A 231,869-nucleotide genomic window follows, 5' to 3' on the forward strand; every position below is an offset into this window, starting at 1 on the left:
AACAATTTAGGGATTACATTCCTAACCTCTCTAAAAACTAGGTGCTGCTATATGACTAAATTCTGGCTAGAGGATCTGTCCATTGATGTAAGTGGGGTGTTAAAGTCTGCTACTATTATTGTATTCCCATCAATTTCTTCTTTTATGTCTCTTAGCATTTGTTGTATATATTTCTAAATTCTTACATTGGGAATGTGAGTCTCTAGTCTGGACATCCATCTCCAGACAGACTCTTATATAAAAAGAAAAATCAACTTCTTTCTTATTTAAGCCACTATGTTTGAATTTGCTTTTAGCAGCCTAAGTCTTCCCTTAACTGATTCATGGAGTATATCCAATTATTTCTTATGCCCAACTAAATGAATCTCTGCCACCACTTATTTTATTCATTTTTATTTGTTTTATCACAATTTCATGTGTTTCTTAGCATTCTTTATTTGGGTTAAGTTTTCAAAAAGTATTAGGTTACTAGTATTTCTAAATTGTTCCAAGAAATAAAGAAATGATGCTATTTTGCAGAATAGTAATGAATATTTTCTTCATATACTTGCAATTGTTCCCAGTCATTGCCTCAATTAATTCTTGATGCTAAAGTTAAAAAAAAGTGCTTGTCTTCATTTCACTGAAGATGAACTGAAGTAGAGATATTAAATTATTTGCCTATAAGAGAAAACCAAATTAATGGAAAATGTGGAAGTAAAATGCAATTATCTCACTTCTGTTTTTATTGAACTATTGGATTACAAGTCACCACCAATTAAAACCATGATATAAGAGCTAAGCTAAGCCCTTATAACCTTTTAATCATGTATATGTATATGAAAATATTCATTACTATTCTGCAAAATAGTATCCTTTCTTTATTTCTTGGGCCTTGAAACACTGGCTGTTAGAACTTTGTAAAGTTTTCTTTCACGTTTTTAACATTTTTCACTATTAAGTTTACATATAGATGCAGAGATATAGACAGCTATGTGAAAATGTAGAAAAGATTTTTAGAATAGAAAATATCTTAAAGCTGTTTATGTCTGGATATATTTTCTTCCAGCCCTTTCTCTATTCATATCATTAATCATTTAATTTTCACATCATTGTGATCAAATATTTGGGATCAAATATAAATATAAATTCAGATGACATCTAATATACATAGTGTTTCTCAGCAGAAATGAAATTCAACAGAAATCCATTGGGTGGAGTTGTACTATAACTTAACATTTTGAAGCATTTCTCAACTTTGTCTTCTTAACTTTTTCTCTAGTCTTTATATAGCTATGACTAAGCAATATTTGCTATTTGAAGACTTAAAAATATTTTATTACCACTGGAAATTAGAGACTACTGCTTTAGACATTATTCTCTTTTCTGATTGTATCAAATACAGGTCACATGAAATTTAAAATGTAATAAGCTGTCAAAAAGATAATTGCTTATTTTGCAAAATTACATGCAGATTAACTAGATTAAATAGAAACTAATTTGATTGGCCTGGTTAAAGAAACAATGCTGCTCTATATCTTTACCCTTAAATCTCATGTTTTTCTGCCGTCAAAAAAGAAAGGGAGTTACTTGTGGCATGGAAGGCTAAATGTTTGGCGTTGTTACTGCAGCAGCCCAGGACCACTGACCTGGGTTCAATCCCTGGCCCAGGTTTTCCCATGCCACAGAAGTGGCCAAAAAAAAAAAAAAAAGACAAGTAAACATCTGACAGTCCAACTCCCTGAGACAAAATGCTACATGCACCAAGTAAGCAAGTCTTCACTAATGACCATACATTCTAATAGGTGCTACAGGAAGTTGCCAAAAGTTTGACATATTCTTGGAGAACTAGCTCCTCAATAAAGGTTTGTACTTGTATGTGCGATCAAGTTAATAACTTTCTGGCAGAATTTCTGACCTAAGTGTGCATAAACATCAAGAACCCAATCCTAGAAATTTTGATTTAGTCGATATGGGACATTAGGAATTTTACAAGCAACTGTAATAGTCCAAGAATCATATGTGAAAGTACCACCTTCAAAGAAGGGCAAAAAGCCTTTGTCCTAACTGATGGAGACCTTGTCATCAGCTAATTATACGTCTTGAGCCATCAAGGAAATAGAGACATATTAAAACTAGCCTCTGCCTCAATTATCCCTCTATTTCCAATTCATTCATCTTCTGAAGACCTAGAATTTTCTTACTTACGCCTCTTGGTTCATTCCCCAACCCTCTCAATAATGCACCAGCTACTTATGCCATTTAGAAGAAGGAAGGCCAAGACTGTGGTGGGAAAATTATGAGATCTAGAGATTTATAGATTGGACTAGATGGATATTTTCTTTGGCTCCTTAGGAATAACTAAACTTTTTTTCTTAAGAAAAGATAAAGTTGTCGAATATTTTGCTTTTAGTCTCACATTTTGTTTCAATAGCTATCAATTTTGGTCCTAGCTGGTTTCTCCTATAATACTGGTCTTTTTGTATAAAAATAAGGTGATGAGTTTTCTTTTGCTGGGTGTTCAGTACTTACAGGATTGCCAGTATTAGAGAAGCAGCCTGGCCCTATGGAAAGATCATGGAATAAAGACTCCTGAAATTTGAAGTGAACTTTAATTTCACACTTAGTAGCTGACTAAAAAAGCTACATCCATCAGTTTCACATTTGTAAATTACCAAAAATAATGCTTTAACAACTTTATCAGGTTGTGATAAAGTTCTCAAAAGAGCAAATCATAGTGATAACTTTGAAAACCATGAAATGTTTTGAAAATCACAATAACCTTATTTCTAATGATACATTTCCATTTCCAAGTCACTATCCACAAGACCTCTAGCTCTAAGCTGTGCCTATGAATTGAAGGCTGGGAATCTGTCAAAATGCTCACCAATGATCAATTAAATCAACACTGAACATTCTTTCTGTTCTCAGTGCAATGTTAACTCTGATCTAGCCATTAAAGGTATGTTCCTTGTGGAAATAAAAGCAAAAATAAATAAATAGGACCTAATTAAACTTAAAAGCTTTTGCACCACAAAGGAAACCATTGACAAAATGAAAAAAAAAAAAAAAAAAAAAAAACTACCGAGGAGCAGAAAGTATTTGCAAATCATATAATCAATAAGGGATTCATATCTAACATATATAAACAGCTCATACAACACACCATCAAGATAAAAACAACTCAATTAAAACATGGGCAGAAGAATTGAAGAGACATTTTTCTGAAGATGAAATGCAGATGGCCAACAGGCACATGAAAAGATGCTCAACATTCCTAATCATCAGGGAAATACAAATCAAAACTACAATGAGATATCACCTCACACTTGTCAGAATTGCTATCATCAAAAAGAACACAAATAAGAAATGATGGAGAGGACTTGGAGAAAAGGGAACCCTGGTACACAGGTGGTAGGAATATAAACTGGTGCAGCCACTGTGGAAAACAGTATTGAGCTTTCTCAAAAAGCTAAAAATAAAACTATGATATGAGCTTAAATACAAAAATAAACCCCAAAACACTAACCTGAAAAGATACATACACCTTAGTGTTCACAATAGCATTATTTACAATTGCCAAGATATGGAACTGATCTAAGAGTCCATCAACAGGTGAATTTTTGAAGAAGATATGGTACATATATGCACAATGGAATACTACTCAGCCATAAAAAGAACTAAGTTTTACCATTTACAGCAACAGGGGTGGGCTTGAAGATCATTATGCTAGACAGACATATCACTTATATGAGGAATCTAAAAAACACAACAAACTAGTCAATACAACAAAGAAGTAGACTCACAGTTATAGAGAACAAATTCTTTAGTAGTTACCAGTGGGAAAAGGAGGGGAGGGGTAATATAATAGTGAGGGAGTGAGAAGTACAAATTCTTGGGTGTAAGATAGCTCAAGGATGGGAGTTCCTGTCGTGGTGCAGCGGAAACGAATCCGACTAGGAACCAGGAGGTTGTGGGTTCAATCCCTGGCCTCGCTCAGTGGGTTAAAGATCCGGCATTGCTGTGAGCTGTGGTGTAGGTCACAGACGAGGCTCAGATCTGGCATTGCTGTGGCTCTGGCATAGGCCAGCAGCAGTTCGGATTAGACCCTAGCCTGGGAACCTCCATATACCATGGGTGCGGCTCTAAAAAAAGACAGAAAAAAAAAAAAAAAGATAGGCTCAGGGATATATTGTACAACACAGGGGATGTAGCCAATATTTTTAAATAACTGTAAATGGAGTTTAACCTTTACATTTTTATTTATTCTCCTTTTTTTTAAGTTTTATTGAAGTATAGTTAATATATAAGTTTTTGACAATTTCTCTTGTACAACAAAGTGACCCAGTCATACATATACACATATCCATTCTCTCTTCAGATTCATTTTCAGGGACATAAAATGGTCCCTTGTAGTCCAGGTAATTACAACAGAACTATAGACTATTGAAGTGAGAGATACTTTATAAGTATGTTTATTCATCATTAGACTCACTTGGGGTACATGTTTAAGACTCTAATTTCCTGGCCACATGTCAGAATCTACTGAATCAGAGTCTTTAAGAGGACCAAGCACCTGTATTCTATTAAAAAAAAAAAAAAAAAGTAAGGATATTGTTATGATCAGAAAAAAAAAAAAAAAAAAAAAAAAAAAAACCTGGGAAACTGTTTCTTAGCTACTCCTTTCCAGACTCCTATACAATGTTACGTAGTACTGAGACAATGTCCTTTAATACTTCAAAGGGTAATACATTCCATTATTGGTATTTCGGTCAATAAAGTGTTGGGAAGACAAGATGGCATTCATGGAACAGCAGCAGGCACTATAATTGGTGAGTTTTGTAGTGATACACATTGATGCTACATGCTGGACACATTTGTCTAAAGTAATACCTACCAAATAAAGAGATCTAATTCCAGATTAATATTTGGTCTGGAGAACATGACAGATATGCTTTCACAGTAATAAATACTGAAAAGTGGTAAGGTTTTTACTTACTTTTTTTATGACATCGATTAACCTATGTGGCATTTTTAAAGCACATACCACGCCCATGCCAGACAGCATAGAAAGGAACAGGAAAATTATGTGGCAGTCCCCTCCATTCATGTGTGTCCTTGAGCTTCCTCAGAGCAGCCATGGTGCCTCATTTTTCTCTGGGCCCCCTATGCTCTGGGTCAGAAAAAGAGCTCCATCTCCTTTCCCAACTCCAGAGTATAGAAGAGAGAATTGGGGCATATATTAAGAGGTTTTTTTTGTTTGTTTGTTTGTTTTTTTGTCTTTTTGCCATTTTTCTTGGGCCGCTCTCGTGGCATACGTAAGTTCCCAGGCTAGGGGTCAAATTGGAGCTGTAGCCACCGGCCTACGCCACAGCCACAGCAATGCGGGATCCGAGCCGCAGCTGCAACCTACACCACAGCTCACGGCAACACCGGATCCTTAACCCACTGAGCAAGGCCAGGGATCAAACCCGCAACCTCATGGTTCCTAGTCGGATTTGTTAATCACTGAGCCACGCCGGGAACTCCTATTAAGAGGTTTTGAAATGGCTAGAAGGTCAACACCTTGCTTTATGTGGTCCCACCTTCTTCTCCTCCACTCAATACAGGCCTGACTAGGAAAGTGCCAGGATGTGCTTCCTTACCATGGCCCTGCCATCCTCCTCATCTAGCCTTCCCCACAGAATTGTTAAGTCTAGGTATACTAGCCTGGCCTGAAACTCCCCAGCTTTATCATAATAGGCCACACACTTTGTTTACTTTTTTAAAAAGTATAATTGATTTACCAAGTTGTGTCAATTTCTACTGTACAGCAAAGTGAACCAGTTATATATATATATATATATTATATATATATACATAATTTTTCTCATATTATCTTCCATCATGTTCTATCCCAAGAGACTGAATATAATTCCCATGCTATACAGAAGGACCTCATTGTTTATCCATTCTAAATGTAATGGTTTGCACCTACTTTTCTTTATAGCTGTCTCTCTTTGGTTCTGGCCTGCTTTGCCTTTCTACCCACACATTTCACAAGGTACCAATTTGGAGGAGCTAAGGCAAAACTACGGAATGAAGAGAAAAAGCCACGTGGGAGTTCCCAGTTGTGGCTCAGCAGAAACAAATCTGACTAGTAACCATGAGGTCGCTGGTTCAGTCCCTGGCCTTGCTCAGTGGGTTATGGATCTGTCGCTGTGAGATGTGGTGTAGCTTGAAGACACAGCTCAGATGTAGTGTTGCTGTGGCTGTGCCCTAGGCCAGTGGCTATAGCTCCGATATGACCCCTAGCCTGGGAACCTCCATATGCCACTGGTGCAGCCCTAAAAAGACAAAAGAAAAAAAGAAAGAAAAAGAAAAAGCCCTGTGCCCTGCTTTGGTTTGAGGGTAAGGCTTACTTGGTATACAAGGAAACTGCTTGGTTCATCCACCCTCACTGAAGTTCTACTTCAAGGCCTGAGTCCAAACCTCAATTTACATGAGGTGTTCTTTTGTTTTGCTTTGTCTTCTTCATATCTCACTCAGGGATCACTTGAGAAGGAAAATAGTTTGCCATGGCATGATTTCAAATTCTTGTTCTGCAGGCAAAATTTCTCCTTAAGGGAGCCCAATGTAATCTTCACAAAAATAGACTTCCTGAATATATCCAAGCCAATCCTGAGCCTGCCTACCCTTGGGTCCATCTTTGCTTTCTACTCTACACTGTCTTGAGAGAACTGTCTGCTGCAAATGCATTTCCCTGAGGTATGTCAGCTGCTCCCAACTGGGTTCTGTTGAATGAATGAACAAATGAATGAATGAATGAATGACAGTGGAAAAAAGTCTGCCTGGGTGATTGTAAGCCTGGTGACTGTAAGAACCAGGACTACTGTGGAGCACAAATCCAGGCAACAGCATTCACTCTAAGTGTACCTGAATGATGTGTAAGGGGGCCGTAAAGAATGTAGCTTGTATGGCTGTTTTCAGGGCAGAAGGCTGCTAACATTGGCAGAGATAGAAATGAGAAGAAAGGAGTCTTAAGGGTGATAGTCTCATAGGTAGAGTGGATTAGTAGAAAGAGCCCTAGATGAAAGTTGGAGAAACTGGGATTGTTAATATAAAGGGGACAGAAGGAAGTCACCTCAATGGATAAAATCACTGAGGGAGAAAGAATGTACCAAAATATACAACAGTGATAAAGGCTGAACTTAGAGCAAGGCTAATGTCCAGAATTAGCAGCGAAAAATAAGCAAAAGAAATGTAGAAGCAAAAGAGATGAATCATCTGATTCAGTGCTTTGAAAGCTAAGGAAGAGAAAAAAGACTGGACATGTGTGTCTAATGCACAGAGAGATTAGGGGTCTTCAGATGATAAAAGAAAACATGCAGCGCCTGGACAGTGATATTAGAGAGTTAAAGTGACTGTGGCAGAGAGACCACATGCTTGGCTGTGGAGCAAATTTCCTGTTACAAATCAATCCTTTTGCTCTATAAAGTATTATAATTGCTATCATGTTCCATGGATTTGTGAGTAAGAGCAATGACCATATTAAGATTGATCTGAAGGCAACAGTTCTTAAACTTTAGACTGCGTTAGTATCACCTGGGGACTTGTTAAAAATTACCAATCCCTAAGACCCATGTCAGGAGGTTCTGATGAGTTAGGACTTTCGCAAGCCTTAATTCAGTGTGACTCAAAAGACCCGTGTGACTTTGCAAACTGTTTTGTTACCAGTCCTGGGAGAAAGAAGCAAAGATAATGAGAGGAAGGGACTGGAAACTTTCTGAATCATCTGATACTACAGCAACACCCAAGGCCCACAATTAGTGAACTTGTTTCATCATGCAGAACATAGTACAAAAATGTCAGTACTGCATAAAGAAAAAAAGGAGTTTCATCACATACAGTTTATGAAGCGTTGATCAAGATAATTCTTTTTTTTTTTTTTGTCTTTTTTTTGTCTTTTGTTGTTGCTATTTCTTGGGCCACTCCCACGGCATATGGAGGTTCCCAGGCTAGGGGTCTAATTGAAGCTGTAGCCACCGGCCTACGCCAGAGCCACAGCAACGCGGGATCCCAGCCGTGTCTGCAACCTACACCACAGCTCACGGCAACGTCGGATCGTTAACCCACTGAGCAAGGGCAGGGACCGAACCCGCAACCTCATGGTTCCTAGTCGGATTCGTTAACCACTGCGCCACGACGGGAACTCCCGATCGAGATAATTCTGATGCAGATAGTCCATGAACCAAAATTTGAAGAAATGTAACATTAGGAAGTTCCAAGAAAATCTTAATTTGGTCATGTTTGAAATGTATTTTATTTGTATAGCAAAAAAATTATATATATACATATATATATATATATATATATATGTATATATGTATACATCAAACTGGTATCCAAATGGACTCATACACAATTTTGAATAAGTACATAAAACTGAGATTCACAAACATAGAGATTTTCACTTATTTTTAGACCCAGATTTGACCTTTTAAGAAGTAGCAGCTCATTTTGTCTTGCTTTTTGTTGAAACTAGTCGTGAATGCCTGGGCATGTTATAAATATTTATGATTTATGACCGAGGGTGTGCAAATGTCAAAGTCCTTTCAAAATAAACACAATGATAATGATACACTAAAGTCTCTAAGGTGTTGTTAATGAACACTTAAATTGGAAGAAGTTACATTAGCAATTATTTTTGCCCTTTTCTTTCTAAGAGCAAAGGGTGAGGACGACTAAGATATAGCAAAATGACCTCAGGGAACTTAAACTATCATCATTTGTCTCTACTTTTTGCCAGACTTAAATAAAATATCACCACAATGTCAGATCTAGTTGTTGTTACTGGAGAGGAAAGACCAGGGAGAAAGGCGAGGTGCCCTAGTATGACACTGAGTACCTTTATTTTTCTCTTTCCTAATCATTAAATCCTTGTGTATCTCATTTATAAACATGAAGAATCAGCTACTTGCCTGAAGAATTGATGAGATATCAGTTGAGCACAGGAATTCTTGGTGGTAGAAAGTTGGCTCCTTTCCACCAATGCCTTCTCCTACATCTCACTTGTCTTCCCTCATTCCAATTTCTTTGCATTTTTCAGGTTTTTTTCCTCAGCCACCAATTGAAATGCTAAGTTTCATTTGACTGAGAAGAGCACTGCCCTAGGTTTGCAAAGATACACAAGTTACCTCATATATACTGTATGGATGACTCACGAAAATAAATAAATTACTCCTTGTCCCATTCCAACATCTGCGCGCGCGCGCGCACACACACACACACACACACACACACATATTTTTCCTTTTCCATGTTATAAGAAAAGTATCAGATACATGTTATCTCCTTACTTTATCTCCCTTGAAACACTGCCTAGTCTCATATATTAATATTTCATTCACAAATGCAACATGTCAAAGTGGAGAGCTGTGTTGACCAGCAAGAAGTCAGAAGGTAAGAAATTTCCCTGCTTCCCAAAAAACTACTGTTAGTACAGCAAACAATAAATAAAAGGGAATGGCAGGAGGGAGCCTTTTATGCTCAGAGAAATGCAGAGGATGACAAAACTTATAAGGCTAAGAAAAAACAAATCATCTTTAGGAGAAGTTTCACTCAGAATGGCTTTGCCTTTCAAAAGGAAAAATGCCCTGCTGAATCAGCAGCCTTTGGGAGGGAAAAATCTTATTGAGTTTTCCAAATACTAAACTCAAACTCATTGGCAAAAAAGAAAAGGTCGTGTTTGCAATATAATGAGAATGAGTTTAAGCTCAGCAAATTGCAAATTGCAGACAGGGACAATCAAGCTGAAGGGCTGGGGAGGAAAGAAACAAAGCACATTTGGACTGGTGGTATCCTGATGAACAAGAGAAAAATCCACATAGTTAGTGGGGCCATTTCACCCTGGCACTCTGTTTCCTGGATGTGCTACTAGAAGGGAAAAAAAAAAAAGAATGAGCTCTAATTCTTGCTCAGTCAAAGAGCTGTTCAGTCAAGCAAGATAACAGATAATGAATCTCTGCAATGGAAAATTGATTTGTGAGTTCTCAAATTCTTCATTTTGTTTATGTTTCAGAAATCTGTATATGTGTCAGGATGTCTTACTAGTTTTTGTTTTTTTCTTCCTTTACAATATTTTTTCACAGCAAAAAAGGATAACTTGACTATAACTGTGAAATGCAAATTTATTTTATCTTGAAATGTCAGATATACCATTGTCAGTCTACGACAAACATAAAAAGGAATGAGAGACTCTGAAGGACTAGATAACATAGTCAATGAATATGCTTTTACTATGAAAAATAAAGATCTCTAGTCCTTCAGAAAAATATTGTTTTGATTTTTATGAACTTTAAAATTACAGGCCGTAAATTGTGACATATATATTATATTAGCTAAGAAATATTTTCTATATCTAGTGAATTCATTATGTAATATGTATAAATCAATTACATAAAAATTTAAGGAGTGTTAATAATCACTATCTGTTTGTATTTACTGTAAATCTCTTTTTTGTCTCAAGAATTATAATAACACATGAAAGTTTAGTTTTATGTATCTGATATTTGCAACCTTTTAGCAAAATTTGATGACATGAGAGACACCAGAAACAAATTGTTCTTAAATAGGCAGGGTGTTGTCATAGACCAGTGTGGCTTCAATCAAAACCTTGTACAGGAGCAGAGAGTTAAGAGCCATTGTTAAACTGATGAGAATGAGCAAATCTCACATATAAGCAAAGGTAATTTACAGAGAGAATCCAAGTAAAAGCTAAAGCTGCTGAAAGTTTAATTGAACCACTGTTGTTCACTCACTCACTCATGCTCATTCATTCAGTCACTCATTCAATAAGTATTTTGTGAATATTTAGCAACAACAAGTATTTTGCCTATACTACACAGAGGTACTAAGTGCCATTTATAAAGTGCCAGTTACGTGTCTGGAGAACAAGAAACAGGTCAGGTTAGAGAGAATCTCAGGGAGTGAAGTCTTTGGAATTGTTGAAATAACCCCATGAGAAAAGGTAGAGGATACAGAACCCTTGAACTCTGCCGTAGAACAGGCAGATAGAGGATGAGGGCCCTGAGATGGAGACTAAGAAGGAAAGAATGACGTGATGACAGAAAAAGTAAGTCACAAAAAAACAAGGAGAAAGATGGATTCAAGATGAGAATAGTGTCCAAGGGAGCTAAATGCTTCAAGAGAACATTCATTTCATTTGGGGAACATGAGGTGACTGGCTCCCAACACCAATCCTTCCACGAAGAGATAAGATGAAAACCTCATTGCCTTGAATGAGAGATGAAGGTGAAAAAAAAAAAATTTGTATAGGTTTTTCTTTCAGGGAGCTTGACTTTGAAACTGAATTGGACCTCCTGACCTAACATTAGTGATTAAATAAGGCATTCTGGTGAGCTGTCACCAATAATGAAAAAGACTTCCAACTTAAGCAACCAATAAACTCTTCCCAGTTGGAGAGATTATCATAGCCCCCTTTTTGTTATGTTGATTTTCAACCTAAGTGACATCTTCAGAGATATTTAGCCTTTAATGACATGCTTCTATGAGCAGCACTTCTGTGTGAAGCGTATAGAAAAGGCATACATTTACAAAGATTAATGCAATACACACTTAAAGGCAACACATTTCCCAACAAATGGTGGAAAAGTTTAACACATTCTTCTTAGTAATTTATACAGTGGAGAAACTTTCCAGGGAGCTTATTAGATTGAAAGGGTTGTAGGAAAGATAGTCAGTGTTAGGGAAATCTAAATTACAGCCCCATTAATAAGATGTTTTGCTTTAGGATAACCCTCTCTGTGAGAACCACGGATACATCTAGGAAAATGTCTTACATTTCAGATTTCACTGCAAAGGTGAGCTCTCTCAGCTTTTTTTTTTAATAATGATTTTTATTTTTTTCCATTATAGCTGGTTTACAGTGTTCTGTCAATTTTCTACTATACAGCAAGGTGACCCAATTACACATGCATGTATACATTCTTTTTTCTCACATTATTATGCTCCATCATAAGTGACTAGTTATAGTTGCAGCACTTTTCTCTCAGTTTTTCTACTATGATCTCTCAGAATGAAAAAGAAAGGAGTGGAAAGGACACTGAGAAACGGCAAGCAAGATCCAAACCCTAATTGTATTCCTGAAAAGAAGGCAAGGTAAAAAAATTTAAATTTTGTATGTAGGACTTAGCATTTGAAAAATAATAATTTAACTCAAGAGAGCAGTTTTCTCCTTAGTTGTTCCTATCTGCTTGCTGACACAAGAACAGGGAAAACAGGCTACAGCTGGCAAAGCTCCAAGCTCTATCTCTCAGTCCACCACTAGGCTCACCTCCTGCCGACTTGCTCCACTCTCAGGCCTGTGTTTCACAAGTGGCCACTAAGTCAGTGTTCACTCGGTCTGCTGGGGGGCGCCAGATCATCACATAACTAACTACAGAATCCAGCATCAAGCAGCATCAAGCATTTCAAAAACTTCCAATGAATAAGTATAAATATACAACTCACTATATATTTTAAATTTCTCTAAAAAAATCTGAAGGATGGAGTTCCCGTCGTGACGCAGTGGTTAACGAATCCGACTGGGAACCATGAGGTTGCGGGTTCGGTCCCTGCCCTTGCTCAGTGGGTTAACGATCCGGCGTTGCCATGAGCTGTGGTGTAGGTTGCAGACATGGCTGGGATCCCGCATTGCTGTGGCTCTGGCGTAGGCCGGTGGCTACAGCTTCAATTAGACCCCTAGCCTGGGAACCTCCATATGCCGTGGGAGCGGCCCAAGAAATGGCAAAAAGACAAAAAAATTTTAAAAATAAAATAAAATAAAATAAAATCTGAAGGATGATGCCAGAAAGAAAGAGTATGAAATCTTTAAAGTGTAATACATTAATTTTAAGTGATTTGTTCTAATATTAATACTCAAATATTTTTATAGAGAGAAATGCTCGAAGGTAATATCCCTACCCATATGACTTTTTCAATTAGAGAGGCAAATATGCATGCAATATGGTTTGCAAAAACTGAACATATGATTTTTATAACTGTTGATATGCTCGTAGACAGCTCTGGAAAGATCTTGACCTGGTCCCACCATCAGCTCAGTGTCACATCTCCACTGTGCCCCAAGGTGATCCTTCTTAATGCCTTCAACTTTATCTTTGGCCTCATAGTCTCCAAGCTTATTTTAGGAAACTCTAATCTCATCTCCATGTTAACTCACAATAAGGCCAAATAGCCTGCAGAGGGCTTATTCACTCTCTCCCCATTAAAAATTTTCCTGTTCCATGTCCCATACCTTCAAGATTTTTTTTTTTTTTTTTTTTTTTTTTTGGGTCTTTCTACCTTTTCTACGGCCGCTCCCATGGCATATGGAGTTTCCAGGCTAGGGGTCTAATCGGAGCTGTAGCCAGCGGTCTACACCAGAGCCACAGCAACATGGGATCTGAGCCACATCTGCAACCTACACCACAGCTCACAGCAAAGCCGGATCCTCAACCCACCAAGCAAGGCCAGGGACCGAACCCGAAACCTCAGGGTTCCTAGTCACATTCATTAACCACTGAGCCACAATGGGAACTCCTACCTTCAAGATTTTTACTAAGGCAAGCTATTTACTGAATGGACTACACTGAAAATGTTCATGTTCCATATGATTCTGTGATGGATACTGCCACTGGTTTACCAAAATCCATACTCCTTTTCTTCCATAGCGATAGGGTCCAAACTGGGTATGTTGCTATCTGTGTAGAGACTATGTGTTTTCCAGACTCCTTTTCCGCTGTCCCTGGGATGTGACTTAGTTATCATCAAGGGAGTATTAATGGAAGTATTAAGTGCAATTTCTACCTCATTAGTTTAAAAGAAAATTGCCAGACCAAGACATCTTCTCTTTCCCCTTGCCTTTAGCTAGAATTTAGACTTGTCTGCAATTCAGCTTTTATTGTGGAGATGAAGACATCGCCTAGGAACTGACAGATCTCTTAAAATCATTGCATTTGGGACCTACTTTTTTAAAATAGCAGGTAAGCCTTTACCTAATACAGATGTTAAGAGACCAGTGAGTTTCATCTCCCATGTTTGCATTTTTCACACAGGCAGAACAGAGACCTAGTTACTTAATGACAAGGATCACCTCTACAAGTATTCTTCATGCCCTAGCAAGTCAAACATCTCTACTGTTCTCACAGCACTAATGATTGGAAGGAAAGGGCTATATCTTTCTAGCTCTAGCGTTTAGTATAGGTTTTAGTACAATGGTAAGTCCGGAGTAGATGTTTTAGAATATTTGGAATAGTAAGGGCTTACAGCCTCTAAAATCTTCCCGTATTGGCAGCCACCTAATCTACTTACACACAGGGTGAGCCTTGCAAAGGTTAGATTTTATGAGCACTAATATTGCTGTATTGCCAAATATAGTATCAAGCTGGAAAACAGACCACATGGCTAATGCATCCATATTTTGACCTGCCAGGAAATGTAGCAGTTCATCAGAAGATCAGCAGTGCAGTTGTATTGACATTGCTAAATTTATTGAACTCTGAACTGTGCTTTAATATTAGGTCTCATAAAATTACATGAATGATGAGATAGCTATAGGGTTAATTTAAAAATACGGTGGTATTAATTTACCAGATGAAAGATAATAAGAAACCTGAGCCTTTAGCATTCATGTTGTTATTTGGATGCTGTATTAAAGCAATCTTGGGTCTCCCTGGTGCCACATCAAAGGCTGTGTTTGTGTACGTTAAGGCACACCTGGGCAGACACTCATCTCCTTTAAGCATTTTTCTCTAAAGGACACTGCTTGAGAGCATTTCTTAGTCTGCTCTGCACACAGTAATCTTCAGTTGTATATTTGGTTTGCCAAATTTAGGTATGCTTCTATACCACTCCTTGAAAATTATTTTTTTTCTGGACTTGATTATGACAGCAAAATCAATCATGGAAGAATGTACTCAACCTATATATAAGAAATACAAATAATACCTTGATGATAAATTTTGAATACCTCTTCACTATGAAATTAGAGCCAAGTATAGATAGAGAAAATGTCTATCAGGACCCAGAATGCATCCACATTTTAACCCGCCAGGAAATGTGGCAGTTCATCAGAACATCAGCAGTGCAATAATATTGTCACTGCTAACTTTATTGACCTCTGAACTGTGCTGTTCTCTGAGTGTTCCCTTTCTCCTTTACTCTTCTTTGTCAGGCATTTTTTTAGATTCACCCTCTCTTGCATTGGAAGATTGAATGTAAAGGGATGATACGTAGCTCTGGGCCTGGGAGAGATGTAAACCAGCTGCTCTACCTGATCTGACTCCAGTTTAAGCTGTCCCATCATAAACCAGAAGATTTTGTTTTTGTCGCTTCCCTTCCAGCTCAGCCTATGAGAAAAATACTTTAGCATGAGGGTATAAAGTCATATGTTAATAAAGCATTTGCATTTTCCTGGCCTGGAAACTCCTAAGAATCTGGACATACTGACTACTAACCTTTGCAGGTCCTTGGGAAAAGTCAAATGGAAACCCACACACCATATGTCTAAATATTTAAAAGTTATAAATTAAAACAGAAATTTAAAGGAAATATGTCTATTCCCTTACTGCAATAAATAAACCTTCATAATAACTTCAAAGGCCAGATTTGAATTTAGAATCACTGAATTAATTGGGTTCCTGTAACAAAATATGGCAACATAAGGAGAGCCGGCCCCTCATCAACAGAAGGAAGTAATCCACTCTTTTCCAGTCAGTCTCTATCTCATCTGGCAGGAGCCTAGACACATGCCCATCTCAACCTGTAAATTCAGGTTCCAGCTACCACCCTGTAAAGACCAGACCTTTGGCCCTTTCTTGTGTTTCAGATGGTCCCTTCAGCTAAGCAACTATTCCTAGAGAGAACAGACTCTTGGAAGTACCCTACACTAACCTTGGAAGAAGCCTTGGGACTGCCTGAGAAGTGAATTCTAGGATTTCAGGTACCCAGAGCATGGTCTAGAAGATCCAGAAGAGAGAGTTCCAAGTTCTGGATGGACTATTTCTTTCGGTTTTGCACTTTCAGCTCCTTGGTCAGAAGAGGTTTATAACATGGGACCTAAACTCTCTTGCCTGGGTCTAAGTGTGATACTGAACCTAGGGCAGCAATAGGCAGCCAAGAGATGATTTGGAAGTTGGGTTCTGGTCTTGTTTCCTGATATAGCCACCTGATTTCAACATTTGGGAAAATGTCATTTTTGAGTATATCAGTTGTGAGCTTTGTTATACAATGGCATGGAGATCGATCACATCAAACCAAGTCTCTAAAGTCAGTGAAAGACTGGGAAGAAATAATTTCAGGAGGAGCTATGATAAGCATTGGAAATGAGAATTTTAAAAGAATTGTTTATAAAAAGAACTTTCGCTGCAGCATATGTCATATTGCCCTAGTTACTAAATTAATCTAATTAAGATCTGACTTTCTAGTCCCAAGTGTAGAGCTATAGAAGTGATTTTTTCCCCTTTAATTAAGTGTGTACTTACATAAAGACAACTGTAAGACAATACTGATAAGACACAGGCAAACTTGACTATCACTTCCAACTAATTGGATTAACTCTCAGTTGCCCTTCCAATGGCTGTATTCTGCTCTGTAGTCATGCTCTGCAGTCCATTTGACCTGTGGTCATGTAAAGGATTTTATAGATATTCTGTTTCCTTTTCTGGTATAAGAAAAAATGGGGGAATGGGTCACTGTGTCCCTTGAAATAGTTATCCACATTATGCAGACGTCTCAGCAACGTGCCTCGTACACTCCTGACTTCCCAGATTCATGCTGTCACTTCTTCCCCCAATCTGTCAAATAATTTGTTTGTCTTTTTAATCTTTTACCATCTCATGTCAGTGTGGCCTATGGGTATATACACTAGAGGTTTGCAAACATTTGTCTCCATGTATCTTTCCACACTTAAAAATCATTGAGCATACCCAGGAGCTATACATTTTTCATACCAGAGACTAAAACTGAGCAATTTTTAAAATATTTATATAAATTCATTTTAAAATGGCAATAATAAACCTATGACATGTTAATATAAACAGTGCATTCTTATTTTAAAAATGATATGTCTCTAATTTTAAAGCAATCACAGGGAAGAGCAGCAGATCTTTATATATTTCATATCCCTTTTATATCTTAATAAAAGGCAGGTATAGTTTTGTACCTCTCTGAATTCAATCTGCTGCAATTTCATATATTTTGTATGTAGCCTATTATTTTGTATGTAGCCTATGGAAACCCCACTGTACACTCATAAGAGACTGAAGGTGAAATGGGCAAATAACGTCATAATATTATGAAAATAGTTTGAACTCATAGTCTCAGGTACTTTCAAAGTTTCCTATACCATATTTTGAAAAGTACTGCCATACTCTATAAAATCATAATATTAACTAACACTCAAAAATAAAATATTAAAATTTTTAAAAAAATAAATCTTTTTTTGTTGCGGCTTTTAACTATTCTAAAAATTCACATATTGGTGGCATCTTATATCACTGACTTCTGAAGGGGAAATTAGATTCTCATTGTAAATTTGCTAATGCATAAAATACTTTGGAGAAATATAAATTGAACCTTAAAAAGCATATATAATCTATTCAGATAGTGGACTGCTTTGTTAACTTTTCATTATCAGGTAGAAAGAATGAATAAATTAGTTCCTTGCTTTATTAAGTGTCTTAGAAGACTAACACTACTTTTTCCGCCAAACACTCACATGGAATTGGACTATTCTAGCACTTTTCAGTTTGATATTTTTTTTATCCATACTTACTGGTACAGTGAGTATATAAATAAATATACTAGTCAAAATTAAATTGCAGAATTCTACAAGTCTCTCCAAGTCTCTAAAAAACAATATATTCTGTGATTTGGTATATTTGAGAAAGCTCAAACACCCCAACTTCCAAATTATCTTTCTTCAGTTATCTCTAGATAATTTGATCAAATACAATTTCCTCTTTTAACCATCTTTTGAAAATGAACCAGAGTAGAACTTGCTTAATACATATTCTATCTGTTCTTAGATGATTAGTTCCATGACAAATTCAATATTTACAAAGATATCTAAAGTTACCTTCTTGTTCTTTTCTCTCTCTGAGCATGTACAACCCTTCAAGGTGATGTTAAGGGTAAGGAAATTAACTTAAGAAGCAGCCTGCATGGACTGCAGTGAAATATTGCACCAGACATGAAGGAAAAATATATATCCACTGTTTCCCTGTTGAATTCTAGATTTTTTCCAAGATAGAGACAAGATGAGAAAATGTGGATATAAAACTAAATAAGTAACTATTTATGTTGACTTTCACAATCAGCAGGGAAAATGATCAGCAGTTTCTAGTTCTTTTAAGACTTAACCCTTGCATGAGCAAATCATGTTCTTCCTTTTCATGATAGCACTTTTTGTATATAGCTGAATATTCTGTCTTTGGCCTTGAAAACATTAAGCTGATCTGCAAGTAATTTTATGGCTGCTGAAATAAAACTCAACTCTCTTTAAAGGCAGGCAACAAACTCCAGACCACAGCAACATAGTAACAATGCCCAGCATCTTCTCAAAATCACCAAGTATGCAAAGAAGTAGAAAATGTGATCCATCAATTAAAAAAAAATCAACCAGTGGAAAAACAGACCCCAAAATAACAGTGATAATGGACTTAGTTGACAAGGACTTCCAGTGGTAATGGATTTAGCTGACAAGGACTTAAAATAGCTACTATAAATATATTTAAGGATTTAAAGGAAAATCTAAATAAAATTTGGAGGAAAACAGAAGACATTTTAAAAAATAAAACTTCTAAAGCTACAAAATATAATATCTAAAACAAAACTTTTACTAGATGGAATTCAGTGAAGACTAGACCCTATAGAAGAAAAGATTAGTGAACTTAAAGACCTTAAAATGGAATCTATGCAAGCCAATTTATAAAGAAAAACATAATCAAAGCTATAGAGTCCTGTGGTATGAGGTAATACATACATGCAGTTGAAGTCCAGAACAGGTGAGATAGAGAGGGGAAAAAAATACTTGGAAAATTAAAGGCCAAAAATTTCCAAGTCTGATGTTAACTATTAATCCATGCATCCAGTAAGGACAACAATCCCAAGCAGAATAAACATAATGAAGATAACATCACAATACATTGCAATTAAATTACTGAAAAGCAGTTAGAGAACCAGGGCCACATAACCTAAAGGGAACACCTTAATTGTGGATTTCTCAGGGTCAAGAACTATAGAAATTAAATGTCTGTGTTTAACTCACCCAGCTATGGCATTTTGTTGTAGCAACCTGAACTAAGATACCACATCAAAGGGAGAGAGTTACTGAAGGAGATGGAGTCTCTTAAAGCTCTTATAGCTATAAGTCTTATACCAGCCATGGATCTACAACCTCTAGTCTGCTTTTACCTGACAGAAATAAACTTCATAATTTTAAGTCACTCTTTTTTTCAGTTACTGTTATTCACAGTCAAAACAAATTCTACTTTATACAATGATACTTAGATTTGGGGCCCTCTCATGGACTGATGAGACAAACATGTACCTGAATTGGTGACTCCTACAAAGTTTTTTATTTTCTTCAATTCCATAACCCCTCATTGAGCAACTGTCAAACTGCAGCAGAGTCCTAAGTCCTATGGGGAACAAAGATGAATAGTACATCTTTGTTTAGTACAATTAAAAAAACACAACTTCATTATGGTACAATTAAAAAAACACAACTCTTTCTGGGCACCTTGTTATGTGAACAACTCAAAGAACTATTACGAAATGGGGTGGGGGGGAGTGTTGGTAGGAAGAAGTTGAAGTTGAGAGAGGCTAGGATGGCTTTTTTTGGAAAGGAAATATTTGGAGTAAGTCTTAAAGCAAATTGAGATCTTTGACAGATTTTGCAGGAGAGAAAAGCATTTCCAGGCAGTGGAAGTAGCTTTAATAGACACTACCCCAGGTGAGAGATTGGAGAGGTGCTGGATAACCAAGCATAGATGAGTAAAGATTAGTCTAGAAGTCTGGGATCGCATTATAAAGGGCTTTGACTATTGGCTGCAGTCTTGCTTTTATTCTTCATGCAATGAGGAGTCATGGTCTTTGTAATTTATTTACCTTCTTTCATTTGGATTTTAGTGTAATCTTTTCTCATTGGTTTCTTTCTTCATTGAATCTTGTGCTCTTGGTGGCTTCTGTCTAATCTTACTGATTATCCAATCATTTGGAATATAGCAAAAAAAAAAAAAAATCAGACAAGATAAGCAGTGTACCTTATTTCAATGGTTCTCAAAGTATGGCTTCCAGACCAGCAGCATCAGCATCATCTGTCTGGAAACTTGATAGAAATCTAAATACTTGGGATCCAATCCAGACCTATCAGAAATTCTAGAGGCAGGAACCAACAATCTCTGTTTTTTAACAAGCCCTTCAGGTGATTCTGATAAACATCGAAGTGTGAGAACTACTGGTATATTGACTAAGTGACATCTGGAGTCAGAGGTCAAATACCAATTCCACTGCCTATACTCCATGTGTGCCCTTGAGCAAAGTTCCTTAATATTTTGGTTTTGATTTTATCATTTTACAAAGGGTATGACAGAAATGTGAGGATTATATAAGATATTGTATGTACACTGCTAGTGATAGTAAGATCTCTATAAATATAAGCAATTGTTAATTACAAAATAGCAACATAATTGACAGTTTTTCTCCATGTATTTTCATGAATACAAAGAATATGAATAATGTGATATGAACTATAACACACCAGAGAATTAAAATCTAATATGTATATAGAATCCAAAATAGCATCTGTTTTGGCCTCCACAAATGTCTGTTAAGCTCTTCTAAGACCAGATTTTTTTTTCTATTTTCCGTCATTTTCTGTGAAGCACTGAACACATGCTTTTAAATATCATTAGGAAGCCCACATCTTCATCTCATGCAAGTAGGCATAATTTTTATATTAATCAAAAATCTTTTCAGCATTAATCTTTAAAAATATCCTCAACCCCTATCTCCTACCTCCACCACATACACACACACACAAACACACACACACACACGTAGGAGATAAAACTCTGCCTTTTTTAAAAATTATTATTGTGGAAAGAGTCTCAATAAGAGAGCTGTGTGGCAGCCAGAAAAGTACTCCATTAGTGAGCTTTCTGCATTTTACATCCTTTCCTCTCTTTGAGTGAAGATACATTTTTACCACAGAGCTGAGCAATTTCTACGGGAAAATGCACTGAATCATTCCTGAATTTCTTTCACAGAATAAGGCAAATTGAAATAGCACTCCAGAATTTTGTCTTACAAGGTGTTAAGCACCAGGATAAGAAAACATACACTATAAGCTAATACATTGAAAATATATATTAAAAACATAATTGTATTATGTTGGTGAGTACTAGCTACCTAGTTCCTATAGTTTATTTCTTGCTTCTAGTAGAGTCCAGTGTAGGAATCCCTGCTCAAGTGGAGTGGAGTGGAGACTAGAATGATTGTGAGACATGCAATCATTCGGGGACCCAGGCTAATCTTCAAAATGCCATCTGCCAGATGCCTTATAACGCTTCCATTGTCACATTTTTTTCTTTTTCAGTCACACCCATGGCAAATGGAAGTTATCAGGCCTGGGATAAAATCCAGGGCAATGCCGGATCCTTAACCTACTGTGCCAGGCTGGGGATCAAACCTACACTTCTGCAGCAACCTGAGTCACTACAGTTGGATCCTGAGCCACAGTGGAAACTCCTCTTGTCACTCAATGTTGATATACAGCCAACAGAGTGGATAAAAGAAAAAGAAAGGTAAGCCAACTTGCTTCCTAAACACTGTGGCCAGAAGTAATACATAATGTTTCTGATATTCTACCTGGTGAGAACAGGTCAAGCAGTCTACCATGCCTAAGGTCAAGAGAAATGCGAAATGTGGTCCCTTTCTGAATACTCGGTCTGTACGCACACAGTCTCGTTTCCGGGTCATCACTGGCTACAGTTTAACAGATAGTTCCACAGCTTGACAAACTCCCCTGCCTTCAGGCTGCTATGTCTGTGTTTTTCTTGTTGTTGCTGCTGTCAAACTTCAAATTACACCACATATTTTCTATACTTTATAGACACATCCCATTAAAAGTACCAGATTAACACTCATTATTGTTCCTAACAACCTCTTTAATCCCAACGAAAATGTAGCTCTTGCTTACATCAGTCCCATGCCAGTAGGTATCCTGGTTGGCTTTGGCCCAGACAGCAGAGAAGATCTTTGTCACACAGTGACAGGGGAACCCAGGCTCACAGAGGCTCTGTTATCTCCATAGAGCTTCCAGGGTAGCTTTGAGGATTGACATCTAGTTGGTACAGGAGGAGAGAGCTGCTAGAGAGGGACACTTGTTTCTTAAACATTTGGGCTCACAAGTGATACACTCATCTCCACTCAAATTCTAATAATGAGACAAATTACAAGGCTCTGTTTAGACAAATGCAATGATAGGGGAAATTAAGTCTTCAGCTAGACCGCTGCTGACCAGCAACAGCTCTGCACCTCAAACCATTCTCACATGCTCAAAAGTCCTCACTAGGTTGGTTTACAACAGCAAAATAGTTTTATATGTATTCTGTTTTTAAAAATTAAATCTCGAGTTTATGAATAAACAACCGTAAATAAAGATAATGTCATGGACCAAAAACCTAGTGATAGGTGCATCCTGGAATTTTGTTTTGTTCTGTTTAATGGAAAAAAATGCTCCTTACAAAAATGACTCAGAAGACATTGTTCAAATGTGTCTTTGTTGAGAACTCCAAGATTTACAAATATAGGACTTTAAATAGCATTTATCTATCTTTTCACTATACAGGTAAGGATATTGGAGTCCCAGAGAATTGATGTGACAAGCCCAAAGTATTACATTAGACAGTGAATTATGTCTCATCTTTCATTTCTTTTATATTACAACATCGACATGATCACTTGAGGCATCAGAAAGAGAAAAGAACTAGATTTTTGACTTGAATCTCAGGCTTCAAATTTAGAGATAGCACACAGGAGCCAGAAAAAAAAAAAAAAAAAAAAAAAGCAATGTTAGGGTGTGAAAAGTGCTCTTACAAGCAAACATTACAGTAGGCTCACTCTTCCACCCTAGTCATGGAGAGTGAGTCTTGGGATCCACAGCTCAGCCCTCTCGCTCGCCTCCCCAGGGTGTGTCTGAGGCTGTCCTGTGGGAAAGTATCTTATTTCCAGAGGTTCAAAGCACTGGTTTCTAATGAAATATGCCAGAACTCCCATTGTGGCTCAGTGGTAAGGAGCCCAACTAGTATCCATGAGGATGTGGGTTCGATCCCTGACCTTGATCAGTGGGTTAAAGGATCCAGCGTTGCTGTGGCTGTGGTGCAGGCTGGCAGCTACAGCTCCAATTCAACCCCTAGCCTGAGAAATTCCATATGCTGTGGGAGTGGCCCTAAAAAGACCAAAAAAAAAAAAAAAATGTAACAAATAAAAGAAATTGCCAAAAAAAGTTTCTCTGTATCTTTCTAGGTTTCCAGGTCTTTATTAACCAATTTAAGAGAAACCTATAGCCCCCATCCAAAAAAAAAAAAAAGAAAGAAATTGTTTACAGTCTCATACCTTTGACATCCTAGGTCCCACAGCCTAATGTAGCAGATTCATTCCCTCTAAAATGTGCCATGAATTATAACTATATAAAGTCAATAAAACCCAATTTCAAGTCTCCAAAACATATTATTACTACTTTAATAGCCATTTTGCCTCAAGGAGGGGAAAAAATTACATATATATATACATATATAATTAAAATTTTATGAAGGCTATTAATTTGATAATATTTTAATCCCACATAGATTATACACTGTTGTGAATCTTAAAGATTTCATATAGCTTGGCAGAGAAAATTATTTCATACTTATTTTATTTCATAAATAAATATACACATATATATAAATATATTCCAGACACTTCTAACCTTTGTGATATAGAACTACAATAACCACTGAGTTAATTGCAGTGAAGGTGAAGATTAGGTTTTTAACCTTGGAAGTGCTCTGACAACTATGTTTCTAGGATGGGGGAAGGAAAGATTTTCAGCTTGAATCCGCACCAGAAGGCTACTCTCTTGTCTATGAAGAGCTGAAAAATCTCTCCTTTTGTAAGGCAAATAACACTTACCATATGTACAGCATGATATCGATAAGAAAACAGCAGCAATGCAAAATCAGGCTTCATGGTAGGGAAACCAAGTCAGACATTTCGCAGATCTTGTTGAAGAAAAGCAAATAGATTATGAAAACATATACTTAAAGTGTAACCTGGGAGTTCCCGTCGTGGCTCAGTGGTTAACGAATCTGACTAGAACCATGAGGTTGTGGGTTCGATCCCTGGCCTTGCTCAGTGGGTTAAGGATCTGGCGTTGCCGTGAGCTGTGGTGTAGGTCCCAGACGCGGCTCTGATCTCGAGTGGCTGTGGCTGTGGCATAGGCTGGAGGCTACAGCTCCGATTAGACCCCTAGCCTGGGAATCTCCATGTGCTGCAGGAGCGGCCCTAAAAGAGGCAAAGGGACAAAAAAAAAAAAAAGTGAAACCTGGGCAGTCACCTTATTACATTATTCCATTTTATAAAGCCCTTCTTCCTTTCTTATCCTGTTTTATGTGTGCACTGGTTTACTGCTTTTCTGCCACCAGTAAATTGTTAGCTTGGGGAGGGCAGAGACCTTGTGAGTTCTGCTCACTAGTCGATTCTGTGCTCAGAACAGTGTCTGGAACACAGTGGAAGCTCAATAACTATTTGTGGGTAAAAAATGAATGAGTCTCCAAAGCAGATTCACATGAAACACATGGCAGAGGACTATAAGAACTCACAGAATCCAAGGAAGATAGGAACTGAGACAAACCTGAATAAAACTACTGTCATCTCAGCAGTTTATTATGCTCTTCTTCCTAAGTCAAGAAAGCATATTTTTAAACCAGTTCCATGGTGAGGAACAAAATTGTGATAGATCATCAACATATATATTAGCATTTACTGTGTTTTATCTAAGTAAGCTTGAGTTGACAGTGTAGGGAAACTAACATTGATTTCAATTATGCTATGGTTTTAAGGAATCCCATTTAGTTCTAAATTTGTCTTCCTAGTGTATTGAGTATTGCTCTAGGTTTTGCCATAGATGGACACCTAGATTTTGGAGAGAAAACTACTTTAAAGGATTATAGGAAGTTCCCATTGTGGCTTACTATGTTAAGAACCTGACATAGTGTCCATGAGGATGCAGGCTCCATCTCTGGTCTCCTTCAGTGGGTTAAGGATCTGGCGTTGCTGCAAGCTGAGGTGTAGGTCGCAGATGTGGCTTGGATCCAAGGTTGCTATGGCTGTGGTGTAAGCTTGCAGCTGCAGCTCAGATTTGACCCCTAGCCTGGGAACGTTAAAAAAAAAAAAAAAAGAAGAAGAAGAAGAAGAAATGAAAGGCCCTTTTTTTTTTTCAGTAAGAAGGATTATAACAGTGATTATGTTCACAGTTTCCTAGTTCAGTTAATACCAAGTTCAAATTTTGAAATACAAAAGGCCCCTGTATTTTTTGCTGTATGTCCTTGACTAACTTATATAATGTCTTGGAGCTTCAATTTCCTCATCAGGAAGATGAATAATAGTGTCTCATAAGATCTTTAGTGCATTTAACATAATGTCCAAAAAAGTGCTTATTTCAGTGCCTGACACATAATTAGGGCTCAGCAATGGGTAGCCATAATCATTAAACTCTCTGCTGAGAATTACCAAGACAAACAAATGGACACTTTATATCACTAACATGAAGATGGAAAAAGTGTGAAACATGTTTCATCAAGGTATTGGAATGTAGTATTATTTGAGATATTTCAGTCTGATATTCAGAGGCAGGGTTCTGCATTTAATCATTATAGATTACAATCTTGGCTGTAACACTTCCCTTAGCTCAGTGTTATAACATTATGGAGGGTCAACCTCCTGAATCATCATAATTTAGCTTCCACTTTCATGTATAGAAAAGCTTTTAAGAGTTCTCACCATTTCTACTTTATTTTACATGTTTAAAGCATAAATCAAAGGAAAACATATGATAGGTCCCCAAAGGTATTGAAACAAGGCAAACATTAAACATAACACATGGAGCACCCAGTTAAGATTAGCTAAATACTCAAAGATCATCTACTATCAAAGATACTGGATCTCTGCATCTCAAGTATCCAGAGAGGCACACAGCACCCAACTTTCTTCCAATCTTACTTCCCCATGGTCTGGATAATGCTGCTATGCCTGCAAGTCAGACAGTCCAGTCTCTTAGTCACAGAGACTCTGATATCTAAGATAGGAATTTAATATCTAAGATATCTTAGGTGCATTGTTCTACATATTAACAATAATATTTTATGTAAGTACACTGCTTGTGATTCATAGAGACTTTATAAAAATACAGAAAAAACATTGAATGCATAATCTCTTTATTAATAATTTCATTTACTCATTAACACAGATTTAATACAGGCACAATTTAAAACAGAAAAGGATATATAGAAGACATGTGGTGATATTTTGCCCATCAGCTATTTTCTAGGAATCACCTTGTGTTTCAAGGCTGTGCTTTTCATTCACAATGAATCTAGATCTCTTCCCTTCATCTTTTGGGTGTCAGGATTTGTCACCCTTCCCATAAACAGTATTGATTCTAGGAAAAGAAAAAAAAAACTTTAGGAATTTCTGGAGGAAAAAAATGACAATAATTAATTTTTTAAATATTTTAATGAATAATTTACTCTTTTTTCTCTATAAGGTAAATGGGCAATGTCTTAGAGAAAAGCCCACTCCTTTGTCTAAAATACATAATTATATCATTATTAATTGTTTTATTATAATTTATGAAGTATGTTAACATCCACAACAGCTTGTCATAGAAAATGCATTAATCCTGTTTTTCATACAGGAAAGCAAAAATAAAAATGACAGAGAGGTGTTCTAAATATAGAGACTCAGTCAGGCAAACATAGAACAATAAAATGGTGATGAGCGTGGGAGAGTTAAATTTAAGGCATTAGCAGTCATCTCTTTATGCATGTAACATAAGCTCTTAGGGTTAAAAGTGCAGCTTCTCAGATCTCCTCCTTCATTTCTAGATCAAAGCTTACCACTAAAGACAATGTTTTCATATCGCTAGTGCTTTCAAATCCTCACCGAGGAGATATGGTATACAGCATAAATGTAAACACCTGTTTCCAGCCATTCTGTGTTTGCAGGCAAAAAGGAGCTAACAACTAGAGGACAAAACAAATAAATGATGTGTCAAAATCCATTCACCTTTCTTTTCAACTAGGGTAAGTGAAGTCGCTTGAATGGATCAATGTCAAGCATTTCCTTGAGTTACACATCCCTTATAGTCATATATGATAAAGGTTCATTTCAAAAGCGAAAAAATAAAGTTTTACATAATTTTAAAGGTCATGAAAACTATACCTACATATATTTGAAATAACAATGTTACTGTTATTAAGAAATGAAATAAAAAGGGAGAGCCCCTTTTCATTAACTCTTTACTGCTCAGTCCAAAGACAGACATGGTCTTAAGAGAATCAATAATGTGGAAATATACATAATCGCTAGCAGATTTTTTTCTACTTTTATGATTGTAATTAATAACACTTTGCCTCAAGAATCTCAAAATGCTTCCATAAACATAAGAAAACAAATATTCCTACTTTTCAGATAGATAGGGATGCATAACTAACTTCCACAAAGTGTATATTACTCTTAGTCACAATAGGCATCAACAGCAACTCTTGTATCTTGATAATTCTGTGTCATTAAAACACTTCTGGAATTCTAGTCGTGGCTCAGTGGTTAACGAATCCAATTAGGAACCATGAGGTTGCGGGTTCGGTCCCTGGCCTTGCTCGCTGGGATCTGGCATTGCCATAAGCTGTGGTGGAGGTTGCAGACGCTGCTCGGATCCCGCGTTGCTGTGGCTCTGGCGTAGTAGGCTGGTGGCTATGGCTCCAGTTCAGCCCCTAGCCTGGAAACCTCCATATGCTGCGGGAGCAGCCCAAGAAATGGCAAAAAGACCAAAAAAAACAAACAAACAAACAAAAAAAAAACACTTCTAAGAATTGTTTGCATATGGTATTTGTCTTTGTCTTTCTGGCTCATTTCACTCAGTATGAGATTCTCTAGTTCCTTTCTGGCTCATTTCACTCAGTATGAGATTCTCTAGTTCCATCCATGTTGCTGCAAATGGCATTATGCCATTCTTTTTTATGGCTGAGTAGTATTCCATTGTGTATATATACCACATCTTCCGAATCCAATCATCTATCGATGGACACTTGGGTTGTTTCCATGTCCTGGTTATTGATATCCAGCACAAATGAACATCTCCTCAGAAAAGAAAATCATGGACTTGGAGAAGAGACTTGTGGTTGCCTGATGGGAGGGGGAGGGAGTGGGAGGGATCGGGAGCTTGGGCTTATCAGACACAACTTAGAATAGATTTACAAGGAGATCCTGCTGAATAGCATTGAGAACTATGTCTAGATACTCATGTTGCAACAGAAGAAAGGGTGGGGGAAAAACTGTAATTGCAATGTATACATGTAAGGATAACCTGACCCCCTTGCTGTACAGTGGGAAAATAAAAAAATAAAAATAAAAATAAAAATAAATTTTTAAAAAAGACAAAAAGATAAAATAAAAAGTAAAGAAAGAAAAAAAAAAAAGAATTGTTTGCGGAGGTTTTAAAATAACTTTCCTAGAAACTAAACTCATAAATTGAAAACAAATTTAAATTTTCAAACACTTTGGGGAACTTCCCATTGTGGTGCAGCAGAAACGAATCTGACTAGGAACAATGAGGTTGCAGGTTCGATCCCTGGCCTCGCTCAGTGGGTTAAGGATCAGGCGTTGCTGTGGCTGTGGCTGTGGCGTAGGCTGGCAACTGTAACTCCGATTAGACCCCTATCCTGGGAACCCCCATATGCTGTAGGTGTGGCCCTAAAAAGCAAAAAAATAAAAAAGATTTTCAAACACTTTGAAGTACAGAACATTACATACGTACAACCATTTGTCCCAGTCTTTTAGATCTTTTTTTTTTTTTTTTTTTTTTTGGACCGAGGAGAGCCACATTTTGAATTGAGTCTTCATGCAGTTAATAATCTAACCATTACCAAACTCAACAGATTAGGAAAATCTTTCCTGACGTAATAGCAATGGATTTAAAGGCAGGCTGAAGCAAAAATCATTATTGTTTCCACTTTTCTTTTCATGCCTATTTAAAGAGGTATAGGTATTCCTCATATTTAATCAATGTTGTTATAAAACATCTCCATCAGATGGAAGCAGCTTTTACTTTATAATGTGAAAACGCAATAGCATAACCAAAGCTAATGACCTAGAAAAAAATATTTCTTAATGAATACCCTGTGCTCTGCTTTTCCTTCAACCCAAGACCTGAAAGAGTTCTAAACACAGTATTTCTTTATTATGTATGGAGTACTGTCAGTTTCAGAATCATGATTCACTACTTTTTGAGAAATAGCACATTTCATGTAGCACCTTTTTTTCTTCTGAAAGTCTTTAACACTGGCCTATCGCCTCAGCCTGAAAGAAGAAAGAATATTCTTCATTTCTCTGGCAGTTTCGCTTAGTAAGACGTTTGGATGAGTATACTAAAATATATATGACAGGAAGTCAAATACTGATGGGAAAATACAAATAATCCATGGATTTTGCATAAGAGGATTGTTTGATCAAAACAAAATTTTAAATCTAGGTAAAAACTGGTTGTACTAAATCTAAAATCATTCATCCTCATACTTCAGAAATTATCAAATGAATATATTTTATGTTAATCATTATGCCATTTAGTAGTGCACTATGATATGCCAAGTCACCATCTTCCTTAACGACTTCTTCAGTTTATTTGTAAGTGAAAATACATCACTGAATGTGTATTGTCTCAATAGGCCATTCTACATTTTATATGGCAACAATTTACAGTGTGCAATAAATGACTGGCCATTCATTTTAAACAATACTCTAAGGGAGTAGCGCTAGTTTAGAAAGTCTCATTACAACAAAGATCATGAAACAGTAGAAATGGTCATCAAGGGCCTGACAGTTAAGCATTATCACAAATAAATAAATAAATAAACTATTCTTGGTTTGGAAATTTCACTGCCACTTAATTGATAGCTATTACATAGCCTCAGTCCTCAACTTGGAAACTAGAGTCAAACATCACTATTCTAAATGCTATTATTTCCTAGGGCATATATGCCCAGTGCAGCTTCATTTCTCTTTTCCATATTCAATAATAACATACTAACTTCAAGAAATTAGAGTTCGCCAAAGGTTAAAGATGTATAGATCAAATGACATACTCAGAATATTTTTTAACACTGACACTATTGGAACTGAAGTTGTGTTAATACAATCTCAGCAAATCTGAAACTGTCCCATTGTTTCTAAGATATAATTTTCAGAGGGGTCATTCAGCATTAGTTTTATGGAATCTAAAAAAAGGACTGATAGATCCCTCAGAGAGACAATAATTTCAGAATTGCTAGTTAATCTAACAGCTTCAGACTCTGAAATTAACTATGTCTCTTCTCCATGGAAAATAATTTATAGAGAGAAACTTCCATTTTTCTTTCTTCCTTCATGTATTCAGTCTTTCACTCATTTATGTTTATTGATGTATTCATAATAAACACTATGTGCCAGGCACAGTGTCACAGGCTTCATATATTATTTTACTTAATCTATGAGATAAGTATTAATGTTATGTTCAGATAGGAGGTAGGAAAAATATGGTTTAGAAAGAGTAAGTGACTTGCCTTACAACTATTAGTTTGTTGAGCTGGAACTTGAACCCAAATCCAAACCTTTAATCTCTAGGGACACTGACATTTTATGCAAAGCACTTTGCCAATACTGGGCTGGATATGGAAATTAGTGCGATATTATCTCTCCCCCTTACATGGGGTTATGACTCCTGAGGAGTCCTAAATATACACTTAAAGAAAGTTTCCTCATTGCGTCCACATTTCTGGCCGCTTTTTCATAAAAGAAAGAACAAAAACATCTGCCCAGACTGTCTAATGCCAGTCCAACTGACTTACTATCCCTACTTTCTGCACCTAACTGTATTATTTTCATAGTTGTCCAAACTGGATTTGGAATAATGTTTGACCCCTCCCTCCCAGTAAGATCCTATAGATAGTCACTTATTCTTTTGGAATCTATCTATCAAAACTTTCACAATTCTGCAACTTCTAATTTCCACTCCCATTGTGGCATCCTTAAAAGAAAGTGGATTTCTGAGGAAAAAAGGTCTTATTCTCCCTCTGCCACTTTCAGTTATATGACCTTCGACAAACTACAGAACCTTCGTTGGTCAAATATCTAATTTATTGGAATGGTGTTAGATGTAGAGATAGGTATTTAAAATTGCCGGCATATATAATCATCATCTTGGCAGCTATTACTACTGCTACTGTTTAAATTATTGTCATCTCATAAGACACAGTGTCTGGTGCAAAATAAGCACTCAACAAACAGACACTAAAAAATCTGAAAAAATTCAAATAGATTCAATAAATTGAAAGAAAAAATGATTTCAGATATACAGACTGAAATTAGTTGCTAAAACTAGGGCGACTGTTCAGCCTAAGCAGTTCCCCCAGGGAATTCTCAAAAAGGTACCTGTTGGGTTATTCTTCATAATAAACAGGAACGGATGGTTTGCTATAAATTGGTTTTGAGACAGACTCATGATCACAGGGGTATGTATGCCTATGAAACAGAGACAACAGTTATTGAGATGTTCACATTAAAATATCAGTAAATAAAATATATCCATAATATCCATAATATGTTTTGTAGACAGGAAAGATCTTTTCGTCTGGGGAGTTAACATGTAGAAAAATAACCTCCTTCTAAATACAGAGAAATTTGGAATAAATTTGAAAATCAAAAAGCAGAATAAATATTGGATTACTCATGCAATAATTCTAACTTCATAATTATGCTCAATGAAGAAGAAAGTCTGATACTAGATTCAATTTAGTGAAGGCAATGGAAAATTTTATCTTTTAAAAAGTAACTTTCTGTTCACTTTTTATTTACATTATATGATTTATTTTATAATGTTTCAACTCCTAATTCCTACCCACGTATTTTTTTTTTTTTTACCTCATTTCTATCCTTCGGGCTTGTAGTAATCACATCTGAGTTCAAATTTTTTTTTTACTTTTCCAAAATTATTCTGTGAGCTCAGAGCTTTTAGGATGTGTTCTGTGAATGTACATGGGATTTTCATTCTGATATTAGGAGAGATTTGCTGCCTTAACAAATGATTTATTATAATAATTTGTTATCACGCTGCTCCATTGTGGTGTTTGTCAGCATTTCAGAGTGGATACATTTAAATGGCTGGATTTTTTTCTTTCTAGATTAAATATTTCTACACTCAATTCAGATGTTACGCTTAGCAACAATATAATAATTCTGAATAATTTTTCAGACCCATGAAAATACTTTTTAAAATACAACTTGTGATGAGAATTGAAAAACAACTATAGAAAAGGAAAAGACCATTCCTCAGTCACAAAAAACTATTTTGTTTGTGATCAGGGTGTGCAAATCATACTGACGAAAAACACATTAACAGAGGAAATGGTTTTACTTTGTACCCACACAGGAGCTTCACAGAAATGAGGTGAATACCCAGAGTGGTTAGGTTTGAAAATGTATATACTATTTTAACAAAAAGTCATAAATTGTGGAGATGTGACTAGACAAAGAAAAAGGGTTCTAGGGGTGGTAAATTGTGGGAAAGTAAATATATGGGAAAATAATAGTAGTTAAGGATTATTTAGTAAGGTTTGATATGCACACTCATTTCAGTGCCATCTTTCATCTCCTATAATAAAGCTTCCTTCTCTTGGTGTTTCCCAATTGTTCTTAATGATTATTACATCCCCTTAGAGAATTCTACACTTAAAACAAGGGGGAGCAGAGGAGTTCCCTGGTGGTGTAGCAGTCAAGGACTTGGCATTGTCACTGCTGTAGCTCAGGTTTGATCCCCTATACAAGGAACTTCTGTATACTGTGGGTGCAGCGAAAAAAGAGAGAAGCAGAAAGAGAAAGAGAGTGAGCGAGAGAAAGGCAGTGAGCTTTAGCAGAAAGAGCTCTGAACTTAAAGTCCGGAGACCTGATTTCAGTCCAAACTCTTCTGTTTATTAATAGCATGACCTTAGGCAAACCATTTCATACAGGTGGGCCTGTTTCTTCACCAACATAATGAGAGGATCAGACAATGATATATCAGGACTCTTCTAATTTATGTAAAAGCAACTGGGAACATTTGTTTATGTGAACTAGCCACCTCAGTACAATCAATGCAATCTTTGATTTCTCCAAGGCTTGAAATAGCCTATCCCTTCTAATCTAATTTCCTTGAGTAACAGGACAGTATTCCTCAGGGGAAAACAAAATGGTAGTGGGAGTCCAGGGTGTCCTACCAGATGTCAAAAATCCATTGGCATTATATAACATTATAAATTAATCAAAGATAATAATGTGGGTATAAGTTTATGGAAGTTTATCAATATGACTATTTAAAAAAATGCACATCTTTTACTTACTGGTTAAAATCCAAACAGTCTCAAGAATTAAAATAGACTTATGAGGAAGTCATTAAAGTTGCTTTTCCATTTCTAATTGATTATAAGACTTTTCTCTAATCATTTTTTGAGTATTACTTTTATGCAGCCATTTATGCTATTCAAAATGCCATTTGTTCAAGGAAATATGTCATATGAGAGCGGTTTTTAAGCTGTAATGTGCACATGGGTCATGGGGAGACCTTGGAAAATGCAGATGCTGAATTAGTAGGTCCGGCTTTGGGCCTGAGGTTCTGCATTTCTAACAAGTTCCGATGTGTTGATGTTGCTGGTCCGTGCATTACAATTGCAGTAGCAAGGACAGGCTGCAAGTCACTGGAGAGCCCTAGTTTTCAACCTTAGACAGACATTGCAATCACCTAGGGAAATGTAAGAAAATAGCAAAGGTTGGATTTCATCTCCCGAGATGCTGATTTAATTATTTGGGGGTGTGGACTGGGCATAGAGTTTTTAAAAGCTTTCCAGCTTATTCAAATTTATAGCTATAAATTAGAGGGCCACTGTCATAGAGATAATGACAAAAATAAAATTAGAAAATTAGAGACTAACAGTGTAAAGAAAGAGTGAAATTAATATGATTACCTAAGAGTGAGCATTCCTGAGCAATAATGATTTCAGGTTTGAGCCTAAAGTTTCTCATTGGTCCTATCTGCTAATGGCAGGTAGTAAAATTTACAAATAGATAAGTATCAGTAGCTGGAACTCAATTCCTAATCAAATCCCTTCCCTTTCCTTTTGCATTAAACTTTGGCTGCAGAGATGCATAAACAGCTTATATAGTCAACTTTTCTTCCTACAGGGTACTGGACAGTAGGAGGGGAAAGGGGTGACCAGAGGACCGCAAAGCGCAAGCACCCTCATGCTTATTTCCCCCAACCCTTCCTCCTGACTTGCTCTGATATCATTTCTCCTACCAGTTGATGATGCAGCTTCACTGCCATCTTCATTTATCTCAAAGAAAACTTTTTGCATAACTTGGGAAACATATACTTCAGATGAATCTGTTAGAAAATATGAAAGTGTATTTAAGGGTTAAAATTCAGAGCCACTACGTATTGGATTCCAAGTTAATTACATTTTCAAATGAACAAAGAAAAGGAAAAAAAAAAAAACCGAAAACCTTTTCAAGGTAGTTAATTTGCTAGAGAGAAAGGTGGTTTAGGGTTAGCTCTTGCAGAGATGATACAGAGACCCAAGTTTAGGTCAGATATAAAAGGTAAAGGTAGAAGGGGATAAGCCTCAAATCAGGCAGCCCACTTAGTGAAATATTTGAATGGTTAGTGGGTTTTGCCCCCCTTCATCATGGTCCACAGACAAGATTTAAAAAGGCTTTACAGATTTGAATTAATCTCACCCTATGAATTCAACCTCAGAGCCAACTCACCTTTTAAATTCTGTATTGGGTTTTGATCTGAGCTGAGAACAAAATTTACTTTCCTTCAAGACTGGTGAGGCGAGGAAAGTCTAAAGAGCTAAAGAGCTTTTGTGTCATCTGTTACAAAATCACTTCAGAGCAATGCTTTAAAACCTGCCAAATTTCTCAGTGTAAGATAGTGTCTTAACAACGTTTTGTTCAGCTGTGGAGACAAGCTGAGAGAGAAGGCCCCTCTTCTCCCTTCAGTGGATCTGAGGTATGTGTGAAGCATTTCTGATACAGTGACCTGTGGAGAGTCTCTTCCAGAAGTGAAAGTGAAATCATGATTTCAGAAACCGTCTGCCACCTGAGCTCTGTCAAGACCAGATGATCCAACAATGTTCCTCAGAGATTCAAGGAAACATGGTCGTAAGTTCAGTGATGACAAGAGGGTGGAGGAGAGGAAGATGGGCCCTGAAACTTGCAGAGAAAGAAAAGAGGAAGGAGCTTTGTCTCTCTTGAGCGAGAAAGCAGAAGTGACATGGATGGACTCCACCAAAAAGGAAAAAATAAAGGTTTAGAAGGATTCATGACAAAATAATGTAGTCAAGGAGAACCAGCTCTGATCACTTACAGAAAAGTAAATCCCCTCAGGCAGGGGAGAGAGAAGTCATCAAAGTGTTATTTGCATAAAAAATGGCTTCCTAAAAATAAAGTTCAAATTGCTTGTGATGACTCCATCTGGGCCCCTGATTATCTCTCATCCTCATCTCTCACCCTCCTCTCCTCATCCAGTGGCTTCAGCTATAAAGTCAAGCAGTCAAAGCTTTAGCCCCACCTCACCTTCTGCTTAACATTCCTTTTCTCAGAGTTTGCTCTGGTTGGCTCCCTTGTTACTTAGGTCCCAGCAAAAATGACACTCCCCAGTCTTCTGTTCCCACCCTCATCCTGCTCTTAGTGACCTAATCTGTTTATCCCATGACTCTATTTTAGTTAACTCATACATCTATTACCTCACCATTTAGTTAACTAATTATCTGCTGATTGTCCATCTGCCCCAACAGATGTAACCTTCACTTGAACAGGGACTTCCCTGATTTTATTCAACACTAGAAAACAGCCTGGCACAGAGTTGGCTTACAATAAACCCCAGCCAAATAAATAAATCAATGGATATGAATCTAGTGATAGAAACAGGAAAGATGAAGAGAAGGGACATCCACATCATTTATATGGATTAACTAAAATGCAGGAGTGTGATCTTTTAAGGTCAGGCAAATAAGCATGTTCTTCTCCCACAACTCCCTGGAATAAGAGGATTCAGACATAAAGCACCCTTTGCATGAGGGGTCCATACAAAGAATAAAAACCAAAAGTAGGTTGCGGTGGAGAACTTCACACAGTTTAATACTCGCCCCAGACCAAATGACTCCTTGGCTCTTAGACCAAGCAACTTGGTCTCCTGTGTCCCCTCTTAAACAGAGGGGACTTAGTCTTGAGCAAAGAACAGGACCTGGGAGATGATAGAGTAGAACAAGAAATCTGGATTCCACAAACTCACTGGTTTTTATATCTTTGTAATAATTCTTTCCCTTATTTTTCCATGAAAATTCCAAGTGAGTCTTTGTCAAGTTAAGAGGACAGGAAACCTTCAATAGCTTTACTAGAAGACATGCAAATAAATACCAATGTGCCATTTGCCCACTTACTTTTTTTGTATTTAACATTTACTGAGTTATCTGCTCTATGACAGGTGTTGAAAGAAGTGACTTAACGTACATTCTTTTATTTGTCTCTGTCACTAGGATATATTATCTCATTTAATAGATTAGATAAGCGAGGTTCAGAAAGGTTAAATATTTTACTAAAGGTGACACAAGAAGTACTGACAGAAGTCAAATATTCATCTCAAAATCTCCAAAATAGTAACAAGGACCTACTGTATAGCACAGGGTAACCAACTTGATACTGTGTAATGGCCTATATGGGAAAAGACTCTGAAAAGGAATGGATATATGTATATATATAACTGATTGGCTTTGCTGTACACCTGAAACGAACACAACTTTCTAAGTCAGCTATACTCCAATAAAATTTATTTTTAAAAAAAAATTTCCAAAGTAACTCTTTGAAACCATTTCATTCAAAATTTGTGAACATGAGTAAAAGTAGCATCTCTTTTGTGTAAATACCCCCCTAGCACCAGCATTGTACTGGTTCACTGTACCCTTTAGTGAATGTTTATTGTACAAATGGGAAGTAGGGGTAGCAGGTAATTAATTCACTGTCCTCCTGAAGACTAGAAATAGTGCCAGCATTGGCTGTGGCTGTTCTATTTCAGGCAATAAGACAGAACCAATGTAGTCAAAACAGCTCAAATAGGTAACTCAGGAGAGAAACAGGTAACTCAAAGCAAAAATGGTGGACATATTCTTTTCCATTCAGGGTTATTCTCCTGCACAAACTCTTTCATAAAGCATTTTGGAAATATTTCCTTGAGAAATCTGCTTGTAAAAGGAGGTTTTATAGAAGTCACAAATTGCTGCAAATTTGCAGAGCGAGTGGCTGTTTGAAATGTCTGAGATATAGCAAGTGAGCTTCCGAAGGCCAGAAAGAAATTTAAGAGGAAGAGGTGTTTAAAAAATGGTTTGGTTTATTTCAAGTTGGTGAGGTGGCTGTGTTCCAAGGCAGACTTAGATAGCATCCTATTGCAGTATCTAATTTTGACTGTCTCCTTCCTGATGCTGATGAAATTGTCAAAGAAGTCAGATCTCTCTATCCGTGTGAGAACAAGAAGGTAAATCACGTGTGAAGGTGATAATGAACATCTATGTCACCTGTGGACCCCACCCACCTCCTCCACCAGGAAAGCTCATTCATTCTATTCATTTACCCACATAATTGATAAGTGCATAAATTTACCCACACAATTGATAAGTGAATAAATTAATGAATACTTCTCCTAAGCTCCGATATCCATGTAGGAACATACAATAATTGAGTTATGATATCAATCCCCATCATATAGACAAGTATGTATCATTAGGACTTTTTAAAAATAAAACAGAAGACTGAATTTAAAAGAGTATAAGTAACTTGGGACACACTGGTCCTCTTCAATAATTTTTTCTTAGTTATTTTTGTACTAGTGGGGACTGCCAGGATGAAAAAAACTAAAACAATCTTGGGCTTTGTTGTGTAAGCATCAGAATCAGGCACAATTTCCCAGGTGCCAGAGCATAAAAGCGCCATCTCCTCAGATCTGTTGTCAGTCTCCAGCTAAATATAGAAGCTGCGACATTACAATTTCTAGATTGTGTTCATCATCCAGCATCTTGTGGATGCCTATTTCACAGGCTCTAATATTATCAAATTAACATTTGCAAATTGGTTCATAAGAGTTTTTTTAGCTCTGCTTGGACAAAAGGCTCAAAGTCATACTTCCCATTAATCAGATCAGGAAATCCAAACAGGACTGGAATCAAAGCCCATATAACACTTTACCCACATAGTTTCATTTTTAGCGTGTTTAGAAGGCTTATCTAACCTCTAAAATACTGTCCGATTATCATTAAAGAAAACTACTTGAATGCAAAATAGACGTGCTTGTTTACAGACAGCCTGACGTGATTACGACATTTATTCCCCATGTACGTAGTTTTGGGAGCCAAACACTCTTTCAGTTTTAAGATCAGTCAGTTAACATAGTCACTAAGAAAACATATTAACATGATAATACAAGAACTATTTGTCATATTACCTGTTATTCCAGAAAGGTCACAGCCACCACTAAATATCTCAGTTATATTCAAAGAATATAAAGCTTGTTTGAAGTCTAATTTTTGTTCTACTTTAAATCTGAAAAAGAATGAAGAGGAAAATTCTTGTAACACTGTACACATTTGCTACCAAAATGCTTTCTATAAACAGATGACTTAGAGGGGATTATATCGCGAAATCCTTTGTTTTCATTATTCCAATTACATATCCTCATATTTCACGCCATTTTCCCTCAGCTCCACTGAGCAGTTCTGGGTTGCTAAAAACTTGCTTCTGCAGATAAATGGTTGGAGGGAAGGGGGAAGAAAATATTCTGGTTTATTTATTTATTTATTTGAAGTAAGTAACCCAACAAAACAGGGTGAGAGTTCTAAGTTTTTGATTTTTTGGCTTCTCCCTAGTCTTCTAGGCTTCCTTCCAGCAACAGTATAGACTCAATTTTTTCACCTCATCAAAGATGGTTCCTGGCAGGCATCCAAGATGCTATGAGCAGGAAAGAGAAGCCAATGGTCCTTAAAGAAGCCTGTTGGCCACTAAGGTACAGAGAGGCAGCATTAGTAACCTATCATCCTTCCCATCCATTGTCACAGTTGATGTGACCTCCTTCAGTTTATGGACACACCTAACATCTCCCCAACAGGCCCTGTAAAAGAAGTAGATGATTGAAAAGGAACTAAATTTTTTCAAATCCACTAAAGATAAAATTTTAAGAGGGGGAAAAAAAAAAAAGAAGCTGGCTAAAACTTCTCATGGCCCTAAGTTAGGACCCTAGATTCTATGCAGGTCTCCAAGCCTCAGCTTGCCTGAAGTGGGGACTTAACCACAGATTCAAAAAGGTTCTCTAAGGCACTCATCTGTGATTCCAAGTCCACAGCAATCACCGACCTTTGCTTTTCCATTAAAATAAAATAAAAAAATAAAATAAAATAAAATAAAATAAAATAAAATAGAAGTTGGTACTTATTGACTTTATGGATGCCAAAAGCATCCACTTACATTTTACAACCAGGTTAGAGACTTTGTTTATGAAAGAAGAAAAGAGTGTAAGTCCTTCTACAAGGAGTGCTATTGAGCTGTTGCGCTTCTTCCTCAGAGAAATCCCAGGACGGCTCCAGCCCAAAGAGCTCTATCCATGCCCAGGTGGGCCTTTGCCCTGTGCTCTCTGGTTTGCATGCAGACCTGATTGCTCAAGCATGAGAGCCTTGCTTAGCTAACAGGTAGGCCCACATCTGGGGCTAGAAATTAGTGTGGACAATCAGTCTGATTAGATCATTGTTATAATTGCCAAATACTGAACAAGCTTTTTAATTACAATTCTCCAAAACAATGAACATATTGTGGAAAAAATTTACTGGGCCTAAATTATTTCTTGGTAAAATATTGTGCACTTTTGGAAAATGTTAATTTATTCTGAAGCCTAGCTAACTGGAAACAGGCAGAAATCACAACAGGCGCATTAAAACTTACTGATAATGAAAATAACTTGTTTTATGCCAATCGTTTTCTTCATTTTAACTTCCTGCTAAGAAAGATAATATGCAGCACGGTTATGTTAAGGTTTTTGGGTTCTTTTTTTTTCCTGTTTTCATTACCACACTTGTTTTTTTGTACTGAATGGAGTATGGGCTTCTAAAAGGTGGAGAACAAAAGTTCTAGTTCGCCTATAATTTGGCTATTTTTAGGATAATAGTCCAGTGATTTGAGGATAATGAAAAGAGTACTGAAAGACTTATTACAACCTTTAATAAGGCCTAATTATCACCAGAGAGTCATTTAAGTAACAGTCTTGCTCATAATATAGCCCAATGAAACCTACAGCGATAGAAACCCATTCAACCATTTAGTAAAAGTATAATCTACAGCCAATTTCTAATTAGCCATAATTATTGGAGCCATGAATAGTCAGGTGCAAAGTAGAACATCCATGTCTTGGGCATTTAATAGAGATTACAGTTTTTAATCTTCACAAAAACCCTAGGAAGTTAGCATTCTTATTCCCATTATCATGTAAGAAAGTGAAGGCTTTGAAGAGGTTGATTTCCAGGCTCAAGGACAAGATAGGAGACAGTTAACAGTGCTAGGATTAAATTCGATCCATTTCAAGTCAAAGCTAATGTGTTAACTTCTACCTCCTTTAATCAAAATATAATTTGGAGTTCCCTGATGGCCCAGGAGGGTATGGATCTAGCGTTGTCACCACTGTGGCTTGGGTCACTGCTGTGGCACAGGTTTGATCCCTGGCCTGGGACACAGCCAAAAAAATAAGAAAAAAAATTTAAAAAATAAAAAATGTATATAATTCTAAATCATAATCTTTTTTTTTCTTTTTATGGTGGCACTTGTGGCATTTGAACCCCCAGGCTGGGAGTCAAATTAGAGCTGCAGCTGCCAGCCTACACCACAGCCAAGGCAACACTGGATCCAAGCCACATCAGTGACCTAAGCCCTAGCTTATGGCAATGCTGGATCCTTAACCTGCTGAGCGAGGACAGGGATCAAACCTGACTCTCACAGACACTTTGGTGGGATCTTAACCCGCTAAGCCACAACAGGAATGCCCCAAATTGTAATCTTGATCAATACATATATGCAGAGTGTTAATTGTGTACTTCTTCTCAGTTTTATATATCTTAATATTTGTTCTAGATGTGGTTCCTTTCCCTTTTCCTTGACCCTCTAAAATTGCCAAAAGAATACAGCTAAAAGTAAAAGAATGAGCAGCAAAAAGACTGGATAGGCAATTAACAACTAAATAATCATGAAATGAATGTTCTAGGCTATGTAAATATTAAACCATCTCCTTAAAAGGCAGCAATTTACTGCCATCTGCAACCATTGTGCTTAAAATGACCTCACACAAGTTAAACCTGCAGAAAAAGAAAGAACTTAGAATTTCTCTTTGAAGCTGAATCCCACTCCTGGTCTTCAGGCCTTACTGTGGATTGATTGGTGTGGTCCCTTTCTTTCCTTTATACCCAGGACTCTTGTTTAATAACAAAATGTCTTGGATGGGTCTCCAGTGAGGTCTCTATCCTTATTATGCAGACTCCCAGTTTTGATAACAGTGGGCTTGAGTCATCTTAGGAAGGTTCAGGTTTAGAAACAACCAAACCAAGTCTCAGGGCTGCCCACAGGAATAAAAATACAACATAATCTTTGACGTTGGTGGACTCAGACTACTGCATGAGTATATAGTAACATTCTGGTCACTTTTGTTGGTGCACGTGTGTGCACATGTGTGCGTGCGTGTGCACATATGGGCCTGTGTTTGTGATATTCTATTGGCCTCAAGGGCTGAATTTAAAATGCTTTATGTCACACAGGAAATGTATCTGGACAATGTTTAATGTAAACTTGGATACCATCTTATATCAGTGTTCAAGAGGTTAAAGTAAATGAACACTTGTAATCACTAACTACTATAGCTGGTCATGACTAATCTATTCTCACACCCAGCCTCATTTTCCCTGAGTCACTTCCCCTCATCCTATACAGTTCACTTTCACCCACTTAGAGATCCAAAGCTGGCCAAGGCTGGAATGGATTTCTAGTCCAGCAAAAATATGGCATCTCACGTCCTATAGAAGGTGTTATCTCTTTCGGAATGTCTCCTTGGCACTGCTGCTTCATGCCTCTTACCTCGCTGCTCAGCTGATCACTGACATTTGCTCTGTGATTACTCCATGTTACACAATAGTTTTCTGACTCCTGCAGTTTTGACTCTGTCATTTGCTAGTCTGTATGACCACAGACAAGGTATTTACCTGTCAGCACCTCAACTGTAACCTGAGTGTAAAAATAGATCTCTATCAAATTTATGAGGGGGATTCAATGAGATATGGCACAGAGAGGAAGCCTCCAGGATGGTGTTGGCACTGTAATGGATTCTCAAGAAATTTTAAAGTTGAATGAGAATAATAATAAAAATAATAATGAGATAATACTGAGTACTAAAAATGTAACAAATGCTTCTCACAATACTCCTCAGAACAACCGTAAGAGCTATGTGTTATCATTATCCCATTTAACAATTTAAGGAAAAAAATCTTAGGCAAGGTAATCAAAGTTATAGAGTAAAAAAGGGGCAAAGCTCCTGCTTTTCAATATCATGTTCTATTTTCATAATCTGGTTTGAACAACTGATAAAAGATGCTGTGAGAGGTCACATCAGTTGATATTTTAAAGGATGATACCTCTTAGAAGGATTATGACTCTTGCATAGTTATTAGTGTACTTACTATTTTTTAAAAAAGTATATTATTTAACAAGCTCAGACACCCACACTGCCAAAACTTTGATGACAACAACAAAGCTCCTCCCAAGGAAAATACCTATGACTGTACACTCATAAACTTGCTAATAATTTCAAGGGTTTCAAGGACTTTGAAGTCTAGCCTGGACCTCTCCAGAAGTTCACAGTGCTCAGTTAAGGAATGCTACAAGAGAAGAAAAAATCAAAGTGTTCTCATTTTTCTAGAAAGTCAGACTTAGAGCCTCAGAACAATCTATTCCTTCTTAACCCATATCTAATTAGTCATGTTCTCCAGTTAATGTCTTTCTACTTCACCTGCTACTTACTATTCCTAGTGAAGCTGCTCCTTTCAGCACTCATTACTTAGGACTCAGATTGTTGCAGTGTTTCTTATGTTTTCAGTCTTTACCTCTTTAACACATCCTAAACATCACTACTATTCAGATTTAAGCAACAAACATTCACTGAGTGGCTACTATTTTTTAGATACACATATTGGGATGGGGTCATAGAAAGGAAATATGTGTAGCTCCTGACCTCAAGAAGTTTACAGTCCCATAGGGAAGACAAACAAATAGTTTTAATATAACTTCCATACAGAAGTAAACAAAAAATACTAGGAGAACTTTTCCTAGCAGAGAGAAAAGAAGATGCTGTGGGATCTTGCAGAGGGGGGTCAGAAAAGCTTTCTAAAACCCAAACTTAGTTTTAAGGACCAATAGAAGTTATCCAAAAAAAAGGAAGTTGAGGGAGAATGGAGAGAAAGTTCAGACAAGTTACCCATTGCGAACAGAGGCACTGTGCTATCAAACATATCTCCTTAAAACACTCCCTTTATCATTCCACCACCACACTTGGAAATTTACAATAAATCCCCACTGCGTATGGGACACTTCCCCCTTGATTCCTTTAAAGCCTAGTTTGAATCCTTCCTCTTCTATGAAGCCTTTGTTTATAATTCCAGTCTCTGGTGCTCTCTCTCCATTTTCTCTCCTCTTTTTTCATAAACCTCCCAGTGCTTAGTTGTTGCAACTCTTTCAGTATTTACTGTATCTTGTTAGTAAACTTCCTGTAGAAATCTTGCACCACTCCAACTAAGTGGTAACCATCTTATCAATAGGAATCCTGCCTATCACTGCATCTGGCCCAGTCCCCTGTCTGGAGTGGGGTCTCAAAAAGTCTCTGCTTTTGCACAAGAAATACATTTTCTAATAAGTAGTAGACTAATAAGATCATAAAGTTGTGAGCCAATGGAAATGAGAACTAATCCTTTCTCCAACACTTAATTGAATGTCAGTAAATTTACTTTTTGAACGACACAGTTTGAATGCATCTGTGGAATGCAAGATATAACCAAATCAGACTATAGAACTACAACATTTAGTATTAGAATGTAAATATTAGATGTTTTACAAAGTTATAGTATTATATAGATGAAATTTTTGTCTATTTTATTTACATGTATCAAATGCTCAATTTTGCCCATGCACATAATCGTAAAAATGCAATCTCAAACCATTTCTTATATAGAAAAGAATTTGATACATAGTAAGGATGTGTTAGACTCATAAGTCTGAGGATACCTGACACTAAGATGTTTTTAGGATTCCATACTAAATTTAGAGAAAGTAACATGATTATTTTAGCTGTTATTCAACTGCAGAATAATGTCCAAAATTAGGTATCTAATATGCTACAGATAGTAAATACTAGAAAGCACCCTAATAGTCTTAGACTATATCTTTTTCTCCCTCTCTTTTTTTTTTGACTATATCTTATTGGCCTTGATTCTAAAACAGCCATGCATCAAAGAGGGGAGGGAGAAGCATTTCTAAATTGTTTATAACAGTAAATATAATCTGGTCACTCATACAGTCTTTCCTACTATTGCTTATATACAAGGATTTTATGATTAATTTTTCTTTTCTTGGCATTACTGAATTTTGCTACCAAAGAGGCTTTTATTTATTATATTTACAATGACAAAATTTTATAGTTGGTATTATGAGTTGAACTGTGTCCCTCCCCCCACAATTTAAATGTCAAAACCCTAACACCCCAGCAGTTTATAATGTGACCTTATTTGGAAATGGGATCACTGCAGATGTAATTAATTAGGTTGAGTGTATAAAGAATTTAATAAACAAAAATCTCAATTAGATAGAGTTGGGAGACCAGAAAGGGGAGCTTACATGCTCTGCGAGGACAATAACAGAGCCCAACAGGAACAAGAAAAACTCCTCTTCCTTCCTGGCAAGGAATCAGCCAATGAAAAGCCATGGACTCTGTTTACTATAGCTCTCCCAACTTCCTATTCCCCTCTAAAAAAGCATTCTCTTTACTTTGCCATTGGAGGCTTGCATGTGGCTTACCATGGTTACAAACCCTAAGTTGCAATTCTCTTTTGAACCCAAATAAACCCATCTTTGCTAGAGAAACATCTAATAGTCTATTTGATTCAGATCAACAAGGTCATCCTAGAGTACAGCCAGCCCTTAATCCAGTATAACTGATGTCCTTGTAAGAAAAGAGGATGCCAGGTGAAGAGAGGTGGCCATGTGAGTCAAAGTTCAGAGACATAGATCCACAAACAGGGGGATGCCAAGGATTATGAACCACCATCTGAAGCAAGGCAGAGGCAAGAAAAGATTCTACACAGAGTCTCAGAGAAAGCATATTTCTGCTGATACTTCTAGCACACAGAACTGTGAAAGAATGAATTTCTGTTTTTTTTTAAGCCATGTAGTTTGTAGCAATTTGTTAAAATAGCTCTGGGAAACTAATATAGGTGATTAAAACAGTTCCAGTTTTACAAAATTCTTTAGTTATCAGTTTGAAACCATAATTCATTCATTCAGATATAAGAACCACAGCATGAATATAAAATTGTCAATTCACCCAAAAATATTTATTGAACCTGTACAACTTTCCCTCTTCTGTACTGAACACAGATTTTAAATAGGTATTTTTTAGTTGTATGGAAGTTGTTTATTTTGGGGGAAATATATTTCAGAACTTTCAATCCATGTCCTGAGTGCTCAGGAAACTTAATTCAATAAATATGTCCTGATGGTCTAAAATTATTCATGAATTTAACACATAAGCAAATTATTCCTTTAAGAAATCAGAAGACTCATCCTTTTAGTGAAAACTGAATACATTTTAAATGTAATGTTGTATTAATGTGATTCAATAATTGATGACAAAATTTTCAGTCCTGTGAATTTTAAAAATCTCATTTTTATTTCTTGGGAGAGAAGTTTCCAAGAAAATGACTGATGTCCTGTCTTTCACTATGCTGCCTGTGTGGGAGGGAGAGGTGGCTTTATCAGGATCCTCACAGGGAATGAATTCAAGAGTGACTAGAAAATTGAATCCCAGTGTTTGAGATGCTTAAAATCAGATAAAGGAAAATAATATAGAATCTCTTTCTTTGAACATTTTCATGTAATTAAACTCACCAATATTTATTTTGAATATACTATGTACCATGGAATGTGCTAGGGTCTAGGAAATAAATGGGTTATAAGCCCCTTTTCTAATAGGATAGACAAGAATGTGAATAAGAAATGAAAATACAGTATAATAAGTGCTATAATGCAAATCTGCATAAGGTGTTCTAGAAATAAAGATAAGGAATGGTTGATTCTAGGAGAGCATGTTGGGGAAATCTACATCTAAGAGCTCATTTTAAGGAGACCTTGAAGGATGAATGAGAAGGTACTGGTTGGATACCATGGACAAGGACCTGACTGAGGGGATAAGAGGGAGGGAAGTTGAGAAGTCTTTCCAGTTTGGTACTGGCTGAGCAGTGATCTTCCTAACAAAACAACAACAACAACAACATTTATTTAGCATCTTCTACTTTGTACTATGACTAGAAGTGTGTAATGAGGTACTATAGTTGAAGTTATTACCAAATTAAAAAAAAAAAAACTTTGGTGGCTGCAATTTGTTTGGAAAAGGGGGATACAACTGCCACTTAATGTTTCAGTTTCCACATAACTGAAGGTTCCGATTCACCTTTTAAGGCAAATGTTTCGTTTGTTTGCAAAATGCAACACAGTAAGCTGATTTTTAATGCCAGTAGAATCCATAGGATGGAGATGGAGAAGTCTGAAATGATGTGGGTATAATCTTTTCTACCTGAAACAAAAATGTTGTTTTTACTGAGAGTTGAAATCTCCTGCTATAGAGTCTTATCGTGACTAGGAATGGCCTCAGAGGGGATGGGAGAAAATCTGGGTTACCTTCTTTTTATGCTGGGAAAAGCTGGAGGACTCTGGATGCTGGGTAAGATGGAGATGAGAAAGACCCCCTTGTGCACACAGGCACCATGATAATGGCAGGCTAAGGATAGGAATGGACAGAAGACTCCCTGATACGTGCAGTGGCCTCCACTCCAGGAATACTCACCCCTGCAACCTGGTTTTAAATTACTATGTACCTTGAAAGCCCTTTTTATTATAAGATTTCAGTAAAGTTTGGTTAAACACTGAAATTGTTCTTACTTGTGTTAGTTTGCCAGGGGCTACCTTGACAAATTACTACAAACTTTGCAGCTTAAGTAACAGAAACCTTATCATCTCACAGTTCTGGAGTTAGAAGTCCAAAGCCAAGGTGCCTGCAGGATTGATTCTTTTGGAGAACCACAAGGGGGCGATCTCTTCCAGGTCTCTCTCCTTGGCTTGTAGGTGGTAGTCTTCTCCCTATGTCTCTTCACATCACCTTCCTTCTCTGTGTATCTTTGAATCCAGATTTCTCCTTTTCATAAAGACTCCGGCCACAGTGGATCAGGGCCTATCCTAATAATTTCACATTAACTGACTACCTCTATAAAGACTCTATCTCCTCATTAGGTCCTATTCTGAGGTAGAAGGAGTTAGCATTTCAACATATGAACTTAGGGAGCACAAAATCCAACCCATAACAGTTGTTCTTGAAGGAATGAAAAGAGAAATCTGTGTCCACACTAGGTGGAAAGTTATTTGAGAAGTCTGGCTACAGTCTGAAGAGGCTGATAACAAGGCCAAGCCATTTGGAAAAGCTGCCCAGACTGCAGTAGTCTAGACGGATTTGTGGACTGTGAAACATTCCTATGGGAATTCCTAAACTGTTGGAGAAGAGAATTCTGGCAAAAACCTGTATTTTCTGTGGTCAACTGAGTTTGAGAATTATGCATTATTATCTAGGCATTTGTTACCTAGGCTGAGGAAACCGGAGCCACCTTGGTTACAGGTATAATTATCCCCTTTTTATACTAAGAAAACCATGACTGAGGACACCAAGTGACTCTCCTAAGATCCTACTGTTAGTACATAGAACAGACAGTTCTCAAACTCAGGTTTCTGGTGTGTGTGTGAGACCTTAAGCACTAATTTTTGCAAAGGGAAAAGAAAGAAAGATGGAAAGTAAATTTGAAAATAAATAATTCCAGAAATTATTATTTCTACTATTAATAGGTAAACTATCTGTCATGGACATGATTATATCCCCAGTGGTTAGTTGGAATACTCTTTAAAAGTCTGAATAATACCCAGGTAGAGATATACAGACAGTAGAGAATTGGAAGAGAGTTTGGAGGGAAATAGTCAGGTATTTGAGACATGAATAATAAGGAAGAAATAAAAGAGAGTAAGAAGAGGAAACTTCTGAAAATGAAATTCTGGTAAACATTATTTGAGGACAGAAAGAAAAAAAACAGGGAGCAGGAAAATTTCACAGAGAGAAAAATAAATGAAAGTAATGCCATAGGGAGTTCCCGTCATGGTGCAGTGGTTAACGAATCTGACTAGGAACTATGAGGTTGCGGGTTCAATCCCTGGCCTGCTCAGTGGGTTAAGGATCCAGCGTTGTCGTGAGCTGTGGTGTGGGTTGCAGACGCAGCTCAGATCCCACGTCGCTGTGGCTCTGGCATAGGCGGGCGGCTACACCTCCGATTAAATTCCTAGCCTGGGAACCTCCATATGCCACAGGAGCAGCTCAAGAAAAGGCAAAAAGACAAAAAAAAAAAAAAAAAAAAAAAAAGTAATGCCATAGGAGTTAAAGAAAGATTTTCAAGGAGTTCCCACTGTGGCTCAGAGGGTTAAGAACTTGCAGGTTCAATTCCTGGCCTTGTTCAGTGGGTTAAGAGTCTGGTGTTGTCGCAAGCTGCAGTGTAGGTCACAGATGTGGCTTGGATCCAGCAGCTCCCATTTGACTCCTAGCCCAGAAACTTCCACATGTCACAGGTGTGGCTATAAAAAGAAAAAGAAAGGGGGGATGGTTTAGAATATTTAGATCAAGAACCCAGAGTTTGGATGAGAAAAGCATAGGATACCTCTTCCTCCAAGAAAAAAAGGTAGAGGAAGAAAAATTTAGCAAAGATGTTTATGATTTTTGAGGTGAATGGTAGAGGGGTGAGTCTGCATGATAATATATATATATTTTTAAGGAACAGGGTATGGAGACATAGGCTGAGAGTAAGAGAAGTCAATAGGAGGCAGTGCACAGAGAGCAGAGGTGAAGTTTAGTGTGGTGTTAGAAAAGAAACTTCTCTGCAGATAAGCAAGGAGTGCTAGGCTCCAGGCCCTGGGAGTCCACAGTGACTGCTTTGAGGGCGTTTACTTAACAAAATCAGTAGCTGGGAGCAGGTATACTCAGGACAGAGTATACTCAGGACTGAGGAGAGTTGGGGAGAAAACTATAGAGGGACAAAGACAAGGTGCCACAAATATCTAAAATGTTTGGTGAGAGTACGACTGAAATAACTGACAGATCCCCACCAAGAGGGGGAAAAAAGGGAAAAGCCAAGAGGTTTAAGAGACCAAGGGCCAGGAAGAGAGGTGTACAGACCATGCAGGCCTTAATGAATCTAAAGAAAAATTTACAAATGAAGGAACAGAAAATAATTTATTAGATATATGTCTCTCTTTAAAAGTTTAGGTAGAATGCGAATTATCTGGGCATCTCTTACTCTCTGAAGTTTCTCTTGTGTCCCAGAAGAATGATATCAAGAAATTAGTGTTTATAATCATAGCTTCCTAAGATATTCCTTTGTGATTTCCATTTTGTATTCACTCTCTAAAATGATCTCAATATTTTATAACGACTATAAATAGAAGCTAGCCTTGAAAAGTTGTATAAAATTCTTAAAAACATACATACATATATATATGTACTCCAATAATAAAAAATGACCTTAGGATTCCATTTTTAATTTAAAGATGGCTAGAGCACCATCTGTCAAAGATGATTTAACATATATTTTAATTGGATAGTTTTGCAAGTGCTTCAAGGGTTTTATTTTCCTTGAACATAGTAGAAAATAAGTATTTTAAATTCCAATCAGGAGAGAAAATCTGGAGAAAGATAAGTTTGTTTAATAAAAAGAATAACAATTCCTTTAATCCCAGCATTCTATCTTGAAGACTTATATTTCTTCATCTCCTTCAGAGAATATTGAGTATTTAAATTCCATCCTCCTCACGGCAAAGCAATGCAGGCTTTGCCTGCCTTTGTATTCATAAAGCAGAGGGGAGTTCCCCTCATGGCACAGTGGAAACAAATCCGACTAAGAACCATGAGGTTTTGGGTTCGATCCCTAACCTCTCTCAGTTGGTTAAGGATCAGGCATTGCCTTGAGCTGTGGTGTAGGTCCCAGATGCAGCTCGGATCTGGTGTGGCTATGGCTGTGGCTGTGGCTGTGGCCGGCAACAGTAGCTTCGATTAGACCCCTGTCCTTGGAACCTCCACATGCCATGGGTGTGACCCTAAAAAGCAAAGAAAAAAAAAAAAGGCATAAAGTAGAAGAACACCTACAAATGTGGTGGGGTTTTGTTGTTGTTGTTGTTGTTGTCAATAGACTTTTCAGTATTTGTTATCTCTCAGCCAGCTATTCAAATCCCTCCATAAGTGAAAACATATGAACCAGAATGATAAAATAGACACTACCAACCTAGGAAGGCTTATTTTCACTTCCTCTTCTTGCATCTCAGAGAACCACTGCAGAATTTGATGAGCAGTAATTAGCTTTTCCATTTCTTCTATGTTCACATCTTCTGCGGGAAGTATGATAATTAAACTAAACTCATCATCTTTATAAGGTAATTCCAAAACCTGGCAGTTCATGGAAGATTCAGAAAAATAACCTGGGACAGAGAAAATAAAATATTAATATAACTGACAATTTCCAAAGCCATGATTTAGAGTGTCATTTTTTGACACTCTAATATTATCATGTTAGATTACCACATTGATTACAGTAATATTACCATGTCAAAATATTACCATATTTTGTTCTCAGAAGAGCCTTCATCATTGGGACTTTAACTGCCACACCATCCTTCTGAGTGAAATTCATCAGCTGTGTGTCCTCTTTTCTGAATCTCTGTTTCCAATCCCCCTTGAAATAAATAGCGTTCACCAGGACAAGCCGAGTCAGAGGACCAAATTCCTCCCCTGAAAACATGTCCTTAATTTTTCCTGTGAAGGGGATGGAGGAAGAGGCAGGAAGAAACATGCAACAGTGGTTCAAAGGAACTGCTTTAAATAGAATTAAAACAAAAATTTTATTTTGCTGATCAAGTAAAAACAGGGTGCTTTATCATCTAAACTTGACAGTTTTGAGAGTAAAGGGAATCTCTATTAAATATTTCACTTAGGAACAGGTACAAACAGGATTCCACTAGGAACCAGAATGTAAAGGGTTATCTTAGACAAATTTGGACAGACTTAGTAATGGCCTCTCTTTAGTAAGAATATCTGTGCAAATTTTTTTCAGACAGAAAAAAACAAAAACTGAATATATTTTCTTGCATATTCGTCAGCATTTTTCAAACTTTATTTCAAAGTTCTTCAGCAAGACCATCAAAATTAATAAGTTAACGGTACCCTCAAAATCTCTATTCTTGCAACTGCAGCCACGGACCACTGGGAAAGGACAAGAAGGAAGTTACTAGTAAGGCTTTCCTTTTCTAAACACCTAGCCTCTTCTTTCTACATCCAGTGAGGATTTGAAAGCTATGAGACAATAGCATGATCAGATGTCATGGAGCTGTCTAAGGATGTTCTCATTGCATATCTCACTAATAGGACTTTCCTGTGAACACTGGAGACAACATCCATCTCACATTTTCAACTTATGCTCCCACACTGGAGACTTCCCATGAAGAATACAGTCACATCTTACACATCACAGTTTTTTTTGTAGCAGAATGAATGAACAGAGGAACCAACTACTGCTCATTGAGAACCTGATATATGCTTGCCACTTCATATACCTTATTTTTAACCTACCAATAATCCTGAAAGGTTTTTATAGTATCCTCATTTTGAATGGAGCATAGTTTGTATCTTGTCAGGATTTGAACTCAGATCTGTATGAGTCTAAACTTATGTTCTGTTAACTATGTTACTGCACAGCCCCTTTGGAATTTTTGCTCCCTTTTATTTAAAGTTTAGATTACCAGTTTATGATAGGACTATCAGTATTTATTACTAAACATGAACACTTCCAACTAAGAGGTGTTAATTATTTACAGCATATGTAGGAAAGAAACCGTCTGAGATTGACAGATCTAAGTTTTACCTGGCCAAAGATGTTATTCCTGCTGCCACACTCAAAGGCCCTATGCTTGAACAAAAATTATTAAAATTTTTTTATTAAGAATTCCACAAAGCGGTGTTTATCTCTCTCAAAAAATTAAAAAAAAAAGAATCTGTTTACTTTTCAAAGAAGCTCACAATTTCTTTCAGTTTTACAATTTAGTATAAATTTGAATAACAGAGAAGCAAAATAAGAGATTTGATCCCTGTGAGCCATAATTTAATAGTAAAATATTCAACCATGCTTTACTTTAGGATATTAAAAACCATGAATACAATGGCAAATAATGACTTTATGAAAATGGAAAACTTTACCATCTGTTTTGCTTTCTACCCAGGTACTTATTGTCTCTGCACAAGCCTTTGCGTTCTGAAAATCCACCAGTTTTATGGCACTCTGAAAAAATTCCTTGTTGCCATGGAGATACTGTTCTTTCACAGTGAATCCTTCTTGAAGGTAGAGGGCATTGGCAAGACTGAATGTAAATTCTTGTTTTTTCTCTGAGATGGCAGAGAAAAATGACTTCAGCACAGAAAATTCTTCTCCTAAAAAATAATTATAATGTATACTGACATATTGAACAACATAAAAACAACAGCTTCTCAGCTTTGCTTCTAAGCGCTCCGATTCATATCACCAGTTTTTTGCTCCCTTAGGTATAACTAATAATCCTTTCTAAGTTAGTATAAATATTTTAAGCATTTATCTCCTGTGGAATATACATTTTGTAATGAAATCAGCTTTCGTACAGGAAAAAAAAAGCCCACGTAAATTCTTGTCAAAACCGAGAATATGCATTTAAACAGGCTGAAGAAACTCCCTCTTTATAGTCAAATTTAGCTCATTCTTAGTTATTGGAAATTATCTTTAGAATCCCATTCTTTGCATAACATGCAATATTTATGAAAGAAGAATACTAATGAATGCTGATGGGGGCTAAGACACTGATGAGCAATCTTTTTCAACACTGCTTTCATTTTAGCTTAAGAAAGAATTGCTCTCTTATGAGCAACTGTGCCTGTCCGAGTTTTGAAATTTATGAGGTAACCCCTATAATCATCTCTAGAGATGCGTAAGAATCAGAATTGCCTATTTCTTCAGGTTCATGAATCTATATACTTTGGCTGTCTACGTGAACAATAAAAATCTTGAACCACCCCAGCTATAACCACTAGCCAAATGAGTCTGTCAGAGTCAGCTGAGAATCACTGCTGGCCTATTACTTACCGTTGGGTCATTCTGACCACAGAGTTTTTAGGAAGGTGTATATGCTGTGAGAGAAGTCAGCTCTAATTGTACACAGTAGCTTCCTATTAATTACCTATATTTTCACTCCCTTCTGGCTTAATTCTGAAACTCAATTATTAACTCTGGAAACTGTATTTTAAATCTAAGGGGTTTTTTGTTGTTGTTGTTGTTGTTTTGTGTTATTTTTTTTCCCCAGAGCCTTTGTTTTATTTTGAGTTGAAAACTGAAAATACCACTTTCAAAACTTAAAAGTTGATTACTACATATAGTTAATCTCTCTTAAAGAAAACATAAATGGTTCATCATTAGGAGATATCCTTTGAATTAAAAAAAAAGACTGAGAGGAACTTGCTATGAGGTGTCTATTGGAAGTAAGGTGTGAATGTCTGTGTGTATAAACATTTTATCAGAGAGCTAGCAGCCCATAGGGCATCTTTGTTCAAATATGAACTCATGCCTTCACCAGCAGGGCAGGGAAATGCAGCCCCATTGCCTCATAACTTGTCCAACTCATAACTTCGGTCCCTGCTTGCTTCCTTGTCCTGGTGTTCTTATGCAAGTACCTACACAACCATAGAGGAGGCCCAGAAGGTATACTGCATTGTACCTCAAGCTCTGTGATTCCCCATTCATGGGGATATAGACTCAGACATAATTTTAGATACAGAAACATCCTTTCATATGATTGGATGTGAAGAATATTAGTAATTCTTTACAGTAATTCTTCACCCGGAATAACATTAATCTATTTTATTTGTTTATAGAAAGATTTTAGATGCAATCATTTCTTCTTTTTTTTTCTTTTTCGCTTCTTAGGGTGATGTCCATGGGATATGGAGATTCCCAGGCTAGGGGTCTAATCGGAGCTACAGCTGCCAGCCTACACCACAGCCACAGCAACACAGGATCCGAGCCATGTCTGCGACCTACACCACAGCTCAAGGCAATGCCATATCCTTAACCCACTGAGCAAGGCCAAGGATCGAACCTCAAGATTCCTAATCTGATTCATTTCTGCTGCACCACGACGGGAAATCCAAGGGAGGATTTTTGAAGGAAGGCATGAGAGCATCTTCAAAAGAATTAGCTAAAAGTCAGAAATAAAGTAGCAGGACTTTAAACCAATTTTCAAGAGTTTGTAATTTATGAACATCTTTAAAGGAATGGGAGAAGAAAGAGAGAGGGAGAAAAAATTCTGACTCATTTATCAGAGCAAATATATGTCATGTACTTAAGGTCTAAGACTGTGTGACAAACAGTCAGCTGCCCTTTGATAAATCAATGGACTCAGAAGTCAATGAAAAAAGTTGTCACCAATAGCACAAGTTTGGAGAATATAAAGTTCTCTGCCTTATAATTTTGATTTAATTTCTAGATTAATAACTTCTTTTAGCACAGATCAAAAAGAACACATATCCATGGAGTTCTTCTGTGGTGCAGCAGGTTAAGGATCCAGTGTTGACACTACACTGCCATGGCGCAGGTTTGATCCCTGGCCCGGGAACTTCTATATGCTACAGGTGGAGCCAAAAAAAAACTGAATAAAAAACAAAAAAGAGTATGTATCCATGGCTCCTAAAAAGCAATGAGAATAAGTTTATTTCATCTTCTAAAACAGAGCCATGGTAAACCTACAGGTCATGAAGTGAATGTGATTTTTGGTTTGATTATACCAGACCTCCAGAAAATGTTCTAAAATTCAGTACATGTTTACTTTTCCTGCTATTACAAGCCCAAAAGCCAATTGTGTGTACAACGTGAAAGATCCAAAGATGAAAACAAAGGCAGTCATAACATTATACATTATTTTAGCCAAAAGGTCCATAGAAATCATCTAACCCAAATTCTTCTTTTCATAGTGAGGAATCTAAAATCCACAGAGACAAGACAACTTGCAAGGTGCCCAATCACAAGGTCATTTGGATGCAGAACTGAGACAAGAGTTCATGCCTAGTTCTCCTTCCATAACCCTCTTGGAATAAAGAAGCAGTTTTAAGGTAGTCTTTGATTAATAAGCAGCATTACTAGAGGCAAAGCAAAATGAAGTATTAGTATTATCAGATGCTCAGTAAATAGAGAAGGTACAGTCTGAGCAGATGTTTCAGCAATGGGCAAAGAAGGATATCCAGGAGCACTGAGAGACTCAGGGGAGGTAGGATTCCAGGAACTCGATGCCCATCTGTAGAATAATCAGCTTTAATGTGAAACAGGTTGGTAGCAGGAAAAGTAAAATATAGCCTGACTCAACAGATGGCACCTTTTGACAATCAGAGGGAACTGAAGGCAGGGCCAGGACCAAAATGAGTTGAAGAAACAGTCATTTTGGCATAAAAATCTATGGAAATGCCAACAAATTCAGTAATCAAGATATATATATATATATATATATATATATATATATATATATATATATCTTCTTAGGGCTGCACCTGAGGCATATGGAAGTTCCCAGGCTGGGGTCAAATCGGAGCTGCAGCTGCTGACCTATGGCCCAGCCACAGCAATGCCAGATCTGAGCTCACAGCAAGGCTGGATCCTTAACCCACTGAGCAAGGCCAGGGATTGAACCCGCAACCTCATGGACACTATGTCAGGTTCTTAACCCAGTAAGATAGAACAGGAACTCCTTGCAAGATGCATTTTAAATCAGTACTAACACAAAGAAATTCATGATGAATAAAATATAAAAATTTTAAAAGGCAGGATCATCAATAGTGACTTTTTTTTCCCTTGGGTTCCAATATGGCTCTGCCAGGCACTGCCTTCTGACCAGTCTCACCCTTTTTCCTATCCTTTAACACCATTTTTCTTTCTTCCTTTTCATCTTTTTCGTCTTGTTCACTGTTCCCTTTCTTAATAATGTGTTTCCTTTTTCTTTATTCCTTAATTTCTCCTTTAATTTTCTTTTCATTTTCCAGAGTTTAGTTTTTATATTTTCTCCCCTTTTTTGGCTGGCCTTTCTTTTCTTTTTGCTTTTATTCTCTATCTGTGTCCTCTTCTCTCTCCTTTAACAAAGCATAATAGATAAAGCAAGCTTGGTAGATTTTGTTACATGCGTTAAAATGTTAATGTTTAATTGTCCATAGATATTCTTCCAAAGAAAATATAAAAATGTTCATTATTGCTTTTATGAGCTATAACCCTCAGTGAATCATGTTTGGAATTAGTTCCGGGAAAGTTATTTAACCTTTCATTGTCTCAGTATCCTTATCTGTATAGCAGGGTTATGTCTGCCTCACAGAGTAATTGTGAAGATTAAATAAGACAAAGTATACCAAGCACATAAAACAGTGACTGGTACACTATATATATGTTTGATAGTGCCATCATTATTACTATAATCATTATTTGTTCATAATCCAGAGTTGTTAAGGCCCCTGTGTTTCTCTGTAAGATGGATTCATTTAAAGTAATTTAAATTTTGGAGGCTCTAGCTTTGCTAGCTTATCATGGAATCAACTTTACATATCTTCGTAAATGTTCTAGTATTTTTTCAAAGCAGTATCATGTGATATAAATGTTTCTGGGACCATGGAGTGGGACTTGCTGAAATTAATACAGACAATCAAGACTAGATCTGGGAGTTTCCCTGGTGGCAGAGTGGAAATGAATCCAACTAGTATCCATAAGAATGCGGTTTCAATCCCTGGCCTCATTCAGTGGTTGGGGATCCAGCATTGCCATGAGCTGTGGTGTAGATCACAGACATGGCTCAGATCCTGATTTGCTGTGGCTGTGGTGTAGGCTGGCAGCTGTAGCTCTGACAGCCCCTAGCCTGGGAACTTCCATATGCTGCTGATGTGGCCTTAGGGAGAAAAAAAGAAAAGACTAGATCTAGAACCAGTGACTTCCTTTTACATAATTCACAAAGGAAAATTCTTGCAATTAGCTTCACTATCACCAACTTCTTTTCTACATAAATTGCCTGTATTTAAAATGAAACAAATAAAACTTGTCAATAGTTTATTCAGAAAAAAAATTTCCTATATATAACTACACTGAAATTAGTTATAGTGACTAAATGCCCAAATCAAAAATCTGGATGTCACCTCTGAGGTTTAAGACATGGTATCTGACTGATGTAAAAGCTTAAAATTCAAATCATAGGACAGCCAGTGAGATGGACAACTATCCCTTCAAATGGGTTACCAGCATTAAAGCATCTACACAGTATCTCAGGCCTTTGGGAGACTAGAAAAAAACCACCCACACACAAAAGGACCTCTGATGGGTTATGTAAATGCTTCTTCTTTTTTTCAAATTGTCCTTAAAAACTATTAATCAAATCAGCTTTTAAAATGATTGAATGAATTCTTTCTCTTGGTCTCATTTAAGTGAAAAAACTAAATTTTCAACAGAAAATTTTTAAAAGCTTACAAAATAATGAGAGATGCACACAAAGATTTCTGGGAGAATGTACTCACTGAAGCACTTTTATAAGAGAAGTATTGGAAACTACTTAATGGAAGAAGGGGTAAGAAAGTACATAATAGTATTCCCATCAGAGGCAATCAGATGCAGCAATTTAAAAATACATCCTAAAGTAGTTTCATGATATGAAAAAATGATCAGGACATAGTAAGTGCTAGTGGGAGAATATGTGTATACATATATATGGGTGTATATCTATGTATGCACACACACGTGTATACACAACATAATCTCAACTATGTGTATAGAATTAATTTCTTAATAAATTATTTTGATAAATATTTTCATTAAGAAGTAACTGTTTACATTGACAATTATTTGCATTTACAATTATGATAACTTTATACAATATTTAAAATTTATTAAAGTTTTATGACCCTGAGCTTCTCTAACAGACTAAAAATAAATTTGGTGATATTTTATCCAGTATAAATAATCATATGTAAGAATCTCACCAGTTGCGGTTTCCTGAAATTTTAAAGTTTGTCTTATCTGCTGTTGTGTTTTTCCTTTTGCTCCCAGATGTATCATTCCAAGGGCCAAAGTTGTTCCAAGAGGAGAAATTATGATGTTGTTCTTATGAGATAAACAAGTAGCTTGATAAAGATCCATTGCAAATTCAGTATTTCTTTGAGCCCAGGGTCTTGAGGCTTGACTTCCAGAAAAAGTCAGTAGTAGAGTCCACAACACGATCCTATCCATTTTGAGCTCTGTGCATTGTTGAATTCAAAATTTATTAGTTTTCAAAATAATTAGAGCTTACCATAGTAAGCTCAACAGAAAGATTTCTACCTATTAGAACTTTCTGTCTTGTTAGAACAAACTACCACAAGAAGATCTGAATGTCTGTTTTCAGACAGAGCACCATCTATTAGGAGAAACGGGGCATATGCTGATGGTATTTTTCATATTCATTCAGGAAACAGTATAGCATATATTGCAGTTTTTTTAATTAAAAGAGAAATTATAATTCTGGGACATTACCAATAGCAATACTCTCTCTCTGAATACTTTTTAAGATACTTTTTCCTATCTTTTCCCATGGTTTTAAATGGGATGCTTGTAACTCTGATATCAAGGGAAACTTATGTCCAGACAACTCTAACACAGGTTTAAGAACAAAAGGAATAAAAAAATTAACACACTCCAGCGTGTTTGGGGACCTATAATTAGGAAGTTAAAGCATTCTAATCAATGGAGTAATCTGGCTAACTTCTTCCAGCAAAGAGTCTCACACTTCATGGAATCCCACTTCTATAAGGTGAAATAACCCCAAACCCACCTTGTATCTTCTAAAGGGAGGGAAACAAACTCCGAAAAAAAACTATAAAGAAACAAAATTATAATCAAATATAAACAGTACAATAACAACAAAAGAAGAAAGCAATTTTTTTTTTTTTGTCTTTTGTCTTTTCAGGGCCACATCCGTGGCATATGGAGGTTCCCAGGCTAGGGGTCTAATGGGAGCTGTAGCTGCCGGCCTACGCCACAGCCACAGCAACGCAGGATCCTTAACCCACTGAGTGATGCCAGGGATCGAACCTGCGTCCTCATGGTTGCTAGCCCGGTTCGTTAACCACTGAGCCACAACGGGAACTCCAGAAAGCATTAAAAAAAAAAAAAAAAAAGAATACTTCAACAAACTAACAAACATAAGAAAGCTGAAATTGAAAAGTGTAACCAATTCACAGCTCTAATACACCCTATTAAAATGTTCTCCGATAAAACTGCAGGAAATTTAACCATCTCATTATATCTGGAGCAAAATGAGTTTTGCAATATTACTGCTGACTTGGTATAATACTGACCTTGAAGTATTTTATTTTATTTTATTTTATTTTATTTTGTCTCACCCAAAGTAGGTGGAAGTTCCCAGACAAAGGACTGAAACTGTGCCACAGCAATGACTTGAGCCACAGCAGTGACAATGCCAGATCCTCAACCTGCTTAGCCATCAGGGAACTCTGAAGAGGTATTTTAAATTTTAAGTATTTTAAATGAATAAATGTAAGTGAATTTTAAAAGTATTTGAAACGTTAGTTACATTAATTTTTATTTCGCAAATAATACATTTAATCACTTTCAATAACTCCTGGTTTAACAGGTTACTAGGAAGTAAGTGTCTATTGGAAGTAAAAATGAAAACCTCTGGAATAATGCTTTGCTAGGCTTAAAGAAATTATGATCTATGTTTCTAGTGAGTTTTGTAGAAGGTTTCCATGATCCTTTAAGTGGTTAAGAACTACTGAGAATTACTAATATACACAAAGATTACTAATAGTCAATTTTTTCCAAAACTAAGCTATAGAGTCATTATCTATATATTTCCAGTTCTTTCCTAATATGTGTAGTTAAATTCTATGTGTTTAGATATACAATTTATAAAGGGAAAACCCCCTCAAAATGCAATCCAGAGCAATTCGTATAAAATAATGGTTGGTAAAACGAAAATATAAATATATGCTATCAAGCAAAGGTTATATTGAGGATTAAATTAGTACATAAGGTTGTGAGTGGTAGGGCAACAATAGTAAAAGCCAGAGGGTAAGAGATTTTTAAGATGCAAAGTAAATGTCTGTGTATCATTTTCTAATACATTCAATATCTCAGAAGACTTCTGACCAAAATATCAATCTGTAGATATGTAAGTAGCCAAAATGTTATTAGTCCTTTCAAGCCATCAAGCTAAATTCGTTAGCCACATTTTTATGTACTTGGTTTATACTACAATAATAAACAGTATTATGAAGGAAGTAATTTTTCCCCTGCAGAAGCATCTGGAAGTTGCCCCGTTGTTATTATTAACAAGCTTAATAATTAAAATGTTTATTATTCCTTGAGCACCCATTTCTACCAGAAAAATTTTAGGCACTTAATGAGCTACAATACCATGAAAAAAAAATCATTTTAAAAATTCACTTACCTCATTGGGTTTTGGACTGTGTCTCATCAGGAAGCACAAAGTGCTGGTGAACTAAGCAACCTGATGAATAGATCTATAAGAATTTGACCTTCAAATTCAGTTATGTCTTTTAAGGAAAATAAAAGTAATTTGTTAATTTGATACATTTAAATAATACCTGCACTAAAGTGAATTGAAATGCCATTTCTCTACTCTATTAAATACTCATGGTCAATGTTATTGCATATATACTTCAATCAAAAGGTATTTACTTTTAAGGTACTTACCCAAAATTGGCTTCGGGTTATTCACTGTAATGTTACAACTAAAATACACCTGCTGAGAAACCCTAGTACATGGAACACGTGATCTGTCAAGGCCAACTCTCTTTATCTTGAATATTGCTCGATTAATTCCTCTAAAACCAAAGCAGGTGTTCACGACATTTGTATAAAAGGGCTAACATAACCAGGTTAATGATCAATTATGAAATATGGAGGAACTGAGGGAGAAAACCACACAATTTTTAAAAAATCATGAAGTTCATATTTTTATTTCATCCATTATTTCATTTCTTTTATAATAAGCAGAAACAGAATGTGGAAGAATGTTCCAGTCCCTGTGAATTTGCCAGTAATTAGGTTTTTTTTGTTTGTTTGTTTTTTACAGGACTCTCATGTCAGACTACCAGTGTATTCCATCATAAATAATTCAGAATGCCTATAAGAAAAAGAATAAAGCTAAATCAAGTCCAAAATGCAGAGACAAATTACTGCTGCATCTACGGAGTTCTCAACAATTCATCAAATTACACCATAATCAGAGGAGTTTCCTGTGAATTCAAGGCCCATTGGAATCCTTAGGAAAAAGAGTGACTATTGAAGAAAAATATTCTTTATGTTGAGCAAAAAAAGCAGATTAAGATAACTGATTTACCAAATTATCAAGATAATACTATTAAACAAATAATTTGATAACAAACACTGGTGTTACTTATATATGCTCTTAAAATTCTGTATGATTTTTTTCTATGGACAGGTAATTAATTAAAACTGGCAGCATAATTGAATGGGTTTTGATCTCATTTTTTCTAGTCCAAATCAAGCACCTCATGACAATCAGATATCAAAAGTATTATGTTATTCGTCAGAGGCTTCTGAGAAGAGAAGTGTAAAATTTGGTACAGTTTTAATTAAATATTCACTATTGATCACTAAATGTAAATTATTCTGATATATTTATAATACAATTAACATAGATACCTTTAAAAGGAATTAATTTTTAAAAAAGCTTTTTCAAGGACCTTGTTATAACAGAACTATAGTTCAGGCCTGAGAAACCTGATCGCAATTATAAACCATGATCTCTTAATTTACTAAAATGCCTAATTTCCCATTTGGGCATCTCTAAAAGTTTTCTAAATCTTGGGTTCTATTCTAATATTATTTACTCTAACATAAACAAATGCTATTCCAGATTCAACTTAACACTGTTGGAGATAGTGGACTCTCCAGACACAGTTACGCAACATGAGAACATTATCATTCTTCTAGTTCTACTCTGCAATTCATAAATAAGTCTGAATGTCAAAGACTATCATTCAATCAATGCTTTTCTACCCATGCAGTGACACCAGCAAATATCCATCACAAGTACCCTTGGCTACCAAATTACTATGTCTGTACATTACTCAGATCATAATGTGATTTACTCAGGAATAGGCCATTACTTTTCCTTCCAGTGACAGAGACAGACACTCTGTCTTAGTAAGATCACTTAATGAAGTTGTTCGGTAACAACTTTATGGTAGAGCAGTTCAAGCAGAATGTATATTTTCCTGTTTCTTGAGGAGTAAGAAGCACAATGGCCATGAATTTCCCCCCTGGTTTAAGCTCTTTTAATAGACAATAAAGCTACCATAATTGTCCCTAAAATATTGCTGCAAACCTTTTAAGTATTTTCACAAATCTGTTTTTTTCCATAATTCCATTTGCCCTTAAAGCATCAGGGGAAAATTTTTATTAATGAGATCCAGAGCATCTTGCTATAAATTTGATCACCATCACTACCCCCACTGTAAAAAGTAAACACGACTATGTATAAAAATAATAGCAAGGGGTTACAGGCTCAATCGCATTATCTTTCTTTGTATTTTATAGTTTTTTTAAATAAAAATGTATTTAAGGCCAAACTAAAAACATACAAGCAAATGACCTTATTAGTAGAGGATGTGTAAGTTAATTTTTCCATTTGAGCATGGCTTAATTTCAGGCATTCTTCCTTCTGTCAGTTTGCTCTACATATTTTGAGTGATAAAAGGAAAATATTCTATCAAAAGAACAGACTAAATTATATTTAATGTAAATCTACATAGTACAAACAAAGCATCCTATCGAAAATTATGACACACCCTATTTTAATGTGACCAGTTCTTTTCACTGCAGAAAAAAAAAAAGGAACTTAAATAACTGAACCTAAGTGTTAATTTCAGGAACACCTTACAAAGTCTTTGGTTCTATTAACATTTGATAGGTGAGACCCTGCTAACTGCCCAGCACAATTAGATGCTGTAAGATATAAAAGAGTAAGATATAATAACTAAACGCCTTTTTATTTTTTCCTTTTGTGAGTGTTTTTGTTCCCAACTATAAGAAACAGTCACATAAAAGAAGCTTTTGTACCTTTAAAAGCTCTATTCTCATTAAATACACTTGTAAGACAGCTCCTCTTAATTCCTTTCACAAAAGAGACCCTGAAGTTAATTAAGGATGGAGTTAGGGTCACACACAACACAGTGGCTCACATATATAGTAGGCTATAGAGAGAATTTCTGTCTGTATGAACCAGACTATTTCAGTACAATCACTTCAAACAAAGTTGTCTCCAGGGTTAAAAATAGTAAAATAAGTATAGTAAAAGAATTTCCAAATTATAACAGCAAAACAAGAGGGCTTATTCAATATTTGCTTTAAACACAATTGCATTTTATGTGCCTTCACGCCAAAAAGCTGATGGCAGGAGAAGTATATTCTATTTGTATGTGTATACCTGGGTCTGAAATTAGTCCTTTGCATATGCCCTCAATAATTGGATGGATGGGGAAAGGGGCTTCACAAAGTATTTGGTATCCGTAGTACATCTCTTTAACATCTTAATATGCCTTTAAATTTCTGAAAACATGGCTCAAATTTCACTCCACTGTACTGTCACCAATCTATGATTCATAGATCATATTCTCTAAGCTTGAAATGATGGATTGTCCAATCAAACCTTCCAACCAGTGCAAAAATTCTCTGCAATATCCCAGTGAGAATCACTCAGCCTCTGCTTTAATAGCTCAAGGAACCCTTTGTACCGAGGCAAACTTTTTCATTTTTTAAAAATAATTTACTTTGAAAAACTTTAAATCTACAAGAGTTGCTTGTATAATACAATATGCTACCATCTTCCTCTCTCCTTCTCTCTGTTACTGTAATTATTAACATTTCATCACATATGTATGCTCTATCTATATATCTAATCTCTCTCTCTCTTTCTCCTTTTACATATATATGAAATGTGTGTAGATAAATATATGTGGTGTGTTTGGAGTGTATATAAACATTACAATTAGTACTTTTGAATCATTTCTGAGAAATATGCAAACACAATTCAGTCACTCCTAATCATTTCATTCTATTATCTATCTAAAATCATGATTTCACACTGACAGCTGTAATAACAATCCAAAATCTAAGTTCTTTCTAGTTTTACCCTTTTCAAATTTTATAAATACCTTCAACAACAGTAAGACACTTAGCTCTCATTAACCTCAATATATTTATTAATTTACTCAATATCTATTTGCTCAATATAACCTATCTCCCAACCCTGAAGGACAACTCCTTGGCTCAGCCCTCTGCCTTTCCACCCACTGATTCCTTCTCCCACTAACCCCTCCCATACTTTTGGGTCCAGTAAGCTTATCTTTGCTAGGTCTTCTCTCAGCCCCTTCTATTTCCTTTCCTAATCATGCAGTGGGCTGGCTGCCAGCAATTCAGCACAAAGATGAGAAGTGAAGATAGGAAGGAAAAGGAAAATAAGAAACCTTTTCCATTTTAACAGGGATTAGGAAGAAATTCCAGAATCTGCTTTCTTACAACTTTTCCCATCAGTTCTAATTCTACTCTTTCCTGCAGTTTTGAAATATTTGAGAATAGTTTGTATCTCTCATGAATTCTCTTTCTTAAGCTAGACCTCTCCATTATCTTTATCTGTTCCTCTTAAACATGGTCTGCAGGGAGTTTACTGCTCTGAAAATATTCTCCAAAATTTGTTGAGATTGATTCTTTCAAATATTTTCCTCTTGTTATATGTAACTGTCATTCAATGAGAAGGAAAAGCAATATTCATAGAAGTCACAATATCTGGCCCAGGATTCACTTAAATGGAGACAGAATAGCAACTGGCTTTGGAAAGCCTCTCCTCTGCCTCCCTCTCCACTAAACTAAGACACTTGTTTCACCAGTGCTGACAATTCTGTTAGAGTTCATTCAATTGATTTATACTAATAAGAAATGAATGAACAGAATAGTGAAGGGTGAAAACTATAGTCTTTGGAGTAAAAAAGATCTAGGCTCCATTCCCAACTCTTCCATCAGTAATTGGGCACATTCCTCTTGTACCCAAATCTCAGATTTTAACCTTAAAATTGATATACCTTATACAGTCATTGTGAGGTTTAAAAAACTTTTGCAGTTACTGAACAGAGTAAGGCTCTATATACTGTTAATTATTTCCTTATGTGTGTAACTGCAAAATTCTTAAAATACAAGTATTTTTAAAGGAGTCTTTAAAAATAAAAAATGTACAGTTAAAAAACTAAAGTTGGAGTTCCCGTCGTGACGCAGTGGTTAACGAATCCGACTGGGAACCATGAGGTTGCGGGTTCGGTCCCTGCCCTTGCTCAGTGGGTTAAAGATCCGGCGTTGCCGTGAGCTGTGGTGTAGGTTGCAGACGCGGCTCGGATCCCGCGTTGCTGTGGCTCTGGCGTAGGCTGGTGGCTACAGCTCCGATTCAACCCCTAGCCTGGGAACCTCCATATGCCGCGGGAGCGGCCCAAGAAATAGCAACAACAACAACAAAAAGACAAAAAGACAAAAAAAAAAAAAAAAAAAACTAAAGTTATGTGGACAAATTGATTAAATGATTAAATTATTCCTACAAGACAGATTAAATAAAGTATCATAAGAGTATATAGGTTGCCCGATAGATTATGATATTTATAAAGAAAAATAGATTTAAAAAGTGACATGTTATGTTTCAGAACCAAATATTCCCTACTTGATCTTACATATGAATTGAGCCTTTTATACAGTCCTAACCTCCTTTTTTCCCTGGGGCTATTCCCTCTTTGGTTGTGCTTGGTCACTCAATTTTAGTGTATAGTATAACAAAGTACAGAAGCAGAACATATGCAGTAATTTCTCAATAAGTACATAGCAGGCTGACTGTAAGTCATTAAAAATTCATAGCAATAGCTGCTATCAACAAGGTTAAATTGCACTGGCAGAATCATTTTTTGAAAACTTAGAAAGGGTATGAATAAGTGGGAATGCTTTTCTAAGTCAGGTGTATAGACGTTCACTATGTTAGTACTGATTTAATGTCAATGTAAATTGATTTTACAATGAATATTGACCAAAAACATTTGTGTATAGGAGCAACAAGAAGTGTGACTTGTTAGAATATTTTGTCCTGGAATCATACATTTTTTATATAAAAACACTTGAGAATAGATAATACCAATTGCTATTGCCCCCTCTTTAGTCACATTTTTCTATTATTAAGAACACAGAGAAAGTGAAAACTGATGGATAAAAGCAGCACTAAAACATTATTTCAGAATGAAACTTCCTCAAGTTCCAATACAAAGTAAAAGAAAGGAGCAAAATTCTCGATTCCTTTTTTTTTTCTTTTTATGTAATACTTGATGTGACTGTGAAATATTTATTTTTCTTTCAATTGTAATGGCCTCTTATTTCTTTTTATCTTCACTTCACTACTTGTTTCTTGACATAATTGCTTGACTCTTCTTTCACGATCCAGAATTTCTTTGGGGAACAGGTTTTTCTCACCAAATCCTGCTTTCAACGCTACAAAATGATGAAGAATATGACATATAAATTATACTTAGTAAAAGGTCCAATTAAATGAAATAGTGGGGAGAAAAATTCCAGTTTTACTTCTTATCAAAATGTGAATGTTTCTAAAGCCAAGAGTGTTCTGGAATCATTAAGTTTCTGCTATTCCTTGCAGTTCAATTTAAATTTAAAAGTTAAATTTTAACAGAGTTTGTTCTATTAATCATTTATATCATGATAGAGATCTACCATTTAACAGTAGAAAACTAAAGATGCTTGTGTTTTCCATTTTTGTTTTTCAATCTACTTACCAGCTATCAAGGACTCATAAAAAGCCAAGAACAAATTATTCTGTATTGAAATAAGACAATTAAAATCATCAAAACACAGTTTGAGTGTCTGCATGACTAACAAGTGCATCTGCAATCACATCCTTATAAGATACTTTGATCTGCAGGGATCTATGGCTTCAGAAGAAAAAGAGCCAAATTATCCCCAGGAATGGTTATATTGTGCATCAGTGAGAAGCAGGAGGAAATGTGCCAAGCTTTCAAAAAAATAATTTTGGCCTTTTGCTAAATTTTGTCATTTCGACAAATGTTTATTGAATATATATTATGCACAACGTTCTGTGCTCAAGTGTAAATGGGACATAAATATGACTAAGTCACAGGCTTCCTTCCAACTGGTAGAAAGTGGAAGCAGTGGCCAAATAACCAAAATATCATATAAAATAGGATACTGTTCTAAGAGACTATGAGCAATGCAAATTGTGGTTAAACATATAAAGAGATGATAACAATATGCAGAGCTCAGAGGAAATGCTTTAAGAATTGGATTCTATTTGAGATAGATCTTGAAGCCCAGAGAGTATTTTCATTGATAATGAGGACCATGGAGATGAGAAAGGGTTTGCAAGGGGAAAAGGAAATGTCAACTAGAAGGAACAAAGTGCAATAAAAGTGTGGAGAAACAAGAGCTATTCTTCAGATAACTCTGAATTATTCAATACCATTTAACAGAAGTGTAAAAGATACAAAGGAGAGGAAAGTGAAATGAGATTGGAGCTGGATTAGGAGCACTTTAAATGCTAAACCAAGAGATATGAAATAAAGAAACCACATATAAACATTGAATAACCTCACAGTATAGAGGCATCTTTATACATTTAGATTTAAAAAAATCAAAAGCAAACCCTCCACTCTCTGTACAAACATGACTATGAAAGTCAGTATCTTGCCCCCTTTGCTCATGGATGTTACACAAGAACAACTAGGAAAATGAGGGGGAAATAACTGCAAACAAATTCCACATTCAGTAAAACCCAAAAGCAGACATAAGCTGCTGCCTACAAAACATGAAGAAGGGCAGCTAAACAGATGAGTTGGGTAGAAACCGCATGAGATAAATAGATAAGAGTGGAGAGTGTAAGAAGGCCAGCAGCCAGCGGCATTTCAGAAAGTGCTAGCCAAGACGTGCTCACTGAAGATGAGGGGCTAAACCTGTGGTCCACATGACTTAGCTTTCATTTATATCTATGGATCCTACACAGAGATGAACAAGGCTGGAAGCAAAAGCTCTCCCCAACTTCATCTGATTCAGAGAAACAGATGAGGCAGGGCTATATAAAGAATTACACACAAGAGACATTTTCTGCTAAAAGCTGTCTGCCTCTGTAGGTTGTAAAACTTAAAGACCACATCCCAAGCTCTTGCCCAGGGACCTACTACATATTTTAAGTCTGAGAAAACCAGACTTGTTATGTAATTAATCAAAAGAGTGAATTTTTAAAAACTGGTATAGCGTAGACACAAAATTTTATAAGCAAAATTAAAACCAAAACCAAACAAAATTTTAAAAGAGAAATACAAACCAAAATCACAATGAAATATCACCTCACACCAGTCAGAATGGCCATCCTTAAAAAGTCTGCAAATAATAAATTCTGGAGAGAGTGTGGAGAAAAAGGAAACTCCTATACTATTGGTGGGAGTATAAATCGGTACGGTTGCTGTGGAGAACAGCATGGAGGTTTCTTAAAAAACTAAAATTATACAACTCAATGGCAAAAAAGCCAATCTTCCAATGGAAAAATGGGCAAAAGACCTGAATAGACTGTTCTCCAAGGAAGATATACAGATGGCCAGCAAACACATGAGAAAACGCTCAACATCACTGATTACAAGAGAAATGCAAATCAAAACTACCACGAGATACCACCTCACACCAGTCAGAATGGCCATCATTAAGAAGTCCACAAATAACAAGTGCTGAGGGAGTTGTGGAGAAAAGGGAACCCTCCTACACTGTTGGTGGGAATGTAAACTGGTACAGCCACTATGGAGAACAGTTTGGAGATACCTTAGAAACCTATACATAGAACTTCCATATGACCCCTCAATCCCACTCTTGGGCATCTATCTGGACAAAACTCTACTCAAAAGAGACACATGCACCCGCATGTTCATTGCAGCACTATTCACAATAGCCAGGACATGGAAACAACCCAAATGTCCATCAACAGATGATTGGATTATGAAGAAGTGGTATATATACACAATGGAATACTACTCAGCCATAAAAAAAGAATGACATAATGCCATTTGCAGCAACATGGATGGAACTAGAGAATCTCATCCTGAGTGAAATGAGTCAGAAAGACAAAGACAAATACCATATGATATCACTTATAACTGGAATCTAATATCTAGCACAAATGAACATCTCCTCAGAAAAGAAAATCATGGACTTGGAGAATAGACTTGTGGCTGCCCGATGGGAGAGGGAGGGAGTGGGAGGGATCAGGAGCTAGGGGTAATCAGACACAACTTAGAATATATTTACAAGGAGATCCTGCTGAGTAGCATTGAGAACTATGTCTAGATACTCATATTGCAACAGAACAAAGGGTGGGGAAAAAAATGTATGCATGTAAGGACAACTTAATCCCCTTGCTGTATAGTGGGAAAAAAAAAAAAAAAAAAAGAAAGAAAACTAAAACTAGAGTTACCATATAATCCAGCAACACCATTCCTGGGCACAGATCTGGAGAAATTCTAATTTGAAGATACATGTATCCCATTGTTCATAGCAACACTCTTACAATAGCCAAGACATGGAAGCAACCTTAATGTCCATTGACAGATGAATGGATAAAGAAAATAAAATAATGCCATTTGCAGCAACATAGATCGACATAGAGATTATCATATCAAGTGAAATAAGTCAGACAAAGACAAATATGGTGTCACTTATATGTGAAATCTAAAAATGATACAAATGAACTTATTTACAAAACAGAACTAAGACTCTCAGACATAGAAAACAAACTTATGGTTAGCAAAGGGGATGGTGTGGGGAAAATAAATTAGGAATTTAGGATTGACATATATACATTACTATATGTAAAAAAGTTAAACAACAATGACACTGCATAGACAGGGCACTATACTCAGTAACTTGTAATAACCTATAATGGAAAACAATTTGAAAAAGTGTGTGTGTGTGTGTGTGTGTAACACTTTAGCTGCCCTTCTTGTTTTGTAGGCAACAGCTTACTTCTGTTTGGGGGCTTTACTGAACGTTGAATTTGTTTGCAGAGTTATTTCCCCTCATTTTCCTGTTTGTTCTTGTATAACATTCATGACCAAAGGGGCAAAAAGTATAGATAGATAGATAGATAGGTAGATAGATAGACAGACAGATATGTATATATGTATGATTCATTTGCTGTATACCTGAAACTAACACAACATTGTTAATTAACTATACGTCAATAATTTTTTTAAAAAGAGCAGCAAAACTAATCAATATGTGGATCACCACCAGAAAAATGCTGCCATTGGACATATAAATATTGTTGCCAAGTATTTTGTTGCAAATCAAATTTTAAAACTTGAAAAACCCCCTGTCTCTCTGAAGGAAGATAACATAGCAAAAGTTAAAGGACTCAGGGAAGAAACGAAGACACAAGAGGAAGTGATGAAACGTCAGCTGGGGAAAATCATCACACAGGAGAAAAGAGTGCAGGGTAACACATTGGGAAACAGCGTACATGAGTGAGAAAAACAAAGTAAAAGTTAAAAAGAACAAATGGGTGACAAATTAGAAGGCAAATGCCACACAGCTGACAATGTAGAAATGATATAATTAGCAAAAATTGGGAGAGTAACAAAGAAGTTTCATTCATGTTAAATCACTAACAGCCGAGAGACGAAAGTTTTAAACCAGTTAAGTCAAGTGATAGCAGTACAAGCAAATTTAACAAAAGCACAAAGAAAAATGCTATTGAATAAAATTATGTAGTGGAAGAGGGGGAGGGGAATGAAGAAAAATTCTCATCATCAGTTAGCATGGATCGAGCCACTGCTGTCCTAGAAAAACAAAGGGCTAGAAGAATTACATGAACTTGTAAGTGTAAAGTTACCACCAGAAAAAAACATATAATCTCCCTTGCTCAAATAAAAACAAAGAAAAAGATTATAGGTCCAGTGAAAACTTTGAAAATATATATAAAAAATAAATACCATAACAGAGTATGAGGACTACAAAACCCAAACACCTAATTTTAAGTGTGCTCAATTTCATAATTTTAAAAAAATAACCTTTCAGTTCGATTAAAAGCAAAAACCTGACACACATCTACAAGAAAATGATTCCAAAAATTTGAAATAAAAGGATTAGAAGAGTATACCAGGCAAATCAAAATCAAAAGGAAGCAAGGATCTAAATAAAAGTATAAATGCATGTAGAAACTCTCAAAGGATTCACAGAAACCTATAGGGTTGTTGCCAGAAATGGGAGATAATGGGAACAGATTAGCATCAAGAAAGAAAGGGAGACTTCTCACTGACTAGTTTTTTAATATATTCTAATATTTGACCAGTGTTAATATATGCCTTTTGTCATATAAGAATATATTTTGGAGACTTCCCTGGTGGCCCAGTGGTTAGGATTTGGCTCTATGATCACTGTGGCCAGAGTTCAATTCCTGGTCTGGGAACTGAGTTCCTATAACAACAACAACAACAACAAAACGAAAGAAAAAAAGAATATATTTTGCTGTTTTTATTAATTAATTAATTAATTAATTAATTTGTCTTTTGTCTTTTTTAGGGCTACACTCGTGGCATATGGAGGTTTCCAGGCTAGGGGTTGAATGGGAGCTGTAGCCTCCGGCTTATGCCACAGCCAGAGCAACACGGGATCCAAACCACGTCTTCGACCTAAACCACAGCTCACAGCAATGCTGGATCCTTAACCCACTGATCAAGGCCAGGGATCAAACCTGAGTCCTCATGGGTGCTAATTGAGTTCATTAACCACTGAGCCATGATGGGAACTCTCAATGTATTTTGTTTTCTAGTGAGACAAAAATGAAACCTGGGCTTACCTCATAAGGAAAGCTTCAAATGAAAACACTTGCTTTGACCAAAAGCAGAGAATTACTTCTACAATGTATTTGATTGGCATGCTTGAGGCAGATAATTTATTAATATCTAAGTGTTTATGCCTAAATGGCATAAATGGCATAAACATTTTCTAGATTTATGTTTTTCAATTTAAAAAGAGAATACAGTGTGATTTCATATTTAATCAAAATAATCTTAATTGAAAAGAAATTATAAGGTATACCACAAATTCATATCTCCAAAATATGTCCCCCAAAGCAATGAGATATTCTCTAAACAAATGCAGTGTCTACGAAGGTTTAGGAGGGAATTTAGGGAAGAAAGATATATAAAGAGTATACTGTCCTTGTCTTCTCATCACTACCAGTTGAAGAGGTAGAAAATACCACAAAACACAAAATACTCAAACACTGGTATCTGAAAGGACTTCCTCAAAATCTTATGTAAAATATTTAAAATATATTTGGAGTTTCTGGAGTGTCACAACAGGATTGGTGGCATATCAGCTGCATCTCTGCAGTGCCAGGATGCTGGTTTGATCCAGGCCCGGTACAGTGGGTTAAAGGATCTGGAGTAGCTGCAGTTGCAGTATAGGTTGTAACTGTGGATCAGAGATCTGATTCCTGGCTTGGGAACTACATATGCCGCAGGGCAGCCAAAAAAAGAAAAGTTTAAAAATCTAAAAACTAAAATATATAAATTTTAATTTTAAAAAAAGGAAAGAAAATGCTTTCCACTGGCCTGACATCATCAGTACCAGACAGTATGGATTTCCACAGTTAGTGGTTGATCCTGTCCTCTTTGACTACAGATAAGCAACTCAGAATCACAAGACATTCAAGGTTTCCTGAGGTCTACTGTGAAAGCCAAAATGTTACCTGAAATAAATTCTAGCTGTTTTCCTGAGATTTGTCTCTCAACTAGATAAGGAATTTTCATAATTGACTGGGTTTCAGTATAAATAAACCAATAACTAATCAACAGGCCTTTGTAAGTTCTTGAAAGTGGTGAACCACCTAGAATAATTTTTTTTTTTTTTTGGCTACATCCACAGCATATGGAAGTTTCCAGGCCAGGGAACAAAGTCACACCACAGCAGTGACGTGAGCCACAGTAATGACAACACTGGATCCTTAACCCACTGAGCCACCAGGGAATTCTGTGGCTTTTTTATCTTTAAGTAAAAAACAAATTATTGAAATTCTATGCAAGGGTGGATACCTGTTTCCTGGAACTCAGGCTTATAATTTTTGGAGATTTCTTTAAGAAAGTGAATATAAAATTACAAATATAAAATTTTTCATAAAAGTGGCTATGTAGAATGAAAAAAGTAAATCTCAACAAATTACTGGAGCTTTGTAAAGCTGAGTCCTTTTCTTCTCAGATCTCTTTTAAAAAATTATTCTTGTTCACAACCTGGCTTCCTCTCTTCACCTAGAACACCAACACCCAGTGTCTCCTAATACTCACAAGGGTCTTTGTAGATAAAGCTTATAAACCTGACCTATACCAGCTTCGTTGGCAGTCTCCTTTATGGGGCGAACGTGATGCCATTAACCTAACACCTAAATTAACAATAGTGATCAATTCCTTTCACTTTTCAGAGTAACAACATCTGCTGGATTAATGCATAATGTTTTCATTTGCTGATATGAGTGAGTTTACTTTGAATTTTGATACATGTAAAAAATCATTAACCATTTACTTAACCTGTGTAAGATGATAAAGGAATGTCTTTAACTCTGCCATGATGACTTGTTTTCTTGATGTAGTAACTTGGAAAGGCTCTTTAAAGCTACCCCAGTTATTCAATCAAACATTAATCTAGGTGTTGCATTGAAAAAATTTTACAGATGTAATTAAATCCCCTAATCAATGGATTTTAAGTAAGGGAGATAATCCTGGATAATTTGGGTGAGCCAGACTTCATCAGTTGGAAGACGTTAAAAGCAGGACTGAGGCTTTCCTAAGAGAGAAGAGAAATTCCAACACTGGACAGAGGCTTCTGCCTGTGCCCTGGAGTCCCACCCTCTTCCTTTCCTTACTGCATGTGGACAAAGCAGCTATAGTCTGTGCCCAGTCTTCCACTGATCATTTTTTTCTAACTCAGCCCTATTCATTTCAGACTTGCTCAGCCAGCCCTCACAGTCCCACAAGGCAATTCCTTGTCATCAATATCAATGTATGGTCCTGCTGGCTCTGCTTCCCTGAACCCTGACTGGTACACTTGCCATCAAGTGCACTGTTTAACATAGAACAATGTGAAGGGTGAAGTGCTCTTATGGAGACAAATAGACTGGTTTGTCAAGGTTCCTGTGGTTTGTGACTGAAGTCTGTGGGATACTCCTTGTAAAGAAAATTTATGCTTATTCAAATATACAGTTAATCTTAAATTAGCACCTTGAAGTCCCACATAAGTGTTAGGTAGGACCTCAAGTCTCAAACTTCTTGCTTACGGGTCCAACAACTTACTTAGAATCTTAGTAAGTAGTTCACCCAGAAGGGTTAGTAACAGTCAATGTATATGGATTTATTGTTCACATCCCTTCTTTAAACCTTCTAAAGGCTGCCTTCACACTTAAAATAAACCTGTATTTCTTGCCCAGGCTACATGGGCCCTTATGACCTCATCCCTAACTCCCTCCAAGCTCTCCCCTGCCCTTCTCACTCTACTCCAGTGACAATGAATTACTTTTTGTCTCTGAAATGTGCCAACCTTATTCCCACCTCAGAAGCTTTACACTTCTGTTCCCTGTCCTTGGAATCTTCTGCCCTCAAGGTGTTTGTGGAACTGCTTCCTCTTATCTTTTGGGATTTAGCTCAACAACGAGACCTTCACCGATGCTCCTTCTAGTCATTCCCATGACATTATTCTGCTTTATTTTCTTCATACCTTTTATCAATAGCACTATCCAAACTTCTCTTCCTATATTTTGTCATGAATTGTCTCATACCCATAGGTGATAAATCCGATGAGAGCAAAGGTCTTGTCTGCCTTTTTATCCCATATACTCTTAGCACCCAGTATTGTATCTGGTATATAGAAGATGCTCAAAAAATGTATTCACTGAATAAATGAACAAATGAATGAAGATATCTCCAGGCTGGTAAAGGGGCAGGCTCACTCCTCACAGTTTGGATTTACTGCATTCCAGAGACTTGAGGGGCTCTATTCTGGTAATAGAAGGGTGGTTCTCCATGTCATTTATCTCTATAGCCATCCACTTACCACAATGACTATGCTTGAAAATTAACACCAGGTGTTACAGGTTACTATTTACATTCTCTATTTCCTACTTCGGGAAATATGACATTATATATTCATCACTTTATTTTATAGTAGGCTGCCCAACAAGGTTTGTCATAATGATAAACAAAAGGTGTTTAAAAGCAATGAAAATGAAAGATGGAATGTCATGAAGCTATTCAAACATTTACACTAAAATGAAGTGATTCAGTGATTTTAATAAAGCAAAGTTAATCTTTTGTCATTTGATCCCTCCCTTGCTCCTGATTGGCAACTAGATATACATCAGATGAACAAAAGCAGCAAATCTCACGAAGTCACCTTGGTTGCTTCCAAGTTTTGGTGATTATGGATAAGGCTGCTATGAATATCTGTGTGCAGCCCCCCCCCCTTTTTTTTTTTTTTTTGCTTTTTAGGGCTGCACCTGGGACATATGGAAGTTTCCAGGCTAGGTGGGAATCAGAGCTATAGCTGCGGGCCTATGCCATAGCCACAGCGACAGCAACAGCAATTCAGGATCCAAGTCATGTCTGTGACCTATACCACAGCTCATGGCAATGCTGGATCCCCAACCCACCAGGCAAGGCTAGGGATTAAACTTGCATCCTCATGGGTACTAGGTCAGATTCATTTCCGCTGAGCCACAATGGGAACTATGTGCAGTCTTTTGTATGGAAATAAGTTTTCAACTCCTTTGGGCAAATGCCAAGGGGCATGATCACTGGATTGTATTGTAAGAATATGTTTAGGTTTGTAAGAAACTGACAAACTGTTTTCCAAAGTGGCTGTACAATTTTTCATTCTACCAGCAATGAATGAAAGTTCCTGTTGCTCCACATCCTCATCAGCATTTGATATTGTCAGTGTTCTGAATTTTGACCATTCTTTTTTTTTTTTTTTTTTTTGTCTTTTTGCCATTTCTTGGGCTGCTCCCGTGGCATATGGGAGGTTCCCAGGCTAGGGGTCTAATCCGAGCTGTAGCTGCCAGCCTATGCCAGAACCACAGCAATGCGGGATCCGAGCCGCGTCTGCGACCTACACCACAGCTCACGGCAACACCAGATCGGATCGTTAACCCACTCAGCAAGGCCAGGGATCGAACCTGCCACCTCATGGTTCCTAGTCAGATTCGTTAACCACTGCGCCACGACAGGAACTCCCAGAATTTTGGCCATTCTAATGGGTGGGTAGTGATATCTCATTTTTCTTTTATTTTGCATTTCCCTGATGATACATGGTATGTAACATATGTTGAACCTTTTAAAGAATATTAATGACATGTTAATGACTTCTGTTTTATAGGACTCAAATTTGGTGGGCATGGGTGTGACTTTCAAAATGATATGGTGCTATTACATAAACAACGATATAAAATAATAGGAAGGATTTTTACTTCCAATATGTTTCGGAGTTTTGTGCTCGATCTGGATCTTTACCTATCAAAAATTTCCTAGAATGAATCATGTGTAGAAATTTCTCTTTTCTTACTTAAAATGAATATATCTATAAATGTGTTCTTCTTGTATTAAATGATTTGTTCAAGTAAGAAGATTCCATACTACCCAATTCATTTTCTTTACTGGTACTAAATTTAAGATTATATTTTAAAGCAAAGATATATCAAGATATATCAGGTAGGTGTTGTAAAATCCTGTGTGTATACTTCTTAGCTATAGCTTAAGAACTATATAAAGTAAGTTTGTATATCAGTGAAGAACCAGCACTGTCTCTAGCACATCCTTCTGGCCGATCTCACCATTTTTAAACTATTTTGCCCTCTTTGTAAATTGCAGGTCTTTAGAGATAATGAAAGCTCTTTCTCATCTGGCAGAGTTTTAACTGACATCCTCCCCTTCTTTGGAAATACCAGTTTCGGTACCTACCCCAAAGTAGATTAGGGACTGTTACTTTGCACAAATTGTCAACTCTTACCAAACTTCCAGTTCTTCCAATTTTCTTCAATATCTGACTACAATCCACCCAACCAACTTTTTTCAGTTCTTCTCACACCTATCTAAAACTAAAAACTAAAACCAGACAGCCCAAATCTTTATCCAGACTCTATGGTGTCTTGCAACTGTTTGTTGCTCTCCAGACCTCTAGGACTCCAACACAACTGACCTTTGCCACCCCCTCCAAACATCTGGCTCACCTGGTTTTGCAGGAGCAAGGCCAACAAGAATCCCTGAGACACTTCTTAGAAAGTGTTTCATCCCACCCAGGACATTTATGATCACCTATGGGTTGTTCAGCAATGAACAGTATTCATTCATCTTGAACAAAGGTGAAGGGGCTGACAATGTTGACCCTCACCTGAACCCTGTACTCCTAGAACACAGAGACAGTTAAGAAATGCCCCCACCCTCTTGTGTTCCAGAAGCAGATAAGAGCAAAGGACCACACTGCTCTCATTCTGAGATAAGTACCTCTCCACCTACCGCACAAATCTAGAAAAACTGGCGGATTCATTAACCTACCTCTAAAACAGATCAAGCCCCCTTTCCTTTTTATTCGATGTTCCTCTTTAGTGAATATTCTCCCTGTTGCAATATCTTGAATAAAACCATCTCTTTCATTGTCCTATGCATTTTGTCTTTGACAGAACAATAACAACAACAACAAAACAATTCACCTGAGGTATCACTAATACAGCATTTTCACTACACTGGAAGTTTTAAAGATTTTATAGATATAATTTGAATGACTTCTGGGGAATTTATTGGCAAAACCTGACCCAGAGCCATTTCTAAGTAGTTTCCAATTTTTTAATAAAGCATATCAGAAAGAGGTTTTGAGCTGTTTGAGAACCTACAGGGAACAACTTGGAAGCTAAAGAGAGAGTGCGAAAGATGTTTCAACTTGAAAGGGAAAGAAAGAAAATACAAAAGGACATTAAAAACCCAGTAGGTAAGACTCAAAAGTCACCTGGGGGTTATGAAGTATTTGAAAACTCTCCTGAGTTCCAAAGAGATAGTTTAGAACGATGAAATTTAAGTCTGGCAAAATGCCTCTCATCATGCAGTTGCCAAATAACCTTCTGTGCACCCTGTAATTATGGAGATCGCAGGAATGTGTGGAAAATGCAGTGCAAAGACTGAAGGTATACTTTGTAATAATAGTGTGGAGGGGGAAATATATTGGTAATTGAGATTTTTTAAGTGCTCATCTATAATAACAAATTTTAAATTCTGTAGCCTCCTAGAAAAAGGAGATGAACAATTTTAAATAAAAGTGATAAAAATAAGTAATATTATAGTGAAATAGCTGGTTTTAGAAATCAGCATAAGAATAGGTTGCTTAGGGAATATGATTTCAACACCATTTGAACAAGGGAGGCTGCATCTAAAAATATTAACACAGATATTTCTCATCTATCATCCACCTTTTACTAGTGGTGAGAGACTAGACAAGTTATTTAAACTATTTTTCTAGGCCACAGAGTCTATGCCAGAGACTCTTTATATGGAAAATAGTGGCAATAATAATTCCTATATCATAGAGCTATTTAGTGGAATAATAATAAAAATATCATTAATAAAAAAATCTATGAAACTCTTATTAGGTGACAAACTCTGTACTAAGGACTTCACATGGGTTATTGCACTTAATGATCACAACATGATGAGGATGTAACTAATATGATGTCCATTTTTAGTTGAAGAAACTAAGGCACAGAAGTTGCCATTGTGGCTCAGCAGGTTAGGATCCCCAGTAGGATCCTTGAGGATAGAGGTTCAATCCCTGGCCTCACTTGGCGGGTTGAGGATCCAGCGTTACCACAAACTGTGGTGTAGGTCGTAGATGCAGCTCAGATCTGGCATCACTATGGCTGTGGGGTAGGCTGGCAGCTGCAGCTCTGATTCAGCTCCTAGCCTGGGAACTTCTATATGCCACGGGTGTGGCCCTAAAAAGACAATAAAAATAAAAGAAAAAAAGAAACTAAGGCATATGCTCAAGGTCATATAAGTAGCAAGTGGTAGGGTCTTGACTTGAAGCCAGGCTTATGCTTGAAATCTTGCCCTTACTATACCTTTATTGCTTTGAGTCTTCCAAGTTTCATTCCTTCTAAAAATAGAAGTTCTCCAAAAGACAACCATAACCAATAACACCTTAAAACTTAGTAGGAATAATGACTGTGATTTCAAAGTTTACAAAATAATAGAAGGGACCAGGAGTGGGAAAAAAGCCTGAATAGCTAGGGAAGATGGTCCTGTGCCAATGATCAATGTATTGCCCCTCAGCTCCAAATCCACTCTTCACTGCTTGCTGCCTGACAATGGATTGGAGCCTTGTAAATAGTTCTCCTTTGTCTGCAGGTATGATGTTGAGCTCTGTCGCTAGAGGGCACTAGAGGGACACAGGAGGAGAAATGGATTTCTCTTACGAGTAGATTCTTTCAAGCCAGGCTCCTGTGGGGCAGTTCCTTCAGCACTAGACACCTACAGCAATACTTCACTGGAAGCAAGCTCCTCCAGTGCCTTCTCCGGCTCCAGACTCCTGTGACGCAAGTATGGCTTCTCCAGAGCCAGCAGCTTCCCTTGTCACTCTCTCAGGTGGCTTTGCAGCAGCAGAGTACCTCCTGTCTGGCACCATCCAGTGACTGACTTTCTGTAACACTTACCCCCACCCGCAGGCAGGCAGAGAGCCACCAGTGGGATGCCTCCCTGTGAACAGCGTCCCCTGTACTCCCCTGATGGCTTTGCAGTGAGTTCTGAGATTCCCACCTCCCTGTGGATGGCTTCACCAGCACCCCTTGAAAGCAGATTTCTGCAAGTTCCACCTGCAACTCTGCCACATGAATAAGCCCCCTCCCACAAAGTCTGGGCCTCAACCCTGGTGTGGGCGGACATCCTTCCTGTTCTCTCAGGTCTAGGAGTAGCGGCTGCTCTTTAGATCTGCTACTCCTGTGTTCTTTCAAATTCTCCTAACTTCTTACCAGCCCCTGTTCTATAATGTGCATATATTATATCTAAAACCAGAAAAAAAATAAACCTAAGAATAAAATTAATTCTAAACACACCCTGACTGCAGGTGTAGGTGACTGGAGTTGTTCTTGACTAGTACTGACTAGTACTGTTCTTTGTGTTTCCTCCCTTCTATATATAGTCAGTTTCTTGGAAAAGCACTAGCTTTTCTTGGTAGACGTCCCACAGTTACCTCCATCTCAACATATTCTAAAACTAAGTCTAAATCATCTTTTCTTTGTATATTTCCTTTCTCAGTAATCGCCTTTTTTGACATAGTTACCTAGGCTAGAAACCCGATGGTCATACATGTCTCAACATTTCAACAGGACACACAATCTTTTCAATTCTATCTTCGTAACACTTCTCAAATTAGTTACTTCCTTTCTCAGGTTTCCTCATCTTAAAAATAATAATAGTTACCATTTATGAATGCTTATTATGTGCTAGTCTTTGTGCTAAAATGAACCCACAACTCTAAGAAGTAGGTATCATCAGTCCCATTTTACAGACAAGAAACCTGAGACTTTGTAGTTTATATAACTTATTCAGATATAAATAACTAGTAAAAGGCAAAGTAATAATTCAAAATCATGTAACTGATGGCATACAACAGCTTCCCACTACTATAACACATACACTGCTTTCAGTCTAGCCCCATTATAATGCATCCACTACACAGTTTCCACAAAACCTTCTAAAAGGCAAATCTGGTCATGTTACTTTCAAACACTTCAACAGGAATTTTGCTGCTGGATATTTAATAAATAGTGACAGGTCATCCTTCTTTCACCAGATAGAAAAAAAAAAAGGTAAAATTACAGAAATAACATTCTTAAAGCCATCAAAGGGCTGTGGAAACAAAGATTATCAAATTAAAATTCATGAGATAGTAGAACCCTTCTTAGATGATCTGAGATTGCCAAATCTTTCTTCCCTTTGGGGATTAATCATGTCTAGGCATTGCTAAGAAACTGTCTTGCCATACACAGAATTTTTTGAGGAAAAGGACAATCAGAAGAACCTTTGATGACTATGTGGGTTTGTGTGATGTATTGGAATCTAGAGAAATTGTATAACTATGGCCAGTACTCCCCAGAGGACATACTCTGTGTGGTGCAGGAGGCTGTGGTTTGGACTGGAGAGGCAGATTCAGGTTTCCTGTGGTCCTGCAGTACTTAGGAGACAATATCCTACTAAGAGGAGAGGGCTAAAACAAGCATTTGAAATTAAAAATAAACAAAGTCTTACTAAAGCTGTAAACTAGTACTGATTAAGCTCAATTCCTAATTGGATTAACATGATCCACCCTTCATGCTCTCTGTCCAACTAAGGAAAGGGTGCATTATCTCTGGGAGAAAATAACAGTAACTTCATTATCTACAGATCTTTTATCATAACTTCTGTAGAAATTATAGGGTTTGCAAGGAAAACAGAAAATATGACCAATAATAGAGAGGAAAAGATAGACGTTAGAAGCAGATCCAAGGATCATCCAGATATTAATGTCAGCAGGCTAGGACTTTAAAATTATTATTATAAATATGTTAAAGAAAACAGAAATTTTGGACAAAATGGATGAAAACATAAGGAATTTCAACTGACAATTAGAATATATACATAAATGAAATTCAAATGCCATTTTAGAAATGAAAACAATATACACATATGAAATCTGAAGAAGGGAACTGACTACATGGGTTTGAAAGAGACTGGCAAAAGACAGGATTAGTGAATACAAGGCAAGTCAACATACAGTATCCAAAATGAACCCAGAGAGGAAAATAAAATGGAAAGATGATGAAGAACATAGGAAACGCTGTGATATAATGAAAGTCTAACATACAGGTAATCGCAGTCCCAGAAGGATTGGAGAGTGTTAACTGGAAAGAAACAATGCTTATAAAGATAAAAGCTGAGAATTATCCAAAATTGAAGAAAGAGGCATCCAGGAGTTCCTATCAACCTCAAACAAGATAAATACAGAGAAAAGTGTACTTATATCCATCATGATAAAATGGCTAAAAACCAAAGATAAAGAGGAAAACCTTTAAAGAACCCAGAAAAAAAAAAAAAAGATATTGCATTCAGAGAAACAGCAATAATATTAAGAGCGGAATTTTAAACAGGAACTATGGGAGCAAGGAAGCAATGGGATGTTATCTTTAAAGAGGGGAAAAAAAAAAAAAAAAAAAAAAAACTTGCCACCTGGAGTTGTAAAGCCAGTAAAAATGTCCTTCTGATGTCAAAATGAAATAAATTGCATTTTCCAGATACATAAAAGCTGAGAAAATTACTCACCAGCAAACCAATATTATAAAAAATAGTGCAAGAACTTCGGGATGAAGGAAAATAATTTCAGATGGAAGCCTCGTACCCCCAAGAAGAAATAAAGAACACAGGAGAGAATATTGTAACCTCTGGAGTATCTCTCAAAGGATAACACAAACAGCTATAAGAACAGAAGAATTTAATAGAAGAGATAAAATGGGATAATTCAGAATACTTGACTAGAACATTCCAATGGCTCCTCATTTATGGTAAAAATAAATACCACAGTCCTTAGAGCTGTATGCCAGGAACTCCATGATCTGGCCCCATTTATCTCTCTAGCCTTAATCCTCAACATATCCATTCTAGAACCCAGCCATTTAGACCTACAGGTGGCTCCCTTTGCACACCATCAAACTTATTCACACCATCTTCCACTTGCATATGCTGCTCCTCTACCAGAAATATCATTCCCCTTTTTTCTTATTTGACTAATATCAATTGAACTTTTAATATGTAGCCCAGGCATCATCTGGTTTCTTTGAAAGGTCATCTATGAATCTTCATGTGGTCCCACAGTATCCAAGGCTTATCTCTATTAGAGATCTGATTGTAAAACATCATTATTTGTTTCCTTATCTATTTCCCCAACTAGTCTCCAAGAACTTTGAAGGCTGTCCCTCTACCTGTCAGCTCTATGCCCCTGGCATCCAGCACAAGGGCTAGCACAGAGAAGGCACTCAATATTTACCAGGAAGGCTAAATACATACACGAGCAAACACAATTTCAGTATCAGCTAGTTGAAGACTCTGTTATTATGCAGAACATGTTACAATCCTCTCCCATCCTCCAGACCTTTGTTTCTCAATAGCACACCAGTACCTCAAGCTCAACCCATTCCAAGCTCTCATTGCAGCCGACTTGGAATCTTTTGGACCTCTGCCCCACTTAGTCCCCATATGTATTTCCCTACATTTCCTTGATCTTGACTTCCCTTTTCTCCTCCCTCACCCTTTGAACTCCTATGCATTCCAAGTCCCAGCTCAGATGTGGCTTCTGTTCTGAACTCCTTCTAATGACCCGGTGTGAGAGTTAATCTGCCTTCTTCCCCAGGATTCATCTTCAATGTCATGTGTTCTGTTGTCTTCAGACTTTACATCTGCCTCTTGCTCAAGCTGGTGAAACTTGTTTAAAAAAAGGAAATATTTTCACTTGCAGAGAAGGCAGGTGAGTGGAAATATTTAAAAGGGAGCAAAGGAAGAAAAGCAGAAGGAGAAAATAAAAAAGCAAAAGAGAGAAAACATCTTTTTAAAATGGTGTGGAGGAGTTCCCGTCATGGCTCAGTGGTTAATGAATCCATCTAGGAACCATGAGGTTGCGGGTTCCATGCCGGACCTTGCTCAGTGGGTTAAGGATCCGGCTTTGCCGTGAGTTGTGGCATAGGTTGCAGACCTGGCTCGGACCCCACATTGCTGTGGCTGTGGTGTAGGCCGGCAGCTGTAGCTCCGATTAGACCCCTAGCCTGGGAACCTTCATATGCCGCCGGTGTGGCCCCAGAAAAGACAAAAAAAAAAAAAATGGTGTGGAAATTACAGGAAAATCTTATATTAAGAGAAAAAAATGTTCTCTTTGAAAATGTATTAGAAGTTGTTCTGTTTTTTTGTTTGTTTGTTTTTTGTTTGTTTGTTTTTTTGGTATTTCCGGTGAGTCATTCACCTCCATCTTTCCCCACACACATCCTCCCTGCCCCTGGGGAGAATTTAGCGGCAAATGGAGAACTCTCCTGCTTCTGAATGTGCAAGGCCCCTCACAAAAGCAAGAGCTCCAAGGGATGAGAAGAGGTGTTGACTGCCCTCTCCACTTGCCTTCTCTCTAGCTTCTGTGTTCTCTCTCTTGCCTATTTCTCCTGCGTCAATTCTGAGTCTGACTCTGTTCCATCTTGGTTTTCTCCTGATGGCATGTTCTGTGCCTGGGCCGTCTTTACACTTTGTTCTGGCTCCCTGGATCTCTGCTTATGGTCTGTTCCCCAGATTCTCCTCTGTCTGTGACTCAGCAGGACAAGATAAGTTCTCCCCACATTTATTCTTGAAGATGAATCATCCGGGGGACAAAGCAATAGCCTGAAAGCCCTGTAGGATGCACTACAGGTTATTTAGAGCCTTAACGCTTATGGATTCATGTTTTTAAAAGACACTAGCAGAAACCTCAGATGAACCTCCTGAGGGCAAATAAATGATTATAGATTTAGAAAAGAAAAATTGAGAAAAAGCAAAGGAAGCTGATAATTAGACTGGAAATATGGCAGTGAAAGAATGACAGCTGTACCTTGCTTACCAGTGGAATATAAAAAGAAAGAAAAAAAGGTTGATCAGCTGTCATCCCTTACTATAGGAAAACAAGCAGAAACAAGAGGCTGAAACTTCCTCAAGTGTAGACGTAAAGAAACGCCTCCCCCATCCAAGGACTATTATTTCTCAGGGATGATGCTGAACTCCCATCTCAGAGGATTTGGAAAGTTTAGAAATCACAGATTTCATATGGCTGGAGTGCAGTTCTGATCTTTTGACCATTATAAGTTGAAAACTTCTCTTTTCATTAATTATTTTAAATGAGTTCCCTGCAGTGTCCAGATGCTTTCTGAGTGCCTCGCTGAGCAGCAGGTTGTGCTATTTGCAAACCCCATCAGGCCTCTCTTTGAGGGTAGGATTTTTGTACTGAAATTTCAAATTCTTGGAAACTCGGAAGCCTATACCAGCCCAGAAAACATAGCATTCTTTTGCACATGTTGTTTCTGAAACTTCATAGATCACTCGTTGCTATTTCCTAAGTTAAGCTTTCTTGTCCTCTCATCATATTAGCCTAGCATTGCAGCTGGAAGTCTCTAAGACAATAGACTTTAAGTAGCTGCTATTTAGAGTATTTCCCATGAAAAGAACAAAACTAGATTGTCAGAGACTCTGTTCTGAAACAGCCTTAGGATGTCCCTTTCTCCGGTACCAGATTTGAAAATTAAGATTATTGAGAGGATTTATAGATGTATGACTGGGTCACTTTGCTGTACAGCAGAAATTGGCACAACACTGTAAGTCAACTATACTTTTAAAAAAATGATTATTGAGAGGAAGAGGTTCTCATTCGTAGCAGACACATACTATATATCCATAGCACTCTGAATTCAGAAAAGTGACAAAATAAAAATGTTCCATTTATGTATTTCCGCCTGTTGGCTCTCCTTTCTGAGAGCACAGATCAACAGCTGAGCTATAAATCTTAACACTCAAACCACACTTCATTTCACTGCAACCTACAAGGCGAACACGTGTTACTTTCATGCTTTTCTACATCATTTTTTTTTAATCGGTTGAGTTTCACATGGAGAAAGGAGAGAAGTGGTATATCATGGATGAGGACTTACTTTCAGAAAGTGGTGGAAGCTCTGGAATTTGGGGACATTCCTCCTCCAGGTCTTCCCTGAAGTATTTCTCAGGGTCTAGAAGAAAAGCTGGTTTATTCACTTCAGGCAACTCTTTCAAGGTTCCAATGTTTAATGACCGAAAAGCATCTTCAGGTCAGCAGGTTTTAGGGAAGGATGGGAAAAAAGTACAATATCATTAATTCTTCAGAAGGAGCTAGTGCATTTCTAAGTTAACTTTTTTAAAAATATAACCTTCCTGTTACTCAGCTGGTACAGCTGCAGTGATCAGCAAACCCTATAAACACAGCTGTTCAAGATAAATCCATGTTCCTTTTATTCAAAGGGACCAAAAGAAATTCAAGGCTCCCCATTCATTTATTTTTCATTTTGTATTCTTTTGCTATTTTCTCTTGAAAATGAATATTCTGCAGTTTGGGAAAAACTCCAGCTTCTCTTTTATCTGCAAGAAAACTGAATGCTTTGTGAGATGGAATATATTTCCTAGCATTTAATTTAACAACATACCTAATATTTTGAATTCACAGGTACATTTTCATTTTGCTAAAATGTAAACCAGAGCTGTATTATTATATCTATGATGCACACAATGAGATGATGGGAAGGGAAACTCTTTTTAATTATGCCTGTACAAGCAAAGTCTTGGACAGAGTGAAAAGTTTTCTTTTTGCTTCATGGGATAGATGGATTATGGAATAAAAGTTTATAGAAACACAATACAAGATGTGATTTTATGTTTGATTGTTAGCTCTGCAAAGGCAAAAACTGCTTTTGTCATCACAGTGGCTCAGAATCTAGAAAAAGTAAACCTTGTTATGTTATCAGTACCTGCTTAAAGACAAGTTGGGTGCTATGCCCATGGTTCTCCAACTGTACCAGGCATCAGAATCACCTGCAGCACTTGTTAAAGCATAACCACTTGAACTACCCCCATTTCTGATTTAGATTTAGATGGTTGGGGGTGGGACCCCAGAATTTACCTAAACTTCTGGTGATGCTGATGCTAGTAGGATGGGAAACATACTTTGAGAACCAGTGTGTTGTGTCAAACCAAAGGAGACACCTTCACCACCTGTGAAGTATCCTGATGCCCTTCAAAGAGATGAGGGTTGAGGATCCAAATGCTTTAGGAACTTGCCTGAATTTACATAACTGGTAAATGGCAGACTTGGATATCAACTCAAGTATATTTCACTTTAAAAGTTGTGCTCTGGAGTTCCTGTCATGGAGCAGCAGAAACAAATCTGACCAGGAACCATGGGGTTGCAGGTTTGATCCCTGGCCTCCCTCAGTGGGTTAAGGATCAGGCATTGCCGTGAGCTGTGCTGTAGGTGGCAAACATGGCTCAGATCCAGCATTGCTGTGGCTGTGGTGTAGGCCGGCAGCTGTAGCTCCAATTCGGCCCCTAGCCGGGGAACCTCCATATGCTTTGAGTGCCACCCTAAAAAAGAAAAAAAAAAAAACAGTTGTGTTCCAAGTTATAATAATAACAATGTTAATAGCAATAACATTACTAATAAAATTGTAATGAGTTTCTATAACATGCCAGGCACTAAGGGCTTCACATAAATTATCTCAAGTAATCCTGGCAAAATCCCTGTAAAGTAGATTAGTTTATAAATGTACACTGAATATTAACAAATAATAATGTACCTTTTGACAGCAAATGTCAACAGAAATGAGCATATCTGCATTATGAAAGTCCAGCTGCCCCTTGGAGCCAAGTTCAAAAAAGATTTGTAGTGCGTGAAATATTCTCATTATGTGATAGGGCTTCAAGGGTGATTCTCACTACTCCTCAAAATAATACACTTCAATATGATAACGACTCTTTTGTTTCAATTACGTCTTTTGTAATTCTGTTTCTGGTCAGCCAAAACTAAACATATATGTTGTTCTGTGTGGCTTTGGGAGTTCTGAGAATAAAAATAGTTTTAATTTTATTTTTATCTTTTAAACACTTATGGGAGAGAATTAACATTCTGTGTCAACTGTTTGGGGAACAGTAGTGGGAACTTGCCACATAGTTCTGGCTTAGACCTTATACTTCTGCCTCTTCTGTACTGTGAAGCCTTGGACAAGTCACTTAATATTTCTGAGTCTCACTTTCTTCCTCTGTTAAGTGGAGATCACAAGACCTTACTTTCAGGCTTATTAAGGAATACCAACATTCCTGGCACATACAGTAGCTATTTGCTGTATTCATATCAATCTATAAACTACAAACATGATAATAATATGTCAACAGTGCTTACTTACTGAGTGATTTTTGTATAGCTTCACTATTGTAAAGGTGGTGCATTTTTTTCCTATAAACATTCCTTTCCTTGTATTTCATACCTAAGTTTATGACCTCTGATGGTCTGACACTGAAAAAAAATAATTTATGGTGAAACAAAATATCAACCACAAAGGATGAACAGACATTTTCTGACTATAAATACATACCTTACTTTAACAGAGAACATCTGTATCCTGTGGACCTAAGTAGTGACATTTGTTTACATTGATCAAGTTATATCTTTGAATAAAATGCCTACTAGTCAGGTGATGGTATAAAAGGTTAAGAGCCAGAGAGGGGGGAGAAGCTAGTTAAGCAAAGGTCTTGTCCCCATAACAACTGGCAGGTCAGAGAAAAAAACTACATAGAATAAAAAGTCAAAGAAACATACCCTCTCCTTGCCCTGTGTGTATGTAAATTATATGGGCCAGTCAGCTCATTTATCAAAATGTTCAAAAGTTCATTTATCCAGTGTTATGCCTAGATCTTCACTTATGTTACCCCAATGTTAAAAAAAAGTTCAGAGTATTTGAGCCTTGTCATACGAACTTATAAAAACACTTCAGGGAGTTCCTGTCATGGCTCATAGGAAATGAATCTGCCTAGGATCCATGAGGACGCAGGTTCCATCCCTGGCCTCGCTCAGTGGGTTAAGGATCTGGCATTGCCGTGAACTGTAGTGTAGGTCGCAGATGTGGCTTGGATCTGATATTGCTGTGTCTGGCACCTGTAGCTCTGATTTGACCCCTAGCCTGGAAACCTCTATATGCCATGGGTGCAGCCCTAAAAAGACAAGAAAAGAAAAGAAAACATTAGTTTAACTTGAATCCACAAAAACAGTTTTTATCAATAAAACCCAGGAAGCGAAACTATTACATAGCTGTATAGAATTCCAGAGAAAACAGGAAATGGTCTCAAATATATTTAACATTCACTGTCATAGATGTCAACCTTAACAGCTACAAGTCATGTTGCCAAAAATTATTATTCTCTTGGAAGTATCAGACCGGAAAACATGCCTATTTTTCACTAAAGCACTGAGAGCCATGGGGCCTGATCTTTCCCTTCTGTTTCCCTTCTTTTAACTTTTTGTGGTTATATTTTTTTGTGGGTATACACTCCCACCCTTTAACTTTTATTCACAATTTTGCTACATATTGAGTAGTTATAAAACCTTGAGATGTTTCCTATATTCTCAGCCTCAATTTCCAGCTATATATAAGATTCTTACCATGGGTTTAAAGGAGATAGGATGGATGAACATTCAGTGAAGCAGCTAGTAAATAACAGTATTCAATAAAGGTTAACTTCCCTCCATGTTTTTCTTCTGCCCTAGTTGACTATCTTCCAAACTCAAATGAGTTTAAAGTAGAATTTTCATTTTAGCGTAGTTTCAGTTTTACAGAAAAGTTGCAAAGATAGTACAGATTTCTCATTTACCCCCAGCCCAATTTTCCCTGTTTTAACATCTTATATTATCACTGGTCAAAATTATAAAATCTATCATTATTAACTCAATATTATACATTATTATTAACTCAATATTCTATTAAGATTTTCTTAATGTCCTTTTTCTAACCAAGGATACATTACATTTAGTTTTATGGCTCCTTAATTTCCTCTGGTCTATGAAAAGTTTTCAGACTTTTCTTGTTTTTGATGACCTTGACAGTTTTAAGGAATACCAGTTAGATTTTTTTTGTAGAATATCTCTCAATTTGGGTTTGTCCAATGTTTTTCTTGTAGTTGGATGGTTTTATGTGCTGTTTGGAGGAAAACAACAGATATGAAGTGCTGGTCTCATGGCATCTTATTGAGGGCCCATGCTATCAAACTGACTTACCACTGTTGATGTTAAATTTATCACATGGCAAAGGTTATGTTTGCCAAGTTTTTGCACTGTAAAGCTAGTTTTCCCTTTCCTTTCCTTTATTTATTTATTTATTTATTTTTAATTGTTATTTCTCCAATACAATTTTTTTGCTACTGTACAGCATGGTGGCTCAGTTACACATACATGTACACATTCTATTTTTTCACATTACCATGCTCCATCACAAGTGAGTATACATAGTTCCCAGTGCAACACAGCAGGATCCCTTTCCTTTCTATATGCTACTCTCTGGAAGCAAGTTTTCCAAGCACAGCCTATACTTAAGGAAGGTGAAGAGAGTTAAGCTCTACCTCTTTGACTTAGCAGAGGTGTGGGGGGGTTATCGACACAAATTATTTGGAATTACAGATTTTTAAAGGAAGTCTTTGTCATTCAAAAGACTGCAGGTAGAGGGCAGTTTTCCCCAAAATCACACTGGAATGACCTCCTTCATAATATACTGTCTTATGAATAAGACATTATTTAGCCACTGCCTAGGCGTTGAAGACAAGAATGATGGTATCTTTAGAGAGTCATTTTAAGATAGTAAGAGAATATGTAACAATAAGTAGTTGGTGGAGGATTCAGGAAAGGTAGGCCTTAAAAAGGATTCAAAGCAATGGAAATATATTCCACACTCCTGGATTAGAATAATTAATATTGTTAAAATAGCCACAATACCCACAACAATCTACAGATTTAATGCAATTCCTGTCAAATTACCCATGACATTTTTCACAGAGCTAAAACAAACAATCCAAAAGTTTATATGGAACCATAAAGGCCTAGAACTGCCAAAGCAATCCTGAGGAAAAAAAAAAACAAAAAAATTCAGATAATATCACAAAGCTACATAATCAAGACATTGTGGTACTGGTACAAAAACAGACATGCACACCAATGGAACAAAATAGAGAACCCAGAAATAAACCCAGATACCTATGGTCAATTAATATTAGACAAAGGAGGCAAGAATATAAAACGTGGGAAAGCCAGTCTATTCAGCAAGTGGTGCTGGGAAAACTAGACAACTGCATGTAAATCAATGAAACTAGAACACACCCTCACACCATGCAGAAAGATAAAATCAAAATGGCTTAAAGACTTAAATATATGACAAAACACCATGAAACTCCTGGAAGAGAACATAGGCAAAACATTCTCTGACATCGACCGTACAAATCTTTTCTTCTGTCAGTCTCCCAAGGCAATAGAAATAAAGACAAACAAAAAACAAAAAACAAACAAAAAAAACCAGTGGCACCTAATGAAGCTTACAAGCTTTTGCACAGCAAATGAAACCATTATTTAAAAAAAAAAAAAAAGACAATCTACAGAATGGGAAAATAGTAGTTGCAAACAGTGCAACTGACAAAGGGATAATCTCTAAAATATATAAAAAATTCATACAACTCAACAGCAAAAAACAAACAACCCAATTGAAAAATGGGCAGAAGACTTGAATAAACATTTCTCCAAAGATGACATACAGATGACCAATAGGCGCATGAAATAATGCTCAACATCACTAATTACTAGAGAAATGCAAATCAAAACTACTATGACGTACCACCTCACACCAGTCAGAATGGCTATCATTAATAAGTCTACAAATAACAGATGCAGGAGAGGGCATGGAGAAAAGGGAACCCTCCTACACTGTGGGTGGGAATGTTAATTGGTAAAACCACTATGGAAAACAGTACGGAGGTACCTCAGAAAACTAAATATAGAGCTACCATATGATCCAACAGTCCCACTGTTGGGCATATATCTGGACAAAACTCTTATTAAAAAGGATACATTCACCACAATGTTCATTGCAGCAATATTCTCAACAGCCAAGAATTGAAAACAACCTAAATGTCCATTGACAGATGAACAGATTAAGAAGATGTGATGTATATACACAATGAAATACTACTGAGCCATAAAAAAGAACAAAATAATTCCATTTGCAGCAACATGGATAGAACTAGAAACTCTCATACTAAGTGAAGTCAGAAAGAGAAAGAAAAAAACCATATGATATCACTTATATCTGGACTCTAATATATGGCACAAATGAACCTATCTACAGAAAAGAAACAAACTCATGGACATGGAGAACAGACTTGTGGTTGCCAAGGGGGAGTCAGAGGGAGTGGGATGGACTGGGAGTTTGGAGTTAGTAGATGCAAACTATTGCATTTGGAGTGGATAAGCAATGAGATCCTGCTGTATAGCACAGGGAACTATATCCAATTACTCGTGATGGAACATGATAGAGGATAATATGAGAAAAAGAATATATGTATATATTTCTGGATTGCTTTGCTGTACAGCAGAAATTGACAGAACATTGTAAATCAACTATAATAAAAAAATTAAAAAAACAAAGAGTTTAATCCATAGAGGGAAAGAGGAAGGCAGAGAATAGGTAAGAAATCTCCTGGAGAAACACACAAATTGCCCTAATTAGATGACTGCCTGTGAAACAGAGCTAGATTGATAAAACTCTAAAAAAAGGGCAGTTCCACAAAAAAAACAGAATATAGAAGCAACTTCATATTCAAAGGCTAACCTAATGATTCTTTTCCATAGACATTTGATTTTGGTGGGAGTGGTTACAAGGAAAATATGCGGGGAACTGGAGAGATGTGAATATTCCTAAGATTCCAATATTTTCGATAAATATAAAGAAGCTAAAGAATGTACTAAACAGCTTAGATCGAGTTTAAAACTTTTTGCAAAAATGTATTACAAGGTGTTGCAAGAAGGGGGCATACTATGCACTCTAGCAGGCTTGCCATCAATTCTATGAGGAGGAAAGACTAAATCTCCAACCTCTCGGTTCTGTTCTGGATGTAGAAGGGAGGAATGATGTGGGACAAGTTCTCAAGTGCCCTATTAGGCACTAAAGGAAAGTGAAAGTGCCTTGAGTAGTGGCTTACGCATAGCAGGTACTTGACAAAATCTCTCATCATTTGACAAGGAAACCAACAACTTTTCACTACTGTCACGTGTTGCTTGTTGGACAGGCAGAACAGAGCAGCCGAAAAGTGTGCTGATTCAGGAGCTAGAAAGTCTGCTTTGGGTCCCCGGCTCATCTCTTGTTAGTTGCATAAATCGCTTAACTTTTTTCTGTCCTGTTTTCCAAGTCATGAAACAGAGATTATAATTGTAGGAATTGCCAAGGATTATATAGTTACAACTAAACGAGTTAAACACATAAAAACCTTAGAACAGTGCTTGGAATACAGAAAGAGCTCAATAAGTGTTGGCTACTAATGCTTTAAAAAAGAATAACACAATATTTTCCAGTCAGGTCAGGGAATTCCACCTCTCCCTATAGCCAGTTCTAATATTCCTATTTTATTTTATATTTATATTATTTATATTTATAAAACTCCTAATTTATTTTCCATATAAGAACCTCTAGAAGAATAATTAGCTAATCAAAAGCATATAAATGATATTAAATATCAGTTCCCTTTTAATCATAACATGGAATTAGAACATCATAATTATTTCATAATCTAAAAAACATTAATTTTAAGTGTGCATTCTGCCTTATATAAACTTATAGAGAAATTAAAAGAAATTTATATTTCAATTCCCATCTTATTATTTTATCCTGGTTTCTAATAATTAATCATTTCTCCATAAATATTTTTAATCATAGCCAAAGAAAAATATGTCAGAAGATAGAACAGACTTGCTATTTGTTGCCCTAGAATAAGAATGAAGGTGGATGAGAGAGAGTTCTACTAACAGATAGATCTGACTTTACCATGAGCACCATTCTGTAATAAAGAGTGTTTCCGTAGCAGAGAGGACTATCTGTATGGTGGTGGGTGCAGCCCATAGCATTTATTCAAGAGGCTGGGATGTGCTTCTCTTAAGGCTTCAATAGGAATCAGTCTAGTGGAGTTCCCATCGTGGCTCAGTGGTTAATGAATCTCTGTAGGAACCATGAGGTTGCAGGTTCGATCCCTGACCTCGCTCAGTGGGTTAAGGATCCAGCGTTGCTGTGAGCTGTGGTATAGGTCGAAGAAACGGCTCTGATCCCATGCTGCCATGGCTCTGGTACAGCCTGGCGGCTACAGCTCTGATTCAACCCCTAGCCTGGGAACCTCCATATGCCGCAGGTGTGGCCCTAAAAAGCAAAAATAAAAAAAAAGGAATCAGTCTAGCAGACATCAGATGCCTCTTTCAAGTTCATTACTGAGTTATTAAAGATTAATAAACATGTGAAGAAACATTCACTCCCACAGATAATCAAAAACCCAACTTAAAGCAATGAAGATCTATCAAGAACAGCGTTTGAAGACGATACCATTCAGCGGTGGTTCAGAGACAACCATTTCCATCTAATGCTGATGGTGGAGCCCACACATCACTGGGACAGCAATTTAGCAAGACTCAGAGGCCTTTAAAACTTTGACTCCCCTGTGCATGAAGGTCTTTAAAAACATATTTTTCCAGTTAAACTTTGTAAACAGTTTAAATATTTAAAAAGAAGAGAGTGGAGTTTCCATTGTGGTTCAGCACTAATGAACCTGGCTAGCATCCATGAGGACGCAGGTTTAATCCCTGACCTCTATCAGATGGTTAAGGAACTGGCGTGGCCATGAGCTGTGGTGTAGGTTGCAAATGTGGCTCGGATCCCACATTGCTGTGGCTGTGGTGTGGTCCAGCAGCTGCAGTTCCAGTTTGACCCCTAGCCTAGGAACTTCCATATGCCAAGGTGCAGCCCTAAAGAGACAAAAAAATAAATAAATAAAATAAATAAAAAGAAGAGAATAATTAAAAACCTTTGGGATAAATTGCTAGGGGTCATTAAGGATGTTGATGTCTATGGACACTCATATTAATTAACATGGAAGTATAATGGCTGTATAATTTTAAGTGGTAAACAGATTATAAACTATATACACTATGTCCTTGCTTTCATAAAATGTATATTTTTTTATTTGCATAAGATGCTCAGAATAAGGCCTGAAGAGTGAAATGCCTAAGTGTTAATGGTGGTTTTGCTACTAATGATTTCATGTCATCATTTTCTTCTTGTTTATTTGTACTTCCAATTTCTCTTCTAATCAACATGTATTATTTTAACAAAACAGGAATATTCTAAGGTTATATTTTCTAAATGATTCCTTTCATTTATAACTTTTCTAGATTAGAATAATTTTGTGAGTCCAGATACCAAATATTGCCATAGATAAAGAAAAATGTATGTCCACTGTGGTTTTTGTTCCCCCATTTTATCTTTTCGTTTTTTTCTCTTTTATTTTTCATTTTCTAATGGTAGAACAATTTTTGAAGAATCTGCAGAAGAATAAAATCTATTTCTCTGTGTCTACTGTTAACTTAGTATTAGGACTTCCTATTTTCTCTTAAATTCTACATTCATCTTCGTCTCCCCAGGACTTAAATTGAAGATGGCATTTTACCACCTACCTACCACTTACACACAATATTATAAAATACTTTAAGCATTATGGAAACCTGGTATTTATATAAGACAAAAGATAATAAATGTCAAGTTTTTTTAATCCTGGAAAGAGAATCTTAAGAGTTAAGATGAGAACGTGGCTTTAAATAATGTATTTTTCCCCTTCATTTTTCCTGCTTTTTCCATTTTATTTTGGCCCCCCCCTTTTTTTTTTTTTTTTGCATCTCCATCTTTCTTACTGTTTCTACTTCTAAACATCCCCTCACCTGCACACACACACCAAATGTGCTTCTCCCCTTTTAGTTTCTCTAAATTCTTTTACATATTTACTCTTTTCATATTTTTGCATAGGAACGAGAACTGGCATAATTTTCTCCTGGGATTTACTAATCTGACTGGGAATAGGGCACATTTTTCAGAATATTTTTTAGGGAGAAAATGATCTGTAATATCTTCAGTATTGTATGGAGGCCAAGAAGGACATCTTCCATTGGGTAACTGCACTGTATGTGTCCACAGGATTCCTGGACATGTTCCTGGAAGAGGTGAAGATGTACCTTCCAAGTCAATTCTGAGGATATGTTTTCAACAGTTTTCTTTCAATTAGTTCAATAATTCCAAAATGACATTATTCTGTACTATCTTATTCCTACCAAATCTTAAAATTATTTCAATCTGGCCATTTGAATCGCTAAAGGCAGAAATTCTAAGATCACAGGTATTTTGGATGTGTCATCACCAGAAAAGATGTGGTAAACAGAGATAAGTTTACTTTTTACTGCCAGAAATATCTCCCAAGGCCTACAGAAATGTATAACAAATATGGAACGATCACTCTGCTATATTCTTACTTAATCTGGCAGAATGCAAAGGGCTCTACTCCTAAGAGAAATCTGTGGATTTAAGAATCTATACATTAGCACTAATTTTCAGAATACAAGTGTCATGGAACAAGAGGAAATGAAATGTGAAGTCAGGAAAGAAGTAAACAATTCAAGTCGAATTTTTAAAAAGAATAACAGAGATTGTCATGAAGAATGGGAAATTTATATACTGGCTGAAATACTCAAAGAAGTATCTGTGACGTCTGCCTTCTCCTAGGAGTGTGACAGGAAGAGAAGGAATGATGAATCTTGTTACCCTGATGTTATTTTATTTCCTTATCTGTAAAGTTGAGTTGGGTGGCTGGGTGGATGCATTTTATTGTACATACAGTCTTTCCATTCTCTGCATTCTATTCTTGTACAGGATCGGTCATGCTATCTTTCTAAACTGAAAGATTCTTCTGCCTGAAAGTAAAATGCCACTTGACATTTCGGCAAGCCATAATTCAAGGAAATGGAAGGACAAATACCGAAGGGTAATTTAGTGTAACAGGATGTTTAAAGGGGAAACTTTTTTCTCCTATTTCCTTGTCCAAAAAGTATGAAAGCAAAATAATTAATTAATTAATTAAGAGGTAAAATGTATTCCTATATTTCAAAGTGAGATGCTAGATAGATTCCTTGTGCAGGCCCACTTTGCCAAGGAGGGAGCTCCAAACCTGATCTTGGAACTCAGGTCAATCACCACCTTAGGATAAGAACAGACTAAGGATGTAGAAATTCTAAGAGAAGATTACACTGCAGTCTTAGGTGTACAGTGAGTACCACCCCCATGGGAAAGGAGGGGGACGCTTCCCCCTCAGGTAGTTCTAGCTTCTGTTCACATAAACAAGGCAAAGAGCTTAACACACGTGCCCTCGGTAATCATTAGATGGACAGAGTGAGCCAGTGACTCATAAATATCTGGAAAAAGTCTAAAGGCAAAAAGCTGTGGCTGAAACTACTCAAGTGAACAGGGGAAGAAGGGATAACTGTGGAACATTTGGTGTGGCAAAGATGTGTGAGCTCCCTATTGGCCAAGCAGAAGTTAACCCAGGAGGAGTTGTGCAAGAGGCAAGGACCACCAGAGTGAGGGGACTGGAATAGTAAAACCTCAGCTGGCGGGGTCGAGCCCCAAGACTTTAGCCAAAGAGTATATTAATTTCCAAAGCTGCAATTCAGAGATCTCTGGGTGCAGTCATCAGCAAACCCTCAACTGTACCCCCTTAATGTAAATTATGGACTTTGGTTAATAAGAAAGTATCAATATTTGTACATCAATTATAACAAATGCCCACACTCTGTTGGGTTGAGGGTGGGGTATATAGAAACTCTCTGTAACTTTCTATGCAATTTTTCTGTAGACCTGAAAAAATGTAATATATGTACATGGTAATAAAAATGTCAATTGTATCAAAGAAAATACAATGAATAAAATTGTTTTCTCAGAAAGTTGTTTAATATGAAAGGTGACATTATGAGAGCATGAGTTAACAAAAGTATAGGAAACAAGAGAAAAAATTAAAATTGCCTGGCATTAGAGAGGAAGAGGAATGTAAGAATGGGATCTATCAGAGTGATGTGAAGAGAAGAAATAGCTGAACAACACAAAGGAAAGGTTAGAAGTCATAAATGATGGTGATGTCTAAAATTCAGTTAAGCTCTTTTTGAACTTCTGTTACATAAACCTCTGTGCACCTTACCCAAACCAGGAGTAAAATCTGACATACATTCTAAGATAGGTATGTGCAGCATACATACACACATATACTGCTTTTGAAAAAGGGGTTAATTTCCAAAATTAGGTTGATGATGGATTAGACACAAAAGACTAGAAGACAAAGAATAGAAATCAAGCATTTAGCAGATGCAGGAAGTAAGAATCGGATCTCATTCTAAGATCTTAAGTTTTCCCCTTGCCACGCACACCTCTACAATGATCAAAATTATTAGAGAAATCTTGAGATAGTCATTGGACATTCCACCAAGCACAGAAGGAAGTTTAGGCCAATTTTATCTTACCCTTTACAGGTAAGATATACCCACCTATCTGCTGAATATTTGTTTTTCTTATCAAGTAGAGAAGGTTTTGTTGGGTCCAAGCATGATTCCTCCTTGGAAAGTAAAGGAATTTCCTTTGCGCTTTCCTCTTGAATCTTATTTTCCATTAAATTATTGTCTCTTTTAGGAAGGGAAAAACAGTTCTCAAGTTGCCAATGCTTTACCTGAAAAAAACAGAGAGATTTACTTTTAGAAAATGTAATTTTCTTGAACATGTGTGTCTACCATGTGCTAGATTATCAAATGAAACCCTAGGGACACCAAAAAGTGAATCAGACATGGTTTCTGTCCTGAAGGAGCTTAACAGTCTTATAAGGGAGATGGAACATACACGTATAACTTTAATAAGGTTAGAAAGTGATGTGTCATAAGAAACAAACAGGAATTTTCTGAAGAGACAATAATGAACTGCAAAAAAACTGGTACTTCCACTTTAAAATCCTCAATAGCAAAATGTGTATTTACTAAAAAGAAAAACAAAACTTTTGTTGAAGAATTGTCAGGGGAGATCCCATTGTGGCTCAGCGGTAATGAACCCCACTCAGATCCATGAGGACTCAGGTTCAACCCCTGGCCTCCCTCAGTGTGTTAAGGATCCAGTATTGCCACAAGCTGTGGTGTAGGTCACAGGTGCAGCTTGGACCTGGTGTTACTGTGGCTGTTCTGCAGACCAGCAGCTACAGCTCCAATTCAACCTGTAGCCTGGGAACTTCCATATGCTGTGGGTGCGGCTATAAATAGACACAGACATGCGCACACACACACACAGAATTTTCAGAATTTTTCATATAACTATTTTCTTTGCCCCTTCCCCTCCCCCTCAAATCTCAAAAGCCAGTCCGATTATTGAGTACTTTTTCCCAGAAAACATATGTCTTAGATGATAGTCTTCACAGATCTTGGCTACAATTCCTAATATGTCTCCATCTAGCAAGAGCTCCCCACTGACAATCTACCCTATGTGTTTTAAACACAGAAGCAATTCCCTTGTCTTGTGGTTCACACTGCATCCATAGGGACGCACCAGGGCACACGGCCAGCATGATGTGAGGGAATATTAGGAATCCCCAGTACATCTGACTGGCCTACAAACTGACCAACTTTTATCAGAAGGGTTTGCAAAGTAAAATGCCCAGAGGGGTCAGGAAGCTAGTGTCAATGAATGAATCAAATTTCAGATAAGATGATAAATAGCAAACGAGCTTCACCCTTGGTATGCACATGCAAAAGAGAAAGAAATATGGGACTGCACTGAATTAGCGAGAACCCACTTTCCACGAAGGGGCCCGAGCTACTCTCAGGGAATGACATATGTTCTTTCCCAAGAGAAGCTAGAAATCTGGATTACATGGAACCATTAAGATGTTTAAACATGGGCGACCAAGTCAAATTTTAAACTCTGGGTAAAAATGCTCCATCAGCATCACTGGCCATCAGAGCAATCAGCTGTGGAGGGGCCCAAACACAAATTCTGCCCACCGCAGCCGTGGTGAGTGCTGAGATGAGCACTGAAGAAGCACCCACATCATCTAATTTCTTTTTATACCGCAATCATTTGACGGTTTCCCGGGATAAAAGTATCTCCACAGACAAACCATCCCCACCCCATCTCTCCAACTCTAGAAATAGACACACCATACCACTTACTTTTAAAAATCTAACTTGAAAACCAACCTCAGATCAATAACTATGTTATAAAAGTGGTACACTGTTTTTTTAAAAAAGACTTCTTTTATGAAATATATTGAATAACACTGCACTACATTTTGAATACTTTAATCAGACCGAGTATGATTGGAAAATGAAGGCTTAATACAGGAAATTAAAATACATTATCACTTGTCCTTTTGTTTTTATAATTGCTGGAATGGAATTTATTCAACAAAAGGACAATTGCAACATTCCAATGTAGGTCAAAAGTCACTATGCTGTACAAATAAAGTTGGTTCGGGAAAAATTCTTCTAATCTTAGTTATATTTATTAATTGAGTCTCTTGCTATCTAAGTATTTCTATCTGCCTCCCATATCTTTCTGTTTTTTGGTTTTTGTGAAAGGATGTCTCTTCTTACACTATGAGAAGGACATTCTCTGTTGCTATTTTCTAGTATCTGCTAATTTTTTCTTTTCCTCCTTCTTTTCCCTTCACCTCCTCCCCTCCCTCTCCCTCCTGCACCCCTTGGGACTAGCAGCACCCATATCCAAGACAGCTTGATAAAAGTGAGTTATTTTTTTTTTAAATGTAAAGCTCAGGCAGAAGGGACTAGAAAACCCAGCTGTCCCCACTTTGCCAGCCTTTACTTTCTAAAACTACCCAGCTCTGGTGGCTCTTTTCCTGTCTTGAACAGAAGGGAAAAAAACAAACTATTTTCATGCAGACTTTTTGAGGGTGAAGTCCTTCAAAATACAAAGAACTTTACAAAGCAACGAAGGAAAACTCTCAAAGGTATAAAAATGAACAGTTTTACTAGCACATATTTCTTCACGAAAATAAAATTTAGGGAAAGATTGTGTTTGGTGCACCCAATATATAAGTCGCCCATACCTGGAACAGTCCTATTTCTTGCTTCAGCACCATCTAAGGAACTTAGCTTCTGACACCACCAGCTTGATGACACTTGTGTCTTTGCCTGGCCAGTAACTTGCCCCTCATCCCATCAGAGCCTATATGGCACGGGCGTATAGCAAGGTCAGCATTGCATTGACTTTTCCAACAGCCAGAAGCAGCTTTTCAACTCCTTTCATGTTCATGATGCCAGCTGTGCCCCACACTATCTATCTCACCACACCTGCCCACATGCCCGTTTGAGTTCCCACTCAGACACTCTTTTTCCTGACTGAGAAAAGTCTAGCACTTGCTCTATTTACAGAGTGGAAGCAATTGTACAGCTCTCCAGAGTGTCACATGGAGACGCCCACATTTCTTGGTCAAACACAGGTCCGCCTACCCAGATTATTTTCTGATTTACCATCATCCTTCATGTCCTATAGGGGTGTAAAGAATTCTTTAAGTGCAGGTTGACATCCTCAAGCTGACCTCACAAAGGAAGCAACAACAGACTTTGTCTTCCCAACAAAGAAAATCAGCATGAAAGCAGCACCAGAGGCTACTGGAACCAGATGGAAACTGGGGTTCTGGGCTAGTCACACCACCATGTTTGAACAGTACTGACTGAAACAGATCAAACTGATATTTTGTTCCCCAAAGCCCAAAGGGGACAGGAGCTGAGTTCCCAGGAAAACAAATGAAAAAAAGAAATGTGAGACAATGAATATGTTCTTCTTTTTCCATGCCCCTCTACTTCCATTTTTTTTTTTTAATAGGCAGATATAAATCAGAGATTGGTTCCCTGGGAGGAAGGGGTTAAAAGCATGAACTGGAAATGAGCCAGCTTGAGTTAAACAACAAATTCTACCACTTCTTAGGTTCTGTGAGCTCTGGCAATTTAATCAAACTCTCTGTGCCTCTGTTTCCTCTTCTGCAAAATGGGAATAATAAGCTTTCCTCCCTCGTGGGATGGGCAATTCTGAAGATTACATGAAATAATTCACGTAGAGACCTCAGAACAGGGCCACAGGCATACAAGAAAAACTCAGCAAACACTAACGATTGCTACTTTGGCAGGAGTAAACTAGACAATGAACAGCAAAGTTCATTTTTTTCTAAAATTGTTTGTATTTAGTTATTATCTTGTTTTACTTGACTGTCAGAGTCTATCTGCTTAATGATAACACGTTAATTTTATCCACATTGTATTTCTACTAAATTTAGCCATTGAAAGGATTCACTTATTTTAGAGGAAAAATTTTTCTCAGAAATCCTGGTACATTTTGAGCTGCCTGGAGCTCCTCATCTTTTCACGTCTCCAGTGTCCTCCAGTGGATGGAACTGCCATGGTTAATAAGGGAGGCCTGGAGCTACGGTTCCAGAAATGGAAATCAGTTCTTTCATGACTAATGAACTTTAATAGCCGATGAGATTCAAAGGGAAATCAGGCCAAGTTCATCTTAAATGTCAAGTAAATATTAGAATAATAAAGAAGCAATCTTTCTACCTGACCAAAGATCCGGACAGAAGCACTGCAGACATCAGTCACACAGATGCTGCAATCTGCAGAGGCGGAGAGAACCAGGGAGCGGCTGCCAGGCTCACACATCGCTAAGGAACTTATCCAGTCTTCATGAGGTCTGAATGATCTTATCAAAGTTGGGGCCTGTGTGAGTTTGTTTTCATTGGAATTAAGACAGTACTCCTGAATGAAAAGAAATGCCAAAATTCACAAATATCCAAATATTAAATGTGATATAACACATTTTTTTAAGTCTGATACTGAAATTGAAACAGGTACATTTCGGAACAGCAATCTGTGATACAAATGCAAAAGAATAGCTCATGATTACAGAGGTGAGAAGAACGATTTCCTGAAAACTTTCAGGAAAAGGTTTCTCACTGATTTGACTACCTTGAGAAATAGGAAAAAGGAAGGAGGAGGAGTGGGAAGATGGAAAGAAAAAAATCAACAGTAAAGTCAGCTATTTAATAAAGTTGATGAACTTTATCATGTATAGGTAGTCACATATTATCCAACTTTATAGTATTATTAGAAAATTGAGGGAGTTCCCATTGTGGCTCAGCGGGTTATGAACCCAACTAGTATCCATGAGGTTGCAGGTTTGATCCCTGGCCTTGCTCAGTGGGTTAAGGATCCAGTACTGCCATGAACACTGGTGTAGATCACAGACGTGGCTGGGATCCTATGTCGCTGTGGCTGTTGTGAAGGCCCACAGCTGTAGCTCCTATTCAACCTGTAGCCTGGGAACTTCCATATGCCTCAGGTGTCACCCCTCCTCCCCACCCCCACCCCCCAAAAAAAAGAAAAGAAAAAAGAAAAGAAAACTGAGCAGGTAATAAGTGACACACACATACCTGTAAAATCTCAGAATTACTTAGGATGACAATAATGTTAGATGAAGACCAAGTATTCTATTTAAATTATGTTTACAGTCTCATTTCAAATAAGGCATATCTTAATTATTTATTCTCAAAAAATGCTGCAAGACCGTACTCACAATATTGCATTCCTAATTTGGGTGACTGACTTGACTACACAGTAACAGAAGATTTTTCAATATTGAGAAAATCTTTTTTTCCCTATGAATTATTTAAAAGAAGTCTCTGATCAATACATGTTTTCTTTAAAATACTCGGACTGATCATTTCTTCCTTTATCTAGAAAACAGACAAAACCTGATGCACAGTTATCTGCAACAAAAGGCAATCAGAAATAATTAATGTGAGACTTTTTCCATGTACCTCTATATTCCAGATTTTCAACCACCCCTCAAGATCTCCTGTGGCGAGGTATCGATTTGATTTGCCAGTAGACATGATAATGGAACCAACTCCTCTGTGAGCCAAAAATTCAGCCAGAAGTTGTTTCTTAAATGTATCCCAGAATCTGACATACCCAGATCCTCCACATGACACCAGGTTGGCTCCCCCTAATATGTGAGAGAACAGCTCATTAGGAAAACTATGGTAATGAACACCAGAAACTTCTTCATCAGTTTGCCCTGTGGAAATCATGGATGTTGGAGAGATGTGTAGCCCTGAGATCAATTCCCAGCACTTTGATCTTCTCAGATATAAAATGGAGATAACCCTATGCTACCTTCACTGGTTTGTGTTGAGTATTAAAAGAGATAGGATGTGTAAGATGTTCCATAAAATCTAGTTACCTTTCCTTCATTCATTATTTTAATATGATTTGGGGTTTTTAATTTTGATAGAATTAGTTTGTTAAATAAACTTATAAAATACTCATTTCAACATTATGATAATGTTCTAATTACATAAAACCCATCTTTCTTAATTACCCATTGGGCACACAGACCAAAGAAGTCAAATTCCTCATGCACAGAGCTGGATGCCTATAAGTAGTTAGAGCAGCATAGCTGTTGATTTCTCTATGTAGTTGCATGCTTTGAATTCTATTTATGAGCTTGTTTTTTAATCTTTGATCAAGAATTGGTTGTAAGCCCTTATGGAACAATTTTTTTGGTTCATGGGTCTAGAAATAACCTTTTCATTTTCCATTTGTATATGCTTTGTAAAAGCACTTTACCTAAATTATTCTTCTGTGGCAAAGTTCCTATTATTTGATAAATCTGTAGATGACTTCCAATTTGCTTCACAAATGTGCTGCCTATTAACAATCATATCTGTTTAAGGTAGAAATAATGGTATGTAGCCGCTTCAGTGGAAACAATTTGGGAATACTGATAACATAAAGAGGAATTAGTGTTGAGGAAATGAGAGCAGTTGCATGATAATTGTTCATTTTGTGAGTATAAGTGTGTTCAGAAAATAGGAAGTTTCAGAATCTAACCATTTCAGGGTCTATTCTAAATATGCCATAATGATTTCAAAACTCTAATAAGGGTATATCTTTATTGATTTTTAATGTTGAAAACAATTTTATGAAAATCATGCAGATTTTCCATCTGCAAATTGAATATGAGAAAGTGAATATGGAAAACATAATTCAGATATATTTACTTGTTTCTAATAATGACTAGATTCCTAATGTTAAGAAAAAAAACTTCTAAAACTAAAAAAAAATGTATTTTTAGATAAATATTTAAAAATCATGCATTGTTTTCAGAATCAGGGTTTTATTTTATTTTATTTTTAGGGCCGCACCCACAGCATATGGAAGTTCCCAGACTATGGTTGAATTGGAACTACAGGTGCCAGCCTACGCCATAGCAACACTGCATCCAAGCCACATCTGCCACCTACACCACAGCTCATGGCAACACCAGATCCCCGACCCACTGCGCGAGGCCAGAGATCAAACCCACATCCTCATGGATACTAGTCGGATTCATTTCTGCTGTGCCACAACGAGAACTCCAGAAGCAGATTTTTAATTTGGGGAAAATGCAGGCTGCGAATGCAGCCATTGAAGCCAAAGGGGAAATTAAGCAAATAGTTATTTCATATATGATAACATCAAATAACTATGGTACATCATATGGTGGCACCAGTATCAGCATAATCCTAGCAGAAGCTCTAACCAGAACTCTGACTTACTCTGGAAAGGATACACAGCTGATAAAGACCCCCTTAGCATTATCCACAGCCCCTCCACAAAAAAAAAAAAAAAAAAAAAAAAAAAAAAGATAAAGAGCAGACAGCTCTCTTGATCTGGGATCAGCATTTAGCAGCAGCTATTTCAAATTTCCCTATTGTCCCCAATCTCAGTTTCTCACTATTTTCTCCTAGCCCAATTTTTTTGGATGCACATACAGAAGTTCATGGGCCAGGGATTGACCCGCACCACAGCGGTAATCAGATCCACAGCATGACAGCACCAGATCCTTAACCCACTGAGCCACCAGGGAACTCCTCTCCTAGCCCATTTTGATAACAGATGCCAGTGTAGTCGTCTCAAACTCAACTCTTCCATGCCATTGTAGACCTAGACTTTGGCTCATATATTGGGCGTATTTCTTGCTATTCCCCCATCCTACCAAACCTCTATGCCATGGCTAGAACACCAGTTCTGATTGTTGCCCAGAGTTGTTCTCTTTCTGATCCTGACATACACAGCACTGTGTAAACTGCTTGTGGGGTCTAATCTAGCCCTGCTCCTGGACCCATCCTCCTTAACCCCAACCTTGTTTGCCATAGCCTGTGGCCACCCACCACCCATACTGACTCTTTGCTAGACACAAACTCTACCAGACCCAGATCAGATTAGATTGAACTTTCTTTATTGTTCCCTGCTCCCACATTTTACAAGATACCAAAGAAGTCTATATATTTCACCTGTTGCTGCGGTGTTTTTTCTTGCTTCAAGGAAGCAAAGCCTCATAACAGCATTATTGCGCTCTGTGTCCGTCTCTAAGGAACAGGCTCCCAGGGTAGCCTGGTCTGCTGTGGGGTGAGTGGAGCATCTCTTCCCAGCACTGAGAAACTTCTGAGACTCTGTATCTAAGATGGAGACAAGCCAGGTGTCTTAATGAACAGAAACATCTGCTTTTCAAACACGTGCAAAAAACCATAAGCCTACCTCCATCACAGGTCTCCCATGATTCCAGCAAGTCTCACAATAAGAGTCCAGTCAATATCTACAGGGCCTTCTGCTACTCACATCCTCAACCCCAACTTCAAGGATTATTTGATTCCATTTTTGTTTCTCATACTCCATACCCACTTACAGTGTTTTCCCCTAATATGAATTAATAGATACTTCATTTTGCAGTCACTGCTAATGTCTTAGAGATCCTGATACATTCCAGACAAATGCGATTCTAATATCATGGCATTTTCAATTTACTAATGATTAATATTAAGCTTGCAAATAATTTAATGAACATGAATATAATGACTAATATAATTAAAGAATCGTTTTTCAGCAATATATGTTAGTGAGTTACCTTGGGAAGGATATTCCTAAAAAAAAAAAAAAAAAAAAAAAGGATATTCCTAATGGTACTTCAATTATCTAATGATATCATCTCCAGGCCACACTAATAAAAATGGAAGATTCATCTCAGGATCTATAAATAGTCTTACATGGTTATGAAAAATCTATACAGAGGTATCTTCAAAATTTCAATGCAGGAAATCTATAGCAACGCCTCTTGTGTCTTTTGTAAATTTGATGTTATCTGCTTTTCTTTCCTGTCTAGCTCTCTGTGTTTTTAATCACAGCCACAATTCAATTTGCTAGAAGAGCAAGACAGTGCTCTCCTGAGGGCCAAGGCAGAGAAAGAGGCAGAATTCTACCCCTTTCATGGAGGCTTCAGATGAACCCTAATGATTAGCTCTTTATACATAAAGCAGGTCAGAGTTTTGTACCGGCAGCCAAGTAAACTCTAAATCTCTTAAGTTAGTTTTCTCCCTTCTAACAAATTACTCCCTTAGCTCTTCACACACACAAACCAAAGGGCTCTATCTGATGACCGGTCCTTTGTGAAAATCTAATTTCGCCTCTGTGAGTTTATCCAGTTGAGACAACAGGACCTCACTGGGCCATGAAAAATGACATATTCATTACCCAAATAAATTAGTCTAAGGAAAAACCTTTAGTATCTAAGGAAACTAAAATAAAAAGTGAAAGGCAATTGTTAAGACATTTTGCCTAAGTATAAAATATTCATCTGCTCTGCTAAACTCCCATAAAATACAATATATTCCCATCTAATGCTCCTCACAGGTTTCTAAAGCAAGAAATAATTTAAGATTTCCAGGTGGCATAATATTTAATACAAGCTCTCAATTGAGCCTGAGCAGCCTATCAAGCGGACACGCGTTCCCATTTTCCTACCAAGGAGCACCCAAGGTTCACTCAAAGGCAATTTGGCCATGTTTATTGGCAAAAACTAAAGTAGATAAAAATAAGAGGCCCGCTCCCTGCTGTCAGTAATTCAGAAACGCTGATGTAGCATAAAGAAAAGGAATGGCAAGCCATGGAGAATTTGCTAAGCCAAGTAAATCTCAAGGTTCTTTTTAGTCACTTTGACAAGAGAATGATATCACTAATCCCTTGCGCTTATAGCCAATCATCTATAATTTAGGAGCAAGCTGGACCAGGTATGTGCACAAACAACCAGGCCTACTGTGGTTTGACTCAGCCACACTATTTCAATTTCAGGCTTGCACTCACCCGATTTTGTTTTTAGCAGCCGCTGGTAATCAGGATGAAGGACGTGATGAGCATTTTCTGTGCTATTGTTCCATAGAACAATTTCTCCATCATAACTCCCTAAATGAGCCAGGACAGAGAACACAAATTGCCGGAAAGTTAGACAGAAAATATGAGCAACAGCAATTAGAAGAAATCATCGGCATAGTTATTTACATGGAATCTAGCACTTGGTAAGTTCCCTCTCGATATGTGGAGACATGAATGAACAGTAATTCCTAGTGCTTTTGTTAAACTTAAGAACTTAGAATCTTCACAAAATACCTGTTTGGTAAGTGTGACAGAACTTATTGTTATACCTTTTTTATTTTATAGTAATAAAGCATTCAGAATACGGGCTTTGTAAGTAAATAGCTTGAGTTTGAATCTTCATTCTACCACCTACCAGCTGTGTAACCGTGGGCAAGTTAGTTAACTCAACTTGAGGCCCCAAATCCCTCACCTACAAAACTGGGTTAATAATTTTCTCTCATAGTGCAGTTATGAAGGATGCAAAGCCTTAGAATAGTGCCTCGTCTATTACAAATACTTTACAAGTGTTAATAATAATCATCATCATATTGTTTATTATTGAGTGAGGGCAAGTGAATCAAGTCCTAGGTTTCCATTCTCCCCATCTATTCTCCTGTGGTGTGTATACCTTCTTTTTATCCCTTCTTTTTTTTTTTTTTTTTTTTTTTTTTTTTTGGTCTTTCCAGGCTTTCACCCACGGCATATGGAGGTTCCCAGGCTAGGGGTTGAATGGGAGCTACAGCGGCCGGCCTACACCACAGCCACAGCAACATGGGATCCTTAACCCACTGAGCGAGGCCAGGGATCAAACCCACGTCCTCATGGATACTAATCGGGTTCATTAACCACTGAGCCACGATGGGAACTCCTTATTCCTTCTCTTTAATGTCCTTTATTCAATGTGGCTTTCTCCAATCCTAACACTTTTCCTACACAGAGTCCTTTCCTACTGCTCATCATAGAAGCATAGAAAAGCCCAAATAGTGAGGTTGAGTCTGACCAAGCTTGTCATGGGGAGGAAACATGCATACCCAGAATGCTGCTCTCGGCAGCCCAGGGAGGACAGCTCTGCTGAGCAGAGCGCCAACATCAAGTGGGGTGCAGAAGACAAAAGCAGACTGGTACTTATGAATGGTGTCTTTCTTGGGATTTGGAGAGAGAAGAGCGTAATACACACTGAACTCTGTGTTGTCTTGGAGAAAGCACCTGTGTAACTCATAGACTGGCCAAGGATGATGGGTTTCCATAGATCAGCTGTCCCTGAGAGTATCCACCTTCCTCTATCATTTTATTTTTATTTTTATTTTCTTTTTAGGGCTATACCTGCAGTCTAGGGAAGTTCCTGGACTAGAGGTTCGATCCAAGCTACAGCTGCCAGCCTACGCCACAGCCACAGCAATGTAGCTGGTTCGATCCCTGGCCTTTCTCAGTGGGTTAAGGATCGCCATTGCTGTGAGCTGTGGTGTAGGTCACAGACACAGCTTGGACTTAGTGTTCCTGTGGCTGTGATGTAGGCTGGCAGCTACATCTCTGATTAGACCCATAGCCTAGGAACTTCCATATGCCTCGGGTGCGGCCCTAAAAAAGACAAAAATAAATAAAATTAAATTAAAAATGAGAAAATTACTTCACTTGCAAAGTTCTTGACCAAAAATTTTCACATGTGACTGATGGGATGAGAACGAATGAAGAAAGATTATTTGTTCCCCAGTTGCAATGGTATTTTATGACAATTTTACATAACAACTACACAGCATTACTTGTCTCCATCACATTTCAGTATGTGATACTGCAGGGGTAGACTCCCAACAGCTATAAAGCAAATTCAACTGCAGAGTTGGCCCTACTGGTAAGTAATCAGGCAAGTTCTGAAAATAGTGAAACTTGACATGTAAATAGAGCAGTAAACCTCATATTATAACACTTCATGGATATCCTAGCTCTTTCCCTGTAATTCTTTTCTTTTTTTGCTTTTTGGGTTTTTTTTTTGGGGGGGGGCAGGGAGGTTGTTTGTTTTTAGGGCAGCAATCTTGGCACATAGAAGTTCCCAGGCTAGGGGTTGAATTGGAGCTGTGGCTGCCAGCCTACACCACAGCTACAGCAACATGGGATCCTTAGCCCACTGAGAGAGGCCAGGAATCAAACCCATGTCCTCATGGATCCTAATCGGGTTCATTACTGTTGAGCCATGACGGGAACTCCTATAAATTGTTTTCTTTGGCTGGAAATGGTAACAATAATTTCTGATCCCCTTTAATACATCACATCAAAGTATATTTGCGGATCTTTTCAAGAGCTTGGATTTGTAGACAGTTTGTGAGATAAGTCTTTAATCAAAGACTTTAAATTGTGCCAAAGGGTTAATGTGTTCCTATTACGAAACATCTGAGTGCCATGGAAGTGTGATTTGTACCCAATAACCACAGCTCCTCAAAAAAGGATGATGATGATGAAAGCTAATATTTGCTGACCAGCTTACTGTGAGCACTGAGTTAAACCCCTACCCTGATTACCTTATGCAATCAATCTTCACTATAAACCAAGATTCTGATATATCATTATTAGCCAGAGAAAAATCATAATTTAGAATTCAAACAACTTGTTCATCATGATGTATTGGCAAGTGGTGAAGCCAGAATCTGAGGCCAGGTAGCCAGACTCAGGAGCTGATGGTCATTACCACTATCATATGGCCCTAGAAATAAGGACCAAGAGTAGCTTTAAGTGTAGGGACTGCTTCTTTAAGAAATCTATTCATTCTACAGTTGAGAAAAAGCTTTTTCAAAGTGAATGAGGCAAAAAATAACAACAATGTTCATCACCGATTGTCAAGTGATGGGTTCAAGTAACCTGTAACAAGAGTTTGTGGAGGTAAAAATGCAGCACATAAGATATCGTCACGGTGCTGTACTCCTCCCTTCCATTCTTCAGGGTGGATGAAAAATTGATTGAAGTTCTGAGGTCGGAACACAGTAATAGCCCTAGTAAAAAGGGATAGAGCATTTAGCTGTGGATCTAAAAGCAATATAGATATTGAGTAACCATTGTGCATTGTAATTTGAGAAGTCTAAAAGACTAAAAGACAAAGCTGCCTACAATTTCATTCCCACTTGTCATCCATATGGCTGAATCCCCACACTGAACTTCCTTTTGGATTTTCTCTTGAATTTTCTGGTAAATTATGAATACTTACTATAAGATGGTTAATCTTCCTTTCACAATCTTTAACACCAAATACATATGCATTTATAAGATGAATTATCCATCACTAAGACCTGAAAGCAAAATTTCTCCATATGGGTAACATGGAACCCATGTTTTGTGACAGTAATAAGAGAAAAGGGAAGAGTCTGTGAACAAATAATATCTGATAGTTTAAACAAAATAATTTAAGGTTTTTTTTTTTAATCAGAGCATCTAAGACATTTAAGATGTTCACATCCCCTATGGCATTTCCCAGACTTCTTTGCCCAGAGTCCTTTCTCATGCAGCATCTTAAAGAACTACTAGTTGTGGAATACATTTGGAAAATGCCACTTCAAAGGAATGGGACATAGGACAGGTATGCTTTGAACAGAAATAGTAGTTTTTAAAAAGTCAGTATCCTGGGGCACTGCTAGTAAATTTGAGGACAGACCAGGAAGAATAGAAAATGAAATGTCTGCTGCCTGGTGGGGAAGGGAGGAGCCTAAAAATTAAATTATGGGGTATTACTTTGTGGGGGCTTCCCATTTCCCCTTGATTTCAACTCTGGCTTCCAGCCTCTGGTAAGCTTCTGCCTCCTTCTGGAGCCACCTGCATTTCAAAGGAGTGTCTGTAAGCCCAGGCTTGGTGTCTTCACCCACATCCTCTCTTCACTTTTCCAAAGCCTTGCTTCTATTCTGCCCACTCGAAAAGTCTCCCAGTTGCCCTGCAGTGTAACACCTCATCCTCTGATGGAGGTCTCCCAATGCACCTTGCTTCTCTTCTCAGCTCTCTGACCTTCCATTCCTCCTGCTCGACTTTCCCTCCCTTCTTTCTCTTACTCCCTTTAAAATGGACATTACTTACTGTCATTCCTCCACTTCCTTCTCACGGAAGGGCTTGTTCAGGGATTTTGGAGACCACCATACTTCCCCATCTCACTTCTATACAAATGGCTCTTCAATCTATTTTCATTCATAACTTTTTCCAGCATTGAGTAGTTCCCACTAGACAGCTGACCATTCCATTATGGATCTCATCAGCAACATATCAAAAATCCAAATTTTCTGTCTTCCCTCCACAGCAGAACCCCCCAAATTCCTGACTTTGGTTAAGAGACCAGAAAGCCAGCCCACTGCATATCTTTCTCTTCCCCAGTCAAATAAAATACTCAGATTCTGGAGTTCGCATCATGGCTCAGTGGTTAAGGAATCCGACAAGGTTTCGGGTTTGATCCCTGGCCTCACTCAGTGGGTTAAGGATCAGGCATTGCCATGAGCTGTGGTGTAAGTCGCAGATGCAGCTCAGATCCCGCGTTGCTATGGCTGTGGCTGTGGCCGGCAGCTACAGCTCTGATTAGACCCCTAGCCTGGGAACCTCCATATGCTGCAGGTGCAGCCCTAGAAAAGACAAAAAGACAGAAGAAAAAAAAAAAAAAACCTCAAATTCTGCCTCCCTGACATATTACCTATTCATTCCTTCATTTTTATTTTAAATAACCAATAGCAGCTTCCCAGCTCAGCTCAGTACTTCCTACCTCATGGCTGTACCAGCCTCTTAACCAATTTCACTGTCTATATGCTAACCCATCTCTGGCACATTCTTCATCCCACTACTAGATTAATCATTCTATTTGGGAGCACTTAATAAGTATTCATTCTACAAACATTTCCTGTTTTCTCCATGGAAATCCCCATTCATGCTGATGCAGGGGTCAGAGCCATGAGCATAACATGACTAAAATGCAAAGTGAAACGTGCTAAGTGCCAAGAAAGTACTGATCAATGGCCATGGAGGTCCAGGGTAGAATCACAGAAGGCTGAGTGGAGGGGTCATATGTGAGCTGCACCACAAGTGAGGGGCAAGATTTGGAAGAGGAAGTCACTCTAGGTGGAGTGGGGAAACATCATGATCAAAGTTAAGTCTCATACCCTGTTAAAAAAAAATTCTTATTTTTTTCTATCTCCTACATGACAAAATTCAAATGTGTAGGCCTGTTACTGAAGACCCAGTAATATTTGGGTCCTATCAACTTTTTTTAGAATTTTCCCCTGTATTCTTCTTTCCTTACTTTTCAAAGCAAAAAGCTCCTGCTCTTTGGAGCTGTTAGTGGGATTCAGGGGCTGTTTCTGAAGCGCATGTCCAAGGTCAAGCCCAGCAGTCCTCTAACTGTTCTCCACGCAGTCTTCGCACTTCCAGCTGCTTTGCTGTTGTGCGTGATGAGCTCTTCCATCTCCCCATGGATTTCCTTTCACACACAGACCCACATCTACCATTCCGAACACCCATTCACTAAGGTCTGCCTTGTTCTGTAAGCTTCTTAATAACTAGAGTTGAAAGAAATACTTCTTTCTTCTGACCTCTTACACCGTTTACTTTTACTTACAACATACAAATAATATTATAGAGTCACTGCTCCTCTGCTGGATTGTAAGCTCTCAGAAACCAGGAGTCTTGTCTTTTTCTATAACCCTACAAAGCAAGCATAGTGACCTACACATAGTGAGTATTCAATACATATTAATGATTGAAAAATTAATATGACTGAAAAATTAATGACTGAAAAATTCTCTGCTCAAATGTTACCTCCTAGAGTAAGCCTTTCCTGACCACCCAGGTAAACACTCTCCCTTGAGTCTTTCATCTCTCACCTACATCATTTTTCTTTATTACATTACCATTATGTGATATCATTGTCTATATTTGTCTCTTTCTTTTCTCCCTCTCCTACCATAAATAAGCTTTAGGAGAGCAAAGATTTGTTTTTTCCCCAAACAAATATTGTTGAGTCAAGGTGTGAATTATTCTATTTTTAATCAATAACAATGTTATTTTCATAATATTAATATAAGGCTTAGCAAAGTGAGTAAGGTAATCTGAAGTTCTGAAACTGCAGTTAATCTCATAATATCTTTATATGTAAACATTTTAAATTTTATCTTTACCTATTGGTAAGTTTAGTGGAAGATACTACCTTTTGGGAATGGAGAGCGTGAGGGTAGGAGTGAGAGGGAAGAGGTCAATCCATACCTCTTCTATTATCGTTCAGCCAAAATTCAATGTCACATGTCTTCTTTGCCAAGATACTCATACTAGCTAGATATATTTAGGAAGTACCACCCAAAGGCACAAAATGCTTTTCAGAAGATGTTGTAAAAAGTAGCCCTTCTGATATTTGACCCTGTGTGTCAAAATGGTGAGAAACTAATTAGCTGCCACCTTTCCCTTAAAACCTAACCTGAAACTTTCATTTGAAATGACAGTTATCCTTAAAATAACTTCAGAAGCCACACTGTATTTCTTACTTTGTACATTTCCAAGATAACTTTTTTTTAAGTTTGTACTTTTGCCAAGAGTAAAATTGAAGTGCAGAATGAGCCAATTTTTAGGCCATTTTAGGAGTCACAGATTTGTTCTTTCTGACATTGAAGGAGTTTACCCTTTCCATTCCACACCTCACATTTGAAAACCAATGAGAACTGCTACCAAGTCACTCTGTCATCTTGTGATTATGTCCTATCTCTAATTCAGAATTTAGAGATGATGACTAATTCTGTGAAAACAAAATTAGTTCACCTGTCAAGTGTAAAACAGAAAAATTTTAATGTTTTTAAAAACCTCTTTTAGGATGAATGAGCCGGGAAAATAACTTTTACCGAAATTTATCACATAAAAATTGTCATGGGAGAACAAAAGAACACAGTCAACCATTTGTTCCCTCAGAGGTTAACTGTTCATGTGTTGCTAGTCCAATTATCATAAGAACCTATCTATGTTCGATCCACTGTTTTTTCAGCTTAAAGGGAGTATCTCAAAGGTAGAGAATGAGTTCAGTATAAATCAGTTCATTTTTATGCTTTTTCCTAAAATCTGTAGAGTCCAATTTTGGACACTGAAAACATCACAAAATTAGTTTTGAGGGTTATTTGTGAATTTCAGACATACTCGCCCCCTCCTAGCCTCCAAGATTATTCAGAGTAAGTCACAGCTTTGGAAATGTTCATTCTGATTTTTATCCTAATAATAGAAATTGCTTGAGTCATGTGTAAGATTATATGTAGGTTCCTTAGTGAGGCAATTATTAAGAATTTAGTATCTTGTGATAGATAAGTTTTATTGTTAAAGAGCTTCAAATCTCTAATCTCATTTCCCTTAAAAATACTTTTAGAAATAAAATTATATCAACAGCTATTTATTGAGTGTCTACTTTTTAAATAGCTCTGTGAAGAGTGCTACTGTTAATCACATTTTCAGAATTATTTGAAATTATATGAAAGATTCTCTTTTTCGTATTTGGGCAAGTCTAGATATTTTACAGAGATAAAATCTTCATAAACAGAGGCTTCTCCTTTAACCAAACAAACTAAAAAAAAATGGGGAAAATGAAGAACTTGAGTTTATAGGGAGCTATAAATATAGAATCATAGAATTTTGGGGCATAAGATTAAGATAAAATCTTATACTATTATGATTATTTATTTGCTTTTACCAGAACTATACATAGTACATGACTACTTTAAATTCAAGTATAATTGATCCTCTATTCATTTAGTTTTACCAACATAAATATGACCATGTATTTAACAAGATTTTTTAATCATTTTTATTAGAGTATGATATGGTTTGATTGGGAACATTCTGACAGCAAGTTGTTATTTGAGTTTAGAACGTACATAAGAATGGGTTAGTATGAAACTAAGACTTGGTCCAGGCCAGAGGGAGCTTCAGGTTTTTTTTTGGTAGACACTTCAAAAGGCATTAAACAAGGAAGTGACATAGATAGACTGCATTGTAGAAAGAAATGTGGAAATCATTGAAATGAACAAAATCTCTTCAAGAGGTAAAAGGGAGGTATTACTAGAGGACAGAACAAATAAGAAGGCTGTGACATTCATGTATGCAGAAATGATCTGAATTACACAGCTGAATAGTAAAGGGACTATATTCGAAAAAAACATTTAGAATATAAAATAGATAAGACTTAGTGACTCCTTGGTTGTGAAGTTGAGTGAGAAGGGAACAGCATGGTGGATGACCAGAATGCCTGGCTGTTAACTAAAGCTCTGAATCTAAGAATAAGCATGTTTAGGGAAAGGGAGTGAATAATACATTCAGTTTAAAATATGTTGAATTTGGGATTGCAGTCAGACAAATCCATCAAGTAAATGGATAAGTGAGTTTAGAGAGATAAGAGCTGAAGATAGGGATTTGATATATCTATAAAATGTTGCCTACCTTCCAAGATGAAGTTAAGGACTAAATTGAATAATGTATGTAAAATGTGTAATGCTACAAAGTACTATAAATAAAGTAAATCGGATGGCATATTTAGGTACCTAACTCAATACCTGTAGTTTCTATTCTATCTTGGACAGAATTATCAAAATAATTTCTTTATTTAAATAGAATCTAAATGTAAAGTTAGGATGTAATGGCAGGCCCTAGTGGCCTAAGTAAAATAAAATAAAATAAAATAAACTTACAGTATAACTTAACAGCCTCCTCTGGGTTTGAAAGAAAGCTTAATAAGCTGACTGTCAGTCTTACAATTATTTCTTCTCAAATCACTAAACTATTAAGGAATTGGCTTAATGGACCATCCTTCCTAAGTTATAACCAAAAAAAAAAAGATCTGTTCTTCTGCCTCTTTAGTTAAAAGAATTAAAAAAACGACCCTGCAAAGATCCTACAAAATCTATCCTAACATAAGACCTCCTACTTAGAAAACATGATTTTAAATTCATCAATATGAAAGTAAAACAATATAATTGGGAATGTATTGATTCAACTTTCTTTTTTTTTTTTTATTGTCTTTTTTCTTTTTAGGTCCGCACCTAAGGCATATGGCGGTTCCCAGGCTAAGGGGTCCAATTGGAGCTGTAGCCTCTGGCCTACACCACAGCCACAGCAACTCGGGATCCAAGCCTCGTCTGCAACCTACATCACAGTTCACTCGCAAGGGTGGATACCCAACCCACTGAGGAAGGCCAAGGATGGAACCCACGTTCTCATGGATGCTATTCGGGTTTGTTAACTGCTGAGCCACGACAGGAACTCCATCAACTTTCAATTCCAACTAAGGGATCCAAGTCCTGACAACTTCACAGAAGATGGAAAAGATGGAGGAAAATGAGAGGAGTGATAAGAATCCTCTCATTTCAATGTTCCCAAAATTTCCTCCCCAAGATTATAGAAAGTGATTACCCATTAATATAGGCAGAACATCGAGGTTCCTCTAAACCACTTTTGAATGACTCCGCACACCTAAGCTTTCAAAATTTATCCCTGTAAGCAATAAAAAAACCTCACATTTGATACTAATTTCTAACCAGAGGTGTCTCACCAATATGATTAATAAAATGATATTGCCAAGGTTTTGACTAATAGCGATTAATTTTTTAAAGTTCTTTTTCATTCTGTTCAAATTTAAAGCAGATCATCTGGTGCTACACATCTACCCTGCAATGATGTTAGAGAACTTCACTTATTCATTGCCATCGCCTAATTACAGAGATCACTAGGCCCTGGTCTGTTGAAGAGGTTGTGAGTCACTGATGGATCATGATTGCTCCCAGGAATATGAAGAAGCTTTGTCTTTCAAAGGTGAGGATGACTAAATTAGTTTTTAATAGCAAGTAGAATAATCTGAACTATATCCTTCTTTCCTTATAGTCTAACTCTGTCTGAAAACTAGGTTGTGCATGACACTATATATTCTTCTCTGTATGTGCCTATTTGCATTAGGAAAAAAAAAAAAAAAGTCTTTCCTAGGATTGATTTAAAAATCCCCAAATAAATACTCCTAGTTTTCCAGATATAAAATCTGATTTAATCCTAGCTTTAAACCCTTAAGGTTATAATTCTATAGTGAATAATTTTGGACAAAGCACCTCTTAGAGCAGTATTTTGTGAACTGTTGAATTTATGGACAATATATTTTTGAAACACAGCACACTTTAATTTTCCTAGTGCTTATACAATGCCACAGAAAAGGCTCTGTTTATGATCCCTTAGTTCTCCCAAGAAAAAAAGAAAGAACAGTAATTTTCCTTGTAATGAAATGGAAAAATTGCTGCTTAAGAAGAGTAAGTGGGCTGTGAAAGGCCCTTCTCTGCCCTGATATGAAAGAGGAGCTAACAGATTTCAGCCGGCTGTTCCCCTCTTGTGCTGCAATTTAAACTAAGTAACAATAGAAGAAAGAATGAGTTCCTTCTACAGTTGAAGGAATGTAATTTCTACATTAAGAATTTATTGACTATAAAATTTAGTAAACGTCTGGAGTTAATACCCACTTCCTGGGTATTACATGTCTATCTGGAATGGTTAAAGACAAAGAGAGATTCCAAAGTCCAGAGAAAGCACTGTAATCCTTCTGAAAGCCACTCAAACTACATGATCTTAAAATTTTTATTCACTAAGCATTCAGTCAATTCCAAACACACACCTAGGTCGCCAGCAAGTTAAAGATTCAGAATCAGTCAAGACTTCTATGTTCTTTCTTCTTTTAGATTTTGATTTAAATAAAACTTTCTCCTTTTACCTTCCTATGGCTTTGCATATCATACCTGTCCCAGCCTGTAACCAGTATTATCTTCTTCAGAACCAGAATATGTGAAATATCCACAGCTCCCTCTTGCCCAACATTTAGTGTGTGGTGACAAAGGCCATTGAAGTCCCAGACCTTTAACAGAAAAATTAAAATTGCCATTGAGACAGAAAAGAAATTTCTCCTTAATGAGTAAAGTAACAGAGTATAATAGGATTATTTAAAATTTTTCATTTACATTCTGGACTAGGGTCGATTCACTTCAGAAATATAATAATTAAAGAAATTCCTCTCACTACCTAAATTTAGCTGTTATATTTATTAATCTATTTGTAACCTTACCAATTTACATAATTGATTCAAAGCCTATACATAAGTGCATGGTTTTTAAGGTGGAGACAGTACAAAATCATGAAGAGCCACATTTTGGAGTCTGTCAAAATCCTGGTTCTTTCTAAAATTTGGTTTTCTCATTTATGACACAGGACTTTTACTTCTCATGGATGCTTGAAATTTTAAACATCTAATACAGAATCTCAAATACTGTCCAGGAGTTCCCTGGTGGCCTACAAGTTAAGAACACAGGGATGTCACTGCTGTGGCTGGCCCAGGAATTTCCACATGCTGTGGCTGTGTCAAAAAAAAAAAAAAAAAAAAAAAAAAAAAAAAAGAAACAAAGAAATAAAGAAAGAAATGAAACACAGTCATCATTTAATAGGTTTCCTCTCTTCTGCCAATATTCATCTGTTGACAGTGGGTGCCATATCCAATCCCGCAAAGACACAAGCTATTCTAGTTTACCTCCTTGGGCAGCAGGTGAGGATGGAGATATGATTGGTGGGTGTACTTTAAGAGAGAAGGTCATTAAGTCATTTTGAACTAAGTTAAAACTAAGCTCTGCTATGAAACATTAGTGACATCATAAAGAGCATTGCCGCAATCAATCAAAATTAAAATGCATATGCCCTATGCCTTAAAAATTCAACTTCTAGAATCATCACACAGAGACACTCATGTGTGAGCAATATATTTTGAAGGATATTCTGGAAGCAGTGTTTATAAAAGCTAGAGATTTGGGAGTTCCCATTATGACTCAGCAGAAACGAATCTAACTAGTATCCATGAGGACGTAGGTTCCATCCCTGGCCTCGCTCAGTGGTTTAAGGATCCAGCATTGCCACGAGCTGTGGTGTAGTTAGCAGATGTGGCTGGGATCTGGCATTGCTATGGCTGTGGTGTAGACCAGCAGCTACAGCTCCAATTTAACCCCTAGCCTAGGAACTTCCACATGCTGTGGACATGCCCGCCCCCAAAAAAAAAGCCTAAAAAATAAAAAATAGAGATTTGAATCAACCTAATTACTTATTAACAAGGAACTGAACGTCAGAATATGGAATATCTACACAGTAGCACATAATATAGCTGTTAAGAAGAATGAGTCATTGCCGAGTGTCTAAGCTCTGCCCAAAGTCGACCAGCTATGGAACCTTAAACATGCTGCTTTATCTCCTTGGGCTTCAGTTTCCTCATCTGATATAATAATAGTACCAACCATACTGGCGTGTGTGTATGTGTGTGTGTCTGTGTAAAGTGCTTAAGACATGCCTAGTTCATAGTAACCATGAAATAAAATTTAACTAACATTATTATTGTTGCTATTTGCATTCATATGAATCAATGTCCAATATAGGAAAATGCAAAATACACAACAGCATGAATGGTTAACTGCCACTGAGAAAAAAATTGTCCTCACAGTCTAGAAAGGTGTACAAGAAACTAGCACTACAAGGGAAGATCTGGGCAGGATGAGAAAGAAACTCTCTTTTCACTGTATCTCTTCGATGTTTAAAATTTTATTGTATGCATACATTAATTATTCAAACCTTAATTAATTTAAAAACAGACACTTCAAAACCATGATAAATAGGACAATACATTTAAATCTTTGCATAGGTACTAGTTTTTCGAGTCTAAATTATAAATGAGATTGGAAAATATCATTCATTTTTGTTTCTTTATAGAGTATGGCCAGTGCAGCGAAAACCTGATTTATGCATCCTACACAGAAGTTGCCAAGCTTCAGAATTCTGTTGTGCTATTTCGATAAAGATAAATGTACCTTCAAAATCTGTGGTTGTAATACTAAATTCATATTAAGTTCTAAGTTGTCAAGGCTTGAGCTGAGACACTGAGGGGTGCACAGGCTCTTTGCCCATATAACATGATTTACCTTTAAACGAGGCTCTTACCAAGCCCACCAAAAATAATACCCACAAAAAATGTATTGTAAAGATCTAACTCTCCCCAGAACTATGAAATCCCTTAGGTGGGACCATTTTAGCCACCATCTATAAGTCTGCCCTTTGCTGGACTCTATGACTAGCTACTTCCCAAGAGAGGGATAAAAATAATCTAATCCACTCCCTTCACTTTTCAGTTCAGCCTTGTATTTGATTGGTAAGTGGGGTACTCACTTGCTCTTTTGCCTAAGCAACTGTCTAACACTCTAGTTCCAATTATTTCTGTTTTATTCCACCTTAACTACTGGGGTTGGGATTATCTCACTACCTTCACACATTTTATCAGTTCTTCTGTGAACTGGATTACTTTACTTCAACTCATGTTTCCAGTCCATAACTCATGCCATTAACCTTCCAAGAGGGCAAGTTCTGCTGATTTCCAGAGATTCTCACTGCAACATGCCTCACACTGACAATTGCTAGCCCCCTGAATACTTGCTCCCAACTTCCATGATGTCTTACCTACATATCCACTTTCCACTACCTCCCCTGCAGCCTACCTGAAAGCATCATGCACCCTATCTTGGAAGTAACTCTAGTCAACAGCCTTCTGACCCTGGTTATGACAGAAATTTGAGACCCATTCAAAGTTTATTTGGGAAACTGCCTTCTGTTGCCTCAAACTGTCACAAGTCATCTCCAATCCAACACTCTCGGGACTCTCAGAGGCTAGGGGAGCAGAGAAGAGTCACTGGTGGGCATGATTTCAGATTTTAAGTATCTAGTTTTGCATAAAAATTTGGTCATTTTTGCAAAGTTAAACAGCACTTTCCTCCCAGAAGAAATTAATAATTAGTACAAAATAAGAAAACTGGAAGCATAAAAATAGTGTTAGTTTAGGATGGACACTAAATAAGATTACAACTGTCCTTTCTACTCTCCCTCTTCCCTATCTCACGTCATAGAAAATGCAAATTATGAAATAGGTAGATTTTAAAATATTCATTTTTGGAAAAGTCTGCATCTATGCCATTTTACAAGTTTACTTAATTGCCCTGATTTCTCTTTTTATAAACCAGGAAGAAAAAAAGAAAACTGAAGAGCATGAAGATTATTCAGATCTCTTATTCCCCAAAGTGGTCCTCTCTCCAGAACACTGGAAAAGGCTTTCTGAAACAAGTAAGCCAAACTGTGTTTTGATTCTAAATAATTTATTCTGAAAAAAAATCATTTATTCATTTCTCCACAGAGGTTTATTTTCCTAACAGCTTTGTTATTAGATGGTTTGGGTTAGTTAGCTCTTCTTATCTTTTCTCATCTCTCTTCTTGCAAGGCCAAAAATACCAGCACAAATATAGCCAAAGCTGTGTCTCCTCACACAATATTCTAGCCTTCTCATATCTGGATAGGAAAGCGTCACTGTGTTCGCACCTTTACCGTCCCATCTGTGCTGCCAGTCAAAAGCCGTGTCTCATTTGCATCAAGGGCCATCGTGCAGATTTCTGCGTTGCCATGGCAACTTGTAAACTGTTTGATTTTCTGCCCGGTGTCTATCATCCAGAAGGAAACAGTCGACCCCGCATCAGAGCTGATTACCTATGAGAAAATAACATTTTAGAGAAATTAAATATAGTCCAAGCATCCACCAATTTTATTTCAATAAAAATATCCAGCCTGTGCCTCTCCCCTGCTGAGATTGCCCCAACAGTTAGAGACATTTTTTAATGTATTTGCTTTCTTTTTGTTAAGCCGATAACATTTCAATTTCCAGGCCAGAACTGAGGTAATGAAGTCACGATTCTCTTTATCAGAAAAGATAGGAATCTTCTTGCACTGTTCAGCTTAGTGTCTAGAGGCCATCCTGAAATCGAATCCTACTGAAAATAAACTTATAAATCTTTCACATTTAGATGAGAAAGCTGATTTTTATCAGTCATGATGCTATTTACTAGATGAAAATAAACATTTTATTATATATCAGCATCCATTTAGCATTCAGAAAGAAAAGCACTACCAGCCATGATGGGAAAAAGTTCATTTCAGCAAACTGCTAGAGCTATTGTATCTGATGCCATTAGTCCCTTTGGTCCTTTTTCCCCCAAGGTCCTGTTTATACTTTTACAGCTAAACACAAATACTGAGGGGTCACTAAAAACAAAGAACACAGGAAGGCTAAATATAAATCTGCATATACATTCCAAGAGAAAGGCAACAAAAAATGCATGAAAGGATAGAATTATATACAATAGTTCCATGGTAAGAAATTGAATAGTGGCAAGTAGACTAATTTCAGCTCTAGGTATTTAGGCACCCTTTAAAAGATTTATTGGTTAAAACTACCACGCCAATATAACTTTAGAACCCCCCAAATGAAAGAAAAGAACAAAAAATATAAAAATATGTAGATAGGAAGTTGCCTGAAGCAATATCTAGATTTTAAGAAAACATAAAGCATATATTTATCTGTTTAGGTACTGATTACTGATGTATAAATATAAGTTTGGAAATTGCATTGTGGCTCAGTGGTAATGAACTGAAGTAGTATCCATAAGGACATGTGTTCAATCCCTGGATCTAGCATTGCCATGAGTTGTGGCATATGCCAGCAGCTGCAGCTCTGATTCATCCCCTAGCCTGGGAACTTCCACATGTCATAAGCATGGCCCTAAAAAGACCAAAAAAAAAAAAAAGAATATAATTTAAATATATATACATATATATTTATTAAGAATATCTTAAGGTTGAGTGTCACATTTTTGTAAATAAGTGGGTTAAAGTTTATGAACTGTATGTTCAGAAGGCCTGGATAGCTGGCTGTCATTTCATTCATTCATTCATTCATTCACTCACTCTATGGGCACTCACAGACATCCACCGGGAACCAGCTGCATGAGGGCATCGGCATTTCACTGACAAATCCTCCCTCTCAAGGGCTATGGTCTAGGCTTAGACACTAGAATCACTTTAAAAACCACAACTGTATACCAGACCAGAGACTCAGACTTAACTGAAAGAAGCAGTAGTATTTTTTAAAGAGTTCCCCAGATTATTTAAGTATGCAGCTTGGATCAAGTACTACTGGGCTAGAGAGAGAAACAAACAAGAAAGAGATAAATGCCTAACAATCCTACAAGTTTAGAGGTATCACCCCATGAGTGATCTGGGGGCACGGAGAGTAAACCCCCAAATCCATTCACTGGAGCAGGGGATGAAGATAAACAGTGAGGAGGATCAACCAGGGATTGAAGATAGGAACATGTATTTATTGAGTGCCAGGCCCTTTATACTCGCTATCTCATCTGATCTTAAGTATAAAAACTCGGTAAAATTATCTTATCACTCTCATTCTACCAATGACGAAATTAAGATTCTAATCAGCTAAGTGCCATTCCCAAGCTTATACAACAAGGTTTGAAACCTAAGCCTTCTCTTACAGATACATCCTAAGGCCTTCCTCTATTTCAGCATCATACCCCAAATAATTAAGAGTGATTTGAAGGAGCTCCTATTGTGGCTCAGTGGGTTACGAAACCGACTAGAATCCACAGGGATGCAGGTTCCATCCCTGGCATTGTTCAGTGGTTTAAGGATCTGGCATTGCCACGAGCTGTGGTGTAGGCTGGCAGCTGCTGCTCCAGTTCGACCCCTAGCCGAGGAACCTGCATTATTTTGCAAATGTGCCCTAAAAACAAAACAAAACAAAACAAAAAGGGGGATTCGACAAGAGAACTTGGAGGCTATTCCAAGCATGAGAAACAGCAGTAAGTGTCGTAGAGCCAGTACAGGAGTACAGATGATACAATAAATGGTGGAATATCAAGTGAGGAAGCAAGCTGGCAATAGAAGGTGGGGTTGTTTGTTTTTGTTTGTTTTACTGGGAAAGGGTTCATAGCTTTCATTGGTGATCAGTGCCATGGATGAGACAAAATTAAGAAGAATCTCTTTGTTCTTAATAAGGAGGAAAGTGATAGAGCATTTTTTGTTGGTGGTGGTGGATTTGTGAAGGTAGCAGTGTGGAAAATAGACAGAATGTGGGAAGACCATTTATTGAAGACCTGCTGCAATAGTCCAGGTAGAGATGCTCACCTAAAACAATAGTTCTGGAGATAAAGAGGAAGGATTGACTAAAAGGGCCACAGTTCAGCAATACATATGCCTCTGCAAAGAACTGATCATGAACACAGGAGCTCTCACAGCCCTTTTTCCCCCCTGATCTTACAACTCTTAGACAAAGTCTTAAATGATGTAAAACTGTACTATGTTACATGTTTTCTCCCAGAGAAATCAAAAGTAGCTTCAATGTTTAATTACCGTTATTAAACTACAGTGTAGTTTCTAGGACAGGTGTCCTGGATCTCTAGAAAATGTGACCTAGCACTTTAATTATCATTTCATGTAACTGACTGTGTTTCTGTTTGCTTTGGCTTGTGCATTAGGCATGGTGATTAAACAGTGGGTCTAGGCTGTGATGCCTGAGTTTGAATATGGAACTGTGTCTGACCTGGGACTCACTACTTAACCTCTCTAAGCTTCAGTTTCTTCACCTATAAACCAGAGAGAACAATAGTAACTACCTCAAACCACGTCTAAGGGTTTAAGTAAGAACATATTTATAAAATACTTAGCATAGTTCATGGCATACAATAAATAAGTCATAAAAGTTAGCTAGTGTTACTATTCAAGCTTCATCATCTGACCTCTTATTGGGTCTCATATCATTTTTCATATTGAAATCAATTTAAGAAAAACATTTAGGAGTTCCCTTCGTGGCTCAGCAGTTAACGAACCTGACTAGGTTCCATGAGGATGTGGGTTCGATCCCTAGCCTTGCTCAGTGGGTTAAGGATCTGGGCTGTGGTGTAGCTTGTAAACATGGCTTAGATCCTGCATTGCTGTGGCTGTGGTGTAGGCTATAGCTCTGATTAGATCCCCTAGCCTGGGAATTTCCATATGCTGCAGGTGTGGCCCTAAAAAACAAAAACAAAACGAAACAAAAAAAAACATTTAGTGTCTTGCTTTCTTCCAACTATGAGAGTGAACACAGACAGATTTTAGAAGCCAGGTTTTTTAGATGTACATTGAAATTTAAAATTATATCACACTTCAGATTTTCTCACTTAATTGCATAAGAATCTGGATTATATTTGTTAAAGACAAAGTCATGAAAACATAATATTCTAAGCACGAGTGAAAACGCTGACAGTGGTCTTTGAAGAAAAGGTTAGAGGATTTTATGACTGCTGTTCAAAAAGCATTTACTGGAGTTCCCATCGTGGCGCAGCAGAAATGAATCTGACAAGGAACCATGAGGTTGCATGTTTGATCCCTGGCCTCGCTTAGTGGGTTAAGGATCTGGTGTTGCTGTGAGCTGTGGCGTGGGTTGCAGATGGCTCAGATCCTACATTGCTGTGGCTGTGGCCAGCAGCTGTAGCTCCAATTCAAACCCTAGCCTGGGATGGATTCTCCATGCGCTGTGTGTACGGCCCTGAAAAGCAAATAAAAAAAAAAATGCATTTACTATGTATCTATCATATACTAGGAGTTTCAGTACTGAAAGATGGGTATTCAGTGATAGAAAAAAAAAAAGAAAAATAAAATAAACCATGCTCCAAGAAAGACTTGCTTACTTGTTCAAGACTGGAGCCAGTCACATTACAAAGCATCTCATCATCCACTCACCACTTTTATCTAATGTAGACATTCAACCAGGAATTAGTAACATTTGCTTTTTGCTGCCTTACACTCTCCCTTCTCTGACTTACCTGGCTGAGCCCACAACATACTATTCATCACTTTTCAGCACCTTTCTCTGCTCATTTCACAAATTCTCATGAAATCTGAATCAATAATGACAACAGTGTACAGCCAGTCAGGTTTCATTTTATGGCAATCTGCCTGAAGGCACAGTCTTCGGGAAAACAATGTGTTGAAATACAAGGACTGACTCTGTCCCAAACACACACCAGGTATTAACCAGAATCTACTCTAACTATGACAATATCAGAATATAAGAGTAACAAGGCAGATGAAATGACATTCAAAGTCTAGTGAGAGAAGAGGGCATTTAGCATCACTTGGCAGATGAAGTGGTTTGACTACAGTGAGGACTGTATTTTTAGCAAGCTGTTTTTATCGGTGATGAAGCCCAGGAATAAGTATTGGCATCATATTTATAGGCCACATTTTGATGATACCAAATCCCTTTAAGGTTTCAGTTTACTCCTGACTGCTTCTTATCTGATGAGACCTCAACAGTGGCGGACAAGTCTCTAGCATCTGCAGAGCAGAAATGGCACGGCTTTAATAAGCTACACTGTAGCGCAAATGGACCTCATGAGCAAATTGTTCTGATGGAGGCACACTCTGCCTTATGTACCTGAGTTAATAACTGTTTAGGAATATATGGGTCTTTTTGTCTCTCTCATCTGAAGCTGTCACAGCCAATCAGACAATTCTAAGAGATGTGAGGCTCTATCCACGACACGTCCCCGAATTTTCTTCTTGCTACTCCAACAACAATAATCACTTCTGTTCTCCTTTATATGCATCTCAAGTCCTAGGTCTAAGCAAAAAGAATCAAAAATTACAGCCGTGTATTTTACTGGCTACCAAGGGATCAGGACATTTGATTTAACTGCTGTTTACAATTTGATTTTTTTAAGTCCGTGCTGTCTACAGTCCCATCACATAAAGCAGGTTACCTCCTTTATTCCTATTTTGCATCAAATCTCTAGAAGTTATGTCCTGGTAAGTAAAGAGGTAAGGAGAATGGCAATAGCTCAGAGGACTAGTGCAAACACCTCAAATATTTTAAGGTGTATAAATCTTATTTAGCAGACATCACCTCTTCACAGGTTAATTTATAATCTGATCTTTCAAATTCATTCTTTAAGTTTATTGAACACCTACAATACGCAAGGTACAGAATCTAGGCACTGGGGATACAACAGTGAAAAATTCCTGCCCTTATGTTTAGTGGAGGAAGCAGGGGAGGGATGCAATGAACAGAGGGGAAAAAAAGCACACACACACACTGGATGGTTAGTGGTGCTAAGTGTTATGGAGAAGAATATAACTGAGAAGGAGGCAGAGATCATCAGGTGTGGGTGCAGAGATGGGGGGCTCTGGAAAAGCTTCCATGAGGAATTATTTGAAGAAATATACAACTGTGGTGATGGAAGGAGCCATGCAAATACCTGGGTGAAGAAGTCCCAAGCAAAGAAAACAGCAATGCAAAGGCCCTGAGACAGAGGGTCCTTGGTATGTTCAAGGACTAGCAAGGAGATCAGCAAGGCTTAGGCACCGTGAATGAGGGGAGAGGCCACAGGCATTTGACACACTCCCCGACTCACCAAGCACCCACAGGAATAGGGATATAAAGTCAGAAAAGTATCACTTCTGCTTTTTCTGCTAATATTTATTTAGTTTTTACCCCGCTTTGTTCTACGTATCTTTATACACAGTACTCTTTTGTCCTCCATAGAAAATCTACATTGGAGGTATTATAATTCTTATTTTATAGATAAAGAAACTATTGCTTAGAAAAATTAAACTATTTGGAGTTCCCATCGTGGCACAGCAGAGGCGAATCCAACTAGGAACCATTAGGTTGTGGGTTGGATCCCTGGCTTTGCTCAGTGGGTTAAGGATCAGGCATTGCTGTAGGCTGTGGTGTAGGTCACAGATGCGGCTCAGATCTGGCGTTGCTGTGGCTCTGGCATAGACCAGCGGCAACAGCTCCGATTTGACCCCTAGCCTAGGAACCTCCATATGCCGCAGGTGTGGCCCAAAAAAAAAAAAAAAAAAAAAAAAAAAAGGGCAAAAGACAGAAAAATTAAACTATTTGCTCAACGTAAAGCATTGGGAACTCTGACTCTAAAACCTCGTTACCTCTCTCATTCTTAAAAAAACAGCTAAGAAAAAAACTACTTTAAAAGATAGTCGAGACTGCAGTGGACTTGCAGGTCCTGGTGCTCATGCTTGGAAGTTGTGGCTCCATCCTAGGAATGAGTGAAAAGCTAGTAAAACTGAAATATCAACAGCTCTTCTTAGATCAGTATGAGAAATGAGGTCACAGGTCACCCCAAATTGGAGCAACGACAAGCCAATAGAAAACATCACAACCTACCAGAGCAGAACCTCATGAACTGAGAACTCCACAGGAAACAGAACCAAAAGAGGGAAACCAGAACTGTAACTGATGGATTGCTGGAGGCTCAATGTGGACACGTCTGAGAATTAAATATTCTGGGGAGCTGGTCATAGGGGAGCCCCCACCAATTTATGAGTTCACTTTGAGGTCCAGATTCTCCCTGTAAATATTACAGAAAAATCCCCACGTGCTCTGGCAGGGTTGGAGGGTAGAGAATATCTTCAAAAAATGTCAGACGACTCTGACATTTCTGTTCTTCTTAACAAGGTCTGCACTCAGGAGAAACTGTTTAACCAGAGCCTAATTGACCTGGGGAAGGGAAATAACAAACTCTGTGTGGTTCCAGCCTTCCCATTTCACCTAGAGTTGGAAAACAACTGAGAAGCAAATGTGAAGTTCACAGTCCAGAGGCGCAGATTCACTAGAAGATGAGACCTAATCACAGGGCTAGAGAATGTTTCCCCTCCCCCACACCTGGCCACCACATCTCTAAAGGCCTATTTACAGCAGTCTCTTTTACCAGCACAGCACGTCCACTATCAAGGAAAAATTACAAAACATGCTAAAAGGCAAAAAACTCAGTTTTAAGAAACAAAGCAAGCATCAGACACAGACATGGCAGGGATGTCAGAATGATCGGATCTGGAATTTAAAACAACTATGATTAGGAGTTACCGTCGTGGCTCAGTGGTTAACAAATCCGGCCAGTAACCATGAGGTTGTGGGTTCAATCCCTAGCCTTGCTCAGTGGGTTAAGGATCCAGCATTGCGGTGAGCTGCGGTGTAGGTTGCAGACTCAGCTCGGATCCCATGTTGCTGTGGCTCTGGCGCAGGCAGGCAGCAACAGCTCCAATTAGACCCCTAGCCTGGGAACTTCCATATGCCACAGGAGTGGCCCTAGAAATGACAAAAAGACCAAAAAAAAAAAAAAAAAAAAAAAAAAACTATGATTAGTATGCTTAGGGCTCTAAAGGGTAAAATAGCTTGTAAGAACAGATGGGTAGCATAAACAGAAAGACAGAAATCCTTAGAAAGAACCAAAAAGAAATGCTAGAGATCAAAAATACTGTAACAAAAATGAAACATGCTTTTGATGAGCTTATTTAGAGACTGGATATGGCTCAGGAAATCATCTCCGAGTTCGAGGATAAATTAGTAGAAACCTCAGATATTAAAAAGCAAAGAATTCATTGAGTAATAAAAAATATATTTAAAAAACGCAAAGAGAACAGAAAAAAAAATACAATATCCAAGAACAGTGGAACAACGAAAACATGATGTAATATCCACATAGTGAGACTACCAGAAGGAAAAGAAAGAAATAGAAGAAACACTTGAAACAATAATAGCTGAGAACTTCCCCAAATTAGTGTCAAACACCAAACCACAGATCCAGGAAGCTCACATAATGCCAAGAAGGATAAATGTCAAAAAACTATGCCTGGGCATATCATATTCAAACTACGGAAAACCAAAGATAAAGAAAAGATCCTGGAAGCAGCCAGAGGAAAAATACACCTACCTTACCTAAAAAAGAATAAAGATAAGAATTACATCTGATGTCTCCTCAGAAAAAGAAACAAGTGGAGTGAAATATTTAAAGTGCTGAGGAAGTTTCCATTGTGGTTCAGCAGTAGTGAACCCAACTAGTACCCATGAGGATGTGGGTTCCATCCCTGGTCTCGCTCACTGGGTTAAGAATCCTGTGTTACTCTGGCTATGGCACAGGCCGGCAGTGGTAGCTCAATTTAACCCCTAGCCAGGGAACTCCCCTATGCTGCAGATGTGTCCCTAAAAAACAATAAATAAAAATAAAGTGATGAGAGCAAAAAACAAAACAAAACAAAAAAAACATCAATTTAGAATTCTATACCTTGTTAAAAATAACTTTAAAATAAAGAATAAATAAAGATGTTTCCACATACACAAAAAAAAAAAAATTTGAGGGAATTTTTTGCTAATAGACCTGCCTTCAAAATATAGTAAAAGAAATTCTTTAAGAAAAGATAATGAATATAGGTCAAAAACTGGATCTACAAAAAGAAAGGAAGAACACTGAATAAGGAATAAGTGAAGGTAAAATAAAATTTCATTTGTTTTAGCCTTAATTTACCTACCAGATAACAGTTTGTTCAAAACAATAGTAACAATGTATTTATTTGTATATTTAATATGTAATTATGTATATAATTAAATTATGTATTTAAGGGAAATGAATGACAGCAATAATACAAGAAACAAGAGGGAAGAATTAGATTATTTTGTGATTATAAGATACTAACACTACCTGTGAAGTAATGTAGTGTTATTTGAAAGTAGACTTGGATTAGTTTTAAATGTATATTATAAACTCCAGATCAATCTAAAGAAAAGTTTAAAATATATATAACTGATATGCTAAGAAAGGAGTGGAAACTGAATTATTCAAAATGTTCAATTAAAACCACAAAAGGCAGAAAAAAAATACACAACAAAAATAGGTACAAAGGACAAGGGCAACCAACAGAAAACAGTAACAAATGTGGTAGATATTAATCCAAATATATCATTAATCATTTAAAATGTCAATGCTTTAAATGCACAAATCAAGCCATATTGTCAGAATGGACGAAAAGTAAGATCAAGTATATGTTGTCTAGAAGAAACCCACTTTATTTTTTTAATTTTTTAAATTTTTTGTCTTTTTTCTTAGGGCCACGCCCATGGCATATGGAGGTTCCCAGGCTAGGGCTCCAATCAGAGCTGTTGCTGCTGGCCTACACCAGAGCCACAGCAACACTGGATCTTTAACCCACTGAGCAAGACCAGGGATTGAACCCACAACCTCATGGTTCCTAATTGGATTTGCTTCCATTGCGTCATGATGGGAACTCTAAAACCCACTTTAAATATAAAAACACAGAGATTAAAAATAAACAGATAAAAAAATATGCCGTGTGAACATTAAGTGAAAGAAAGCAGATATAGCTATATTAATTTCAGGAAAAGCAGACTTCAAAGAAAGTAAAGTTATTAGGAATAAAGGGTATTTCATAATGATAAAGGGGTCAATTCTCCAAGAAAACATACCAATCTTTAATGCGTATATGTCTAAAAACTGTCAAACTACAGAAGGCAAAACTTAGAACTGCAAGGAGAAATACAATAACCCACTATTACAGTAGGAGTCTTCAGCATCCCTCTATCAGAAATGGACTGAGCCATTCCAGGCAGAAAATCAGTAATGATATAGTCAATCTCAACAATAGCATCAATCAACTGGATGTAACTGACATCTGTGGACTGCTTCACCCCACAACAGCAAAATACAGATTTTTTTCAAGTTCTCATGGAAAATTCACCAAGATAAACCACATTTGGGATCATAAAAACCCCTTAACAAATTTAAAAGAATAGAAATCATACAATGTCTGGCCTCGGACCACAATGAAATTAAACTAGAAATCAATAACAGAAAGATAACTGGTAAAACCCCAAATACTTGGATACTTAACAACATATTTCAAATAATGCATGGGTCAAAAAAGAAACATCAAGAGAAATTTTAAAACATTTTAATTACATAAAAATGAAAATACACCTTATTGAAATTTGGAGAATTTTTTTCTAAGCACCAAGCCAGAGAAAGCAGTGCTTAGAAGAAAATTTATGGCACTGAATGCAAATCTTAGAAGAGAAAAACATATGTAAAAATCAATCATCTAAAATTCTACCTGACAAAATTAGAAAAAGAAAAGTTAATATAATTGAAAGCAAGCAGAGGAAAAGAAAAAATAAAAATTAGAACAGAAATCAATGAAATTAAAAAACAAAAACAATAAAATCAATGAAACCCAAAGCTGGTCCTTTGAAAAAAATTTGAAAAACTGATAAAACTCTAGCTAGGCTAGGAAAAAAAAAAAAAAAGGGAGAGAAGACACAAATTGCCAGCCAAATAGAGGATATCAACAAAGACTCCCTATAATTAAAAGGATAATAGAGGAATGCTAAACAACTTCATACCCACAAATTTGATAACCTGGATATTGATATGGACAATTTTATTGAATGACATAGCCCACCCAAACTCACACAAGAAGAAATAGGCATATTTTTTAAAAATACAGAATATGTCTAAACAGTTCTAATATAAATTAAAGAAATTAAATCAAAGGTTAATAGTGTTCCAAAACAGAAGGCACCAAGCCATATGGGTTCATTGGTGAATTTTACCAAACATTTAAGGAAGAAATTATGCCAATTCTTTACAATGTCATTCAGGGAATGGAAGAAGAGGAAATACTTTCTAACTTACCCTATGAGACCAGCATTGCCCTAATACAAAAATCAGAAAAATACATTACAAGTGAAGTATAGACCTATATCTCTCATGACCATAGAGGCAAAAATACTCAACGAAATAATTGCAAATCAAATCCAACAATGCATGAAAAGAATTTGGTTGGTTCAACTTCTGAAAATTAATTAACTTAAACAGGCTTAAAGGCAAAAAAAAAAAAAAAGAGTTCCCTTCACCACTCAGCAGTTAAACCCAACTAAGATCCATGAGGATGCAGGTTAGATCCCCAGCCTTGCTCAGTGGGTTAAGGATTCAGTGTTGCCATGAGCTGTGGTGTAGGTTGCAGATGCAGCTCGGATCCAGTGTTGCTGAGGCTGTGGTGTAGGCAAATAGCTGTAGCTCTGATTGGACCTCTAGCCTGGGAACTTACATAAGCCTCAAGTGTAACCCTAAAAAGCAAACAAACAAACAATGACAACAACAAAAACAGGCTTAAAAAGAAAAAATCACGTGATTATATCAATAGATGGCAAAAAAAAAGCATTTCACAAGAATCCAACACCCAGTTATGAATAAAAACTCTCAGTAAAATAAGAATAGATGGGAACTTCCTTCACTTGATTAAAAAAAAATCTACAAAAAAATACAGCTAATATCATACTTAACAGTAAGAAACTTGAACTTTTCTTAATAATTAATATCCAAAGCAAGGATATGCCCACTCATCACTCCTTTTCAACATCATATAGAAGTTTTGCCTAATGCAATAAGACAAGTAAAATTTTTTAAAAGGCATAAGGATTAAGAAGAAAGAATGAAAAATGTCATTGTTAGCAGATGACATGATCCTGTATGTAGAAAATCAACCAAAAATTCTCCTGGAACTAAGAAGCGATTATATCAAGGTTTTGGGATACAAAGTTTATATACAAGAGTCAATCATTTTCCTATACAGCAGCAATGAACAAGCAGAATTTGAAAATAATACTACAATACCATTTACATTAGACTCCACAAAACTGGAATACATATAAATCTAACAAAATACGTATAAGAATCTATATGAGGTAAACTACAAAATTCTAATGAATGAAATCAAAGAACTACATAAATGAGAGATATTCCATGTTTAAGGACAGGAAGACTCAATATTGTCCAGATCTCAGTTCTCTCCAACTTAATCTACATGTTTCATGCAACACAAACCAACATTCCAGTAAGTCATTTTGTGGATATCAACAAACTGATTTTAAAGTTTATAGAGAAAGGCCAAAAACACAGATGAAACAACACAATATTGCAGAAGAAGAAGACTGACATTACCAGACTTTACAACTTATGATAAAGCTGAAATAATTGACATTGATATTGATAAATGAATAGACAACTAGATCAGTGGAACAGAATAGAGAGCCCAAAATTAGATCACATAAATATCATCAACTGATCTTTGACAAAGAAGTAAAGGCAATAAAAAGGAGAAAATATACCTTTTCAATGAATGGTGCCTGAACAACTGGGCAGCCACATATAAAAATATGAATTTAGACACAGACTTCACACCTTTCACAAAAACTAATTCAAAATGGATCACAGTCCTAAATGTAATATACAAAACTATAAAACTCAAAGAAGCAAACAGCAGAAAATTTAAATGGCCTTGAGTTTGATGATGACTTTTTAGATAAAACACCAAAGGTACATACTGTACGTGAAAAAAAATAAGTAAGTATTTGAAAAGATGTTCCCCATTGTATGTCATCACAAAAATACAAAGTAGGAGTTCCCATCGTGACGCAGTGGTTGGCGAATCCGACTGGTAGCCATGAGGTTGCGGGTTCGGTCCCTGCCCTTGCTCAGTGGGTTGGCGATCCGGCATTGCCATGAGCTGTGGTGTAGGTTGTGGACGCGGCTCGGGTCCCGCGTTGCTGTGGCTCTGGCATAGGCCGGTGGCTATAGCTCCGATTGGACCCCTGGCCTGGGGACCTCCGTGTGCCGTGGGAGTGGCCCAAGAAATAGCAGAAAGACAAAGAAAAAAAAAAAAAAGAAAGAAAGAAAAATACAAAGTAAAACAATAATGATACCACACATCTATTTGAATGGCCTAAATCTGGATCACTGACAACACCAAATACTGAAAAGAATGTGGAGCCGTAGGAACTAACTCTCATTCTCTGCTTGTAGGAAAGTAAGATGGTACAGCCACTTCAGAGGCAACTGACAAATTCTCCTACAAACTAAACATACTCTTACCAATATAGTCCAGCAATCATGCATGCTCTTTGATATTTACCCAAAGGTGCTGAAAACATATGTCCACGTAAAAGTCTGCACAGAGGTTTGTAGAAGTTTTACTCATAATTGCCAATATTTTGAAGCACCAAGATGTCTTTTAGCAGGTGAACAGATAACCTGTGGTTCATTCATACAATGGGATATTATTCAGTGTTCCAAAAAATCTCAGCCATCAAGCCATTAAAATACATAGAGAAAATGTAAATGACATTACTGAATAATAAAAGCCAATCAGAAAAGGCTACATACTGTATGATTCCAACTATATGACAAACTGAAAAAGAAAAACTATGTATACCGTAAAAATACCAGTTACCGGGTGTTAGGGGAGGAGGGTAGGATAAATGGATGGGCCGCAGAGGAATTTTATGATGTTATAATGGTGGACATGCTTTCATACATCTATCTAAACTCATAAAATGTATAACAGAAAAAATGACCCCTCATATAAACTGTGATTACATCTGGTGATAAGGATGTGTCAATATAGTCTCATCAATTGTAAAAAATGTACCACTCCAGCTGGGGATGTGGATAATAGAGGAGGTTCTATCTATGGGGGATGGGGGTATAGGGACCATTTCTGCGCCTTCTTCTCAATTTTACTGTAAACCCCAAAGTGCTCTTAGAAAAGAAATAGTCTTTAAAAAATAGCTGAGACTGTGATAATGAGAGAGGCTGAGGAAAGGGTCCTCCCTTACCCTGCTGATGGATTTAATGCAGCCTTTATGCAGAAAACTTGGCAATACCTTCCAGGTTACTGACATAAATACTCTCTAAATATTTCCAGTTCTAGAAATGTATCCCATAGGTATTCCCTCACTAGTGCCAAAATTTGTGTATTCAAGGTTAAAAATTACATTATTTATAATATAAGAATATTGGACTCAATCTAAAGACCCATAAGAGCTGATTAACAAAGTTTGGTACACCCATTTAATGGAAATACCATATAGCTGTAAAAAAAAAAAAAAGAAAGAGGATAGTCTTTGGATAATGAGATAAAGTGATGTGTGGGTTATATTTTTGGAGAGAAAAATCAATGTAACAAGCAGTGTTTCTGTGCATATACTACACTACCATTTGTGTAAAAAGCATTTAAAGTGATAAATATTCTTAAATATTAACAATTATGGGAGTTCCCCTCGTGGCGCAGTGGTTAACGAATCCGACTAGGAACCCTGAGGTTGCGGGTTCGATCCCTGCCCGTGCTCAGTGGGTTAACGATCCGGCGTTGCCGTGAGCTGTGGTGTAGGTTGCAGACGTGGCTCGGATCCCACGTTGCTGTGGCTCTGGCGTAGGCCGGTGGTTACAGCTCCGATTCGACCCCTAGCCTGGGAACCTCCATATGCCGCGGGAGCGGCCCAAGAAATAGCAACAACAACAACAAAAAAGACAAAAGACAAAAAAAAAAAAAAAAAAAAAAGAATTATGTATAGGAGTTCCCGCGTGGCTCAATGGTTAACGAATCCGACTAGGACCATGAGGTAGTGGGTTTGATCCCTGGCCTTGCTCAGTGGGTTAGGGATCTGGCATTGCCTTGAGCTGTAGTGTAGGCTGCAGATGTGGCTTGAAGCCCGAGTTGCTGTGGCTCTGGCATAGGCCGGCAGCTACAGCTCTGATTGGACCCCTAGCCTGGGAGCCTCCATATGCCACGGGTGTAGCCCTAGAAAAGGCAAAAAGACAAAAAAAAAAAAAAAGAAAAAAGAATTATGCACATATATGCATATACATATTTATGTATATATATATTTATATGCATACTTATATATTATAAACTAAATATATATATTTACTTGGGTATGAATGCAATAGCCTTAAAAGGGTGTCATAATAGATCTCATAAAACTGGTTGCCTCAGGGAAGAGACAAGAATAAGAGGAAATTTGTCCTTTTGAGTTTTGTAACACCAAAATGTCTTATTCCTTCCATGTAATCACATAAATAAATACTGTGTGTGTCTGTGTGTCTGTGTGTTTGTTTTGACTTACCTTAGGACTAAGGTATTTCCCATGTTTCCATCAAGTGACCAGAGCTCATAGCTCAGTATTGACATGTAATCGAGTACAGCCTTAAGCTGAGCAGTGAAAAAAAAACCATGTTAACAGAAGCCAGCAGTAAGCAGACAAACACTAAGTTTTCATTAGCGTTCATCCAGTTCTGTTCAAAAGAGAAACATTGATTTTGCCCTAAATACAAGCACTAAAGAGGCATAATGCCTTGTAAGGTGGAGATAAATTTCCCTCAAGCTTGGTCCACTTCCCTGTGCTCAGATTTTACAATTCCCAAAGGAACAACCAATAGAGTTGATTAGATTCTCAAATATCTCAATTCCCCCAAAATTGTGTGTAGAAAAGAGGACAGGAGATGCACTGTCAGTAAAAATTATACTCCAGCCCCATAGTATGAGAGTTGGTCCTCAAGGAACAACACTAATCTGGACAAAGTAAAAGAGGTCTAATCTCCAAATTTTCAAAGCCAGTGTCCCATGCTGAACCCTATCAAGGAGCTCAGGAGCCCTGCTGGAGGCAGCCAGGCAGCCAGGCAGCCACTGTCTGTCTCTTTCTGTACATATGTGATACTGTGTTTACTTTTAGAGACTGAGTAAAATGGTAAGATTTGGGAAACAATTTATATACCAAATTATTTAATATGCATATATTTTAAACTAGAAATTCACTCTTTTTTTTTTTTGTCTTTTTTCTTTTTTAGGGCCATACCTGAGGTCTACAGAGGTTCCCAGGGGACAATTTGGAGCGGTAGCTGCCGGCCTATGTCACAGCCACAGCAACACAGGATCTGAGCTGCATCTGTGACCTACACCACAGCTCACAGAAATGCCAGATCCTTAACCCACTGAGCAAGGCCAGAGATCGAACCCGCATCCTCATGGATGCCAGTCAAATTCGTTAGCTACTGAGCTGTGACAGGAACTCCTAGAAATTCATTCTTAAGCCTTTGCCTTACAGAGGTAACATTATGAGTGTGAATATACTTATGCTCAAAGAAATTCATAATAGCAAAATGCTCATCAAGTCAAATGAATTACTACATTATGGTTCATACATACAATGAAACACTATATTGCCTTTTAAAAATGATGAAGTAGTCTACTTTTAGGTACAAAGGAATATCTCCAATGTGCTATAGAATAAAAAAATAGGTCACAGAGCTGTATTTATGTGAAGTAGTCTATTACAGTAGTCTATTAGAATATGTTGTTATTTCAGCAATATTTAGTTCCTTACTTCAACTTTACTGCATTGTTTTAATTTCTTCTAAAAAGCAACTAATGTTTTATCAAAAATTAATTATTTCAATAAGAAAAATAATAAGTATCATTGTTTGTCAGGATTTGATGATGCCTATTTGTTTAGCCTGACTATAAGTATGTCTCGGCACAAAACACACTGAAACATTATCTATTTTACAAAAACACATGAATCCACATCATTAGGAGGAGAACCATAGTGATAACTCATAAATTTTATCTATTCCAATTTACATGATATCTACAAATAAAATTTTTTTTTTCCTTTGGGCCATACCTACAGCACATGGAAATTCTCAGGCCAGGGGTCAAATCAGAGCTGCAGCTGCCACCCTACTCCACAGCCACAGCAACATAATATCTGAGCCACATCTGTGATCTATACCACAGCTCACAGCAACGCCGGATCCTTTAGACATTGAGAAGGCCAGGGATAGAACCCGCAACCTCATGGTTACTAGTTGGATTCGTTACCACTGCACCACAATGGGAACTCATACAAATACAATTTTCAAAGTTTCCAAATAATCATGACTCTAAAAAAAAAAACTTCATTTAAGAACTTTATTCAAAGACAGTTCATTAGAATTGCCTCCAGGATATGCTTCTTTGATTCTTTCAAAACTGTGCATTCCAAAGACACCCTTATCCTGTTCTGCCACTCGTTGTGAGGGCAGGTTTCCCTGGCTGAGATAAAGCATGTGGTTCCTTTGAAAAGGCTCTGCATAGCTTAACATCGCTTTCTTAGATTAGGATGTGAGGGTATCAAAAGGTGGAAAGATACAGAAAAGTCACAGAAATATGCCATGTTACTTTTATGTAGAAATCATGGTAGGTTCCCACTGATGCCCAAATATAATGAATAATAATAAAGTGTCAGCAGCATGTTGAAATAACAGAAGGGAAGGTTTTCATTAAATTCAGAAAAGGGAAAGCCTTCAAAAAAAGATACCAAACCAAATAACCAAAAGGCAAGCACCAGTGGACTGAAAATGCAGTGGTTCCTTTTGAACCTAGAATGAGAAATAGCAATAATTGACCAAAAGTAGGACCCAAGCATTCATTGTTGCTCAGAAGAGTGTCAGGAGCTGTAGGAAAATACAGAAGACAAGAATCTTTACCTTCCACCAAACACAGGAGGAAAAAAAGGGAGACCTTAGCTATGTGTTTAATAGGAAAACAGCTAGAAATGTGCTGATGCACAAAAAGGGGAGAGAGATGTGGCAGGAGATGTCCCTGGAGACCTCAGATGGAGAGAGGACCAGAGCCAAGCCCTGGACCTGAATGTTTACCAGCAGGAACAGCAATGATGGAGAAGAGGAGGGGCAGAAAAAGCAACTTCCTTACCACAAGGGGCCAGAGACAAAGCCCAATTCAGGAGCGCTTCAGCTTTCTAACACTTCCCAATATCTGCTTTCACATGACACATGGTTCAAATAAAGAGTGAGAAATACCAAGAAGTTAATAAGAAAAAGAAGTGTCCTAAAGCCTCATCATTCAACCTGGGTGTGGGGAGGGAGAAGGACACCTGATGATGCTGCAGACACACATGTTGTTATCACTAGCATGTCTACACCCCTCAGACACAGTTTTGAAAGTCAATAAACTGAAGCTTAGACACCATGAGTAGTCTGCCCAACATTTGGACTCTTATCTCTCTAACTCGGTGGTCCTCAAACCTTTTGATCTCAGAATCCCTTTACTCTTAGAAATTATTGAATAATCCAAATAGATTTTATTTATGTAGGAGACAGAGATAGAGATAGAGGCCGAGACAGAGACACATTTATATTTACCATATTAGAAACTGAAACTGAGAAACTGTTAAAACACAAGAATACGAAACACATACACCTTTAGCCATCAGAGCAATGATGTCATCACTCATCACGTGGCATCTAAAAAAAGCCACTGTACACTCATGAAACAGTGAGAGTGAAAAAGTCAACAACAAATTAATATCATCATGAAAATAGTTTTAATCTTGATGATTCCCTGAAAGGATTAGACTTCCACAGGGATCTGAGATAACACTGTGAGAACTGCTGTTCTAAACTCAAGTCTATGCTTTTTTATTTTTCCAAGACCAGACTTTGGTATGCTGAGTGAATGACCCTCAAAATCTGGCTCTAAGCTCCCTTGAGTGCCTCAATTCCCACATCATCTGCTAAGTACTCCCAAACTAGTCACACAAGAATAAACCCTCTCCCTATTAAAAAAAAAAAATGTACTGTATGTGTTCAAGTCTCTTTGCAGGTGGTCAAGTTGTACCTTCTGTCTAGAACCACTTCCTTCTGCTTTCAGAGGTTCCCACTCTAGACTTCAGGGCTCTACTGAAATGCCACCTGCCCCAGCCCCAGGCAGAATTGATTACTTTCTGAGGATAGCACTATGTTCCTTCCTCTATTCATTTTCCTCTTCTCCACTGTCTTCTTATGAGTCGGTCATATGTCTGCCTCCCCTGCTCTAACCCCACAATCCTACAATGAGCACCTGCCCAGCAATGAGCTCCAGAAAGACACCCTGGACCTGAATTATCCTGAACTGCAGAGTAAAGAAACTGTGTGGTACATGAATCTTCAATTCCTCATTCCTAGCACCTGACACTTGTTCAAAACTGTTTTATTTGCTTTGTCTAATCACTCTGAAATGATAAATTACCACTGGCTGATGGGACCGTAGGAAATATTCTTTGTACTTGACTGCAACACATTTTTGCAATTATAAATTATAAAAGTATTTCATTTATTATAATTATATAATCTACAATTATAATTTGTAAAATTGGTAAAGTGTTTCTCTGTAGCTTAGCTGGTAACTGTCAGGAAGCATGTATGATGCACAGCTCTATGTGTTTCATATACATATTATGCATTTAATGACATACTTTTAACAGCAAAAATAAGTAGAGGCATGAATATCCAACTCAACTATACGGAGATTCTTTCTACATAATATTCCATATGTATATGTTCTATTGTTGCCTATAACTTGCATATTCTTGTGTTATCTTGGCTTTATCTTCCTGTTCTGATGGAAGATTCCAGATCTTCAATGTATCCCATTCCTGAATCTCTCATGGAAGATTACTCATCTCATGGTCAGGCAGTATCAAATCATAGCATCTACATGCAAACCGAGTATTTTAGCTTTGCAGGTCTCAACTAGCAGAATGTTCTCTTGGAAACAAATACATGTCTCAGTGGCCACCAGGGAGTCGAATTAACTGGTTTGCCTTCAGAAAGTTCAGTAAAACATTTTCAGGGGAATGTTTCCTCCACAGATGGAATTCAAAATGGATTGTTTTGTAAAGGATTTTTATCTCCTAGAATAGCCAGAAAACGGAGTGTTTGAAGTAGTGACATGACACACTACTCATTACTAACAAAGGGCTTTCCTCCCCTTGCTCACAATCTGAATCACTCATTTCTGCGTGAACGAAGAAGCCTCTGCAGAAAGGAAGGACTAGAGTTATTGTTTAATTGGCCGCAAGCTGGATACTGGCTCTCTGCTCAGCCCCTGCTGAGCTGTGACTGTTAGGCCTGAGGTGCTCATGGCCGTGGACTGAGCTCCATGGGGCATCTGCTCCCTCCGTGATACCCACCGGCTGGCCCTCCCTGTCCTCTTTGAAGGCCTGTGGTCCCTGCACATCTCATTGACATGCAGGGAACGCACCCATAAGCAAAGGCTGCAAGGCGTCATTAACGTGGCGGGGAGACAAACAGCACTCGAGCTGCATACCAAGTGGCCCCACATTTAACTGAATCATTTTATTATGAATACATTCCAGGCTGCCACTGTGAGCCACTCGTGCAAACGATGCCAGCAAAATGGATCTTTGCTAATTACATTTCATGCATATTTCAGATCTTTCCACAGGGATGCAGGGGGATGGTGTTCATAAAAGAGAATTTTACAGCCAGGTTCACTTGCATTTGGCATCAAGACCCAAACTAGCGGGTAACAAAGATAAGTTCAATTATAGTCCATGTTGTGTTTGTGTTAGCTGGAGTATTTTCTTCTAGTAACTCTAGCAGTGGTGCTGAGTCACTGGTTGAAAATGAAAGCATTCTTCAAATCCACCTGAACACACATTATTGCAGAAAAGCACAGAGCTATTAAATCATTTCTTTCCCACATTTCTTTTTCTACCTTTGTTCTCAGTTACCTTAGATTAAATTAAGGAAACGAGCCTCTGGATGTGGGGCTATGTTAGGAGAGTGACAAAAAAGCATCATTACCTGCTTCAAGACTGAATTGTAAAGCACACAAGTGACTGCTTTCTTGTGGCTTTTCACCCTCTTGCCAGCTTCACTCTTCATTGCCAGCAATGCTAGCTGATTATTAAATGAGATGAAAAGTCGTCCATGGGCTTCATCAAAATGGAAGAGACACCTGAAGTCTTGACTTTTGGGAAAAGAGCAAGCTATCCTCTGGATGGACAGCTGGTGCTGAATATCCCAGAGTCTCAAAACCTGCATGAAAAATGACAAAGTCATATGACTACGTCAAGAATCATTCTAATTTTTCAGCCAATTTTTCTCAGGATCGCTCTCGACCTCAGGCAGACACTCCATCATGTGGTAATTGTTCACACTTCTCTCACAGCACTTTTTTTTTTTTTTTTTTTTTTTTTTTTTTGTATTTCCCTGATCTGTTTAAATATCTCTTCAATTGTAATCTCTTCTAGGGAAGGGACTGTGTTTTGTCTCAGTCCCTGGAAAAACGCCCGCATTCAGTAGGCGCTTGCGGTAGACAGAATAATCATCTCCAAAGATGCAGTGTCCTAATTCCTGGAACTGTGAACATGCTATCTTTCATGGCTGAAGGCATTTTTGCAGATGTGATCAATTAGGGCCTTTGAGATGGAGGGATTATTCCAGTTGATTTGGACAAGCTCAATATAATCACGAGGGAGATCAGAGTGATGGGGTACAGGAAGGCCTCTATCGAGTGTTTGTGGCTTTGAGGATGGAGAAAAGGGGCCACAAACACAGAGCCCGAAAAGGCAAGAAAACAGATTCTCCTCTATAGCCTCTAAAAAGGAAGACAGCCCTGCAGGTACCTTGGTTTTAGTCTAGTGAGACCCACACTGGACTTCTAATGTACAGAACACAAACTAAAGGTGTGTTGTTTCCAAGGCCCTAAGGTTGTGCTTATCTGTCACAGTAGAAATAGAAAATAAATACAGCCTCTCTCTCTCTGTCATTTTCTCTCTTTTTATATATATATATAAATATATATATATATGTCTATATGTATAATATATACTTGATAAAATAAAAGACTTGGTATTAAATGAAATTAAGTTCAAATAAACCAAAGATAACAGACTCTTATTCAAACACTGACAATTAAGTCACAAAAATATGACACATAGATGGAACAAGACAAACACTGAAGGAACCAGGAAGAGCAGTTTGCAGATATGAGTGTTGCTGCTGGCAGTCATGGTGCAGAACTATCACGAGCCAGTGTGAAGACAGTGAAAACCCCTGCACAAAAGGGCTCCAGGGCCAGACTTCCTGGGTTCTGATCTTGGCTTTGTCCCTCACTGCATGGTGACCTCTAGTAAGTGTCCTCGTCTCTCTGAGTTTTTGATGTGGCACCTCTCTAATCCGATACTGTGAGGATGGAAATAGAGCCCATGTCAAGCGTTTAGCATGATGACCAGTGTGTGTAATAAGTGTTCAGTAAATGCTTTTTACTATTAAATTATTTGGTTTTTTATTACATAAATATTAAAACCTAAGAGCAGGAAAGCTTCTTTCAAGTAAATTAGTGTATCTTATGCAGTGTGAGAATTATTTCTACGTTATCTGTGGAAGATGGCATCTGTTTAAGCAAGAGTTTATTACTCCATAAAGCAGCCAAGCCTGTAGTTAGTAACATATTTTACATCATATATTTCTTTGGGGAAAAAAAAAAACAGTTAAAAATGATGGTCCAGAAGTTCCTATCATGGCTCAGAGGTAATGGACCTGAAGAGTATCCACGAGGACACAGGTTTGATCCCTGGCCTCTCTCAGTGGGTTAAGGATCCCATGCTGCCGTGAGCTGTGGTGTAGGTCCAGATGCAGCTCGGATCCCGAGTTGCTGTGGCTCTGGTGTAGGCCGGCAGCTGAAGCTCTGATTCAACCCCTAGCCTGGAAACTTCCATATGCATACACCCATACACGCACACAACTTTCCATATAATTTCTTTAACTGGACAGACATACAGACCTCCCACACAAGTGTACAGAACCCAGGAATCCACAGGATAGGAATTCCTGCAGTAATTAGTATGTTCAGCCAGACATCCTTTTTTACCTTTAAATTCTACCCTGTCCTTTTTTCCTGCATCCACATAAACCTCTTACACCTCTTATCCAGAGTAAATGATCCCTGTTTCATCAATCATCATAATAGCATTTTTAGATCCCACTCCACTGTGGCAGCCTCGAGATCCTCTCTAGATCCAAAAACTGTGTCTTTGTTTCTACTTTCTCTCCAGGGGAGGATGGTCACCCAGGTATTGTCTATTTTTAAAAATTGGATATTCCCCATGTAAAATCCAACACCACTGAGGAGCTTTTCCCCCAACCCATCCCTCTCAAGCCCCAATCCCTCTCCTCAGAGACAGCCTTCCTTAACTCTTTTCGAGTTACAGTTTTCTCTGTAATGCCAAATAACAGCAGCGTGTGTGTGTGTGTGTGTGTGTGTGTGTGTGCGCACAGCATGTATTAACCATACATGTAAGACTCTCCCCTCTGAAAGAAATGGAGTTATTTACACTTTTTCTCCCTTGCTCTTCCCATTCCTCCCAATCTAAGCATTTCAATTTTGTTTAGTCCTATTGCTTTTATACTTTAAAATAATATACTTACACATTAATTACTGCACCATCAATATAAGACATTACCTCTCCACTCACCTGTATATAAGATGAACACCTTAGAGTCCTCAAGGACCTGTTTAATCAATGCTCATAACTGAACCAGTATATCAGGTATGTTCCCACCACTGTTACAGATGCCATGACATGTTTAAAGCAACTATTTTTATATGGACTGCTTAAGACACTCCAATATGCACTGCCCTTACCTTGAGGCCCTGACCCAGAAAAACTCTAAATTTATTCGCATGAACAAATTATCATGCCAGGCAGCCACCATTCTACCTTCAAAAATCAGTTGTTTAAAGCTAAGACTAGGATTTTTCCAGTTTTGATTCAAAGTTTCAAAGTGTAAGAAAATAATTTTGAATCCTAATTCATTTATACTGGTAATTCCTCCCCAGTTTGTCCACACACACCACATACAACATAGATGTTCAAGAAATATTTAATTTTCTGAAGGTTGTGGATCACCTAATAACTATGCTTTCAGCCAGAACACTGATGAAAAAGTTAGCTCAGATTAAGTCCAAGAATATTACACTCCTGTAAAAAAAAAAGCTTGCCTCACTTCTAAATAGTTTTACCCAATTGCAGATCTCATCTAATTCACAATGAAATTTCATGAGATTTTTTTTAAATATCTTGCATAAATGAGTGTGCTTGATATATAGGGTAACCTCTTCATATACTAACACTTATAACAAACTTAAACTGACCTGGTCAAATCCTACCTGATAGTCAGCATTATCAATCCTTCTAATCCCAAGAATAGACATTTATAAAGTAAACTGGGTTTTCTTGGCAAGAATTTTTTTAATTACACATCCTACTCTAGTTCTTAAACCTTACTGAATTATTTTTTATTTAAAACATTCTGGCAACTCTCTAGAAAATGTTTATCCTCAAAAATATAAATTCTACAAGAACTAAGACTTGTGAATATATTTCAAAGGGTTCTAAAAAATAAATAGGTTTGATAAACTATTATTTTGAATGTGAAACCACAAGAGTCGACACATCTAGATCATTCCCGAATACTCATAGAGCTTATAATAATTATATCCTCATTGTTCACAATCCTGTCTGTTTGGTAGGGACTTCCTCCTAAAAAACTGAAACTAATTTCCATTGAGAATAATAATCTTGGACATAGTTGAGTATAGATTACCAATAATTCTACAGTATTAACGGATTACAATTTCCCCAGAATCATTTTCCCCCTGTTGCTCCCCATGTTGTCCCCATTATATTTCATTAATATTTAGTCAAATAACTTAAATGAAAAATTAAAAATAGATGAGTGATAACCTCTAGTCTTGAAAGGTGAGTTCTTACTATTAGCAATTAAAACCAGGATGCTTTTTTAATCAAAATGTGTATATTGGAGTTCCCATCATGGCTCAGTGGTTAATGAACCCGATTTGTATCCATGAAGGTGCAGGTTCAATCCCTGGCCCCACTCAGTGGGTTAAGGATCTGGTTGCCATGAGCTGTGGTGTAAGTCACACACATGGCTCGGATCTGGCATTGCTGTGGCTGTGGCATAGGCCAGCAGCTACAGCTCTGATTAGACCCCTAGTCTGAGAACCTCCATATGCCACAGATGCAGCCTTAAAAGACAAAAGAAAAAAGAAAAAAAAAGTGTGTATATTCATTAATTTTTCTTAAAATTAGTTTTTATTGCTCTTCTTCCTTTGAAAAATCCTTAGCTCTCTTAATTAGTGATCCCACTAAATCCTTTTCAACCTTTAATTCTCTAATTTTTCTCTCTGTTGAGAATCAAAGCCAAGAATGTTTGTATATTCTCGTGAATACCTAAAACAGTGTTTGTTTTCCCAGAAATTGTGTCATGGTATGTGACCTCTCATATATTTTTCAATTTTCCTATACTCCCACATCCTATACCAGTGGTTCTCAACCTTGACATCAGACACATCTATGGTGCTTTAGAAATCATTTATGTTTGAGCCCTTTTCCCAAACCAATTAAATCAGACTCTCTGAGGATGGGGTTCAGGAATTAGGTTTTTTTTTTTTTCAAAGTATTTTTTTTGTATTGTACCTTAATTTCTCAACTTGATTTTAAGGTCAATGCTAATCTCCTTGAACAAGACATCTTTCTCTCAGCTTAATCAGTATTATCATGTGGCTTGGCTTTAAACCAGATAACTGTACTCTCCTAATCGGTCTATATCTTTTTAATCATGAAAAATATCTCACATTAATTCGGTGTTATTAATCAAGTCCTTTTGCAAAATGTCACCTAAATATCTAGTTATTATTTGATTATCCTGGGTTCTCCTCTTTTTTATATTCAAGTGGACTCCTGGAAGAGAATTAGGCCACAGTTCAGAAAGGAGTATATTTAATATCATTTTCCATTCCAGATACCCTGATGATGTTTTCCTTACTCTTCATACAAATAAATAAAGAAATCGGCCAATACCCAGGCTTAAAAATTGTAATTGAGCAATTTGATTTTTTAATTTATATTTTCCACAAATTTCAACTATACTTTCTCTTTCCATCATGATACCTGAGAACTTGTGATGCTTGTCCAAACTCAGACTTACTAAGTCTAATCCTTGAAATGGTAGATAGAGAGGCTTCTTTATTTCATCTCCACTTTTATAGACTTAGGAGGAATCAGTATCTAAGCTTATGATTTTATACCAAGGCAAAATTTAGCTTTTCACATAATGATGAGGATTTATTCTTCTATGTAAGCTTTATCTCATTTCAACTCTTAGGCACTTAATAATGCAGGAGTATAAAAACAATACTGTACTATCTACACTAGCACTAGAAAGAAGTGGATTGACATTCCAGACTCCAACACCCAGACCCTAGTTTTAATACCACTCAGGTCTGTCCACTTAGGCATATGATATTACCTCTCTATTTTCTCACCTTTATACAAAAAGGGCCCCTGCCAGCTCCGAAATTCTGTCAATTTTATCTAGGATGTACCGAAATTGCTCAATCCATCATCTATGGATTACAAAATAACAACCTTTCAAACAATTTCAAGAAAGTATATTGTGAAGATTGGGCTAAAGACATGTAGTCTGATTTTACTGAAGAATGTCCTTCTTACTCCCTGCCAGAGAGGGCCAGAATCATTTCACCTAGGCATAGTAACACTATAATAAATACACAAAACTCTTCTTTTATCCTATAAATATGAGATGTATAAATGGGTAACTGCATGGATGGGTGGGTGCACAAATAGATGTATGGCTGGATAGAGAATCTGTTTTCAGGGCACTTTTTAAAACCAAATCAGCATTACTGACATATTGACAACATGTCCAAATTTAATTCAAAGTAGTTAAAGGGGAGAAAGATTCAGAGTTTCCTAATAATGATATAAAAGTGAGGGAAAGAAGAAAACAGATTAGACAATGGTATCAAAATGAGACTTTTGCCTGCATCAGACATTTGCTACTAACTTGCCATCCCGTAGGGCATAGGCAGAAAATGACAGTAAGAAAAAGAGGAAGAGAGAAAATATATTTCACTAGGGGATTTTGAGGATAGCAGTGCAGCAGCTCGGCTCTTCAGGATAATCCACAGAAATGGACAGCCTGCTTGCAGATAATAGGATAACAGGAACTGAGGGCATTGGCTCTCCTGAACATACCTTTATGTATTAACAAGTCTGTTATTTAGAATTTGAGCCTTTGGATAATCCACAAAGGCATAATCAGTGAATGCTTAAAGGCAATATTGTTTGACATGATACATGCTAGCAGAAGTATTCTACTGAATAACTCAGCTAATGATTTTATCTAAAAGTCATATAACATATCTTTCTTTGAGAAATATTCTTGCCAATTTTTCCCCAGGACTGAAGTCCAACTTAAAATATTAGTTGGAAATTAAAATCTTGTCTTGTGCCATTCCCCCTTTAAATTATTACCAAAATCGGAGTTCCCATCATGACTCAGTGGAAACGAATCTAACTAGGATCCATGAGGATACAGGTTCAATCCCTGCCCTCACTCAGTGGGTTAAGGATCCGCCATTGCCTCGAGCTGTGGTGTAGGTCACAGACGCAGTTCAGATCTGGTGTTGCTGTGGCTGTGGCATAGGCTGGCAGCTGTAGCTCCAATTCAGGCCCTAGCCTGGGACCCTCCATATGCTCCGGGTGCGGCCCTAAAATGACAAAAAATAAAGTTGGTACCAAAATCATTACCTTCTTTTTCTCATTCTTTTCAACAAAAGTGAAAGAAGACCTATAAGAAGACATAAGCTCTAAGACACAGATTTCTATTACGTGTCTGTGTATTCTATCATTGACATTGAAAAAGTCAAAACGTGTCCTAACACTAAGAATTGTTCTGCAAAAATTTCATCGATTTCCCAGTTCAAGTCTGGAAATAAATTTAACTAATATCGACACTTTATTTCAAGGGCTTTCTTTTTTCAGAGCAACAGTTTCATTTGGGGAATTTTAAAATTTCAGTTAAATTGATTTTTTTTGCTATTATCATTACTCACATAACACTGAAAAACATAACAGAATTTTTCCCAGTCTTTAAATAAGTTTTCTAACTTTGCCTTTCAAAGATCGCTGTTCCTGTTTTATTTCACAAAGGAAACCTAGATCCTTTAAATATCTTTGTATTTCTTACTCAGTATTTATACTAACAACAGCTCTGAAGAAGGTAAGTGAAAACCAGCTGGAATAAGGGAACTCTAGTTTCAGTATCATTGCAGACTAGGTTTTTGTAGGAGGTCTTCCTGCTTCAAAGAAACATAGCTCTGAATAAAACATAGTTTATGCTGCCTTGCTGGACCTTTAGTGACTGGGGACAATCTCCACAGGTCCAAAAGAAGAAAGATGAAAAAGAAATAAACTTAAGATGGAGACAGTGAACAGTAGGTATAACTGAGAGCCTAAGCCTTGGACCAGCAGCAAGGAGGAGGCACCAAGGAGAGACTGTTAATTAAATGCACAAAGAGATGGCAGCTGCCTTGGGACAGCAGCTTTTCTCATTGCTACTCTGCAGAAACAAACAGAAATCTTCTCTGGAGGAAAGCATCTTCAATTTCTTGCCTCAGAATGCTCTTAGTTTAGCAACAGCAAGAAATAAGGTAATGATAACAGAAAACCAAACATAAAAAGGAAGTAAGTCACCATGAGGGAGAATCACCAGAATAGCAAATCTCTGGCTCACCAAAGACTCCAAGTACTAGAATTATTTGAAAGGAATATGAAATTAAAGAGCTAAAGGTCAAAATTCCCTAAATGAGCAAGTAACAAAAGATTATACAAAATTACCAGGCTGTTTAAAAATGTTTTAGAAAAATAAAGTCAAATTTAAGAGCTCAGTGTATAGGTTATATAGAAAGTGGGATCACCCCCATTATAAACATCTCCATTAAAGTCAAGATCATGATAAGATGCCTCATGAAATGCACAGGAAAAACCTCAACAAGGAGTGGGAAATTTGTGCATGCAGTTTTCTGAAAGACAGCTCAAAGAATGAATAAATAGGTAAATACAGGATGTGCTTTCTCAATATTTTAAAGATGTCAACTATCAAATTCAATGGAAACAATCCAAAACTTAATATTTTTATAGAACATGAATATTGATTCTAAGATTTACTTAGAAGGATAAAATGTCAGAGGATAGTTAAAATTGAAAAAGGAAAACAGAGTAAGAATTTCTCTACCAGGTGTCAAAACATACAATAAGGCTATGCTGGTTAAAACAGTGGTATATTTGTGTAGGGAAAGACAACTAAACTAATGGAAAGAGTAAAACATCCAGAAACAAATTCAAATTCATGTATATATGTAAATTCAAATGATGATAACAATGGTATTTCAAACCAGTGAGGGAGACAATTTACTCAAAAAATAATCTTGGCTATTCATTTGTAGGAAAAAAAATTTATGCAAAAATTAGCTGCAAAATTAAATGCAAAAAAAAATAATCTACAATAGAAAAAGTATTAGCAGAAAGTAAAGGAGAACACCTCTATGAATATGCAGTACGGAGCATGTCCCTAAGCTATGCACAAAATCCAGATCCACAGAGAAAATCATTTCTTAGATTCAACTTCATAAAAATATAAAACTTTTGAATGATAAAAATCACATAAGCTAAGTTAAGAGATGTGAAACAACCTAAATGTCCATGGACAGATGAATGGATTAAGAAGATGTGGTACATATACATAATGGAATACTACTCAGCCATAAAATTATTAAAATAATGCCATATGCAGCAACATGGATGGAACTAGAGACTCTCACACTAAGTAAGTCAGAAAGAGAAAGACAAATACCTTGTGATATCACTTACATCTGGAATCTAATATACAGCACAAATGAAATCTCATGGACTTGGGAGAATAGACTTGTAGTTGCCAAGAAGGAGGAGGAGGGAGTGGGATAGAATGGGAATCTTGGATTAATAGATGCAAAGTATTGCCTTTGGAATGGATAAGCAATGAGATCCTACTGTATAGCACTGGGAAATATATCTAGTCACTTGTGATGGAGAAAAAGAACATATATATATATATATATATATATATACACACATATATATATATATATTGTGTGTGTGTGTGTGTGTGTATATATATATAAAAATGTGTGTGACCAGGTCACTTTGCTATACAGTAGAAAATTGACAGAAAACTATAAACCAACTATAATGCAAAAAAAAAAAAATCACTTTAAAAAAAAGTTAAGAGATGTAGGCTGAAAAGAGATATATATACTTGCATCATATACAATAAAGGATAATGAATATATTTTTAAAACTACTACAAATCAATAGAAGTTCCAAGTCCAGTTAATAACATAAAGGGCATGATCAGACAACGCACAAAAAACAATAAATATTAATGGCCAATAAATATTTGAAGAAGAAAATTCATCCTAATTTTTGTTCATTAGATTCACAAAAGAATGAACACACTAATAATAATAATAATAGATAATAGTATTTGCTATTAATAAGCCTGTAGGGAAACAGACACCTTTAAACACCTCTGATGAGTACACCAACTGGTACAATGTTTCAGGATATAAATCATCCTTTCGGAATTGAATCCCTACTGACCCATCTCTGGAAACATATCACAAAGAAATTAACTTATGTCGTCTTAAAGATGTGTGTGTTTGTGTATGTGTGACAATTGTGTATAAAGATAAAAATTAGAGACAGTATCTCATAATCAACAGGTGACTGAATAAGCTATGACCATCCATACTACTAATTATTATGTAGCAGGTAAAGTTCAGGTCTATGTACACTGAAAGATGTACACACTGAAAGATCTCCAGGAGATACCGTTTAGGGAAGAGAAAGTTGCAGAAAAATGTCTTGTGTGATGCCATTTACATAAAAATTAATAATAAATACTAACTTCTATTTGTACACACACATAGGATGGTATATATAATAATAAATTATAACAATGCCACATATTATAATACAATATAATATATAAATTTATGTAAAAAATATGAGAAGATACACAACAAGTGTTAATAATAGCTATTTCAGGAGTTCCTATCTTGGCGCAGCAGAAACAAATCTGACTAGGAACCACAAGGCTGCGGGTTCAATCCTTGGCCTTGCTCAGTGGGTTAAGGATCTGGCATTGCCATAAGCTGTGGTGTGGGTCACAGACGTGGCTGGGATCTGGCACTTCTGTGGCTGTGGCATAGGCCAGCAGCAACAGCTTGGATTAGACCCCTAGCCTGGGAACCCCCATATGCCATGGGTGCGGCCCTAAAAAGACAAAAGACTAATAATAATAATAATAATAATAATAATAATAATAGCTATTTCTTCAGAGAAAGAATGATTTGAAGGGGCAGTGAGGAAGTACTACCTGCTTTCTCATTTGTAATTTTTACAGAAAAGCATTAATCTGTTTACTTGCATAATTTGAACAAAATAAAAATGGCTTTGTCTCTGGATGGACAGAGGGAAGTTGAGCAGGGAGGGTAAGCAAAAGGGAAAGGAAGACATACAGGTAAGAGCTAGTCACCAGCACAAGTTTGTATTTTCCTTTCCAACCTTGGGTCCACAAAACAGAAACCAGACTCGGGAAAATCAAAACCTCAAACAAAAGATTAAATTACAATTTGATCTGATTCTGGTGGCCAAATCAGGATGAGTAGCCAATGAGAGAAGAGTTAGGAGCAAGAGAAAAGCCTAATCAGGTTCTCTGGTTGGAATGTCAACCCCCCAGCACAGAAATGTCCCAGAGGCTCTGAATATCCTTTTACTCCCCATGGTAATTCCCCCTCTAAATGATCAAGTTACCTGCTCCTACAAAGGCCTCACCATCAGTGAATTCCATCTTCTGAGACAATTTAGGAGTTCAAGACAAAATGCAATTGGACTGTTTCTTAGTGTGATACCATATTCTATAGGGATGAATTTATTGTTTAATCATCACTGGAAAGTGCAATAGAGCCATGTTTCAAAAGAGAACTAAAGCCTCAGATCATTTTTGGAGAAAAATATTTAGATATAAATTGCTTAGATCTGCAGTCCTCTAATTTAGCAATTCATTGACCAAAATATAGTTCAATTAAAGGCTCTTTGAAAAAAAGAATGCTTTCTTTCATTTTCCTTGTTCCCTAACTTAACCCTAGTCTTATAAAATATCCAAAAGAATTTTATGGCAGTAAAGCAAAGGCTTAACTTAGTAGCTGAAAGCCCTTTTGTTTGTTGTGAAGATTGTACAGGCTAAGATTATTATTCATTTATCAAAGTGAAATGGATTTAGACTAATGTGAAAGACAGCATGACAAGCTTTATTACAATGTAATGGTTTAAAAGTCAAAGCAAAAACAGAATGATAAAATTGCCTTGCAAGAGGCCAGGTAGTCTGAACATTGATGATAGTTACACACAATCAATTCTGACTCTAAGAACATTTTTTTACTTGCTTTAAAACTGGTAACACATTTCAGGGAATTCTGTAATGATAAAATAACTTATTTCTTTCATATCTAGCTTTGATAAAGACTTGTTCATTTAACTAAGATTTATTGAGGACCTACTATGTGTTCGGCACAATCCAGAAAAGACTGCGTTCCTAACCTTATGACTTCTATCAGTTAGTTGGTAATTTCATTATTTCATGCTTTATTCAACAGGTATTTAATGTACATTAATATGTGCTAGATTCTGGGAAACAAAAAAATGTACTGAGCAAATAATCTTTACCTTTGAGCACTCAAAACCTAGTGAAAGATACAGTATACATATACAACCTTCCTTTGAGTATGTATGTCCGATTGCATTAAATTCCATAATGGAAGTTAGTAAAAACAGGTAAAAGATCTCAAAACACATAACAACAAAATAAGACTAAAGCATCAGAAAAGTCTTTTCTTTTCTTTTCTTTTCTTTTTCTTTTTCTTTTTCTTTTTCTTTTTTTTCCTTACTTACATAAGGAAGTTCCTAGGCTAGGGGTCGAATCAAAGCTGCAGTTACCAGCCTACACCACAGCCACACCCCGCTGGATCTGAGCCTCACCAATGACCTACAGCCACAGCTCACAGCAATGCCGGATCCTTAACTGAATGAGGCCAGGAAAAAAACCTGAATCCTCATGAATACTAGTCAGGTTCTTAACTCCATGAGCCACACAGGAACTCCAGAACAGTTTTCATTCTGAGTTTCTCTAGTACTTAGGATTCAAAATAATGTCTTCACTTCAAGCTGTCAACAAATAATCACTGAACAAGCACTACACTGTGCCAAGCTCTGTGATGGATACCAAGTACACAAACTGAAAAGATACTGACCCTGCTTAAGAAAGCAAACTAACAATTTCAGTATAACAGAAACACATGCTCTAATGAAGGACTCACAGGTGCAGTGAGAGTATAGAGAGTACCAAGAAAGAAACACCTTGGTCTGCAGGAAAGACTCCAAAAAGCCTGAAACTTCTACGATGAACAGGCATTTGCCAATTGATCATGGAGGAGGGAAAACTGAAAGCAGAAGGAAGCTCACACACCACAGAGCCAAGAGGGCAGATGGTAGGAACAGCCAAAATCTGATGGAGTCTGTGGCATCAAATGAATGGAAGAGAAAAGCAGAAAGTGAGGTGGGGCTGGTAGACTGAAGGAGGGCTTTCTATAAAAGTTTGAGAATTTCAGAGCTGATACTTAGAATGAGGGTGAGGGGAGGTATTAAAAAATTTTTCTTACAAACCACTTAATTAGCAGGATGGAGGGCAAACTGGAGTCAGACAAGTATGCAAGAAGGGAGACATGTTAGGAAAGCTTTGCTATGTTTTGGATGAGATCATTCAAAAGATAATAATTCAAAAGAGGATGAAACTTTGAATTAGAGCAGTGGCAGTTGAGAGATAGACGTGAGGCTGATAAACATGTGATGGAATTGGCAGTTGATTGGTGAAGTTTCAGCCAAAGGGAGATTTACAGTCTGATAGGTAATACAGTAAAATAAGCAAGTTTAGCAGGACTTACATTGTGGGATGAGGCTAAAGAGTTCAAAATGAACTTATATTATTTCTATATAATTTTCACATATACACATATCACTTTAGAATAAAATTTTAAAAAGTCAGACCCACTGAAAAAACTCTCAGGGGCTGTTCCCAATAAGCCTACTGCCCATCCTCCTCCTCACAACCACATGTCTTGAAATTTATCACATGTCAACTGGATCTACATGAGACATTATGAAAAACAGCAGTTTTACAGAGGAAGAAATGATGAGATTAACAGAGATTAAGAAATTTCCCTGGGGGCCGTGAGTAGTAAATAATGTGGCCGGGATTCAACCTGGACTACCTGGCTCCGATACAATATTTTTCCCACCATATTTATAATATTACATCAATATTATCAAATTGAATGGAGTGACAGACATAATTGAAAGGTTCTTAAAGTACTCGATAAATCTTCAGATTAACTTTGATGTTGAACTTACTGAGCCTTTTCAAAAGGAAAGCAACAATAGGTAACAGACCTAAGTCCTAGGTGCCTAGTCCCTATCTTATCAAAGCACCATTTTCTCATTCCCATTTCTGTTTTGTTTTGTTACTGGATTAGTGAATGCTTTGGAAACTCTCAAAGTGTGACCCATTGAGAGTCCAAAAATAAGAATGAAATCTATGAGGACATGGTTTAAAAAAAATTTTTTTAATGACATACCTTGTCCAGTCGCCCTGGACTATTCCCAAATTACCATTCATATATTTTTTAAAATATAGATTCCCAAAAACATAGTCGTAAGTCACTATATTTTAAAAACCTATACCATGTCTAAGAGGAACTTCGAACCAAAGATAAATTTGGATAGAAACTGGGGAAGCAGAACTAAATAAATTAAATTCACACTGTTACTTACTTTATCTCTGGAGAAGCTGAAAAGTTGTTTTCTTGCAGCAAAAAACTGGACGGCTATCACACTGGCAGAGTGACCCCAAAGGACACCAACCGGCTTAGAGACAACATAAGGGTTCCAAAGGCAAACTTTATGGTTAATGCCAGCAGTGGCTAAACAGAATTAGAAAGGAAAAAAAATGTTTTTAAGAACACAAAAACAACACTTTCTTTTTGAAATGAGCATATCACATAGTATATCACTATAGGTTGATAAAAGCCTTCTGAACACTAATGCACCCTTGTCTGGAAGGAAGGACAACCTTATCATTGTCCAACAGCCCAGGCATGAGTTTCATCACTGGACATAGTTGAAATGAAGAATGTGGGGAGAAGGAGTCTGTGTGGGGTGGAAGGATGAGACAGTTTCATTAAGAGGCAACCAGAAGCCTAAAAAAGCAAATAAAAAAAAAAATTGGAGTTCCCATTGTGCCTCAGTGGTGACAAACCTGAATCTAACTAGTATCCATAAGGATTTGAGTTCAATCCCTGGCCTCGGATGAGTGGGTTAAGGATCCAGTGTTGCCATGAGCTGTGGTATAGGTCAGAGACATGGCTTGTATCCCTCATTGCTGTGGCTGTGATCTGCGGCATAGGCCAGCAGCTACAGCTCTGATTCAGCCCCTAGCCTAGGAATTTCCATATGCTGCAGGTACAGCCATAAAAAAGCAAAAAAAAAAAAAAAAAAAAAAAAAAAAAAAAAAAGCAACCAGCAGCCCAACTGGTAGGGCAGAAAATCTCCTTCTTCCTAGTGCCAATGTTTCCCCTCTCTAGCCAGCACAGCCTTAGGAATGCAGACCAGGAGGAAGAGATAATTAAAATAATATTTAAAGTTTCCAAATTAATGACAAAGTATAAGGAAATCAATTATTTTCATTGTCACAGAAATAATTGAGTATTTGCAAACAAATAAGCAGCAGAAATATATGTCTGACTTGTTCTATGGAGAGAATAAGGTATTTTTTTTTAACACAAATTGATTATATTCAGGGATCACATCAAAAACTGGGGGCATAGTGCTTCTTCGAATGGGGGAAACTCAGCAGATTATTCTCTGCTACTGCACTGTTTAAGGTCCACTGTGGAGCTGAACTTACTCACACCTACAGAGTTGCCATACTTGTCAGATCCGTATTTTGATTAATACCCCAGTGTAAGGGTTATACCAATAAGAGAAACTGAATCTACTTTTGTTTCAAGTCTTTATTCCCTAGTATGAGATTAGTAAGACCAATGACAAATTTTACCCTGAATACAGTAATATGTAATTCCAGCACTGCACCAGAAACAAGGTAGGGGTCATTATAAAGGGGTTGAAATAATTAATCAATGAACTGGTTAATATTTGAATCCTTCCAAACTCAATTCACTAACTCCTCCAGCTTTCTCTAATAAATCTACAATCCTCCTTGAAAGTTTGATGTTAGCGTATTTCTGAGCTCAAAATCAAGGTCTCTTTTACCATGATTGTCAGCTATGATTGTTGGGAATTTTAGAGACTCAGCCCCCTAGCTGATACCAATACTATTTACATAAAATATAATTTTTTTTTTCTTTTTAGGGTCTCAACTGTGGCACATGGAAGTTCCCTGGCTAGGGGTCGAATCAGAGCTGCGGCTGCCAGCCTAGGCCACAGGCATAGCAACACCAGTTCCAAGCCGCATCTGTGAACTATACCACAGCTCACGGCAACAACACATCCTTAACCCACTGAGTGAGGCCAGGGATCGAACTCGCATCCTCATGGATACTAGTCAGGTTATTAACCCATGAGCCACCACTGGAACACCTATAAATGATAATTTTTTAATGAGGGTTAATACGACTTAGTTTGTAGGCCATGAATTTCATTGTCTATAACTATCCTATTAATTTTTAATAAAATCTCATCACTTTTTTACAGTTCAAATAAACTAATATCATATATATCATTATCAGCTTCCAAAGCTTCTAAATATTTTATTTAAATAGTTAATGCTTGATCTTTATAGCTTATTTGCTTAGCTGAAATTTACATTAAAAAAAGAACTCTCCTTTAGTAAAGGAGAAATCTAAAATTTTTCAAAAAGCATTAGAGGTTGTCCTCTGAAAGGTGATCGAAAAATGTTCTATAGTTTTCATTTCTCTAGTCAGTGAGTGTGTGTGTGCACATGCATGTGTGTGTGTGTGTGTGTGTACACATGCACACAAGGAAAACAATGTCTTTGGTTTAAGCATTTAGTGACGTCAGGAAGATGGCAGGATGGCAGAAGCTGCACAAATAGTCTTTTTTCTTTAGGTCATTTTACATTCCCCACCAATTCTAAAAAAAGACTCATTAAAGCACTGGGGTACTTTCTCATATTTTCACCCCAATGTAGTTCATATATGCTACACATCATAATGCATCATTATCAGAGATTCTCAGGTAATAAAATGTGAGCTGCCCGAGTTGGTCTCTCTGGCAATAAAGCAGCAAAGTAAAGAGGCTCCATGCATACAAATATGCATCCCAGACTATTTATGAGTCCCTCATAGTTATCATGATTTATTTTACATACCAATTAAATTGAGCCGAGAGTGGTAATCAAAAGCATGAATGCCCTGGGCAATGCTGAAGGATGTCATTTTAAGATGTTTTTTGGCTTTCTCTCTCCAAGCCAGCACCACAGTGTTGGTATTGCTGGTTGTACTGGAAATAAAAGCATCTAAAGATGCATTGTAAGTAACTGATTTAAAAAAAAAAAGAAAAGAAAAACAATCTTCTGTTGATTTTTCGCAAGATACAGACAAAACAGAATTTTTTGAATACAATTAAGTTAAAAATTAAACTCAGATTATGGTGGCACAACCTGACACTTAGAAAACACCTCACTAACCCCTTCTCACACCAAAAAACTCACACCGAACAGTTATAGCAAAGTCTGCATTCAGACTTTTCCTCCCCTAAAGATAATTTAAATTTTTTTAACATTAAAATACATGGTAGAAGACTATTAATCATAATCATCATATGGGCATCTGGAGATTTAAATAAGTGGCCAAAATGCTGGGTTCTTCCTTTTGGTTTGAAGAAGGCAAACAGGAGATTAGCAGCCCTTTGCTGCTTTCAACATCCAGCTCATGCCCAAACTATTGGTTAATTTATGTTTTGACTTGTCTAGAATGTTTGAGAGTGAGGTGGCCAGGACTCGAAGCTTCTGCCAAGATTCACAAACACAGGTGGAAGCCCAGGTCAATTGGCTGTTCCCTGTTCCTGATGATCTAGTACCAGATGAGGAGCAAAATCCCACTTCCCAAGCATGAAAAGTGACCCTGCTGCCTTTTGTCAGAAAGTCCTCTGCATACATGTCAGACTCAAGGTCCAAAAGACATTGCTGCCCTTCCACCAGCTTCAAACCACCATGCCCGCCATGCTTAGAAGGCAGTTCTCTTCGCAATTTGCAAAGACCACGATTTGTGCCCTCAAGGTGAATGATTTCTGAACTGACCTCAAAACCAAGTTTGGGCTTCACACAAAGTGAGGTGTTGTAACTCTGTACAGCTTAAGAAAAATTGCTTTAATAGAAACTCTTGAAAATGTTTCTGATCAGTATTATTACACAGAATGAAGAGTAATACTCTTGGAATACAATTCTCAATGAATCACTAGCATTCCTGAACTTCTGATGAAACTAATCCCTGACCACAGTTCATTACACACTATCTTGTCAAGGGTGTTTGCATAAGAAACAAGCTTAGAATGTAGAGATCATGTCTTTCTTTGCAGCAAATGATAGACAAACTTACTACTGAGAATAACTCTGGAGCAAAAGACAGGCATGCATCCTGCTCACTGTAGAAGATGCAGATTCTCTGAGTTCCAGGTTCCTCTTCTCTAACAGGACCCACTGCGCATGCAGGCATTCACCTGCAGCCATCTGCTTTGCTTCTGTAGGACTCAAGAGGCATCAAGAGGAACCCACACAAATATGCTGATATCTATGGGGCTTGCTGTGTTGTGAGTAAAGTCCTTTTTTTCTCTAACACAGAAGTCTTTTGTCCTCTGTCATTTTATGATTTTTTTTTTTTTAAGTTCTTTCTCTTCATGAGCACCATGGTGTTTGTGTTGTTGGCTGTGCTGGAAATGGCAGGCTAGCTTATTAGCAACTAACTTGGAAATGGTTTTACTATTTTGTTGAAAGAATTTAATTTGCTTTATACAGATATGTGTGTATACATACGAATGTATGTATGTATGCATATATATGAATATATAAATTTCCGAATTACTCAAGGTGAAGAAATTCTGAGAGGCAGAAATATAGCTGAATACAATCTTTCCCTCTAGCTTATTATATTAAAATAATTGCTTCAGGGATTTCCTCCTGGCCCAGGGATTTAAGGATCTGGCACTGTCACTGCTGTGGCTCTGGTTATAGCTGTGGCACAGGTTCAATCCCTGGCCTAGGAACTTCGCCTGCTGTGGTGGTGTGGGCAAAAAAACAAAAAGACAATTGCTTCTGAAAGTGACTAGGGCTTACTCATTTAAGGGCTGATACTGACATTACGTCAATAGCTTAATTTAACATATTCCATATCTAACTCTGAAATATATACTTTTTTTTGTCTTTTTGACTTTTTAGGGCTGCACCCGAGGCACATGGTGGTTCCCAGGCTAGGGGTCTAATCAGAGCTGTAGCCACCAGCTACGCCACAGTCACAGCAAACCCAGCTCCGAGCCATGTCTGCGACCTACACCACAGCTCATGGCAACACTGGATCCTTAACCCACTAAGCGAGGTCAGGAATCTAACCCACAACCTCATGGTTTCTAGTCGGATTCGTTTCCGCTTCGCCCCGACAGGAACTCCAACTCTGAAATACATACTTTAACATGACTGGGGCAGGGGAGGGGAGGGGATCAAGATGGCGAAGGAGTAAGATGTTGCACTCAAATTCTCCTTTCACAAATATGTCAAAGAAACACATCTACATGTAAAATGACTCGCACAGAACATCTTTTGAATGCTGGAAAAAGAACTTAAACCTAAAAGAAAGGAAGAAAGAAGAAATATTGCCTTAAGTGTCAATGGACTGAATGCTCCAATCAAAAGACACAGTGGCATATTGGATAAAAAACCAAAAACCTACAATCTGCTGTCTACAAGAGACCCACCTTAGGGCAAAGGACACATACAGATTGAAAGTGAGGGGACGGGGAAAGATATTTCAAGTGAATGGACAAGACAGGAAAGCAGCAGTTACAATACTCATATCAGACAAGATCGACTTTAAAATGAAGGCCATAAAGAAAGACAAAGAAGGACACTATTTAATAGTAAAAAGATCCATTCAAGAAGAGAATTTTACAATTGTCAATATATATGCCCCTAATTTAGGAACACTCAGATACTGATAACAAATACTAACAGACATAAAAGGAGAAATTGATGGGAATATAATAATACTAGGAGACTTTAACACCCCACTCACACCAATAGACAGATCTTCTAGACAGAAAATCAATAAGGCAACAGAGATCCTAATGACACAAAAGTTAGACTTGATATTTTCAGGGCATTACATCAAAAAAAAATCAAAATATACAGTCTTCTCAAGTGCACATGGAACATTCTCAAGGATTGATCACATTCTGAGGCACAAAGCTAAACTCAACAAATTTAAGAGTAAAGAAATTCTTTCAAGTATCTTCTCTGACAACAATGGCATGAAACTAGAAATCAACTATAGGAAAAGAAATGAGAGAAAACTAACTACATGGAAACTAAGCAACATGCTACTAAAAAACCAATGGGTCAACGAGGAAATTAAAAAATACCTCTAGACAAATGATAATGAAGACACAACAACTCAGAAACATCTATGGGATGTTGCAAAAGTAGTGCTCAGAGGGAAATTGATAGAAATACAGGCCTTCCTCAAAAAAGAAGAAAAATCTCAAATCAACAACTCAACCCACCACCTAAATGAGTTAGAAAAAGAAGAATGAACAAACCTAAAGTCAGCAAAAGGAAGGAAATCATAAAGATCAGAGAGAAAATCAATAAAATAGAGATTCAAAAAACAACAGAAAAAATTAATAAAACCAAGAGATGATTCTTTGAAAGGGTAAACAAAATTGACAAACCTCTGGCTAGACTCACCAAGAAGAAGAGAGAAAAAACCCAAATAAACAAAAGAAATGAAAAAAGTGAAATCACAAAGGATACTGAAAAAATACAACAAACCATAAGAGAATACAATGGACAATTATATGCCAACTAATTTGACAACCTAGAAGAAATGGACAATTTTCTAGAGACTTACAGCCTTCCAAAACTGAATCAAGAAGAAATAGATCAACTGAACAGACTGATCACTAGAAATGAAATTGAATACGTCATAAAAATACTCCCTACAAATAAAAGTCCAGAACCAGATGGCTTCCCAGACAAATTCTACCAAACATACAAAGAGGAATTTATACCCATCCTCCTTAAACTCTTCCAAAAGATTGAAGAAGAAGGAACACTCCCAAAGACATTCTATGATGCCACCATTACCCTGATACCAAAACCAGACAAAGATACCACCAAAAAAGAAAACTATAAAGGCCAGTATCTTTGATCAATATAGACACAACATTTCTCAACAAAATTTTAACCAACCTAATTCAACAACATATAGAAAAGATCATACTCCTCGACCAAGTGGGATTCATCCCAGGTTCAAAAGGATGGTTCAACATACACGAATCAATCAACATCTTACACCACATTAACAAAAGATAAGTCAAAAACCACATGATAATCTCAAGAGATGCAGAAAAAGCATTTGACAAAGTCCAACATCCCTTCATGATAAAAACTCTTACCAAAGTGGATATAGAAGGAACATACCTTAACATAAAAAAGGCACTTATGACAAACCCACAGCAAATATAATACTCAATGGAGAAAAGCTGAAAATCTTCCCACTAAAATCTGGAACAAGACAAGGATGTCCACTCTCATCACTGTTATTCAACATAACATTGGCCACAGCAATCAAACAAAAGAAATAAATGGTATCCAAAGTGGAAAAGAAGTAAAACTGTCATTGTATGCAGATGACATTATACTATACATAGAAAACCCTAAAGACTCAACCCCAAAACTACACAAACTGATCAAAAAATTCAGCAAAGTAGCAGGATATAAGATTGACATTCAGATATCAGTCACATTTCTGTATACTAACACTGAAATATTAGAAAAGGAGTACAAAAACACAGTACCTTTTAAAATTGCACCCCAAAAAATTCAAATACCTGTGAGAAAACCTGACCAAGGAGGTGAAAGACTTATATGCTGAGAACAATAAAACATTAATTAAGGAAATTAAAGAGGATTCAAAGAAATGGAAAGATATTTCATACTCCTGGATTGGAAAAAATAATATCAAAAAAATGGCCATACTGCCCAAAGCAATTCGTAGATTCAATGCAATCCCTATCAAATTACCCAGGACATTTTTCACAGAACTAGAACAAACAATCCAAAAATTTATATGGAACCTCAAGATCCAGAACTGCCAAAGTAATCCTGAAGAACAAAAACCAAGCAGGAGGCATAACTCTCCCAGACTTCAGGCAACGTTATAAAGCCTCAGGAATCAAGACAGTGTGATACTGGTACCAAAACAGACATACAGACCAATGGAACAGAATAGAGAACCCACAAATAAACCCAGACATCTATGGTCAATTAATCTTCGACAAAGGAGGCAAGAATATAAAATGGGGGAAAGACAGTCTTTTCAGCAAGTATTGTTGGGAAAATTGGACAGCCGCATGTAAATCAACGAAACTAGAACACACCCTCACACCATGCACAAAAATAAACTCAAAATGCCTTAAAGACTTAAATATAAGACAAGACACAATCAAACTCCTGAAAGAGAACATAGGCAAAACATTCCCTGACATCAAGCTTAAAAAAGTTTTCTCTGGTCTGTCTCCCAAGGCAACAGAAATAAAAGCAAAAATAAACCAATGGCTGGAGTTCGCGTCATGACGCAGTGGTTAACGAATCCGACTAGGAACCATGAGGTTGCAGGTTTGATCCCTGGCCTTGCTCAGTGGGTTAAGGATCTGGCATTGCTGTGAGCTGTGGTGTAGTTTGCAGACAGGGCTCGGATCCCGTGTTGCTGTGGCTCTGGCGGAAGTTGGTGGCTACAGCTCTGATTAGACCCCTAGCCTGGGAACCTCCATATGCTGCAGGAAGTAGCCCTAGAAAAGGCAAAAAGACAAAAAATAAATAAATATAAATAAATAAATAAATAAACCAATGGGACCTAATTAAACTGACAAGCTTTTGCACAGCAAAGGAAACCATAAAAATAAAACCAAAAAGACAACTTACAGAATGGGAGAAAATAGTTTCAAATGATAAGGGCTTAATCTCTAATATACACAAACAACTTATACAACTCAATAGCACAAAAGCCAACAAGCCAATTGAAAAAATGGGCAAAAGACCTGAATAGACATTTCTCCAAAGAAGATATACAGATGGCCAACAAGCACATGAAAAATGCTCAACATCCCTGATTATTAGAGAAATGCAAATCAAAACTACCATGAGATACCACCTCACACCAGTCAGAATGACCATCATTAATAAATCCACAAATAACAAATGCAGGAGAGGGTGCAGAGAAAAAGAAACCCTCCCTCACTGTTGGTGGGAATGTAAATTGGTACAACCACAATGGAAAGCAGTATGGGGATACCTTAGAAAACTAAAAATAGAACTACCATATGACCCAGCAATCCCACTCTTGGGCATATATCCAGACAAAACTTTCCTTGAAAAAGATACATGCACCTGCATGTTCACTGCAGCACTATTCACAATAGCCAAGACGTGGAAACAACCTAAATGTCCATCAACAGATGATTGGATTAGGAAGATATAGTATATATACACAATGGAATACTACTCAGCCATAAAAAAGAACAACATGATGCCATGTACAACAACTTGGATGAAATTAGAAACTCTTATACTAAATGAAGTAAGTCAAAAAGAAAAAGACAAATACCATATGATATCACCTGTATAGGGCATAAATGAACCTTTGCACAGAAAAGAAAATAATGGACATAGAGAACAGACTTGTGGTTGCATGGGGGAGAGAGAGGGAGTGGAATGGATTGGGAATTTGGGGTTAATAGATGCAAACTATTGACTTCGGAATGGATAAGCTATATAGCACTGGGAACTATATCTAGTCACTTATGATGGAGCATGCTAATGTGAGAAAAAAGAATGTATGCATGTATGTCACCTTGCTGTACAGTAGAAAATTGACCAAACACTGTAAACCTGCTATAATGGAAAAAATAAAAATCATTATAAAAAATATTTTAACATGACCAATTTATTTGTGTGTCCTCTATAGATAGCCTCTCTTAAAACACAACATCCTGTACTTCAGAGATTTATTAGGCAAATACTGTGTGCTCTGTGGTGTGATTCTGTTAACAACAAATGACATAGACAGAGCCTGGAGGGCCCCAAGCTTATAAGAAAAGATATGTAAATGAAACAGTTACTGAAAACTTTAGCATACAATAAAGTGATAAATTGAGTGGTACAGAAAGTATAAAAGAAGTTCAAGGACAAAAGAAACAATTGGACTTCAAGGTTTAGAAGAATTTGGCAAGCCCTGATGAAAAGAGAGCATTTCAATAGCTAAGAGGTGACAGAACATATGTGTGGGAAACAAAAGGTAACCTCCAGAATTTAGAGCTGAAAGAAGACTCTTCTACTGCTTATTTTACAGACTAAGAAATAGAGACCTGTACAGGTTCAAAGATTTGGCCAAAATCCTGATTGTTGTCAAACTCAGAACCGGAGGCCAAGCATTCTGACTATGAGTTTGGTAGTTTAATGTTATATAACATGCAATATTAAAAACCAAGCTTGGGACACTAACGTTTGACCAAGCCAGAGTGCAAAGAGTGCAAATTCAGACCTGATCTCTTGACCACTGGAACAGGGTTTCTCATATTTTAATATGCAGGCAAGTCACCTAGAAATCTGTGTTAAAATGCAGATTCTGGAGTTCCTGTCATGGCACAGCAGAAATGAATCCAAGAACCATGAGGTTATGGGTTTGATCCCTGGCCTCGCTCAGTTGGTTGAGGATCAGTTGCTGCCGTGAGCTGTGGTATCGGTCGCAGACGTGGCTCAGATCTGGCATTGCTGTGGCTGTGGCGTAGGCCAGTGGCTACAGCTCCGATTGGACCTCTAGCCTAGGAACCTCCATGTGCCACAGGTGCGGCTGTAAAAAGACAAAAGACAATTAATTAATTAATTAATTAACTAAAATAAAATTTTCAGATTCTTATTCAGAAAACCCAGGATGCTGCATTTCTTTTTCTTTTCTTTTTTTTTTTTTTTTTCGGTTTTTTGTGCTGGGCATATGGAAGCTCCCAGGCTAGGGGTCAAATTGGAACTGCAGTTGCCAGCCAAAGCCACAGAAAAACAGAATCCAAGACACATCTGCAACCTACATCACAGTTCAGGGAAACGCTGGATCTCCAACCCACTGAGTGAGGCAAGGAACCCATATCCTCATGGATACTAGTCAGATTCATTTCCTCTGTTCCACGAAGGGAACTTCAAGGATGCTGCATTTCTAACAATCTCCAGTGTGGCTCTTAGGACAAATACTTTAAGTAGAAAGAAGCTAGAATATGTTTCTTAGAAGTACTGCCATCCTTTTATACTCTAGAGAACTAAACCAAGATTTGGCCTCTCTTAAGATTGGAGAGGCCAAATGCCCCTTTGGGAAGCTGCTAAAAGCTATAGACACTCTCCACCAGTAAGATGTGCATACACACAAAACTTTGTATAAAAATCAGGATTTGAGGAACCTCTGCACCTCAACCCCTGAAGACCAACTGTGCTACATCTGAAGAACTCAAGTGATGAATCCCCAACTACAAGGTGATTTAGGATCGTTAAACACCTCCCTGCCTTCTCAAGTAATTCAAAATTTCTGTTACTAATCATGTGTATGTATTGTGTTAACCAATGCCCAGGTAAGCAGCTCTGTGCAGGGAAGAGCTCTTTGCAGGAAGCAGCTCTCTTCAGGAGGCCCCTTTTGTCTTGTCACTTTAGCAAAACTACACTGTCAACTAATTTTAAAGCTGGCAGCCCATGCTCTACTCCCCTCCAGCCCAAGCACACCATTCAAATCTTTTGATCACACAATGCTTTACCTAGCCTATTGATTCTGTCCTTAGATCAAAGTAGAAATGAAGAATAAGTAATTAAGGAGTGACTAGATTTTTTCCCCAGCTTCCCCTTCAGTGATCCCACAAAATAGCATCTAAAAAAAGATTATAAGGAGTTGACAAATCAGCTCACAGTGAGAGATAGTAACAAACCTGACCCCCTCCCTGAATGATTAACTGAGTTTACTTCCCCTTTTTCCCATTAAAAACTCATGTCCAAACAGAATCTCAGAGTTGGGTCTGGAACATGAGTCCGTCTTCTCCCCAGGTTGCAGGCTCCTGAATAAAGCAACCTTTCAGTTCCCACCAGCATTTGTCTCTCAAATAAAGGCTTTCTAGCTGCCAATAGCCAAACTTGAGTTGGGTAATACCCACTTTGGGCTTCTCTTCTTAGTTTCTACTTCTTTAAAGTAAATGAGTTGAACTGACCTTTGATTCTGGGGTTCTCACAATCAAAGCCAGAACACAATTTCTAAGGAAAAAAGAAAGGGCTGAGATAATCCTTAGGAGACGTTCAGGAAGGGTCACTCACAGGGGTCTAGACAAAGAGAATAATTCACCAAGCAGTGTGTTGTGAAACTTGTCATGGAACAACTGCTAAAGGCCAAAATGCTCTATTTCTCCGCTCTGCTGAGAATTCACCAGAATCTTGTGTTTCTTGCTCCTCCCCTATCGTGTAATCTCCCTCATTCTACAGACTCTTATAATAATTATGAGAGTAATTTTTTGAAGCCCTCCAACTACCAGGTATCCTGCCAGCTGCTCTCGCCCTGTAATCATCTTTAGTGGGAAGATATCCTGAATTCACTGATGAGGAAACAGTCCAAAAGTCATTATCACCCGAGGACACATGGCTAATTGAAGGTGGAGATGAGCTTGAGCCCCGTCATGTTTGACTGTGAGCTATAAGCTACTGCATCCTTCTTTTCCACTGACACTGCCATATGTATGCTAGTTCCTTTCTATTACCTGATCTGAGATTCTTTCTATGACCAACTACACTTATGTCCCACATACTCTCAATTCTAGATCAACCCCCTGCTTCATCTTGAGTCTTTCCTGATCTCTTCATTTTCTGATAACCCTTATCCTACTAGGCAGAGTATTCCTGTGTCCTCTTGCTCTCCACCTCTTTTTCTGATCTGATCTTTCCTTCTTAAAAAGAAAGAGAAAGAGGAAGGGAGGGAGGGGAGGAAGGGAAGGAAGGAAAGAAGGAAGGAAGGAAGAAAGGGAAAGAGGGAGGAAGGAAGGAAAGGAAGGAAGGTAGGAAAAGAAGGGAGGGAGGGAAGAAGGAAGGAGAGAAAGAAGGGTGAAAGTAAATACTTCCTATGAAACTGAGTCCTTTGAGACTCACTGGGGAACAATTAATCTCAGGAACATGAAGATTGTTGTATTACTGACTACACTAATACTGCTACCTTACTAGAGGTACCAACAATATAAAATCTGATGACAAGTATCCTCATCAGGAGCAACCTCACTGAAAATATTCCCTTTGTTTACAGAAAATGCTAAGGGTTATTATAACTTGACTCAAGTGAAGCAATATTATAATACATAAAGTATAAAACACCACAGTATAATTATATCTTCAAATCTATGGAAATTTCATAAGATCTTTACAGTACAATCAAAAAAAGTATTTCTACTCAGAAAATTGCCTTGTCATATGTTCCCACATTATATCCCAGTACTATCTTTGGTTTTGAGGCTGTAAAGAAAGACATACAAGGAAGATCACTCTGCCCTGGTATTTAAAGTATTGCTTTAAGATCTGAATCTGGAGGTTAGCAAGTGACATTTATGGGCCTGTAGTGTTACATATTGGAGACTCAACAATTCATACTTTATTTCTAAACCAAGATATAACTTGTTTCTGATTAAAGTGTAGAATGCCAGAGCTCCTGACAATGCCCCAGAAGAAGGTGAAAGTAAAACCATTTCCTTAAAATAAAATTACCTGATAAATAAAAATGTGCTTCTCACTCCTTGAAGAGAGGAAAAAAAATGATGGTTTATAATAAAAAAAAAATTTAAATATCAAGCTAGGGAATGGAATGCACTGATAAAATAAATGATTTATTTTTAATATTCTCAGTGAGTTTGGGGCGTGGTAGAAAAATATTTTAAAATTACTTTTAGATAATACTTTGAGGGATTAAAAAAGACAATTTGATCATGCCTGTCCTTTAAGATGCCAACTTTCAACTCTTCCACTGTCTTGCTCCTTCGTCATAAAAGAGGCATTAAGGGAAGCTTTCATTGATCCTTGTCCTCATGTTGCTGTAAAAATGACCTTGTGTGATAGCAATTAGTTAATGTGGGAAAAGTGATTTGAAAATGAAAAGTGATACCTAGAAAGTAAGTAATGCTATTAAGTGCACTTAGAGTAAGCTAGAATGAGGCCACTCTTTATCATCTGCCGACAGATGGAAGCTATAGAAGGGTAGAAAATTGGGCCATTTCTAACTAGGAATTCTTATTATCATTTTTCAGGCTTTTACTTTATGAGTCATGTGACTTAAGAAAACTCCCTACCTTGAACTTTCTTTTATGTTATCTTGTTTGAGGGAGTTTATTTTCAGTTGCAGTCCCATTCTCTGAGACCACCACAGGGCTCTCTCCCTTCTGAGCAACAACCATTTCAAAGAGGAGAGATAAGAAAGGGAAATTCTATTTCCCATTTGTAAAAATCAAGATACATCTAATCCAGCACTGATGAGCACATTAAAAAAAAATGATAATGCAATTCATTTAATGACTTTTCAAAATACTGATTAGACCTATGATACAACAGACCTTACCCCTCCGTCAAACTGTAGAAAAAACTGCAGGAAGAGATCTTTTACTTCAAACCAAGGCCACTGGCTCATAGCAGGTTTCAACTGCTTTAAACACAGTGAGGGAACTAGCAGGAAGGGCAGCGTGTTCCAGCTGACTCAGTGGTGCACCATTTTTGTCTGGAGGACTGATTTAGATGCAGGAAAAGTGGAAAAACACACAAGCAAGACACTAAATCTGGCTTCTCTCCCAAACTTAGTCCCCATCAATTATGAAGGCTCCCTAAGGAAACAACCTGCTGTCTGTATTCTAAATTCCCTGGCATAGCTCCATTAATTAGCTCAGCAATTAGTGCTTGTATCAGTTCAAACTGTTTTGTACCTTCTGGTAGCCACGGTCAAACAAAGGGGGCAAAAGACCTTTCAACTTAAAAAAAAAATTGTTTCTATTGCTGGCAATTTAGTGTTCACCATTTCCATAGCTAAACATTCAGTCTGTGGTTTCCAAAGATATTATTTATACAAAAAGTAATTCTTTGGGACCAAAAAAAAAAAAAAGAAAAGAAAAGAAATTCTCTGAGATTCCAAAGATTTATGTCTTGCCACTATTGCCCCAAATCTCTGAACTAACTTCACAAGCATTTCAGAATGTAATTATTTTTCCATTAAGATATAACAGAGAACCACTCAGATAAGATGAAAACATTTTCTCCTTCAAAATTTTAAATAAGTCTGAACCTCATCTTAAAGCAATAAGCTAATATTCTTATGCCTGACATCTCAGTTTTATAGATATTTTATCCTTAGCTTCAGTGAAACATTATTACCAAACTTGTTCATATTACCTTCCTTCCTCAATTGTATATTCCCTCCTCACACTGAGAAGGAAATCAGCAAAAAATATTTCTTGAGGAGTTATAAGAATATCACATCATGTTCTTGGGGTAAAAAGAGTATCAAATGAAAGCAGCCATTGTTTTCTTGCTCTGGAAAGAGTAAGTCTTGCAGCCCAAGAAGCACTGCTAACCACACTGCCCTGTATTTGACTCCAGCCTGCCTTTCTCCTTTTCCTGCCTCCTCATTTCAGCCTTCCTCCCTTAAATTGAAATTCCTCCCTTAAATTGAAACAACTGAGCTGCAAACAACATCCCGGCCACAAAAAAAAAAATGTATTTAAGCTTCTAGTCTCAGAGACTAAGTCTAGGAAGGGGCCCATTGCTTAGAACTGAAGTGGGTACTTTTTTTGTTTTCTGAGTTTTTTCAAGCTGCAGTAGGGGCATATGGAAGTTCTTGGGCCAGAGGTGCACCGCAGCTGCAGGCCTTTGCCACAGCCATGGGTACACCAGACGCTTTAACCCACTGAGAGAGGCTAGGGATCAAACCCATATTCAGACAGAAACAACATCGGGTCCTTAACACCGCAGGAACTCTTGAAGTAGGTACTTGAGCTTCAAATATAAACCTTGAAAGATGAGAAAATCTTATACAGATACTTCACCTTTCCGTACACTCTACTTTCTCCTTTTTGAGTTCTCTTCTTTTCTACTGCATTTTCCTCCACAGCCATTCATATAGTATTAAACTACGCATTACTGGTAAATGTATTCTTCTTACCCTGACCACTTTCTTTTTACCATAAATAACCTATTTTTTTTAAAAAAGGATTCTATCCATATGTTACAAAATTTCTTTTTTTTCTCTCTTTTCTTTTGAAACATTTTTAACGACATTTATCCAATGTCTTAATCCATCAGGTTGCTGTAACAAAATACAGACACTGAGTGATTTAAAAAACAGTTATCTCCCACAGTTCTGAAGGCTGGGAAGTCCAAGACCAAGGTACTGAGAGATTTGGTGTCTATTCAGGGTCTACTTCCTAGTGCACAGATGCCCTATTTCTCACCGTGCCCTCAGATGGGGAAGAAGTAAGAGAGCTCTCTGGGTTCTCTTTTATAAGGGCACTCATCCTATTGATAAGAAATACACCCTCATGACTTAAGCACCTCCCAAAGACACCATCATGGGGAGGTGGTTGCTAGGACTTTAACATATGGATTTGGTTGGGAGGAGACACAAAAATCCAGTCTGTACATTCTGCCTCTGCCCCTCTTTCCAAATCCATGTCCTTCTCACAAGTAAAATACGTCTCAACAGTCGTCAAAGTCTTAACTCACTCCAACAATGACTCTAAAGTCTATGTTGAAATCTGATTTAAATATCTGAATCAGACATGGGTAAGACTCAGGATACACAGCTGAGACAAATTCTTCTCCAAGCTATGAACTTGTGAAACCAAACCAGTTATATGCTTCCAAAACAAAATGGTAGAACAGGTGTGGGATAGGCATTCCCATTCCAAAAGAGAGAAAGAAGAAAGAAAAAATGATATTATCAGTCTCAAGTAAATTCAAAACCTAACAGGGAAAACTCCATTAAACGTAATGGCTCAAGAATAGCTCTCTTGGGAGTTCCCTTTGTGGCTCAGTAGTAATGAACCTGACTAGTATCTATGAAGATGTGAGTTCGGTCCCTGGCCTCATTCAGTGAGTTAAGGATGCAACATTGCCATGAGCTGTGGTGTAGGTCATGGACACGGCTCAGATCTGGCATTCCTGTGACTGTGGCATAGGCTGGCAGCTGCAGCTCTGATTTGACCCCTAGCCTGGGTACTTCCAGATGCCATGGGTGTGGCCCTAAAAAGAATAAAAAATAAAAAAAATAAAAAAGAATAGCCCTCTTGGTCTCATAATCTGCCTTCCAGACCCAGGAGAGTAATGTCACTCCCACAGGCACTGTCCATGCTGTGGCAGTGGCCCCACCCATGCCAAGGATTCACTGGGCACAGCCTATACCACAGGTCTCTGCAAAGTTCCCCCCACCAAGGCACCAGGTTGGGGAATGCAGGCCCACCTGGACAATAGAGGTGGCCTCATTCACTGTTTGAAACCACTTTGCAATATTTCAGAAGAAAAGATCCGGGAACTCGAAGACATAGAAATAAAATCTAACTAAACTAAAGCACAATGATTTCAAAAAACAGCTGAATAAAAATGAAAAAGCTCCATAACTTGTTGGACAATGTCAAGCATCTCACATATAATAATGGGAGTTCGTGACCCAAAAGAGAGAGAAAGAGAAAACACTTTAGAAAAAACAACAATAGAAAAATCTTCAGGTTTAATGAAAATGGTAAATTCACATAATCCAAGAATTCAATGAATTCTAATTAGCATAAAGACACATACCAAGAAAACTAAGGCACATCACAATCAAATTGCTTAAAATCAGCAAGAAAAAGAAAATCATATGAAATATTGTACTATGTGTTACAGTAGACACTAAGGAGAATAAAGGACATATTTCCTGCCCTAAGAAGATTATTTTAATTTTAAGTATAAATGTGATTTGCATGTGAGGTATCCAGATTTCCTTTTGGGATTGGGAGGATTTTGACAAAACCAGGATTGTGATGTGTATACAGAAATTTGTAGGAACCCAGGAGCAGAGCCAAAATTGAGAAGTTTGCAAATCACACAAAAAACACAAGGAAGAGCTCATCTGACCTGCTGTCTCAGTATTCATATTAGTTTAAGCCCATGGAATGCAAATAATAAACTAAACTTCAGGGAACTTGCTTCAAGTAGATTTCAAGAACTATAATTTTATTACTGTAGTTTATTCAGTCTTTGGTTTATGTATCAAAATATCATGCTTGTTTGGAAACAGCTGTAATACTTCCCTTCACTTTCTAATACTTTCTTGTTTCCATGTTATGAAAACATAACACATAATTGTGTGCCTGTCACACATAGTGGACGACCAAAAATTTTATCTTTTGTCTTTCCCACTATTACTATCATGCCAGAATTAAAGGATAGGTAGAAGGGACTAAAGACATGGTATGATTTATATTGAAGAAAAAAATGCAGAACCCATGTTTCACCATATGGGATATTATTATCATGGGTCATGCATTAAAGAATTAGTTACAAACCCTAAAATTCAAAGAGGGTAAAAATTACCATAAAAGCCAACCGTTGGGTCCATTTTTTGGATCTCTTTTTCAAAGTATATTAGGAATATACCTACAATATAACAATGAGATCAACAGTGTCCATTCTTTTCAGTGGGCATTATTTAACATAGAAGTTTAGAAAGAGAAATTATCATACTCATTAGTGTCTGGACCAAAGGAGATATCAGGATAGATATTGCATATTTGCATCTTGAACCATCAGATGCAAACTTTATAAAAATTAGGCATATTGCTAATGTAATAAGTTCATTGTTGACTAGGTTTTAAGAAAGTCCTGGCCGTCTACAGATGCTGTTTTATGACACGATCCTATCACATAGAGAACTGACACTCAAGTACTCTGGATCAGAGCAATTCAATCACTCTACCAAAAAAGAGAAAAAAGAAAATAAAATAAAGAAGATCCCATCTTGAAGGCAGTCAAACTAACACACTTCCCATAAGAACATAAAGAAAGCAAAGGAGTGTTTTGAAGGCTCTTGTTAAATTCTTTTGATCAGTAGACCCAAATGTGACTAGATGAAATAACTTAGGATCAGAGTTGGGTTGAAGTTAAATGGATTCTGTGACAACTTTCTCCCCTCTCTTGAGATGTCCTGAGTGCAGAGTTCACTTTAATTAATTGTATGAGGCTTAAATTTTCAATGGAAAGGGAAGACATTGTGCAGGGGATAGCAGAGTCCAGGCCAGAACCTCCAAGGAATCAATTATTAGTTTCTAGACTTGAACATTGTGTGTGAAACACTTTCATCAAAGAATATAAATGTATAAGTCTAAAGTAACTGTTTCTTTCATTGCTGTTTAAATGCAGTACCTTGTCTGACCCAATCTCCATGATGAAGTTTATGCTCTAATGTATAGCAACATTTATGATACCCAGAGAGCAGCTCTGCCCAGTGAATGGTCACAGTAGCTTCTTCATCTTCACATGCACTAGCCGGACGCTCGAAAAGGGAAATCAAGGCTGTTGTGAAAGCAATTACCTGAACCTTGAGAGAGAGATTGAAAGAAAAACAAGCACAGGTAGGGTAACTGTTGCAAGAAGATTCTATGTTCTTTAAGACTAATAAAGAATGGATATTGAATTAATAGCAATTTTAATATTATTTAAAGGATGCAGTCAGTTATATGAAAAGACATTATGGGAAGTTCCCATTGTGGCTCAGTAGGTTAAGAACCTGACTAGTTAGTATCCATGAGGATGCAGGCTCAATCCGTGGTCTCACTCAGTGTTAAGGATCCGGCACTGCCAAAAGCTGCAGGGTAGGTCAAAGATGCAGCTTGGGTTGGGTGCTGCTGTGGCTGTGGTGTAAGCCGGCAGCTATAGTTCTGCTTTGACCCCCTGCCTTGGAACTTCCATATGCAGCAGTTGTGGCCCAAAAAGAGAAAAAAAAAAAAGACCTTACACATAAGGTTAGTAAGGCAAAATTACCAAGGATATTTTATTTGATTGCTTTTTTGATATACTTGTCACTAAAACCAGTAAGGATGAAAAGCTTACACAATTATGAAAAGAAATTGGTCAAATTAGACTCCTTCAGTATTCACAGCCATATTCTACTGTCATTCAGTAAGAAGTAATTTTTCAGAGGTCAGGTGGAATTTGGTAGGAAGATAGAAATCATTGTATACAATGTCTGGGTTTCAATGCTTCCCCCAACAATGCATCTGTCCCTTTGTTACATAACACAGGGAACAAGTATTTCCCAGGAGCCTACTACTGGGAAGCCTGAAACCTTATGAATGAAAATCTGAATACTAAATTTGAAAGAGTTATGAGAGATAAATTTAGACTTTCATATTAAATGTTTATTAACATTGAGATCTAATAGATTAAGCACCCTATGGTGAAAAAGTTAGCAAATATTTTTTTCTAAATAAGGAAAATGAGACTATAAAATAGGCAAGAAAACCACAGTGAAGACTGGTTTTCATATATAAGAAATGGACTTGTGACCTAACCCATCTTTTTCATGTCCAAGATATGTGGCCTTATAATCTACAACATATTTCAATTAAGTCACATTCATTGCATTCTATTTCTATTTTGAGCTACTGTTGGATGATTACATCCAGAGTGTTCACCCTTAGCCTTCCCTCACTTACCTTTCCGGTTATGTCCCCAAAAGAAAGAATTGACTCATTGGCATCAAGAGGGTCATACCAATAATCCATGCAAATTGGTGTTCCTTTCAGGCCTTGGAGTCTATACTGACAAGGAAATTCTTCTTTGGACAATAGATCATAGAAACAAATCTCTTTACTTGTAAAAGCCACAGCTATCTAAAAGTAAAGTAGAATGTCATAAAACACCTCTGATAGATTTAGTGAAATAAATATGAAAAGCAGACATGCAAATCTTAGCACCAAATCAGCCATTTTCACCTGAGGGTCCTTTAACAGTATCACCAAAGTACAGCCGGATGACACAAGTGGGCTTTATCCTAACTTTGGACTCTAGCCAAGGAAAAAACTTTCCCCATTTGAATATACTTTCTTCCCTGTCCTCACTTGACAGACCCACCAACTCTTCTACTCCCAGATGACTAGATGACTAATCACATAAGAAAAACAAAGACATACAGGGCTACAGCATCACAAAATTATATGAGAAATTTTACAAGCTATGTTTTATGAACCAAGCAGAGGCTTTCGCAGAAATTAATTAAAAACTCTGTAAGCAGCCTTTCTAAGTCAGATAAAATCCTAAAAGCAATTTAAGAAAGGGTAAATAAATTTGTCAATAAAATTAGCAAAACTTTAGCTAGACTATCCCAACGAAAAGAAAGAGAGAAAAGATACACAGTACTCAATTCAGAAATAAAAGAGTGGACATTACCATCAACCATACACAAATAAAAAAGGATTAGAAGATAATATCATAAACGATTGTAAGCCAACAAATCACATAATTGAAATGAAGTGCATAAATGCCTAAAAACGCAAAAACTACCTAAACTTAAGAAGAAATAGAAAATCTCAGCAGACGTATAACAAATAAAAAGATTGAATTCATAATCAAAAACACGCAAAGGAAATCCCAGGCCCGGATGGCTTTTCATTAATAAACTCTACCAAACATTTAAAGAATTAAACCCAGTATTTCTCAAACTCTTCCCAAAACTAGAAGTGGAAGGAACACTTCCCAAATCATTTTATGAGGCCAGTATTTCCTAATACCAAAATCACACAAAGACACACAAGAAAAGAAAACTACAGAGCAATATTTATAATGAAAATGGATGTAAAAATCTTCAACTAGGAGTTCCTGTTGTGGCTCAGCAGAAACAAATCTAACCAGCATCCATGAGGAAGCAGGTTCAATCCGATCCCTGGCCTTGCTCAGTGGGTTAAGGATGCGGCGTTGCCTTGAGCTGTGGTGTAGGTCGCAGATGCAGCTCAGATCCTGCATTGCTGTGGCTGTGGCGTAGGCCTGCAGCTATAGCTCCAATTTGACCCCTAGTCTAGAAAACTCTGTATGCTGTGGATGTGTCCCTAAAAAGACAAAAATAAAAATAAAAATAAAATTCTTCAACTAAATACCAGCAAAGAGTATCCAGCGACATATAAAAAAGATTATAGTCTGAACAAGTAATGTTTGCACCAGTGTAGGGAAGCAACATTTGCCACCTCAAAATATGTCTCTTTGGTATGAGGATTAATTTAGGTTATTTTTTAAAAAGAGAAGACTCAAGAAGTTTCTCTTTTTACCTCCCCCTTAGCTTCCTAAAGAATATATATAAAGGGTCCCTTCCTGGAATAGAACCATCACCAGAGATATCTGCAAAGACCACAAAGGCCAGGTGACTGTGAGTCCCAGGGTCTCCCCATGATCCAACAAACATTTATATACCAAACATTTGCTTTCCCATCTCCATGTGAATTGCCTTCCTCCCCTTTGATATCCCAAACCACTACCCCAACATCCTCTTTTGTCTTTAGCTAAAGATGGTACTTAAAGTGAGGGCTTTGGCCATTGTGTAAATTACTCTGTTTTCCTAGGTCCCTTCCATGTATAAATGTTAGTAGACTTTCATTTGATTCGCCCTGTAAATCTCTCTCATGTTAATGTAATTATTAGATCAACCAATAGAACCTGGAAGGGTAGAGGAAAATTTCTTTCTCCCAGCACCTGAAATGCCAGCTTAGTTTAACACACAAATATCAAGAAATGTAACACACCATATCAACAGACTAAAGGACAAAATCTGTATGATCATCTCAATAGATACAAAAATGCATTTAATAAAACCCAATGCATTTTCATGATAAAAATATTCATCGAATCAGGAACAGGAAGAAACTCAATAAAGAGCATGTACAAAAACAAAAACCTACAGTAGCCGATATCATACTTAATCATGAAAACCTGAATGTCCTCTCCCTGAAATCAGAAATAAGATGAGGACGTTCACTCTCACCACTTCTATTCAACATTTTGCTGGAGTTTCTCACCAGGGAAATTAGGCAAGAAAAAGAAATAGAGGAATTCCTGTCATGGCTCAGCGGAAATGAATCTGACTGGTATCCATGAGGACACAGGTTCAATCCCTGGCCTCACTCAGCATTGCTGTGAGCTGTGGTGTAAGCCACAGATGCAGCTCGGATCCCATGCTGCTATGGCTGTGGTGTAGGCCGGCAGCTACAGCTCCAATTTGACCCTTAGTCTGGGAACCTCCATATGCCACTAGTATGGCCCTAAAAAGACAGGAAGGAAGGAAGGGAGGGAAGGAAGGAGGGAAAGAAAGAAAGAAAGAAAAAGAAAGAAAGAAAGGTAAAGAAAGAAAGAAAGAAAGAAAGAGAAAAAAAGAAAGGAAGAAAGGAAAGAAAGAGAGAGAGAAAAGAAAGAAAGAGAGAAAGAGAGAAAGAAAGAGAGAAAGAAAGAAAGAAAGAAAGAAAGAAAGAAAGAAAGAAAGAAAGAAAGAAAGAAAGAAAGAAAGAAAAGAAAGAAAGGGCATCCAGGTTGAAAAAGAAGTTAAACTATGTGACCTGGGGCAAATTTCACAACCTCTCGTTGCCCAGACTTTCCTTACTAAAGTGGGAATAATATCCCCTTCGTGGTGATCTTGAGAGTTACTGGAGCAAGCCATGTTACAGAGGAAGCCAATGATCATGACGATCCTCCTTTACGGTTATAAGCAGCAGAACATACTACATCCCACTTAAAAGAATCTGGATCTTTGGAGAAATGGCTGACTCTGGGTCTGATATAATAAATATACGAAATGATTCTGGAACATCTTATCATACCAGGAAACAAGGAAGCTTTGAAAACTGCTAGGGTTATCTTAGAAAAAACTCTGAAGCTGACTTGTGTTAGTTCCATTCTCCAAAGATGGTACAATTTAGGGGATGTAATGATAACTCAGTGCATTAAAACAAATCAGATTAGTTCAAACCTACAAGTTTGCAGAGATAGTGACATCAGTAATGATAGTAGTACCCTTTTTTCATCTCTGGAGGATATTTGAAAAACTAGCTAATTATTTTTAATATTGGCACATAAAGAATTAGACATTTATCCTGCCTTTGCTATACAATTTGTGATACATGACAACTAAATAGACAATGAAAATTTCTTTTTAGAGAGGTATTCCTTCAGCTTAGAAAGAAAGAGGAAATGGGAGTTCCCATTGTGGCTCGGCAAGTTAAAAACCTGGCTAGTATCCATGAGGATGTGGGTTCAATCCCTGCCCTCACTCAGTGAGTCCAGGATCCAGCACTGCTACCAGATGTGGCATAGGTCACACATGTGGCTCAGATCTGGCGTTGCTGTGAGTGTGGAGTAGGCTGGCAGCTGCAGCTCGGATTCAACCCCTACCTTGAGAATTTCAGTTTGCCACAGGTGTGGCCCAAAAAAGAAAGAGGAAATGATGAAATCAGAATATCATTTTGCCGGAGTCCCCATTGTGGCACAGTGGAAACAAATCTGACTAGAATCCATGAGGATTCAGGCTCGATCCCTGGCCTCACTCGGTGGGTCAAGGATCCGGTGTTGTGGTGAGCTGTGGTGTAGATTGCAGACTCGGCTCGGATCCCAAATTGCCTTGGCTGCGGCATAAGCTGGCAGCTGCAGCTCTGATTCAAACCCTAACCTGGGAACTTCCATATGCCGGGGTGTGGCCCTAAAAAAAAAAAATATCATCTTGCAACCCCTAATAAGTTGATGGATGTAGGATCAGTAAGCAATAACTGTTAACATCCCAAGAACAGAAAGAACAAGGCATTTTGTGCCTCCTGACTGAGGAAGATCTATTCCAAAACAAACCAACCATCGAGGCTTTAGACCTGACTAACAATTTACTGGAAATACAAGGAGCATGTGGCCCTGTTAAACAACTCCCCATTAAATATAATCTGCTAAATCCACACTACCAGAAACTCTAAAGGACAGACAATTAGTTTCTTTAAAAAAAATATCAACAGCAACACCAACAACAAAAATACAAAAATAAAGACAAGACGGAGGAAAACATGTGGATCAAAAAAGATGTATCAACCATTCACATGTTTGGATCTTACTCAGATCTTGATTCAAACAGTCAAACAATTAACAAACTATTTAAAAAATCATAAAACTAGGAAAGATGTATATGACTAGGTATTTGATGATATTAAGGAATTATTGCTGCTGATATGGTATTATGGTTATGCTAAAAAGAGAGAATTTTAGAAATACTGACATATTTACTGATTAAAAGATTGGATGTTTTGAATTTCAACAGAGGGAAAATGTAGATGAAAAAAGATTGGCTGTGAATTGGAAATGGCTAAGGATGGACATTGGTTCTTAATGCTATTATCTGTATGTGTGTGCTTCAATTTTTTTCATGGTAAAATGTACCATCTGCTTAATGGAAAATGCTAAAGATATGATGTTTTAAGCTACCTTCTTCCCTCACAAACTTATTTTCCTTTCAGTATTTTCTCTCTCTCATAGGTATATTTATATGAGGATTGGAACTGAATGGGCCCTACCAATCAAAATTAAGAAAGAGACTAGTACAATGGTCAAATTCAGATAAGCAGCTTCCTGAAATTGCACTGCAGCTTCTCAGCTCTGCATATAGATCCATGACTCTGTTAAAAATTAGAGTTGTAAGGGACTTATCAGCTAATAATGCAACATAGCCTCATTTGGGATGGAACCAAGAATCTGAGTCACTATCAGCCTTGTCCCTTAAAGGAGAGTCTGTGAAATGGAATAACACACTTGGCTTTACCCACATTCCCTCCAGGCCAGATGAGAGGTACCAGAGCAATGCAGCGCTCTGTCACAGCTAGTGATATATTTGCTATTGATCGGGAGCCCTGTCCCATCATTTTTCCCTTTGACAAGCAATAAATTTATTTATAAAGACTTTCTACCTTGTTTACATTTTCCAGAGAAACCATACTTGTCACCCACAGGTGTTTAAGCCTGGTGGCATCAGAAGTGATGGGAAGTGTTTCTTGCAGCTTTAAATTCTCTCCCCAGATTCCTAATAAACCTTCCTTACTGATGGTCAGATAACGGCTTGAACTTTTTAGGAAAATTACTTTTTGAATGGTGTCCTTGTGCTTCACTGGGAGGAACTCCAGGTCTTTCCACTGGGGAACCACCATTGCCTTGGATTGTTCATCTTTCTCATAAAGTGTTAACAATATAAATGAAGTCAGCTTGTCCCAGTTAATGAAGCCATCTTGGGCCACATCCACTTTATCAAAGAGCTCTCCGTAGTCTTCCTTGGTGCCCCAACCAACAATCTCTGTCATCCTCTGCGTAAATTCTTCTCTGGACATACAGATGGTTTGACTTGGCTCTGAGGACTAGAAACAAGAATAAAAACCAGACAACAGTGAAAGCATCCTAAGTACCAGAGCACTGTGTTACCCCCAAAGGTGGGGCTAATCAGCGATTCCTCTAAGATGAAAAGAAAAATGCCTTCTACTTCATCACAGTGTTATACTTAAGTGAATTTGGGCTGCAGAGTAAATAATCGATAGGCCTACAAGCTGACATCCTCAATCGCAGATGTCCTTTTTAACCGGCAGAGGGAGGTAGGGCCGTCAGACTGATGCGGGGCTGTACAGCAAGGATTGCAGATGACCTCTAGAAGCTGGACAAAGCCAGGAAAGAGATAATCCCGTAGAGACTCCAGAAGACCATCCTAACAACACCTTGATTTTAGCCCTGTAACACCCATTTTGGAATTCTGAGCTGCAGAACTATAACATAACAAATTTCCGAGTTTTAAGCTATTAAGTTTGTCATGATTTGTTATAGCATCAATAGGAAATGGATACAGTGGTTTAGAGAAAATGGGTGAATCCTTGAAGCCAGTAATATCACATCACATGAAGTGTTCAACCAAGGGCAACAAGTCACTTCTATAAATACACCATTACAGAAACAATGAAACTTTATACTTTTTATATTGATTTTTGTTATTCATGGTCGTTATGTCTATAAAATCTCTACAAACAGTAAATTAGCAGATCCTGAACCATGGCTCCTATGAGAAACACAGGGTTAGGTTTCTGTGAGCCTCTGGTCACAATATTTTCATCAACTGGTCGATTCATAATTTTGTTTTATGTCTTTCCACTGAAAGACATTTTAAAATATATTGTTAATTAACACTGATTTCATGGTCAAGACTGAATGAAGCTTATCTAACACATGTATTTTCTCCATAGACACATCTCAGCCTTCTTATATTTTGAAACACTAGACAAAACTTTACACTACACTTTGTAACAGTGAAATCACCAAAAAAGAAGCACAAAATGCAAAAACTTGGCACTAAATAGAGCACAAATAGGACACTTGTCCACAGTATGACAGCTAGAATAAGAAGGCAGAGTGTCGCAGTGTTTGCCCTCAACATGGAACAGGCACACTGGAAGACTGCAATTTTTCACCACTCTGTACAAGTCCATGAATGACCATGAAGGTTCCCTGAGTATTGATTTTGGGGTTACAAATAAATGGGAGCAAGTAGGCAAATTCACAAATACAGAATCTGTGAATAATAAGAACCATCTGTATTTCAAATAGGTATATAGCTTCATACTAGTCAGCTGTTTGGTTTGCTGAGCTTCACCCTGAGGGAATCTACTTTCCTACTACCTCAGTGGCAGAGTCAGCATAGACAATATGCCCTGGAAGGCAGCGTATTGTGAGCAGTTCAAACAACTGTAGGTTTAATCCTGGTTCCACCAGAAATTGTGAACCAGTACTGGCAAGTTGCTTCACTGTTGAGGCTTAATTTTTTCCCATCTGTGAAGTGGACATAGCAAAATATCAGTCTCAAGAAATTTATTGTGAAGGTGAAATGATACACCCATAGATGCAAGAAAAAAAAATGACACAATTCAAAACACATTTATGATAAAAACTTTCAGTAAACCAAAAATGAAGGAAATTACCCCAACCTGATAAAGAGTATCTGCCAAAAACATACAGCTAGCAACATACTTACTGGTGAGAAAATTGTAGAATTCCTACTAAGATCAGCTATAAGACAAGGATGTCTTCCTCTCACCATTGCTTTTCAACATTATGTTGAAAGCTCTAATTAATGCAATTAAGACAAGAAAAGGAAGTAAAAGTATAAAGATTGGCAAGAAAAAAATAAAACTGTCTTTGTTCACAGATGACATGATCACCTATGGAGAAAATCTAAAGAATCAACAAAAAACCTCTGGAACTAATAAGTGATTATAGCAAGATTGTAGGATACAGCAATAATATATACAAGGCAATTGCTTTCTTATGAACCTGAAATGAACACATAGAATTTGATACTAAAACCACAATGTCATTTGACATGAGCATTCTCAAAAATGAAATGCATATAAATCTAACAAAATGTGTATAAAATGATATGAGGGAAACTACAAAACTTCTATCAACATGATCAAGAAGTGAATAATTGGAGAGATATTGCATGTTCATAGGTAGGAAGACAATATTGTCAATATCTAAGTTCTTCCCAATATAATCTATAGATTCCATGCAATTCCAATCAAAATCTCAAGGTAGATTTTGACAAGCTGGTAGATTTTGACAAGCTGATTCAAAGTTTGCCTGGAGAGACCAAAGACTGAGCTAACACAATCTTGAAGGACAAGAACAAAGCTGGAGGAATGACTCTACCCAACTTCAAGACGTATTTTAAAACAACAGTAACCAAGACAGTATGCTATTGGCATAAGAATATACAACTAGGGAGTTCCCCCCGTGGCACAGTGGGATAAGAATCCAATTGTGATGGCTCTGTTCACTGAGGAGGTGCGGGTTTGATCCCCCTGCCTGGCACTGTGGGTTAAAGGATCCAGGGTTCTCATAGTTTCGGCACAGGTATCAGCTGCAGGAACAAAAGAGGATGTACAGCTAGCTCAATAAAACAGAAGGGAATGCCCAGAAATAGGCCCATATAAATATAGTCAACTGATCTTTGACAAAGGACCTAAGGTAATACAATGGAAAAAAGATATTTTTTAAAAAATGGAGTTAACATAACTCAACATCCACATAGAGAAAAAAAAAAAAAACAAGAATCTAGAAACAGACCTGATACTGTTCACAAAGATTAACTCATAAAAAATTACAGACTAAAACATAAAACACAAAACTGTAAAACTCCTAGAAGATAACATAGAAGCAAACTAAATGACCTTGAGTTTGGTGATAACTTTTTAGAGGCAACACTAGTGACACAGTCCATGAAAGAAATAATTCATAATCTGGATTTCACTAAAATGTAGGAGTTCCTTGGAGTTCCCTTCATGGCGCAGTGGTTAACGAATCTGACTGGGAACCATGAGGTTGCGGGTTCGGTCCCTGGCCTTGCTCAGTGCGTTGGCGATCCAGCATTGCTGTAAGCTGTGGTGTGGGTTGCAGACACATCTTGGATCCCACGTTGCTCTGGCTCTGGCAACAGCTCCGATTAGCCCCCTTGCCTGGGAATCTCCATGTGCCGAGGGAGCAGCCCTAGAAAAGGCAAAAAAGAAAAAAAGAAAAAAAAAAAAAAAACATTAAAAAAAAAAAAAAAAAATGTAGGAGTTCCTGTCATGGCGCAGTGGAAATGAATCTGACTAGTAACCATGAGGTTTCAGGTGCAATCCCTGGACTTGCTCAGTAGGTTAAGGATCTGGCGTTGCCAAGAGCTGTGGTGTAGGTCAAAGTCTCGGCTCGGATCCTGCGTTGCTGTGGCTATGGCTCAGGCCAGCAGATGTAGCTCCAATTCTACCCCTAGCCTTGGAACCTCCATATGCTGAGGATGCAGCCCTAAAAAAGCAATCAATCAATCAATCAATAAAATGTAAAGCCTGCTCATGAAAAACAATGTCAAGAGAGTTAGAAGACAAACCATAGACTAGGGGGAGATATTTTCAAAAGACAAAATAATTCATCCAGCACATACAAAGAATTCTTAAAGGTCAACAATAAGAAAACAAACAATCCAATTAAAACTGGGCCAAAGACATTAATAGATAACTCTCCAAAGAAGATATACAGATGCCAAAAATGACACTCCATATCATATGTCATCAGGGAAATGGAAATTAAAACAACAAGATATCACTACGCATGAATTAGGCCCAAATCTGGAACACTGACAACAGCGTATGCTGGCAAGGCTGTGGAGCAACAGGAATTCATTGCCAGTAGGAATGTAAAATCATAGAACCACTTTGGAAGAGAGTGTAGCAGTTTCTTACAAAATTAAACATACTCTTACCATATGTAGATCCAGCATTCACACTCCTTAGCATTACTCAAAGGATTTAAAACTTAGATCCACGCAAAAGCCTGCACACTGATCTTTATAGTAGCTTTATTCATAACTGCCAATACCTGGAAGCAACCAAGATGTCCTTCATAGGCAAATGGATAAATAAACTACAGTACATCCACAGAATAGGATATTATTCAGTGCTAAAAATAAGTGAGCTATCAAGCCATGAAAAGATATGGAGGAAACTTAAATGCATGTGACTAACTGAAAGAAGCCGATCTGAAAAGTATACATGCTGTATGATTCCAAGTACATGACATTCTGGAAAAGGCAAAATTGAAAAGACAGATGATACAAAGATCCGCAGCTAAGGATTAGAGGAGTAAAGGGCAATTGATAGGCGAGCACATAGGATTTTTCAGGGCACTGGAACCACTCTATATGCTACCATAGAGATGGATACATGTCATCATATATTTGTCAACACCCATGGAATATACGACACCAAAGAGCGAACCCTTTGTGGACTTGAGGTGATTATAACGTCTTAAAGTACATTTGTGAATTGCAACAAATGTACTATTCTGGTGCGGGATGTGGATAATGGGGGAGGCTATGCATGTGTCAGCATAGGCGGAAATGAATAATCTTTTTACATTCCCCCTAATTTTGTTGTGACCCTAAAACTGCTCTAAAAAATATAAAGCTTTAATAAAAAAAGGTTAGCTGAGATATATGTGTAAGAACCAAGTAATCAATTGCTTAATAGAAGTTAGTCTAGGCTTTTAATTAAATTAACTTCTTGAGAAGTAATTGGTATCCAGCCCCTTAAACTACTCAGAGGTCCATCATTCTTATCACTGTTAAATTATTTTTAGTCTTAAAAAGTTTAGATAGTTTAAACAGAAATTTTTCAGTGACACGGATTTTAAGAATGGGGAAGGAAATCTGATCCTAAAACCACTCCATCTGTGCCAAAATTATAAACTATTTCTGAAAACTAAGTCAATGTTGATCTTTTAAATTATTGCATAATTGGAGTTACCATCGTGGCTCAGTGGTTAACGAATCTGACTATGAACCATGAGGTTTTGGGTTCCATCCCTGGCCTCACTCAGTAGGTTAAGGATCCAGTGTTGCCTTGAGCAGTGGTGTAGGTTGCAGATTCAGCTTAGATCTGGTGTTACTGTGGCCGTGGCATAGGCCGACAGCTACAACTCTGATTGGACCCCTAGCCTGGGAACCTCCATATGCCATGGGTGCAGCCCTAGAAAAAAGACAAAATGATAGAAAAAAATTAAAAATTAAGTATTACATAATGACATCTATCAACCTCTTAAATCTATGTTACTATCCCTTTAACAAAAACACTTTAAAGCCAAATCTTGAAGTTTTTTCTTCCTATGAGTTTGTAATTTTATTTTTATTTCTATGAACAGGAAACTGTTCTGACAGATAAATACCAAGAAAATTTCTGTTTTATATTCTAGAATATGGACTCACTAATAGACCATAAACAAAGAAGAACATAAATTTTCTCTACCCAAATAACACATACAATCAACTTCATAATTTTCTGCACACTGATAATGCCAATATGCACCGGGGGATGGTCTAAGAAAAACTTCTGATTTATAAATGTTACAGACAAAAGCAGTTGTATGACATACTTGACAATTTTATTAATGACTGTTCACTCACTAGCTTTTCTTGCTTTCAGTTTGAAAATAAAACCACTGTTTTGCCATAGCTTTGGTTATAAGTTAGAAATTTGCCTTTACTAAAAAAAAAAAAAAACCTAATTTGTTCAAGAAGCATTATGCTTTGATCAGTGCATGGTTTCTGTTTATTCATTCTATTCCATGTCAACTTTAATAAATTAGTAAAACATACAATTAAAGTACATGAACTTTGATTCAGGCTTAAAATCATAAAGGCATTAACTTTTCCCACACAATTTGAATTATCATTTTATCCGTGGCTCCCACTTACATCCTAGGATAGAATTGACTCATTCATTCTATTATATCATCTGTATCACAAGTTGTGGAAGGGAGATTGTGTGGATGCACAGTTGGAGGTTAAAGCTTCAGCTTCAGTTATTGAATCTCTAAATAGGGATAATAATAACTAACTTTGAGGGCTGTTATCAGAATGAGGTGATAATTAAACGTGTTTAAGCCACATGAGGTCATTTAATGTGAGTATAGCACGTTTATAAACATTAATTCACAGCTAAAGTGGTTAAAGAATAAGATAACTAGGAATTCCCTGATGGTGCAGCAAGCTAAGGATCTGGCATTGTCACTGCTGTGGCTCAGGTTTGACCCCTGGGCTGGAATTTCCACATACCATAGGCATGACCAAAAAGCAAAACCAAAGAAAAAGAATAAGAGGACTATAAATGAAATTCCTTGGTGGCCTAGGAGGTTAAAGATCTGGCACTGTCACTGCTGTGGTTTGGGTCACTGCTGTGGTGTGGGTTCAGCCCCTGGGCCAAGAACTTCCACATGCTTTGCATGTGACCAAAAAGAAAAAAAACAAACAAACAAACAAAAAAAAACTATACATTGAGTCATCATGCCAGCAAGAACTCTCCTCCGAGGATTTAGCTAAATGCAATTGGGTGTGTGTGTCTGTCTGTGTGTGTATGTGTGTGTATGTGTCTGTGTGTGCGTGTCTGTGTATGTCTGTGTAAGGCTTTGGAGGTGTACATAATCATCAATTTTAGTAAATTGATCGTACATATCAGGGTGCCTAGTTGCTAACTAGATGATTCTAAAAGTGATCTTGGTTGGTCAGAAGACTATGTCCACCACCAAGCTTATCCAAAGCTCTTGGTTTCTTTTTTTTTCTTTGCTTTTAGGGCTATTTAGGGCTGCACCCCAAGGCATATGGAAGTTCCCATGCTAGGGGTTGAATTGGAGCTCTAGCCGCTGGCTTATGCCACACCACAGGAACACCAGATCCGAGCTCCATTTGCAACCTACACCACAGCTCATGGCAACACCGGATCCTTAACCCACTGAGCGAGGCCAAGGATCGAACCTGTCCTCATGGATACTAGTTGGGTTGGTTAACCTCTGAGCCACAATGGGAACTCCTGAAGCTCATAGTTTCTATGGCCATTGCCATCACAGGAGCAGAGGATAGCTTTTACCTTAATATGAACAGTATACACTGTTTCAGCTGCTCTTCCTCAGATACACAAATATAAAACTGTCCTAGGCAAGTCCAGTGAAAGTAAAGTTCTGGGTACAGGTAAAGTAAAGTTTACCTGTACCCAGAAACCAAACTATTTTACACATACAAGACCAACATTTCCTCATCATCGTAATTTTATCATCTATCTTGTCTTGAACTATTTGTGCTGTTACTCTATGAATTTTGGGTGAGCTAGAAGTTTCTTTCCCAGACTTCCTGGCAGAAGATAACCTCACAGAAAGAAAAAAAAATCCTTCATTCTAAAAGTGGGTTTGCATATTCCATGATTTAGTTGTTACAAACTCTCAATCTATATTAGCTTCAGTGCTAAGTGGCAAAATAATTTATCTAAAGCCATCTTCAGAGAGATACATATATACACACACATATACATCTATGTTTATATTTACGTATGCATGTATACACAGATGTATTTATTTAAATGAGCCTCTGGGTTTTATTCCTGAATTTTCTACATAATATCTGTGTGACCGTTGGCTAGTCATAACCTTCCCAGGGTGTATATGAGGGTTCAATAAGATAATCTGTATATAAGGCCATCTTTGCATTTTTATTCAGACAGTATTTATATTTTTGAAAACATATCCACATCAAGTTAAACTCACAAGCATATATTTAGCATAGCTAGGGAAATATTAGAGTTTAGTAAATTGGATTTCATTATAAAACATAGAGTATAAAGAAATTAATTCTCAGTGCCTTCAATTGAAAATTTAATTAGTATGGCTTTCACAAAACTTTCCTCCCATAGACTATATTTGTTCCAATTTTAATGTAGGTTTTCCGAATACAACTACCAAATGGTGTTTTAAAGTTCACTCGTATTAGTCATGATTCTCTTTCTGGTCTTTTGGGGGTAAAATTAGTTCCCCTGCCATCTATTAGAATTCGTCTTCTGAAAAAAATGAAGAGTGTATGATCCATTAGAAAACATATTCTCATTCAGCCCTTCATAAGATAATGTTAATAAATTTATTTTGCTATGTCTATGTAACTATTGAGTAAGAAAATAACCAGCTATTGCCTCCAATTGTTCTTGCAAGAAAGCTAATATTCTCAGAATGTCTGGTTGATTATCTCAGCAAGCACAACTTTAGACCTTTAGAAAATCTTCCTGTCTTCCTGAATCCCTTTCAAAGAATATTCTAAAAATCATTTCCTTTTGCCTAGAAAGTATTTTCTGCAGCTATAGTCAGTTTTCATGAGCTCTTTTTTAAAAAAAAAACCAAAGGCATGAACTCCGTAAAAAGTCTCTTCAGCTTTTGAGCTTAGTTAAGATTTGGATTTCACTGTAACTTCTATAAAAATTGAGCACTAAGCCTAAGGGCAAACTTCCAAAAATACACCATTTTTAAGAAACTTGACAGCCCTTTCTCAATAACATATACATTATATTATATATGTTGGTTTTGATCATTTTAATAGACACATAATATTCTATAGGGTAGACATACAATTTATAATCCCCATTATTAAAAACTTCAATTGTCCCCAATGCTTTGCCATTTCATATAAACAACTCTCCAACAAAATTTCTACACATACATCTTTGCTTATTTGTCCAATTATTTCCTGAAGGAAATTCCCTAGAGGCAGAATTGCTGAGTCATAGAATTAGTACATCCTTAAAAGTTTTTGATATACCTTGCCAAATCTTCCCCCAAAAGACTGAACAAATTTACATTTCCACTAACAGAGTATAAGACTGCTTATACCCTATACCCTCATCAAGCTGGGGTAGTCTCATTCTCAAGTCATCAACTGACTTCTAAAAAATAGTCCTAGCATGGCTGAGCATTTACATACTAACTTGGCAAAACAGAGGAAGCACTCCTAAAGCAGACACTTAAATTCTTTCAACTCAACTTTTAGAAATGTTGTTTATGTTTATTTTTTCACTCAACTTTTTCCTACCATAGGAAAGAAAATTTTTCTTCTTTTTCCCTTTTCTATAAACATGGACTTGCCCAAGACAAGAATACAAGTCCTACTTTAAAACCATAGGGATAGCCCAATCCAATTTGGTCAGAAACCTGGGTATTTTCGCTTTTCTCAACGTTGATAGCGGGTTAAAATGTCACTGACCCAAGTTTCACTACCCTTATCCATTGTTGAATACATTTTTTCAGATTCTGAAAATTAATGTCAAATAATGAGTTGTAAGCCACTTAGAGGAATAATTCCATTCATCCATCCATTGATCTATTTATTAATAAATATATATTGAACATGTACACCAGACAAGGTAGCAGGAGGTAGATTTATTTATTCATTCATTCATCACATACTTAGTAAGTGCCTGCTCCACGCCAAACCCTATTCTAAGCACTCAGCACCACCTCTGAGTAAGATGGTAGCGGTTTCTGATCTTGGAATCCTCATACTGCAGTGAGAAGCCCAGGTGTGCTGATCACAATGAATGACACATGCTTCTAGGTCACCAAAAGTAAAAAGATCACAAAAATCACACTAATTATTGGTTTTCCTGATTTCCAAGTGAACTTAGAATTTAAATATGTCAAAAACATTCAATGAACTGAAATATTCAGTTGCATGGACCAGGAATTTTTCTGTAGTCTGAAAGTGTGTCTTTTTCTTCAGATGATTAGAATTCTGCAATGCTTCTTTTTCTCTACATAAAAATATCTTTTCTATTAGGATCTCAGAATCTTATTTTCCCTGGAACCTGCTAGTTTTATTAAGCACTTCACCAAAAATAGTATTTCTTCTACTATATGGCATGATTTGGGGGTAATGTTCCATGACAGCCAAATGAAGATACACCATCTAAAGTCACCCTTCCCCCATCTCTATAATTAAATTTAAAATTAACATGCTGCTTCCTCATGCTTCATTCTGTTGCACTTGCCTCAATTTCCCTTGGTTACACAGTGCATTGGTTATGAATATGTATTAGAGCTTGCTGTCAAACCTCATGAACTGTTCTGGAGCAGATTAGATATGTTATTTCAAAACAGATGCATCAGTTTATATCATCCCCTGCAATTTTCACCTACCAATGAACATTCATGAGAGATCAAACAACAGAACAGAACAGACCAGTCTGCCAGTCAAGGTTCATCTTGCTCTTTTTTCTTGCTTCAATGTATTTCAGTTGGTTTTAATTTTCACTTACACTATGGTATCAATGATTCAGGAGCTCACCAATCTAAGTGGAGTTAATTTTTTGTGACTAACAAAAGCACAGGGCTTGAAATTCCTGTACTGAATTTAGGGTTTGGAACTAAACTCTCCTGAAAAAAAAATCTCACAGATTTCCTATAAAACTGGTAAATTAGAAATGAATTGTAGCTGCAGGATTAAAAAAAAAAATCAATAAATCTATCTTTTTGCTTCCCCCACCCCCAGGCATATGGAAGTTCCCAGGCTAAGGGTAGAATTGGAACTGTAGCTGCCAGCCTACACCACAGCCACAGCACCACAGGATCCAAGCAGCATCTGTGACCTACACCACACTTCATGGCACTGCTGGATCCTCAACCCACTGAGTAAGGCCAGGGATTGAACCCGCATCCTCATGGATACTAATCAGATTTGTTTCCACTGCGTCACAATAGCAACTCCTCAATAAATCCACCTATATCTTTTAAATAAAGATCATAATCCCTGAGAAGCTAAACTGTCTATATCACTTCTCTCTAAGTCTATAGAATTCTTCAGTTCTCTGCTAGGGACATAAATGATATTTAGTAGTATCACTGGTTTTGCCTAAGCTTAGAAACTTGGTGGCAGGGGGATGTGTGCCTGACCAGTGGAATAATATAGCCAGGAGACAAATGAGCTTCATTGATCTTCATTGGGAAGTATCTGTATAATAGGATAAACATATTATATTTTTTAAAACAATTGATGTCTCTTTGTTGGAAATCAAGATGGAGTCAAAGAACTATAAAGCATCCATGAATTTTATGCATGTTAGAGTTGGAAAGAAGTTTAGAGAATCTAGAACAAACCCTTCATTTAAAGGGAATAAACGGAGGCCCAGAGAATTAAAAAGACTTCTCTGTAATCACATAGCACACTGTTGGCAGAAATAAACTCAGAATTGAAGATTTCCAATTCCTAATCATTTTCATCATGTCACAAATATGTGACTTCAACAAAATGACTTTCTAGGATAACATATTTATCACACACACAAAAAAACCCAAAATATGAGGTTGGAATGTGTATACCCAAATGGTCTCATGCTATTTTGATAAAAGCTGTTCATTTAGAATCCTAAGTAAAGTTCATTTACATATGAACTCTAAATCAATAAAGCAGGAAATGACTAAAAAGACAGATTCCAACCCAAGTTCTAGGAAAGAAAATTTTAACCAAATTAACAGCTCTGTCCTGCACTTGTATTTTTCTTAAGCCAGAAATCCAGGACGCAGTACACCTCTGGCCATTATGCTCACTCCTTTGATCTGTCTCTCTTTCATCCCAGGTATCTAGTGAAACACTAGCTCTGGAAAAGCATCTTCTCCATGCCTCCCTCCAGGCTACTGAATGCTGATGGACAAATAGTACAGAAATGGGCAGAATGGCACCACTACAAAACAAATACATGGTCTCCAGCATCAGAAGTCCCTCCTGTGCTACTAGGAACCCTTCCACATTTCCTGGGTGAACTCTTGTTCTTCACTTTCTTCAAACACCTACTTCATCATTTCCCTGTCCATTCCTAAGAGAGAAGTCTGACACCTAATCCAGAGAAATGAAGACAGAGAGTAGAGAGGAAGAGGAGGAGGGGCAGGAGGAAAGAGACATCACTGAGATGGAAACCTCCTCAGTTTTCTGCACACATGGAGAGACTGACTTGCATGTGGAGCCATTTTCTTCCTTCCTGTGACAACGGAAGTCCTCCTGTTTCCTGGCTCTGTCCACCACCTCAGGAGAATCTCTTTTTTTTTCACCATCCTCTTGCTCTCTATTGACTCCTTTTCAACAGCATGTAAACATAATCAAATTATTTGAATTGTTTAAAAAAATCTTGCCTGGAGTTCCCGTCGTGGCGCAGTGGTTAACGAATTTGACTGGGAACCATGAGGTTGCAGGTTCGGTCCCTGCCCTTGCTCAGTGGGTTAACGATCCGGTGTTGCCGTGAGCTGTGGTGTAGGTTGCAGACGCGGCTCGGATCCCGCGTTGCTGTGGCTCTGGCGTAGGCCGATGGCTACAGCTCCCATTCAACCCCTAGCCTGGGAACCTCCATATGCCGCGGGAGCGGCCCAAGAAATAGCAACAACAACAACAAAAAGACAAAAGACAAAAAAAAAAAAAAATCTTGCCTGACAGTACCATTTGCTTTTAGCTACTGCCCCATCCTTCTTCTTTCAAACCACCATCTTGAAGGAATCATGTTCACACAGTGTTTCAATTTTTTCTCCTCCAACTTACTCAGCCTTTGCAATCAAGCTCCTTTCCCTCCCCTGAAGCTATTCTTACCAAGAAGACCAAACTATAGCTAAACCTTTCAGTGGATTCTTTTCAGTTCTCATAGGGTGAAATGTGTACCAAGTTAACACTTGATACCAAAATATTTTCATTTGGGAAAGTATTTTGAGATTCCTACTTAGTTGGAAACTGAAATCTGAGGCACATGAAAGATATCAATCAAGAAAGAAAAAAGTTCAAACTGCTCTAAATGAGGGGAGAAGAATTTGGTATTTGTCTCTGGTGTTTGATTAAACAGATGGGGAAAGAATAGTGTCAGAAAGGATGAAAGAAAATAGGATGGCAGACAGTGACACGGCAATAAAGAGCCACTGAGAAAATTTCATAGGCAGTCTAGCTAAAATGACTCTTCTCTCTGTGTTTATATGTTTAGATAGATGTAGGCACACATATATAGATGAAATACTTGCTAGCATTTCATGAACCTCCCACCAAGTAGCTTCAAGCCTTTAAGACATAGCTCCCCACATAAATACATACCTTTAATCTCCTCCTCAGCTCTTCTGTTGAAGAATTTGGCCTTCATGAGAGGCTGCTTTGAGAGTTTTCCCTTCCCCATAATTTTATAGTAGTCTGATCATACCACATTAATGATGGGAGAAGTGCCAGTCTTGTTTTTGGCAGCATTTACCAGTGTCTGTTCCCTGACCAAAGTTCACAATTGATCAAGATTGATAGTTGGGCAGAAGCTCTGCCAGAAAGCAAGAAAGTGATGAAAGATTGATGAAAACATATAAAAAGTGTTGGGAGACATGTTTCTACAATTTTCCTTAGCCTCTCTGTTTCTATTTTCTATGCTAAAAACTCCATCTTGTCCTGCTTTACTTTACCCTATATTCCTGCTTGAAAAACAGTTGCAGTGCTGGTAAATAACTTGAGCTTAAGAACAAAGCCCAAAAAGTGTAAGTTATTCATGTGGTCAGCTGAATGAGGATATAATGTGTTGGTCTAGGCATGCAGGACCTGTGCAGATAGGCACATGCCGGACCTGTGCAGATAGGCACACTATGGTTTGCACAGCATGATATGTCCTCTTAAGAATAAGAGGAAGATGAGCCTCATGGCCGCAAAGAGTTTATGAGGGGTAGTTAGCAGGATATGCATCAGCAAGGAGAATGAGGTGCAAACGTAGGCAGGAAGGGTTGTTGCAGATAGGCGTGCCTGTCTGCAGGAGCACAATGGTGATTCTCTAGATGCTATGCATAGATATCTGATGCCAGGCTTCCTCTGCTAATGATTGTTAAATGCCTAAAGGTCAGATATAATCCTACAGAGCACAATAAAAGCAGTGTGGTTTCTTGAGGTGGTGCTCTTGGTCCCTGAGACCTTGAGTCCCCCAGTTCCCACCTTTACTTAAGATAAATGTCTCTGTGTCTTGTTTTAAGTTAACTTTTTCTTAAGTTCCACAGCACCTGTTCTTCAGCCCTCATCTGCTGAGCTGGTCTTGAAAGGCGTCACACTGATTGAGGCAACTTCAGTATCAGTAAGCATAATGATGGTAATAAATAATAAGCATTGAATAGAATAAATAAATCCACAAGACACAGAGCAAGAGAAAGAGATAAAGGAAAGAGAGAAAAAGGGAAGTGAGAAGTGAGGAAAGCTATACTGAGAATAAATAAGATCAAAAGAATTTAAAAGTCATCATTTTCCAAGTACCAGTGTTGTCGCTATTATAAGCAAAGTTCATCAATTAATGCTTAAACTAATGGGTGAAGTTGTTGAAGAATACTATAACACCATAATCAAAGTACTACCCCACAGCTACCTTTACAAAGTAGAACTATAGTGGACCTACTTTAATCAAAGGATCCAACTTAGAGCATCACCAAAAATGGATCAAATTAAAAGGCTGTATATCTGATGTCAATCAAGATGTGGATAAACATTTCTTATGGAGTTATCCTTGCCAAAAATGGTGACCCTGAATCTAACAGTGAAGAATCAAGAAGAAAATCCAGATTGTGAGATATTCTAGACATCTGAAATGACTCTTAAAAAAATGTCTATATCGTGAAAGATGAGAAAAAGAAGAACACTTTTAGATTCAAGGAAGCTGAAAAGACATGTCAACTAAAGGAAATGCGTGACCCTGGAAAGACATTACCAGAAAAACTGGGGAAATTCTAATATATACATTTTTATTAGGTAATACATAAAGTTAAATTTCCTAGGTAAGATAATTTCATTACAGTTATTTAGAAGAACGTCTTGTTCCTGGGGATGTATTTGAGCTAATTGGGGTAAACAATCATCCTGCCTGAACTTACTTTTTAAATGACTGAGTTAAAACCATGTGCTATGGCCCAAATACTCATGTCTCCCCAAAATTCAGACATTGAAATCCTATTGTCTCAATAGGATGATATTAGGAGGTCGGGTTTGGGGGAGGTGATGGGTTATGAAGATGGAGCCCTCGTGGATGGAATTAATGCTCTTTTTATAAAAAGAGACCTCAGAGAGCACCCTAGCCCCTCCCACTATGTGAAGACCCAACAAGAAGTCTGCAGCCTAGAAGAAGGCCCTCATTCAACCTTATGGGCACCCTGATCTCAGACTCCCAGCCTCCAGAACTGTGAAAAATGAAGTTCTATTGTTTATAAGCTACCTGGTCTGTGATATTTTGTTACAGCCACATGAAAGGACTAAGATACCATCTATATAGAGAGAGGGATAGAAAGAAAGATAAAATAAATGTAGCAAAATAGTAACCACTGCTGAATCAGGATGGAGGGTATATGGGCATTCACCATACTTGTCTTTCCACTTCCAATATTTCTGTACATTTGATGTTTTTCAAAATAAAAAGTTCACAGAGAAAAAAAAATTCTCATTTCTCTTCCTGTGTCCCCTGGCTCAACATATGTTACTACCTTAATACACCCAGTCCATCAGGAAATGTGCATCGTAGCTCCTGAACCTCTCTGCTAATCTCTGCGCACCTGCAGGCCACTATACTAGCCCTGTTAAGTGGCCTCCCTGCCTTCTTTCTGTTCTGCTCCTACCTCCACCTCTAAACTATTTTCAAAAAATACAGCCTTGGTGATCATTTCCAAAATGCCAGTCCCATCATGTCACTCCCATGATTAAAACATGTCAGTGGGGAGTTCCTTTCATTACTCGGTGGTTAACGAACACTATCAGGTTCCATGAGGAATCTGGGTTCGATCTCTGGCCTTGCTCAGTGGGTTAAGGATTTGGCATTGCTGTGAACTACGGTGTAGGTCACAGATGCAGCTTGGATCCTGAGTTGCTGTGGCTATCTATGGTGCAGGCCAGCAGCTGCAGCTCTGATTTGACCCCTAACCGGGAACTTCCATATGCCACGAGTGCAGCCTAAAAAGCAAAAAAAAAAAAAAAAAAAAAAAAAAAAAAAGTCTGTGGCTCCCTGCAGTCCCCCAAATATCTATCTCTTTAACACACCCCCCAAGGCCTTCCTGATGACCCTGGCTTGGTCCTCCAGACATCTTTCATTCTGTTCCCCTTTACTGATGAGTATTCTGACTTCTTTAAATGTATGCCTGAAAGCACAACCACACCACTGCTGCCCAACCAAACTTTGCACTTCCTATCCTCTTTCCAAAAAACTACTTCCCTAATCATTTACTTGCCTCATTTACTTGCCTTCTGTCAGATGGAAGCCTGGATGTTACTTCCTCCAGGAAGCCTTCCTATAGTCCCCTTCATGATGTGAGCTATGTGCTCCCTCAATATTGCTCTTTCCTCAGAGCACTGAATGATACAGAATAATTCCAAGTGTACTTGTCAATATAGTCCTCAGTGAAGGAAGGTCTGGATCTCAGTGGTTTTTCGCTCCCATAGGGTAAACATTCAATAAATATCTGTTGTAGGAATCAGTAAATGAATGAATGCATTGCTAATATTCCCTTGTATATTGTAGAAGAGATGTTCATCTGCTTTACCAATAATTGCCACTTTGGGGAGGGAGTCAGAGTAGAGAAAAATGGTCAAGTTATAGAATCATACTGTGTAAAATAATGTTGAAAAATTAGAAATAAGTTTGAGTAAACTTTAGGGTTGTTCTCTAAGAGAAAAGAGACAAAAATGGATATCAGACCATTATGGGCAATATTCTGGTTCTGCAAACAACTCACATGGACCTGGAGAAATCCCTTCATCTGGATCTTTGTTTCCTCACCTGTAAAATAAAGGCAGTAAAATAGCTCTCTCTAGTCTCCCTCTTAATGCTAAAGCTCAGTGAAAGGAAGGTGATGCAGAAAACGACTCAAGAGAAAGACAAAGTATCTATAAAAGGTGCTGCTTTTAAATTCAGCACTGTTAAACCATACATTTAGAAAATAGTGGCACTGAGTCTTTAGGCTATTAAGATATACCGACATTTTAATAACATTTATCTTAGCATTGAATTATGGTATAGATAAGAGCCCACAAACAGATTTGCCATACCTCACCCTGCTACAAGCACTGTTCTATTTTTCCATAATTGAGACCTTGACATACTCACAAATACACACATTTCTCATTTTAGAATATGACTATGTACTGTTCCGCAATTTTCTTTTTTTCATGGAATGGTGAATCTTGGCAATTTTATGGCTTCCTTATTCTTTTTAATAGCTGTGTAGTAAAAGCATGCCATCATTTATTGATCCATTAATTTACTGATGAATAATTGGGCTGTTTTAATTACTCCATTTTATTGACTATTACGATGAATACTTTAATGCAAATTTTTTCTGTACCTGTCATAATTCCTTTAGGATAGCTTGTAGAATTGGAATTGCTAGTTCAAGAACTATACATCTGACACATTTCACATTTGATATATTCCAGAAAATTGCCCACCAAAAAGCCTTAACAATTTACAATCTTTGTAATAATGCTCGTTACGCTGATTCTTTGCCAACAATAAATATCATTGATATTTTTAATCTTTGCCAATGTGATGAATGAAAAAGGATGTGTTCTCTCTTTTTTTTTTTTTTTTTTTTTTTGAGGGCCTCTCCTGCAGCATATGGAGGTTCCCAGACCAGGGGTTCAATCAGAGCTACAGCTGCCAGCCTAAGCCACAGTCACAGAAACGCATGATCAGAGCCATGTCTTCGACCTATACCACAGCTCACAGCAACGCTCCTTAACCCACTGAGTGAGGCCAGGGATTGAACCTGCAACCTCATGGTTCCTAGTCAGATTCGTTTCCACTGCACAACGGAAACTCCAGGATGTCTTCTTTGATTAGAGTTTAAAAATTCAACTCCTAATGACTTTGAGAATCTTTTCACATGATTATCAACTATGTATGTGGCACTCTTTCTTGAATGCACTGAATATGATAATATATGTAATATGTTTTTCATGTAAAAAACATTATATGTAAAACAACGCTACATGTGATAGGTGTATGTGCACATATGGATAGAAATGTATGAAAAAATACACTGGAAGGAGGCCACATTATCCAGAGCAGTTACCCAGGTGGTACAGTTGCTGAAAGTTGGCCCCAGTAAGAGAGGAATTTCATGTTTAACTGATTTTACACAGTGAAAATAATATATTCCCTCTTACTTTTTTTTAAATAATAAAAGGACTGTTAAATAAATAGGAATCAGAACAATGAATGAAATTGTGTATGACTGGCTATACCCCCCTTTTTTTCTTTGTTTCTCCTCCCTCACCTTCCAGGAAGTAACCCTGCTTCTTTATTATACTGATTGCAGTTGTTTCTTCACCCTGTGGAAGGATTTTCCTAAGATCCCATCTTAAACACTCTGCTCTTTTCTCAAGATAATCTCATTTGCACCAGGGTCTCCACCCTCCAGGATCTCACACTGATTTCTCTATGCCAGCCTGATCCTTCTGCTTGGCTCTGATTGTACTTAATCAGAGCGTCTACAATTAGAGCAAGGAGCTATGAGAGGAGAAAACAGTATCATGACAAAGTGCCAGCAGAGCCTGGGTGGTGAGAGAGGGCTTCCTGGAGAGAGTGATATTGAAACATGAAGTTAGCTGGAGACTTGGCAGGGATTGGGGGGGAGGCATTCTTTTCCAACCTGCTTTAGGCACCAGTATTTGATAAGGCCTAGAGCATTCTAAGAGTAACTCAAGTGTGACCAGCATGAGTTTAATTCAGTTATGTTCCAGTATCAGGTAATTTTGTGACTGACTTGTTGGAACCATAAATCTAGACTGAATACCTGTGGGGAGGGGAGAGGGGGTTGAAGAGGGAAGTAAGCATTCCCTTGAAAGAAATGATGTTCCCATTCTTTACAGCCCTGGGAAAGAAAAGAGGAGAAATAGGTCTTGGACTAAAATAAAAGAAAATATTTTCTGGTATCTCTGGGGCCAATAATCAGTTTGGTCTCCAGGCTCTAAGGAATAGCAGTCTGGTATATTTCAGGGGTACTGAAGGGCTGAGAGTTGCCCATTGGCCACATAGATGTGGCTGGAAGTGAGGAAGTGAAATAGGTAAGAAACCATGTTCAGCAGGTCTGAAGAGCATTGCCCAATAGGACTTTCTGTGAAGAAAAAAAAATTCTATAATCCGCACTATCCAATGTGGTGGCTACTAGCCACATGTGCCTTTGAATACTTTAAATGTGGCTGATACTTGTGAGGAACCAAATTTTTTATTTTATTAAATTATAACTTTATTTGATTTTAATTTAAGTGAAATGTGACTCATGGCTACCATATTGCACAGATCTGGAGCAAGAGCAGTGTGACAAACTATCCTCAGGTGTGTCCAGCGAATTAGGGAGGGAGAAGATTAGAAGTGACAGAATAGAGGAAAATCATGTCCTTGGAGGTCCTCAGCAGAGAATGCTGGTGCCCAGAGAGGCAGGACTGAACAAGAGCCTTAACCATAATACGATGCTGAGAAGTGGTGAGGGAAGAAAGATCCAGGAGACTTTGCGCCTGAGCAAGAATGGAGCAGAGCTTCTGGGAAAGATCAGAAACCACCAAGGGATGATGCAGAGGGTTCCTATTTCTAGCAGAAGAATGGGGGCGGGGGGCGTGGTCTCATCTCACCATTGGGTGTGCTATACTTGCCAGCACAGGACAAAGGTGAAATCAAAATAGCACAAATTAGAGATCTTCTGTTGCCTGTTTTCATTATTTTTCTCCTTTAATTTTCAAAAACTTGAAAAGGTAAGCTGTGCCCTTGGTCTACAGGTCTGCCTAAGGTGATAACACTACAAATGAATAGCAATAGGCATCTTTGCTTTCCTTCTCCTTTAGAACAAGCTTCTTGGTTGCCTTCTCTGCTTCAGTCTTGGCCAGAGCTTAAGGTTAAAATACTGTGTCTCCTAAAAATCACTCTTCATAACCTTATCTGATCCAGATTAATTTTTGTAAGATCCTGTTCTGAAAGCACAAAGAGAAATTAGAAAAGGCAGGAAGGTATTAGAACTTGTCGCAAAATTCAGCACACAGGCAGCAGTGTTTGGAAAGAAAATTTTTTCACGTGTGTTGACATATAACTTCACTTGCTTGCATTTTGGTGATGGCATCTTTTGCTTCCTCACCCAGGAATTCTGGCAACCTAAAACCACCCAAGACTTCCTCCATCATTTCCAATTGTGCCAGCTTCAGGGCTATTGGATTTGTCTTCACACTATTACCTTAATGCTGAGGATGGGGACCTGTGGGGTTCACTGATTTTCTGCTGCCATTAAAAACAGATTTTTTTTGATTTCACTAAGGGAGCTGGGGCGAGAAATGCTCTGACCTGCTGTCTTTTTTCAGCAGGTGACAAACTGACTAAAATTGATGAATGCACTCTGTACTATGGAATAGAGTTACACATGAAGCTTTAGCTTTACCTGTTTACCTTGTGACGAGCATCCATTGAGATGCCTTTAGAACAGAAAAAATAATTTTAAAAAGCAGGGGGTTATTCCTATCTTGCCCTTTCATTCTTCCACCCTTCTCTGCATTGATTTCATTGGAATTGTTGATTATTTGCTGATTGTGCATTAATTCCAAGTTATTGAGACACAGGCCTGTGTGCTATTAATTTGACACGCTTGTTTTGTTAATGGAGTTCTTTTCCTATTGGATTGCTGTTCCTTAGAGCAAATCCTAAAGAGAGATTGCCTGGTGGCCAGTGGGAGCCATGCCATACAATGGACTGGAAAGTTGACAATCTATGCAGGAGCCCTGGTTCTGCCCCCACAGGGGTAATTCAATTAAACATTCTCCTTATGTGTAAATGGGAAATAAAAATATCTGTTCTGCCTACTTTCCAGGCTGGTGAGAGGATCAAATAACATGATACCTACAAAAGTGCTTTATAAAATCTTACCGTACTTCAAAGATATGAAAATTTTATTCATCGTTTTTACCTCCACTGATTTCCAAAAAGAATTATGGTTCAGTTACAACGGAGGTACTTAGGGGGTTGGACCATTACGGCAAGTCTAAAAGAACAAGAGTTGTGTAATGAAAATAGAAGATAATTGTTTCAGAAAAATGTTAAGCATGTTTGCATCATTCTTAACATATGTTAAGAAGGGCTGCATTAATTGAACACTAAATTTAGCTTTGACTTTCCTGGCAGAAAAGCAAAACACAAAACACCATTAGGCACATGACTTTCCTTAATCTATGAAATGAAGTATGCTGGTTTACTAGGAAAAATGGAAATTTTTTTACCAATAAACTCTAAGGATCATGGCTGAGATTGTTTTCTGGGTTCATGCCTGTCTATACTTTCCAGCTGCCCTTGTAGTTGGGATGTGAGCCTGATCCCAAAACCCTTCCCCACATGCTCCTTCCTGCTCTTCCCCCTGTGACCAGCTTGATATAATGGCCAGCATGGAAGGCATAAGTTGGAAGGAGCCTGAATACCAGAATCCCTACATGGAGCTGCCTGCCAACTAGAAATATCTGCTTTCTAATTTAGATGAACAAGAAATAAACCTCTATCATGAATGTGCTATTACATATTTTACACAATTTGCACACTTTATAAATTAAAGATTTTCTAATTTTGGAGCTTTATTGGATACTGTAATATACAGTTTTTAACTATCAGTTTTACCTTATAAATTTTTTTAAAGTTCATGGACTTTTGTCAGAAACAAGCAAAATCTAATGATTGCGAGGAAAGGGACTGAAACAAAGATTTTATTTATGTGTTTGGGATGGTGATGTCTGGGATAGAAAAGAAAGAAGCTGGAGTTGAGAATAATTCAGGAACATGAGACCCATCCAGGAAAGCCTGTCCATTTGGGTAACTTAATAGTGAAAATATAACAGGTGATGATCCCTAATGAACTGGGAGAACTCTGGCAGCTTAGAAAGAAGGATAAACAGTGGAAATGTGGGGAAAGGCTGAATCTGATTGTCTGAATTCCTTTGCAGTCGAGCCTGCCTGGTGGAGCATCAGAACCCTCAGTGCTGTCTTGCAGCTGTAAGGAAGTGTTGTTCATAGGCCCTTCTGTGGAATCTGTCTACAGGAATCTTGGGAACATTACAAAGACAAATTAAGCATGAAGACATCATAAGGTTTGAGGATTTAAACATTTATTATACCCCCAATTGAACTTCTGAACTGCCTCCTGAACTTCTCTGGTACAGTTCACCTTTTACATGTGGTTTAGTAGATTTTATTTCTGTTTAAGCTAAAGATTTAGCAGGGTTTGGGCAAGTAACAGCATGGAGTAGACAGGATAGGGCCACACTCTGGTCTGGGCCTACAACCTGTGCCAGAAACAATGTACCAGAAGGTGATACAGACACAGTTGCTGAAAAAGGCAGGTCAAGACCCAATCCAGTGAATCCCAAAGTGTAGGCAGATTATAGACCCAGGCCAAAAAGGCAACAAGATTTCCAGGATCAAAGAGTAGACTGTCCTGTCCTGATATAAAGAAGTCAACAGTGGATTCAAGGGAAGAAATATTCAAGAAACCACTTAGCCACAGTCTCAGAAGAAAGTATAGATGTGTGTATATATATATCTCAAGTTTCCATGGGGCTTTCCCAAAATTCTATTTCCCTTGGACCATACTTTCTAGTTCTCAGGATTTCTATAAAATCAGCAAATCACAGCCATCCTTCCTTTCACAATGACTGGCTTTTGAAGTATCTAAGAAAATTTAAAATATGTTTGACATTAAAATCATATATATCCACAGACCATATCATTTCTCTAAGCACTGCAAGTGCTACAGGAAAGTCTAAGTAACAAGCATTTTACAATTCTATGAATAATACAAGTTTCATTCCCTGCAGGCTGGTATATGGGTTTTTCCACCCCATCACTTGAAAGAAAAAGAAATCCACAAGTTACTTTTCTATTCCTTCTATCCAGCTAACTTCTTGAGTCTAAAGAAGAGGATCAAGACATCAATTAAAATCTTTCATCTACTAATAAAATAAGAAATACGAGATGGAAAGATGATGCTTCCGTACTCTTGAATCTGTGTCTTTGCAAATCTTATTGCTTCCATTTCCTACCCCAACTAAAAGGAGTGCAGAAGCATAGTTATGTTAGTCAAAGCTTCTTTTTTGTTTTGTTTTGGTTTGGTTTTTTTTTTTTTTTTGTCTTTTTAGGGCTGCACCCAAGATACACGGAAGTTCCCAGGCTAGGCAGTCCAATCAGAGTTACAGCTGCTGGCCTATGCAGCTTCAAAGGTTTCAAAATATATGAGAAACATTAACTGCACAATTCAAAGACTCAACTCCCAATTTTTTCAGTTTAGCATGGCTACTTCTACTTAAAGACATGGACTTCACCTAATACCCAACAACAGCAACGTGGGATCTGAGCTGTATCTGTGACCAACAACAGAGCTCATGGCAACCAGATCCTTTAACCCACGGAGCTAAGGCCAGGGATCCGAACCCACACCTTCATGGATTCTAGTCAGGTTTGTTACCACCAAGCCACAATAGGAACTCCTGTTTTGTTTTGTTTTAAGGAAATGTAAGAGTTAAAATTAAGAGAATCTGGTTCAACCTCTACTCATTGAGCATATAATACCTATGTTAATTGAGCACTTTTTCTGTGTCCAGCACTCTTCCAGTGCCTTCCAGATAGCTTCTCACTTAATCCTCACAACAACAATACTATCTCCACATTCGAAATAAAGGAAACTGAGGCCGAGAGGGATTAAGTGATTTGCACGAAGTCACACTGTAAGTGGCAAAACTGGGATTCAAATCCAAGAGGTCTGACGCCTGGCTCTTAAACAGTAAGTGATTCTGACTCATTTATACCATCATACAATAAACGTGAGCATTAGCTGCCTTATTCCTGTTACTACTATGATTTATGTGGTATGTCATATCTTATTTGGAAAAATACATGTGAAACATCCACTACACAATTCAAAGACGCACCTTCCCATTTTTCAATTTAGCATGGCTACTTCTATTTAAGGACATGGACTTTACCTAATACCTGACAATACTTCAGCCCCAAATAAGAAATCTGGATCCAAAAAAAAAAAAACACCCAAGAGATAAAAGGATCTAGTGCCAGAATCTTGACACTCCAAGAGCATGTCTTTAGCGACTGACTAAAATCACTGCCTTTAGAGTGGTGTGTTGCATGGCAGACCCTGAGGATGATTTTTCTTTTTATAGCCCTCTACACCTGTGGCCTGTGGGCCCAACACTCAGGACAGACGGATGGGACTCTGCAGAAATCATCTAGTGTATCAGCCTCTTCTAGGCATCTATGCTGTGTGTGGAAACTGTGTTGTCTCAAGAGCCTAACTTTTATGCCTGGTGGTACATTTGCCCTTGGATTATTCCATTCTGTGTCTGTTGAGTCTGTCAAAAATGGATGGACTTCATTTTTTCTTGAAGTATGTCTGCAAAGCTCAATTTCTGTTTTAAAAGCTATCATTAGATTCTCCATTCCTGCAAGCTCTGAATAGCAAACTCTTCTCCTCTTTGGCCTGTCTGTGGTACCGGCATTTCCAACTGGTTAATTCCAAAATAAGTGATTCAGTCTTAGAAACATTTAAAGTGAAAAAAAAAAAAAAAAACCTTGAGATTGAATTGTCCTGTTTCACTTGGGTTCACTTTAGACTGATCAGTAATTTGAAAAGAACACCTACCTCCAAACTTCTGCAGCAGTTTCACTCTCTAACACATAGACCTTAAAATGTTGACCCTCCTTAATAGAACCTAGCTTTCAAATTCTTTGTGCTCTTGGTGCCAGAACAAAACTGCCACATTCCTGTTCATTCCAGAGTCAAAGCTGTCATAATCTGCTGTTACGTTTTTCTGAATGTCCTCAAGCTGTCAAAATGTTTGCTGTGTCTATCAAAATATGCCAGATTCATTTGGGGCACTGGACATGAGCAGCACTAAAATCTTTCAGACAAATGGGGTTGGATGAACTGGGGTTGAATGAACTGCAAATATAGGGAGATTAAAATGAGAAAAGTGTAGGGAAGAGCATGTCTTTGCAACTAAATATGATTGATTCTATTATAAAGAAATGATTTATATTATTGGGGCATTACCAACACAGATTGAATTTAACATACAAAACAGTATACCAGAGTTTTTCAGTGGTTAGCAACTTTTTTTTTTTTTTTTTGGATAAAGATTAAAATTTCTGCCAATTACAGGCCAACATAATGGTTATATTTCATCACGCTTTATTAATTTCAAGGTGATAGTCCAAAATATTGTGTGTCTGTTTCAAATTAATATGACATTTTCAAGCACTCCCAGAGGACATTCTGAAGCCCTGAGATGATATTTTAGCAAGTGTAATGAAGTAGAAAGGATGAAAGCTCGTGCCTCCCTAAATTCCACAGCACGGAAGAACACTTCTTCCTACCAGTGTGCAAAGCTAGAAATCATTTTGAGGTATGCTATTCAATATGCATGGCTGCAGGATTCCAAATTAAGAGAGAGAGAAGGAAATTGTTCGTTTAGAGTTAAAATTCCTGAGGTTTATTTTATAGGCAGAATTAAAATTAAAATTTGAAATTCTTTTTTTATGGGCTCTACTCCAATATTTGCAACAAATGAGGGAAACTGGTCCCTCACACAGGACCTCAGGACAATTAAGTCCCACAATCTGCTTTGAAAAGGAGCTGTGTCACTTGGAGTGAGACGGGAGAATATTTGCACAGCGGAGGTGTGTATTTGCATTTCCAGAATGCAAATGCTACCTGCTAGGACAGTTATTACTGGGTATCACCCTAGAGATCTGGTTTTGCCCTCTCACAACCATAACTTTTGGTTTTCCAAGAACACGTTGATCTCTAAGAAAAAATTTGCCCAGGAATCCACTTTTCTTCCTTCCTGGTAATGATATTCAACAGCTGCAGTTTACTACTAAATAGTATTATTTGCCCCAGAGAAGTGAGGGGGTAAAGTTCACTAGTGTTAAATCCAAGTCTGAACAATTTATTTTTTCAATTCCCCATTTTAATCATTAACAATATTAAAAAATGGTAAGAGAAAAATCTCTCTGGCTCATCCTGGTCTCCTTCACAAACAACTCAAACTCTCCCGTACATAAGATGGAGGCATGGAGTTCCTGCCATGGCTCAAGGATTAACCAACCCGACTAATATTCATGAGGACTCGGGATCTATCCTGGCCTCGCTCAGTGAGTTAAGGATCCGGCATTGCCATGAGCTGTGGTGTAGTTTGCAGACATGGCTCAGATCTGGCTTGCTGTGCCTGTGGCATAGGCCAGCAGGTACAGCTCCAATTCGACCCCTAGCCTGGAAACTTCCATATGCCGTGGGTGTGGTCCTAAAGAGACTAAAGACTAATAATAATAATAGCAATAAAAATAATAATAATAATATGAAGGCATACCTCAAAGGCTCTCTGTATTTGGACAAAGTCACCCAAGCTGAGCTGGTTTTCAAGCAGGGCTGGGCTGACCTCTTCCTCTGCACTTGCACCTTCTGCATTTCTCACCAGGCTCCTTGGCCCCTGCTGGGACCCTCTCTTCAACTCCAGGGTGGCATTCTGGCAGCTCATAATGGCTTCACCTCTTCTCAGCCCTCTCCAACTCTTGCTATAAGTTGTTTTTTGATTTTTTGTATGGTGTTGGTTTGTTTTTTTCCTTTTCCTTCAACAGGTGCTTTGGAAAAGAAACAACTTAGCAATAGTGTTGCAAAATAAAAGTACATTTCAAGTCACTCCAGAGGCAAAGAATTCAAGCCCAGAGACAGGGAATGAAAGCCCTCAACCCCCCCACTTCTTCAATTCCAGTTTATTTTCAAAGTTCATCCTTTTAAAACACTCCCCCCCATACTCTGTTGAACCTGGCTTGATTAAAAATGTGTAAAAGCTTCCCCCTGTGTGTATAGCAACTCACACAGAATGCAGCTTCTAGCACTCACTTTAAATGCATTAGAAAAGCAATTTCTCAAAACCTCTTTGGCTAACCTTGCTTCTATTCACACGTTGTGGTTTTAAACTCCATTTTCTTGTCTGGAGGCTCTGGGTGACACAGCTGCAAGGTTTCAGTCCCAGTGAAGTGCTCTCCTCTGAAGGCCACCTTCCCAGCATTGTGGCCTTGTTTGTTTCATCCATCCCTGCTGCCTTTGTGTGCTTCCTGGCAACAGACACAAAGCCAACTAAAACTTTTCCTTTTCCTCCTCCCCTTCACCCTCTAACATAGACTGACCTGAAATATACCATGTAAATGTTGAGTTTTGTTTTTTTAAGGACAATTCAGCCCACTCATTTTTTTTTATTAAACTTTATCACTGAATGATTTAAACTTAACTTTTATAAAATAATTTCTATGAAGCATGTTATGTATTATGGAACAAGAGGATGAGCCAAAGAAGAGAGCAATGCATTTAGGAGTTTTATGTTTTGCGTATAAAAAGTTTCATTCTTATTTAATAAGAATCCATTTCTCATTGTCTCATTGTCTTAGTTTCTGTGTATATAAAATGGGGATGGTTTAGCATAGGTTTTCAACTCATTGAGAATATAAGGGGAAAAGCTTATTACAGCTTCACAATGACCCTGCAAGGCAGACAAGATGACTCTCCTTACTCTACAGATAAAGAAGCAATGGAAGGTGTTCCTGTCGTGACTCAGCAGTAACCCGGACTAGTATCCATGAGGACGTGGCTTCAGTCCCTGGCCTTGCTCAGCAGGTTAAGGATCTGGCGTTGCCATGAGCTGGGGTGTAGATCACAGATGGAGCTCAGATCACGCATTGCTGTGACTGCGGCGTAGGCGGGCAGCTGCAGGTCCAATTTCGCCCCCTAGCCTGGAAACTTCCATATGCTGCAGATGCGGCCCTAAAAAGGAAAGAAAGAAAAACAAAAAGAAAGAAGAAGCAACAGAAGTGCCCAAGGCAACGCAGTAAGTAAGGTGTGGGAAACGGCAGTGTGGCTCCCAGCTTCGGAGCCTACCCTTTACATGGACGCCTTCTCTGCACCTTATTCTCATCTCCGTAAAACTGAAAAGCTATCAATAGAAATTCTCTCCAAGTTCTCTCCAGAAATATCATTCTATGAGCCAGTGTTCCCAGGCACATGGTGGTACAAAGTATATTCTCTATAAAAGCACCCCACAGGCATTCCTGAACCAGTTTTGAAAAAAGCACGGAATATTGTTCATGCGTCCATTACTTCATCCATTTCTCTGTCCTTTACTCATTCCAAAGTCCATTTATTAAGAATCTACTGTATGTCGAGTCCTGAATTAGACTTGGTGCCTACCACCAAAGGGGCTCACAATCTGGTAGGAAAAAAATCACTGTCTATTTCATCTCTCAGTCCAATCCCAACCTCTTGCTATTTACAGTGCTGTGTTGAAAAGAATTGTGAAGTCGTATGCGGGCTTACAAATTATAGATGTATATCACAGGCCAAGGGGCATGTTTACCACAAACTTGGCTTTCCTGGTTTAGCCTTTCGTGTAAATTAGACAAATGTCTTTAAGCCCTCATATGATAAATCCCTTAAATTAGCTCACATAGGAATAAAGTTTGTCTTCTTATCATCCTAATTAGCAAATTAATAATAGTTTAGGTCAACTGGATCAGTCCTATAAATGTTTGTAAAATGTTTTTTGTACTGATGTGTTGGAGAGTTGGGCCTAATTCCATAACAGACACTAATGAGAAAAGGAAGAGGAAATGGAAAAAATATTGTGTGAGGCTGCACTGGGGAAGTAGGTATCCCACTGGCTGAGGATGCAAAATTTTCTAATTATTCTAAGACAGTCAAACTGCCTGGCCTACTTAGCTTTCACAGAGATGCAGCTCTAAATGCTTCCATTAGTCAAAGTAGGAGCGTATAATGAGCAGCTAGCAAATTACTGTAGAGTTTAATAAATTGACAGTTTTCTTTCTGTAAAATCATGGCAGTAGACATCATCCTTGATCATAATGTCTTCAATGGCTTTAAACTTCTTTGTAACTGCATGTTTGATGTTCAGGTTAAAGTTCTACCACTCAGTAAAATCATTAACTAGCCTCTTGACTACACTGAAATATACTTCTTGAATGTCATGGGTCAGTTACATTTTTGTGAAAATCTACCACATGCCCCTCCTAGGTTCCGTGATGGAGATGGTCTGTGCTCTCAAATAGTGGAGGTTTAGTCTGGCTGACCAATACTTGTTCCTTTCTCCTGTAGGGACCAGCCGGCAGTCACTATCATAACACATCAGAGCATCCTTACTATCCCCACACCACCCCTTCCCATCCCCACCATCCACGACTTTTGCTTTTTTTGGAACCTTGGGACTGAATCATTCTCTCCACTGAACAGACACTCTCACATGTCCGTGTCACAACTCCCTGTCCACCCTCAAATCTTTGCTCTCATCCTCCCCTGTAATTTAAATTCACCAACACAAAGGCAGGCCTTGCCTTTCCTCTTAATTTCCCTTCTCTTTGTTTGCCCTCCTCACACCAAGGCCTATTTGTTTTTTTTTTTCTTTTTAATAAATTTTATTGGACTATAGTTGTCTTATAGTTATGTTAGTTTCAGGTGTACTGCAAAGTAAATCAGTTATGTATATATGTATATATATATATATATGTGTGTGTGTGTGTGTGGGTGTGTGTGTGTGTACTGCAAAGTAAATCAGTTTTATATATTTATATATATATTATATATATATATATTTATATATATATTATATATATATATATTTATATATATATATATATATATATATTATATATATATATATCCATTCCTTTTTGGATTCTTTTCCTATATAGATTATTCCACAGTATTGAGTAGATTACCCTCTGCTATATAGTAGGTCCTTGTCATCTCTTTTACATGTAGTAGTGCGACCAAAAACCAATACTTACTAACATTTTTTTTTTTTTTTTTTTTTACAGCCTCACCTGCAGCATATGGAAGTTCCTGGGCTAGGATAAAATCGGAGCTGCGGCGGCTAGCCTGTGCCACAGCCACAGCAACAGAGGATCCTTGACCCACTAAACAAGGCCAGGGATTGAACTCACATCCTCACAGACACTGTGTTGGGTTCTTAACCCACTAAACCACATCGGGAACACCCTTAATCTTTGCCTAGAAGTCTCCCTCCACCTCCTCACCGTACCTGAAACCAGCTTCCGCTTATAAACTCTGTTTCCCACCGAACCATCTCGAGTTGAGGTTGCTTCTTGCCCTAGTCCCTGTCCCTTGGGGCTAGTGGAAGGGGGTCTTCCCACAGTTTCCTTGCTTCTTGAATGCACACCTTTCCAACATGATCCTAGTGGCCAAACACAGCCTCACTCCAGCCTTCCCCTGAGCCCTCAGCTCAGTTTAATACCACCTCCTCCCAGAGCCTGAGAGAAAGCACCAGCTTTGCCTTTGGCACCTTTTAAGCCCTCAATAAATATGTTTCTTTCCTTCCTTCTTCTGGATCCTCCTAGTACAAATTAATTACTCCTTCCACTCTGCAACCACAGCATTTTGTTTATACTTTAACCACAGCAGTTTTTCTTTCTGTATTGCAATATAATTAGTTGCCTGTGTACCTCTCTCTCCCATTACATTAACTCCCTAAGAACAAGGATGGTGTCTCACAAATGCCTATCACCTCATATGGCCCAACACAGAGCTCTGTATAAACTACACAGAAGTACAGTCCCTTGCTCTCTTGTAAAAGAGGATGGGCTGAAAGCAAAATTATCCTGGAGCTTTGCGTTTTCAGTGCAGGGTCCTGGAAATGGATGGCAATGAGGCGGAATTCCATGGGGGAAAAATGATGAAACAAGATTTAAGATCATATATTCAAGATGCTTAGAATAAACTACTTAAGCACTTTTGAAGCAAAGCATTTGTATATAATTTCTGTGAAAGATGCACACGTGTTGAGGTCCTACTCTGTCCCAGGCACTATTCTAGGCACCAGAAAAGCAAAAAAGGAATGAGACACAGTTCTGTATCCACCATTGCTTAGAGACATATATAACAGTAAATGTTAGTTTTAAATTAATTTTATCTTTTGAGAAAGCAGGTTGCCTTTACCTCCTAGTCATCATTTGCCTTTTTTTTTTTTTTTTGATCTGCTGGACACTGTCCAAGGTAAGAAACTATATTTTCCTAACAGCATTTCTCAGACTGCTCAAATATTTGAACACTGGGAATTCACAAAATAATGATATCTTGAAACAACTAAATCATTTGCAAGAAATGACATATCATCTAACATCAAGTTCTAGTCTAAGCAAGCAGTTGTAGCCAAATGTTAAAATATATGGAAATGTAGAGTTCCCATAATGGCTCAGCAGAAACAAATAACGAGGATCCATGAGGATGTGGGTTTGACCCCTGGCCTCGCTCAGTGGGTTAAGGATCCGGCCTTGCCATAAGGTGGGGTGTATGTCACAGACATGGCTCAGATCCTGCATTGCTATGGCTGTGGTGTAGGCTGGGAACTGTAGCTCTGATTGGACTCCTAGTCTGGGAACCTCCATATGCCACAGTGCAGCCCTAAAAAGCAAAAAAATAAAAAAAATAAATAAAAATAAAAATATTTATATAGAAATGGAAGGTAAAATTGGAAAAATCCTAATTATTGACTTAAGCATTCCTACTTACTTGAAAAAACCAACTGTGATTTCATTGTTAGATACATAGGATCCATTGAAATATTGAGAATCAGTGCCTAAAGATATTCTCAACTTAAATCTTTTTAGTCAAATTCGGATAGGCCCACCCAGTAGTTAATCACGTTTTGAACTCCTCTTTGTTTTAACAAATCCTTGTCTTGAAATCCAATGTCCATGTTGAAAGTCACACATGGGCTTGTGTGTCAGTAGGGTTTTCACTAGGGAGCCACTTTCTGGGCAATTACTCTGAACTAGGTTACCAGATTTCTTTCTGTTGCCTCTCTGAGAGAATACTGCATTTTTATTTCACTTGGAGCTTGAGAACAGTTTGTCAAAGTCGCCGTGATATTGAACACTGGCATTCATGTATAGAACCCAATAAAAAGTAGTCATAAAATCATTGCATGAAAGGAGTCACCAAAAATCTAGTAAACACGTATTGATTTCCTCCTTGATGAAAGAAAGAAAGCACGTAGGTGGGAAATTAATAATTACTGAGTTTCTGGTATACTCCAAACACCATCTTAGGCACTTTCACGAGTGTAATTTTATTAAGCCTTATGGTCTCCCTACAAGATACTTAATATTTTTCCCCATTTTTAAAAAAAGTGATGATGGCACTAAACGAGATTGTGTCTTGCCCAACTTTGTAAAACTTATAATTATATAATATAATAATATCAGCTGTGGTCTCAGCTAAGATGTGACACATTTTTTCATTTAATTCTTTTTGAAATCCTATGATGTGGGCACCATTATGATCACTGTTTTATAGGTAAAGAAGTTGAGGCTTAGACAGATGAAATAACTTGTATAAGATCACCCAGTAGAGCTGGAATTCAAAGCTGGAATTAGTGTGAGCTCCTAATCCAATTTGACTGGTGTCCTTATAAGAAGAGGAAATTCATACATAAACAACACACATACACACACATATAGAACACCATGGAGAATTAGAGGTATATGCTGCCACAAGCCAAGGAATTACCAGAAGGTAGGCCTGAGGCCTAGAACAGATCTTTCCTTAATGCCTTCAGAGGGAGCCCTGCTGTCACCTTGATTTGGACTCCAGCCTCCAGAACTGCGAGACAGGGAATTCCTGTTATTTAATTAAGCCACTCAGTCTGTGGTGCTTTGTTATGGTTGCCCTTGGACATTAATACAGTTGGTTATATCGTAACACAAGAAAGAGAGTTTCTGTATAGAAATGTATGTTATTAATATATCTATTATTGTTATTATCACACTAATAAAAATATAAAAATAATACAGATATTATAATATTAAGCACCTAGCACAGTGCTTGGCACAGAGTGGGCACCAAATAAATACTTATTGAATGAGTGTTTCAATAAATAAAAAGGAGCTCACCAAAAGAGGAATGGATTGGCATCCAATGTATATATTTTTTATCTTTCTTTTTCCCCAGGCCAACTCTTTACTTATCACGCACACAAGAAAAATCCACGCCCCATGAAAAATGCTGCTATTTCACCTGTGTTTCCACCAAGAAATTCTGTCTAGGAAAGCGAAGAAATAAAAAAGGCAATAAAAAGAAATTCAAAACTTGTAAAAAAGCAAAGTTCCAGGACAAACTGCACTCTCAAAGATTGAAAGCTGTGCTCTCAAGAGGAAACACTGTCACAACCAATATTTCGCACAGAACAGAGAGCACCAGGCCAAACACGGTGCTCTGATGAAAAGCCCTGAAGATCACGGGGTTCTCTTTGTCCGCAGCAGGAGCAGCGATAGTCAAATGAATAAGGGAAGTCCGCTCCTAAATCAAGTGGCTGCAAGTATCCTCATAGAGAAGGCCTCTTACAAGATGCAAATGGAGCTGCTGCAATCCTGGCCTAGACCAAAGGCTGTCAGAGAAAATGGGTCTTAATTTACTTGACATATTTTAGGTTTGTAATTTTCAAGATTAACTCTTAACAATGTCTGAAAAACCACGAGGTCCTTTAATGGCAAGCTTAAAAAATGCACTCTGGAGGAAGCTGGGAAGTTAGGCCAGTAAGAGCAGATGGTAGGAGGCCTGATTACTGTGTTCATGGCCTCTATAGATGTGTATGTGTGTGTGTGTGTGTGTGTGTGTGTGTGTGTGTGTGTGTACGCACACGCGCAGGGGGCCAGTTAGCTTAGGAAAAAGCTCATCCACCTATTGGGAAAATAGAGCAGTGGTAATGGCCAGGAACACAAATTTACCAAGTGGGATACTAAATTTAGGGAAGTGAGTCAGATTTTCGACTACAGAGAAAATGATAGAAATCTATGACAATAACTAGTTGCATGACCTTGAGGAAGTTACTCAACCTCTCCGGTTTCAGAATCTTCATCTGTAAAATTAAAAGATTATATCACAGGCTCTTTAAATGCCCTTCCAGTTCTTAATTTTAAAAGGGGGCAGATGAAAAGCATAAAAACATAGTAAGCTTGCAAAAAAAAGAGAAAATATTCCATGTTCCAGGTAATATCTTTGCAGTCATACCCAGAGTAGTCAGGATATGTCTTTCAACATGGTAAACACTTTTTTTTTTCTTTTTTAGGGCCGCACTTGTGGCATATGAAATTTCCAGGGCTAAGAGTCTAACCAGAGCTGCAACTGCCAGCCTATGCCACAGCCGCAGCAACACCAGATTGGAGCCATATCTGCGACCTATCCCACAGCTCATGGCAAGGCCAGATCCTTAATCCACTGAGCAAGGCCAGGGATCAAACCCACATCCTCATGGAGACAACATTAGGTCTTTAACCCACTGGGCCACAATGGAAACTCTGTAAATACTTTTACTTTTTTGGTGATAAATTATCACATGGACCAACAAATGTGTCTGTCAGTCAAGCATCAGCCCACCTGTCACAATTTGAGACTGAAACTACCTGCTCCTCTCATTGGATTAGCTGTGGGGACTTGATTGTAGCAAATGGATTCTCTCAAAAGAATATGGTTTAGATGGATTTGTTTATTCACCTAGTCATTCATTGCCCCATACACGGATGGATAGTGGGGGCTGACCATAGAGTTAGGCACTGGTGACAAAGACAGACTGGCTCCTAATCTTATGAAGCTTATAATCCAATGAGGTAAGAGTGTGTGATTCAAGGGGGAACAAATAGAGGCTCCTAATCCAGACTTGCAAAAATTGGGAAAGGATGATGTATTGAAAATAGTCATAGTTATGGCTCCCACATGATGAGTAGATATTAGCCAGATAAAGAACAGGATGAAGACGGATTAAACAGAAGAAGAAAGTATGTGCAGAGGTTTGGCGGTGACTGGGTTCATGGTGGATAAGTGGGGATAGAAGTAATTTAGTCTCAGTGGATGATAGAGCATAAGGAAGGAGGGTTGGAAGGAGAAGTAAGCTGCTCTAGATCATGACAGTCATGGTGGGGGCTCAGGTGTTTATGAGAGGGCATTGGAGCTACTGCAGAAACTTTTAAGCAGAGGATGTCGCATGACAAGATGTGCATTTACGGAAATTTATGGATGCCCATTAGTTCTCATCTGGGTAGGGTTTTTTTGTTTTGATTTTTCAGCATATGGAGGTTCTCAGGCTAGGGGCTGAATCAAAGCTACAGCCGCTGGCCACAGCCACAGCAACACAGGATCCCAGCTGTGTCTGCAGCCTCCACCACAGCTCATGGCAACACCAGATCCTTAACCCACTGAGCAAGGCCAGGGATCAAACCTGCATCCTCATGGATTCTAGTCGGGTTCGTTTAGCACTGAGCTACGAAGGGAACTCCTCATCTTGGTAGTTTTTACATGATCTAGGCAGCTCTTAAAAATTCAATGCCCAGGTCCACTTTAGAATAACTTAAAATCTCTAGAGGTGGAATCCAGGCACCAGTAATTTTTCAAGTTCCTCAGATAATTCCGCTGTACAGCTAAGATTCAGAATTACTGGATCAAAAGGAGGCAGGCTCAATTAGGAGGCATTTATGGTAATAAAGCTGACAGCTGATGGGATTTTTTATCTATCTCAGAAAAGTATAGGAAATACGAGAGAGAGTATTTGATAAGTGTGGAGGAGAGGAAAATCCAGAATAAGCATCAACACAATTCTGAAATCTTTTATTGTATGGTTTAGATTTCAGACGCCATTTTCATAGTTTAAATATTTAAAAATGAAAAAATCAAATAATATGGGGAAGGAGTTCCCGTCGTGGCGCAGTGGTTAACGAATCTGACTAGGAACCATGAGGTTGCAGGTTCGGTCCCTGCCCTTGCTCAGTGGGTTGACGATCCAGCGTTGCCATGAGCTGTGGTGTAGGTTGCAGACGCGGCTCGGATCCTGCGTTGCTGTGGCTCTGGCGTAGGCTGGCAGCTACAGTTCCGATTCGACCCCTAGCTTGGGAACCTCCATATGCCACAGGAGCGGCCCAAGAAATGGCAAAAAGACAACAACAACAAATAAATTAAAATAATAATAATAATATGGGGGAAAAACCTAAAATTGAAAACAAATAGAAATAAGTAAACCCAACCAAAGGTATAACATAACCACAAGGAAAGAAAAAACAAACAAACAAACAAAAAACACCAAGTCCAAGGAATGTTTGAGCACAGGACCTTGACAATATAACCTCAATTTAAGGACAAAAAAAGAACTACAAGGAATCTTGAACTCTAATAGCTTTCTTTATTGCAGTGACATGGATTTCAGTTATTTTGAAACTATTTTGTGTGTATTGCAGTGATGCACAAATAAGTGAATGTTGATTTTGTTAGGAATCAGGATTTTCTTTGTAGAAGGAATATAGGGAGGCAAGGAAGAACCCTATGCTATTGCACTGAAGTAGAAGGTATCAGTATAAACTAATCACACACACACACACACACACACACACACACTTTCTAGGTCAGACTGCTGAGACACCTCAAATGCAATAAGCACATCTAGCTCAGGTCTTCATTTCTAAATACCATTCTCCTTGGAGAAGAGGATGATTCCTGAGATAGGGCAGAAGTAATACAAGATAAACCATGAATAGCTTGTTTTGCTAGAAAGTAAAAAAAAAAAAAAAAAAAAAAAGGCTTAAAAATGTGGACATATCAAAAAGAAATGGGAGAAGGCATAAAGGAACTTATACTTGCCAATTTGGAGTCAATTAGAACATTAAAATGAACAATGACGGGAATGGGTAACAGAGAATTTTAAGAAGGGTCTATGATTCTATACTGAAAAGATATATAAAGAAGAAAGTGGAAAGGAGAGAAGTAAGGAAGGAAGGGAGGGAGACAAAGAGGGAGGAAGGAAGAAATGACCTCATGACACAATGACACAATTCTGGCCAATGAAACCATAAATGGAAGACTGCTGGGTATCCTGGAAAGGCTTTTGTTTTATGTAATAAAATAGGAAAGGTGCTCCCTCTTCCTTTCATCCTACCCTGAATGTGGACATGATGACTGGAGAAGCTAGGGAAAGACTGCAAAAATTTCAGAAAGTTGGTTGAGTCACTTAACCAACATTGGCACTACCCTTTTCCAAATTTCTTGTTATATTAAAAATTGAAAAAAAAATTCTTGTTGCTACTCGCAACCTAGTACATTCCTAATAGATACAAACAATTGCAAAGGTGATAACAATTGTCTTGAATGAAAATACTAGAGAATACACAAGGTTAAAAGTAGTAAGTGCAGTTTTAGACTTGGACCTGTTTCTGAGAACCAGCTGACTGGGGTGTCCAGTCAAGATCTGGCTGTGAATATTGGGGTGTTTTCTTAGGCATTTCTATTTGGGGAGGAAGGATGCAGGGGCAGAAGGAGGGAGAGCAATGTGGGAGGGTCAGTGCAGATTAGCATTCTGCCTACTCACCATAGACAAGGTACCCCTGCAATTATTTTCCTATATTTCTGTTTGTTCTATTTTGAAGGCACAGAAGGCAAAGGAACAGGTAAAAGATTGTTATTTCTTTGTGTTTCCCAGTTACCTGGGAAACATATGTTTTGTATGTGTTTTTTCTCTTAGGAAAGGAAAAGTGAGAAACAATACATTTTAAAATATCTTGTCTTTTATTAGTTAGTGATAAGTAGAGTTTAAGACCCATTCTTTTCTAAATTAATGAAGAAATTCTGATTCGCCAGGAGAGTTCTGTAGCTGATGACTGTCCAGACCAGCAGAAATAAGACCAGTGCATAATTACACTGTCCACCTCCTTTCTCTCCTCCTCTATTTCAGTGGTAATTTAGCAGGAAAAAAAAAAAAAAGCAATGGAGGCATACATTGGGAATACAGAGAAATTAAAAGAATAATGCAGTATTTGGTATTACAAAAATAAATATGAGTGGCTAAATATAAATACTCCACAGACAGAGCTACCCAAACACTACCACAATGTAGTATTAGTGTCATAAGAACCAAGGCTATTTAGGTCATAAGAACCAAGCTCACTCAGATAGCCAAAGAGTGGGGATTTGTTACATATTGTGATGAAAAAGAGGGGGAGAGAAAAAGAGAGGGAAAGAGAGAGAGAGAGGTATCAGGCATTCCTGGAGAAGTAAGGAATTAAAGGAGTACTTGTATCACACTTCATAGGTGTTGCAAGTTTTTCAAAATGTAGGTTTGTGGCAACCCTGTGTTGAACAGTTTTTCCAGGTTAGGGACTGAATAGGAGCTACAGCTGCCAGCCTACACAGCCACAGCAACACGGTATCTGAGGTGTGCCTGCAACCTACACCACAGCTCAAGGCAAAGCCAGATCTTTAACCCACTGAGCAGGGCCAGGGATCGAACCTGCGTCCTCATGGGTACTAGTCAGGTTCATTTCTGCTGAGCCAGGACTCAAACTCCCAGTGATCTTTGATGTCACTGTTGCAAAAAGATCACAACTCACTAAAGGCTTGGATGATGGTTAGCCTTTTTTAACAATAAAGTATTTTTTTAATTAAAGTATGTACATTGTTATTTTTAGACCTAATGCTATTGCACACTTATTAGACTATAGTATAATCTAAACATAACTTTTATATGCACTGGGAAACCAAAAACCAAACCAAAACAAACAAAAAAACCCTGTGATTCCCTTTATTGTGGTGACATGGGACCAAACCTACAGTATCTCTGAAGCATGTACAGACAGTAGAGCCAAGTTTGATGCAGTACTGGGAGGTCATTCTGGAACCAAGCCAGGGCTGCAAATTAGATTATCTTATCTCAGTAGCAGTCAATTGAATTTTCATCTCAATGTAACTTGAGCAACTTTCCTGATGGTTTTGTGTGTGTGTGTGTATTTCGACACTCTGCTTTCACTACAAACTGGCAACTTATTTTCTGATCCATTTTCTCCACCTCATCCTTACTCACAGTTTCTGCTTCCTTCTAATGTTGGCCCGTGGATACCTCTTCTGCTTTACAGCTTCATCGTGTTATTTCAGTTTCCTCTCCCACTGCCAAACAATTTTCAGAATCACCTCATTTAAATTTTAGAGCAAGGGTTTGCTGTGGCCCAACTCATCATGGACGAGCAGAGCTGTACTACAGATTGGCTCCCTCAGCAGTCTTCCCCAGCAATGTTTGCTCCTGGATAAGGTTTCCGCCCCTGTTCCAATCAGTGTAGATGGGATGGGTCACAGAGAAATAGTCATGAACCCTTTCTTTTTAAAAATATTTAAATTTATTTTTTGTCTTTTTAGGGAGCCACACCTGTGGCATAAGGAAGTTCCCAGGCTAGGGATTGAATAGGAGCTGTAGCTGCCAGCCTATGCCACAGCCACAGCAGTGCAAGATTGGATCCACACCTGCGACCTATGCTGCAGCTCAAGGCAAAGCCAGATCCTTAACCCACTGAGTGATGCTAAGGGTTGAACCTGCATCCTCATGGATACCATTTGGGTTCTTCACCACTGAGCCACGACGAGAACTCCTCAAGATTTCTTTCTTAATGACCATGGGTAGGGCAGTTTCCTTCAGAGTGGAGTCTGGAGGAAACCAAGGAACTCATCTGGTGCTTGTGAGTACCACACAAAAAAGGGAAAGATAAGAATTATATTAGTGAGTATAATAGTATTCAGAGAATAACCTCCTACCTATAATCACAAAGCCAGACACTGTAGGATAATTATAGATGAAATGAGATATTAAGTAAGTTTATGAAGAGATGATTTGATTTAGAAAGATGATTGCTATTTCCCTGCAGTGGTATCAAATGACTGGGTTTATTTTCTCAAAGACCTTAGTAACACATGCTTGAAAAAGCTTAGCACTTTTGCTTGGAATATAAATGTCAAACTGTCAAAATCATAAAAACACTCTAAAAGAATTTTTGGAAAAAGCTTAATAGGAAAGAGAAATGCATAAACATTATAAAAAGTCAAATAAAAATGCCAATCAAGAAAGTAGGTGAAATAGACCAGTATTCAGCCATAATTGCCCCCCTCCTAAATCTTAATTTCATTTGGAATTCAATCTATGTAATTTCTTCTTTTTCAGATTCCATTTAGAATAATATCCTGTTGATAATTTGTAGCTTTTCATGCAATGTGCCCAGGTGATGAGGTATCTTTTCTGAAGCAATGTTTGCTCTCTTACTTAGCATCTTTACAAAACAATAACAAATATCTTGATTAGTTCATGCCGAGTGAAACATTTTAGCACATTTATAAAGTAATGCTACTTACAACCATTTTCCAGGGCATTTTCCTTCTTCGCCTAATTTCTTCTCTTGTAGCTGAAAGGCATGGTATGCAAAATTCATTTTTACAGTCTTTTACTTTTTTATGGAGGTACTCCTTCCTTTCTTTAGTATTAATTTTAGCAAGTGAAACCATCTACCTTAGGTCTTCCTAAAGAGAGCTGAAGTTGAGTAGTTTTCCCCCAGAGTTCTCTTCTAATTCTCTTTTCTGTTGCTTTGCAAGAAAGCAAGCAAACAAAAACAACAAAAAAACCTCCTGTCTTCATTTAGCATCTTTAATTCCTTAATCTTTTATAAAGATATTCTTGTCTTATTATAAACTCGATACTATTTTTTTTTAAGTGGTGAGACGGTTAATTCCTTCATTATTTATGAGGTGCCTTCCAAGTGTTACAAGCACTGTGCTGGCTGCTTGGCCAGATGTGCTGTCTTTGCTCTTCTGGTTTCTGAATGTTTCTTTGTATGTTTTAGGGACAGTATGATGGCATTCCATAACATTATAATATCAATAATTTAACAAATATGATGTACTAGTCATATGAATCTTCCACCTAAAATGAACTATATTTTATCTTTCTTTGGCATTCTTGTTACTAATAGAATGGTTTCTATGGAGGAGGAGAGGGATCCAAAATATACCACTGATTTGCCAAATTCAAAAATTAAGGTCATTTTATATTCAGAACCCAAATTACTGTAGTGACTGTCTTCACCGATGATGTCACAATCACATTTCAATTTAATGGGTCATTTCACTTAGGAATTAAATTCTAAATTCAGATATTTTAATTTGTCAGTCCTAGATTGTTCTCTTGTCTCTTTTCCCAACAAGTCTTACCAACAGATCCAAGATTCCCTCCTTATAGTTATGTGACCATTAGTTTTCTGTCTCTGTGTGATTTGGCCATGGGATGCCCATATAATTGGTTAAACATTATTCTGAATATTTCTATGCAGGTATTTTTGGATGAGATTACCATTTAAATCAGTAGACTGAGTAGAACAGATTGCTTCCGTAGAGTAGGTGAGCCTCATCCAATCAGTTTAAGGCCTGACTAGAACAAAGTCTGATCCTTTCCTGAATAAGACCAAATTCTTTCCTGCATAATGGTCTTCAAACTGGAATATTGGTTCTTTTCCTGCTCTCAGACTAGAACTGCACCATTGGCTAGCCTGATTCCCACGCTTTCAGACTTGGACTGGAACTAAACCATTGACTCCGCCAGGTAAAAACTCCTCTAGCCTGGGAGTTTTTATATATAAAGTCTCCTATCGGTCCTGTTTCCCTGGAGAACCCTGCCAGTCCTACTGCCTGTCCTTCATTCCATATCCTCCTCAAGGGGAGAAAGCAGAGCTGGAGCCACAGGCAAAATGCAAAGAGGGTGGTCTCTTTAAAAGAAAATAAAAGGGGTGAGAGATGAAATATTTTTGGGAGGGTCTTCTTATGTGCCCTAAAATTTTATAGATGAGGAAACTGAAATTCAAGATGTTATGATTTATATAAGGTCATAGTAACAGTCATAACAGCTAACACATCCAAAGTTATTTCTGGAGAAATAAAATTTACAGAGCAATTTCCATTCTCTGCATCCTTATGTATGAATTGGTGTTTCTTTCTCTTCTGGGTCTTTTCAGGAATAGCAAGCGTACCTTTGCTTTTGTGGTGTTACCCCTGCTCTAGAGAAGTTCATCAATAAGTACTCACCACTTCTTTTGGCTGGTATCTCCTGTGCTCTCCTTCTCAGTTTTTTGTGGGAACCAGCTCCATTTTATCACATGATGATTATCAACAACACAGTTTGGTTTTGTTGTTTTCAAGAACACTTCTTTTCAACCACTGTCCCAGACTTCACTTTCCCATAAGTCCTGAATTCCGTATTTCAGGCAGGCAGTATCTTGAGCGGTGCTATAGGCTGAATTGTGACCCTCCCCCCCAAAGTTCTTATACTGAAGCCTCAATGCCCAATGTGAGGGTAGTTGAAGATGGGAATCTTCAAGAGGTAAGTAGGGTTACATGAGGTCGTGGGGGTGGGGCCTTCATGATGGGATTGTACCCTTATAGAAACATTAAAGAACTTGCTGCCTCTCATCCCTCTCCTGTCTCCTCTGTTTGCCACTTTGAGGACAGAGAGAGAAGGTGGCATCTACCAGTCAGAAATAGAGCCCTCCCCAGAACTGGCACCCTGATCTCAGACTTCCAGCTGCCAAACCTGTGAGAAAATGAAATTTTGTTATTTAAGCCATGCAGTCTATGATATTTCATGACAGCCAGAGTTGACTAATACAAGTGGGTGTATTCCTCAGTAATAATGCTAGATTTTACTCAAAATGCATCCTTTTACATCTTTTATCACAGTTGGTTTGTACAGTTCATTGAATGGCTGGATATAATCTTTAGATTTTATAGACACATTATTATTTTTTTTTTCGTCTTTTGTCATTTAAGGGCCACACCCATGGCACATGGAGGTTCCCAGGCTAGGGGTCTAATTGGAGCTACAGCTGTCAGCCTACACCACAGCCACAGCAATGTCAGATTTGGGCCACGTCTGCAACCTACACCACAGCTCATGGCAATGCCGGATCCTTAGCCCACTAAGCGAGGCCAGGGATCAAACCCGCAACCTCATGGTTCCTAGTTGGATTCGTTTCCACTGCGCCACGACGGGGACTCCTCTAGACACATTATTTCTTAATTTGAAGCCCATGAGTATCCCATTTTAGCTAAAATGAGTGTGCCATTTAGAACTTTTCTCAGAATAGAAAATTGTGTCCCATGCTAACCTGCAAGTTAACAGCAAGAGAACTAAGACAAGAGAAATGGAGCTTACTTCCCACCACTCTGACTGAGGGAGAAGGGAACTGGAAGGAATGAGGAAACCTAGAGCTCTCCCCTGAATTTGTCCTCCTGAGGAGAACACAGCGTCATGATTTTACCTCCAAAGCCCAGTCTTTTCATATGCAGGTTTCAGGAATTTTCGATTTAACAAACCAGCAAAATTACTTGAAAAAGTGAAAAAGGAAATTCCAAGTTTGGAAAACAATGGTGGCTATCTGATTCTTAATATCTCAAACATTCTCCTAATTAAAATGATAAATTCAATATTCAGTCAATAAATTTAATAAGTTCAATATTACTAGGAGACAGCAAACACCACAATTTTCAAATTGCTCGTAAGTAGAGAAGAAATATCCAATAGGAAGTGCCCAGTTCCTACTTCTCTCTTGCAGCTGGCAAATCTGTGAGTGAAGAGAGCAAATAAGGGGAGGTTTAAGAGATTCTCCGAAAAGGGATAGAAAGGAAAAGAGGACTTAATAAAAGCAAAGGTAAAATCATCCTAGAAAGAGAAAGTGCAACATTAAAGGGAAAAAATCTGAACACAGGTGGGAACTTGATAGCAGGTTCACAGAAAAAATTTCAGGGAAGAGATGGGACTGGACATGGCAGCTGTGAGGAAGCACCACATCCAGAGAATGGGGCAGAGAAGGAAAGAAGAAAATAAGAAGGGGACATTAAGTATCTGTAATGAAAAAGAAATAAGGACACTGGGCTTTTTCTTTCCCCAACATCAACATAATTGATTTTTGCTGCTAAAAAATCCCCTTACCTTGAAAACAAATAAGCAGCTAAAGAAAACTGAGCTAGTATACCCAAACTAAATAAATTATCCTTTAAAAAGCATATGGCATGTGAAAAACTAGACTAAATCAGAAATACAAGTACTATGGACAGAAATGCACAAAAACAGGGAGAAATGAGAATTGACTTAAGGAAAGAAATAGAAAAAAAATTACACCAGAAATAAAGTATAATGAGGTGCCCAAGAGGGTAGATTTGGAAAAACATTTAATAAAGTTTCTTGAAGAAAAGCATGAAAATAATGGAAAAAAGAGAGAAGTATAAAAGGTCACATAAAAAAAGTGGTTGAAATGGAAAACAGGCAGAGTTTAACATATTCACTGATGTTCTAAAAAGACAAAACAATAGAATAGAATTAGTATTTAAAATTGAAATCCAGGAACACTTTCCAGAAATAAAGACAGACCTCAATCTACACATAGAAGGGGCCTATTAGGTACCAGGAAAATTGACCTGGAATGACTAACTCTGATACATAAAATAATAAAACTATTAGAAAAAATCGTCAGAGTTTTCCAGTAAAAAGACAAAATAATGTAAAGGCAAGAGAAGGGAATTGACATCAGACGTCTCAGAAACAACACACAAAACAAGGCAATAGTGAAGCTACATTTTCAAGAAATTTAAGGAAAGAAAATGTGAACTAAGGATATTATTTACAACCAAGATATCTAAATATCAAGACTATAGGAAAATAATGTTGCACATTTGAGAACTCAGAGAATATTATATATGTGTCATATCAAAGATGCTAGAGGATATGCTTCATTAAATCAAGAGATGACTGAGAAAATTTAGGCAAAGGGAGTGATTGTGAGAATTCATATATTTAATTGCAGCATTTAGACTGAAAAAAATCATGGAAACAAAGGCAGAAAAATAAACGTGTAAATATTCTGTTTTAATGCAATTAAACATAAGAGAAGGGGAGTCCCCACTGTGGTGCAACAGGTTAAGGATCTGGCATTGTTTCTGCAGCAACTCAGATCACTGCCAATGTGTGGGTTTGATCCCCCACCCAGTACAGTGGGTTAAGGATCTAGTGTTGTAGCAGCTGTGGTGTAGGTCGCCACTGGGGGTTGGATTCGATTCCTGGCCTGGGAATCTTCACATGCTGCAAGTGAGGCAGAAAAAAAAAAAAAAAAAAAAAAAAAGAGAGAGAGAGAGAGAAGGGAGAGAAAAAGGAAAATACAAAAAAAGAACACTGACTCTCATTTAGGTAACAGATGAGAATAAAAGAATATGACTTAAAACTGACATACAGAATAATAAAAATTTAAGTAATTAAAAAGGAGATTTTAAAAATCCCATAATATATTAATACAAAGCCACCACTAGGATAAAAAAATAAACATCCTAAATACCAGAAGGAATTTTTCTTTAACAAAGAAAAGAGGGTACAACAGTTAGTAGAAAAGAATATATAGTGACAAATAACATAATACATGCAAAAGTTATTAAAGAATTAGCCCCAACATAATAGTCATTTAGATAAATGTGAATGGGTTTAACTCAAGGTCAAAAGACAAATTTCAAAAAGCACTAGCAAGAGATGAAAAAAAAAAAAGTACACTTTATAATGTTACAATCCACATTCACATTTAGGATGTAACAGGTATGAATATTTATACAACAAATACACAGCAACCACAAATCCTACAAGTGATGCAGAGAGACAGAGAAACACACTAGTAATGGAGACTTTAACACATAGTGCAAGACAGGTCACATGAACAACAATAAAAAAGAATATATAAGAACTAGACAACAGGAAGTAATTGGGGGGAATATACATTGAATACTACATACTAACAATAGAGAAAATACAATCTTCTCAAGTAAACATGAAACCTTCAGAGGGATATACAAATATGTGATCATATATGCGGGCACAAAGAAAGCTCCAGAAGAGACTATAAAGTTATTACAAACAGCACTTATTGACCACAATGCAGAATAATAGAAATTTTTTAAAAATGCAACTGAAAAATATCCTCTACTTGGAAATTAAAGATACTCTAATAAACTTAACTCTTGGACAAAATAGAATGTATAAACAAAATTTACAGAATTTCTGAAAAACAATGATAATAAATACAACTATCAGATACAAGCTAAACAGTGGTAAGAGAAAACTCCATAGCACTAAATACCTATATCCTTAAAAAATGAAGATTAATTACATTCCCAGTTGAAAGAACTACAAGAACAACAAAGTAAAACAAAAGCCCAAGGAGGAAAATAATAAATACAAGAGTGGAAATTAAAATTAAAGAGGTAGAGAACAGAAAAACAGTACATCAAATTAATGAATAAAATCCTGGAAAAACCAAAACAACATAGAAAAATGAATAGCCAGTTTAATTTAAAAAAAGGGAGAGGGAGAAAGTGCAAATACACACAGTAAGAAATAACAACAAATAAATGAAATAGCTATTGATACAGAGAAACATTTTTTAAAAACATAGTATTATTTTACTCACTTCAGTAGAAATACATAGGTGAAAACCTAGAGGAAATAGACACTTTCTTAGAAAAATACAATTTAACAAACTGACTCCTGTAGAAACAGAAAGCTTAAAAATTTTTTTTTGTGTAGAAGAAATAAAGTTATCAAGCAATTACTCCACAAAAAGCACCAAGCCCAGATATATCAAGCAATTACTCCATAAAAAGCACCAAGCCCAGATAGTTTCATGAGGGAATTGATGAATTTGTCTACACAAAAATGTTTTAATTTTGCATGATAAAAACATAAGCAAATTCAAAATTAAAAAAAGATACAAATACGGTCTTTAAACATGAAAGATGTTTACCTTCATGGTAGGAGAATTACAAATCAAAGGTACAAAAAGATATCATTTCTCACCCATCATCTGGCAAAAATTCAAATGCTTGACAGTTACAAGTGAAGCTTGGGGGAACAAACAATTGCAGACATTGCTGGCAAAGTGTGAATTGCCTCACCCTTAATGGAAAGAAATTTGTCAATATCTGGACAAAACACATTTGCATATGTTATTTGACTTGTGGTGACCCCACTTCTAGAAATCTACTCTGACAGTACACTTCAAACAAACCAGAAATACACACGAAAGATCATTCATTGTAGCATTACTTATAATTTGGCAAAATACTGAAAACTATCTGAATGCCCAAGCATAGCAGATTCATCAGGTTAATAAATTATGGTACCTACACACCTTGGAATGCTAGACTGATACATAAATAAATAAAGAGAAAAAGACCTTAATGAACTTACATGGAATAATTTCTAAAGGTGTTAGGTGAAAAAAGAGCAAATATGTCAAAAAACTAATAAATGAAAAGACGCCCACTTCATTCATCATTAAGGAAATGCAAATTTAAAACATACCACTTTGTATTTACAAGAATGCCTATAATAAAAAGTTCATTAACAAATGAAGGTGAGGATGTGGAGAAATGAGAACCTTCCCAAATTTGTAAAGTGAAATGGTATAGCCACTTGGAAAACAGTCTGATACTTTCTTAAAAAGTTAAATATAAATTTATCATACAACCCAACATTTCCATTCTTAAGTATCTATCCAAGAGAAATGAAAACCCATGTCGATAAAAAAACTTGGAGGTGAATGAATGTTCATAGCAGCAATTATGCACCATAGCTGAGAAAGGAGCAACTCAAATGTCCATGAACTATTTAATGGATAGATAAATAAAATATAGGAGATTCATATAATGGAATACTAGCCAGCAATAAGAATACTGATAGAAGAATTCCTGCCGTGGCTTGGCGGAAGTGAATTTGACCACTGCCCGTGAGGATGCAGGTTCGATCCCTGGCCTTGCTCAGTGGCTTAAGAATCCGGTGTTGCTGTGAGTTGCA

General features: G+C 37.5%; 2 protein-coding genes across 10 annotated transcripts; both read right to left on the reverse strand.

Moving 5' to 3' along the window:
• Window positions 1–26,481: 26,481 nt before the first annotated feature.
• Window positions 26,482–66,360, reverse strand: SERPINI2 (serpin family I member 2). Its single transcript, XM_084990255.1, has 8 exons — window positions 58,835–66,360; window positions 53,015–53,245; window positions 51,383–51,577; window positions 51,051–51,243; window positions 38,843–38,940; window positions 34,643–34,729; window positions 31,747–31,836; window positions 26,482–26,722 (listed from the first exon to the last, which is right to left on the reverse strand). The coding sequence occupies exons 1-8, from the start codon at window positions 59,079–59,081 to the stop codon at window positions 26,646–26,648; spliced, it is 1,218 nt and encodes a 405-aa protein (XP_084846381.1). The 5' UTR covers window positions 59,082–66,360; the 3' UTR covers window positions 26,482–26,645.
• Window positions 61,808–211,190, reverse strand: WDR49 (WD repeat domain 49). Of its 9 annotated transcripts, XM_084990232.1 has the most exons (20): window positions 211,065–211,190; window positions 210,486–210,756; window positions 200,819–200,862; window positions 183,661–184,101; window positions 178,399–178,575; window positions 177,169–177,281; window positions 160,769–160,936; window positions 158,194–158,342; window positions 144,182–144,415; window positions 123,375–123,539; window positions 119,723–119,838; window positions 111,825–111,955; window positions 108,924–109,022; window positions 107,081–107,245; window positions 104,561–104,748; window positions 103,302–103,499; window positions 99,234–99,412; window positions 88,990–89,099; window positions 86,713–86,859; window positions 67,149–67,415 (listed from the first exon to the last, which is right to left on the reverse strand). In XM_084990232.1, exons 7-20 carry the CDS (start codon window positions 160,833–160,835, stop codon window positions 67,270–67,272), a joined length of 2,094 nt encoding a protein of 697 aa, XP_084846358.1. In that variant the 5' UTR covers window positions 160,836–160,936; window positions 177,169–177,281; window positions 178,399–178,575; window positions 183,661–184,101; window positions 200,819–200,862; window positions 210,486–210,756; window positions 211,065–211,190; the 3' UTR covers window positions 67,149–67,269. The 9 variants fall into 9 exon arrangements, 7 of the variants coding, with proteins under 7 accessions (XP_020925420.2, XP_084846357.1, XP_020925417.2 ...); XM_021069758.2 differs by lacking the exon at window positions 200,819–200,862 and having other exon boundaries at window positions 66,899–67,415; window positions 177,107–177,281; XM_084990230.1 differs by lacking the exon at window positions 183,661–184,101 and having other exon boundaries at window positions 177,107–177,281.
• Window positions 211,191–231,869: the final 20,679 nt, after the last annotated feature.

This window comes from Sus scrofa, chromosome 13 (genome assembly GCF_054392235.1).
Source record: "Sus scrofa isolate SSC_HxYL_T2T_F1_AM1 chromosome 13, Sscrofa_HxYL_maternal_Yorkshire_Landrace_v2.0, whole genome shotgun sequence".
NCBI lineage: Eukaryota > Metazoa > Chordata > Mammalia > Artiodactyla > Suidae > Sus > Sus scrofa.

Excerpts from the sequence above, each read along its gene's own strand:
- SERPINI2 (XM_084990255.1), bottom strand. The coding sequence starts at position 59,081 with ATGGATAGGATCGTGTTGTGGACTCTACTACTGACTTTTTCTGGAAGT. Across the intron at positions 53,246-58,834 it reads ATTTCAGGAAACCGCAACTG|GAGAAGAATTTTCTGTGCTG; the intron begins GTGAGATTCTTA and ends ATTATTTTTTAG. Across the intron at positions 38,941-51,050 it reads GTGAAAATAAGCCTTCCTAG|ATTTAAAGTAGAACAAAAAT; the intron begins GTTGGTAGTGTC and ends ATTCTTTTTCAG.
- WDR49 (XM_021069758.2), bottom strand. The coding sequence starts at position 210,653 with ATGAGCTGCCAGAATGCCACCCTGGAGTTGAAGAGAGGGTCCCAGCAG. Across the intron at positions 144,416-158,193 it reads TCAGCTTCTCCAGAGATAAA|GTTTTGAGACTCTGGGATAT; the intron begins GTAAGTAACAGT and ends TTTTTCATGCAG. Across the intron at positions 111,956-119,722 it reads CTGGTTACAGGCTGGGACAG|GGCTATTACTGTGTTCCGAC; the intron begins GTATGATATGCA and ends CCTTTTTACTAG.